The sequence below is a fragment of the Tursiops truncatus genome, chromosome 2 (assembly GCF_011762595.2).
Source record: "Tursiops truncatus isolate mTurTru1 chromosome 2, mTurTru1.mat.Y, whole genome shotgun sequence".
Lineage (NCBI taxonomy): Eukaryota > Metazoa > Chordata > Mammalia > Artiodactyla > Delphinidae > Tursiops > Tursiops truncatus.
This window is the reverse complement of record NC_047035.1, coordinates 71671395-71959752: the sequence shown is the minus strand read 5'-3', so window position 1 is coordinate 71959752 and position 288358 is coordinate 71671395. Positions and strand designations below refer to the sequence as shown.

The 288358-nt window shown below is 38.0% G+C and overlaps 1 long non-coding RNA gene across 1 annotated transcript; it reads right to left on the bottom strand.

Moving 5' to 3' along the window:
- Nucleotides 1–8851: 8851 nt before the first annotated feature.
- On the bottom strand, nt 8852–14729 carry LOC141277843 (uncharacterized). Its single transcript, XR_012329703.1, has 3 exons — nt 14564–14729; nt 9732–9821; nt 8852–8907 (listed from the first exon to the last, which is right to left on the bottom strand). It is a non-coding gene; the product is annotated as an uncharacterized lncRNA (long non-coding RNA).
- Between the last annotated feature and the right edge of the window lie 273629 nt (nt 14730–288358).

Here is a 288358-nt window from a genome sequence, read left to right as displayed (position 1 = left end):
CCACATCCAAAAACAAAGGAGAAGCTGCAATGAGATGGTAGGAGAGGCGCAATCACAATAAAATCAAATCCCATAACCGCTGAGTGGTGACCCACAAACTGGAGAAGAATTATACCACAGAAGTCCACACACTGGAGTGAAGGTTCTGAGCCCCATGTCAGGCTTCCCAACCTGGGGGTCCAACAATGGGAGGAGGAATTCCCAGAGAATCAGACTTTGAAGGCTAGCAGGATTTGATTGCAGGACTTTGACAGGACTCGGGGAAACAGAGTATCCACTCTTGGAGGGTGCACACAAAGTAGTGTGTTCATTAGAATCCGGGGGAAGGAGCAGTGACCCCATAGGAGACTGAGCAAGACCTACCTGCTGGTGTTAGAGTGTCTCCTGCAGAGGCACGGGGGGCTGTGGCTCACCATGGGGACAAGGACACTGGCAGCAGAAGTTCTGGGAAGTACTCCTTGGCATGAGCCCTCCCAGAGTCAACCATCAGCCCCATCAAAGAGCCTGTAGGCTCCACTGCTGGGTGACCTCAGCCCAAACAACTAACAGGGAGGGAACTCAGCCCCACCCATCAGCAGACAAGTGGATAAAAGTTTTACTTAACTCTGTCCACCAGAGCAACACCCAGCTCTACCTACCACCAGTCCCTCTCATCAGGAAGTTTGCACAAACCTCTTAGATAGCCTCATCCACCAAAAGGCAGACAGCAGAAGCAAGAAGAACTACAATCCTGCAGCCTGTGGAAAGAAAACCACATTCACAGAAAGACAGACAAAAAGAAAAGACAGAGGACTAAGTACCAGATGAAGGAACAAGATAAAACCCCAGAAAAACAAATAAATGAAGTGGAGATAGGCAATCTTCCAGAAAAAGAATTCAGAATAATGATAGTGAAGATGATCCAGGACCTCAGAAAAAGATAGGAGGCAAAGATCAAGAAGATGCAAGAAATGTTTAACAAACCCTAGAAGAATTAAAGAACAAACACCTAGAAGAATTAAAGAACAAACAAACAGAGATGAACAATACAATAACTGAAATAAAAATACATTAGAAGGAATCAATAGCAGAATAACCGAGGCAGAAGAACAGATAAGTGACCTGGAAGACAGAATGGTGGAATTAACTGCTGTGGAACAGAATTAAAAAAAAGAATGAGAAGAAATTAAGACAGACTAAGAGACCTCTGGGAAAACATTAAACACACCAACATTCACATTACAGAGGTACAAGAAGGAGAAGAGAGAGAGAAAGGACCCGAGAAAATATTTGAAGAGGTTATAGTCAAAAACTTCCCTAACATGGGAAAGGAAATAGCCACCCAGGTCCAAGAAGCACAGAGAGTCCCAGGCAGAATAAACCCAAGGAGAAAAACACCGAGACACATAGTAATCAAATTGACAAAAATTAAAGACAAAGAAAAATTATTAAAAGCAAAAAGAGAAAAACAACAAATAACATACAAGGGAACTCCCATAAGGTTAACAGCTGATTTCTCAGCAGAAACACTATAAGCCAGAAGGGAGTGGCACCATAAATTTGAAGTGATTAAAGGGAAGAACATACAACCAAGATTACTCTACCCAGCAAAGATCTCATTCAGATTCAACAGAGAAATCAAAAGCTTTACAGACAAGCAAAAGCTAAGAGAATTCAGCACCACCAAACCAGCTGTACAACAGATGCTAAAGGAACTTCTCTAAGTGGGAAACATAAGAGAAGAAAAGGACCTACAAAAACAAATCCAAAACAATTCATAAAATGGTAATAGGAACATACATATCGATAGTTACCTTAAATGTGAATGGATTAAATGCTCCAACCAAATGACACAGACTGGCTGAATGGATACAAAAACAAGACCCTTATATATGTTGTCTACAAGAGACCCACTTCAGATCTAGGGACACATACAGACTGAAAGTGAGGGGATGTAAAAAGGTATTCCATGCAAATGGAAATCAAAAGAAAGCTGGAGTAGCAATACTAAAATCAGACAAGATAGACTTTAAAATAAAGACTGTTATAAGAGACAAAGAAGGAGACTACATAATGATCAAGGGATCAACCCAAGAAGATATAACAACTGTAAATATATATGCACATAACATAGGAGCACCCCAATATATAAGGCAAATACTGGCACCCATAAAAAGAGAAATCAATAGTAACACAATAATAGTGGGGGACTTTAACACCCCCTTTCATCAAGGGACAGATCATCCAGAGAGAAGATCAATAAGGGAACACAGGTCTTAAATGAAACTTTAGACTAGAGAGAATTAATTGGTAATTATAGAGCATTCCATCCAAAAGCAGCAGAACACATATTCTTCTCAAGCACACATGGAACATTCTCCAGGATTGAAAACATGCTGGCCACAAAGTGAGCCTTGTTAAATTTAAGGAAATTGAAATCATATCAAGCATCTTTTCCAACCACAACTCTATGAGATTAGAAATCAACAAGGAAAAAATACTGTAAAAACTACGAACAGACAAGTGGAGGCTAAACAATATGCTACTAAACAATCAATGGATCACTGAAGGAATCAAAGAGGAAGTCAAAAAATACCTAGAGACAAATTAAAATGAAAGAAAGATGATCCTAAATCTATGGGATGTGGCAAAAGCAGTTCTGAGAGAGAAGTTTATAGCAATACAATCTTACCTCAGGAAACAAAATCACAAATAAACAACCTAAACTTATACCTAAAGCAACTGGAGAAAGAAGAACAATCAAAACCCAAAGTTTGTAGAAGGAAAGAAATCATAAAGATCAAAGCAGAAATAAATGAAATAGAAACAAAGAAAACAGTACCACACCATTGTAAAGCAATTATACCCCAATAAAGATGTTAAAAAAAAAAAAAAAGAAAGAAAACAGTACCAAAGATGAATAAAATTAAAAGCTGGTTCTTTGAAAAGATAAACAATATTGATAAACCTTTAGTCAGACTAATCAAGAAAAAGAAAGGGAGAGGGCTCAAATCAATAAAATTAGACATGAAAAAGGAAAGTTAGAAAGGACACCACAGAAATACAAAGGATCGTAAGAGACTACCACAAGGAACCATATGCCAATAAAATGGACAACGTGGAAGAAATGGACAAATTCTTAGAAAGGTATAACCTTCCAAGACTGAACCAGGAAGAAATAGAAAATATGATCAGACCAATCACAAGTAATGAAATTGAAACTGTGATTAAAGAACTGCCAACAAACAAAAGTCCAGGACCAGATGGCTTCGCGAGCAAATTCCATCAAACATTTAGAGAAGAGTTAACACCTATCCTTCTGAACCTATTTCAAAAAATTGCAGTGGAAGGAATACTCCCAAACTCATTCTACCCTCATTCTACCACCATCACCCTGATACCAAAACCTGACAAAGATACCACAAAAAAAGGAAATTACAGACGAATATCCCTGATGAACATAGACACAAAAATCCTCAACAAAATACAAGCAAACAGAATCCAACAACACATTAAAAGGATCATACACCATAATCAAGATTTTTCCCAGGGATGCAAGGATTTTTCAATATATGCAAATCAATCAGTGTGATACACCACATCAACAACTTGAAGAATAAAAACATATTATCTCAATAGAAGCAGAAAAAGCTTTTGACAAAATTCAACACCGATTTATGATAAAAACTCTCCAGAAAGTGGGCATAGAGGGAAAATACCCCAACATAATAAAGGCCATATACAACAAACCCACAACAAACATCATTCTCAATGGTGAAAAACTGAAAGCATTTCCTCTAAGATCAGGAACAAGACAAGGATGCCCACTCTCGACACTCTTATTCAACACAGTTTTGGAAGTCCTAGCCACGGCAATCAGAGAAGAAAAAGAAATAAGAGGAATACAAATTGGAAAAGAAGAAGTAAAGCTGTCACTGTTTGCAGACGACATGATACTATACACAGAGAATCCTAAAGATATCACCAGAAAACTACTAGAGTTAATCAATGAATTTGGTAAAGTTGCAGGATACAAAATTAATGCACAGAAATCTCTTGCATTCCTATACACTAACAATGAAAGATCAGAAAGAGAAATTAAGGAAACAATCCCATTCACCATTGCAACAAAAAATAAAATACCTAGGAACAAACCTACTTAAGAAGGTAAAACACCTGTACTCAGAAAACTATAAGACATTGATGAAAGAAATCAAAGATGACACAAACAGATGGAGAGGTATACCATGTTCTTGGATTGGAACAATCAATATTGTGAAAATGATTATACTACCCAAAGCAATCTACAGATTCAGTGAAATCCCTATCAAATTACCAATGGCATTTTTTACAGAACTACAACAAAAAAATCTTAAAATTAGTATGGAGACACAAAAGGCCTCGAATAGTCAAAGCACTCTTGAGGGAAAAAAATGGAGAAATCAGACTCCCTGACTTCAGACTATACTACAAAGCTACAGTCATGAGAACAGTATGGTACTGGCACAAAAACAGAGATATAGATCAATGGAACAGGATAGAAAGCCCAGAAATAAACCCATGCACCTATGGTCAATTGATCTATGACAAAGGAGGCAGGACTATACAATGGAGGAAAGACAGTCTCTTCAATAAATGGTGTGGGGAAAACTGGACAGCTACATGTAAAAAGATGAAATTAGAACACTCTTTAACACCATACACAAAAATATACTCAAAACGGATTAAAGACTTAATGTAAGACCAGACACTATAAAACTCTTAGAGGAAAATATAGGAAGAACACTCTTTGACATAAATCACAGAAAGATTTTTTTTGACCCACCTCCTAGGGTAACAGAAATAAAAACAAAAATAAACAAATGGAACTTCATGAAACTTAAATGCTTTTGCACAGCAAAGGAAACTATAAACAAGATGGAAAGACAGCCCTCAGAATGGGAGAAAATATTTGCAAATGATGCAACATACAAGGGATTAGTCTCCGAAATTTACAAACAGCTCATGTGGCTCAACACCAAAAAAACAAAAACCCAATCAAAAAATGGGCAGAAGACCTAAATAGACATTGCTCCAAAGAAGACATACAGATGGCCAAGAAGCACATGAAAAGATACTCAACCTCACTAATAATTAGAGAATTGCAAAAGAAAGCTACAATGAGATATCACCTCACACCAGTCAGAATGGCCACCATCAAAACAATCTACAAACAATAAGTGCTGGAGAGGGTGTGGAGAAAAGGGAACCCTCTTGCACTGTTGGTGGGAATGTAAATTGATACAGTCACTATGGAGAACAGTATGGAGGTTCCTTAAAAAACTAAAAATAGAATTACCATATGACCCAGCTGTCCAACTACTGAGTATATACCCAGAGAAAACCATAATTGAAAAAGACACATGCACCCCAATGGTCATTGCAACACTATTTATACTACCAGGTCATGGAAGCAACCTAAATGCCCATCAACAGATGAGTGGATAAAGAAGCCGTGGTACATATATACAATGGAATATTACTAGGCCATAAAAAGGAATGGAATTGGGTGATTTGTAGAGACGTGGATGGACCTAGAGACTGTCATACAGAGTGAAGTAAGTCAGAAAGAGAAAAACAAATATTGCATATTAATGCATATATGTGGAATCTAGAAACATGATACAGATGAATCGGCTTACAAGGCAGAAAACAGAAACACAGATGTAGAGAACAAACGTATGGATACCAAGGGGGGAAAGAAGGGGGCAGAGGGTGGTGGCTTTGGGAAGAATTGGGAGATTGGGATTGACAAATATACAGTAATATGTATAAAATAGATAACTAATAAGAACCTGTGATATAAAAAGGGTTCCCTTTTTATATTTTACTATATTTTATATTTTACTATTGATTTCTCTTTTATGGGTGCTAGTATTTGCCTTATATATTGGGGTTCTCCTATGTTATGTGCATATATATTTACAGTTGTTATATCTTCTTGGATTGATCCCTTGATCATTATGTAGTCTCCTTCTTTGTCTCTTATAACAGTCTTTATTTTAAAGTCTATCTTGTCTGATTTTAGTATTGCTACTCCAGCTTTCTTTTGATTTCCATTTGCATGGAATACCTTTTTACATCCCCTCACTTTCAGTCTGTATGTGTCCCTAGATCTGAAGTGGGTCTCTTGTAGACAACATATATAAGGGTCTTGTTTTTGTATCCATTCAGCCAGTCTGTGTCATTTGGTTGGAGCATTTAATCCATTTACAGTTAAGATAATTATCGATATGTATGTTCGCATTTCCATTTTCTTAATTGTTTTGAATTTGGTTTTGTAGGTCTTTTTTCTTCCCTTCTTTTGTTCTCTTCTCTTGTGATTTGATATCTAACTTTAGTGTTGTGTTTGGATTCCCATTTCTTTTTTTGTGTGTGTATCTATTGTAGATTTTTGGTTTGTTGTTACCCTGAGGATTTGATATAGCAGTGTGTGTAAAAACAAGATTGTTTTGTGTTGCTGGTATTTTAATTTCAAATGCATTTCCAATATCCGGAATTTGTGCCCTCCTCTTCTCAGACTTCCTGCTTTTGATTCATATTTGTGTGCAGATGATTTCCTGCCTTTATGTTTGCCTTTACCAGTTAGCTTTTCCATTTGTAATTTTCTTGTTTCTAGTAGTGGCTTTTTCTTTTCTGCTTAGAGAATTTCCTGTAGCAATTGTTGCAAATCTGGTTTGGTGGTTCTGAATTCTCTTAGCTTTTGTTTGTTTGTAAAGCTTTTGATTTCTCCACTGAATCTGAATGAGATACTTGCTGGTACAGTATTTTTGGTTGTAGCTTCTTCCCTTTCATCACTTGAAATACATCTTGCCACTCCCTTCTGACCTGCAGAGTTTTTGCTGAGAAATCAGCTGATAACCTTATGGGAGTTCCCTTGTATATTATTTGTTGTTTTTCTCTTTTTGTTTTTAACAATTTTTCTTTATGTTTAATTTTTGTCAGTTTGATTACTATGTGTCTCAGCATGTTCCTCCTTGGGTTTATACTGCCTGGACTCTCTGTGCTTCCTGGACTTCGGTGACTGCCTTTCCCATGTTAGGTAAGTTTTCAGCTCTTATCTCTTCAAATATTTTCTCAGGGGTACCAGAAGGAGAAGAGAGAGAGAAGGACCTGAGAAAGAAGCTGCAAATGTTGGTGCATTTAATGTTTTTCCAGAGGTCTCTTAGACTGTCTTCATTTCTTTTCATCCTTTTTTCTTTATTATGTTCCATGGCAGTGATTTCCAACATTCTGTCTTCCCAGTCATTTATCTGTTCTTCTGCCTCAGTTATTCTGCTATTGATTCCTTCTAGTGTATTTTTCACTTCAATTATTGTATCGTTCATCTGTTTGTGTTTTAGTTCTTCTAGGTCTTTGTTAAACATTTCTTGTATCTTCTCAATCTGTGCCTCCATTCTTTTTCTGAGATCTTCAGTCATCTTCACTATCATTACTCTGAATTCTTTTTGTAGTAGATTGTCTATCTCCACTTCACTTAGTTTTTCTTCTGGGGTTTTATCTTGTTCCTTCATCTGGGACATATTCCTCTGCCATCTCATCTTGTCTAACTTTCTGTGATTATGGTTTCCCTTCCATAGGCTGCAGGGTTATAGTTCTTCTTGCTGCTGCTGTCTACCCTCTGGTTGATGAATGTGTCTAAGAGGCTTGTGGAGGCTTTGTGGTGGGAGGGCTGGGTTCCTGCCTGCTTGCAGGTGGAGCTGGGTCTTGTCCCTCTGGTGAGCAGAGCCGTGCTCAGGAATACTTTAAGCAGCCTGTCTGCTGATGGATGGGGCTGTGTTTCTGCCCTCTTGGTTGTTTGGCCTGAGGCTTCCCAGCACAGCATCATACAGCCTGTTGGGTGGGGCTAGGTCCTGGGGGATAAATGGTCCAGGAGGGCTCACACCAGAGCTGCTGCTGTCAGTGTCTTTGTGCCTGCAGTGAGCCACAGCTACCCCCCACCTCTGCAGGAGGTTCTCCAATACTAGCAGGTAGGTCTAGCCCAGTCTCTCATGAGGTCACCGCTTTATTCCCTGGGTCCTGGTGCACACTAGAGTGTTTGCCCTCCAAGAGTGGAGCTTCTGTTTCCCTCAGCCCTGTGGAATTCCTGCAATCAAACCCTGCTGGCCTTCAAAGCCAGATTCTCTGCAGGCTTCTTCTCCCATTGCCAGATGCCCAGGCTGGGAAGCCTGACGTGGGGCTCAGGACTTTCACTTCTGTGGGACAACTTCTGTGGTATAATTATTTTCCAATTTATGGGTCATGCACCCAGCAGGTATGAGATTTGATTTTATCGTGATTGTGCCCCTCCTACCATTTTGTTATGGCTTCTTCTTTGTCTTTGGGTGTAGGGTATCTTTTTTGGTAGGTTCCGGCATTTCTTTTGTTGATGGTTGTTCAGCAGTTAGTTGTGATTTAGGTGTTTTTGTAAGAAAGGGTGAGCTCACATCCTTCTACTCCACCATCTTGCTCTCAAGTCCCCTGAAAAACCACCTTTAATATTCTAAATAATCCATAGGAAGAATCCTTTATTTTCCATCGCAAGTCTCAGAAATTCCAAATATATTTGGTACATAGGGTAAAATATACCTTTCTCTCTCTCCTGTAGCCTTGTTTATTGAATGTGTGTGAGGAGGAGGAAGTGGGGGTAATGGTGGGAAGAGAACTTGACTAATTATGCTTATTTGAAAAATGAATGCTAATTCAATTAAGTGGAAAGAAAAGGAAAAAGAACCATCAGTTGAATATAATAATATCTTATGAAAAAATGAAGGAATTAGTAAAAATTAAGTACTTAGCATAGCATTTGCCATAATAGACAATCAACAAGTTTCCTACCTTCACTTTCCCTTTTCTAGATTCCAAATATAGTTTCCAAAACTTGAACAGAGGCAAGAAGTTTCAACTCTACTGGAAAAATAAACAAAAAATTGTGAAATTCATAACTTTTTCACAGTTGCAATCTCACAGAAGACAAAAGAAATAATGCAAAAAATAAACCTTATATGGGATATTCTTTTGTTCAACAAGGAAAATAAAACAGGTTTAATTCAAACGTTCAGGAACTTGGGTAGGTGTTCATGATAATGAGCAGATAAAGCTAGATGTGGTTAGATGTATAAATGGTGTAATGAAGTGAAAGTATGTGGCTCTGGAGTTAGACAGATGTGGAAAATTTATTTAATCTCTTTGAGTTTTAAATTCTTCATCAGCAAAATAAGAATGCCAACTTTTAAGGTCATTATAAGGATTAAATGAGATACTGTTGGTAACATCTAGGTAATACCTAGTAAATGCAAACAACTCCATTTACTCTGCTTTCTTTTCAGATTAGGAACATACATTTCAAACAGTTTAAAGAAAAGATTAATATGGCACCATGATAAGAGACTTTGGGAAAGAATGTAGCTTATACAAAAGATTCTGAAAAATGGCATCGGGATTACACAATTGCAAATGGTCCATGAGAAAAACAAAAGCATTCAAAGAAGTCCTGCAGTTGCTCAGAGGGTATACGATTAGTTTAATTTTTTTACTGATGCGAGTAATTTGGAAGAGGGATACAAAACCAAGAATACACACAAAAGATTGGCATTAACCTATGAATTATTTAAAAAGGTGAACACTCAAAATGATCTGAGACTTGGTGGGTGAAGCATTCAAAGAGAAAAGAAAACAAGAATTTTAAATTCATATTCTCAGCAGGATGATTAACAAGGAAGTGAGGGATGTACCTGATGCTTAGGGAAAAGGATCTTGGGACATCAGATGTCTGAGAGGAAGCAAACGAATAATCACCTTCAGGAATGTGAATGGCCTTCACACTAGGTGTGGAAAAACAGGATGAAGAGGCATTATACCTTAGGATAAGAGAGGAAAAACTTGAAGAGTAACATTCCATTTTAACTCAAGTAGATATTTATCCCCTACCAGGCATGTAGAGATATGCTGGCAATAAAATTGAAACAGTTATAATTTCTGTTTTTGTGGAGCTTAGAATCTAGTGGGGAGACAATAAATAAAAAATTATATAGATAAATATATACAGCTTAAGTCTGAAAACTGTCAGGACAGAAATATTTCAAAATTCAATTTGTTTTAGATTTTATAAAGGCAATATATATATATATATATATACTATGTATTCAAAACAAAACCAACAGCAGGGCCTGGAAGGACACCCCATAATCAATGACATTAAAATTTCTCCAGTAAAATGTAGGAATAATCACCAAAAGTGAGATTAAAAACTATGAATATCATTACAGTTTATGTATATAAACAATAAATGAAATAGAGATAGAGATGATAAGCATTTTGTTGCTTTTTAATTCTAATTTTTTTGAAGTTTCAAACATATACAGATACAAACCAATTAGATTTGTGTTATACATTCCATAAATGTTTACAATATCTGTTTGCATGAGGGTCTCAAAGAAAGGGCTACATCAGTGTGAAGGGTAGTGGAATATGCCATCCCAAAATATGTGATTTGGGCATAAGGATTATTTTGAGCTGAAGGCAATTGAGGAGAAAAAGATACAAGAAAAGCTCTCTTCTCTCTATTTGCCTAAAAGCAGAACATACATTTGTAAAGGTGTCCTCCCTCCCCTCTCTACCAGGAAAAACAAAACTACCCTTATCAGCCCAGGGACCACACCAAAGGAATTTGCCTAACAAACTTCAGTAACTAACCCTTATCTTTGATTAGTTCCCCCATATATTTACCTTCCCACAATTTGCCAACTTAGAAACTCAAAGTCCTTTGTCATGGCAGTTCTCTACAAATTTATTGTGTTTTGTGTTGTTTTTGTTAAGATGCTATATAAGCCGGAGTTCTAACTACCCCTTTGAATTACTCATCTCTGAGTGTTCCCATGTGTACTGTGCTATGCACATGTTAATAAATTCCTCTTTGTTTTTCTCTAGCTAATTTGTCTTTTGTCAGTCTAACTTACCCAATAAATCTAAGATGTGTGGAGAGAAAATACTTTTTTCCTCTCCTACAAGTGTCACAATTGTCATTTATATTAGTTTGGAGTGGGACAGAGTAAAACTCTGTAGTCACAGGGCTGAATGACTCATTGAGAGAAATTAAATGTCAAAACATTTCTTTTTACAGGAAGTTCAAGAGAGAGATTTGTGTCCAAAAATGATAAAATTTCAGATTTTTTTTCCATGATAGCTTTCTTGCAAGGGGCTTATGCTGCTAGAAAATATTTCTTGTCCACATAGTAACACACAGATTAACTGTGTACTTCTTCCAAATATCTCATGCTGGCTTTCTCAATTCTCACCATCTTCAGTTGGTGTGTGCCCACAGTGTTGCCTTCTAGGAAATTTATCACTCATATCTTATCCTGTTGATGTTCTCTCATGGGCTATGTTTAAATTTTTTGTAGGAACAGAGCACCAGTCCATTAGCATTATAAACTTGCTCAGGAAGCAGGTTTTTTCCCCCAGATATTCTGTCAAATCCATCAATGCAATTTTCAGCTGCATCATAATTTATGTAAACCCCTTTCCAACAGATTTTCTGAAACTTTATGCCACGATACTCCTTAAATTTTGTGTAGACAACTTTCTAAATCATCCTTTCATCTTCAATTTTCTGTTTTGCTTGTTGCATTCTAGCTTGTTCATGACCAACAAACCAGTTAATACCTATATTCTCCTAATGTCAAACTCACTTGATAAGTGAATGGTTATTTTAGGTTTTGCCATGTGTATTTTATTTTTATGTTTTATTGTTTTTTATTTATCGTGGTCACTAAAATCCTTCAACAACTTGTCTTTCTCTATTTTTAAGTCTTACGTGCTACCCTACCCTTCAAAAATATGCTTCGTAGCTGTACCACACTGAAGCATCTACAGTAGCTACAACTCTATGTGACTGATATTGACAGATGCTCCCTTTCTTCTTCTCACTGTTAATCACATCACTTCTTAGTGCAATAACACTCAAAGTCACAAAATAGAAAAAAAAAATGCCACAAAATATTTGTTGTCCACAGAGGCATCTGGGATGTGGTAGTGGCATTGAGACATAACTAATGGCTTGCATCAGTTCAGGTTAAAAGAGGAAGTTAGCACAAACTTTAAGAGAAAACTTAAGTGGTTCAAAGCATTTTAGGTCTTGGGATTTGGGGATACTGTGGGATCTTTTAACCCAACTGTTTACATGTCTAGGTCCATATGAGTTATATCTCATGGGCTGAAATAATTTGCAATGCAATCTATGTCACTGTTTAGGATATTTGAAAAATTATAGTTATTTAAGATGATAATTAGGACCGGAAATATGCAAAAGTGATCAGTCTCCAAAAGGAGGAAAAGTATATTGCAGACAAAAATTACAGAAAAGAATTTTGAGTGTCTACCATTGACCACACTCTCAGTCTTCTGAGGACCAACAAGTCCACATCTCAGGGGATGCTGGAGCAGAGGTTGATTTGCTCATGAGGTTGTTTTGGACTCAGCTCCCAAACTGAACGCTCCTTTCAGTCTGTCTACTCTGTAGCTGACCAATTGATTCATTTCCCCCCGTGCCCACTATTTTGCTTCTGTCATTTTCTAGATATGGATGCTCTATTCTCCTACAATTTCAACCTCCTTCAAACCACTGCTTCATTTTGCAGTCCAGGCTATTCCTGTCTTTACCACTCATGCATTTCACCCTGAATGATCACTGCTTAGCCCCAGGACTCTTCTTATATGATTTGTTCCCCATTAGCAGACCAAGACTTGAAGCCCATTGTACCCTGAGCCTACCCCTCAATCTAGGCTGCAGCTTCCAGTTGGTCCTATGTCAGAAAGTAAACACATCGACAGTCAGCACAAGTGTGCCCAGGTACTCATACCAAATTTCCTTCCTCCCTCTGCCCTGCCTCCTTCTTTTGGATTGCTATGGCATTATAAGGTGGTAGATCAAAGAACTGTGATCAAAATCAATGTACAAATTCATCCACAATATCTTGTAGAATGAAATAGTAAAATGCTCTTCAATAATTGTTTCCTTTATGGGCTTTCACATGCTGTCCAGTATTAACAACTGGACCCCTAAATATGTTGCTGCCCATGTTTATATCAATAACTTAAACAGGAACATAAAAACAACATTTATAAAGTATGCAAATGATACGAATTACAGGACATGACAAAGTAAAGATTGGGGCAAAGTAATAAAATAACATTTAGTGAGGATAAATGTTAATGCTATTTGGTACCAAAAATATGTATAAACTCATTACCATGAAAAAATAATTTAGCCCAGCCTCCATCAGACAAGTTAATGCCCTTAACAGTATCTTCGGTCAGTAACTTTTCTAGTTTTTAAACCATTGCTGATAGGTAGCTCACTATTGCCCAAAATAGCCTATGCCACTTTTGAAAAAAATCTAATGGTAAGACAATTCTTCCTACTATGGGGTTAAATTTCACCTTGTTTTAACATATATTAGTTTAACTTCTACCTTTCGATAGCAGCTATTCAGACATTTGAAGAGAGCTCTCAAAAGAAATAGCTATCACGTCATTTTTTCCTTATGCTTCTTCCCAGTTCCTCCTAAGACATCTCCTTAAATCTCCTAACTATTCTTGTCCTTCACCCCAGAAATACTACAGTATATCAAAATGTTTCAAAGTGCAGGATACAGAAATCAACACATCAAGAGGACATGATTGCCAGTTGACCCACGAACTGGACCTGGACAATGGGAGTTTCCTTCCCCCTCCCCTGTCCTTGGAATGTGTGTTCTGACCACTGTTCGCATAGTCAGAGCTGTTTCAAGGGTGCAGCCTTGAGAGAGTAAGGTGTTGTTGAGACCATCTGGACTGTGACTGTGACTGAACCTAGTTAAGGCCTCTCTATTAACTTCTAAAATTCTGACAGGTTGATGCAGAGATCTACTCATCTTGTGGCCGCTCAAGACAAGCCTTGTACATAGTTCCCTTTCTCATTGAAGCTGCCACCTACCAATCTGGAGTGGTCTGCCTCTTTCTTGGGTCTCTCTTGCTGTCTGTATGCGGATCAGTTTCAGATTTCACTGGAAAGCTCTTAAGGTTGCGAACCAACACACATATTTCAGGTGGGAGCTTATAAGCACATAATAGAATATTATTTTATCTCCTTTTTTCTGAATATTTTATCTATTAATAAATATAATCTTATGATACATAAAGGCAGGGTAGGAAAGACCTAGTTGGGATATATACACACACACACATATATATACACATACATGTATATATATGTATGTGTGTGTGTGTGTGTGTATATATATATATATATATACACACACACACACACATACATATATATACATGTATGTGTATATATATGTATGTGTGTGTGTGTGTGTATATATATATATATATATATATATACACACACACATATATATGAGAAAATGTCTGAAGTTCTTAACTGACTTCAAGCTTACTATGAGCCAGTTCTGTGATACAGCTGATCAACCATTTAAGCAAATTCAATGGCATTAGTAGAGGTATGATATCTAGACTTTAGAAATTAATATCCTTGTTACACACTGCATTGATTATACCATACCTGGAATATTGTTTCCATTCTTAGAAAATATTTACTCTTGGGATCTTGACAAACCAGCATGCATTCAGAAAACAGCGGTCAGGAAGATAAGGGCAGTCTCCTAACCAGGTGACATGAAGAACTGCTGGTGTAACATGGCATCTCAGGTCAGGAAGGAACTCACCAGGGATGGCTGCCATCAAAACTCTGAAGCGCGACACCTGGAAGAGAGTCGTTTATTGTGGTCATTCCATAAAGCAGACTAGACAAATGGGTGAAAGCTACAGAGAGGCAGGATTTAGAATAGGTGCTTTGACATGTGGTAAATTCACAGTCACTGCAAGTATTCAGGTAGAGGTGGATTTCTATTTAGCAAGAATAATGTGTTATGGATTCAGACATTAGATGACAGTTTGAGTAAATCTATAATTTCCCTTCAAAAGCTAAGCTTCTAGAATTTCTAATACCAAAGTTTCCCATCAGTTCAAGAAAAAAAACCAGGTATATTGGCAGTGAGGTGACATAGAGGCAGAAAACGAAAGCTATATATGCATCATGCAATGCTCCTTTGAGACGGAGAAAAAGAGCTGGTCTGTAGCATTAGCCCGTCCTTTCCCCTGGTCCACTATGATGCTAACCTCTGGCAGGTCATTTCCTACCAACCTCTTCTGAGACTTCGGACCACTCTGCCCCATACCTCCTGGTGTCAGATGCTCTTCAACAGCGAGAAGCAACAGGGAAGAGGGATTTAATTCCCTCCATTAATTAACTTACATTCTAACCTCTGGAGGCCCTTTTGATAGTGTTTTTTCTATATTAAGTTATAATTTTTGATGAAATATTAGAGGTCATTTAAATCACTAAGAAAATTATGTATGTTAATATACATCCATGCATGCATTTAATCAAGCATATACAAACATTTATTTCAAGTGTCATTCTCAAGTCATTTCTCAAAGCAGGCAAAAGGAAGATTTTTCACTTCTCTGTTCTTATTTAGTAAGTTAGAAATTGAATTAGTAAAAATGGAAGTTAGGTATGAAATAATAAAAATGTAAGATTCTAAGCAGATGATAAATTGGATAGGCCAGTGAAGAATAAAAGTTCTGAGAAACACTCATGTACCTAACAGTCAATATGATTTATAATAATTTAAAGATATTAGGTGTTAAAGAAGTATTACAATAAGTATTTGATGTTCCTGTCCTTTTTTAAAAAATGGCTTGCCTGGTAGTAAACAAGTATTATAGGTGTTTCTTTCTTCTTTACAGAAAAAGCAAAAAACTGTTATACCAAGTAGCTGGTAGATTTAATATTAGATAATGATTTAAGAGTTTCCATAAAGTAAGAAAGGCTGAAGTCATTACCATTTTAACCGTGTCTTGGTATGTATTAATAAGGAGACTATAAAGATATAAACCCCTTAAGCAATCCATATAGAGAGAAGTGCTTATGGGTACAGGTCTTTGGTACTTGACCATCAGTTTCCCAAAAGTAGTGTTGGTGAGAAATACTAGAGAGATAAAGTGTATGAACAGAGAACTCAGGTATGATTTTCACGCTGTGGCAGCTCTGCTTCTCTTCTTTAAGCCAACAACAAAGAAAAACGGCATTGTTCTGCTACATGCACCTCAAGTAACAGGTGCTCTCTAGATGAGCAGTAATGATGCCTCAAGAATTAAATAAGGACAACACTGTGGGATGGCAAATAAGAAAGAGAATGTAACGGGATAGTCATGATTGGCTATTATAAAACCTATGCGCCAATATTTTGCTTATAAGATGATGCATCGATAGTTCACTCTCAGTTGAATTAGTAAATCTGAATAAATTGTATTGGAATGCTCACTCACCAAACTCATTTTCTGCAGTGGCATAGACTGCATGTTTTTGGTATATTTGATAAAAACAGTGGAGCTAATTGATCATGAGATTCCACTGAGCAGAAATATTTCCGGAACAAACACGGCCAAGAGAAATCAGTATGTCTGTCTGATTAAGGACCTGTAACAAATTTGAAAATTGCGATGCATCAAAGTGAAACTCATCATTTCGGTGACAGGCATGTCTGTGCGTGCACTAGTTAAACAAAGTATTGGGGTTTGTTATGCACTGGCTGCTTTTGTTAGTTCAGAATAGAGTCATCCTGGATACCTATGGCAAAAACTGAGAACTTTTTTTTCTAATACTAGTGATAGATAATTTTAAATATTTATAAGTGAACATGTATTACTATGAATAATAAGAAAACAGGAAAGATAACAGAACATCTACTAATATTCTGCTCAAATTTAGTAACATAGAAGCCTGCAGCCTTATTTGCTACACAGTGTGACCAACGAGATAAGGTTTGGAGCTAAATTATGTTGTAAGTACACTACATAACGGTATAGAATGTCCAGTACATCATTCTCCTCTACTGTACTTTCCACTTTACCTCTGTTTTTTGTTTGTTTGTTTGTTTTCCGGTACACGGGCCTCTCACTGTTGTGGCCTATCCCGTTGCGGAGCACAGGCTCTGGACGCGCAGGCTCAGCAGCCATGGCTCACGGGCCCAGCTGCTCCGCGGCATGTGGGATCTTCCCGGACCGGGGCACGAACCCGCGTTCCCTGCATCAGCAGGCGGACTCTCAACCACTGCGCCACCAGGGAAGCCCCCTCTGTTTTTTCTCCTTGTCTTCCCCAAGTCCTGAATGCTTCTGATGTGTGGCAGCATCTATTCGTAATGTATTTCAAAGCCAGAAGCACATATCTGCTCGCTAAAGCACGTTAGTGTCCCCAGAGTCCTATATTACCTTTCAGTTCCCTTCTGAAATCATTACCAAATATTCCTTCTATCTCTTGACTCTTCAGCTCCAATTTCGCTTTTGCTAATTTCATCCCAGGACAAAGACAGACCATGATCTAGTGGTTAGACCACGAGGTGTGGCAGGAGCTCATTTGGAGTCTCTGGTTCCCATGAAGGGACTGATTCGCCGCATGGCCCTGGGCAAGTTACTTAGCCTCCATTGCCCCTCATGAACCTGAGTCTTAATAACACCTACCTCACCAGGGGTTGTGAGAATTCATTAATAAGCTATCATTATCAGTCTTCATTATGCACCTCTGTGCAACCCCAAACAATCCCTCTTGTTCTAATTGAGCAGTACAGTGTGTCTGTTTTCCTGTGGTTTTATTTTTTGTGTGTGGGGAGGGACCATTGTGTGCTCCCCTCTACTGCTCAAGACAGCTATTAGAACCAGACCATTTTATCTGAGTAATTCAGCTTTGTGGAATTTTTTAAGTCATACAGCAACCTAGATGTTGACACTGAGAAATTAAAATGATAATTATTAGGCTGGGTTCCCATCCATTGCAAAGTGATGGGCTCATTTTTCTCTCTTCAAAACTGCCAGCTAGCTGGCCTCTTTGCTTCTCAAAGCAGCAAAGTTTTACAGAACCGAGGAACATTACCCAAGCCACAGTGCAATAACTCTAATAAACTGCACCTGTAGATGACTCGCTGGTTTATTTATATACTGTATCACAGGTCATTAACAGAAAATAACCCACTGAGATACAACATTCTTGTTTACAGTGAGGTTCTGGTGGTGACAGCAGGAATATAAAACACAAAATCAACAGGGAACACTGAACTAATAAAAAGACAAGGGTCTATAAAGCATAGAAAAAAAACAAAGCCAACTGTGCAGGCAAAAATAAAATAAAATAAACTTCCATCGTAAAACAATCAAAAGCTATGGTATATTTATAGAGACCGGGGAACCCAAAGACCTACTGAGTGGGAATATTTATGGGTGTCAGATTGAAAGTCGGGAAATCTGTGTGCTGTTGGGAAGGAAAGCTTGATCGGTTAGATATATCCTTAGAAAAACAGATTTGTTTCCCCTTCTTTCAGTTGTCCTTATCAAACTTTCCAGCCAATAGGCTTTTGGCTATCTTAGTTATTAGGTTCTGGACAATTTTTAAAGACTTTATTGGATTTGTCACAATATTGCGTCTGTTTTAGTTTTTGATTTTAAGAAGAACCTAATATTAGGTTATTAGCTTATTAATGAAGAACCTAATAACTTTCAAAAAGTTAATGTATGTTGAGTTTAGAAAATGCTTGCCAAGAAATTTTTATGCTAAAAAGTAAAATTTTGACCACACTTTCACTATCATGCCACTTCTCAACCTTTATTGCTAAGAATGATGGAGCCTTTCTTTACAAGGGGTTGATCACTGGTAGGTAGTATAACTTTAAGTTTTATTGAGACCATTTGCTTTGATAAAACTTCCCTACTCCTGAATCAAAGTATTTGAAATTTTATACTTTAATTTTATATTTAATGTTACATCCCTCTACCACTCATCTCTTAAATGCTAATACTTTTAAGGTGGATGATGCAAAATTTACAACAAATGTTATTATAAAAAACATTTAGGTGATTCTGGAAGAAAAGAAAAATAAGGGAAGGGAAGGAGGGAGGAAAGAAGGAAGGGAGGGAGGAAAAAAGGGGAAAAGGCAAAAAGAGGGAGAGAGAGAAGAAGGAAGGCAGGGAGGCAGGCAGCTGAGTTGGACTCTGAAAAGCACGTCTCAGTCATTCCTGAGACTAGTTTTGACCATAGCACTTTCAATGTGGATACAGTGACAGTAATGCAAACAGCACCTGATTTTAATCAAATTATCTAGAGAGTTGCTGCACAACAATTCTTAATCATCCTGTAACACAGCTGAAGTTAGTCTTATTGCTTCCAGGTTCCTATGTTTTTGCCTCTTCAACAAAAGCATCTAGTTTTGTAACAAATATTATTTTCTACTGTGTGCAAAACAAATGAAAAGAATAAGATGAAATCCATCTCCTAGGAACTTGTCATTTATTCAGAAGCTAAACTCCATGAAGGCAGTGACTGTTTTGCTCACCACTGTATCCCCAGCACTTAGAATAACTCCAAGCATGTGGTAAATGGTCAAAAAATATGTGTATATGTCTTAAATGAAGGAATGAGTGAATGAATGAATGAATGAAATAGAGATGAGAAACAACATTAGGGCTATAGAAATCTAAGGACAGGAAGAATGTTTGTATATAAAGAATCCAGTTCAATGTCTGTCAAATATAATTGTTCAATTAAATAGTAGCTGTTCATTTTTTAAAATGGAAACTAATATTATTGGAAAATTATTTGTGTTGGAAGTAGCAAACTTCCTGAGTCAACAAGCGAAGTTTGCTTTAAGGACTTCCCTGGCGGTCCAGTGGTTGACTTCACCTTCCAATGCAGGGGGTGTGGGTTCGATCCCCAGTCGGGGAGTTAAGATCCCACGTGCCTCGCAGCCAAAAAATCAAAAACTAAAACAGAAGCAATATTGTAACAAATTCAGTAACGTCTTTAAAAATGGTCCACATCAGAAAACCAAAAAAAAAAAAAAAAAAAAGAGGTAGAGAGAAGGTTGGTTTAGGATGAATAAAGATTACCAAGGGAAAGCAATCTAAGTAGAGAAAAATCATATTATATGGGGAACCAAGAGGTCAAAAATGCATTGTACGTACTCTATGCAGGTAAGTGTTGCTATCATCTCTAAAATGATCACCGGTCAGGGCTTCCCTCGTGGCGCAGTGGTTGAGAGTCCGCCGGCCGATGCAGGGGACTATGGGTTCGTTCCCCGGTCCGAGAAGGTCCCACATGCCGTGGAGCGGCTGCTCCCGTGAGCTATGGCCGCTGAGCCTGCGCGTCCGGAGCCTGTTGCTCCGCAACGGGAGAGGCCACAACAGTGAGAGGCCCGCGTACCGCAAAAAAAACAAAAACAAAAACGATAAAATGATCACTGGTCAGCCCATCTGCAATACTGGAAGTTTTTATGAAATGCCATTTTTAAGATGATATGGAATCTTTAGCTAATAAAAGCCACAGATACTGAAAATAGGCCAATCCTTATAAATTCATTAATTATTTACACGTGCCTTTGGAAACTATTTAAGCAAGAGTGGCCCCAGCTTTGAAAGATTAGAAGGAGTAGTTTGTGCTGACTTGCGGCAGTCTTTTCTTCACAGTTTTGAGAGTAATCAACCAAGATGGTGCCAATTTATTAAAAAAGAGAGCCAGAAAACAAACTTTAGTGCACCAGGGTACAGGCTCTGTGAAGTGGTTCTCCGGTAGGAATCCCAGTGATTATCACAGGGAATGGAAAATTGCAAGCATGCGATATATTGGAATAAATCAAGGAGCGGCCTGCTTTCCTTTTCACAGGCAGAAATTGAAGCCTAGAGAACTTAGGCGACTAGCTTAGAGGCACAGAGCTTGTTAGTGGCAATATTAGGCCAACACTTCTGATTTTTGGCTCAGTGTTTGATCTGTTTCCCTTTGTTTATTTTAGCTTATAGTGATTCCATTAAAGGAACTGGACCCACTATCAGCTGCTCTCTAGACATTTTCCCGATTTGAGTCTTTAGCCATGAGACATACATCTCTATTCTTGTTTCTAGTGAGAGATGAACTGGCATCCGTGTGCTTGTTTCTGAGGAGGAAATCATTTTGAGTTGAAACACAGCCAGACTGAGGAAGTCCTGCTGAGTCTGAGGGAAGTTCACTCATCCTTCGCAAATGCTCTGGAAGGAAGAAAAAATAATTCTTGTCTTTGCAGTTTTAGCTAGCAAATATCGGGCAACAATCCATTGGATTATTTCCTATGCACCTGTATGTAAATAATCCGAATGGAACTGATTAACATTTAAATTCTAAGTTACTGAAGTATCCAAGGGGAAATTGATTAGATTGACTTGATTTGGTGCCAATATGGTAAATGCCTTAATGTTTTAAACAAATCAAGGCAGCAATCTGTAATGATTTTGAAACATCATACTTTTAAAAATCCTCATTTTGAAAGCTATAAGATAGTAACAGTCTCAGTTTGTTTTCCTTCTCCTTAGTATCAAATAAATTTTATGTTTATTTTCACAGACATGGAGATACTAGACGGGTCACTATCGTGTTCCTCTAGTGGATTATTTCTAACCCAAATGGCTTTTTTGTTGTTGTTTGCAGAAACCAAATGCCTCTGGGGGCTTAATGTGCTTGGAAAATATGTAAATGATGGCTTTCCCCTGTCAATCTGGGAGTTACAATTCAGTAAGCCCTTCATCCACATCATCTGTAGCGTAATAGCATTTTAATTTAGAATGAACCTTTTTGCTTAGCTCATACGTATCTTGCACATTTTAAGAGAAACTATTTACAGAGAAGTACAAAAGTCCCTAGAGACGCAACATCTCATTTTCAATTCTGTTGGCAGGAATACTAATTACATTATCACATATTCAGCAGCATTCAGCAAAATTATTTATTCATTCATCCTTAAGACCCGAGATGCCCACCAGGTCAGTTTCAATAAGCAGTACCTTGAGAATCTCTGCTGATGATACACACAGATAATTAGGTGTAGAGTTGTGAGAAAAATCTCACCCCCAAAAGCTCAGCCTTGGAGATTTGCCTGCTTCTTATTTCTTTGAGTGAAAGAGAAAATCCAGTTGATGCTAGAAATGAGGAAACATTTATCACCCAACTCTCTCATCTCCACAGGTCTGGTTTCTTAATTGAAGTTTGATTTTAGTTCTTAGAATAGCACGTGAAGTTGCTGACAGTTAATGTTGAAGTCAGGGTGAATGGTCTTCTAAGAAGATTGTCTTCAGTATGGTAAAAATACTCAGCATTTGGAACAACGTTGCTCCTCAGATGATTTTGAAAGTAAATATTTGTTTGTTTAATTCCACAAACCTTTGAAATCTTTAATAATCATTGTTTAACAACAATGGCTTATACTGTAGACCATCTTTTAGTAATCTTGCTCCAGTGAGATGTAAAAGGAACTAGAGGAATGTAAATATGCATATTTTATTATATATGTCAGATATTTCCTAGTAACAACTCAAAGGTCTAGAAAATTTGAATACCTGACAATGACTAGAGCTTAGAAGAAGATAGGCCCGTAACACACAAACAATGTGATCCCAGAAGTTTGCCCAATTTCAGAAACTAATGGTAGTTTTGTTATTAAGCCAGATTTGCAGCCATGAAAACTGCTTTCTTGTCTACCTCACTCAAAAGGTGCAGAAAAAGTAAGGTTATCGTAAGACCACAGAGTAAATTCCTGGTGGGATCCTTAGAGTTTGTTTTTGAATCAGGTGTGGATTTTCTACCTTTTTGTCTCAGGGATTTGTAAATGACCTTGGACTGCAACATCTGGGCTAGATCCCATCCCATCCTGTGTCCAAGTATACCTTCCCTTTAATGTAGGAAAATTCTATTTTCCCTCCCTACCATAAAGCTTAACAGAAATTCAGATGTAGGACAGGAGTTTCATTCTCAAGGCATTGCTACATTTTCAATGTCAAAAAGCAACTGGAAGCCCAGTTCGAAATCTGAGATTTTGCATATCTTTAATGTCACTTTTCCATAGAAATAGAGGGTAAAAATGGGTAGGCTGAACAAGGCCACTGGGAAATATTTCTGAAACCTAAATGCTACAGAAAACTGTAACATTACAAATGTATTCCTTAGAGATTTAAGATTCATAATAAAGATTTCAGAATGCCAAAGATTTCTGGTAGCAGGAGACAACAATGGAAAAAAATGTTCATTTTCTGAGTTCATTTTCTTAATGATTATTTTTTAAGCAAAAGCACGTTTATTTAGAGAGATACACACTCCACAGACAGTGTGGGCCATCTCAGAAGGCAAGAGTGGCCCTAGAGCATGGGGTCACCCTGGAAAGTGAGAGCAGCCAATGATTATTTTTTTATTAGAGAATATGATGATTTGGGGGCCAAATTTTCAGCTTACTTATTAATATTATAAGTAATAAGGCCAAGGATAATTTGACTTGGGTGAAGAATATATTCTATTTATCCTTATATGCACCTTCTTTTGGTGCTTTCCTCTTTTTTGAATGTGACAACAGCTCACACACGCTGGTTATAAGGTGAGTAAGCTGTATTCTCTCAAGCTGCTGAAGACAGGGGGATATTTATGTAATTATAAAGTTCAGATTCCATCAGGAAATTTCCCTTCTGGTCAATAGGATGGAATATAACCTCTTCCCAATCCTGCAGTGAGGCTGAAAACATAGCAATGAGAACTGAAAGAACATAAAACCCGTGTTGGAGAGAGAAAAGTGCAGGGCCAAGCAAGCAGGCATGCCATTCCTGTTATAGTAGGGATTGACTAGATTTTAGAGTTCATTTACAAGAAGCAAAACTTATCTTTAGCACAACAATCAATAAATTCTCGATATATAAAGTGAACTTCCAGTGACTACAAATGGATGTTAAAAATGTGCAAATAGCAATAATGGTTCTAGTAGGCAAAATTGTTGCCCAAGCACAGAGTTGTGCAGGGTAAGGAACAGTGCGGAGATGGGCAAAAGATGAGAACTTAGATATTGCAAAAACGGGAGGCATCCAGACTGAACTCACACTGAGATCATTCTCTTGGACAAAACTTCCTAAGGGTTTTCTCTAATTCTTTACTGTGGAATGATATAAAAATAAATATACCTTTTTCTAATCTGTTGTATGTGATTATGCTTGAGTTAACAATGAAATATTTATGGTGCTCATTCTGTAGTATGGATTACGCCATTCCAATGAATCACTTCCCTGTTGTCTTGAAATCCTATAGCTATCTGGACTGACAGGGAGCCCTAACTATTGTGGTGAAGGTCCTGATGCCAGAATTTTCAAACAAGGAAACAGTTCGCCTTCCAGAGGGCCCTATATTGCATGTTTGTACTTGCTTTATGATACCAGCCAAAGAGACTCACAGGAGATTGAGAGAGACTCACATGAGACTGACATGAGAGACTCACATGAGATTCACATGAGATTGACTCTGGCTCATAACTCTCCTTACAGGAATCATGAGTTTTTCAGCAATAATTCTTTTGAGTATATGCTTATCTTTTGAATTAATTACTTTTCGACATATTTTCTAGTTCATTTGAGGCAGAACTATTAAGATACGATGTGCATGTTTATGTGTGTTTGTATGTGTTCGAGAGAGAGACCCTATCAATATCAAACAAATGAGCTCTGTAGATATTAGTCCAGGAGAAGCTGAAGTAAGAAGATAGTACTCACATCTCGGATTTATTTTTTTACTATTTTGCTTTGGTTGTATGTAAATGGAGAGATGGGCTATATCTAGTGCGACCTATGAGTTATTTTTCAGTGCCATTGACTTGTGCTCGCTCTAAAAACCAATTTCTGAACATCATAGTTAAGTATGTGGAGTAGAACATCATCAGAGCAGAGTAATAGCTTGGATGGAATTTGGGTTCCAAAATCAAAATTACCTTTGAAAAGCTTTTCAATCACCCACAAAGTGTTAGTATTATACCCTCTCTTAGTAAGTCCAACACAACCGATTTTTTTTTTATTATAACAATAGATCTCTATTTCCTTGGCTGGGTGTCATATGAAATAATTTGCATGCACTTTTAAGGACCATGTTGAATAGGAATGTGCATCTTTAATCATAAGAAGCATGCTTATAAAAGTGAGATGCCTGCATTAGGAGAGGGCTATGGGAACTATATTCTCATGGTACGCTCACATGAAGGCATTTCTGCATCAAGAAGAAAGCCAGGTGAAATACAGGTAATTATAAAATTGATTGTACTTTGTGTGTGTGTGTGTGTGTGTGTGTGTGTGTGTGTGTCGTCTTTAGCTGGATGTATAGAGTAAGTATACGGTGTAAATGCAACCCCATCATAAAGGATTCAGTTTCGTCACTTCGGTGGTCAGACTCTTGCATAGATTGTTTTCCAATCCGGTATTTGTTTCTGAACCACATAGACATTGCCTAATGTTTATTCATACTTACAAGCCCAAGAATATTCTTTAACCTTCTTCTTATGGTAGCCCCCACTGTTCCACCTGCTGAGACTCAGACAAATACCAGTGTGTCTTAGGGATGCTTTTGTTGCTGCTGCAGTTAGATGCTTCCTCAGGGACCCTAGGAATAGCAACAACCCAGGAAACTCCATCAACGTTATAGCTACCTACCTGAGCTTTGGTTAATCTTCTAGAACTTGGAGCTGAGGTAGAGGGAGTGGGTGGTAATATACCTGAAAGTTTAATTTGGAAGAGATCAGAACATTCTTTATCTGTCTTACCAGTAAAGCTCCACATTGCTGCACCCTTTCAAAGATCCCCAGTCCTGGGCTTCCCTGGTGGCGCAGTGGTTGAGAGTCCGCCTGCCGATTCAGGGGACACGGGTTCGTGCCCCGGTCCGGGAGGATCCCACATGCCACGGAGCGGCTGGGCCCGTGAGCCATGGCCGCTGAGCCTGCGCGTCCGGAGCCTGTGCCCCGCAACGGGAGAGGTCACAATAGTGAGAGGCCCGCGTACCACAAAAAAAAAAAAAAAAAAAAATCCCCAGTCCTGTTCAAGATAAGATCATGACACAGCACCTTCTTCTTCATGGAACACTTTCTTACTGTTTCAGAGGTTCAAACTTAAAAAAAAACAAATGTCGCCAGGCTTGAATCACTTGAGTTGTATAAAAACAATTACAGGAGCTTTTATCTAAGAAAATTTTTTAAAGTGTCCATTAAATCTTATCCTTAGTGGCCTTGATGGTAATGTAGTCTAAACTAGAGCTTCTAAATAGGAAAGGGTTCATTTTCTAAACAGGCCCTTGTGAGGAAATTGTCCTTTCATAACTGATGACTGATAGAATTCAGTGAACTCGAGCTTAATATGAGCATTCTGGCCTCTTTGTGGTGTAATCTGATAGTGTGTACCGCAGGGCTTCTGACAGTTATGGTAAAAGGTGCCACTCATTTATATTAAAAGATAAAAATGGTAATTTTTTTTATTTTTACTTTTTCTGGGTGATTGCAAAACTAACAACCACATTTACATTTGACTTGAACAAGGATTATATAAAGAATAGTCTATAAGACTCAATAACCTTTCGAAGTTAATAGACATTAAATGATGTGCAAATAAAGAACAAAGACTGTGTATACATTCTAGAAGGAATGGTCAGGAAGTAAATTTGAAAAGGACAAGTTAATCTTTAGGAAGTATTATTCCCCTAGTACAGAAAGAAGGAAGGGGCTTCCCTGGTGGCGCAGTGGTTGAGAGTCCGCCTGCCAATGCAGGGGACACGGGCTCGTGCCCGGGTCCGGGAGGATCCCACATGCTGCGGAGCGGCTGGGCCCATGAGCCATGGCCGCTGAGCCTGCGCGTCCGGAGCCTGTGCTCCGCAACGTGAGAGGCCACAACAGTGAGAGGCCCGCGTAACGCAAAAAAAAAAAAAAAAAAAAAAAAAAAAAAAAAAAGAAGGAAGGGGAGGTAGAGGAGGAGGAGAAGAAAGTGGGGGAGGAGGAGGAAAATGACTTGATTAGACCAGTGTTGAAACTTGAGTTAAATTGCACTAAGATTTGTGTGAAAAAAAATGTAGACATATTCATATTTTTTAATTTGGAAAAGAGCAGATTAATAAGGGAAATGCATTAATCTAAAGGAAACTTTTATTAGCAAGCACTCTTGGTTTTAATGCAAGCAGTATACAACATAGTGAGCAAAGCATGGAGCTTGGAATCAGTGGAAGTGGATAGCAATTCCCACTTTGCCTGACATTAGACAATTTGCTTTGCTGCTGGGTCTTTGCTTCCTCACTTGTAAAATGTACCACCATCTTTCTCACAGTTTGACTATGCACAAAGTAGAAAGTTATTTCAAAATAGTCCACAAATTCTTCTTTTTTTTAGTAAATTGTATTTGATGCAATAGAAATGAGTTTTCCTTCCTGCCATGCCACTCTATGTGATCCGAGGCAACTTCTTACTTTGTTGGCAGGTGGAGAGGAGTCGGGGTGTGGGACAAGACAGTCCATTTGGTCTCTTCCAAATCAGAGTCCTGATTGTACAATACAGAATCTACAGGCCAGTAGCTGTTTCAACTAATTCTCCCAGTAACTGGTAAATTTCTGGAAAAAATATTTTCTAAAGAGGCTTTTGGTGGCCTGAAAGAGTTAATGCAGATTCCTCGACAGCCTAGTGACAGCTTGGGAATAGTGATATTTGGTTGACTATGACAAAGAATGTGATCTCCCCTTATTTGTAGTACCAAAGTAGCATTGCCTAAGCTGTCAAGTCCCAAGCCCCAGAAGCCTATCACCAAATATTAATTTACCTGTTGTGTACATCTAATAACTGACAGTTCTGAATCCCATATCATTTTTGGTGGCCTTCTCACTGACATGTTCTTTGATTAAGAAAATAGTCAGCCAGAAAGCCAGCGTATCCCTAATGTGGCCACCTCAGTTTAGCCTCCTTATTATGCTGGAATATTTTTCTCTAAATTAGATTTCCTGTCTTCATAGTGGCAGTTTACATGAATTTAATACATTATAAAATGTGCAGTCCCCTTGAGATTCTGTGATAGATTGTGGTATTTGAAACCCATATTTCCATGGGAAATAAAAGCCTAGGCCATGGCCAAATACTTTATCAGCTTAACATTATCTTGAGATAATGGCACTATTAATGCTTGTCACCCCTGTCTGCTTCCCAGGGCTTGTGTTGGTTCATTCCTTGCCTCTGAACAAGGTGCTGAAAGTTTTCGAGCTTTGAGCTCTATTAGCAATATCCAACCCAGATAGGTACCCTTTGTTCTATGTTGTCTGGAATAGAATCATGCACGTTGAGCCCCTCTATTATTTTCCCCTCACTTATACTGAATCTGATTACCAGTTATGCTACATGGAATGGGATCACTGTGTATTACCACTTAGCTGTGATGGGCTGGTGATGCACTGTCAAGGATAGCAGCATAGCTGTGACCTCTTACTGTAGGATGGCTGGAGGGAGGGAAATAGTGTAAGGAAAGGTAGAATACAAAACTCAGCAAAATGAAATCTAAAGCCCTAATATAATCAGATTACCAGCTAGGAAATATCAGAAATTCCCAGCTAAAGAGAAAAGGGGAATTGGAGGTAAGTTTTTCATTGGTTTATTCAGTTGCCTTGAACTACATGGAAAGTAGAGCAAACAGAATCAATAACCATAGACATACATATACTTAGGTTGACTATTCTGCTTTCTTCTCTATTCATTTTCACTAAATTCTAGTTATTTACCCAGGATTTGAGTTCCTACAGGTGGAAGGTTGTTTCTGACTTGCCAGCTATGTCAGTCTTTTTTCTTGTCTTACATTGCCCTGAGATAGAGCTTGTGTCTGGGCAAAGAGTACATTGCTCCCTAAGTAATTCAGAAAGTAACATCTCAGTACACATTTCTGCTTTGCCCTTCCATTTAAATTTCTGTGCCTTAATGGGCGTCATCTAACTTCTATCAGTAGGCTTTGCTCTACATAGTAACTGAAAACCAAAAAATGACTTTTCTGGTTTTAGTAATATTCCAGCCGCAGTCCAAACACTACCTGTACATGCACAGTAGCATTCAGGTGCAATGAGAGTGTTCTACTACTCAGATACAACAAAAGCATGAAAGAGCTGAAATCAAAGAGTTGTGAGGTTCACAAGCAATGATTTAGAGATTATTTTTATAATTTGCGTGTGAAAAGCAAAAGTTAACATCTAGTCATATGGCAAAATAAAAACTTTAAAATGTGGAATCTAGTTTTAATCAAAGGTCCTCAGGATTGGAAAAGAACCAGTATAAGTATATCTTACAACTGCAATGAGTCAAAATAATTCCCCTCATGTGTTCTGGATAATCTCAAATGATTTAGACTAGAATCATACTTCAATCTTCTGGAAAAAATGTTCACAAATAATATCAACCATAATAGTTGTACAATTTGAATGAGTTTAAGGGAGTTATTAATACTTTATGGGAAGAGGGCAACAAAGTCTATGCCGTCCTGTTCATGGTAAGAACTTTTTTGCTTGGAATTGGAAGCAAGGAGGGAGGAAAACACAGTAGTAGTTACATCTTAGAGCAAGCTTTAGCACTCATGGTATTTATTGGAAGTATTTTTGAAAGAATTTTTATTTTGCTCCATGAGTAACAGAGAAGAACATGTCATGCTCTCCTGATAACCATCTAACTTGAGACATGACACAAGTTGCAGGTCAGTTCTTGGGAAGCAGAGATGCACATGGCAAAAGTTTATTGAGAGGAACTCCTGAAATAAACATAGGAGGTAGCATAGTGAAGAAAGCAGGATTGGGTTGAAAGCAAGGTTAAACTGTAATGTTGCCCCAGCTTTAGTCAATCCTGTTGAGTACTCTGGAGTTGGGATGCCACTCAGAGTAGTCTCAACATGGACCAGTCACTGGATGTGTAACTGCCCCTGGAAAGGGTGCATCCTCTCAGGTAAGGCTGCTCTCTTCAGCTGAGGGAAAGTTCTAGAGAGGGGCACAGTTAATGCTCTCAACCACCAACAGCCCCAGCTCCTGGGAGAATAAGTGCCTCACTCCTGGAGGGGTCATCTGGCTAGTGCACCACAGCATATACTACAGGAACTATGTGTAGTAAGGAAGTAGTATGGTAGATTTGGGAATACATGGGCTTTGAATTCAGAGAGATCTATGTTCAAAGATTATATCAGACAGTGACAAACTATTGTAATCCTAGCCAAATTATTTAACCTCTAGAAGTCTCTGCTTCCTCACCTGAAAACTGAGAAATAAGAATATCTCCTTCACTCGGCTTTCATTAAGATTAAATTATACAATATATATAGTGTGCTAGCACTATGCCTGCAACATATTAGATGTACAATAAGTATTTGTTCTATGCTTCTCTCCACTCCTTAGAAACAAAAGGAATATTTGTCAATTAAAAAGTATTTGTTTAGAGATAGCCTCATCCACCAGAGGACAGACAGCAGAAGCAAGAAGAATTACAATCCTGCAGCCTGTGGACCAAACACCACATTCACAGAAAGATAGACAAGATGAAAAGGCAGAGGGCTATGGACCAGATGAAGGAACAAGATAAAACCCCAGAAAAACAACAAAATGAAGGAGAGATAGGCAGTCTTCCAGAAAAAGAATTCAGAATAATGATAGGGAAGATGATCCAGGACCTCGGAAAAAGAATGGAGGCAAAGATCGAGAAGATGCAAGAAATGTTTAACGAAGACCTAGAAGAATTAAAAAACAAAAATACAGAGATGAATAATACAATAACTGAAATGAAAACTACACTAGAAGGAATCAATAGCAGAATAACTGAGGCAGAAGAATGGATAAGTGACCTGGAAGACAGAATGGTGGAATTCACTGCTGCAGAACAGAATAAAGAAAAAAGAATGAAAAGAAATGAAGACAGCCTAAGAGACTTCTGGGACAACATTAAATGCAACAACATTCACACTACAGGGGTCCCAGAAGGAGAAGAGAGAGAAAAAGGACCTGAGAAAATATTTGAAGAGCTTATATTCGAAAACTTCCTTAACATGGGAAAGGAAATAGTCACCCAAGTCCAGGAAGCACAGCAAGTCCCATATAGGATAAACCCAAGGAAAACCACACTGAGGCATATAGTAGTCAAATTGGCAAAAATTAAAGACAAAGAAAAATTATTGAAAGCAGCAAGGGAAAAACGACAACTAACATACAAGGGAACTCTCATAAGGTTAACAGCTGATTTCTCAGCAGAAACTCTAAAAGCCAGTGGGAGTGGCATGATATACTTAAAGTGATGAAAGGGAAGAACCTACAACCAAGATTACTCTACCTGGCAAGGATCTCATTCAGATTCGATGGAGAAATCAAAAGCTTTACAGACAAGCAAAAGCTAAGAGAATTCAGCACCACCAAACCAGCTCTACAACACATGCTAAAGGAACTTCTCTAAGTGGGAAACACAAGAGAAGAAAAGGACCTACAAAAAAACCCGCAAAACAATTAAGAAAATGGTCAAGGAACATACATATGGACAATTACCAGCAGGTTGGTTTCTGGTAAGACCTCTCTTCCTGGCTTATCAATGACTGTCTTCTCACATGCTCTCACCTGACCTTTCCTCTGTGTACATGCAGAAAGGGAGTGCCCTGGTGTCTCTTCCTCTTCATATAAGGACACCAGTTATATCAGATTAGGGCTCCATCCTTAAGGTCTCATTTAATCTTAATTACCCCCTCAAAGGCTTTATCTTCAAATACAGTCACACTGGGAAGTAGAGCTTCAACATATAAATGTTGGGGGTACACAATTCAGTCCATAACATACACAATCTCATTTAATTTTCACAACAACCCATGAGATATATCCAGATTTTATAGACAAAAGAACTGAAGATTAGAATTTACTTATATTAGTTCTTATAGATAAAAAATGATAGAATCAGAATTTAAATCCCAAACTGCCTTATTCCAAAACCTATGCTTTTTCAGCACTCCAGGCTATTACCATGGTTATGTTACCATCCACCAGGCTCCCACATGGAAGGAGCCATGTCCTATTCATTTTTAAACTGCAGCACCTTACAAAGTGTTTGCTCCACAATATATATTCCATAAATGTTCCTAGAATTAAATATTAATGATGCAGAGAAAACAAACAAAAAGGGCTTATAGTTTCAAAGCATATTTATCAACCATAAATAATAGAAAAATACAAAATATGAAACAAAGGAAAAGAGGCAAAAGCTAAGTACAAGAAACAGTCATTTCTTTTCCTAGACATGCAGTAGGTTTATTTTGATCCACTTCTCTCAGTTGGATTCAAGTTAATATTTCTTTTCTACTCACTATTTTGCTAAGAGCCATGAGATCAGCTTTTTTTTTTTTTTTTTTTTTTTTTTTGTTTGAAGCAGCCAGTCTCCGTTTCCTGGAACAGTCTTCTCCTGAAGCAAAAACCTCTCTTTTGGAGCAAAGCCTTCCTCCTGGGGTTCTTTGTTCTGCCAGTGCTGAATTCCTTTGAGCTTCTCTCTGGAGCAGGTCTGGAACCAGTAGCTCTCCCTTCTTTTGAACAGCTAAGCAAGTTGCCTCTCATCTTGGTTGCCCTTGCTGTGCTGGAAGCCTGTTCAGTCACATCTCTCTGTTTCATTTCATTTCAATAAACCCCTTTCAGTAAAAGTTAGTTGAATACCTAAGCAGGTGTTTTTTTTTTTTTTAAGATAAGAGTATTTTCATATGGAACTAATACTTTACATAATGGAACTAATACTTTACATAAAAAGTGGATCATTTTACTATAAGCAACTCAACTTCTTCACAAGCAGTGCAGATATAAGATTGAAACTTCAATGATGAGTAGAGAATGAATCCAAAGATTATAAACTGTTAAGATTTGGAAAGGATTTTAGGCATCATCACATCAGACCAACTGCCTATCTAATGAAGAATTCCTACTATAATAAACTGGGAGTTAGTTGTCCAGAATGAAAACCTCTTGTATTTTGAGAGAACATCTTGGTTCTGTGTTGGACAGCTCTGCTAACAGAGTTGCCTTAAATTAAATAAATACCTACTTCTCTTGAAATTTTATTACTCATTATTGGCTCTGTGCTCAATTAACAGGTACTGCCATAGGTGCTAGAATTTCTACTCATTTATCTACCAAAACCAATATATAATAACTCCACCCAATTGTCTGTGTTGTCAGTTGGGAGGGCCAAAAATGAAGTTGGAATGGAAGAAGGTGGAGATCCCATTGGTGAGAAAATGGAATAATTTTCACATGATGGAAATAGAAAGCCATGGAATAGTAGATCGAAAAAGGGATAGGAGTGGAGAAGACATGTGGGTATGGGTGGCCATGGCTTGTGTTGGGTGTGAATTGGATGGTAAGAAACAGATTCAATAAGCAAAATAAAATTCCCCCAAAGTTAAAGATAAATTATAAAAGCAGAATACCTACTGAAATGAAAGGCAAAATAAATCTCTACATAATTACAGATCTTGAATAGAAACATTTCATAACTTTTCTCCACCTCTCTTTTTCACAAGATAATGGTATTCCACTTGCTTTGTAGGACTAGACCTACAGAATGTCTTCTGTCACTTCCTCACTGGGTTGTCACAATCCCAACCAGCACATATTATGAATACTGGTGGAATCTCAAACAGAAACAGGAGGGTAGAGATAGTATACCATACTGCTGGCCCCACCAGGATTGCCTTTTCCCATGACCACGCAGCTTTGTTTGAGCTATTCAATTATCCTCCTCACCCTCTTTCATTATAGAAATAGATGTAGATAAAATGTTCTGATCACCACCAAGGAGGAGTAGTCTTATAGATAGCAAGTACTTTTATCTAATTCCTATCAGAAAAAAGAAATCTGTTTCATCTCCCAACAACATGAAAACATATTGACATATTATCTATCTTTATAATTATATATATTTATTATCTATATTTATCTTATTGTCAACCTTTATCTATTACCTATCTTAGAAAAAAATCCCCCTAATCCTATTGCCCTCATCTAGAACCTCAAGCACAAACTTATTAAAAACATGTATGTTTCTATATCTATGTTCTATTCTTTCTCCAATGTCTCACCCCCCCATTATCCTCTCAACCTGCTCCATTCAAACCATTCAAATGAACCATTTTCATTGAAGTCATGTAAAACACGGTTGAATACTTCTTATTTTTCTTAAATTTAAATTTAATTCATTCTAAAGGTAATAAGTACTAATCCTACAACATTCAAGAGTGTGCAAAAAGAGTCTAAAATGAATTTCCCTCCCTACTTGTAACCCTAGCACCAGTTCTTCTCCCTAAATTGTTATGTAGTTTTAAAATATTCATCTAGAGAAATTTAATACACATATAGGCATTTTGTGGTTGTTTTGCTTTGTTTTACATTTTTTATTCAAATGGTAGCATACACTCTTCTGCTCATTTCTTTTTTCACTTACTATATCTTGGACATCTTTCCATATCAATACATAAAACAAAATTTTTACCCTTCTTTCCCTCTTCCATTGTATTATGTATTACTTGGTCCCCTATTGATGGATATTTTGATGTTTTTAATCTTTTGCTATTACAAATGATGCTACAATAACTGTACGTATGTCATTTCATGCATGCTGGAGTTTGCAGAAGAAATGTTTTGAACAGAATTGCTAAGTCAATGGATATGGGTGTTTTTTATCTTTGCTATATATTACTATACTATATTGCCCTTCATATAACTCATACTAATTTATATTGTTTCCCAACATAGTTCCCAATTCAGTGCATTGTCAATCTTTTTAATATTTACCAGTCTAAAAATGGTATTCCACTGCAATTATAATACATCTTTCTCTCATCATGACTGAATTTGTACAACTATTCACAAATTTACAAGCCATTTGGATATCCTTTTCTGTGAACAGTATATGCACTCTCTTTTCCCATTTTTCTATTGAGCTGTTGGGTCATTTTGATAATAATTTGTGAGCATTCTTTTTTTTTTTTTTTTTTTTACGGTGTGCGGGCCTCTCATTGTTGTGGCCTCTCCCATTGAGGAGCACGGGCTCCGGACGCGCAGGCTCAGTGGCCATGGCTCATGGGCCCAGCCGCTCTGCGGCATGTGGGATCTTCCCAGACCGGGGCACGAACACTTGTCCCCTGCATCGGCAGGCGGACTCTCAACCACTGCACCACCAGGGAAGCCCTGTGAGCATTCTTTATACAGTAGAAAAATTAGTTTTTTGTGATATGAGTTGCAAATTTTTTCCCAAGTTGGCCTTTGTCTGTTTACTTTAATGGAGCTATTTTCCTATGATTATATTTATTTTTACAGTGGCAAATGTATTAATCATTTCTTTCATGATTTTTCTGAGTCATGCTAAGAAATTTCTTCCTTCATAAAAGATTATTTTAAAAAATTTTCTAATGGGTTGCTTTTTACCTTTATGGTTTTATTTGTCCGTTTAAATTATTATCCTGTTAGAATTTACTTTGCTGCAAGAAAGGGAAGCATCATAGTTACAATATCATTTACTGAATAATCTCTATTTTTACCTTTTCCCCATCAATTTGAAATGGTACTTTTAACATGTATAACATACACATAGGAGTCTATCCCTGGATACTTATTCTTTTCAACTAACCATCTATTCCCATAGCATCATCACACTGCTTGCTTTAATTATTGGAGGTTCATAAAATATTTTGTCTAGAATGGTTAGACTTTTCTCATTGTTTTTCATTTTCAGAGTATTCTTGGCAACTATTGCTTGCTTATTTTTCCACATAAAATTTAGAATCACATTATCTAATTCCAAAAATAATCTTGTTTATATTTAGATCATGTAAATTTTCTATGTTAGTTTTCCATCATTATGTTGTTGAGTCATCTCATGCAAGATCATGGTATGTGTTTCCATTTGCTCAAGGCTTCTTCATCAGCAACATTTTAAAGGTTTTGTTTTTATATGAAAACTGCTTATTTCCTATTAATTGTATGCCTAAACATTTTATTACATTATTACTATCATAGAGTTTTTCTTTCTTTATATTTTCTAATCTTTTTATTTGACTGCATAGCTGCTGTTAATATTTTTATATATTAATTTTATGCACAGCCATGTTAATGCATTATTAATTGTAGCTGTATTTTGGTCAGATTCCCTTTGGTATTGGAGGTATAAAAGCATATCACCTGTTTACAATAATTTTACCTCCTTCTTTCCAGTTTGTATACCTCTATTTTCTTTTTCTTGCTTAATTGCTTTGTCTAATGCTTCTAGGACAATGCTAAATAACAGTAGTGATAGCAGACATTTTTGTCACATTCATAACTCTATTGCAAATATCTCTGTTTTTATATTCAGCCTGATACAGATTATTATATTGAGATTGGTATATTGTACCAGGTTGGGAAGGTACCATATATTCCTATGCTATTAAGTTTTTATCAAGAATGAGTATGAAATTTTGTCAAATGATATTTCATCATTGACTGTTATGATTGTGTGATATTTTGCACTTTTAATGTATTAATATACTGAAACATATTAATAGATTTCCTAATTTTGAACCTCCTTACATCCCTAGTATAATCCCCATTTTGTCATGATATTGCTCTGTTTAGGACTTTTACATCAACATTCAAAAATGGTGCTAGTGTGGATTCCCCCCACCTCAGTTTTCATATTACTGCCTATATCTTAATTTCCAAAAATATACAGAATTATCTTTTTAAAAGTCAACCACTGGTACAAACTATGTAAAAATTCCAGATAAATATTAAAATATTTTACAATATTGCTAAGAGCACAATTGAATTTGCAATAAAATAATGGAAATCTTCATTGGCAAAAGTTACAATAAAATATGAATCTAGACAAGAAAGTAGATAATGACACTGTGCATACATGTGTTTATGTATTTCTTCTAATAATTTACAAGGTTTTCATTCTGGTATTACAAGGAATGGTGATCTTCAAGTTGTTACTCCTGTCATCATGATTTATTAGAAGAATTATAAGACTTAGATTGTACACTTAACTATTTACTTACATGGTTCTTTTTGACATACTTTATCAAAGTGATTTAGTTAGTATATAGAATGATTTTCTTCTTTCCCATTTCCCTCTCTCCTTAACCAATAATTTAAGCAGATTATATTATCTTTCTTAGTATTTAGCTTTTAACCATTAAATGGCATTATACTTCTATTACTAGATTTACTAGTTCTAGTGTATATTTTGATTCATGGTTATAAAATATAAGGAAACAACCACACTTACTTGTTCTTTCTTATACACACTTCCCCTTTCTTCCCAACTTTTCTTAGATAATTCATTCCTTGTCAAGACTTATGACAATTGCATTTTATTCCATAGCTATAACTTCCACATTTGTTTGCCTATTAGTCCTGCAATTCTAATACTTAATCTTACAATTGTAGCCCTACAGTCATAGCCATATGGTTCTTGTGTGTAAGTCTTACATTCCTAATGCTCTTTACCAGACCTTTCACCATATACATATATATATATATAAAATATTATTCATATATATATTATTCATGTCTTGATTGCCTGAATATCAACGTCCAGTAATGTCTTCAAGAAGGCCTCACAGTAATTACACTACCTGAACTCTTGCATGTTCAAAAATGTTTATTTGTCTTTATTTTAGGAAATAGATGCTGCTCTGCTATTTTCTAGTGTTGAATATTGCCATGGAGAAGTCTGATTATGATCTCAACCACCACAGAAAATACAGAATGACTTAGGCCAGACTGCAAAAAAAAAAAAAAAAAAAGATAGCTATTGACATTCACATGTATTTGGGAATACAAACTCTCTGAAGGACTGTTTTTGTTGTTGCTTCTTCTGTTGTTAAAATACTTACTCTTATATCATACTTCCATGAAAATTGGTGTACATCAAATATATCATTCAATGCCAAATAGCAAATGTTAAGCAATGGGTACTCAAGCATTAGATATTTAACATTTAAAACAACAACAAAAAATTCCATTCCCTCTGGAATTCTTGCTGTTAAATAGAGTGATGGATAACTTGGGATTCCTGTCACAGATTTCAAAAGCAGCCTGTTCTGTGCAGTGAGTCTGCCCTGAGCCAAGCTATGTCTCCACCTTGGATGAGGTAACATTTTTCTTCCACTGGAAATCAGAGATTGTTCAGCATTTCTAACATCTATCAATTTTATTTTCTTCCCTAGGTAGTATCCTGCATTACTTTATTTTGTTTTAGTGAGTCAACAGAGATCTTTGCTTCAATCACTAAAGAGGTTGTTTTATATTCTAGCATCTTCAAAAAACATGTATGAACATGTGCCTTCAATGCCAATGGACTTACTGTTCTTCTGGACATAATTATTGAATCCCTAACTAGGATTCTCTCATCAGATATCAGTCAGTTGTACAACCCTAGGTGAGACTTTGCTTAATGATGTTAGCTAATTTTACTTAGTACTAAGTGTCTGGAATGTACTAAACCCTTTAACACATTTTGTAGCTGAATGGTTTAGCACATTTAATCCCAATAACAAAACTAGGGTAGATCTTGTCAATACTCACATTTTATAGAGGAGGAAATTGGGTCCCAGAAAGGCTGAGTAACTGGCCCAGGATCACACAGCTAGAGGGGGGCAGAGCCATACTTTGTAGCCAGGCGTTCTGATTCCAGAATCCAAGAACTTTACTGAAATTGTTAACACAGCCACCCAGGAGATGTCTGGGATGACTGTGTTACCAACATACATTTCATAGGGTCTAATTTTTTTTTTTTTTTTTTTTTTGCGGTACGAGGGCCTCTCACTGCTGCGGCCTCCCCCGCCGCGGAGCACAGGTTCCAGACGCGCAGGCCCAGAAGCGGTGGCTCACGGGCCCAGCCTCTCTGCGGCACGCGGGATCCTCCCGGACCGGGGCACGAACCCGCGTCCCCCGCATCGGCAGGCAGACTCCCAACCACTGCGCCACCAGGGAAGCCCCATACGGTCTAATTTAATACCACTGAGAGAGAGATGTTTTGGCTTATCATTAGGCCCACAGATTTTCTTATTCTGGCTCATGTTAGCAACATTAAAACAATTAAAACATTAAATCCAGTACAATTGGTTCACTGGAATCAAAACAGTTATTTAGTGTTTGTAGTTGTTTGAATTTTTCACTTTTCATTCCTTTGTTAGGCATATTAACATCTCTAGAGAGATTGTTAAGGAATGAGAGGTAGACACACACACACAGACACACCGTACTACACACACAGATTTTGAGAATGATACTATAAATCCCAGATCTGTGCAAGGCTCTTTTATGCTTCAGATTATGTAGAAGACAGGACTGGGTGTGTGACCTGACTGTTTACTTGGTTTGCGTCTCACCTGTGCTCTGTGGGAAACAGTAGTAACAGCATCATTAACACATCCTCATGCATTTCAACTTAGGGCTTGCTAAAGTTGCAGTGGGTGCATTTTCTTCTGGAAGAATAAAACTTTTGCCTCTTCTCCAGTAATTTGCAAAAATGAATAAAAGCAAAACAAATCAGAAGAAAAAAAAAAACAACCTTGAGTGAGTTGCTCTGAAAAATATGCTCCAATAGAGAAAACTTAAAAAAAAAAAAAAAGACATTGTTATCAGGTGAAAAATAACACATTTGAATAAATATTTATGTATGTTTTCATAGTTTTCCGGCTTATGCTCCTTCATGTACCTTGCAGGCCATTAAAGAAACAACTGTAAATCATAAATAAGGAATAAAATGAGCTCCATGAAAGCCTCTGATTACTCCATTACTGAGATCCAGCTTAGCAATCGTTTCCCTTCCAAAACAAACCTATAGGAGTTATAGAATGTATTTAATATAAATGAGAGTAAGACTATGCACAGAACTGGCAAGAAATTAATTCATATATGCCTCTAGCAAAAAAAAAAAGAAAGTGTGTTGGGAAAACATATTCTTAAGTAGAAACACCATGGAAGAATTCAAAATAACTTGATATAAACGACATATGATGTTCCTGTGGGTTACAAACCAGCCTGGAAGCTAGTGGACTGAGCATTTTACTAATTTTTTTCTACCACTGACTCTCATGTGAACTTAGGGATGTCATTTTACTCTGGTTTCTGTAATGATAAAAGTGATTAAATGAACATGAGCCAGCCTAGCTGCAGGAATGACAAAAATTAATCTACTAGAAACCAAAATGTGTAGTTTTTGCTGAGAAATGCATTTTGAAAATAATTTGTTAGGGCTATGAAGCTTTCATATTGTAATTGGAATCCCTGAAGATAGCACAGTAGAACTCAATCCTTTCCTTCATCCATATATATCCGGTCAAAACTGATTTTATGATTCCTCTTTCTACCCGGAAATCTGCACATCCCTATTTCCTTATGTTGGAGAATCTTCTAAACATTTTTACCTCGATACATATCTCCTGCAACTAACCCTACATGCATCTCCTCCATTATGGGTATTCATTCTCCAAATTTAATACAGAAAAAATCAAGTGATTTGTAAATCATAACTCTGGATTATAACTTTATAAAAACTTGATCTTGTATTAATTAAAGATTATATATAATTTTAAGTATGTTCAAAATGCATCAGAAAGCCTGATAATGCAGGATTATTCTCATGCTCTCATTGTAGAAATATAATTTCAAATAAATTCCAGTTATTGCCAAAAATATATTTTTAAGTAACTGGATATTGGCTCTGTTTTTGAAAAAGAAGTCGAGGCTTCCCAAGTGAGTTCACAGCAAGGTGGAAACTAACATCTGTTTTTCTCAAATGTGTTAGACAAGGCCACCACAAACTATGTTAGGGGCTAAAATTAGCCATTGTAATAAAGCATAAAGCAATAGTGTTATGTGCTGTCACTGTGTTCCAATATAGAATATGTTTTGATGAATTCAGTAGTTTTCATAAGTTGGAGTCATTTAAACAACTCTTTTTTTTCTTTGTCTATATGCTAAACAGGCAGTATCATAGGCTTAGCACTTTTTTTTTTTTTTTTTTTTTTTACTTTTTTTATTTATTTATTTATTTTGCGGTACGTGGGCCTCTCACCGCTGCGGCCTCTCCCGTTGCGGAGCACAGGCTCCGGACGCGCAGGCTCAGCGGCCATGGCCCACGGGCCCAGCCGCTCCGCGGCACGTGGGATCCTCCCGGACCGGGGCACGAACCCGCGTCCCCTGCATCGGCAGGCGGACTCCCAACCACTGCGCCACCAGGGAAGCCCGGCTTAGCACTTTTTAATCAATTGTTTTGGTATAATGTAGGCACAGTCTTCATAAAGCTATTATGGACAGTTAAACATAAGCTATAAAGCATATACGCCATGTGCTTTTCAACTGAATGTAAGTCAGTTTTATACATAAGAGTTAATGAATATCCCTTTAATTAAAAACAACTTTAAGGCATGATCAGTTAGTCAAAACGACTATACCAACCCAGAAAACTTCAAATCAAAGAGGCAAGCTTAATTTATTGCACAATAGAGGCAAAGAAGAATGCACACTAAGGAATAATTCCAAAATACCACATCAAAATAACTGAAATTAAGTTCATCACAGGAGCAACTCTAGGAGAATATATTACCATTAATATTCTTTCTCAAAGAGATTTTCCAAAACAGTAAATATACTCATCTGTTGAACTTATCCTTGGTCTTATCTGGAAATTAAAAAGTCATAAGTTTCATGCTTCAATTCTCCGCTAGTTAGAATTAGTGTTATTTGATATTGAGAGACAATAGGAACCAATCTTAACGGCAAAATCCTCATACACCTTAGTTATTGCAAGAGGTTTATGAATTCCTATGTCCACCAAGTTTTGTAAACTAAATAAATCACATACATATATTTATTTCTATTTTTCAAATATAGATAGGATTGAGAGTTTAACTAAGCTAATCCATGGTATGTCTCCATTTTTTTTGACCAGGTAACCTTCAGGGACCTTAAATGGACACTAATTCCCCCATACTAGCTCATGCGTTAGAAAGCAGCCCTCAGAGTCACAAGCAAACGTAGGTTCCTGATATGACTCCCCAGCACTGTTCACTGGCCACTGATCACGGTTGTGATCAACAGTCTCCCCTGCCTCCCAGCACTTGCATACCTTATGTGCCCTTTAGGTAAGAACTCCCTGGGGCTTACCAAAACCAGCTCTTTTGGTTTGAATTGACCAATTCAGCATTAGCTGGGAAACCCCAAAGCACTCCACCCACTGACCCTAATAAAAGCATGAGCTCCAGGTCCTGCCTCTTTCTCTCTGTAGCTTGCACTGACCTCCCTGTGCGGCCCCTGGAGGTGTGCCAAGTACCTCCTCCAGGACCTGTGAGTAATAAATAAATTTCAATTCTCCATGTGGTCTCTTGTTGGTTGAACCTAGGCTCACCATCCAAAAGCCTGTGCTCCACTTAATAAATGTTAATTTAATAAATTCACAACAACTAGTCACTATTGTGTTTAATAAAACACAAGTTCATTGAACACATCTCACAAAGTCAGCACACCCCCAAATTCCGTGGGCCTTCCTGTATTTCCCAGCCTCCACTGCAGATGGGTTAGTGCTGTGTAAGTAGGCTTCTCTAATAAGGAGTGGCATGGGTCACTTCAGGGCCAGCCGAGGCAGTTAGAAGCCTATTTCCTACTCCATTTTTTAATTCCCTCCTGCAATGACCTTACAGTCCATGTCTTCTAAAGGGCATAACCATGAGATGTAGGAGGGTCACGTAACCCATACTGATCTCTAGGTAAGTAAGAAAGTAGCCACCTTATGTCAAGGAGTGAAGGTTTCAGGTTAGTTTGCTGCAACAGCTAGTGTTAATCCTGCTGACCAATGCTAAGTGAAATAGGCCAGTCCAAAACACAAATACTGTATGACTTCACTTATGTGAGGTACATAGAGTAGTCAAATTCATAGACACAGAAAGTAGAATGGTGATTGACAGGGGCTGGGGGCAGGAGGGAATGGGGAGTTGTTTAATGGGTATAGAGCTTCATTTTTGCAAGATGAAAAGAGTTCTGGAGATTGGCTACACAACAATGTGAGTATACTCAGTGTGAATACCACTGAGATGTGCATTTAAAAATAGTCGACGTTAAATTTTACCTTATGTACATTTTATCACAATTGAAATTAAAAATACAGAAGAAAAAAATTAAGATGTCAAGGTAAAAACTTATTCCATTTTTGGTAATAAAAAAAAAAATTACAAAAACTAAGCCTCAGTGGCACAGAACCACAAGGTGATCCCTTCAAGAGCCTTCCAAAAGAGACCTGAACTGTGGTCATATAACTGGAATAAAAATAAAACAGCTTTACCTAAAATGACTGTCTAGGTCCATTAGATTTCTGAAAAAAACGTGCTTCCTAGCCAAATATTCCATTTTTGGATATCACAATGTCCTTTAATGAGTTAAAAACTCTGAGAAATCCTATAGAGGAAAAAAAAAAAACTTTAAATTTGTATAAGCCAGCCTTTCTTAATCTTAGCTAATTTTTTTTGCATAATATCTATTATTATCTGAATTGTCTAACTTGTTCCACGGCATTCTTTTCAAAATGCTGGAATAGTGTCTCCAAAATGACACATTAAACTATTATGTTTGCTTACAAAGCGTCTTATTTTTTTACACATATTTATAATTATGCCTTGAAGAGCAAGCTGCTATCTGTCATGATCAGGCCTAATCCAGCATCACAGGAGTAAAGCTAAAAGTTGTTCCTGGCAGATAAACACATAAACACACATATATATACACATATACACAGCCAACATTTAATTGAGTACTTGCTATGAGCCTGCCACCATGCTAATGCATGACATATACCTTACCTTATTTAAGCATCACAATAGCCTTATGACAAAATGTTATTATTACCAGGATTTTGAGGGATGAGGGAACTGAGCCTTCAAGAGGTTAAGGAACTTGCCCAAGGTCACATGATTATCAAAGGGGTGTAATTTGAATTTAAACCAGAACTACGGGATTCCAGCACCAAGCCCTGAGCCACTATTTTATATCATAGAGCACTTTTGTATAAGTCTGGATCTGAGTTTATCAAGTTCTTAATTCTACAGAAAAAAGCCTCATCATGAGGAAAAAACTTGTCCTGCTGATGTTAGAAGGAGAGAGAGAAAAAAAGATTCATTGAGATATCTCACAGCCCCACGCCATCACAAGTGTTTCTACTGAGGCAACAGGTTCAAAGACAGGCTTCAAAAAACAAGAAAAATAGGATCCGTAGGAGACAGTAGGTGTCACACAAAATAACAGGCATTGGATAAGAGTTTAAGCAGCCAGCTTAAGTTCCTGGCCCCAGATGATCTTTGTATATATATATTTTTAAAGGTAGGAATCTAAGTAGCATTTGGATGGAAAAAATAGTTATCCTATATAAGCACCCAACAGGGGCAGATGTATGTTTCTGTAGTCTCCTTTACTCTCAAAAAGTCACTGTCAGTATGAGACCTTTTTATTGTGAGTTTTTCCCCACTCTGTTCCACCACTTTCCATAGCTCTGCATTAAAAATTCAACCGGTAACTATCCTTTCCCAAGTTTCTGCTGGCTGACATGTGGTACTTTCATACTTCTAAGTGGAAGTAAAGCCTTACATGGTGGTCTGTAGGGATTCTGTTACATGTTTCTCTCTCCCCACCCCACTCCCTCTCTCCCTCCCTATCTCAATCTATCTCTCTATTGTTCTATCTATCAGTCAATCGATCTATCTCCTTACTTCTCTCTCTCTCCCTCTCCCATCTCCACTCAGTCCCTTCAACATGAACTCTTCCAAGTCCTAGTTTTATCACTGAGTTTTGTCACTACCTCAGAATGAATCCTGAGCCTTCATGTTCTCATAATTATAAGTCTTTTCATGGCAGATGATCTTTGTTCTCCTACAGTTGCTCACCAACTGCCTTCCACTCTTCTAAATGAAGATATCTTTGCTCCCTGTTCAACTCTCCGAAGCTCCTGTAATCATCATTTTAGTCAGTTTGAGGGTAAACATTTACAAGTCAAGAAGCCAATGGAGTCAGCTAGGATTTTTTGCTTTTAAAAAAAAAAAATTTCCCCTCTACTTTCTCACATCAAACATGGGAATTCACACTAGAAAAAAAAAAGCTTTCAAACAGGTAGCAGGCATTCCTAATTAGTAGCTCCAAGTTGTCCTTCTTGGCAACCTTTATAGAGCATTCTTTCTTTTTCTGCTTAGACTTGACATGGTCTTTAAATAATTTCACACTGTTGCTTTCCCATAAACCAGCCATGGAAAACAGACTCAGGGCTCAAGTTATGCCTCAAAAGATGTATATGTTCCAGGGACCCAGTGGGCATCAATAAGTCATTTCTAAAACACAAGTCTTTAGATTATAGCACACATCACAGTCTTTCTTTAAACCCAGTACTGTTTCTTTCGTGAGGCTGTTCACAAGAACTAGCTTCTCAAGTCTTAGAAATAACACCTTGAGACTGATGTATCAAACTCTCCAATAAAGAAGGAGCCAGCACTTAATACTATCTCACTTGAGATCTGGTCAGGAAGATTTGGGTAAGCCTGAATGAACATGAACAATTACTATGGCTCTTCTCTCTTGGGTGTTATGACTATGGGTCAGTTGGTGAACTGTTCTGGCCTCCATGGCTTCACCTGTTTTATGAAGTTTACAGTTCCAAAGTGTCATATCCTAGGGAGAGTTTAAAATCCCAGTGAGAGAAATAGGATCATCACCAACTTTACGGACTAGGTACACTCTCTCAAGTGTTTTCATGTGTAATTATGCTTCAGTGCATAATGTCTGTGTCTTGCAGTGTGCAGAATTACTGTAATTGGAATTGCACTATGTGTCTATATAGGTCAACTGAAGCATAGCTTTTGACAAAGGAAAATGAATTTCCTTACCCATATGCCATTCAAAGACACCATTCTTTGGTGGCACAGTGAAGGACTCTGCAGAAGTAAAATCAAAAGCAGAAATGAGATTCATCCATTTAACACTACTTTGTATGGATACAGACAACCCCTTCCAGATAATTTTATCACAAAGAAATGCTTTGAAACAAATTAGTCAAAAAAGAGAATTAAAACAAAAGAATAAAAGGAAAAGGAGAGAATAAAATATCAAGATAATATAGAAAATGGGGGGTGGGGAGAAGTAATAGGAAAAAAAAGAGAAGGAAGAAGGGGAGAGAAGGAGGGAGATAAGTACGGGAAAGGGGAAGAAGAAAAAGTCTCTGTAGGTTTTTACATACACTACATGCTGATTAACAATGTTGTGAATTTGAAAATGTGGCATCATACTTTATAAAGGCAAATATGTCTATCGAAACAAGAATCAGCTATACTTCTTTCAACCTGAATGGGTCCTATATGCCTTGGGGAGTCAATCCTAAGTCCTGAAGTTCTCTCTTCCTTGTTTCTTCATGCCATGGAACTAACAACTCTGATCCCATGAAAAGGTCATCAAAGCCAAGAAGCTACAATGCTAGACCTTATTTAGAAGATTATAAAATTTCTTTGGAGCATTCAAATCCATCTGCACTCACACTCGTATGCACACGCTATTTGCAGAATTACTGGTAAACCTAATTAGTGGGAAAAAAGAGACTTAGATGGACTTTAGAACTAGCATAATGAGTCTACCATAGTCAAAGTCTTCTAGAGGTAGAATGGATAAGTTTAATCTAACTTTATTTCAAGAATTTAAAAAATATGCCAACAATAAATTTACTAGCATACAACTGAGTATGAATAGAAAATTTCGGTCACGTATTGAAAAGTAGTAATATTGAAGATATTAAAATTAGAATGGACTTAGACTGGCAAAAACAACAAAACTAGGAACCCACAAAGAATTGTGTGAATATGAACCTGTGTGAGTATCTGTATATGTGAGTTTGTGTGTGTGTTTCAAATATAAAAGTGAACAATCACAAGATAGCTAACTGCCTGGATAAAATAGGTAAAAAGTTTGATGGCATAAAATTGACTTCTTCAATTGATTTGTATCTTCTCAGTAAGGCAAGTGACATTTTACCTCAGGAGATTAGAACATATAGCATAGGAATTTTTTTAATTGAAGTATAGTTGATTTACAATGTTGTGCTAATTACTGCTGTACTGCAAAGTGATTCAGTTGTATATATATATATATATATATATATATATATATATCCTTTTTTTTACTATTCTTTCCATTATGGTTGATCATAGGATATAGAATATAGTTCTCTGTGCTATACAGTGGGATCTTGTTGTGTATCCCTTCTATATATAAAAGCTTACATCTACCAACCCCAACCTCCCACTCCATCCCTCTCCCAACCCCTCCCCCTTGGCAACCATCAGTCTGTTCTCTATGTCCACGACTCTCTTTCTGTTTCATAGATAGGTTCATTTGTGTCACATTTTAGATTCCACATATAAGTGATATTATATGGTATTTGTTTTTCTCTTTCTGACTTACTTCACTTAGTATGATAATCTCTAGCTGCATCCAGCATAGGAATTTTTTAAAGTTTCCATGTGGTAGGAAAATTTGAACATGGCCTCAGAGAATTGTGGGACGTCAATTAGCTAACCAATATAAACGTAATGAGAGTACCAGTTCACTGATCTGTCTCCTCAAATTTACTCTTCAGCCCCATAGTAGTTTTCAGCCATTGTTAAAAAGTATTTTTCTGATCCTTTCCCACCCTCCTCTCTTTCTGGTATTCCCATTATTACATATGTCTGTGTGCTTAATAAGTGTCCCACATTTTTCTGAGGGTCTGTTTATTTTTCATTTTTTCTCTGTTCTTCAGACGCATAATCTCTATTACCCATCTTCAAGTTTGTTGTTTCTTTTGTTAGCTCAGATCTACTGTTGAGCCCCTTTAGAGAATTCTTCATTTTCATTATTATATTTTTCAATTCCAGAACTTCCATTTTGTTATCTTTGTAGTATCTTTATTGATGTTCTCTATTTGATGAGATGGTGGCATCATACCTTCCTTTCATTTTTAAAAATATGGTTTTCTTTAGATCTTTGATCATCATGTTTATAACAGCTGTTTTAAGTATTTTTCTGCCAAGCCCAACATCTGGGGCCCCTCTTAGGTAGTTTCTATTATTCTAGTGTCTGCTTATTTTTCTTGTGTATGGATCAATATTTTTCTCTTTCTTTGCATGTTTCATGTTTTTTTTAAACTGCACAATTTAGATAATTTACTGTAGCAATTCTGAATGATGATCCTCCTTCGGAGGTCTGCTGTTGTTTGCTGGTCTGTTGGTTTTTTTGTTGTTGTTTGTTGTCTGTTGACTAGCCTAGTTCAGTGAAGCTTATTTCCCACAAAGTGTGCAGATTCTTACCACTCCTCAGAGGACACAGATTTGACTACATGGTCTTCCTGAACACTGGGTATATCTCTGGCTTTAGCCAGGCTCTCTTTCATTGTCTCTTTCCCTCATCAGTGTGCTGGGTCATGAATTGCTCCACAGTCTGATCTGATTGAATTTGGGCCCCTTTGCAAGGGCAAGGTATTGCCAGCTTCTGTGTCTTACTTTGACTATACCCTGGGAGGTGCTAAGGAGCACCAGCTGGGGCAGATAAGGAACTTTCTCTTCAATGGCCACACCACCTAGATTCTCCCTGTGGAGTAGGAGCTATGGGAGTGTGTAACTAGGGGGAAGTGGTGTCACCACTGGCTGCTGTCACCATGGATCCTCTGCAGCCCAGACCCAGGGAGGATAGGATTGACTGGTGTTCACAGTTGCCAAAATTATCCAGAATAGGTCTTCTGCTCTAGAAAACTGGGAGAAATAGGCACTATCACTGACCCGCTAAACCCACCAGAGCAGCTTCCTTCAACACAGATCAACAGGAAAGTGAAGCTGCTTTCTTCACCAACTTCTCTGCCTATATCTCCTAACTAGTTAGAGCTTCAGTGGAGGAACAGGCATGGCTGGCTGCCTCCAGTCACTCAATATAGACTTGTCACAGGACATCGCTGTGGAAAATGGAAACTGCCAATGTTCATTGGCTGCCAAACCCACCCAGAATAGCTCTTTTACCCTAGGGAGCTGTGGGAGATGGGAACTTCTACTTGGCTGCTGAGCCAGCTGAAACAGTTCTTCTGTAAGGCAGAAGCTGTTGGAGAGGGGTGCAGTTGTAGCTTGAATGTCGTGGCCCCTCATTGTTCTTATTGAATTTCTGTACATTTTGCTGAATATATGCTTCCAAACTTGCTGTAAGCCCTTCAGTCAACCTCCAGGAGACTTTAAATGATTACCTTTGCTAATTTTGACCGGCTTAAAAGACGTTTGTCTGGGAGAGAGCTTTCCCTGAATGCCTCATACCACTATTCTAGAAGTCAGCCTCTAATTCTGTCCATTTATGAGTTACATCCATATTTGAGTTATGCTGATAGGTACTTACAAATTAATGATAGCTATATTTTCTTGTCAGGTTGTTCCTTTAAATATTATATACAATTTCACTCTTGCATTGTTTTTCATTTAAGGTCTATTTGGTTCAAATATAAATATTGCCATGCCACTTTATTTTGGTTAATATATTTTCTATCACTTTATTTTGGCCTTTTTCATAGTTTCTGTTTTTAATTTCCTCTTCTTTAAACTCTTTTGATCTTATGGCTGTATTCATTTTTATTAAATTATCCTCCTCCTGTTTTGGAAATTATATATTCTAATTCTATTCTTTTAGATGACCTTTAAAAAAGTATACACTGTTAACCATGAATTAATTTAACATATATCTATCCTTCTTCTAAATGCAATAAGAAACCCTAGCAGGGTCTAATTCTTCATTGAATAAACTCATTCCTGAACTTGTTACTGTTGCTAGATATTAGAGTTCTATTTACAAGTCTTTGTAATGTTTTGATTAGTATTCTTATCTAACAGTATATGGTTAAATTTACTATTTCTGTCAAATATTTTGGCTTCCTTTTTTTCTAATAAGTCCTTGCATTTGTTAGCAATTTTTTTGCCATACCTGATAAAATTTTAGTTTCGTATATGTTTATCTTTTTTTGACCACTTTATATTGTATTTACATATGCATAAGTCCTGGAATGAAATGTGTACATTTTCAAAGTTGAATTGACTTCGAATGATTTAAAAAGTTCTAAAAGATTGTCTGTCTCTGTTTAAGTATTGAAATTATAATATATGGGATGGAAATCTGGAAAGAACCACAGAAAATTTTCTTCCTAAAAAAGTACTACTTATAGCTCATGACTCTTATGGCCTGAACTTTAGCTTGTCAATTCTTATTAAAATGTATAATTGTAGGTTTTTGGTATCTACTCACCAAAAGAGGATTCCCTAGATGTTTTAATGAAATCTAACACGTGTATGTGCAAGTTTGAATACAATATGTTTTCTGCATCAGATATCTGAAAGGAAAGGTCCTCACTTTACCTGCAAAATAGAACGGTTTATCTTAGTTTATCATACAAGTATTCTGAATATCTTTAAATCTTGAAAATTCTGAAAGTTTTTCCCTTTAAACACAGCACAGGGAACTCTGCTCAATATTATGTAACAACCTCAATGGGAAAAGAATTTGAAAAAGAATAGATACATGTATATGTATAACCTGAAACTAACACAACATTATTAATCAACTCCAATATAAAATAAAAAGTTATTATACTTTTTATTATACTCCAATATAAAATAACTCCAATATATATTGGAGTTATTATACTCCAATATAAAATAAAAAGTTAAAAAACAAAACAAAAACAACACATATAAAATTTTTCTCCTCCTTTGAGACTCCTGTTGTATGTATGTAAACTCCCAATATACAAGAATTTCTTAATCTACATTTCTCATTTTATAAATAGTTTTTTTTCCTCGTTTTCACTCTGTGCTAAAATTGGCTGAAATAGTCAGTCTTCAACTCTAGTTTTGAGTTTATCCTTTATATTGATTTTTAAATTTTCAAATGCTGTGCTTTTTATTTCTAAGAGTTATAGTATGCTTTTCTTTCCAACTCCATTTCATTCCGTCCTGGTTTTGTTTTAAAATGTCTTCTTTTTTAATAGTTATTATTAAATTATTTATCTACTTTAATATCCTAAAATAATTATTTTAATTTATTAAAATAATTTAATACAGCTCAATAATTATATTAAAAGCTTTGTCCAACTATCATAAATTTATTTCATCAGAGTGAATTAATTACTCAACTTTTTATTTTCTTTCATGTCCTTATTAAGATTACATGTGCTTGTAGGCTCTACATACATTTTAGACTTTTGTGTTGCAGTCATTTTAAGTGGAATATCTTTTTGGTTTTTCTTAGTGTATTTACCTATCACCACAATAATGTTCAGATTCCCAAATCTCAGTGCTTTAAAACAACAACCACTTATTCTCACTCATGGATTTATAGGTCGTCAGTGGGGGGCTTGGATCTAAGAAGTGTTTGGCTGGGCTTGGCTTCATGTCTGATTTGCATTTCTTTTATCTTCATGTTTTCATGGCCATGAAGGGAACTCAAGGAGGGTAGCCCAACCTTACGTGCACAAGTCACGCTTCTGCTTGTATCACACCTGCTGATATCCCCTTGATCTAAGAATATCACATAAATCAAGCCCAACATAGTGAGGTGAGGAAATCTCCTTCTTACATGGTAGGAGGGAGGGAGTAAATATTTTTGAAGAATAATGTATCAGTTCATTTTGTTCTTGTTTTTGTTTCTCTTTTCCTCTGGATCTGGTATTTTGTGATGGCTTCTGCCTGATGTGCTGGGCCCCTGTTCTACCCTCAAGTTTTAAAATGGCATTTGGGGACTCCTACACCAAGTAATTAGGTAATAATATCAGTAGATCCAGTCAGTTAGCCAGTAAATTGTTTGAATCAGTTTCTCATCCTGAGGCTCTGTCTTTCCCTGTCTCCCTAAGCCCAAAGCTTCCTCTAAAACCAGACCCCAAGCAGTAAGTCAGCAATTTTTCAGCCTCCTTTAGTAAGCAGGAGCATATCCCAGCCTCCAGACTCTACTTACTGTGGCACATTTTGTCTCTAGTAAACTTTCAGATACTACTGCCTACATCTGTCCTGAAGACCAGAAGGCCCAAATTTTACCCTAACTCACCACCTTACATAGCTGTTCTATTTCATATGCATACAGTGAATTTTGTATAATATTTGAGACAAGCTATGTCTTTCTGGTTATATCTTCAATATTTCATTTAATATTACTGCGTGTCTAAAGAATAGGGGAGGGGGATTGTATTAAGATGAACTACTATGTCATCTTCATTGGAACTCTCCAACTTTTAAAAAATCCTAATCTTACCTGATTTACCACTCCCGAAGACAGAGAGGCTCAGTCTAAATGGCATGCTGACTAATTAGGGAGAATATGACACCAAGAGAACCAAATGTTGGTGCAGGGGCAAATCTGAGAAGTTTATAATGTTCCCATGTGATTTGTCTTCATTCACAGTATAATGACAAAGTTCTTAGTAGGCTTACTCTCCTGTTCTTCATTGAAAAATATATGCTAGAGCCTAAAACAATATTTCTCAAAAAGTAGTCTTAAATAAAATTTAGAATTCTGTGGCTTAATTTTAATTATAAAAATTAATATAAACTTACTCTGAATTATTCAAACACTGGTGTTGTAATTAAGTACCAGGTAATGCAATTTCACTGCCTATGTTTGCATCTGTGTATATAGTTGTATGCATGTGCCAAAGGAAGGACAAATAAAGCTGAAACATAGTGTATGAACTAAATTTTCAAAGTAATTTGAATAGAAGTTGCAGAGGTATTGAGGCATCACACATCATATGGTTTTATTGACAAGCCAAAGTCAGAAGGACCTGTGCATAGGACAACTAATCCTGTTCTTGTAATTACCAATAGTTCATTAGCAGTCGGAATAAGAGAGATACTCAATTAATTCCTTTTCCATTTCTGTCTCTTATTCTAGCAATAAGAGAACAGGAAATTCATCTAAATTCATTTTTAATAATACCAAAAAGATAGCAAAACCATATTTTAACATGAACAAGAATGCTTTACAATGTTATTAAGTGACACATCATTAAAACTACCATTTAAAAATCTTTCAAAGATGGATTTGGTAAGAAAGAGGTCTAATTGTGCTAAATTATTAAACAAAAGTTTAACATTATTAATGTCACCGTGTCAAACATGTTTATTCAAGTAGTAATTCTCTGAATTAGAGTGATTGTAGCCAAAATTTAAAAAAATTTTTTAAAAACATAGAAGTTTTCAGTCAAATACCAGACTGAGAAGATACAAAAAGCCTCCTTCACCTCACATCAAACACATAGACATACTAGTTAAAATATTTGAAAAGTTATGAAAAATTTATAGCTAAGTTTGAAAGCAAGAAAGGGAAATCTTCAGGTGATAGAAATGAAGAAAATCTATACTCATAGTGGGCCTGGATTTGAGGTACCGCAATGCACAGGACGATACAGAACAGGTAAATCCTTTAACAGTTGGAATCTTAATGCCTCTGAAGGGAGGGGTTCCTAGGCCACAGACTCTGAGCATTTTGGATAGGTGGCATTGGGCTCATTGCATTGTTCTAGGAGGTAGAAACATGCTGCCATTGGTTGAAAAGTGATTAGAAAATCTCTACCCAAAAGACCAGAATCATATCCTCAAGCAAAATGCTTGTGCCAGGACATAGGGAGAAATAGAACAATTGATAAAACTCTGAAATTACACTGCCCAGTAGCTCAGGTTCTGAATATACACTGTCAACTTCAAATAATTGATAGCTATAGAATATTCCACCCCAAAACATACTCTTTTCAAGTGTGCATGGGACATGTTTCAAGATAAACAAAATTCTAGGGAATTCCCTGGTGGTCCAGTGGTTACAACTTGGCGCTTCCACTGCCAGGGCCCAGGTTCAGTCCCTGGTTGGGGAACTAAGATCCTGTAAGCTGAGCAGCATGGCCAGCAGCAACGACAAAAAAAGACAAACAATATTCTAGGTCATAAAACAAGTCTTGGTAAATATAAAAGGATTTAAAATATACAAAGTGTATTTTCTGACCACAATGGATGAAATCAGAAATAGATAACAGAAATATACAAAGAGAATTCTCAAATATTTGGAAATTAAATAACTCACTTTTAAATAATAAATAAGGACAAGAAGAAATCAAAATGAGAAATAATTATTTTGAACTAAATAAAAATATAAAGACATATCAAAATTGTAGGATGATGTTATAAATAGTACTGAGATAAAATAGTTCTCAAACTAAATATCTTAGCTTCGACTAAGAAATTAAGGGGGAAAATGAAACCAACAGTAAACAAAAGACAGGAAATAGTAAAGATCAAAGTACAAATGATTGAAAAGGAAAACAGAAAAACAATAGAGAACATTGGTAAAACCAACAGCTGGTTCCTTGAGAAGATCAATAAAATTGATAAACCTTTAACCACACTGATCAGGAAAAAAAGAGAAAATACACAAACTGCCAATATCCACAATGATATAAATGACATTGCTACAGATTCTATAGATATTCAAATGATAATAAGGGTATATTATACACAACTTCCTGCCAATAAATTTTACAACTTGGATGAAATGGACATATTCCATGAAAGACACACCACAATCCTGATTCAAGAAGAAATAGGTAGCATGAGTCATCCTATTAACATAAATTGAATCTGTAGTTTAAAACCTTCCCACAAGGAAAACTCCAGGCCCATATAGCTTCACTGGTGAATTTTACCAAAAATCCAGAGAAGAAATTCTATTCAAAGTCTTCTAGAAAAGTGAAAGAGAGACAATATTTCTAAACTTATTTTATAAGGCCTGAATAACCCAGATACTAAAATCAGATAAAGACATTAACAAGAAAAGAAATATCCCTCTTAAGCATATATGAAAATGTTCTTAAGTTTAGTAAATCAAACCTAACAGTATATAAAAAGATATATTGTGACTGTATTAGTTGTCTATTTTTGCTGCATAACAAATTACCACCAATTTAGTGGCTTAAATCAACACAAATTTATTATCTCACAGTATCTGTAAGTCAGAAGGCCAGACATGGGTTAGCTGGGTCCTCTGTTCAAGATCTCATGAGGCAGACACCAAGGTGTCAACCTGGGCTGCAGTCTCACTTGAGGCTCATAGTCCTCTTCCAAGTTTATTCAGGTCAATGGCAAAACTAATTTCCTGTGGTTGTAAAACTGATGCCCCCATTTTCTTGCTAGCTATTGTCTGAGGTCACTCTCAGCTCTTAGAGGCTGCCCTAAGGTCCCCTAGCAGAATGGCCCTTTCACGACATGGCAACTCATTTTTTCAAAGCCAACATTGGAATCTCTCTAGGCAGCTACAATGATTTTCTATATAATCTAACATAATCTAGGGAGTGACTATCTTACATCCTGTTCACAGTCCCATCAATTTTTAAGGGGACACTGTGTACACAAAGAGGTGGAGAATCTCAGGGGTCGTCTTAGAATTCTGCCTATCACAATGAACCAGTTGGGTTTATCTCAGAATTACAAGATGAGTTCAATATTTGAAAACCAATCTAATTCACTACAAAAACATAATTTAAAAAAAAGGACATATGATCATCTCAATAGATACGAAAAAAAATTTGACCAAATCCATCAGTCATTCTTGATTTTTTTTTAAATTTCAGAAAACTTGCTGTAGGGGAATCTTTTTCAATTTGACAAAGGGCACTGACAAAAATCCTACAGCTAACATTATACTTAATGGTGAAAGACTGAATGCTTTCCCCTTAAGTTCAAGTGACAAACAAAGATGTCTTCTGTCACACTTCTATTTAGTATTTTACTAGAAATTCTTGCCATTTCAATAAGGTTTTCAAAATAAATAAAAGGCATATAGATTGAAAAGGAAGAATTAAATCTATTTTCAGATAAAACAATTGTATAAAATACTAAAATATCTTTTTCAAAAGCTACGACAAGTAATAAATTTGCCTTGCAAAGTTTCAGGGCATATAATCAATTATGACAGCTAATTATGTTTCTATATTCTAACAACAAATACTTTAAAATTGAAAAAAAAATACCATTTATAGAGTATTATCAAAAATCTCAAATACTTAGCAATGTGCCTGACAAAATATGTATGCTATCTGTACACTGAAAACTACAAAATACTGCTGAGAGAAAGAAAAGAAGACAAAATGAGGGGAGCCATATGTTAGGCAAATGGATTGGAAAGCTCAATATCATTTAAATGTCAGTTCTTTCCAAGCTGGTCATGATTCAATGCAATCCCAGTCAAAATCTCAGCAGCCATTTTGAGAAAATTGACAAATTCATTCTCCAGTTCACGTGGAAAAATCAAAGACCTCCTCTATCTAATAGCTAAAACAACTTTTAAAAAGAAAAGCAGAACTGGAGGATTAACACTACCTGATTTAAAGACATGTTATAATGCTATGCCAATCAAGACAACAAAGGCATATAAATATATGTATATATATACATCTCAGTGTGTGTGTGTGTATATATACACACACACACACACACACACACACACACATATATATACACTAATTTTTGACAAATGTTCAAAGGCAATTCAGTTGAGAGGGGATAGTCTTTTCAGTAAGTTGTGGTACTGAAACAATTTTATATCCATCCATACACACACATACACACACACACACACACAAATTTCACACCATAAAATATCAACTGAAAATAGATCATAAACCTAAATGTAAAACTATGAAATTTCTAGAAGAAAACATAAAGGAAAACGTTTATGTGCTTGGGTTAGGCAAAGCTTTCTTAGGTCATAAAAATATGATCTATAAAAGAAAACTGATAAACTGGGCTTCTTCAAAATTAAAAATTTCTGCCCTTTAAAAGACATTGTATAGGGTATGAAAAGACAAGTCACAGACCTGGAGAAAACACTTGGAAATCATCTATCTGACAAAGGACTTGTATCCAGAATATATGAAGAATTCTCAAAACTGAATAAGAAACAACCCAATACAAATAAATGGACAACAGTTTTGAGTAAACACTTTATCAAAGATATATGGTTGGCAAATAAGTGCATAAAAATGTACTCAGCATCATTTTCATTACGTAGATTCAAATGACACAATGAGATACCCCTATACAGTTATTAGAATGGCTAAAATTTAAAAGACTGACTATACATAGTGTTGCTGACCATGTGGAGCAACTGGAACTCTCCTGCAATGCTGGTGGGAATGAAAAATCATATAACCACCCTAGAATGCAATTTGGCAATTTAAGTTTAAGCACACACATACCAAATGATCTAGCCATTCTTACCCTAGGTATTTACCCAAGATAAATAAAATCATATATCCATTAAAAGACTTGCACATGAATACTTATAACAGTTGTATTTGTAATAGGTAGAAACTGAATAACTCAAACGTCTTTCAGGTGAATGGGTAAACAAATTGTGGTATAAGCATACATTGGAACACTACTTAGCAATATATAAGAGTTGACTACTGATACAAGAAACACTGATGGATCTCAAAATAAATATGCTGAGTAAAAGAAGACAGACACACACATACCCTGTGAAAAAGAGTATATAATGTGTGATTCCATTTACACAAAATTATAAAAAGTGCAAACAAATCTGTACAGAGGGGCTTCCCTGGTGGCGCAGTGGTTGAGGGTCCACCTGCCGATGCAGGGGACACGGGTTCGTGCCCCGGTCCGGGAGGATCCCACATGCCGCGGAGCGGCTGGGCCCGTGTGCCATGGCCGCTGAGCCTGCGCGTCCGGAGCCTGTGCTCCGCAACGGGAGAGGCCACAACAGTGAGAGGCCCGCGTACCGCAAAAAAAAAAAAAAAAAAAAAAATCTGTACTGAAAGAAAATAGTGCAGTGGTTGCCTGAGTACTCAGGGGCAGGTAGAAGTGTGATGATATGCTGATTGTCTTGATTATGGTGATAGCTTCCTCTGCGTGTGTGTGTGTGTGTGTGTGTGTGTGTGTGCGTGTGTTTGTATGTCAAAACTTACTAAACTGTACACTCTAAATATGTTCTGTTTATTGTGTATCAATTATGCTTTGCTAAGATATGTACAGCAAAAACCTTTTAAGTAATTAAAGCAGTACTAAAATATCTCTTTTGCTGTCCTTTCCCCACAAAAATGCATTGGACTCAAATTGTTATACATGTGGAGTTCACCAAAGCCTTCAAGAAAGAGATAATACTTCCTTAAAATTTTCTATACAATAGAATAAGAAAGAAATCTACCAAAATTATTCATGAGACTAATACATCTTTGATATGAAAACCAGAGAAGGAAGAACTGTACAGGGATAGAAAATAAAAGGCCAACCTCATTTAGGAGTATAGGTGCAAAATTCCAAATAAATTATTATCAAAGTAACTCTAATAAGAGATTGAAAAATGAATAATTTTATATCGTGGTCAACACGGTAATATATTGAAAAAGAAAAACCATATCATTGACATTAAATAAAATTCCATCTCTCTCAAAGATGTCTGTATGTAAATGCACCTACATGCACATATGCACAGATATATACATACATACATCATGCAAACATATGTACATACATATACTTTACAACCTAAAAACAGCAAGACACATCCTTAACCTGTTAAAATACTTTTATCAAAACTTTAAAGCAAACTTTGTACACACTGATGAAGCATTAGAAGAATTCCCATTAAAGTTGGGTACAAGGCAACTATTTCCACTATTAATAGTCAAGAAACTGATGAAATTAAAACTACATACTAAGGTAATATTTCTGCTTAAGTATAATATCACTGCCTTATAGTCAATATGAAAAAAAATGTCCACCTCTTTTAATGAATGTTGTTAATCTTATTTCTGTCTTGAACAATTTGTAAATTTCTGTTCTTGTAACTGTATGTATTATGCATATAAATATATTTGCATATATTTCATCAATAATTATAAAAACCTAACACTGAGGATAAACAATTTTTCTCCTTAAAAAAATACTATATTAATTAAAACTAAAAAACACCATTCTAGAGGGATCATCTATAGTGATATTCCCTAGGCTCCTGCCTTTTTCATGTTCTGTTCAAAATTTGTATCAATATTTAATATTCAATGAATAATTTAGACAAAGATATGAAAATCATGTTGATGACATTTATATATATTCTAAAGTTGGTAGGGAGAGTTAATGCTGAAAGAAGTAATGAGAATTTTTAAAAATCTCTTTTAGCTAGAATACTGAGTTTAAATCTCAGTGAAAATAACCAATGTAATTTAAAACTCCTGTGTAAGTGTTTACAAAATAACCATTTTGTTAAAATAATCTAAAAAAATATAATACCTGTACTGAAAGCAGTTCATATGCAAAGGTTTTTAAATGAGCTGAACATATGCTCCATAATGTCCAGTGAGAGCCTAGGATTGATAGGGACCTAGAAACTATATCACAAATAACAGCTGATCATGTCTTAAGCTGGGCAAGAAAAATTGTTGAAGGGGATATGCTAGTTCATGTCATATATTTGAAGAACCCTCTTTGGAAGCCTCTAGGTGGACACAAAGCACCGAGCTGATCTCCCTTTGCTATGCGGCTGCTTCCCACTAGCTATCTATTTTACATTTGGTAGTGTATATATATCCACGCCACTCACTCACTTCGTCCCAACTTACACTTCCCTCTCCCCGTGTCCTCGAGTCCATTCTCTACGTCTGCATCTTTATTCCTGTCCTGCCCCTAGGTTCTTCAGAACCATTTTCTTTTTTTAGATTCCATATATATGTGTTAGCATACAGTATTTGTTTTTCTCTTTCTGACTTACTTCACTCTGTATGACAGACTCTAGGTCCATCCACCTCACTACAAATAATTCAATTTCGTTTCTTTTTATGGCTGAGTAACATTCCATTGTATATACGTGCCACATCTTCTTTATCCATTCTTCTGCTGATGGACACTTAGGTTGGGAAGCAGATTTTTAAAAACAGTATTATATATATTATTCACAAAAAAATATCATTGACTCATATGTCTTGAGGCTAGAGGAAATCATACTGCACCTCATGCATGTCAACCAATGATTTGGTCCTTTTTTTCTATGCTCTATCAGAATGTGTCACAGATAGAAAGTAGATCTGCTGTTTTGACTGAACTGAAATATCAGTTCATTTTCACCACTTATAATTCAGCAGCTATAATGAGACAATCCATCCCATATTGGAAAATTTCTATGAGAAAGCTGTTCTTATTAAAGAGGAGGAAAGTCCCTCAATATCAGTTAACCCAGATAATCAAATTAAGAAACAGGAACTCATTAGTGCCTGATTTTGTGACTAGACAGTTTGGTTCACATGGTTAAACTGCTCATGGGACAAGTTGTGAGAAAATTCCCCAGGCGGCTAACCAAGGAATTCTGTTCCCTTACCCTACACTAGGCTGAGGAAGGAAAGACCACTGGGGAGACCAGAGATTTGAAAAAGAAGTGCTTAGGGTTTAATGTTGCCAAATTCAATGGAAATTTTGTAGCAGGGGAAAAAAAATGTCACAAATTGCATAATTTTGTCAACTAGTCTCATGGTTGATGTCAATCAAAAGAAAGAAAGAAGATATATTAGGGATGGAGGGGGCGGAGGAATGTTCTCCAATTGTCTCATTCTCATGATTTTTAAGAGCAGAATACAGTACTCCCTTCCTAACAAACAAAGCTCACAGCTCTTGCATGATGTTGTCTCAGATTACTTAGTAAGTAAAGAAGTCCAGGGCCTGCACTTAGCATCCTGTGGCCAGTAAGTACAGTCATTTCAGTGTTCTATTTTCCTGGTAATGCAAGGTGGCTAAGAAGAAAGAATGTCACGCCTAGAACAAGCAATCTACCACCCTTAATTCCCATCCCATTAGATGCATAATGATGTTTATTATGCTACTTTTACAACCTTACAAGCTTTATTGTTCCCATTTCATCATATAAAATTGAGGCAATGTACTGTACTTACATTTTGTTTACCTCATTTTTCTAGTTAGATATTATAAATGTTCCTGTTTGGATAATAACTAGATTCTGAGGCCTGTGAGGTGATTTTGCCCTTTTCTGGGACCTGAATGGAAGATGGGGGATGAAAGAAGATTGATTTGGTAAAGAGAAGAATGCACGTGATAAACAGAAATAAGAGGTGAGATGGGGGTGGGGCAGAAGTTCTTCCTATTAAAAAAATATATATATATTCTGTCCTTGGGCTTTTCTTTACTATCCAGCATTCTATGCACAGAAACTATTCAAAATATAAAATCTCTTCAAAGCACCGGTCTCCATAGCCCAAGTGACTCTTTAAAGTATAAAAAATAAGGTAGTTCTAGAAAAAAGTTAAAGACTTTAATGGAGAACAAAATACTCTATTTTGCAAAGCATGAGGTAGAGTATAGATGGACTGAGTAAAAATGTAATAAATCTATGTAATTTGTTCTGCCCTTGGAAGAATTACCCTCTATTGAAAGAAGAAGCTATTAAGTCCCTGAACCCAGAGAGTCTGCGTCATTTTTCATCAAAAGCAAACATACATAAAGGACAAAGGAGGATGCTTACACCAAGAGCTACACCATTTGTTCCTTGTTAATTGTATTGCTGATTCCATCAGCATCATTAGGTACCTTCAAAAGTGACATTGAACCTGCTTTGGTCTCACAAACGACTAAAAGGAAAATCAAGAGAGTAAAAGCTGGGGGAGAAGTGGACTGGCTGTGCTAAGCTGAAGAGAGACAATGATAATGAAACTGCAGCTCCAAGATGGCCATTAACTATTTTTTAAATAATGCAGGTCATTGGAGACACGTTTCCTAGCCCTAGCAAGTGGCTGTGGCTAACTTCTGTCCACGCTTCAGTAACTCTGTGGAGGGAAGCCCTTAAGAAAAGGTGCCACGGCTTTTAGCATCTTATGTACCATACAGACCCTAATATCATACCACTACTTACCCAGGAGCATCCTTCTCCAAACAAAACACATTCCTAGAGGTTGCATGTACATTTGCTTCTGGAAAAGTAGCTGTGTTTTAAACAGCATAGAGAACTTGTTTTTGTTATTTTTAATGGGATGAAACTTTGGATAATGAAGTTAACTTTCTCATATTCATATGTTTATTATTTTTGTTTTGCTCAGAATTTTTTAAGCCAATATTTGTGTTTTAGAATTTTATCTATGGAAAAATACGGCAGCTGGCAGCAAAGGAGTGAGGAGATACAAGTCCTAATTCTACGGCTTTCACCAACTACCAATACATTTGACTACTCATCTTACCTGTTGTGTTTCAGTTTCCTAACTGTCAAATTATCATAAAGTCTCTTTCAGCTCCATAATTCGAACATTTGTAGTGCCGAGAAGAACAAAATTAAAAAGAAATCTCTAAGCTCTACCGAACTGCCGTATGCAGTCATGCGGTCTTTTTCAATTAGGGGACACCATTCACTTTGGAGACAATTTACAGCAGAGGAAGCTTAAGTGTCTTAGGGCAGGATATCTTTTCCTCAGTTGCCATATGGGCTTCCAGTGATTTGTCAATTCCTTAGTTCTTTGCTGCTGAGAAACCACACAAAAGATTTCACGTATACAATGCCCACCATTTCACAGAAGACTAACCTTGAAAAAGATAATTTGGGGATTCGGAATTTAATTGTATATGACATGTCTTCTCTTTCATTGGGAGAGTTTACAGTGCATGGATCGTGAAGGCTGGATAATATTATTAGTGATCAGTACCAGCTGAACACTCAAGACTTTCTCCAAAATGTTCCGGCGTTCAGGAGACCACTGAGGTTCTTTTACTGCCCTAACAAGAGTGAAAAGTTTCCCCTAAAAATGTTTAGAAATTTTTATTTCCTGCCAGCCGGGTATGTGGGGACTCAGAGCGTATTAACTGACTCACAAAATAAATGAATGGGATAGTTCTCTTCACTGCATTTTGTGGAGTAAAAATCATACCTGCTAAATATATGAATAGTTCATAATAACACATGGACACTTGCATTTCTGTGAACATTCTTTGATCACTGAGACCCCTAAATAACAGAGTTCGGGGCAACATGTACCAAAATCTCTTTATGATGGAGACCTTCCCTTCCCTTTGAGGTCATCACCTACTAATGAGAGAAAGTAAGATTAAGATCATTGAAAAGTTGGTTGGTCCCATGAAGAAGTAGAGAAAGGAAGTTTGTGCTGTCTGGGTGCCTTACAACTTCCACAGAACTTGTTTTTAAATGTCTGTTACGTGAATAAAGTCAAGTTCATTAAGATGTCATCTAATGATGCATAAATCATAAACAGAAAGAGTACAGAAAAATATCCCTTTCTGTGTCCTCTGTTCCCCCATCGTAGAGGCCAAGCTTTGCCCTTGAATGAGCCCAACACCTCATATCTAAATGACTCACTGTCAGATGCTAGCTCTAAGTCTATTAGATTATCATCATGTCATCTTTGTTTTTGGCAGTGTTTGAAAGCACCTCTAGCAGCTTTATTTGAACACTGTTTTCATACCTAAGAGTTTGAATCTGTAAAACACACAAACATTTATAGACATCTTTATGTCACTTCAAATTGTTGTGATAAGTGTACACACTTTGAATATTATTACTTAAACAACCTCCAGCTGATGTTTAAGAAGTAACACTTTAGAACAAGGCATTCTCCAAATGTTCTATTAAGGATGCTTGTTTATTTATATCAGTGTATAGAAAAGTACAGCTGTACAAAACATAAATCAATGTCAAAAGTAAAAGGCATTAAAATTCATAAGGTTCATTTTTCCGACATCCAGAGCAAACCGTAGCTGAGAGTTTGCCACAGACTTAACATCAGCAATAAAATTATATAACTGCTGATGTCACATTCTTTGAGGTACACTCAAAGGCATCTAAAATTTTATAGCTTAGTTTGGCTTATTTTAAACATGAACATGTATTACTCTTAATTTGGTTTCTAATGATACCTAGAAGTCCTGAATGTAAAAACAGCATCAGAAGGGAAATAACTCACCAGTCCAACATGAAAAAAATATGTATATAGGCAGTCGTTTTGCTACTGATCAGGAAACCACAGTAATTAGTGCTGGTTTAACGCCTATTAAGGAAAACAGTGTTTTCTATAGCAGAATGAAGAAGGGTTATTGCTAAATAAGAAAGAACTAAAAACAAGCCATGCAGGTCCTAATATTCATTCACGGTTAGGTAATTTTCTGCTTTGGTTTTCACGTTTTTAAAGCTCTGGTGCCATTTGCCTGGAGTGAGTTAAGAGACTTTTATTCCTACTTAAATATTCACCGGTTTGGGAAGATATACATTTGTCATATTAGTATCTGGAAATCTTATTTTCTATCGTATTCCAATTTCCTTGAAGGCAAGGACCACACGGCCACATCAGCATGTCCTCAAGAATCTGGGATAAACACATCTGCTGTTTTTTCCGAGTTGGTGAAATGGTGACACTGAGATCCGTTACTGTGAGAGTAGAGGTTGAGGTGAAACAGCCCATTTTTCTGAAAGTCCCCAAAAGGAGTAATAGTCGCCGTTGCTTATTCAGTCCTTACTTACTGTGGGCCTGACACTGTTCTAAGCAAGTTATTCATGGAAATCCATTTAACTGCCTCAGCAGTTCTATGAGTTAGGGACCGTTAAGGTCCCCCTTTTACAGGAGAGGAAACTTCAGCACAAGGAAGTTACAAAATTTTGCTGGTGCCACAAGTCTGAGGTGTAGTATAGCTGGGGTTCAAGCAGACAGTGTGGTTCAAGAGTTTGTTCTTTTAAGCACCACTTCATACCACCTCTTTCAGAGATTCATAAGTGCACAATAATGCTGCAGGAGGGTGGTATTTCAATCCCTAACATCTTTCCCTAAGAAAAATGTAGCCTGTAATCTATTAAAAGGTCTTTGTACTGTAAATAACTTCAGAATTGTTTTTCCGTTGGAGGATGCATACATACCCACTTCCACTTCTCCTGGGACTTTTAGAAGTTTATGAGACATTTTATGCAAACACATACATACACACACTCTTGGAAAACTATATTTCTGTGGTAAAAAATTAGATTATATATGTGAAATCACCACTGCCATACAGGGAACCTGAATTCAAATGTCTTTCTTAAGAACATAAGAGAGAAAATAGAGTTTTGGAAGAGAGGGAGGAGATTCACCCACAGTCATTACATAATTAGCCAAAGCTAATTTCGGTTGTTTTTCATTTATTATGTACCACTCACAAGATCCATGTCTGTGTTTATTCATGTGACCAAAATGCCCCATTTCGTATTCTCCTTTGCTCACATCTTCAAGGAAACACAAGGGGGAGAGCCTGCACAAAGCACAATTCCCAAGTCCTAAGGTGTGTCCTCCGGCTACATATCGCGCGAGAGATGGATGTGAAGGTAACTCAGCTGCACCAGGACCGGCTGCGGGAGCAGTTGCTCATTGGAGCATCAGAGACACAGCGTGTGGAATGCAGCCTGGTCTGACTGAGAACAGCCCTGTGAATACAAATGTGTTCAAAATGGCTGACTCTGTACAAGAGTAAATAAGAACATTTCCAGCTTTTCCTTTAGTCACAAGATCAGGAGGTCTCGTCACCCCAAATAGAATAGAGAATTGAGGTAGTTTTCCAGCTGAGAGAGGCAAAGTAGGGAGATGGAGGAAGGTGACTTTAGCAGCAAGGACTTTGCCTTTTAATGTTCTTTTTAAAAGAATAGAGCTCAGATTGAACTAATCCCCCACTTGAATGTATGCCTTAGGAAATAATTTTTATTAATAGCTGAATATTTTTACTTTCATCCACATGCACCCAAATATTGGGTTTATGATATTTAGTTGCATGCATATATCACTGTGTCAAAGAAAAGGGGGGAAATCTAGCCTTAATAAAAAATGATTTATTAACTTCTCCACATCCTATGAATTTAATATGCTATGGGTTCTTGCTCTCACTGCAGATTTCTTTTAGAGGCAGAATTCTGGATACAAGCTCATAATATTTCTAAATAATGTATTGGTAACTATGAACAAAAGAAAACATCTCTGATGCACATATTCCACAGACACACGAACTGCATGTCAGTTAGCTGTGCTACTTATTTTGCATCCCTTCTACTTTCAGCCAGTTCATCACTTTCCTCAAGAGAAATAGCTGAAGCTGGTTTATATTGCTCCATAACATCAAGCATCGATGTGTTCATTTTCTGAACATAACATAAAACAACAACGATTTTTTTTGTCATTCTCCTTCTAAATCATACTCCCTGTTCTTAGAAGGGTTTTTGTTTGTTTGTTTGTTTTGTTGGGCCACAAACTAATTTTAGGTTTTTTGGTTCATAATCATTACAAAGTGTGATCCCTGTAAAAACATAATTTTTCTTCTCCATAACTGCACATAAAATGTATCCTACTTGGAAACTGCAGAGAGTGAAAGAATCCCTATAAATGCTGGCCTCAGGGAATCTATGCTTCCTACAAGATTTAAGGTAGAATTATTCAGAGGCCATGTTACTCAAACAAGACCCAACCATTTTTTGTTGTTAGTTCCTTTCCTTTTCTTTTCTTCAGAATATTACCTAAAGGTAGCTCTAAGCACTAAGGGATTGAGGTTTCTATTTAGTCTACAAGAGAACTAACAGGTTTTTTTCTACCTGTAGGTATCAACTTGGGATTTCAGTTAGCTAAGCAGCTTTGGACCTAGAATAAAACACTTAAGGGACCAGGGAAAATGTAGGTAGCAGAAAACCTGCAGACTGTGGCCTTTATCTATTTACTTATTTACTTTCTTATTTGTTTACAAAATATACTTTATTTTTTTAGTTTTAGATTTACAAAAAATTTAAAAAGTGGTACAAAGAATTCCCATATGCCCCCCCAACCAACTTTCCCCCATGCCCCTCTTATACATGAATGTAATAAAAACTATGCATTCTTATATTTCTCTTTTCCTATTGTGCCTACAGGTGCCTATTCCTACTGTACCCCAATAATTATTGTAGATAGAGAAATAGATATTTAACATTATAAACTGGGGAGTGGAAATCTGTAGTACTGCCCTAGTAACACCATCTTAACTTGGTTTAAGAGGTAAAGAAAGGCTTTGAGTGACATAATCCAAGGAAAGCTGAAAGCTGACCAACCTCTGGTAGAATCTGACCCTCTGGGAAGGACTATCAGGCGGGTAAATGATGGCATCTCGGTTGTGAAACCAACGCTAAATCTGGAACTTTTTCTAAGGGTCAAGGATAGCGGGGCATGGTGCAAAGAGTTGCTTAATGTTGTCAAATGTTTAAACCTCTGATCTTTGAAGTAAAACGTTGGGCTAAATAACCTTTAAAGTTTCCTATCAGCCATAGTAATGTATGAGGCAGAGGTGAAAAAAAGAAAAAGTGCTTTATATGAACGAAAAAAAAGTCTTATCAATCTGGATCCCTTGTCTTATGCATCATCAAGACAAAGACTGAAAATAAAGAATTTGTTTTCAGCCATGTTTATTCTAAGACGTTAATAAATGGAGAGGTTTGAAATATCTTTGAAGGCTTTTCAAAAAATGCCATGGATTATAGGCAGAGGACATAATTAAAAAGTTTTTGTTCTAAACCTTTCTTCCACCTTGCTAAAGACAGTAGCCCTGCGTAACATTAGCCTGAAGGTGTTCTATGTCTCCCTCGCCATTTCTCTACCTTCTTTTCTTATTTGTCTAATAAATAATTCTGAAACTTTGTTTCTTGTCTCCCAAGACTCTGACTATGCAGCCGAGAGCACTAGAGAAAGACTTAACTGACTAACTTAAAGTTACCCTGAGGAGGTTTGTCCACTTTTCTTTTATTTTGTCCTTAGATTGGCTTTAGGAATCTGTCGTCTACGCTTCCACAATATAGTTAGGGGCAGCAGAGGTACTGTATGTATGATTTGTACTTGTACGTATTTCCCAATTCCATCTGTTTTTTAATATATTCTCTTGATAAAATTTTATCCCTTCTTTGCAGACAGGCTTTTGCCTGATTTGATAGATAGTCCCTCTGGCTCATGTTGAAATTGAAATGTATGATATCTTATTGTTTGCCTATATACCCAGATGTCCAGGCACTGAATTTACTTTTATAAATGAAATATTGAAAACAAACATAAAGCTATGGAGATGCAGTTGCAAGAGACAGGAGCAACATTACTATATCAGGAATGGTCAACATAAGACTGGAAGCTTCTATATCTCAGGCGGCAGATCTGTGGGCTTCCCTAAACATATCTCTAGCAACATTTTTCTCCTTGCGTGAACGCTTCACACGCTCGAGGCACCAAACCATCACTATCATAAAGTAGCACAGCAGTGTTATATAGATGAAAAAATATAGACCGGGCTAGATCTGGATTTAATTCAGGCTCTGCCATTTATAAGATTCTTGATTTTAGTAAGTCATGTAAGCTATGAACCTCACTTTTCTTGCCTGAATTTAATGCTTCCGTCATGGAAACATGGTAAAAATGAAACCAAACAACCCACTGTAGAGACTGAAGAAGTAGGCAATATCACAGGCCCTTGGGCTACAGTAGTGAACAGGAAAGATGCTGTTCCCACCCTCATGGGTTTTGCAGTACGGTGGAGAGGCATAGCCCATAAAAGAGCAATCATAAGAATACACTTGACAGATAGGTGGGGACATATACGAGGGATAAGTAAACCAGACCTGAATGATTATGAAGGTTTTGCTGAATGAAGACGGTGACATCTAAGCTGCTAATTAAAAGCTGGGTAAGGAATACCCATGTACGTATAAAGATTCAGTGAATCGCATTTCTCTTCCCCATCTCTTCTATGTCCCCTGAACCCTTCCAAACAGATCCTACATAATGAGTTTCATACACTGATTTTAAAAATATCTACTGAGCACCTGGCAAATGCCAGACTTAATGCTAATGACTAGAGGCATGTCCATGAGAAAGGGAGAGACTCTGCCCTTCAGCAGTTTACTCTCTGATGGAATCATTTTAATACAATACAAACCCAAGAGACCATCACACAAATTCGTCTCTAGATGAAAGTTTCTGCTATTGGACTCTTCAGAAAAAACCTGAAGAGACCCAAAATTTAGAGAGCCAATCCCGGAACCATCAGCACTGGAACATTTGCCTTAATGCACCAACAACATAAGTTTTGATCTGATCTGTGCCTTTAGACTATTTTTTTTAATCAAAAACAGGAAAAAATAAAGAAGACTTAGAAATGACAGTGCCCTAGACTTCCTTACTCTCTTAGAAAACATGAGTAAAATTCAGCTATTGCTTAGAACCACACCCATTCCAGGGAGAGAGAAAGTAAAATAACAAAACCTGGGGGGGGTGAGTGACTTTTTTTTTTTTTCATTGTAGAGTCTATCTTTCACTTTATACAGAAACAGCCATAAAGTGAAAGATTCTGCTTTTTCTTTTGGAAGAATACCTATTCTGATTTCCGAGGCATATTAACTTGCTGCAGTTCACTGCAGAAGCTAATTCTTATTTTTTGGAATTAATTGAGCTGAAAGCTGGACTCCTGACAGCCCATCCCTTCAGTGGCCAGCACAGAAGCTGAGGACAGACGGCCATTTCAACTTTACTAGCCTGACATCCTGCATAATCAATGCACATCAGCCACTAAGACTGGCTGCCCGTGCTCACGCCCATTCACAAGTTGGCTGAGTGCCCACTCACAAAGTGGGATGCCAGATCCACTAGGGCACACAAGTGTCAACCAAAGATCACTTCAAACCAGAAGCCTGCTCCATTTTGCAAGAGCCATCATTTTGTTAGGCCAAAAAAGAAAAAGAAAATGTTTAAGGTGGTTAATCCCATATTGCTGACAAGTGGCTATTTACATCCCATCAGAGTTTCAGCCTCAAGGGACGTTTTATTTAATGACTTAATGCAATCTTCTCTATCCTTTAAATTTGACTTTCAATCTCTGCATTTCAAATGAGGCAAAGAGGAGACAGTATGTCAATCCTGAGAGTCACTGGAAATGTCCATTTTCTTCATTCCCGTTACATGCATCAGAGATGGAAAGAGTAAGCAAAGAATTATCATGTGCACAATGTCTCTAGACACCAATTAGAATGGTGAATAGTGCACCTAACAAAATGCAAATACATTCTTTAATATTCAATTAATTCAGCAAATATTGGTTAAGCGCCAGGCACCCAGTAGGGGTTGGTCTCACTGCCTGGAGTCTCTTCTCTTCCAATGGAGCTTGCACATTTGCTGTCATATTAATCAATCTCACTAAAGCATAGTTCCCATCTTATTAATTTCATGCTCAAACTGCTCTTAAGGTTTACCACTGACCACTGAATAATTTCAAACATTTACATGAAAGTGAAGACTTCCTATTCTCTGGCTAAAATCAATGTTTTTATGCTGATAAATTCTTATAGATGCTTATAAAGGCTAAATCAATGATCCCAAGATATTTTCCATCTATGTCTTAGATCTCATTGCATCTATAACTTTCTCTTTTTCCCTCCTTTATTTCCATCATCTCTAAATGTTGAAATTCTCCTCACCTAGGTAAGGATCAAGTGTCTCCTCAGATCCAACTAACTTTTTTCAAGCTCTACTATGTGACAGCCCAGTCCAGATGCTTTTACAAAAATTACCTCATGTAATTCTCCATTCAAACTCAAAAAGAAGATATTATGATCCCCAATTTTCATATGTGTAACCAAACTGAGAGAAGCTAAGCCCTGGCAAGGCATCCAGTTGGTCATGAGCAATGCCTAAGCCTAAACACAGGCTCTCCAAACTCACTGATCTTCCACTCTCAGGCTTCCATCTTCCTCTCGGGACTCTCCCTGTCTTCACCACCCCTGATCCCCAACAGCATGTCCTTCCTCTGAACGTTTAGCCCTTAGTCCATGCCACTTTTGAGATTTTAATTACTTCAAAATGTGCTTTTTTTTTTTTTTTTGCGGTACGCGGGCCTCTCAGCGGAGCACAGGCTCCAGATGCGCAGGCTCAGCGGCCATGGCTCACGGGCCCAGCCACTCTGCCGCATGTGGGATCTTCCTGGACCGGGGCACAAACCCATGTCCCCTGCAGCGGCAGGCGGACTCTCAACCACTGCGCCACCAAGGAAACCCAAAATGTGCATTATTTAAAAATTAAAAGATTTAGTAAGCAGCTCAGTAATTTTAATGGAAACTGAGGATGACAATAATGGAGGGAAAAGAGGAGAAAGGGAAGAGAAGAACAGCAGCCTTTTCTGCTCCCCGTAAGTGTGTCAGAACTGTACTGAGTACATCCAAGATATCAGCTTGGATCATTACAACAAACCTCAAACACAGGTGTTCTCCTCTCCAAAGAACAGATAAGGAAACTGAGGCTCAAACGGTTAAGTGATTTTCCCAAGTCTGTAAGCCAGATAGTTATTAGATGAGAATTCAAAACTACTCATTCAACAAAATATTTGAGTTCCTGTATGTGCCGGACACTGCTCTAGTTTTCTGAATCCGCATCAAACAACATAAACAAAAATTCCAGCCCATGAGGAGCTTGGATTCTAGTGAGAAAGGACAGGTAGTAAACAATAAGCTTGGGCTTCCCTGGTGGCGCAGTGGTTGAGAGTCCGCCTGCCGATGCTAGGGAACACGGGTTCGTGCCCCGGTCCGGGAAGATCCCACATGCCGCGGAGCGGCTGGGCCCGTGAGCCATGGCTGCTGGGCCTGTGCGTCCGGAGCCTGTGCTCCACAACGGGAGAGGCCACAACAGTGAGAGGCCCGCGCACAGCAAAAAAAAAAGCTTAATTAAAAATGGGATACACGGTACTTTAGGAGATGAGGTGGCGGATGGAAATTGAGCAGAGTAAGGGAAATCGGAACTACCAGCAGTGGAGACTGGGTCTGCAATTCTAAGTAACATTGTCAGTGTAGCTTCACTGAGAAGGTGAAATTTGAGAAAATACATGAAGAGCTAAATGGATAAAGGGGAAGGCAGAAGGAAGAGTCACTACAAAGGTCCAAGGAGGGAGCAATTGTACCCAAAGAAAGATGGGTAAAAAGACACCACCTAGAAATTTTTTGATTTGCAATGAAAAAATGTGTTTCTTCCACATCTGAGGGGGAAAAAAAAAACCCAAAGGAAAACAAACAAAAAACCCTTCCTGAAGAGCTACGTGCGAGGGACTATTATAAATAATTCACATGTGTTTATAATTATTGTTTACAAGAAACAATGAGGTATTATTCTCAACTTTTGGGATGAGGAAAATGGAATATGGAATATGCAGTAAGGAGTAAGTATGTTGCTAGTGGTCAGGCAGATTTTAAGAGCTGGAGCTATGTATGAACCCAGGCAGTCTGGTATCAGAGCCCTGCTCTGAACTACTGTTGGAGTTCATTAGTTTTTGCTGCTACATATAATATATTTTTCTATTCTCTTATTGATGGGCATTTTGAATGTTTCCAGCCTTGTTATCATTATAAATAAAGCCATTGTGACACTTTTGTATATCTGTATGGCATTATATGTGAGGGTTTCTCTACGCTATGAACTTTAGAGTAGAATTATATACAAAGATACTGTGTAGAGCCCTTTCTCATGCAAGACAAGGAGACATGCACAATTTCACTTCATTCCTCACTGTTTCCCAGAATTACTTAGTATGATTGGGATTTTATTATTGTTTAAGATAACTCATGAATTCTTTATTTAATGTTATATTTTTAAGTTATAAAAATATATTTTTATATATTTTTGATCATTGCCTTTCGTGTTTTATCACTGTTACAAAATTATTTAATTCTATTTTGAAGAGAATTTATTGCTCATTGCTTTTTTTTACCATAAAGTATAATTAAAACAGAGTGAACATTTCAAAAAACTAAATGAAATAAAGTGGCTCTTAGTTAAAAATATAATAGTTTATTTGTACAATTAGGTATTTGTACCACTAGATTAATATTTTCAAACATTATTTTATAAAATAAGAAATAGTTCTGGAAGAACATGAAATAAATTCAGAATATTACATCCTATAATCCTAGTTTGTACATTTTTTATATTATTTATAATTATATTATAAATAATATGTATTACACACATTTATATGGTATTATAATGTACATAATGATTAATATATATAAAACACATAGCTACATATACATATATTTCATGTATATAAATTTTTATAACTTTATTATTAGATTTGAATTTTAAAAGTACATCTGTCTCTACATATAAATATCTCTCTACTTACCTATCTATCTATATACACAAATTTAAAGGAGTTGTAGCTGATTAATTGTAAAAAGAGCCTTAATTTTCTGCCCTTCCCTTTACAATGTGTCTTTGGAGCTCCTACCACCAAAAATTAAAGGTTATTTTCTTACTCTTTAATATTCAGTAGAATTCAGCTGAGTTAACACTGTGCCAGCTATAAGCCTAGGCCTCAAGAGTCCTTGGCCATTTCTCCCTTCCCTCTCAGAATGCTACTTCTGCCAGGAGAACAATAAATCTGGGTCAGCCTCCTGGAAGATGAGAGACCACGTGAAACAGAGACAAATCATCCAAGCTGAGGCCATCCTAGACCAACCAGATTCTAGGAAGCCCCCAGAGGACCCCAACTGCCCCATCAGCTAATGAGAGTTGCAAAAATGAGCCCAGCCAAGATCAGCCAAACCCAGTCCAAATCAGAAGTACTTCCCAGCTGACTTGTAAACCCAGAAGCATTAATAAATTATTACTTTTTGTAAGTCATCGAGTTTTGAGATTTTTAACAAGAGTTAATTAATACAGGGATTCCTTTGAATGTTGGAATTAGAGTGATTTTTGTGTCATATATGTTCTTTTTCATTTCTATACATGTTCATCAATGAGCATTTATTATATTTTTGAGAAAAGTTTAACATAATTCTGCAAAGATATGTCTAGGATAAGTTATCTCTGTTCCTTCTGGATCTCAAAAAAAGATACAAAGGTATCAGCTAGAGTGAGAAGGAAGCTCAATAACAGCATATGAATGTCCCCCCCAAAATTTATATGTTGAAATCCTAACCCCCAATGGGATGAAATTAAGAGGTTGGGCCTTTCTGAGGTGATTAAGTCATGAGGGTGGAACCCTCGTGAATGGGATTAGTGTCCTTATTAGAAAAGACACTAGAGAGATGATTGCTATCTCCACCATGTGAGGCTACAATGAGAAAATGGTCATCTGCAACCCAGAAGAGGGTTCTCACCAGAACCTAACATGCTGGCATGTTGACCTCAGACTTCCTACCTCCAGAACTGTGAGAAATAAATGTCTGTTATTTATAAGCTACCCAGACTATGGTGTTCTGTTATATCAGCCTGAAAAAAGACACTTCTTCCTTTTCTTCCAGTGTCTCAGTTTCAGTCTGATGCTATACCATGTGTTCAACACTCAGTTTCCCCTTTATACTGCTGGCCCTTGAATTCAAGCCAGGAGATCTAATAGTCCTGTTTCTTCACATTATTTACAATAAATGGAGTTTGCAGGGGGGCAGCTTCCTCTTGCTACCATTGTTTGCCACTCTTAGCAGACTTCTGAAGCAATATTACTGAAGGACTCCCATCACTCTTGGAGAGATGGTAAGATGGGGAAAGGGGAACAAAGGGGCAGAGAAACAATTATCACCCCTCTTGTGGGGACAGTAAACATGATCAAGAGAGCAGAGCACCACATCCTGCCACGCCTGTAAAAGGAAGACCTGGGACATGTTCTTTCTTGGTTATGGGTGAGTCTTACACATTCTTATTTGTTTCTCCTTTTTGTGCCTCCAGGCAGCATTATAAAATGGACAAATCCTCTTTGAGTGAGTCATTGTTTATATTATTGATGTCTAAAAGCAGGTCTCATCCCAGAGTAGAGGGAATCCATATGCACAGCAAGTAATACACCAATTTTGGTTTTTCATCTTGCTTTTTCTCTTTTACCATTTTCCACTCTGTAATGTAGTTTTGATAGTAGTAGTAAAGTGTAACTACTTGCCATTATGTCAACGGCTATTCCAAAGTCACTGGGTAAACCTCAGATCTTATAATCAGAAAGAGAGAAGCAGAAACATTTGGGACAGATAGAAAATAGACATCTGGAAAGGCTTCTTCTACTATGACAAGCAACCTTTAGTGATAACTGGATGCAAAAGAAAACTTGAGATTTCTGGTTCAAGTCGGCAATGTAGGAGGCTGCTGAACTCACCTCGTCCCACAGACACACCAAATCTACAGCTACATACAGAACAATTTCCTCTGAAAGAAACCCCAAAACGAGCTGAGCAACTCCTGCACATCACGTAGATGAGAAAAAACCACGTCGAAATGGGTAGGAGAGGTTGAGGCACACTCTTGCCATAAACCTCAGCCCTGGAGTGGCAACACACAGTATGAAGGGAACGCAAAACCCCTGAGGAGCGACTGGTTTGAACCCTAATTCTGGCACCTCAGCTTTTAAGATTTGCACCTGAGAGATGAGCCCTCAAAACGTCTAGCTTTGAAAGCCAATGGGTCTTGCATTCATAAGGCCCACAAGGCTGTAGCAAACTGAGAAATGGTTCTTAAAGGGCTCTCTGAGACCTGACTACACCCCTGGGCCCAGCACAGAGGCAGCCAACTGAAAAGCATTGTCTTTCTGTGAAAGAGACCTAATTGCTTACCTTAAAGCCTCAGCCTGAGGAGCAGGCATCTAATTTAACACACATCTAGGGGCTTATTGAAATACTTACCAAAGCCTGAGGCTTGCAGTTTCCATCTTTGAGCTCTCCCTCTGCCTCATTCCAGGCCACGGGTATCTCTGGAAAGGAGCTTGTGCATACGTCTGGCGCCCTGGTTTTGCGTCTGTCCTCAGGAACACACCAGACCTCACGACTGCTCCCAATGCACGTGTGAACTCTAACTAGGCATGAGACAAAGAAGAATTGTGCCAAAAAGAAAAAAAAAAAAAAAAGGCACTTTGAAAAATGGAACATCTGGAAATGACTGCATTAAGATAGAAGATGTCATGCATTAGGAGCTGGATAGCTACAAAGAAGGAACTCATCAGTGGTGATGACTTCACCTCTTTTAGGGCTGTTTGATAGGAAGAGAGATTCCAAAGAATTTCTGTATTCTCTAAACCAGTGTAAGACAAGACAGACAAATACAAGATCCAATTCCATTGGCAAAATGAAGAGCTGAGTGACACGTACCTGTGAGCTCATTATAATATTCCCTCTATTCTTCTGTTTTTGAAAAGTTTCGCAGTAGGTAAATGAAAATAAATAAATTCCAGATCAGTGGTAGCTAAAAACAACAAAGAAGAGCTGTCAGTTTCAAAGTGTTCACAATGGGGCATCAGATTGGCAGATGCACTCTTCAAATCCCAACTGAAGTTGTAATTTATACTCTAAATCATATACACTGAAAATCTAAAAGCAGCCCCTATTTCAAGCCAATTTTGAACGGGCCCACTACTGTGATAGAGCAATGTTGCCTCTTCTTTTCTGTGTAACCAGAGAGTCTTGATATGTATCCAGTTGTAAACCTGTGTTACAGAGAACTTTCTCATCTGAACTTGAAATGTTCAGTTGCAGTCAGAATGTCAAGAATCACTGAATCTGTGTCTCAGCATCTTGACTCACAGAATGCCCAGAAGTGGTCCTGGAGGGGTTAAAATTATAGAAGCAACATTTATTTTCAAGGGTACCTGAAGTTCCTTTTATACATTTTAGGACATCTTCTGAAAAATATATTCATATTTTTTCCATAAAGAAATATTCTGAACACTACTGGTTTTCAGATGTAGTATCTATGGAATTAATCTCTCAGCCTCTTAGAAACCCATAGTGGGCAACCTGCCTCCTCATCTTAATTTGTGATCTTTCCTGTGGCTATATATACAGAATATAACTCACTCGTGTTCAGTTATATGGAGCAATACAGAAAGAATTGCTACACAACCAGGTATAATTTTGCATCCACTAAGTCAATAGGTGAGATGTTTCTGATTGCAGGCAAATTCATTATTACCCCTGACACTGTGTATCATCTAAATGAGACTCTCCCCTTTGCTTTAAACACCACCCCCCCCCCAAAAAAAAGATGAAAAAGGAGCTAGCAAGACCAAAGCAAATATTAATTTTCTTTTGTTTCAAATCTTTTTCAGGTGTGTATTGATTGGAAACCAACTCAGCAATTTAATTAGAAATACAAGCTTTTCTCTTTCCCTTAGGTTCAGATCAAATTTAGCATTTTTTTTCCTTAGATTTTCTTAGGCTAAAGCTATAAACATCAGAGAAGGCCTGAACTCCCAGGTATTCTTTAATTTGTTCTGGAGTAATTATGATCTGAAGATCAGAGATAATAACCAGCTACTTGTGTTCTGCATCAACTTGCCCCGGGAGGAGTTGACAATGTGATTGATGAGAATGTTCAGGGGACATAAATCTGAAACCCCACAGACACCACAACCATCACCATTAAATCCCCCAGTTATTTACCAGTATTTTCTTAGGAAGTCTACCTGGGAAATGCAGAATGGAACACACAGGACAATATCTATTCATCAGGCCCAATAAATTGAAAACACAATTCCATTTTACTTAGAACTCTTAATTAACAAAAAAGAGAAACAGAAAATTGGTGAAATAAACCCAAACAGATATCAAATTTCCATGCAAAACTTTTAAATTCTGTTTTGGGGTACTCTTACTAAAGCAGAGCAAATATTACGTGTTTATGTTGAAAGGTGAAATGTTCTACTCATCACGGCCTATGTAGTCAGAAATAGTAGAGCAGCGAACATATTTGTCTGATGAGACAAGAGAGCAAGAGGCGCTGGTGGTCAAAGGAGAGGAAGGGTTTTTGGGTTGCTGCCACTAGGAGCCTGTGAAAGGCCTGAAAACACACTGATACCACGGGTGATGGACATTCACATCCCCCAATCAGCATGGCCAGATTAAAAAAAAAACACACACAGGCTATCCAGAGCCGTCAGGCCAAGAAACCAGAAAAAGGGAAGCCGGTTCCAAGTACAAATTGTACTCATTTATTTAATCCAGCAAAGCCGATCAGACTATAGTGCGTAGTAAAAGTCTGTATTACTTCCAGATGCACATGTGTTCCTTCACATAGTGTCAAGGTGATGTCAGACCACTGAGGGTTCCAGTCTGGTGATCTCGTCTTACTTGTAGTGAACGGTAACTGCTTAAGACTGTTACCACAGGAAGTGCAACGAGGAGGAAAGGACTTTGGCTCAGGAAGTTACAACATGAAATATTAATTCTATAGCCTCATCGTTAAGAGAGCAGATTCTGAGACCACATTTCCTGGGCCTGAATCATAACTCCAGAACATCCTAGACTTGAGCAAGTTACCTAAGGTCTCTGGGCTCAGCTTCTTTTCATCTGTACGATGGGAATATACTATAAATGTGCCATATATAGGATTGCCGTGTGAGTTAAGTGAGCTCTCACAAGCAAAGCGCTCACAATAGTGCCTGGCTCGCAGTGAGACCTCAATAGACGTCCGTGACTGCGATTGGGAATCCTGCTTAACCCTTTTCTCCAGTTTCTGCCTTTCAGATACCAAACTAGGGAGGAAGAATGCAAAAGGGCTTCCTTCCACAGCACAGATGAATTTCACACAAACTCTGAAACATGCAAGTGGCTGTCACAGCTCTCCAGGATTAGATGTGGGGGAAAGGAGCCTGAGAAACAATAGAGACTTGAAAAAGCACAAAGAAAGCCTCAGGGAACAGAGGGCCTGGAGGTAAAGAGAAAGAGACATCTCTAAAGCCAGCAGAAATTAGAAAATACTATAAGGAGAGAAGCAACTCTCTAAGCAGGAACAGCAGAGAAGGAAATCAGAACCCTCCAAGGTAGTTGTCATTGATGTTGCTTGTTTATTTCAGGACAATGTTTTTTTTCTTGTGATATGGGTGAGGAAGGAGAAGTGCTGAAGCAAAATACTATCTTGTGTTTTTTCTTACCCTTATTGAGTTTTATCTTTGAGAATTTGCTCCCCCAATTATATTTCTCCAAAAAAAAAAAAAAAATGGCTACAAAAAAAAAAAAAGAATCTGAAGGATGTTTGCAATCAGCATCTGGACAAGACTATAGAAGGAACAGCACAGGAGATTGCAAAGCTGGAATTCCTCTCTTATTAAGCCATCACATAAAATAAATAGAAATTGGGCTTGGGTTGCTCTCCTTTTACAAGTTATTTACTGGAAAGCACTAGGGCTGGGATTATTTTCAGAAACTAACTCTTTGCCAGGTCAGACAATATTCAAAACAGCCTATAATCATTTGTTTTTCTTCTGTGTTGAAAATAGCCAACCACATTCACATTCTTTTAAATAATTACAAAAAAAAATTTTTTTTTTTCACAGAACATCTGAACTTCTGGGAAAGATGTAAAGTGAGCTATAAACTTGGAAAACTTTCCTAAACTGAATTATGCCTCACCACTTCTGTCACTACCATTAAGTCACACATAGTATTTCTTCACATGGTTTTTCTTCTTAAAAGAAGAAAAGGTAGAACAGCTTTCGCCCGTGTGTTCTACATGTTCTGAAACCCCTCACCATTTCACAAGTTTCCAGAAAAATTCTCATGAACTTAAACCTTTCAAGGTGCTAAACAATCGGTGTGTTTTGACTGACCTCGCAATTTACCTGGGACGGATGGACTGTTCTCTGTGGTTCATTGCAGCGACTTTATAGTTAAAGTACTACTAACTCCAAACTTGGCAGTTACTGGAAATGGTACATTACCTTTTTTCCACCATGTCCTCAATACACTTGAAAATCCCACACACTGAAGAGAATTATGTAAGAGGTTCAGGACTGAGGCTTCAGAAAGTACGCATTCAATTGTCTGAATTATGCCCTAATTCTCTCTCTCTCTCTTAATGTTCTCTATATACATCCCTGTGAAATTGATTTCTTTTAAAAATGCAATTAAGGGCTTCCCTGGTGGCGCAGTGGTTGAGAGTCCGCCTGCCGATGCAGGGGACACGGGTTCGTGCCCCGGTCCAGGAAGATCCCACATGCCGCAGAGCAGCTAGACCCGTGAGCCATGCCGCTGAGCCTGTGCATCCGGAGCCTGTGCTCCGTAACGGGAGAGGCCACAACAGTGAGAGGCCCATGTACCGGAAAAAAAAAAAAAAGCAATTAAAAAGACTCATGTGAGAAATGTTTTGGATCTGTGTAGTTAAATAAAACATTTCTTCTTAGCCTCCTGCCTACTAGCATCACAAAAATTATTTAATTAAAATAAAATTTTACATCACTAACTCCAGCAAATAAACTACTTTTAGATCCCCAAAGTGATTTATTTTATTTATTTGGTTGCACTGGGTCTTAGTTGTGGCAGGAAGGCTCCTTAGTTGTGGCATGAAAATGCTTAGTTGTAGCATGTGGGATCTAGTTCCCTGACCAGGGATCAAACCCAGGTCCCCTGCATTGGGAGTGTGGAGTCTTAACCACTGCACCACCAGGGAAGTCCCCCAAAGTGATTTATATTATTTATTTTTAAAAATATTTTTTGACATGATAAAAACTATATCTCAAAGCAGCATGGGCAAATTAGCCATTGAGTAAATTATTCATTATTCTCTCTTAAGACTTGATATTCTGTAAGGAAACATTGATATTACATCAAGATTTTTATTTACATTGATATTACATCAAGATTTTTATTTTTTGAAAATAATAATAATGATAATAATAACGTGGGCTGTCTCTTTTTTTTTTTTTTTTCGGTATGCGGGTCTCTCACTGTTGTGGCCTCTTCCGTTGCGGAGCACAGGCTCCGGATGCGCAGGCTCAGCGGCCACGGCTCACGGGCCCAGCCACTCCACAGCATGTGGGATCCTCCCGGACCGGGGAACGAACCTGCGTCCCCTGAATCGGCAGGCGGACTCTCAACCACTGCGCCACCAGGGAAGCCCCTGGACTGTCTCTTTTTTATAGTTCTCTTTGTATCCACTGAGTTCACTGTATCCCAGACATGATGTGAGGTGCAGATACTATGAAAATGAGCCAGACCCAATTCTTGACGTTGGTGAGTTTAGAGTATCACAGGAGAAATAAAGAAGATCACCCACCATTATATGGTTCCATTAATTCTATTCTAGGGGAATGCATAAGGTATCATAGATGAGGAACACTCAGTTCAGCCTCAGGATGAGGTGGGGGTTATTTAGTCAACAGTTACTTAGTACTTATTGAAAGGGTTCTTTGAAAATGTGTTCCCTGAGCAAGCCCAGCAGGACACATACGAGATGACCAGGTTGACAATGTGGGAGTTAAGGTATTGAGAGAAAACCATATGCAAAGGCATGGAGGGAAGAGTATGGCTCTTCTTAGGAGAGTCCAAAAAGATTAACATGGCTGGAAGATAATGCCATCCTTCTATGTCATCCCAAGGATTCTGAAGATTATCCTGAAGGAGAAGATCCAGATGTGCCATTATCAACCTATTGCTACTCGGCTCCAAATCTACCCCTCATGGCCCTGCTTGTGATACTGGAAAATTTCTCCATTGACAACCAGCATGATCCTACGGCTCATCCACAGAGGATTCTGGCGAGACCATGGACGGGGAAGGGCTTTATTCCCAGATTCTGATAAACTTTTATGGTAGGCTTCTGGGTATTCCAGTAAATGGCTTTCCAGAGAGTCCTATCATTAGAAGCTCTCAGCAAACTTGCCTGGCCCATGTTCACACCCTCTTCAGTGAGGGCTAGATATCAGCCTTGTTGGGATGACGGTACTCTTACAGATTCATTCCAACCTTGAAAATTCTATTTCAGCCCTCCAGGCAGTGGCTACTCGCTGTACTCCTTATATCTGCCAGTCCACTTACTCCAGTCCCCTGTTAGAGTTAATAATTCTTTATGTTGAACTCTTTTTGTTCAAATTATTGTGTTGTTTATATCTTCTGCTTAGATCCCAAATGACTCAGAATTGGTAGTGGGAGAGATCCCAGGAGATAAAGCCAGAAAGATGGGATTTGAGGTTGGTTGGGTCATGCCTCTGGGCTTCAGCTGAGTGCTGAGCTCCTTGCGGATGCGAAGTGGGATGGTAGTAATCTGTGGCATGCAGTGTCATCACAGTTACTCAAGCTATCACCTTGATAATTGTGATGAGATGTCAACTGAAGCATGTGCCTTATAAGCTCAAGTGGCTGTGGCACTTGACTCTTATGACGATAATCCAAGGATGACTAGAATGACTGGAATGTGGGATGGATTCTCCTGAGTGCATTAGAATGCTTACAGCAAGGAAATAAAGAGTTGAGGTACTTTAACTCTCAGCCTAAGTCAAGGTTTGAGAACTAGATTCTCTTATTAAATATAGCTATTAGCTGCTATTGCTAAAAACGAATATAATATTTAATTGTGCAGTTTTTAAATTTACAACAACAGTTGACTCACAACCACATATGTTTCTTATGTGAATGTCAGGGCATTGACTGGGAAAGTATGGGATCCTGAAAATTCAGAGACATCTGGTTGGACCCAGATAAAACTGACATTCTTAAATCCCAAGTCACTCTGGGTCTCCTTTGCCAATGAAAGTAACTTGCCTTACAATGTTTGAGCAGATTAGCCTTCCTCTGCTTGAAAACCCTGTGATAAGCTCACCCGGGGCAGATACACTCAAGAGGGATGCTCATTCTTCTCAAGAGTCCCCACAACCACCCCCATGTTGTTGCTACTAGACCCACAACTAGGATGAAGTCTCATGGAGAACAGGTACATACTATGACCCAGGAGAAAATAGCTTATACACCAAAACGTTGCAAGACTTTGCTTATGTACCTTGGCAGAAACCTGGAAAATATGTGTAGGAGTCGATTCTAAAAGTGTTAGACCAAGGAAAATGGAAGATAACACAAGATCAGGATGAATTCATTAATATACCTGTGTGTACTAGAGACGTTGGATTTAATGTGTTAGCTCACCAGCTAGAGGCGCCTCTAATAGCTTAGTTGGCAACTTCGCTGAAACTTAGATTCCATGGTGAGCTGCCATTAATGAGCTTTGGCTGCCTTTAAGGGACTCCAAAGGCTTAAGGAGATACGTATTATGTGCAATCTGCACACTTACCCCACACCTACATTCCACAAGAGAACCCAGAAGACACTCATTCCCTAAGGCATTGAGAAATACATTAGAGAAGACCTGCTCTATCCTTGAAAACTCCATGGTTGCTCTCCTTTATAGGCCAGGAGTGACAATGGGGGCGGGGAAGGGAGGCCCTGGCTAATACAGAAGGTCACCTGATTCAAGTCAAGTTTGGGGGAAAACGTTAGTGGAAATGTGTAATACAGAATGTAAATGGTAAGACTAGAAGAAAACCAGATAGTAAGTTAAGGCTGTAGTGCAGGTGAAAATTATAAAAGACTAAACCAAGGCAGAAGTGAGGATAGAAAGGAAGAAATGGATGTAAAAAACATTTAGTCAGTAGACTACATACTACTTAAACTTCCACCTAACATAGGGTGTGTGAGAGAATGAGGAGTCCAAGTTACTCCCTGTTTTCTTGTTTTCATTGGATGATGATGGGAATCATGAATAATTTGAAGTACAGGAAGCAGAGTGTTTTCTAAGGAATGTAATAAATTTGTTTGGGGAAGGTCGGGCTTAAAAATTCAGGTAAAGGTAGGCAATTGTGTATGTAGATCTGGGACACAAGGGAGACATCTGAGTTCAAAATAGAGTTTTAGTTATCACTACTATGCAGGTGGAAGCCTTAGACATATGTGAGATAGTCTGGGTAGATCGTGTGGAAAGAAGAGAAAAGAAGCCAGGAACAAAACCCAAGGAAATTGACATTTAACAGGTGAATGGAGGAAGAGAAAACCAAGAAAGACATGAGCAACCAGAAATGCAGGAGGAAATTTATGAGAGTTCAACAAGGGGTCACCAAGAGTGGAAACACAACAAAGAATTTAAGGAGCACCAGCTAAAGAGTGTCCATTGGATATACTTTAGAAGAATATTGATGACATTAGCAGGTCACAGAGTAATGGGGGCTGAAGATATAGTTCAGTGGGTTAGAAATGACTGGGAGAAGAGGAAATAGAGATGCTGTGGTAGACATTATTTAGCCACATTGAAGCTATTCTCAATTTTTTTTTTTTTTACCTTTACATAACTCCACACTATAAGCTAAAACACCACTACCTACTCTCTGAATCTCCTTTGCAAATAAGAATTACCATTTCAGGGCAATGAGCTCTAAAGGGAAATATGCTGTGGGTCTTCTGGGAAAGATATTTATCTTCCAGATAACAATAATTATGGTAGTAGTGGGGAGGGGGACAGTTACGAAGAGCGAGAAGTACTGGCCATATCCTCACTTCCTCCATTTGAGTTCAGTTATGATACCAGATGCTGCAGCAGCTGTATTGGCACCATGAGGTGACATACCTACAGATGAAAAGCTGTCACATTGAGGATGACAGAATAGTAAAATGATCCTTAATGACATCAGTGACCAATACCAGTAAAAGTCTAACTCCAGATATTTTATGTGAAAAAAAATAAACTCTTATTTGTTTTCAGTATTGATATATTATGGTTTTTGACAACTTGCAATGTAAAGAGTCTTATTCCTAGAGACTCATCCATCCATGGATGAATGGATAAGGAAGATGTGGCACATATACACAATGGAATATTACTCAGCCATAAAAAGAAACAAAACTGAGTTATTTGTAGTGAGGTAGTTGGGCCTAGAGTCTATCATACAGAGTGAAGTAAGTCAGAAAGAGAAAAACAAATACCATATGTTAATGCATATATATGGAATCTAAAAACAATGGTACTGATGAACTTAGTGGCAGGGCAGGAATAAAGATGCAGACATGAAGAATGGACTTGAGGACAGAGTAGAGAGACGAAGCTGGGGCAAAGTGAGAGTAGCATTGACATATATACACTACCAAATGTAAAACAGATAGCTAGTGGGAAGCAGCAGTATAGCACAGAGAGATCAGCTCAATGCTTTGTGACCATCTAGAGGGGTGGAATAGGGAGGGTGGGAGGGAGACGCAAGAGGGAGGAGATATGGGGATATATGTATGCACATGGCTGATAAACTTTGTTGTACAACAGAAACTAACACAGCACTGTGAAGCAGTTATACTCCAATAAAGATGTATAAAAATATATATATATTGAATGTCTGAAAACAAATATCTTATGATTATTCAAAGTAGTGCTTGCCAAAAATATGAAGAAATATGTGGCTCATCATAGTACCTAATAGTACAGCTTAACCAATAACAGCAGATAGACAATGATCTTCCCTTGACCCTGCTGCCTTCTTTAATTATTGCCCTCTTTCCCTTCACTTCCATTTTTAACATAATTAACACCATTAGTTCTCAAATGTCAGTTCCATGTTAATGCCTGTCCATGACTATGCTTATTCAGTCTGTTACAAAATGAGAAAATTATGAAAAAAGTTTTATTATTAAAGTAATTGTATTTAAAAAAATTAAAAATAAAAAGCTTGTCTATCAGGGTAAATAGGACAGTAACTAGGTTTGTAAGTAGTTGAAATTTGTGGTAAGGTATGTTTTGCTTTTTTGTTTGCAAAGTTAGGTATTTGTTTAATTAATTTTTTTTTTTTTTAAGAAAAGAAACGTGCTAATTTGTAAGCTGATGAGAAGGAATCAATGGAGAGGGAGGAAATGGATCTATAGTAAAGCAAGATAACGAGTGATGAAGAAAGGTCTCAGATGAGACTAAGTGATGGACACTGCAGGTGAAGAGATTAGCCTAGAATAGATGGAGAAAAGCTTCCCTTCCTCTGGGGGTGGAGATAAATTTGAAAGAGAGTTGGAAGGAAAGTGCAGAGGGAAGCTGAGAGAATTGTTGCCTGATTACCCTGTACTATTCCCCCAAGCCAACCTTGCCATTTCGTCCTGCTCAACTAGCCTAGAAAGTCTCTTCCACCCTGCCCGGAATCCAAACCAGCTCCAAAAAATGGAATCACAATTAGACTAGTGATGGATTAATTTCTCTCACCTCTCTTCTCCCACAAGGCTACTCTGCGTTTTAGTACAGGATTTATTCAAAAGAATAAATCTACTGGTAGAATTGCAGGCTGGCATGGGAAAGAGCAATTTCAAGGGCCTTCAAACCAGCCCTGTAATAGGCAGTGACCTACTTACCCTTCAGGTAAGAAAGGTCCTGCCAGAATGCTCAGCATGTGCCTCTGTACCGTCCAGGAATTTAGAAAGGTGATATGGGATCCCTAAGCAAAAGATGCTGCGTCAGAACAAGTTTGACTTTCATTATCTGTGTCTCTGGGTTATCTTCGGCTGCAGTGATTTATTTAGTTTTTTAAAATAAAATCTCAGTAAGACTATGTAAAAGTAAAAAAAAAAAAGAAGAAAAGAAAAAAACCTGTTTTTTCTCCACAATGAACATGGGAACAAAAAGTCAGCTACTGTTGAACTTTGCTGGCCACCTCAGTGGAGTCACTAAGTTTGCACACTACTTATCCATCTTGAGGTTTAGAAACTGCAAAGACTGACTTGATCCAAGATGGAACAAACTGTCTTATATTCTGACCTCCAGCAGTCACTTGCCTCTTTGTAGCATGTTTCGCATCATAGCAAAATGGTCAAGTATTTCACATAGCTGGCAAGTTCTCCATGTAATTCTCAGGAGCAGGTTTGGAAACAGTGGAAAGCTTTAAGCCTCCCTTCTTGGCTGGCAAGAAACTCTTAGGGAATTGGAATGACTCCTGCCATCCACCCTCCTATCCCTGGAACTGACTGCACAGAACTCTGCAGCCTCACATTTAATAGGGCTCGATGCAGAGCATTTACAAGAAGGTTCACATGATCTTAGGAATTATTATTCGTACCTGGGCTGCTTCTAAGCCAATGCAAGTTGCACACTGTACTTCACGGAGCCAAAAGTTTGAGCCCTAAAGAGCCTACCTACTCCATTCAATTCTAAGCATTACTCAGTGCTTATAAAGAGAAGAAAAAAGGAGTGAGGATGCTTTATGCCCTTAATGTAGACTCCATAGCATAAGTGGGTGTTTAGGCTCATTTTAAGAAGGCAAAGAAGGATCTGTCAAGTGCTGATTAGTAAATTAACTTTCTCTGATATAACACAATACCCGCTACCATGTTCCCCTGTCCAAAAGGAAGGAGGAAGTCAGAAAGCCAGGCATGTGATATGAGAAAGCTTTACTGAAATCACTAAGCACCATTAATGCTGAACTTTACCTGAGCCCTGTGCTCCTGGAAAAGAGTTATGGTCAAGAAGTCCCCTCTCTCCTTGTTGTGTTCCTGGAAATGGCTTACTGTAAAAAATAAAATAAAATAAAAAATAAAAAACTTTCCCCATATGACTTAGAGAAGATTCTCACAGATGGCCTCCTTGTTTACCTGTGACAAAGTTAGACACAGACCCTCCAAATTCTCATTCTTTGTCTTATAAGTGAATATCTGAACTGTTTTTGCCACAGACCAGTCTGGACAAAACACTTGCTAACTTATCCAAACTTCCAGGCGTCTTCCAGCTGGACAAGACCCTGAACCTCAGCCTGAGCCAGCATCTCCTTAAGGACCCCTCCTGAAAATCAGCTGACCACAAAGACAAACATTCCCTGATGAACTGTCCAAGTACACCATACACTCCTCCCAGGCCCCTGGCCCACTGTTTTTCTAGCCTTGTTTACTCCTTTCTGTAAAAGAAAAGCCATTTTCTATCTGACCTTTGAGATGCTTACAGACCTTATAGTCTGAACATTTCCTGTTGCAATAGTCTTTTCAAATAAAGTCTCTCCTATCCAGTCTGGATTTGTATTTGTTTGACAATACTTATGTTTACTTAGCTACCACTTTAAACATATCTTTCTTCATAGAGAGTAGGTTAGTCTGCATATGTATTATGAAACTAAAACTGAGGCCCAACAGGCTGGATAATCTGACCAAGCATTCTCTGACTCAAAACTCAAAATACTCCTCAATTCTGACTTCATTTGTGACTTTATATTGGGAAAAGTATTACCATATAACCTGTGCAAGTTATGAAGCTGTCACATAATACAGAGTAAGGGGCGTAAGGAGATGGTGTTATAAACTGTGGTACCCAGCAGGGCAGTGTGGTACAGAGAGAACCACTGCTGGCTTGGGGATCAGATGTCCCACATTCCAATCCCACATCTACTAAGTGACCTTTGGAAGATGACTTATTCTCTTTGGGGCCACTGTAATTTTATCCATAAAATGAGGGGATTGAACTTTGTGATCTCAAACTTCCCTTCCAGCTCTAGACGTCTATGATTCTAAAACAATTTAGAGTAAATCATAAAGATGGACCTTCAGGCAGTCAGATCAGCAAAGGTGAGTGCAATGATGGCTACATGGTGTTATGGCTAGGGCCGTAATGAGATTTGTAATTAAATATAACAACATGGGGTCATAATCAGATCTCATGCTTCAGAAACCACATTAATCATGATAGGGGTCAGGTAGGTCACTCTCCCCAGAACACAATCGGGACCTTGAAAAGGAAAGTGAAGCAACCTTTCTGTCTCTGGGACTGGGCAGCATGCTTCAGAGGGGAGAGCCTGGGCTGGGAGAACCGAGCTTTAAACCTAGGTTACACTTTAGTTTCCTCCATATTAATGAGAAATTTAGATCCATGCTCTAAAGCTTTCCCAAACTTTCTCTCTAAAATAAACAGGAAGAAGATGTCTAAAATAAAGAGGAAGTTGAAGACTTCTGAAGGCTGCCAAACCTCTGTCAAGTTTTTATTTTCTCAAAAATGAGTGGGGGGGCTTCCCTGGTGCCGCAGTGGTTGGGAGTCCGCCTGTCGATGCGGGGGACACGGGTTCGTGCCCCGGTCCGGGAGGATCTCACATGCCGCGGAGCGGCTGGGCCCGTGAGCCATGGCCGCTGAGCCTGCATGTCCAGAGCCTGTGCTCCGCGGCGGGAGAGGCCACACAGTGAGAGGCCCGCGTACCGAAAAAAAAAAAAAAAAATATATATATATATATATATATATATATATATGCTTGATTGCATGTTTCCCCCCTTCACCACAATCACATATATACTGACTTTCCCCCCTACCTCCTTGGAGCAGTTTCTCAGAGCTATCTGAGGACCCCCTCCCAGTCCTCATTTTGCCCCCAGTAAAACTTAACTCGCGGGCTTCCCTGGTGGCGCAGTGGTTGAGAGTCCGCCTGCCGATGCAGGGGACACGGGTTTGTGCCCTGGTCTGGGAGGATCCCACATGCCGCGGAGCGGCTGGGCCCGTGAGCCATGGCCGCTGAGCCTGCGCATCCGGAGCCTGTGCTCCGCAATGGGAGAGGCCACAACAGTGAGAGGTCCGCATATTGCAAAAAAAAAAAAAATGAGTGAGATATTTATTCCTACTCCTGATTATATCTGATGCTGTCTAAAACTTACAGTATTTAAAATAATTTATCACATCCTAAAACTAATGATCTCTAAAGACTGTCAAGTTTGGCTTGTGACTCCAGGACACTGCAATGAGGTGAGTGGGTGGGATTCTGCAAAGGTTAGGTGTAGGTGTACCCAGGGTAGACCCTTCTGGAATTGATATTCTATGATTCTTATACTTAGAAATATTCTTGCTTCTGGTGTAATACTCTATCAAATTATAAACTCTGGTTTGTGTATGTGTGTGTGTGCACGTGTGTGTGCACGCTCACGTGTGTTGGAATGAAAAAGAGGAAGCAAATCTGGAAGAGTAAGTGGCAGAAAGGAGGCCTTTATAATGAAACTTTTTACTTGTAGGAGAAGGAAAAAGAAGGAAAAGCAGACATGGTGAGGCTTCAGACTCCTTGGGGTGCAGATCAAATGTAGCAGGTCTCCCAAGCCTGAGGAAAGCCTTGCGGCACAGAGACAATAAAATGGCACAGCCTAATAATGCCTCAAGCCCTGCTCTACCTGATTCAAAATTAGCACTTTACACAATGCTACACCATCTATATTTAAAATGATGTCATTTAGCCACATTTAATTCACATATACCCATACCATTATCAGGGCCACTTAGGTGGCTCAAGGTGAGATCCAGCTGAGACCTAGTCCTGCAGCTGCCTAGGTCTGAATCCATGTGTTGCAAGATCCCAGGCTTGTTCACTACGGTCAAATTGGTTTATCATAGAGCTGTCCCTTCAAGGCTACCCTGGTATACCCTATGATCTTCCCAACCAATGCCCCTTGTTAAAGACGATTATACCTACTACCCTTTCAGATCAGAAACTTACTTAGGACTCACCTCAAGATTGGGAAATCGAGTTGAACAAGTCACAACTCCTGCCTTCAAGTACACTACAAAACGTTGAACAGCTGATTACAATGCAGTTCAATTCAATAGACGTATAAACTTCTTCTGCTCCCACCTCAACCCTGGAGTAGAATCTAGCAAAAACAAAATCCTTCTTGATGCCTGCTTCTCTGAGAAAGTGGATACGAATTTAGAGACAACCTGAAGATCCTTATTGACCCTGGTACTTATAACTTCAAAATGCCACAAACTAGACATCATAGAGGGACTTAAGAACACTGACATCTACCAGTAATTTGTTATTCATTGTTTGAATATTTGCAATAATCCTTTTACTATCTGAGCATATAGTACATTCCTCAGAAATCGCTCCGGTATAAAAACTGATATAGAGCAACCTCTACCTCTCTGATCTTATGGTCAGGTTTCAGCAAATTTAACCGTCCAGAAGAGTCTTTAAGTTTGAAGAGAAAAAGCCACCAAAACTAGTAAAAACAGCTACCACAAAATTATATTCTTCTGAGATACAGATGTGTTGGGCTAATTTTACACACATTATTTGGTAGTCTTATTTTTCTTGGAATATTTTAGTATTTTCCTAGGTAAGGTAGTCAGAATAATGACCCCCTGAAGACATCTGCATCTTGATCCTCATAACCTGTGAATATGCTATGTTTCTAGGCAAAGGGGAATTAAGATTGCAGATAGATTTAAGTTTGCTAATCAACTAACCTCAGGATGCGGAGACTGTCCTGGACTATCCTTGTGGACCCAATGTAACTACAAAGCATAAGTGACAGAGGGAGCCAGAAAGGGGAGAACCAGAGAGGCAGTAACATGAAAAGGACTTGATCCAATGTTGCTGACTTTAAAGATGCACACAGAGGACAAGAAGCCTAGGAATGTGGGGTGGTTTCTAGAAGCTGGAATGAATAAGGAACAAATTCTCCCCAACATCCATAAAAGCATGCAGTCCTATGAACACCTTGTTTTTAGCTCAGGAGACCCATTTCAAACTTCTCACCTCTTGAACTGTAAGATAATAATTACTTTGAGCCATTAAGTTTGTTGTAATTTGTTACAGCGGCCACAGGAAACTAATACACTAGTTACAGAGAAGAGAGAGAAAGCACTGAGGCAAACAACAACAGCTCAGATGGGGAAGAGGGAGTCATGCACCCAGTGGAAGTAGACCCACAGATAGCTGGAAGGAGTGCCTGAAGAGAGGAGAGAGTAAAACCACCAAGGAGGAAAAAAATCATAGCGTGGGGAGACAACAAACCACAACAACCCCTGAGAGAGAGGGGCAGAAAACCACTAAGTAGTCAGCCATAGAACAATGGGAGTTCCTTGGAAACTACATCATCCCTATAACAACTGCCTCTGAAGGCATCATTTACTCTAAGGTTGACCCTATTACATTCATAAAAGTGGCCCTTGGGTCACCTTGAAAACGTTAAACTCCATTCTTAGAAGGGAAGGAATTGTTGATTATTTACAAGTATTTTAATTGTTAGAGCTAACAGACTTTTCATGTCTTACCTATTTTAACCTATGGCTGCAATTCTCAATCTTTCTTTTCTGCCCATAAGTCACTTGCATGCATAAAAGCTACTCATTAACACTAAGCTATTCTTTTTTTTTTTTTTTTTTGGCTGTCCCTAACCCAAGATTTCCTTCTGAGATTCTGACTGACATTTCAATCATTCGAATGGTCACAAGCATGAGAAACTCAAAATGTGTCCCAATGAAGCTCATAATCTCCACCCTTCTTTACCTCAAAAGTCTAGTCCTCTACTCCTCACCTCATTGAATTGTAACCCACCCACCAAGTTGCTCAAACCAGAAAGCTACCTGCTGTCCTCACTCTTTGTCCTTCAATCTTGGCACCAAAATTGCAGGTAGGAGCACTTTTCTTAGGACTCACACTTACCTTATGATAAGGTACTTTTATGGTTATTATTGCTACATAACAAATACTAAAAGTTAGGGACATAAAGCAACCGTTTTATTATGCTCATTTATTCAGTGGGTCAGGAATTTGGACAGAAGATAATGAAGGTGACATTTCTTTGCTTCATGATATGTGTGATCTCAGGAAGATTCCAAGGCTGGGGATGACTCCATGGCTGGGAGCTGGCATCCTCTGAAGGCATCTTCATTCACATTGTTGTGGCTATCTTTGGAAAGCATAATCTGCAAAAGATACCATGCTATTATAAATTTTTTTCTTTATATATCGATTGCTTTTGTCACATTACAATTGTTACAGAAATGTATGCCATCATTATTTTAAAATTATTGCCATTATTAGGTCTGCTGCTAGATCTTGTCATTTGATACATTAATAAAGAAGCACATACATATCACAAAATTTTTAAAATATTTTGATAAATGTATTTTAATAAGCGTCTTTTGCAATCATATATTTTTTGGTTGATTCATTAAAAAACACTGCTTTGAGAAAGATTCCTCAGACAGTCAGTGGGGCTCAGGCATAACAGAACGTTAAGAACTTCTGTGTTACTTTGAATGAGTGAATAAATGAATAGCAGAAATACAATATTATTGGAATTTAGTGGTAAATTCTAGTTACACAGACTTTTTAAACTACCTATCACCTCACTTCCCAAGAATGCTAAACAAATATGATGATACTCTCTTGGGCTAAAAACACATTTTATGTTGTTTGTTTTAGTCCACTGTTCATTAGTGCTGAGGAATCCTGTAAGCAGTGTAATTATATAATAATTAAACAATAATTAAAACAATATATATTGGTTCCTGTATTGTAACATTTGAGTAGGTCTAGGTTCCATACATAGAGAAAAACAAACAAAGCAACCTACAGAAGGTTCATTTAGTCCTGCATTTCCCACAATGAGTTCCTTAGAATGCTGGTTCTGCATAATGTTAACAAAACATATATAAAAAGAAAGAAACAAGGAAGGAAGGAAAAAAGAAAACAAGTTAGCGTATTCTCTGGTCACATCAGATGAGGAAACTCTTGGCTAAACCAAATGTAAAAGATTTCTCTTTAACTGGATGTCCATGTGCATAGTGGGTTGCTAAGAAGAGAGAATGAGACTATGCAGTGTTTTCCAAGCCTGCTTTCTCATTAGTATCACATTCTATGGAAAGACGGATCCAGTCCAGTTCCTTCACTACACATCCACAGAAATCAAGGTCCAAAAGGTAAACGACATGCCTGAGGCCAGCCAGCTGTTGGGGGAGCAGGGCCAAAACTGGAACCTGTCTCCTGGCTTCCAGTCAAGGGCTGTTCCCACTCTCCCACCAGGCCAATTAATTAAGAATGCATAGAAAAGAGCAACAGTCATAAAATGAAAAAATCATTTACAGACTGATTGTTGGAATAAGTAATCTGGATGGGCAAGAGTGATGAGACAGAAGTAATTGTTCATAGTTTTGCTTAAATAAGAATTACTGACATATTTTTGGTATCTAGCCTCTCTGTGAAAAACATCTTCTTTTCACCTCCCTCTAGCCCTGAGATCTCTGTAGGACTTGTGGTTGGATGAAGAGTGGGGGAAGTTTGGCACTTGCCAAGATGCAGAGAAGACAGCTGAGCTCCACAGCTGAATAAAAAGCAGGCAGAGGTAATGGGTTTTCTACCTTTCCTTCTGAGAAGAAAAAAGACGAGTGTGGCCCCAATGGAGTACCATTATGTAAATTTCACTACCTGGAGATCTGATTTGTTTTTCATCCCATCTATAGGTTGGAGTTTCTCCTCCTAAAAATTCACCTTTAACATAATAAAGCAGATGAGAAACCGACAGGTTTGTTAATTTGGTTCTTGAAAAGTCTGCATATCTAAATGCCACATCCTAAGGGGCACCACCAGGGTTTGTCTCATTTCCCCTCCTCCTCTACTCCCAGGATCTAACTTCTGCTGTAGCTAGCAGGAGCTTAAGGACCAACAACTAGCCCAAGAAAAAATGAACAAAGACCCCCAGTCCATGAGGAAACAGGAGAAGAAATGGTTGGTACAAAGGAGAATCCCCATAGCCCTGAGGTAGAGGGCAATTTCCAGATCAGAGAATGGGGGCTTCCAACCAGTAAGTGAAATAGGTTGGAGGACCAAGGGGGTGACAGAAGATGGCATAACAAAGACTGTTTCAAACCTTATTCTCAGCCACATGTATGTACTTGAATGGCTAAAAAATAGGCCATTGCGGTTATGAACTGCACAGGCCCCTCCCTCTTCCAGTTATGACGCATGGTGTTAGAATTATGGTTATCTCACAATAGAAATGGTAGGATGTTTTCAGATACTGTAGTAATCTCATTCAATCTGTACCATCTTTGCTTCAACCACAGCCACTTTTCTGCAAAATTTAATAGTAAGGGGATATGTGATTGGACTGCAAGGTAACTGTCATGGGACTCTTAGAGATTCTCCTCAGAGATAATCCGTGTCCCAAAGAAATGCCAATTTTGAAAGGGATGTGTGGTGAGGCACATGAGAGACACTTTGAGAAACAAGCTAAATTAACTGAAAACCCCCTGCCCACAAAGGAGAGAGAAAACAAAACAAAACAAACAAAGAAAAATCCCTCCTCATTTAAAAGGAACACAACCCTGAATGTGAAAACCTCCAAGCCACATAACTGAGGTGAAGGGAATACATATTAGTAAAAACAAGAAAGAAAATATTTCTGAAATTCTGCCTGTTCCAGAGTAAGCTAAAATAATTAAGCTAATAATTCTAATAGGAAACAGCCAAACCCTTATTCAGAGATAATCCAATCTCTGTGAATTCTTTTTACAAAATCTCTCCACCTTTTCAGCTGGGTGACTTGGAATCATCTTTCTGAAGAAACTCAGCTAGATTTTTCGTTTTGTGTTTTTACAAAGAAGACAGCTAGCCCAGAAACGGAGGCAAAGGACTCCCGCCGGGCAGGCTCTGCAGCCGCATTGGTGGGTCTCCACTTAGTTTGTCCTTCAAAGTCCGGAGAATGACTATTCCATAATTCTCTCACCTGATTAATTCTTAACTATGAGCATAATTACACTCTCCAGAAGGTAAATCGGTCTTATAAATCAGTCGTGGCTGACAGTTCACTGTGCGCAGCGCAATTGTCTTGGGTGGGGAGGAGGGCTGCTCGCCCAGGCGCGGAACCCTCCACACCCGACTCCCGCCCCAGGCCCGGCCCTTCCCGGAGCCCGGGACCCGCCACCCCGCGCCGCCGCCCCCACCCCGGGACAATCGGACCGACAGGGGGCGGCCCGACGGTTGCAGAGGGTGCGATTTCCTTTTACAGCAAGACGAAAGGGAGATGGGGAGAAGGAGGCTTAGAGACTTCTCTGTTAAAGCTGCGCTGAACTCTAGCCTTCTGGCAAGCTGCGGCAAGCCGCCAATTTGAAGTGTGTAAGCTTTAATCTGCTTCTGGCCTGATGGGCTCTCGTGTCCGCAGGGAGCTGGGAGGCATCCATTACGCCGGACCAAGAAGATGGAGCGTCTAGGAAATATGTTAATGCGGGCCCTCCCCGCCCTCCCGCCCCTGCCTTTGCCTCATCTGACAGCCTCGGAAAGTGACATTTCAGGAGTGTGTCGCTCCTATCAGGGCTCCCAAAATTCACTTCTGTTCATTGTATTAAACTTTTTTTTTTAGAACTGTAATGAACAATTCAGTTTTTAAAAATCTGAGGTTTGTTTTTGTTTTTTTTTAAGTCCTGGGGGTGGGAGGGTGGGAATTAGGTGCACAGAAAAACCCACTTTAACATCTTAAACAATGTAACCACTAATGAAAGGTTACTTTGTTTTCAAAATTAATACATGACAGATTAAAGTTATAAATTTAAAAATCTAGTTTTTCTTAGGCTTTTGATTTCCAGCTATAAATCTTATTCGATTCTTAAGTGTAATAAATTTAGCAACAATTTTATAAGGGAGACTTTGATTAATATTTGGTCCCGTTTACAAAACTTTAAAAAATATTTCAAACGTTTTAAACTGGATTTATCAATTGAATATTTCCTATTTAAGTCTCTCAACCATCTGATTGACAATCTTTCCTATGCATTTTAGTATGGTAACCCTTATAAATTAAACTCGTACCATGGTGAACCTCAAGGTTTCTTAAATGTCCAAACTGAGTAGATTCGGTAAGATGAGAACAAAAAATGACAAGTATGAATCTGTTATGCAATTAACATGTTCAGTTGGAATTATAAACTGACCTGTTATTCTCATAGGTCCAATTCTCTTAAATGATGTAATACTTGAGGTTGAAACACTCGGATTTCTAACTACAAAAACATCAATACAGTGCAGTTGATTTTCTTAAATATTTCTTCAATTACTTCTAAATCTTCAAGTTAAAGTTTTTTAATTCATTAAGAAAAAAATATGTCTTAGATATAGTTTGGGGATTGTCTTTCTAAATTAATGGCCTCACCTTGCCGAGGTTTCTTAAATAACCAACTGATATCCGTCATACCTACTGGTCTGCAGTGTTGATAGGAAATGAGGAGGGCCATTTCATGTGGTTATTTCAACAACTTCAGACTCTTAAAGAAGGTGACCATGGACTCCATGTCCTCTGGTTTTGAAGCTTATCATTACCTAATTTTCAAGTCAATTTAGAGTTTGCAACCACACCCAAACTGACTATAATACTCAAGGGAATACTTTCATATCTTTTAAGTTATATATGCTTTCTGGTCTGAACCTGAAGTTTTAAAAGACCACTTTAAAAACCTCTTTTTCTGTTTTTTAAGTTATGGAGGACTTCAAATGTACACAAAATAAAGACCGTATAATGAAACCCTGGCTACTCTACACGTCCATCATTCAGTTCTCACAACAGTCATGTCCCATTCTCATACACACTTCCCCCACATTATTGTGGAGGAAATCTTGGAAGTCAGATCCTTTTATCTGTAAAGAAAGGATGAAGACTGCTTTTGTTTTCGTTTGTTAAGCACACTCATTTATCATTACTGCACCTAAGAAAATTGACAGTTCCACAGTATTATCAAATATCCAATATTTGCATTTCTTTATTTATTGAAGAAATAAGGATTTGTCCTATAGAGTTTTTCTCATTCTAGATTTTGTTGAGTGTACCCCTTCTGTGTAGATTTACATGTTTTTGCCATCTCTATTTCTTGTGAATTATAGTTTTTGATAAGACTACTTTATAGATGGTATGTTCATCCAAATGGAAGCACATAATGTCTATCTCTCTGTCTATGTCTCTCTTTGATTTTAGGAGATGCTGATGACCAGTGCCTAGATCCATTCATTCTTCTGTGAAAAGAAATATTCCATTTTCTACTATTTGGTTACCTAGTAGGATAGTTCACATAGGTAATGCAAGGTACACCTTTAACCTGTTGCCATATTGACCAATTTTCAAAATATTAAGTGGGTATAGTAGGATCCTCCAATGATTATTAATTAATTCTGTTTTTTCATTATAAATGCATGGACTTAAAAATAAAAGAGGCAGATAGACCTATTTTCAGATGTCTTGCTCTTCAGTGAAAACGCATCATTCCCAGCTTGTGTAACCCACCAGTCCATGCCTCAGAAGCCCTGATTTTAGGAGCTAGTTAATAGGAAGACATTGAGAGAAAGGACTCTTATGAAACTTTAATATCCTGTGCTCTAGAAAATGAAAATGATTGCCTCTTTATGATTGCTGTTTCTGGGTAGATATAAATATTTTATTGGTGATTTTTATGTGTCAAGCTCAGTCTAAAGCATTTTAATAGTATTAACACATATTAACTAGTTTAATCCTTATATTAATATTATTACCCCCACTTTACAGATAAAGATACTGAGGCACAGCATCATTAAGTGATGTGGCCACCATTATGCAGTAAGTAGAGCAGATGTGATTCAGATTCACAGCCTGAGCCCCTAACAACAGATTTTTGCTTTTGAGACTCACTCATTGTAGGAATTCCAAAAATGAAGTAACTCATCTCTGTTTTGAACAGCAAGGAACTTTAAATCCCTGCATGGCATTGAGAAAACAAGGAAAGCAATTCATACAAACCAAGCACTAGAGCAATCAAAGGCATTATTTCTGGCAAAGGGAAAAGATGATCTTACCTAGAAATGAAATATAGAGCTTTCAGTTTAGACTGTACAGTGCTAAAATTTTAAGAACATTCTGAATTTAAAGACAGTTGGAAACCAGCATAGCAGAGTAGAAAGTTTATTTGGAATCTAAATACACATCCAGCCTCTACCACTCCCTAGCAATATGTCCTTGGCATTTACTAACATCCCTGAAGCTTGGTTTCTTTCCCTGTAAAATGGGATGAGTAATATCAATTTCTCCACTCAATTACTGAATTTCTAGAAGGTACCCTATACATAGTCAATAAATGGTGGTTCCTAACCTCTTATCTTGTTGCGAATTTTCATATTCTCTCTATTTCATGTATTTTTCTGTAAGCTGGTTTTTTTATTTTTAATTCTGTGGAAAATTAAATAAATTTGAATTAGTCTATTAATGTAAACTTCGCTTCTTTTAAACAAAGGATAATGATTTTTGTCATCTTAACCTGGGCCAATTCCTTTTATTTCTCCTGAGTTCTCTAGGAAATAGGTAGGGAATAAAATAGAAGGCAACAACTTTCATTCTATAACAATTTGTAATATGATGTGACCATAGAGAGCACTGAGCAAAGGAGGAAAACTGATTATATAGAATGGAGCAGTCAAAAGCAGAGAGAAGAGGTCTTATTTTCAATAAGACCTTTATTTCAATAAGACCTTTCCTTTATCAAAGTAAGCCAATGGCACAGAAGAAACTTCCACACACCTCAAGACAGAAAGGAATGGAAGAAGTGCTGACACAGCCAATGACATCAATAATGGAGGCATCGAATTCACTGGCCATTGTGCACATAACACAATGTATGTTTCTTAAATACACACACATACGCACACACAGACATGCACATGCACCTGCAGTACTCATTTGCAGTATCCTACCAAGTAAGTCACGGCTGGTAGTAAAACATTAACCCTTTGCTCCTCGTGCTAGTCTCAGGCACTTGCCATTGCTCACTTCCCATCAGCACCATATCAAGTCCTTAATGCCATTTTGAAGCCAAACTGCCAGGAATACTAGCACCAGCATGAACTAGCAGGATGAGGTGAGACCGGCCCCTGTGCCCATTCAAGGTGAACTGGTTAGATTTTGCTCAAGACACTGCGGTGCAAGAGATGCCACATCTCCTTCATGTTTAAAAAATCAAAAATTAGGTGATGTTATGCCCTCTGTTACTCAGGTGCAAGATTCCCTATACTAGCCGGAAAGCATAGGGAAGGCTTCTATTCTCAAGTCAAGAATTTCTACTAAGATTCCAATTTTCCAAATCATATGGTCAGTTTCAATGAAGGAGATTCTACTTTCTGTCTAGCTGGGACCTAAGGGATTTTATCATCATTCACTCATTTAACGAACATTTATGGAGCACCTACTATGTGCCAGGAGCCATCCTAGAGATAGAGTATTGAATAAAACAGATGACAATCGCGGCTCCCCTGGAACTAACTTGTCCTTATTGTCTATTTCCCTCTGTTCCCAGTAGAAATTGAGAAGAATCAGCACTAGGGAGACATCGTGAAGCAGGAAAATGGATATAGAATCAGGGTGAAGGGCTGACATATTTGAAATAGCCAGGGAAGGCCTCACAGAGAAGGTGAGTAAAGACCGGAAGGAAGTCAGAGGTTAGCCACGTGACTCGGGGAAGAGCAGCCCACGCAGAAGGGACACGGAGCATGAAGGCCTCAAGGAGGGAGCAGGCCTGGCTGGCAAAACACTTGGGAGGCCAGAGGAGTGAAACAGAAGGAGAAAGTGATAGAGATGAAGTCAGAGTTCAAAGGGACTGAGAACAGAAGGCCCTGCAGTCTCTAATAAGGGCTCCCTGAGGCGACGGCATCAAAGAGGGACACGGCTCCCTGCCACCCCACTGGCTCTCTGCCCTCTAGTCTCCTCTTTGCAACAGTTCTGCGTGAAGCTCGCCTTCTTTCTCAGGGGTCAGCCCTTCTACTTTAAGAAGAAGTCCAGGGCTTCCCTGGTGGCGCAGTGGTTGAGGGTCCGCCTGCCGATGCAGGGGACGCGGGTTTGTGCCCCGGTCCGGGAAGAGCCCACAGGCCGCGGAGCGGCTGGGCCCGTGAGCCATGGCCGCTGAGCCTGGGCGTCCGGAGCCTGTGCTCCGCAACGGGAGACAGTGAGAGGCCCGTACAGACAGAAGAAGTCCAGTACATCCCTGACCCCACAGGGAAGGCAGGGCTCAGTTTTAGGCAATCTGCTTAGAAACACAAACAAAAGCCTCAGAGCAAAGTGCCAAACTCTTCTGTTTTCTGCCTGAAGGGAAAGGACCTTTTACAATAGCCTGATGCAAGAGACCAGAACCCAGACCACCACGGCTCCATCTTTTAATCCCAAAAGGCAAGGAAGAAGAAGGGAACATTACCCTCCTGTGGAGGTGAGAACACAGAAATCAGCGTCTTAGCAAATTATTCTGTGACCTTGAGGGATGTGAACGCCCTGAGGAGAGCGCCTACCATACAGTATGGCTCTTAACATGGTCTATGGCAATTCCCCACTTACTCTCTAGGTCACCATCGTCAAGCTGTGAACAATATGAAGAAAAGACCGAGCTTTATTTAACTTTCTATCTCCAGCTCCTATGGCATAACTTGTCACAGGTAGGTGTTCGCTAAATGATTGCTGAATAAGTGAAATCAGTGGGATCGTAAACAGCCATGTCTGTAAGAGGATTGGTTGCTCTTGAAAGCCAGTTCAAAAGAGGTGGAGGCATGACGTGGCATAGCCCATCTAGAAGGAGCAACTCCAAAATGTCATGCGGGTACTATGTCAGAAACTGCCATTTGTCCCCCAATATCCATTCTCCCTCATCGAAAGTTATATAATTTTTAGCTGGGCTCAGGTGCCCCCAGAAAAGAGAGACCACTTTTCCCATGGTCTCTTGCATCTTGGTGTGATCATGTGATCAAGTTCTAGCCATGGGATATTTTGGATGGATGTGGAAATGATGTGTGTCCTTCAAAAGAAGAAGGCGTCATCCTGTAATTTGTCACACTGGCTGGAATGAGGAGGAAATAGTGAACTATCTGGGATTATGATGACCAAGGAACACACTATGGCTGGAAACATAAAGTGAGAGGACTGTATGTCCCCGATAGTGTCAAGTCTCTAAATCAGTACTGGACTGCTTATGCCTGGATTGTGAAAATCATTGTCACTGCCGCTGTTGGTTACAGCAGGTGAACCCCTATCCTAACACTGATGACCGTTCAGTTTCTTACTTTATTACTTTATTAGGACCGACTATTTTCAGCCCAAGTATAGAGCTTCCTGTTAAGGTAAGGTGAGAATAAACATTGAAAATGCTTAACAGAACTTCAAAACTATCAAAATGAACGATGATTTAGAGAACATCATGATGGTTTCATCCTTAATTTGCTACAAAATAACTGGAAAAATATAAATGTTGAGGGTCCTTTCTCATGTACAGTTAAAATGTAGCACCAGTTATAAATTCTGCATTTCTTCTTCAATTTGGACAAACTTGTAGAATGTATAAATAAGCACAAAGTCTATTTTCCCCATGCCACCTCCCATTTCCCTATATTAACTGGACCTGGGGAGGTCTATGCTGATACAGCAAACAAAGACAAGATCAAACATTATATGGTAAACTCAACCAGTAGAGAAATCAGAGTAAGTCTGAGTCCTGTAGATTTCATAATCTAAATATTCTTTTCTGATTTATCCTCTCCTCTGTCACCCCATTGCCACTGCCTCTTAGTCCCCTGAAAATAAATTCACTGCCTCTAATCCCCAGATCCTTTCAATTGTAAATCAGAGTGCTTTTTACAAAGCTGCAACATGACTATGCCCTTTGGCTGCTCAAGGGTGCTTTAAAGGTCCCTAATATCTTTGGGATACAGTTCCAAATCCAGAAATAGAAAACTTACTGTGATCTAGTCTCTGCCTTCTTTGCAGCCCATCTTTCCTTATAGTCCCCTCACTTCCTACTCCACTGAACTACTTACCATTCCACAAATTCTGCACACTCTTTCCCATGTTTATGTCTTTACGTGTGTTCTTCCTATTGACTTTAGCAGCATTTCTCCCAACGTGTCTTATGGTAATTTCCTGTTCTTCTTTCTCTAATATTTTCTCTGATTTTGCCCTAAGAATCATTCTTCTACTATGTTCCTAGACCATCCTCTAGATAACTCTATAACGGGATTTACACTGCACTGTTTCTGTATCTGCTCCTCCTTCACTAGATCTTTACAGGCTCTTGAAGGCAGGTGCCATGAGTCTATTTTTTCATCTCTGATATCTAGCAGTGTGTCTGCCATAGCGAAGCCCCTCATTAGATAAATGAATGAGATCTGACTATACAACTCCTTTCCCATGTCAGAAAAATCTTGCTTTTTGCACATTTGTATTTTGGGCTTTAAAATTTGGAATATTGACTCAACTTCCCCTTTCACTTGCCTTTGGAAGTCAGACTAGGGCAGTTCCAGAAAGGACAGAAGGCATCTACAAAGGACCCCTGCCAACAATGATCACTTAACCAACCCAGAGGGTGTCTACTTAAAAGCAGAGCCATTGCCTTTACTATTCAGAAATTCAAATCAGAACAGAAGGATTTATGCACGCTAAGAATTCTTATTTATGACTGTCAATAATACAGCAGAGGAATACAGGCAAAATTGTTATAGTTTCATGCAAAATAACAACTTTAATTGGCAAAATTAAACTTCTAATAGCCAAAGCTATATCAAGGTGGCTGAAGTCCTTTTGGTGCTGAAGTGACTTGGATAATAGAAACCACATCTGATGTATTTTAAGGTCTTCTGTTACCATATGTGCTCCACTCATAGTGACAGATGGGTATTGATATTTTTTTCTCAACTGCACAAAAGCTAGTTGAAGCATATGCAAAACTCTTAATGGCATTAAAGTTTTGCCAATTAAAAACATGTTCAAGCATTTGATACAGTACTTGATAACATGTTTCACAAGTTCCATGCTGAATTTTAAATCATGATTTTTATTATATTGTTTGTCAAGCTAGTGTGACTAAAACAATTATCCCATGGGTCATATTTTTAGCCCTTTTATCATTTTGGCACCTGTCAAATTTAATGATGAAAAAGCAGTAGAATCATTTAACAGTTATAGAAAAATTAAGTATTAAGTTACAAATAGTATACATGAAAAGAAACCAGGTTTCATGTTTTCATTGTAGTCCATACATGACTAAAGATAAACAAATTTGGGGGGTGCTGTAAAAGTAGGCCATTAGTAGAAAAGTACCCCCCCCACTGATTATCCAAAGTTAATTATTTCTTAAACTAATCATAAATTTAAAGCAATTTCTGTTGGATGGGATAGTTTTAAGATATTAAAACTGTGTTAGACAATTTTTGGGTGTGTTTGTTTTATAATAGTATTTTAAGGGACTTTTAATTTGTCCCCCACTTTTTGGGCTGAGCTGTAGGTCTGGTTCTCTCTCTGAGTTTTTGACTAAGATCTTGAGAAAGGTATTTTACCTTTTGATCATCCTGTTTCTTTGCTATCTATGCACATGAATTTAAACGTCAGTGGACTCTCTCCTAAAGACGGTAGAAATTTTCAAATAGGTCCACTTGAACATTTCAATACATTTGTTGGTTTTCTTATTATCTGATTTCATCAACTTCTCTTTGCCAAGTTGCTCCCTCTTTTGCAGTCACCTCAAGAAGACATTAAGGGGAGGAGGAAAAAGGAGAGGTAAAACAAATCGATAAGAAAGTTCCAAAATGAGTCAGCATATGATTGTTTTTAATTGTCTCCAGAATCAACCAGGCAAATTTATGGAAGTGGTTTTTGGAGTTAATTTAATTGAGGAAACGTGATATCCAGAGAGATGAAGACAGTTGCCTAAAGCCTCAGAGTCAGTTGACAGATCTCGAATTGGAACTCGCATCTTCTAACTCTTGAAGAAGAAATAGTGCCTTTTCTATTACACTACAGAACACTGCACTGCCTGACAGAAACTGCTGCTCTGCCTTCCAAATGGAATCATAGATTTCTAGATCTATATACAATGCCTATGTGCTCCACGGATGAGGATAATCCTGATGGCAGAAACCAAAAAGCCATATAAGATCAACAATGACAAGGATAAGAAAAGACCACGAATGTCTCAGGTTAGAAAAAGATGGAACTTTTCAGACTCTATTCTCTGAGACGGTTTGGTAATGTTTAACATTTATTAGGGTCGGTCAAGTGACTACCTTCCCAAATCCCTGTTTACAGCAATGATGAGGCATGAGCAGTGGCAATATCCTTATTGGACAAGAGACAGAAAGGGGAGAAAAGTCCAATGTTCACCAGCCTCAGTTCCAGTTTTGCAGGCAACAGGGGCTCAGCAGCCCGCTACTGTTCCACAATGCACATCACTGAGTTCGGAGGCTGGAGTTTTACAGAGACCAACAGAAATTTTCATTCTGTTCAAGCACGGAAATGTCGCCAAAATCTGAAAGCCTGAACTCTGCAGGAATGAGAGAACAGTTGGCTCCTGCATCTGAAATAGGCTCTGGCAGTGGTGTTGCATGTAGCTAGGTCGCATTTTGCAAAATAGAAGCCATTATCTTTAGCATATCAACCAGACAAAATTAAATTGTAATTACATGGAGACATCCAAAAGCAAGCTATTTTGTCTTCAGTTAAATTCAAAGAAGTGTAATCGAGATTACCAATTTGAAAAGAAGTTTAGATAAGCAATAAACGTGGCTAGAAGAAACATGGAATTAGACATTTAAAAACTACCAGTCTGAATTTTAATGACTCATAAATAATATTTCAGAAACGCAAGTACTGTACTATAGTACATTTTACCAGCTTTAGATTTTGAGAAAGGGATGTGAATATTCTTGAAGTTTCACTGATTTACTAACCACATTTTTTCATTAATAGATTTTCATTTGCTTTTTAAGAAGTAAATATAAAGATACTTATACTCATAAAATGTTGTAAAGCGCTCATACACTGTTAGAAAATTGCTTACCCAAAGAAACAGATTAATACCATTTTATTCCGCGGTCTTCATTAATATGAGAATTAGGCCTCTGCTGAGGGAGAAAATATTTTTAGAATAGATGAAAATCGAATCAGTCACTTTGGAGACTTTGAAAGAATAACGTGTATCTATTTAAGATGGCCAAGAAGAAAAGGTAAAGAAAAGGTCATCCAGCAGGGCATTGCCCAATAATCAAATCCTTCCTTTGGGAATTTCAGTGTTTTTTTGTTTTACAACCACTCGATTAGATTCTGATCAAAGGAGTTAATAGCCAGTTAGCTTTGCAAGCCTTAGTCTAAAATTATGACCTAGCAGACTTCAAAGTGAACTGCAAATGAGTTTTACAAGTTGACCTCTTTCAGCGACCTCTGATGAAGTGGTCGTCCTGGCCAAGCTGAAGGGGGAATCAGCAATTACCCTTCAGAACAAACCTTTGTTCTCCTTTCACCTCTATAGATGAGAAATCTGGTGCCTTCTCAAGGTGTGTTGCCACAATGGAATATGATGGGAAAGCATTTTCATGAACCTTCTCTCCAAAGTCCAGTTAAGTATGTGTAAGTTATACACACACATACATACACTAGTTAGGAGAAATACAGAAATTAAATAACTAATCAAATTAAATAACTAATCGAATTAAACTAATTTTGAAAAAACGTAAATCAGGAAACACAAAAAGATACAAGAGGGATTTTAAGTATCATGTTATTCATTTTATGGCTAATGTTAACTTTATATCCACAAGAAGTTGGGGTCTAACTATTTCCTCACATATTTATTTTGGTGTAAATGTCACAAATAAGGTAATAGACAGAATATATGCATTGAACAAGGTACTGGCAAGTTTTCCCCCAGGTCAGGCGCCATTCAACCTCTGCCCATAACACTGAGAAGCCTTTTAAGTTCAATTGTACCAATGAGGAATTTGAATATAGTATTACCATTAAAGAGCTTCAAATTCAAAGATCAATGCTTACCTTTCCATCACTTATGTCATATAAACTTAGCACCACCTTGAGGATCCAGGCACTGTTTGCCTTGTACATAAATGACCCCAATCTCCCCGTAACTGACCTTTTAAAATCCATGCTTGCATCTTTCCCATGGCTTGTTCCTTGGTTCCCATTTGCCCTCCATAGCAAATCCAAGTTATTGAATGCAGCCAGAAGGCCCTCCATTTATCACCTCTACCAGGTCAATCTGAGAGTGAGACAATCTATAATGGTCCTTGTAAATAAATAGAAAGTGAACATTTGAAAGAGATAAGGCAGCTGCCAAAGTTGGCCAATGTCCAAGACAGTAAGTGGTTTAGTCAGGAGGAGAAACTTGGGTTCAAGAGCATCCTCTAGGTACAAAAAGAAAGAAAACATGGTGTGTGCATGTCAGTTCACCCTGAATATCAATGCCTTGCTGAAAATAAACCTAGCATGGGACTAAAAGCAGCTGGCTTTTTTATTTTTATTTTTATGTTTTAATCTTATTTATAAGCACATCAAATGGCTTAACTAACAAATGCACCAACTCGCTCTCTGGCCTGGATTTGGGTTATACTTGGCCTTGACAAATATTGTCCAGATGTTGTCTAAATTGTGTCTGCTTTCAACAGAAGGTCAATAAACTGAGAAAACTGGCTTTGTGTTTCCTACAAATTTATTGATCCAAATCCTAGAAATGAAATTAAACCACAGTAGGGATAACAAGGGCTTGAGATAGGGAGAAGGAGCCAAACATTTTTCTCCTGCTTTCTCCAAGCATAACTATAATTTGTCCACAAATTAATTTACACTTTGGAGAGAGCCAACAGTTGATAAAGAATAGAGGGGAAGAGGAAAGTGATGATGGGAAGATTAGGGGGAGAAGAGAACAAAAGAAGGAAGGGTGAGAGGCTAAGAAAAGGACAGGATGCAAGACCAAGTTAAAACATGCTGAATACCGAGTGGCTACTCTACCTTCAAAACAAGTACACAGAATCCCCACCACTCCTCTTTCGCCACTTTTGCACATGTACCCACTCCTATAATTTTAGGGCTACTGTGGATGTAAGTAACGTGGTGTGCAAACATCTGTGCTTCATTTTCTTAACCCCTCCACCAATGATCAGATGATTTTCTCACTTAAGATCCCGATGCTTAGGATTCTAAAACCAAGTCAATGAGCCAGAGAGATATAATGTCACAAGACATCTCTGGGTGTCATGTGATCATCTTCAAAACGATCTTAATTCTTTCATATCATCAGGAAGTTATGCGATATAAACATCTTACTATGTTAAATGGCATTTTACAAAGAGAAATGCACCATGATGACATAAATAGGACACTAAGAGCATTTGATTTGGCTGGAATTTGATTTTTTTTAATTCTAAAATATATACACAAATGAAAACACATTCGAATTATTTAGAGATAATCACACTTTATGATGATTTCCATAACATAAAGTATATTGGACTGGCCAAAAAGCTCATTCTGGTTTTCCCATAGCAGATCATGGGAAAACTGAACGTAGGATTTTACTTATAAGAAAGTTTTGAAGCTGAGACACTGCATTCACTTAGAATAGCTTGAAACACGTGGCAGCCAATTAGAAGCAGAAAAAACATGCATTGATAGTAATGAGAAATGGCTGTTGAAAGAAGAGACCATAGGGAAAAAAGGAATAAAACTGTTCTCTGGCATCATTTGGAGTGGAGCAAAATAACCCTAAGAGCCACCCACACTAGTGTCTGAAGGCCTTGCTAAATTATAATTAAGCATAATATTTTTAGCACATTTTGACAATATTGGAGGATGAAGAAAATATTTAGTATTATCAATGAGACAAAAGAAAATACAACATATTTTGTAAAAATTTTTATCTAAAAACTATTAAAATATATTGTACTACTGATGCTTAAATGGGTGAAAATAGTGAATGGGTATGAAACAAAAAGAAATGAAAAGAGTAACCAATCAGGTATTAGAGGATTATGGGGCACCTGATTAAATCGGTAAATCCATGAATGCCAAAGTATATCTTCACTTCTTTCACTGTGAAGAGAATATCCTGATGGAGGTAATTTAGGTACAATAATATTGTGTGTATAAGATAGTCATTAAATCCAAAGATGAAGATCTGAAGAAGGAAGGTGGGGAGAGAATGCACTTTATTCTGCTGAAGACAAGTGATTGCCCCTTCCACAATGGAAAGGACTCCCGGTTGGAAATGAGTGGACGGGACTGGAAGGAGAGAGGGAAGGAGTGGTGGGATGAAGCTGGAAACTAAGTGGAGACAAGACCCTGCAGGGCCTTGTTGAGAATACTTATATTGATCTTCTAAGCAGAAGGACTCCACCAAAGTGTTTTAAACAGGGAAATACACATGACTGTACTTGTGTTTCTAAAAGGTCCCTCTGAAAGTAGACGAAGAAGGGATGTGGACCCTGGGAAAGTCCAGGAGCAAGATGATATGTTATGGTGGTAACGGAGTGGTGATATGGTAGAGATGAAGGACTGCATACTGGGGTGTAAGTGCAGAGAGAAGTAGGGTGATGCTGACTGTTGGGGTGCTAAGTGATGCTTGTCATTAAGACAGTGAGTATGAGAAACAAGAAGAACTACAAACCTGCAGCCTGTGGAACAAAAACCACATTCAAAGAAAGATAGACAAGATGAAAATGCAGAGGGCTATGTACTAGATAAAGAAACAAGATAAAACCCAAGAAAAACAACTAAATGAAGTGAAGATAGACAACCTTCCAGAAAAAGAATTCAGAATAATGATAGTGAAGATGATCCAGGACCTTGGAAAAAGAATGGAGGCAAAGATCGAGAAGATGAAAGAAATGTTTAACAAAGACCTAGAAGAATTAAAGAACAAACAAAGAGAGATGAACAATACAATAACTGACATTAAAACTATACTAGAAGGCATCAATAGCAGAATAACTGAGGCAGAATAATGGATAAGTGACCTGGAATACAGAATGCTGGAATTCACTGCTGCAGGACAGACTAAAGAAAAAAGAATGAAAACAAATGAAGACAGCCTAAGAGACCTCTGGGACAACATTAAATGCAACAACATTCATATTATAGGGGTCCCAGAAGGAGAGGAGAGACAGAAAGGACAACAGAAAATATTTGAAGAGCTTATAGTCGAAAATTTCCCTAACATAGGAAAGGAAAGAGCCACCCAAGTCCAGGAAGCACAGTGAGTCCCATAAGGATAAACCCAAGGAGAAACATGCCGAGTCACATAGTAATCAAACTTGCAAAAATTAAAGACAAAGAAAAATTACTGAAAGCAGCAAGGGAAAAACGACAAATAACATACAAGGGAACTCCCATAAGGTTAACAGCTGATTTCTCAGCACAAACTCTACAAGCCAGAAGGGAGTGGCATGATACACATAAAGTGATGAAAGGGAAGAAACTACAACCATGATTACTCTACCTGGCAAGTATCTCATTCAGATTTGATGGAGAAATCAAAACCTTTGGGCTTCCCTGGTGGTGCAGTGGTTGAGAGTCTGCCTGCCTATGCAGGGGACGTGGGTTCGTGCCCGGGTCCGGGAAGATCCCACATGCCGCAGAGTTGCTGGGCCCATGAGCCATGGCTGCTGGGCCTGTGCGTCCGGAGGCTGTGCTCTGCAATGGGAGAGGCCATGGCAGTGAGAGGCCCGCGTACTGCAAAAAAAAAAAAGCTTTACAGACAAGCAAAAGCTAAGAGAAAGGAACTTCTCTAAGTGGGAAAAACAGTACAAGAAAAGGACCCACAAAAACAAACCCAAAACAATTAAGAAAGTGGTAATAGGAACAAACGTATCGATAATTACCTTAAAGGTGAATGGATTAAATGCTCCAACCAAAAAGACACAGGCTTGCTGAATGGATACAAAAACAAGACCCATATATATGCTGTTTACAAGAGACCCACTTCATATCTAGGGACACATACAGACTGAAAGTGAGGGGATGGAAAAAGATACTCCATGCAAATGGAATTCAAAAGAAAGCTGGAGTAGCAATACTCATATCAGATAAAATAGACTTTAAAATAAAGAATGTTAAAAAATAAAAAATAAAATAATAAAATAAAATAAAGAATGTTACAAGAGACAAGGAAGGACACTACATAATGATCAAGGGATCAATCCAAGAAGAATATATAACAATTATAAATATATATACACCCAACATAGGATCACCTCAATATATAAGTCAACTGCTAACAGCTATAAAAGAGGAAATTGACAGTAACACAATAATAGTGGGGGACTTTAACACCTCACTTACACCAATGGACAGATCATCCAAAACGAAAATAAATAAGGAAACAGAAGCTTGAAATGACACAATAGACCAGACAGATTTAATTGATATTTATAGGACATGCCATCCAAAAACAGCAGATTACACTTTCTTCTCAAGTGCGCATGGAACATTCTTCAGAATAGATCACATCTTGGGTCACATATCAAGCTTCAGTAAATTTAAGAAAATTGAAATCATATCAAGCATTTTTGCTGACCACAATGCTATGAAATTAGAAATCAATTACAGGGAAAAAATGTAAAAAACACAAACACATGGAGGCTATATAATACGTTATTAAATAACCAAGAGATCACAGAAGAAATCAAAGAGGAAATCAAAAAATACCTAGAAACAAATAACAATGAAAACATGACAATCCAAAACCTATGGGATCCAGCAAAAGCAGTTCTAAGAGGGAAGTTTATAGCTATACAAGCCTACCTCAAGAAACAAGAAAAATCTCAAATAAACAATCTAACCTAACACCAAAAGGAACTAGAGAAAGAAGAACAAACAAAACCCAAAGTTAGCAGAAGGAAAGAAATCATAAAGATCAGAGCAGAAATAAATGAAATAGAAACAAAGAAAACAATAGCAAAGATCAATAAAACTAAAAGCTGGTTCTTTGAGAAGATAAACGAAATTGATAAACCATTAGCCAGACTCATCAAGAAAAAGAGGGAGAGGACTCAAATCAATAAAGTTAGAAATGAAAAAGTAGAAGTGACAACAGACACCACAGAAATACAAAGCATTCTAAGAGACTACTACCAGCAACTCTGTGCCAATAAAATGGACAACCTGCAAGAAATGGACAAATTCTTAGAAAGGTATAACCTTCCAAGACCGAACCAGGAAGAAATAGAAAATATGAACAGACCAATCACAAGTAATGAAACTGAAACTGTGATTAAAAATCTTCCAACAAACAAAAGTCGAGGCTTCACAGGTGAATTCTATCAAACGTTTAGAGAGGAGCTAACACCCATGCTTCTCAAACTCTTCCAAAAAATTGCAGAGGAAGGAACACTTCCAAACTCATTCTGTGAGGCCACCATCACCCTGATACCAAAACCAGACAAAGACCCTACAAAAAAAGAAAATTACAGACCAATTTCACTGATGAATATAGATGCAAAAATCCTCAACAAAATACTAGCAAACAGAATCCAACAACACATTAAAAGGATCATACACCATGATCAAGTGGGATTTATCCCAGGGATACAAGGATTCTTCATTATATGCAAATCAATCAATGTAATACACCATATTAACAAATTGAAGAAGAAAAACCATATGATCATCTCAATAGATGCAGAAAAAGCTTTTGACAAAATTCAACACCCATTTAAGATAACAACTCTCCAGAAAGTGGGCATAGAGGGAACCTATCTCAACATAATAAAGGCAATATATGACAAACCCACAGCAAACATCATTCTCAATGGTGAAAAACTGAAAACATTTCCTCTAAGATCAGGAACAACACAAGGATGTCCACTCTCACCACTATTATTCAACATGGTTTTGGAAGTCCTAGCCATGGCAATCAGAGAAGAAAAAGAAATAAAAGTAATACAAATTGGAAAAGAAGTAAAACTGTCACTATTTGCAGATGACATGATACTATACATAGAGAATCCTAAAGATGCCACCAGAAAACTACTAGAGCTAATCAATGAATTTGGTAAAGTTGCAAGATACAAAATTAATGCACAGAAATCTCTTGCATTCCTATACACTAATGATGAAAAATCTGAAAGAGAAATTATGAAAACACTCCCATTTACCATTGCAACAAAAAGCACAAAATACCTAGCAATAAATCTACCTAGGGAAATAAAAGACCTCTATGCAGAAAACTATAAGACACTGATGAAAGAAATTAAAGATGATACCAACAGATAGAGAGATATACCATGTTCTTGGATTGGAAGAATCAATATTGTGAGAATGACTATACTACCCAAAGCAATCTACAGATTCAATGCAATTCCTATCAAATTACCAATGGCACTTTTTACGGAACTAGAAGAAAAAATCTTAAAATTTGTATCGAGACACAAAAGATCCTAAATAGCCAAAGCAGTCTTGAGGGAAAAAAACGGAGTTGGAGGAATCAGACTGCCTGACTTCAGACTATACTACAAAGCTACAGTAATCAAGACAATATGGTACTGGCACAAAAAGAAAAAACATAGATCAATGGAACAAGATAGAAAGCCCAGAGATAAACCCACGCACCTATGGTCAACTAATCTAAGGATATACAATGGAGAAAAGACAGTCTCTTCAATAAGTGGTGCTGGGAAAACTGGACAGCTACATGTAAAAGAATGAAATTAGAGGGCTTCCCTGGTGGTGCAGTGGTTGAGAGTCTGCCTGCCGATGCAGGGGACACGGGTTCATGCCCCGGTCTGGGAAGATCCCAAATGCCACGGAACGGCTAGGCCCGTGAGCCATGCCCACTGAGCCTGCGCGTCCGGAGCCTGTGCTCTGCAATGGGAGAGGCCACAACAGTGAGAGGCCTGCATACTGCAGAAACAAAAAAAGAATGAAATTAGAACACTCCCTAACACCATACACAAAAATAAACTCAAAATGGATTAGAGACCTAAATGTAAGACTGGACACTATAAAACTCTTAGAGGAAAACATAGGAAGAACCCTCTTTGACATAAATCACAGCAAGATTTTTTTTGATCCACCTCCTAGAGTAACGGAAACAAAAATAAACAAATGGAACCTAATGAACCTTAAAAGCTTTTGCACAGCAAAGGAAGCCATAAACAAGACAGAAAGACAGCCCTCAGAATGGGAGAAAATATTTGCAAATGAATCGACAAAGGATTAATCTCCAAAATATATAAACAGCTCATGCAGTTCAATATTAAAAAAGCAAACAACCCCATCCAAAAATGGGCAGAAGACCTAAATAGACCTTTCTCCAAAGAAGACATACAGGTGACCAAGAAGCACAAGAAAAGCTGCTCAACTTCACTAATTATTAGAGAAATGCAAATCAAAACTACAATGAAGTATCACCTCACACCAGTTAGAATGGGCTTCATCAGAACATCTACAAACAACAAATGCTGGAGAGGGTGTGGAGAAAAGGGAACCCTCTTGTCCTGTTGATGGGAATGTAAGTTGATACAGCCACTGTGGAGAACAGTATGGAGGTTCCTTAAAAAACTAAAAATAGAATTACTGTACAATCCAGCAATCCCACTACTGGACATAAACCCAGAGAAAACCGTAATTCAAAAAGACAGATGCACCCCAATGTTCATTGCAGCACTATGTACAATAGCCAGGTCATGGAAGCAACCTAAATGCCCATCGACAGATGAATGGATAAAGAAGGTGTGGTACATATATACAATGGAATATTACTCAGCCATAAAAAGGAACGAAAATGGGTCATTTGGTGAGACGTGGATGGATCTAGAGACTATCATACAGAGTGAAGTAAGTCAGAAAGAGAAAAACAAATATTGTATATTAACGCATATATGGGGAACCTAGAAAAATGGTACAGATGAACCAGTTTTCAGTGCAGAAATTGAGACACCAATGTAGAGAACAAACATATGGACATCAAGGGGGGAAGTGGCAGGGGGATGGGGGTGGTGGTGTGATGAATTGGGAGATTGGGATTGACATGTATACACTGATGTGTATAAAATTGATAACTAGTAAGAACCTGCTGTATAGAAAATAACAATAAAAAATAAATAAGCACGAGCGTTAAAAAAAAAGTGAATATGGAGATAAACTGGAAATGATGAGCTTAGTTTTGGACATGATGCAATTGAGGAAGGTTTAAGACATCTATGAACTAATGTATGCTGCTGGACATACAAGTCTAGACCTTACAGGATGGGTGTGGGCTATTTATATAATGTGTTCTAGATATAGAACCTTGGAAATACTGCTTATGATTCTGCTTAAGAAAACTACAGTATTTCCCTTTTGCACCATAATGCAGGTATATCTCAATGTTATAAAATGAATATTTATGCCCCTCCAAAAATTCATAATGGAGTTAGTGCCCTTACAAAGGAGATTCCAGAGACCTTTCTTGCCCTCTCTCCACCATGTGAAGATACAAGAAGATAAAGGCAGTCTACAACCCAGAAGAGAGCTTTTATCAGACCTGACCATGCAGGCACTCTGATCAAGGACTTCCAACCTCTAGAACTATGAGAAATAATTTTTCTATTGTTTACTTTTTTTTTTTTTTTTTTTTTTTTTTTTTCGGTACGCGGGCCTCTCACTGTTGTGGCCTCTCCCGTTGCGGAGCACAGGCTCCGGACGCGCAGGCTGAGCGGCCGTGGCTCACCGGCCCAGCCGCTCCACGGCATGTGGGATCTTCCCAGACCGGGGCACGAACCCGCGTCCTCTGCATCGGCAGGCGGACTCTCAACCACTGCGCCACCAGGGAAGCCCTGTTTACTTTTTTTATTGCAGCCTGAACTAAGATACCCAATAGGGGCTGCAATATTTTAGAAGTCTTGTTAGAACTAATGCCAGCTATTACATAAAGCAATCAGAAAATCCTCTAAGCTGAAATTAAAAACCCTGATGAAATTTTGGATGAAATTGTAATTGGGCAGGTATAGGCCTATGAGCACCTTGATATAGGTTTTTATTATCTGTTTGGGCCCACTCCCATATTGCCCAACAAGCTAAGAATTACTTATCCTTAATGTATATTAATACAAGAAACTCTGCATTTTCAGAGGATGGTACATGCACTTTGTTCCTAATGTGGAATAAGCAGATGATAAGCTCCAGGAGAGCAGGACCATGCCTGTCTTGGTCATGGCACCCAAAGGCACTCAATAATTGCTGCCTAAAAAGATGATGACCCAATGGAATTTCTGCAAAAGGAAGCTGGGGCTTATCATTCATTTTAGAAAGGTATCTGAAGCCTTCTGTAAAATATTTCCTTTCCATTTAAGAGATTCCAGTAAAAATTATCTGCTTTTTATATCTCTGGACAATGTCTATCTTTGACATCAAACACTGCTGCATCTATCAAACTGTAAGTCTCAAGATGGTGACACAAGAAAGAGGTTGAGTTAAGAGAACCACAGAGGGGCTTCCCTGGTGGCACAGTGGTTGAGAATCTGCCTGCTAATGCAGGGGACACGGGTTCGAGCCCTGGTCTGGGAGGATCCCACATGCCGCGGAGCAACTAGGCCCGTGAGCCACAACTACTGAGCCTGCGCGTCTGGAGCCTGTGCTCTGCAACAAGAGAGGCCGCCACAGTGAGAGGCCCGTGCACCACGATGAAGAGCGGCCCCCGCTTGCCACAACTAGAGAAAGCCCTCGCACAGAACTGAAGACCCAACACAGCAAAAATAAATAATTAACTACTACCCGCAACATAAAAAAAAAAAGAGAGAGAACCACAGAGAAGCAGAGTTTGGAGCCTCTACCCATGTAATCTTCCCACATGAGATGATAAACTTCATTACTGTTCAGGCCAAGTTGAGTTAGATACCCTGTTATTTGTAGTCTTAGATATTCTAACTTACAAAATACCACTCCCACTTGAAAATAACATGCTGCTACGCCTGATTAACTTGGTGAATATGTCAGATGACATCCAATTTATGCAACTTACCCCTAACTTTTGTAGAGAATATTCGAATATACTTCAAACTCTTAAAAACAAGGAGCTACAATCAACTAGCAAGGTATCAGCACCCCGTGTTTTGTCAAACTTATCTTTCATCATTTTCATCATCCCAGACACATATAATTTACCAAGACAGATGATTTCAATTTTTGGTCCTTCAGAGATTATCAGCATTTAGCATCGTTATTACAGTAAACCTGTATCAGGTACACTAGTAGGATGTGGTAGGGTGTTCAAGGTCTTCATTAATTAAATTGTGTCACAGACCCCATTATAAAGTTGACTTTTCCCTGGAGAGCACAGTAATAGTATTAATCTACCCTGCCAAGTGAAGGCAAACTTTTAAGATTGATAGATACAAACAAAAGTGTGTTAGCAAAACCAAAACCCAGGTCCAAAGTGCCATGATTTTTATTAATTTGGAAGAGAAGGAAATTACTCCCAGAAGAGAATCAGAATGAAGGTCAACACCTTGATAACTACACTGTTATTTATGGTTATACCTAGATACCATCAACATACCAACAACCTTTCTGTACTAGGCAACATGAGTTGAATGGGAAGGTGATAGAAACACCATGTGCAATAGACTGATTTTTTAATGGTCCTGATACTCCATCCCACCCTCTTCCTTCACCGTACAACTTTATAATTCTAACTAAAAGTACATAGTCTTTTTTTCCCCACCCCTTGGATCTGGAATGTTCTTGTGAATTGCTTTGCCCAGTAGAATGCAGTGGAAATGATGGTGTCCCAGCTTTGAACATAGGTCTCAAGAGACCTTGTGTGTTTCTGTTTACTTTCTCTCTTGGTCCTCTCCATGAAAAGGTGCCTGTGCTAGCCAACTGGAGGATAAGATGCATAGAACAGAGTTGAGTTTCCCCAGTCATCTCAGGCTAGGCTACCCTAGATCAGTTGACAGCCATTTGCCTCCCAGACATGTGAGTGACCATAGCCCAAATTAACAGAGTCACCTAGCTGATCCACATGTTTTCCTAAAAAATAATAGCTAACATCAGCTGAGCTAAATAAATTATTTCTGATCTAAATAAATTATTGTTACTTGACATTGAGGTTTTGTGGTTATTTATTATACAGCTTTATTTTATAAACATTTAACTGACCCCATGCATTCATTTCTAAGGTCTTTTATTTTAGCAACAATTTCTACAATACCCCATAAGTTTTTTGTTTTGTCTTGTTTTTTGCTTTTTATTGCAGTATTCTACTGTTAGGAATGGAGATTTCAGAGATCATTCCTTTGAATCTTACTACCGTAATAGCCCTTATCTTAAAAGTTCAGGAGTTGTGGGGTGGTGGTGGGGATTCTGGCAGTTGCCAACAGATCCCATTCTAAACTCCCCACTAAACTGCAAACCACATATGGCCTACTACCTACTGATTTTGGCAAAGACCTCTCAACTCAATATGTCTATCATTAAACTCATAATTTTTTCAGTAAACTTATTTCTCATTCCTTATTCCCTATCTCAATAACTGTCACTACCATCCTCACATTTGCTCAAGCCTGGAAATGGGTGTTGAACTCCTCTCTCCCTCTCCCTACCTCCAAATATAACCAGTCACAGAATACTGTAGGTTATACATAAAAATATCAAGAATCCATCCACTTCTCCCCACGTTGGTTGCACTGCCCTATTCCAAATAACTTTATTTCAGCTACTATAAACCAACTTAAGAAAATAGATCATTTATTGGAGTATATGGCCACCTCCCAAAATGAAAAGCAAAGCTTCAGATACTGGCTCAGAGATGACAAGAGCCCAAGTAGCTCTGGAGATCTAAGCAGCTGGCATTAGTGGAAAATCTGTGGTCTTGGGTCAATTATTTCAATCCATTTTTCCAGCCTCTGGTCACTCTGTTCAAGATCTAAGGCCAACATGGAGAGCTTGATCAGCTTAGCTTGAGTCATATGCCACCCTTGCCTAAGGTAATACAAGGCATCTTACCTGACTTCCCCACTCAAAAAGAAATCAAGATGCTGCATGGCAAGAACAACAATGCTGTCCGCTCCTCTGGCATATCTGATTTCTCTCAAATATTCAGATTTTAATTGTCAAAATCTCTTTTAATCTGTGCTTAAACCTTTATCATGGAAACCTGGCACTGCTAGGAAATAAATTAGTGTTGCAATTTGATATCTTCTAAGATTATTTTCTGACCTCATCTTTAAGCAGCTTCAGCATGTTGGCTGCAGAAAGAAGTCTTTCTGCATCAAGGTTACATAAAGACTCTGTTTCTGAATGCACATAAAGCCAGGCATTCTAAGACGAAGGTTTATTCACTTGCCCCTCCACCCCCTCCATAATTTGCCGCTGCATATCATGGATTATTATTTTCCCATCCTGGAATATGGAAGGGAGTCTCACTGTTCCTATAGACCTGACCGTCAGTTCTCAATGTCCCACATTCTTTTGTATCAACATGGTACCTATTTCTGTTGTAGGCAACAACAACAAAAAATGTGTTGCAAGAAATGAAAACACAATTCAAAACTAACTCAAAGCTGTAGCCGATGTCTGTGGATGTAGGTACTGGAGGAAAGGAGGTTATTGTAGACAGAGGTATAAGATTTCTCATGGAAATACAGAAAATGCTGAGTACCAAGATTGCAGGACGTGAACATCAGGACAGGCTAGTGGGCCTCAGCAGCAAGAATTCATAGTCTCGCACTCTTGTGCTTCACTATTAATTTATCTCAGGTATTCCACAAATGTCAACTAATTTCATTTGCAACCAAATGAAGCTGTTCTTGATGTTCCAGTCCAAATTTCTTGAAATTTGGGTCAGGGTTTTTGTTCTTATTTTTGCTTTGTATTTTTCAATCTAGAGAGATGGACAATTTACAGATGGGCTACTTCAGGCCCTGTGTCTATACATGATTTAGTCCACAGGATGTGGGTCAGAGGCAAAAACGCTTCGTAGAGCTCTGAGTAGGTGCAGCTATGATAGATACCGTAGATTGTCTTTTCAATGGACATTTCCTTCATTTCCTTGTTAATAGAACTATTGTGCCCAAGACAGTGAGTCTTGATTGGATTAAATCAATCACAATGTGCTTTGCCAGACTTGGGCATATGATCCAATTCTGCACAATAAGATGTGAGGGAAAGTCTGCTGAGAGAATTCTGGGGAATATTTTCTTCTGCAATACAAAGAGATCCTTAGGAAAAATATCTGTCTGTTCTTTCACTAGATGTTGCCCAGAATTGCAAGATCTATGACCACAAAGGGACAATTCTAAGGACTAAAATGATTCCTGGTTATGTTAGAGAGAGCTTGATCTATGATGATCTGGTTGATTTACTGGTTTAATTGGCAAGTGTTCTACCAGGACTCTTTTTGTTATATAAGGTAATGATCCCTATATTAAGCTACTTTTAATTGAATATTCTATTACTTGTAATTGAAAGATCCTGTTACAGCAGGATTTTTTTTTCTGGGAGCATGGGTAAGAATGGTACCCCAAGATATGTCTATATAGAAGGATAGAGCATAGTACTTAATCTTACGTCTACCTAATTATGACTATTTTTACCTTTTTGGAGATGTATGCATGCCAACATTTTAGATTCTTTCATAGGAGTCCCTAAGTGATTGAACTATTGATTAAGATGGCAAACTACAAGAAGTTATTAAACATAATTATTAATGTCTTCTAAAACCTAATCCCTAGCCCTAACCTTCATTTTCTGTCTTGTTTTCTTCACTACTATAAATGAAGGATATGTTCTGAATGTGAGATCCTACAAAAACTGAACAAAGAAAATACTAGATACTAGCAAATTCTGCTATGGCTTTCCTTATTTTCTCCAATAGCCTTTGGGGTCATCTGTATACTGTGTCCAGATTCTAGATGCTAGTAGGAATCAGGATCATTGTTTTAAGAGAAAATTCTTACAGATTTATAATAAGGTTATCATGTCCTCTTCAAAATGGTTACCTTCAAGATAACATTTTTACTGGAGTTAGAGTGATTTTTAAATTGTAAATTTTTTTAAGTGTGAAAATAAGAAAACATTGATTATTTCTCTTATCTTCTAAATGGAGAAGATGGCACTGAAAAAAATAATGACTTTCCTGAAGTCATACAAGTTAATGAAAATTCTAGAATCTCTTTACATTTTAATGTTTTGCAGTAATTTTTTTCTTTACCTTGCACTGTATAGTCATAGAGAATTGCAGATGAGTCCTATCGTTCTTATTATTCAGTTCCTTTATCAGGATTAAGGGAATTAAAAATGTATTTTGAGTCTCTAATTTTTATTTACTTTTGCCCATTTTCCAATCTTCCCTACCTCCCTACACTCACATATTGCTATTTGACAAGAGAGATATCTTTTTAATATACATGAATTTATCTATGAAAAGCAATTTTTTCAACCAAATATATCCTCTGCTGGGGCAGATGTATCAACATCATTTAGATCGTTTATATATTTAGAACTAGGTACATGAATGGATGAGTGAAAACAAGTGTCCTGAGGTTAAATGTCCACTTTTATAATTTGACTACATTTTTTGCTAATATGGATAGTCTCACCTGTTAGCTACAAATAAATAGAAAAACTAGTTAAAGCACAATATTAAAAAAAGGTTGCTTTTTCTATGGAACCAAAGAAAAACAAATAAATAGGTGTAACTCAAAGGAAAGCCAGGGATAAAACTGAATCCCCTGTATATAGAATAAAACATTGAAGAATTACTATCTCTGTGGAAAAGAGAATTAGAAAATTCCCACCCACTCGCCTGAGATGCTCCAGCTAAGCTTGCAAATTACCTAGAACCATAGGTGAAGAAAATATCACTTTTAAGAAAAGAAAACTGCAGATAAGCAGTACACATGAGTATGAAGTCCCAGTGTATTATATCTGCTTGACTGGGTTTTACAGACACTGATAGGTATCTATCACATATCCATTCTTCCCCTTCTTTCTTATTAAGAGGATGTCTATGTTATTGGGGTTGAGAATGACACCAGTTAAATTAGTATATTTGGTGGTGGTGGTAGGGTGGTTACCTTGCACCTGGATGTGGTTACTTGAAGAGTTCTGGCTAATTATCTGTGGTCCAATGTCTCTGAAGACTCCTTAAATGGCAGGCAAGTACAGTTTTTTTTTTTTTCCTTTCACCTTCCCCTGCTTCCTCTCCTGAGGAAGGATGCAATAGTTTGAGCTCTAACAGTCGAAGAATGTAAGCTGTGCATTAGGGTGGTGAAGTAGTAGAGAGAAAATGAACCTGAGTATCTGAGAACTTCATCAAGATGTATATCATCCATGTACAGGCTACTTGCAAACTAATTTTATCCAAGAAGATTCATCTTTATATTGAGGGTCCCTATGAATAGCAGCAAAATCAGTTCCCAACTATTTTATATTGGATTAACAAAATGGAAAATTTACATAAAAATTGTTTTAAGACCTTTGTCAAAAGCAAAATGAAACAGCTTTATGAATCATTCACTATTCTGAACACAAGAATTTGTGTGTGCACACGCACACACACACCTAGCTGAAGGTGTTCTCAAAAAATTAAATAAACCCATCCCTACACACATGCACCACAGGGGGTGGGAGGGGAAACTGTCCACTAGGAGAGAGAATCAGCAAGCAAAACAGGAGATTTAACACCCCAAGATATAAAACTATACAACAATTAAAAGAATCTATAAAATTTTAAAAATTGTAATCATTATAGAGGTTAAAGACAGGTTAGAAGACATAATGGAAGGAAAGAAATGTATTAATTAAACCTGAAGGATTTGAACCCCAGAGAACCCTGAAATTAAAAATCTAACAACTGAAGTAAGTACACACAAACACACAACACAATAGAGGTTAAATAAAAAATTAAGGGGCTTCCCTGGTGGCGCAGTGGTTGGGAGTCTGCCTGCCGATGCAGGGGACATGGGTTCGTGCCCCGGTCCGGGAAGATCCCATGTGCCACAGAGCGGCTGGGCCCGTGAGCCATGGCCGCTGAACCTGCGCGTCCGCAGCCCGTGCTCCGCAATGGGAAAGGCCACAACAGTGAGAGGCCCGCGTACCGCAAAAAATAAATAAATAAATAAATAAAAAATAAAAAATTAGGAAAAATAGAACTACATCTAGAAAAGTATTTGGTATGTAGGGTAAAGCAGAAAAAAAGGGAAATGTGACAGAACTGTCAGGAGAAATGGAGGATAAAATAAGAAAGTCCAAAATATATTAACTGAATATTCAGAAAAAATTAGAGAATTAAGGAGAGACAACAGTTGAAGGAATAATTGTCAAAAACGTTCTGGTGGGATGGGGAGGGTGGGAGGGAGGGAGACGCAAGAGGGAAGACATATGGGAACATATGTTTATGTATGACTGATTCACTTTGTTATAAAGCAGAAACTAACACACCATTGTAAAGCAATTATACCCCAATAAAGATGTTAAAAAAATAAAAAAATAAAAAAAAAAAACGTTCTGGAATTAAAGTAAGATCTAAGTCTTCAAAAGAAGAAGTAACATGAGTACAAAGTAGAAAAAGTAAAACAAATACCTACCTACAGTGTTGTGAAAAAGCAGAACTTTAAAGATAAAAATCTTAAAAGCAACCAGTGAAAAATGTGGAATACCTAAACAAGTAATCAGAAAACCTTAGGATAATAGCTTCAAAGTGCTGAGGGAAATAACTGTCAGTGTAGAATTCATTACTCAAACGACTATTCAAGAAGAAAAAATTTTTAAATATTCAAATAGGGGCTGAGAGATTTGACTACTTACAGACTCTTGATGAAATATGAAATTTAGTAAGAACAGAATAGAAACTAGAATAATGGATAGGTTCAAGAAGCAAGATAAGCAAGAAATTGACAAATACGTTGGTATCTAGTCATTAGATATAAATACTACTAATAATAATGATTAATTTGGTAAAATTGTATGGAAGATGGGGATGGGAAATCAGAGATGAGGTTAACTATTTTGAATTGCTTGGGAGCAGTCTAGAGATAAGAACTTTAGAATGTTTAAAACTAACTATAATTATTTACAAATTTAAGTGTAACCACAAAAAAACAGAAGCAGAATATCTAGTTTCTAAAACAAAAAATAAGACGTAAAGAAATCTAATCCAATAGAAAGCATGAGAAAAGGAAAACAGAAGCAAAAAACTACAAGCATGACAATATAAAAAGAAATCATAAAATAAGGTAAAATGGTAGAAATATTTCAAATATGTCAGTAAGCATATAAATATTCACAGATTAAGTTTGTCTGTTAACAGATTCCTAACCTGAATAAAAATAATATTAAAAGCTGTATTAATTTTATAATAGACATAAAATAAATGACAAAAAAGATTGAGAGTAAAGAGCAAGGAAAAAAATGTAACAGGAATAGTGCTCAGAAGAAAGATGATGTGGCACTATTAATATTGAAGAAAAATAGGCTTTAACATAAGAAAAATTACTCTAGAGTATGAAGGTGTCATTGCTTAATAATAAAGGGAATAATTCACCAGGAACATATATCAATTCTGAATTGTATGCAACTTACATTATAACTACACAATATACAATAATTGAAAATTATTTTTAAATTAACAACTATGATTTGAGATATTATCACTGCTCTCCCAGATCCAAGAGATTAAGCAGACAAAAGAAACATCAAAGATATAGAAAATTTGAATGAAACAATTAATCACCTTTTTCTAAAAAATAGGGAATATTCCTTCTTTTCAAGCACCCAAGAACATTTACAAACATGAAATAGGCAATTTCTATCTTGTACGTAATATTTATAGAATGGAGATGGAAAAAAAAGCTTTCCACCCATGTATGTGAATAGAGTAACCTCAAAATCAAAACCAGAAAACAGCGTGAAAAAGAAAACATGTATCCCAATCTCACTTACCAACATGGTTCCAAACTTCTTAAACAAGTTACTAGCAAATCAAATTCAGTTTACTATGAACAAACAAACCCCATTTTGTGACCAAGTTTCATTCCAGGAATTCAAGAATGGCTTAACATTAGAAATTGTATTAATGTAATTTATTGCATTACAAGATGCAAATAGAAAAACAATTTGGTCATTTCAATATATGCAGAAAAGAGATTTGAAGAAATTCAATACTCTTTTGTTAAAAACAAAACAAAATGACAGCAACAACAACAAAAAACCCTCAAAATAATATTAGAATTTTAGTCTGATAAATAGTTTAAAGGTGAGAGGTCTGAAACATTCCCTTTAAAGTCAGGAAAAAAACAGGGTTACTTATTCTCTCCACTTCAACATTTTCTGACCTCCTATGCAATGCAAGATTCTGAGGAACAGAAATAAGGAAGAAATAAAACTTTTCTGATGACTAAATCATCTGACTAGAAAATATGTGTAAACAAAATATTAGAACTAATAAGAGTTGAGCAAAATTGCAGGATTATGAATAAATATATACAAAGAGTGGCATTTATTGCTCAACACTGCTAATTTTCAGAGAAATGCAAATCAAAGCCACAATGAGATACCACCTCACACCTGTCAGAATGACTGACGTCAAAAAGACAAGAGATAAATATCTTGTCTTGGCGAGTATTGGAGGAAAGGAAACCCTCCTACACTGTTGAAAAAAATTGAAATTCTACCATCTACCATTTGCAGCAAGGTGGATGGACCTAGAGAGTATTATGCTTAGTGAAATAAGTCAGACAGAGAAAGACAAATACTCTTATGTTACCACTTATATGTGGAATCTAAAAAGTTAAACAAATGAATGTATATAACAAAACAGACGCAGACTCACAGATATAGAGAACAAACTGGTGGTTACCAGTAGGGAGATGGAGGGGGGAAGGGGCAAGATGGGGCATAGGATTAAGAGACACAAACAACTATGTTTTAAATAAATAAGCAACAAGATTATATTTTACAGCACAGGGAAATATAGCCATTATTTTGTAATAACTTTAAACGGAGTATAATCTATAAAATATTGAATCACTATGTTATACACCTGAAACTAATATAATATTGTAAATCAACTATAATAAAAAAAATTTAAAGAATGACATTTATATATAACAGCAACAATCCATTAGAAATTGTATGTAAATATAAATCTCACTCATAATAAACTTCGAGGAACCTGGGAATAAATCTAACAAAATAAGTATAAAACATACAAGCAAAAATTTGTACAGTTTATTGAAGAATGCAAAAAAGTTAAGTAAATAGATACCATGTTTTTATGGAACCTAATAAGCAGACCCTAAGATTCATAGAGAAAAGGTCCAAGAATAACCAAGTTCATTCTGAAGAAGAAAAAGAATGTTAATCTCTACCAGAGAAAAATATTTATTATGAAACTATAGTAATTGTAGAAAACTTGGTTGGTGCCCATCTCGGGTCCTCAGAGGTCCTTTTCAGAGCTGCCCCAATGGGGAATGTCTGGGAGTTACCGCCCCACCCAACATGGCCTGCAGCCAGGATCCTCTGTCCCAGAGGTACAAAAGCCCTACTCTCTTACCTCAGGATAGACAGACTCTGCTGTGCCATTGATGTCTCAGAGTTCCTTGAGAGATCAGGCTGAGGCTTGATTTTATCTGAAAGCACATTCTTACTGAGCTTCTCCTTCTCTATTTTACTTTCTTCATCGCACCACCCCCCCCCAGCAGGTTTTTTTCTGCATGTGTACTATTCATCATTCCTTATAGTACAAGAATCTTCTTTTCATCCTCTGCTTTTAGAGAACTTGACCTAAGACAGAAATTAAGAAGGTGTATATTGACACACAGACTGCTCAACGAATAAAGCAAAACAATACATTGAGGAGGATATCAGAAGGACCAATAAATATATGAAAACATCGCAATCTCACCTCGTAATCAGAGAATGCAAATGCAAATTAAACAGTACTCACCAGATTGGCAATTTTTATTGTCTGAAAATCCTAAGTGTTAATTAAGATGTGAGCAAATGAGAAACCTCATTTGTTGGTGGGAAAGTGAACTTGTTAACCAACCATTTTGAAGTGCAGTTTGTTAATATCTAACAAAATTGAAGATGCTCATAAGCTGTAACGTAGCAATTTCATTTTCAAGTATATACCCAGGGGAATTCTTAGATATGTGCTTGGAGAAGTTCTTGAGGATATTTACTGTGGCATCATTGACAATAGTGCAAAACTAGAAACAACTTAAACACTTGTCAAGAAATGAATGGATAAATTGTAGTATATTCATAATGTGCAGTAGTTAAAATAAATGATGACCAAATTTAGGTGTGTCAGCATGGATAAACGTCAAAGACAATTTTTAGTGAATAATGCAAATTGAAGATGGGCACCTTTAAGTATCAAACAAAATGATATAAATCTTGTTTATGGACATAAGGATATACATATATATGTAGGTACATATTATATAAATATACATATATAATATACTAGTACCGTGTAAAATATGTCAAGAGGATGCTTCAGAATAGTGACATGTCTGAGGAAGAAATGAGAGGAACAGGACTGGAAAAGATATGAGGGGTTTTCAATTCTAGTTTTAATTTTTATGTTACAAAAATGATGTGAAACAATATAGAAAGTAGTAACAATTACTTAAATCTGGGATGAGATACATGTGTATATGTTACATTGCTCTCTGTACTTTTATATATGTCTGAAATACTTCATAATAGAAAGTCAAAGAGAAATGGTATATATACCATTATAATACCATTTATTATACCTATATAATAAAACTCTAAATTTTGCTTTCAATATAACCATCTGAATTGAATTTTTTGTCCTAATCTTGAAGCAATTGTGAAAAAGATACCCTACATTATAAAATAGTCTAGTATACATCTTCTTGTATTTCATCCCTTTTCTTATATTTTCTCAGAAAAGTAGGATGATAGCTTGCCACCTTTCCTTGGAACATCAAAAGATTTCCTTTTCCTTTCCTTTGTCCTTCCCTCTCTTCCTTCCTTCCTTCTTTTCTTTCTTCCTTGCCTTTCCCAAAAGAATTACTAAAATCTCAACTCCTAATCATTCCCTAATTATTTTCCTAAGTTCTAGAGTTGTCAAATAAAACATAGGAAGCTCATTTAAATCTGAATTTCAGATAAATAATATATAGTATTTTGCATAAGATATTTATACTGAAAAGTTTTTTGTCTTTTATCTGAAATTCAAATTAACTGGCAGTCCTATATTTTTTATTTGCTAAATCTGGCAACCATACTAACTTCAAGTTACCATAATTGTACTTTATTTACATAGATATCTATCTCACAAACTTTCTTTTTAATTCTTAAATATGTATACAGAATAGGTCTAATAGTCTTCTCATCTTAGATGAACAAGACTATACGTCAAGAATAGATTATCTATTTACCTGTCAAGGTTGCTAATATCCTCGTACTAGTTCTAGTATTGAGGATGTAATCTTGACTAGTTCAGGCACAAATTAATTGGATCTTAAGTACAAGATTCCCAGAGGCACAAGCTAGTTTGAGAACTGATTGTTTAAAGCAAGTTCTACAAGCACCCTAAATTTTACTTTTTGGTCTTTCCAAGTTAATTAACTATTTGGCTCTGTCTGGGCTTCAAATTTCCTCTAAAAGAATAATGTCTTCCTCATGTGACATATTTGTCTTTTGGGGTTTTTTTCCTATTTCTTTCTCTTAAAAAACAAAGCAAGCAACAACAAAAAACACCTCCCCAATTGTCTCTATAACGCACCATGATTCTCTTTTGTTTCAATCAGGTGCTTTCCAGAATGGGAGCTTTCAAAGGTCCCTCTGGTCCTTACCATTTACCTCCCTATCCTATCTCTTTCCTTAACCTGTTCTCTTACAGAGATTCTCAGCCACTGAGCATAGTGGAAAAGGAACATCACAAAAAGATCTGAATGAACGCAACATAGTAGGGGTTCATTACCGGTTGATTAAATGAAAGGAGGACACAATAATCCAAAGATCAGACATAATAATTGTCCTTTAAATTATTAACAACTTGCAAAGAAAATGAGAGCAATTATTTAAATGGTTAAATAGGCAAAAGTTAGCTTTTGGGTTCTGTATCTCCCTTTTCCAGTGGATTCTTTCTCAGTGTTCCCATAGAGATGCCTTGAAATGTGCTTTCCCTACAAAGCACCCTCATTTGTTTTAAAATTGTCTGTAACTTAAGAAAATCGCTATGGTATTACAGTGGTGGTTTCTTACAGGCCTCCTCCTCTTTGAAATATCTTTCCTTTTCGCAATAAACAATTGAATAAAACAACAAATTTGAACCAATCTTTTCAAATTTTTTTTTATGTAGGCTAAACAGTCTAAAAGAACCTTATTGTATTTATTTCTTATTTTCTGTTTTCCTTTTTGCCTTTACACATTTTAAAATTTTATTACAAAACCAAATATATTCATAAATAAAGGAAAGAAAAGAAAAAGGCAAACAACCATATATTTTCTGTACATGTATAGTATGATATTTATAAGATAAATTTTTTTAAAAATCACATGTATACTGCTTTGGATTTTTTTCCTAATATATAGAAAACATTTCCCTTATTAAATATTCCATCACATTTTTTCCAATAGTTCCCTAGCACTGCATTATGTTTTTAAAATGAAAGCTTGACTTTTTTGAAACTTTTTCATCCTTTGAAACTCTGAGCTTTTATCTATAAAATAGAATTTGTGGAGAGAGAGAAGCAATGAAGGCTGAGCTGTGATGGAGTGTCTATGAAAAAGAGTATGTTCTTGTCAGTGTAACTAATTCTACTGAGGACTAGAGGACGGTCACAATGTGAAACTATGTTTTACAACTCCAGGGATAAAAATCAGTGAAAGGAAAGGTGAAAATGATGAAAGTCAATGTGGTGACACTGCTAAAGATTTACCTCAATGTGCCTTTGTTGGTTAGAACTCACTGTGCTGCCTGCAAGAGGGGGAAAAAAAAATGGATTCACTTTATTGCACTCATCTGTCATAGATAATACCCTGTACAAAAAGGTGGAAGGAAGTGGTGAACTTATAATCAGTCTGTGTATACATACAATAGGAAGGCAGTCTGGAAACTCAGCAGGCCTGGGAAATGAGTGGCTGTCATAAAGGGGACAGTGACACTCTACTGAGATCAGTGAGCTCCAAGCTCCAAAGAGAGGGGCAGGCCAACTTGATCTTTCTTTGTGTGTAGACTGTTGGGCGTGCTACATGCACCTTCCAACTTCGTGGGGAGTCACATTCAATTGCCAGACACGTGCAATCCACTCTACCAATAGGAGGAATTGAACTTGTAGCCTTTAAAGGATTCCGCAGAGAATACATTCCCTCTGTAATAGTGATGGATGGAACCTGCCTCTTTCTGACCAACAGGGTATATTCCAAAGCCGCTGAGATCAAAGCCTGTGTGTCAGAAGAAACTGTTAGAAGGAAAATATCTAGCAATTTCTGAAAAAGCTAATTTATTTAGGCAATGTCTGTAACTTCCTAACTATCACCACAATAAAGGGACCAGAATGGTATTCTTATGAATCTCCCCTTTATTTTACCATAGTCTTGAGAATTCTGTGAATCAAAAAGCAGTGAGTCTTTTTCCCTTCCAGCTCTATATACTGCACAAGTGCTTGTTTTTATGGCATAAAGTTATGTTAAGAAGTTTAACTGTCAGGCAATAATATCTAAGAATTATATTCTATATACATCATTATAAATATAATATCCTATATTATATTCTGTAATATCAAATGAATGCTTAAATGAAGTAGTGGCCAATTGTATCTTTGAATATTTTCTTTACCTCTGAATGGTCAACCTTTCAAACTGTCCTCTAGTACTGATGCTCATGACATTTAGCCCTTCCCCCCAAATCCCTACCTGCGTACCCTAATGAAGAGTTCCACTTTGCACCATTCTGGGACCCTCAAGCAGTATGTATGGCGTTCTTTGTAGCGCCTTCATATATGTTTCATTCTCTTCTGGTTCCCTATGAATGCACAGAGCAAAAGGTGGATACCTGAAATGTTTTGCAAAAAAGAGATGGTGACCTCTCCCACCCACTCTTAAAATTACCGTCATTTTTTCCACCAGGGAAGCTTCTTGGTCTCTTCCATGCCTTTTTTATAGATAGAGATTTACTCCATTCCTCCCTTGGCAGCTCTCTCAATGAAAGTATGAATCCCTCTCCATGATGGCCTACCATCAACCACATACCCTAGCTAAGATACCATGCTGTAATTATTGATGAGGGAATTACCTGTTACTACAGAACTGTACACTCTATCCCCTTTACAAGCCATTTCTAACTATCCCAGCTTTTATTCCACCAGACAAATTGACCATTTAATGCACTAAATATTTCTTGAACTTCATGTAGTACAAAACACCTGGAAGAATGTCTGAATTTACAATCACACAAAACAAGGTGACAAACCAGATATAATTTTGTTTTTGAAGAAAATGTTTAAAATTCTAAGCAAAAGGTGTTTGGGGAATGCCCTTGTCAGAGAAGCATCAGAGAATGCATGCATTTATCTGACCTATCATCGGTGTAGGGCTCCTTAGGGAGGCTGGCATGGAGTCAAGTTTTTGATAAAGGAATACACGTGGCTTTGTAGACAAGGATTAGAAGGCTAGTCTGAGCAAAATGTAGAGCCATTCCTTGACAAGAATGAGAAAATAAATAAAAAGTTGGCAAGGGTGAATGGTTTCTCTTTACCCCTTGAATCTCTCATTGTCCATCTGACAAATCGTATCTATCCCGTTTTCCAAAGCTCTCTTCAAGGCTTAGGAAAACAGCTGAAATCCACTCACATTATTGTATATGTCACTGAACGAGCCTCCTGCTTTCCTCAAGATGCGTCTTGAAGTTTATGCAAAATTTAATTTAATCATGAACTGACTGGTTGGAGAGCATGTATACTTCATACTTCATGGGACTGTATATCACATTTGCTAACATACTACATGTTAAACCATGTTCACACATAGGCTCTAGGAAAGGCAGGGCTTTGTTTCTGAGGATTTCTGGACTTCTGATGTGTGCATTTTGGTAAGATACTTACTGTCTCTATGTCTCCATTTTCTGCTTTGTAAAATAAAGGTAATTAATCTTACTTTCAATTGTCGTGAGGATTAAATGAGATCAAGTCCAAGCATCCTTTTGCACAGTGTTTGGCACATAGCTCTCAATAGGTGGTATCTTTCATTATTGTTATTTTTCTTTTTCTTTTTGGCTGCGTTGGGTCTTCGTTGCTGTGCATGGGCTTTCTCTAGTTGTGGCGAGTGGGGGCTGCTCTTCATTGCGGTGCGCAGGCTTCTTGTGGTGGCTTCTCTTGTTGCGGAGCACGGGCTCTAGGCACGCGGGCTTCAGTAGTTGTGGCACACGGGCTCAGTAGTTGTGGCTCACGGGCTCTAGAGTGCAGGCTCAGTAGTTGTAGTGTACGAGCTTAGTCGCTCCATGGCATGTGGGATCTTCCCAGACCAGGGATCAAACCGGTGTCCCCTGCATTGGCAGGCAGATTCTTAACCACTGCACCACCAGGGAAGTCCCTGTTATTTCTCTAATTAACATGGCAAGTCTCCTTTCAAAAGAAACTTGATTATGAATTATGAATGCAGGAAATACAATGGTGGGTTCCTATTTTGAGCACCAATTATCCCTGACTTGGGAAAAACTACTAAAATTTCTCGATTTCTTACTGGAGAAGGGAGAACACCAGAATACAGTCAGCATATGGAGAAACAGGCATGGAAATCATCTAATATTGTGAAACGTTTAATTTCCAGAGGGTTTCTCAATAATTTTATGATTATAAACCTGGAATTAGGACACTCAGTATTTAATAAGTACCGACTAAATATTACTACTTTTGCTTCAAGAAAAAAGTTTTTAAATTTTGTTTTGATTTAATATTTTGAACTCTATCGCCCTTAGAGTGTGTGCAGATTGTTGGTGATTGCTCCAAAGGATTTGTTTCCCAGATGCTTTGGGATCAGCCCTTGACCCAAAGAAAGAGTTATTACTGCTCAGCAAAGTTTGATATAGGAAAAATATTTGGACAGTTTGTGCTTCATTAATCCAAGTTTGGTTTGTTAAATCCCCAAGTATTGCTTTACAAATCTTCAGATTCAAAATGAATTACAACAATTATCAACAAATATAAAAAGTCAAGAAAATATTGAATGCCCATCTGTCTGTTTGGCTTTCAAAAGCATAGCACAGTAGCAACAGCTAAAAACTACCATCTTAATGTTTTCTACAAACAACTGTTGTTTTCAAAAGTGTTGTCTCTGGCTGTCATACTGACACATTTGTCTTACATATAAAAATAATGAACATTTAACTTGCCTTTAAATATAACTAAACAATAAATAGTGTAAAGATGTAACTGAAGAACTAACTCTTTTACGGTCAGAGAAAGAAATAACATTTTTTGAATTGGTAGTTAAATAGTTTTTGTGTTTATTCCCAAGTTATTCTGCTTCCACAAAAGGAATCTTCTGAATAATAAAGAATATAATTAATGAAAAGGGAAACTAATAAATATGTCAGAAACAATTTACTGTTGGTTTGTATGTATTCCAAATGCCTCTATAGGAATGCAAATGAACCTTCAAAATCAGGTTATTAAGTAAAAAAAAAAAAAAAGCCTCTCTTCACAATTATGGAGAAAATTGTCTCTGCTTATTAATATCTATTTTTCTAAGTTTTTTTAAATACATTGGTTTAAAATTTTTAAAATTTTAAATGATTAGTGAAACATCCAAGTAACTAAATATGGTATAATTTTGTTGTGTTTCACATATAGATCTTTTAACTCTTAATGAATTTATAAGGAATATTATCTCTGTTGAAGTTTGAAAATTAAATAGCACAGTCATAAAAAACTAGCAGGAAAAAAAAAAAAAGCAATGGTCAGAAGGTGAACTAGTTACTGGGAAGACTCCTGCTAAAATGTAACCACAGCTTAAATAAAGTATAACAAATATACATTTTAATCAATTGCTGAGTTTGCTAAACATAAGTGAAATGTCTAAAATGAGAAAAAGTATCCAGCTGACACTGGAGCAGAGATAGTAAGTGGTAGATGTAAATGGAGCAGGGAATTTTAAGGAAGACTTACCTTAAGGTAGATGCCTCGGTCAGTACTACCATCCAAGGAACATGTCTCCAAACACTGGCAAGATTGGAGCAAAACTTGAAACTCTCGCATTAATCATAAAATCATTGAAGGGAGTTAAGTGGTCCTAGGTCAGTACTGACCCTGGATCTTGCAGAATACAAAACTTCTGTAGAGTAAAAATTCTCCCATTTATGTCCTCAGAATCCCTGCAGATTAGGTTCAATAAGATATGAATTTACAACGAAAATTCAATAGCAATCATAGAAATAAATAAGCATCCATAAATGAGGGTCAACTGAAATGAAGACAAACATAGTAACCAACCAACTAATTCAGAATCCAGAATTATCAGATATGAAAAAAATTCCCTATATGTGAAATATTTAAAGAAATAAAAATGTAGAATAAAAGAGGAGGAATAAATGAGAAACTATCAAAAATTATCAAAGAAATTTTAAAAACAGAACTTTCAGAAATAACAAATATAAATAAAAACCTACCTGAATGGAATAAATAACAGATTAGACATAGCTAAAGAGATAATTCATGAACTGATAGATCTCTAGAAATAACAAAGAAAGCAAAACAATGAGAAGGAAAATATGAAAAAATAAGGTTAAAAGACACAAAGTATACAATAAGAAGATCCAAACTACATGATTAGATTCCCAGATGGAGAGTTTTGAATCACTAACATTTTTTGATGATGTGGGTTTTAGCAAGTTACTTGTTCTCTCTTTGTCTCAGTTTTCTCCTTTGTAAAGGTAATTAGGTTTATGATAAGACTTTTGGCTATATTTGTTAGAAATAGCCATTAGAATAGAAAAATGGCTAGAAAATTTCATAGCTTATCAGAGACATGTAATGACATATACAGAAAGCACAGAATCTACCAATAAGGATCATTCAGAAAAAAAATTCACACATTGTAGTGGAACTGAAGACACAGAGATCTTAAGCAAGAGATAAATGACAAATTACCTACCAAAGAAAATTAGATTAATAACTGTCATCTCAAAAAGAAACACTAGATGCTAAAAGAGAGTGTAATAATAATTGTCAAAATTCTGATAGTATCAATAACTGTCAGACTAGAATTGCATGATCACAAGATTTTTTGTTAAGAATCTAAAATATAAACATTTTCAGATTTTTAAAACATAAAAGATTTTTTATTACAAAGACAATTTCACTAAGGGAATTTCTAAAGATTGTACTTCAGGAAGACTGAAAATGATTCTAAGATGCAAGAAGAAATTATGATGTCCTATATATGTCTGTTAGATCCATTTAGCCTAAAGTATAGTTCAATTCCAATATTTCTTTGTTGATTTTTCTGTCTAGATGATCTACCCATTGCTGAAAGTAAGGCACTGAAGTCCCCTATTATTATTGTATTGTTGTCTATTTCTCCTTTCAGTTCTGTTAGTATTTGCTTAATATATTTAGGTGCTCCAATGTTGGGTACATATATATTTACAATTTTTTTATCTTCTTGATAAGTTTATCTCTTTATGATTATTTAATGACCTTATTTGTCTCTTATTTACATTTTTGGCTTAAAGTTTACTTTCTCTGATATAACTATAGCTATCCTTCCTCTCTTTTGCATGGATTTGCATGGAATATCTTTTTTCATCCCTTCACTTAGAGACTATGTGTACTTAAAGCTAAAGTATATCTCTGGTCCTCATAGAGTTAGGTCTTGTTTTTTTCATCCACCCAGCTACCTGTGCCTTCTTTTTTTTTTTTCTATTTCTTTATTTTATTTATTTATTTATTTATTTTGGCTGTGTTGGGTCTTCATTGCTGCATGCAGGCTTTCTCTAGTTGCAGCAAGCGGGGGCTACTCTTCACTGCGGTGCGTGGGCTTCTCATTGCTATAGCTTCTCTTGTTGTAGGAGCACAGGCTCTAGGGGTGCAGGCTTCAGTAGTTGCAGCACGCAGGCTCAGTAGTTGTGGCTTGTGGGCTCTAGAGCACAGGCTCAGTAGTTATGGCACACGGGCTTAGTTGCTCCGCAGCATGTGAGATCTTCCCAGACCAGGGCACGAACCTGTGTTCCCTGCACTGGCAGGCAGATTCTTAACCAGTGTGTCACCAGGGAAGCCTTACCTGTGCCTTTTGATTGAAATTCAATCCATTTATATTTAGTATAATTATTGCTGTGTAAGGACTTACTAATGATACCTTACTAATTGTTTTCTGGCTGTTTTGTAGTTCTCTAGTTTCTTTTTTTCTCTCATGCTGCCTTCCCCTGTGAACTGGTGATTTTTTGTAGTGGTATGCTTTGATTCCCTTGTCTTTATCTTTTGTGAATCTACTACAGGTTCTTATTTTGTGATTTCTATGGGACTTACATAAGACATCTTTTAGATATAACAGTCTATTTTATGCTGATAACAACTTTAATTACATATAAAAACTCTACCCTTTCATTCTGCCCCTTTTATGTTTTCAATGTCACAATTTACCTATTTTTATATTGTGTGTTTATTAAAAAATTATAGTAGCTATATTAAATTTTGATTAATTAATCTTGTCCTTTAACCTTTATATCATAGCCAGCAGCAGCAGAATACACATTCTTCTCAAGCATTCATGGAACATTCTTCATGATAGATAATATGATAAGCCACAAAACAAGTCTTAGCAAATTTAAGAAGATTGAAATCATACTAAGTATCCTTTCCAACCACAATGGTATGAAACTAAAAATCAAAAAGTGGAAAACTAGAAAATTTTTGAACATGTGAAAACTAAACAACATAATTCTGTACAACCAATGGATCAAAGAAGAAACCAAAAGAGAAATTTTTTAAAATACTGAAAAAAATGAAAATGGAAACACAACATACTAAAATCTATGGAATGTTGCAAAGGCAGTTCTAAGAAGTTTATAGCAATAAATGCCTTTATTAGGAAAGAAGAAAGATCTCAAATAAAGAACCTAATTTTATACCTCAAGGGACTAGAAGAAAAAGAACAAACTAAGCCCCAAGTTAGCAGAAATAAATAAATAAATAAAGATCAGAACAGAAATAAATGAAATAGAGACCAGAAAAATAATACAAAAGATTGGGGGCTTCCCTGGTGGCGCAGTGGTTGAGGGTCCGCCTGCCGATGCAGGGGACACGGGTTCGTGCCCCGGTCCGGGAAGATCCCACATGCCGCGGAGTGGCTGGGCCCGTGAGCCATGGCCACTGAGCCTGCGCGTCCGGAGCCTGTGCTCCGCAACGGCAGAGGCCGCAACAGTGAGATGCCCGCGTACCGCAAAAAAATAAAAATAAAAAATAATACAAAAGATCAGTGAAACTAAGAGCGAATTTTTCAAGAAGATACACAAAATTGACAAACCCTTACCTACACTAACTATAAGAGAGAGAGAGGGAGAGAGAGAAGACTCAAATAAATAAAATCAGAAATGAGAGGGGAGACATTGCAACTCATTCCATAGACATACAAAAGATCATGAGAGAATACAATGAACAATTATATGCCAACAAATTGGACTGGATAACCTAGAAGAAAGGGATAAATTTCTAAAAACATACAACTTACCAAGACTTAATCAAGAAAAAATAGAAAATATGAACAAACCAATAACAGGTAAGGAGATTGAGACTGAATCAGTAATCGAAAACCTCCTAACAAAGAAAAGCCCAGGACCAGATAGTTTCACTGGTGAATTCTACCAAACATTTAAAGAATAAATAATGTCAGTCCTTCTCAAGATTTTTTTGAAAACTGAAAAGGAGGGAACACTCCCAAACTGAATTTATGAGGACAGCATAAGGACACTGTATGAAAACTATAGACCAATATCTATAAAAAACATAGATGCAAAAATTCTCAACAAAATATTAGCAAGCTGAATTCAGCAGTACATTAAAAGGATCATACACCATGACTGGGAATTAAAAGCATAAAGTGAATGGCACATTTAACACTTTTGGAATAATATATAGGAAAACACATTTGACTTTATAAGGCATAGAATTTCTTAAACAAGACCCAAAAAAGTCTAATCATAAAAAGATTGATAAATTTAACTACATAAAAATCAACAACTTCTGTTTATCAAAAGACACCACAAATAAAGTGATCATTCAAGCCACAAATTAGAATAAAATTAGTACCCTAATCTCTGAAAAATGACAAATCAATAAGGAAAGACAATCTAATAGAAATGAAAAGCACAAAAAAATTAGTAACCGTACTTTATTAGAGGAAACAATAATGGCAAATAATCAAACAAAAAGATGCTATACCTCATTAGTAATCAGATAAATGTAAATTAAGATGGAAAACAGATAATATTATACCTACTAAATAGACAAAATGGAATAAATCTGATAATATCAAGTGTTGGTAAGGCTATGGAACAAAGTGAATCCTCCTAAACTACCACTGAATGTCTTCATTGGTTTAACAGTTTTGGAAAGTGGTTTGTTAATTTGATCATATGAATACCTTAGGAACTGTAAATTCTACTTGTAGGTATATAATCTGGAAATCTCTTGACATGTAACAGCAGATATGTAAAAACTTCTTGTTAATAATAGCAACCCAAAATTTCTATGGGCCTGGGTTGGATAAATAAACTGTGGTATATTTAGCTAAGGAAATATTGTAGATCAGTTAAAGGAGAGATACAGTTATGAACAATAATATGGATAAATCTTAGTAATGAGTGAAAACAAGTTCCAGAAGAGTGCATACATATTTAAACAATATATTCTTTAGCAATAACTTACAAATGTGGGAAATCTTTTTAAAATAAAAAGTAAAGGAATGATAAAATTTAGCAGTTGGCTAGAATATGGGAGGATGGAACAGAATACAGAAGTTCTAGAGTGTGAAATAAGAAAGGAACACACAACGATTCAATGGTATTAGTGATATTCAGATCTTAAGTTGGATAATGAATCACTGTATGTATATTTTGATAGTATTATAATAAATTATTATATAAATTATCAAACATTGAATAATAAATATTTAAAAGAAAACAAACAACATAAACAAAGCTCCAATAAACTAAAGGAAAACCAGTACATAGTAATGTTTTTCCAGTAATGCCAACAGTTGGAAAAATAAGTAAATTTCTTTGTTAATATTTTCGTAAAGACACCAAACAAGTTTTGAGAAACTCATCTCACTGTGGTACACATATATACTATGTAATAAGGTAAAAGCTGACATATTTTTTTCATTTAGACTTTTTAAAAAGAATTACAATAAATTACTAATTTAAAAATATCCTAAAGAATATATGATTTTGCACCAAATTTTTACCTTATGAGTTATGAAATACCTTTGGTAAGACCACTGAATACATATGTTGCATAGAAAAATGAAGTAGTACAGGAAATCTAAGTTAACAAGTAATTTGGTGATTATTATTTTAAAAACAGTCCCTTGCCTTTTAGTAAATGTGGGAGGATTGAATAAAATATTTCTATTATTACCAGTTGCTGGTATCTGGAAAGACCACACTGTAAGATAAATTCCTGAAAATTTTTGGGACTTTCCTGGTGGCACAGTGGTTAAGTGCATGCGGACACAGGTTCGAGCCCTGGTCCAGGAAGATCCTATGTGCCGCAGAGCAACTAAGCCCTTGTGCCACAACTACTGAGCCTGCACTCTAGAGCCCTCAAGCCACAACTACTGAGCCCACGTGCTACAACTACTGAAGCCCGCGCGCCTAGAGCCTGTGCTCCACAAGAGAAGCCGCCACAATGAGAAGCCCACGCACAACGAAGAGTAGCCCTCGTTCGCCACAACTAGAGAAAGTCTGTGCGCAGCAATGAAGACCCAACGCGGCCAAAAATAAATAAATTAAAAATAAAATAAATTTTTTAAAAATGCCTTAAAATTTTGGAAAATCTCAAATATTACTTTAAAACAAAAATGGCCAATGAAATAACTAAACTAATTTTCTGTAAGTGACAAAAAATTCAAAGTGCATTACGATGCAGCAGAGATTCACAGTCTCTTAGGTACCAACAATAACTTCAGAAGAACAAATCAGTAATACTGTAGTCATACTGTACAATAACAACAAATGCAAATAAAACAAGGTGCAGCTCAGCCATATTCTGGTCTTGCATTTTATAATACTAGTTCTACTTTTACAGTGCATTTTCAGGCTTTGGTAAACCAACCTTTTATTTCTTTGTTATAAAAAATCATCTCAAACTAAGTTTGTTCTCCTTTAACCAACACTAAAGTCAAGTTCTTTTATTTTACTTCTGTCTTTGTACTGTTTTCTTTATTTTGTAGACAGTAACGTTTTATCTAAGCCTCTTCTTCAGCTTTTGAAGGTCTGAGCCTCTGGGTAAAAGAGTTGCCCCCTTGCCAGATCCACTTCAATTAAGAATTGCAGTGCCTTCTACATGCAAGTTTCTTTGCTACGTGAAAGAGGCAATATAATGTAACAGGGGATATCTTAATTTATACAGACATTGAGAGTACACTAGAGAGAGAACAGACTGGAGAAAGGAAATTTTGAAAAAGACGTCACTTTTTTGGTACAGTATGCAAAGTTATCTTTCAGGCAAGGTTATACTCATGGTACAAGATATCTCAGAAGTATAAAAAAGAGAGAAAATACAATAAAAAAACCAGAATCAATTAAACGAGAGTTAAGCAAGAAAAATTCAAGTTCTACTTCAAAACATAATAAAGAAAAGTGTTTACATTTTCAGTATTTTCAAATGCTTTCAGTGTGCTTTAATGCACTTTATCTTACCTGTGTGGGGAGAAAAAAAGCAGAAGATTCTTCTCAGCTATATTTTTGATAAAGCATCATAACAGACACTCTGTTTTTGAGGAAAGGGATACATTAAAATTCAAATATTTAAATATTCAGAGACATGCTCTAATTTCTATAGGAAGAAAGAAGAATGGATGGTAATGGTATTTTTATTGCCAAGACAGAGAAAGCACGAGAGAAGATTGATTTGGGAGAGAGGAGGCAAGATGAATTATTGCAGGATGTGAAATTGAAGGCTACTTCCTCCCCACATCTCAGGCTAAGAAACACCAGAAAGAACAACCTCACAACAGGCACCAGCTGCCCTTCCTAACACGGGCTCTATGTGCTTCTGTAAAAATGGCTATGTGTCACACAGGGGAGAAATGTAATCATTATTTTTAGAACTTTTTAGACATTTTCCATTTCCTAGCTGACTATCATAACTTATTTCCCACAGTGTTGTTCATCATCCATAAAAATTGTGTAGATTTGTGAAGCAATCTGAGTTTATACCCTCTGGGATGTAGAGTGATTTTATTTTATTTTTTTCATTCAACCTGGAGAAGAAAACTATCTGTTGATGAATTGTACTGAAGGCACTCAGAACAGAATCACAATTGTAAAGGCTTTATTTTTTTCTCTCTTGAAAGTTTAATATCTGGAGATCATTAGGTAGTTTAGGTGCTGTGCGATTAGACTGTGGTGTTTAAGAAAGGCCTGTCCTCACTGCAAGAGGAATGAATGGAGGGGGTTGGGGTGTTGCCTAGAGGAATGCAGCTGAGAGTAGATCTTGTTTTTGACACCCTGTGTTGTATATTCTGTCAGAAGTATCCCTCAGTACTTTGCATGAAGAAAGCCCAAAATGGATGTGGGACATGAGATTACAAATCAACCGCCATTGTGGCTGAAGTTTGAGTTTGGGCGGAAGAAGTTCTTATAGTCATTGTGTGAAATGTTGAACCTGAGAAAACCTGGTGGTTATCACAGGTTTTTCTCTATTCCCTTGGAACTAGTATTCATAGAATATTAAATAATTTGCCTCTGAAAAGTTAGGCTACAGCAACACATTATCAATTGGCCAGTTATTGTGAACATACTTGACAGATTGCTTTTCAACCGGGTGAAAATAGTAAAAAAACAAAATAAAACAGAACAAAACAGTGGCAACTGAATGAGACATCTGAATATTTTCTTATTTTTTCCATGCAATTTTTTTCACAGAAAATTAGGGTTTTGTGTTAAATAATATTGATTCAGGCAGATTCTCCCAATTCAAGCATAGAAATATTTATTCATAGAAGACGGTGGTACCTTGTGTGTATTTACTAGACTCTCACTCCATATATTCCCAGAGCTTTAATACACCAGAAAGAGGACAGACGAAACAGACCTGGGTTTAAATCCTGGCTCTGGCTTATTAGCTGGAGAACCTGGGATGACAACTTTTTCCTCTGGGCCTCAGTTTTCTTATTTGTAGTGTAGGATAGTAAATAACATAGGCTAGATAGTTAACTACTGCCTTTGGCATATATTATGCACTAAAAGTTGGTATATACAATGTTTTTGATTTAAAATCAGTTTTCCCTATTAAATGTCTTATTAAGATACATACAGTACTCTCTTAAAAATCATAAGGATTCTATGAGTAAAAAAAACAGGGGACTAAATACAGAGATACATATTGCTGATTGGGTGGTATATGGCTAAGACGGCATTGTGTGGTGAATTTCAGCATCAGTTGTATGACTGTGGTAACTAATGTTATTGTGTACTTAGTCTTCTAAACGCTTGATATGAATTAAATCAACAAATTCTCAAAATAATCCTAAGAGGTAGGTACTGTTAATATCTTCCTTTCACAAATGAGCAAATTGAGTCACCAAAAGATTAAGTAACTTTCCCTAAGTCGTACAACTAGTGAGCTTGGATTCCAACCCAGCTAGCCACCACCAGTCTCACAGTCACTATGCCCCACTGCCTCTCCATATATTTTTCCCAGTACGCATTAGTTATATATCTGGATGTTGTACATATTGAATAATCACACTTTTGGTGGGTTCAAGTTAGAGTAAGGATTAGATCAAAAATAAAATCTTGTCCTATGACACAATTGATCATAAGCCACCTACAGTTCCTTTTCATTCTCTAGAAAATACATTTTAATAAACTTAAGGAATATATTAATATTATATGCCTGTCTGAATATGAAACTTGGAAACTCCCTAGATAGTACAATATAAAGAATAAAGCAGTGACCCAAATTCCTAGTAGTGGGGACAGATGTTTCAGAGAAAATCAAAAGTATAACTGCTTCCCTAAGTCTTCGTGAGATGTGTAAAATTCCAGAGAGTCCTGAATAAAGGGACTCTCAAAATTATTCTAATTTTGTATTAAAAGCCTACAAGGAGAGTTTTTAATCTCAGAAGAAAACACCAATAGATTCATCTACAAACTTTGAGGTATGAACAGAGATTATCTAGGTCATGAGTATAAACAGTTTTCCTCATAAATTCCAGTTGTTAGTGGCTGAATAAAAGGCTGTGTCGCACCACAAGCTTGGGCTGTATTTGGCTCACTGGGAAAGAATGCAACACTTACTCGGCGACCTATGTCTTAAAGGATTAGGATCAGGGAATGGCAGCACAGAGGTCATATTTTTGCCATCCCTGGTAGAGTCAACTCCTTTCTCACATACTTCTGCTCCTCTCTTCCCAACCACCCTCTTCACAAGCAGACACATGCAGACACATAGACGTACATACACACACACACACACACACACACACACACGCGCGCGCGCACACTCAGTACTTACCACCACCAGGAGATCCTTCAAATGAAATCCCGGCCTGGCCTTCTGTGCTTCACTTAATTTCTGATGTGGGGTCAGCTAATGTTTAACAGCCACATTTATCAGTCTGTAAGAAGTGATACGGATATTGAACCAAGAAGACAGAAAATGTATTTTTCTGATATTAAGCGCTTACAATCAACTTGTTTATTTTGAAGTCCTTTGGGGATGAATAATATCGCTCTGAGCTGACACGAAATCATGCTAGTTTTGCATGAACTCAACTCAAGTAATGTTGAGTTTAATGGACTGATGACTGGGGAGCTGGGGGATAGGAAGGAAAGAGGAGGGAAAGGGGTGGGAAGTTACTGAATCCATTTTAGAGAAAGGAAGATTGGAAGAATTGTTGACTGTGAGAGAGAAGACTCAGAGTAAGACACACATAGGAGAAAATCTAAGAGGACATGGAAAAAAGAGGTATGCTGGGAGAGACTTAGTGACCAGCATTGTTTTATTCAAGGACTATCTTGTGTGTGATTGTATACACTATATATATATGTGACTATATACATATGTATAGTTTGTACTCAAAGTCCAATGGGCACCCCCCACACACGCCAGTAGAGGGAGCCACTGTTTGAGGAAGCCAAGATCAATTTTCTCTCATTATTACTCGAATACATCAACTTTTCCAAGGCAAGCCATTTGTTTCTCTTTTCTCTTCTTGCTTTTTAGGGAAGAGGAAACATAACTGTCAGTGGTTTGTATTGGGAAAATCACTTAATAAGCTCCCCCCAATTCAGACTGAGCTCCCCAAAGTAAGTACAAAATGGCTTTTATTAAAGCTCCCTTCTAAAGGGCACCACAAGAGACATGCAGTAAAACTTTTGAATGGTCTTTGAGTCACCATTCATAAAAGAAAAATAATGATTTGATAGTCTTTTCTAGGGCTTAGTGCCATCATTTAAAAATGAGAAACTGGTCTTAGCAAATGCCCCTGGGTTGAGAGATAAGTGGTAAAAACATCTAATGATGCAAAACCAAGACTAAATTATTAATGCTACTGTAGTATGACTATATTCTGGCTCTTGAACAGAGCTGTTCAATGGACTGAGAGAACAGCAGCTATGTTTTAGGTAACAGAAACCCAGGTAGTATCTTGTTTGTATGTCATATTTCCCATTTCAAACATTTTTTGGTTTTCACAGCCGGCATCAAGCGTTATGCTAAGATTTCAACCAATGTTAAACATCTCTGAAAAGACTAATTTGGTTTACAGTAAGTGGGAATGAAATCAAACCAAACAAAAACACCTTGACAGAAACCAACAGAACATTCTGACCTTGGACAATTGACCTAGTAATAACATAATAATAATCTTTAGAAAGCAGGACGATCAGTTACCGGCTGTCATTAGTCCTGTTTTTTTCTAAGCTCTGCTTATAGGATACAAAATGCAAGGAAGATTGGACAATTATCCATCTGACTTGATTAGTGTAGGCAGCCAAACCAGCTAATTCAGTAGGGAAATAGAACCCTGACTAGCTACACTGATCAAATCAAGAGAATAGCTGCCAGAGCTCCCCTTTACTTTATGCCAAGTAGATGCTGCCTTGGGGAATGGCTTACATTCAAAGGCTTTGACTGTTTGAAGTCCCCCAAAAGTCTGTTAATTAGAACTCTTTGGATGCTTTGGACAGTTAAAGTTGTATAGCTCGGGTTGGTTGGCTAATCAGTTCTCAGACACCATAAATTTAACCACCTTAAAATGGTGGGGAAAAAAAAGACCTTCACAATAAAAATTATAATTACCATAGCTTGATTTTTCTGCTAAAAAGGAAGTAAAACAAACCTGCATTTGAGATAGTTTTTCTTTCACTTGGCAAACCAGCCAGGAAATGTAGAGATGAATTTTTCAGTTCAGAATAGTGCTTCAGGTCTGAGTCCTACAAGAAGGAGATCACATGATAATTCCTTTGGTCAACACCAAGGTTTATTAATGTCAACAGTTAATAGACTAAACAACAATTTTGGTGCTATAGTCTAATTTTATCCCTGAAAAATTAATCTGTAAGTTTTTCAGGGACATAAATATTTTTTTCTCTAAGAAATTATCTCCTTTGTGAAATAAGGAAAAGCTAGAATGAGCCAATATTGCTGGATAAATCTCAACAAAGCTAACAGGAAAAGGTGTTTGAGGTTAATAAACTAACAGAATTCAAAACAGGTGGTTAGTTGGAGGGCTATATGTCTTAGTTTATTTTCATTCAGCCCAAAACACAGATCCAAGACAAGATAGGTTAGACTCTTCTCTTGCAAATACGTAGATGGTTAACCCAAGTTCTCCGTCTCTCTCTCTCTCTCTCTCCTTCTTGTGTTCAATTTTATGACCTCACTTCTCTTACCCTAAGTTATATTACCACCACCAAAAATCTCCATGCCCACAAGATTCTTGGGACAAAAGAACAGGTAACTTTGACATAATCCTTCCTGAATGATTGCCAATGGAGATAGTACCCCTGAAGAATCATAAACTACTATTCCATATTCCTTCTCTGAAGGTTAAGCTATAACTGAATCAGCTCTCATAAAGCAGTAAAGTCAAACAGCTATGAGTATTTATTCATTTGCAATCATTATCTTCTAAGGGATATGGAACCAAATCAATTTCATCCAGAATCTGGAAATATTTAGAGAAAGAAAAAAGGAAAAAACTTTAGAGAAAGATCATTTACCAGAAGTGAATTGGGAATTCCCTGGCGGTCCAGTGGTTAGGACTCGGTGCTTTCACTGTTGTGGCCCGGGTTCAATACCTAGTCGGGGAACTAAGATCCCAAAAGCCACGTGGCATGGCCAAAAAAAAAAAAAAAGTGAATGAATTAACTTCATTTTACCAAATGTTTACTGAACAACTATTAAAACCCAGCATTGTTTTTAAGCATGTGAAGGATGCAAACAAAATATAACTTATTATAACTGCCTATATAGCTGCCTATATTCTACTTAATAGTTAAACATTTTCATTTATTTAATATGACAACCAGTCAAATGACTATTATTTTTCATAAATGAGAAATTTGCAGCTCAGAGAAATTAAGTGACTTGAACAAAGTTGCTCAACTCGTTGGTAAGAAATGCAGCCTGACTTCAAGGAACCTCACAAAGAATTAGCTAACAATGCAACTAGTAAAACTATGCCACCAGGAAATGTCCCTCTATGAATGATTGGCATGAAGTTAACAGCATAAGATTTCAGAAACAGGAAAAAACAAGATATATTTTATGGAAAAGGTGGGACTTGAGGACAACTGACAGAAATGACTGGTAATTGGATGAGCAGGAAAGTGGCAGGGAACAGTTCAGTTAAGGGAAATACTGTGAATGCTCTGACTGCTTCGGAATTTATAAAGTTGGAGGAGGATTTGCAAAAGTAATTTGGGAGCAGACTGCAAAAGGAATAAGGGGTTAAAGAGTTTGTGCTTCAACATCTAGGTGATGGGTAGGTATTAAAAGTTTTAAGTAGGGAATGGACATGAAAATAGACTTTGGAGGAAGTTTAATTTGACAATAGTCTGCAATATGTTTTAAAAAAGAAAGATTTGAGGCAAAGGTATCTTAGGAAAAGAGAGGATATAGTCGTAGTTCACTCAAGCTGCTCTAACAAAACACCATAGGTTGGGTAGCATGGTGGTATTTATTTCTCACAGTGGTGGAACTTAGGGAGCCCAAGATCAAGCACCAGCAGATTCAGTGTCTGGGGGAAACCCACTTCCTGGTTTATAGATGGACACCTTTTCACTATAACCTCACATGATGAAAGGGATGAGGGAGTTCTCTTGGGTCTCTTTCATAAGGGCACTAATCCCATTCATGAGGGCTCTACCCTCATGACTTAATCATCTCCCCCAAAACCTATTTCCAAATACCATCACATTTGGGACTAGATTTTTTTTTTTTTTTGCCATTTCTTTAGCTTTTTAACGACAAATAATATAGAACAGAGAAGTGAGCATAGGTGTACAACTCACTGCAAATTCATAAAATGAACAGTGTATTTCACATCTAGATCAAGAAACAAAACATATGAATTTTGAGGAGACACAAACCTTCAGTCTATAGCATTCTGACCCTGGCCTCCAAAATTCATGTCCGTCTCACATCATCAACTCAAAAGCCTAAGTCGAAAGTTTCACCTAAAGATCTAAATTAAATATAAGTGAATTCAACGCATGATTCATCTTGAGGCAAATTCTTCTCTAGTTGTGAATCTGTTAAATCAAACATGCTATATGTTTCTGAAACATAATGGTGAGACAGGCATAGAATAGACATTCCCATTCCAAAAGAAGAAACAGGAAAAGGGGTGACAGGTCCCACCAAGCAAGGACAAAACCCAATGGGACAATTTCCATTAAACCTTAAGTCTCAAGAATACAGTCAACCCTTGAACAACATGGGTTTGAAATGTACAGGTCCACTTACACACAGATTTTTTTCAATAAACGACAGTGCTACATGATCTGAGGCTGGTTGAATCTGTGGATGCATATTCATGGATACAGAGGACTAACCGTAAAGTTATATTTGGATTTTCAACTGTGAAAGAGGGGGGAATTGGGGGTGAGTAGGAGGTTGGTGCCCTTAACCCTGGTATTGTTCAAGGGTCAACTTTAATTCTCTTTGGCTCCATGCTCTGCCCTCCAGGCCCTCCAGAATGGGAGATCTGCCTTCCAGACCCACTAGGGGGGCAGTTCTGCCCTCTCAGTTTTGCGGGGCAGCCCTGCACCTATGGCTTTGCATGACCTTGTAGCAGTTCTTTTCCTGGGCCTGTGGCTCTCTGGGGTTGGAGTCCTGAGCCCGTGCCTCTGCCAAGAGGTTCTGTCCTTTGAAATCTCAGTGGAGACAGTCATAACCCCACAATTATGCTGAGTACAGTCTAGAGGCATCTGGGAGCCACAACTGGGGTGGCCAAGGAAGGCAGTGATGGAGTGAAGGGAGAAGGAGCCTGTGATGTGAGGAGGCACCAGGCAACGTGCACTGAGGTCCCCATGGGGCACCGGTGACCCCATGCACTCTGGACCTGTGATGGGAGGAAGGAAGCTCTGACAAGCTCTGAATTGCCTTCGGGATCTTTCTTCCATTGTCTTGGACAATAGCTCCTGGATTCTGTTGAGATGGCTGATTAATCTCCTTATCAAATGGTCATATGGCCACACACCTGTTTCTCTCCCGAACAGGCTTTCCTATTCTATTCTATAATAAAATAAGCTGAAAAATTTCAAAATCTTTAAGTTCTGCTTCCCTTTTGATTAACAATTCCACCTTTAAATTGTTTCTCTCTTCTCACATTTTACTATAAGCATCCAGGAGAAACCAGGCTGGTTCTTCAACATGTTGCTTAGAAATTTCTTCAGCCAAATATCCAATTTCATCACTTACAAGTTCTACCTTCCACAAAACACTAGGACACGAACACAGCTCAGCCAAGTTCTTTGCCACTTTATAACAAGGATCACCCTTCCTCCAGTTTCTAGTGATATATTCCTCAGTTCCATCTAAGACCTTGTCAGAATGGCCTTCACCATCCATGTTTCTACTAACATTCTCTTGAGGATGACTTACGTAATCTAAAACAATTGAGGCTTTCTCTACAGCTCTCCTCTTTTTCTGAACTGCCAGCAGAATCACCCTTAACCGTCCATTCTCAACAATGTAGGCTTTTTCTAGCGTGCACCTCAAAAGTTCTCCAGCCTCTACGGTTTACTCAGTTCCAAAACTGCTTCCACATTTTAGGTATTTGTTACAACAGCACCCCACTCTCAATGACAGTTTCTGGCTTAGTCCATTAGGGCTGCTATAACAAAATATCATAGACTGGGTCACTTATAAACAACAGAAATTTATTTCTTACAGTTCTGGAAGCTGGGAAGTCCAAGATTAAGGTGCCAGAAGATGAGAACTGCTGGAGAACAGGTTCTCCTGATGAGAAGAACCTGTTTCCTGGTACATAGATGGTTGCCTTTTTGCTATAATGTAACCTCACATGGCAAAAGGGGCAAGGGAGTTCTCTGAGGTCTCTTTTATAAGGTGGCTCCCTCATGACCTTATCACCTCTCATAGGCCCTATCTCCAAATACCATCACACTGGGGATTAGATTTCTGCATATGAATTTTGGAGGAGACACAAGCTTTCAGTCCATAGCAGATATTTCCCTAAAATAATGGAGATTGCCCTGTAGGCTTCCTCAAACAGCGATGAAGGGTCACGGTGAATAATTCAAGTTGTGTAACAGCAGAAGAATTATATAATTAGGAGTCCATTTTATGAGACTATTTCACCTATTACATAATAGTTCATAAAAGAAGCATCAGATTTTAAAGGTCCCAAGAATTCACAGGTATGAGGGGAAAACAGCACTCATCAGTAAAGGTGAGGAAGGATTCCGATGGATAAGGAAAAGAATAAAAAACTGAGACACATATAATAGTACAAATGGTGAGTGAGGGAGGTGTGACAAGAGTTTGAATGTGAAAACTCCACAGAAGAAGGGAACTCATTTTATCAGAAGAAAAAGACTGATGGAAGGTAATAAAAGAGGGAGACATGGGACGACAAGGGAATGTTACATGACAGACAGAGCTATCAGATGATGGGTAGGTTCCCAAGGGAAGCTGTAGAAATTTCATCAGTCAGGACATTTAAGGTGAGTTTGAACAAAGCAATAAAACATCTGCTGCGAGAGCAGTCTGCATCTGCATTAAAATGACAAGATGCTCAAGTGGATCATTTTCACCTCTTATGTATTTGACTCCACATTAAGTTAAATCAAAAGCCAAAATGACACTTGCCTTGGTGACAACGTTTTGCACATCTCTCCAGAAGGTAGAGTGCTCTTCTATCTTCTACACTTGTAACCTTTTTCCCAATCCCCATAAATGCTGTTTCAATTTTTATCACCCTTTTGAAAGCTTCAAGTACCTTCTCCCTTATCCTATTACTCTCATCAGTTGACCTTGCCATCTCCTTCAAGGAAAAAATCGAGGAAATAAAAATTATCTCTCTCTATTTCTCTCTGTCTCTGTGTCTCTCTGTCTTATACACACACACACACACACACACACACACACACACACACACACACACACACACACACACTCTTCGCTCCCTTCTCATGGTAGACTCTACTGGTTACTTACCCAATCACCAGCCTCCACCTTGTCCATGCTTATAAAAACCCACATTTTTTTCAGGTGTTGGGCAGTCTTGTGCTCGAGGAGAGGTGCACATTCTACCACCAGTAATAAACCATAATTAATATGTGTTGTGGTCATTCAAATTCTTCTTGCCAAGGATAGGTTTAGTAATGGGCATGTGTCACACTTCTGGCCAAAGAGGTATTAATAGTTGTTTGTAAGGAAGCTTCCAGTGATGTTCTCCTTACTCTTCAAAAAGACACAGCTCTCATTCACACTAAGGTATCTGTGTTATGGTCACCAAAATCTAACTGACAAAGCCATTGACCTCTTTTCATTCTTTATCCAAGGTGATATCTTTGAGGCTTAGACTTTCGTGTCCATTTCCTCTTTCAATACTGCTTGTTATTCATTATCTTGGTTTTTTTTGGTTCTGTATTTCAGAATCTTTTATGATGTCCTTTTCCTCTATTAACTCTTTATATGTTGTTGTTACAAGATTTCATTCTTTCTCATCATTCCCTTCTTTTCACTTTACATGATTTCTTAAGGAGAGCATCCACATTTCCTTGGCTTCAATGGTGATTACATTATCATCTATTCTTTCTTGAGTTCTGGACCCACATTTCCTGTTGTATACTAGATATTTCCATGTGGATTTCATGGAAGTAACTCATTCATTCTGTCTAAAATAAGTGTATTATCTCAGTCCAAATGTGATCTTCTTATTGACATCTCTAGGATAATTTCACAACATTCAAAAAGTAGAAACTCTGGATTTATTTATTTATTTATTTTTGCAGTACGCGGGCCTCTCACTGTTGTGGCCTCTCCCGTTGCGGAGCACAGGCTCCGGACGCACAGGCTCAGCGGCCATGGCACACGGGCCCAGCCGCTCCGCAGCATGTGGGATTCTCCCGGACCAGGGCACGAACCCGTGTCCCCTGCATCGGTAGGCGGACTCTCAACCACTGAGCCACCAGGGAAGCCCTGGATTTATTTTAGATTTCTCCCTGTTTCTCCAATCCTCACTTCTAATCAACCAATAAATTACATGAATTCTAGCCCTAAATGTTTATTACATTTCTCTTTATTTGTTATTCATGCTGCTCTATTTCAGTTGAGACCTTTATTTTCAACATTAAAAAATGTGCTCTAGGGAATTCCTTGGAAGTCCTGTGGTTAGGACAAGTTCCATCCTGGTCGGGGAATTAAAATCCCACAAGCTGCATGTGCGGCCAATAATAATAATGTGCTCTGAAGTGATAGATTCAGACTATTCAAGGTACTGATGATGTCGTTGAGACACAATTCCATGAGAAGTCTAAGACTCCTATAACACTGCTACTATTAAGGTCGTCTCAATCATGGTAAAATCTGGAATGACTACCCTTTACCCTAAAAGCCAGAAATCCCCAGTGCGGTAAAGCAGGATCTTTTATTTGATAGCCATTTCTTCATACAGCACTCTGAAATTATCATAGTCACAATTTTCACTATCTCATTCCTCAGTTAATCAAGATCAGGAGGCATATGTTAACCACCAGCTGTTTTCTATGAATAAAGCAACAGAGCACTTTGGTTCGTACAATAACACCCTCCCTTCCCTGCTGGTGTTTTCTATAACATAGGCCATAAAATAATCTTTAAAGAAAAAAAAATTCTTTTGTGTAAACAGAAGAAAAAATCATCGAGTATCTCTTCCTTTTATATGTCATACACATATGCCAAGAAGTAGTTCCTATTCTGAATATCATCAAATGATAAAATTTACAGGCCTGGAAAAATAGCCTATTTTTTATAGAATGTTCAGGTAACATTTAAATTAAAACTCACACAATGAGGAGAAAAGAAATCCAAGTAGAATGAACATAAAGTGTAAAAGCACTGAAGTAGAGGTAATCTTGTTCGAGAAACAGGAAGAAGGTCAGTGTGGCCCCAGAGTTCCTGGAGGAAGGGCAGGATAAAGGTTTGGGGAGGAAGATAGGGGTTGCCTCCTTTAGGGTCTTTTGGCAAAAGTAAGATTATGGTGTTTCAATGGAAGGGTATGGCATGGATCTGGTATGGTGCAATTTGCATTTGAAAAGGATCATTCTAGCTGCTTTGTAGAGAATAGACTTTGTGGAGCATAAGGAAGCAGCAGGAAAACAATTAGGAAATAGTAACCTAGAAGACAGGTTATTATATCTCAGACTAAGGTCAAAGCAGTAGAAGTGGTGGGAAGAGATTAGATTTAGGATAATTCTTTTTAAATTAAAGATACATTTGATAAATTGTATGGAGTTTAGAGAAGGAGCTAAATCAAGGATATTTTCTAGTTTTTAATCTCATATCTCAAATTTCATTTGAATTTCACCCAAAAATCTTAATCTCAGTGTTTTAACTCCAATTTATTATCTTCTTTCCCAAGACCACTCCTCCTCCTGCATATCATTCTTAGGAATTGGTTTTTCTATAGATCCATTTACTCAGGCCAGAAAGTTGCAATCTACCCTTGAAACGTCTATTATCTCTGCCATATCTGTTGCTATTTCCCTCCTCCCCAAATCTAATCAATTACCAAACCTTGTCACTTCAAATTCTAAAATAGCTTGAACCTGTCCATTCTTCCTTATTTCTACTAAAACCACCCTAGTCCAAACCACAACTGTCTCTTTCTTGGAAATGTATAGTAATTAAGTAATTTACCTACATCTGCTCTTCATCTGCATATATTTATCATATAGTCCCCAGAATGATCTTGTTAAAAAATAAAACTAATGCCAACTATCTTTTAAAACCCTTCAATGACATCCATTTGTTCTTGGCATGAAGTCTAAAATCTTTTAAGTGATACACAGGATCACTTAAAGTGATGTTCAGGATCTAACTCCTGTCCACCTCTCCAGCCTTGCCTCTTACAACTCTCCTTCCTGGTCCCAATGTTTCACTCACACAGGCCTTGGGTCAGTGGCTCAAAAACCCATACTCCTCCCTGCCTCAGGGCATTTGCCCATAGTGTTCCATCTGCCTGCCTTAACACTTCACTACTCACATTCTCCCTTAAGATCCCAGGATAAATGTTATTTCTACAGGGAAGAAATTACTCCTACATGTCCTCATAGCAGTCTGTACTCTTATCACACTGTTAAAAATGGCAATTACCTTTGTGAATAGCTGTTGAACACTAGCGTGCCTCCCAATACACTGTAAGTCCTGTGAAGAAAGGAAGTATGTCTGGTTTGTTTCTCTATTCAGTCATTCCCTCCTCCCTTCTTTAATAACTGTTTCTATTAAATACATTTCTTTTAAGTAAAGTGAAAGTCATTTTATACTTTTAACAGTGGAATAATATGATCCAATGTGTATAATAAAAACACAATTCCCAGTTGCTCTGTGGAGAATGACCAGGTAAATTAGAGGATGTGTGGTAATGAGGAAATCAGAGATAAGTGAGGAAGTAGGAGAGAAGAAGTGGAGAACAGAAATAGAAGGAGTAGAAGAAAGGTATAGATAGCAGTGAGAAGTGATGGTTATGCAAGACTTTTCATGATGATCTCATTTTCCCACTAAAATCTGGCCCTGAAGGGAAGTAGAGAAATGAGAAAGTAGCCCAAAGGGGTGGGGTATCAAGGAAAGTTATAAAGATAAAACATGTTGGAGCATGTTTTCATACTTTTTAGGAATAATCTATAGGGAGTGAAAAGCTGATGAAGTAGGAATCAAAGAGGATAACTTAAAAAGCAAGTTCCTTAAGCAGGTGAGACAGGATGGGACTCAGAGTACAAGTGGAAGAATCAGTCTTCAACAGAGTGAGTGGGACAAACTTCCCTGTAAAGGGAGGGAAAGAAAAGGTAGTCACAAGTGAAAGTTAAGTTTGGTCCTAGAGAAATGGAAGCATTCGCATCTAATGGCTTCAAGTTTCTCAGTTAAGTATAATGTGAAGTCACCAGGTGAGAATGAGAAGGTATAGGTTAGAGGAGCTTTGAGAAGAAATATATGAATAGTTATTTCTGAGAGTAGGACAGTAAACCTACTGGAGAAACATATTTGGAATTAGATAGCGTTGAGTTACTGTTTAAGGACTGTGGACATGAATTTGCAGTGAAACTTAACAGCAGATGATTTTCTTTTCCAGAAGTATTTTGCTGATTAGGTGCACGTATCTCTAGGAAAATAATTCAGCACATTCAGGGCTGTAGATTAGAAGGTGAGTACAATAAGACAGGAGGATGACAGGGTTGAGGGTATCCATAAGGAAGTGTTTATAAGGATGGTAGTAGAAAGGAAATGAAAATGCTAATATGATCAATGGATTGGAAGTTTGGATGAGTTCAAAAGATTGTTACAGGGAGAGAACTTGACCAAGTGAGCTGGAAGGCTCTGAGGTGACAGTACCAGACTGGGCTGTTTGACACTGAAATTTAGAGGTGGTTCGATTTCTTATGATGACAAGATGCAGAGTGTGACAAAAGAGTGGGTGGCTTTGAGAGGTAGATGGAAATGTGCAGAGGGAAGGTGTTGGATAGATCATCCATTCACGTGTTTGAATTATGAAGCCAATGGTCAGAGTTGGAGACATGAGAATGACTGAGCCAGGATCAAAAGTTTCAAGTGAATGAGGAAATGTCCCAAGTCTGATACCACAAGACAAAGACAAATGGGAATATAGCCATATGGTGTGTACATCAAAGAGAAAAACAGATTTGTTTTGTTTTGATCTCGCTTTGTTGAAGAGGAGAAGAGTCTGAAATTAAAGAGCATCAACAAGTAAATAAAACAGACCTGGATTCTGCTTTTGTGATGCTTACAGAGTAGTGAGGAAGAAAGATATAAATCAAATAATTGAATAAATACGTATATAATTAGAAACTCTGACAAGTTCTGTGAAGAAACAACATGGGCCACTGTGAGAGCATGAAACACAGTGACAAACTTACCTGTGGGGCGAGGGTAAGACCTGAGGATGTGATCTTTGAGCAGAGATCTGAAGGGTGAGTGGGAGCTAACGAGACAAAGGAAAGGTAACAATACAAAATTGGAGTTTTTAAAGATAGGTATGACAGGAAAACAAAAGGTCAGGAGAATAAAGGGAAATTTTGAGAGTGTTGAAAGTGACAGACACGGTGGATCAAAGAGAGAGCTGAAGAATGGGGAGAAAATGAATTGGTCTGGTGACTAGGAATAATGTTGAGTTTAAAGACAGGCCATGCAGAGAGAAAGCAAGTGAGAGAGCCCCTGGAGAGCCTGTAGGCAGAGAATTGGGGAGTTCCCTTCAGAAGTATGAGAGCAAAATATCTTCAGAAAATCAAGAATATGTCCACATGTGTGGGCTGCGCAGATGAAGACATCAGACGGATAAAGGTTTACTAACAGTTTGGCTAACCTGTTTGACTTAGAAATAATATCCTATTCCAGACGCCAACGTCCCCAGTAAATTTGGATGAGTTAGTGTAAAATTACAGCAAAAAGAAGTGCTCTGTATGAGGGTTAAGGAATATGTCTGGACAAATTGTGTAAATTGCATCAACTCTGAATCTCAATTTCACCACATGTAAAATGGGAATAATAACCTTTTTTAAAAAAACAGGAAAACAAAACAACTCTTTACTCAGAACCCTTGCTTGTGGACAAGAGTCAAGATGACATGAGCATCTTCTGAGGTACGTTAAGACGATGTGTTGATATTTTCCTTTTTTTTTTTTTTTTTTTGATGGTCATTTTCTTTGCCAGGTTCAAGTAGGATGTGGAGAAATTTTGAGATATGGGCCTGGAAGTCAAAATCCAGAGGATGGATTCTCTTCCAGGCTGCATGAGGTTTACATATCTGATCAAATAATAACCTCTGAATAATGTCCTGAATAACTATTTGAAGGAGAGTTAAAATGTGAAACACCTAGCAGAGTACCCAGTGTATAGTAGAAAATAAAATATAGTTATATACATTGTCATATTAATACTCATTATTAGTAAGAGTTGCCAAATACATTATTGTTTAAAGAAGATTTCTATTTTATTCAGCAGCCTAACAAATATAATATTACTATAATTATGTGTATATGAAGAAAGGGAGCAGCATTAGGAAGAATGTCTGGCATGCAAATACTTAAGTTTTAAAGACATGATGAGTTACAGAAGCAGGGCTGATAGTACAGATGGGGGTGGGTGGAGGAGGGCTCTCAATTCCTTCTTTGACAGCACCCCTCTGAAACGTCCTAGGAGGCTCATCAATGAACATGCATCATAATTTCCCAGTCAAGAACACTAAAGCACGATGCGGCTTTGCACAAAGTCACAGAACTCAACAACAAAGGCAAGACCAGAGACCCATGGTCATGGACTCCTACCTTGCTGCCATATCCACTGGACCACACTGTCACTCTTATAATTCCTTAATCCTTGGATATGGTGTCTTCATTTCTTCTTATCTGAGAGATTCAAATGGATGTTCCTGGGTCCAGAGGCCTAGTTAACACTGCGTACCATCTTGTTCCTTTTTGTAAAACCCATCGTGCTGTGAGTTGAGCAAAGAAGAGGTTAAGAGATGACTTGCGAGACAAAGAGCACTCCAGAGGGATCACAGATGTGCCAAGACCTCTCACCCCCTTCAGCCCTGACTCCCTCCCTCACTATGGCTCTTGGAGCTCCATAGTTTCTTCTGGATGAAGCAGCCGTGGTTACGAGCCCTTGCCCCTCACCTGGACTCCTAGAAGCCTGAACTGGGTAGGGCAGCCATAATTCACAAGGTCACTGTGAGAGGGGACAGCTGGCCTGTAAGGTAGAACGCTGCCCCTTATTTGGAAGCCCACTTAAGGCTGAGAATAGCGGTGCTCCAAAGGCAGTATGCACTCCTCCTGTCTGTAATATCGTTAGTTATTATCGCAATGAGTATAGCACTTTAGGGGGTAACCCACTGATACAGTCGAGCTTGACTCTAAAATGTACAGTAATGAACTGCAGCAGCTGTAGTGCTCTAAATCAAAGATTCCTAGCCCCAGCAAGGGAATGGGAAGGGTAGTACATCCTCTCTGTAAGTAGATTCTTTGCCAGGCGGCCTGCCTACTACCTTAAAAGTAAAATCCTATTATACCTGTAAAACCCCACAGTGAGGGGCAGAGTCAGACAACCACCACAAAGCAACTTGGGCAAATTCCTGGGATGCCAGGCCACTATTCAGGCCTTTCAGGGACAACAATTATTCCATCTACTGAATATCTTGAAAGCACTCAAAAAGCCCAGGTCACAGCATAAATCCTTGGCAGGCACTATGAGTCTCTTGGGTCATCCCCGAGGGCCAATCAGCACAACCAAGACTTGGAACAACAAAACCCTGCAAAGGGCTTCCCTGGTGGCGCAGTAGTTGAGAGTCCGCTTGCCATTGCAGGGGACACGGGTTCGTGCCCCGGTCTGGGAGGATCCCACATGCCGCAGAGCGGCTGGGCCCGTGAGCCATGGCCGCTGAGCCTGCGTGTCCGGAGCCTGTGCTCCGCAACGGGAGAGGCCACAACAGTGAGAGGCCCACGTACCAAAAAAAAAAAAAAAAAAAAAAAACCTGCAGAAATTTCTACCTTTTAAATCCAGCTAAAGAAATACATAAACTGGACAACGAAAGCAGTTTTTGGTAGACCCAAGCAGATTTTTAAAACTTTTTTGTGGTTTCCACTAAATTTATAAGATAATCAGCATGCAGTAATGAATGTGGAGATTTAGAGCCAGTAGGAAATAGAGAAAATCTGTTGTAGACACTCTGGGAGCCCTATGTTCATGCAAATTCACTTTAGAGGTTTCTCAGTTATTTCCATAGCTGGGGAACTTGTAACCTTCTCTATCCTCCCCAAAACATTTCTTCACTAGGATTCCCTGAAAATTAGAGGGGTAGCAAGTGAAGAGAACAAGGTCAAAGCTTCTGTCCATTAAATGCCAACCAGTCATGCATCCATAAAGGGACAAGGTACAACAAGGACATGTCCTGATGAGGTGACCCAAGGAACCAGAACGACTGTACTCCTCACCCTGCGTCTTCTGTACCTTCCCTTTGAAAGGTTCAGTACTTCAGACGACAGTCAGGAGGCAGGCATTCCAGGACTGAGCTGGAAGGAGCAAGTCTCTGCCTTCAGAACAGGAAGGGTAAACAGAAAACTTCTCCAGGCGGCGATCTTCCTGCAGAGCAAGGGCTGTGAAATCACTATTCCACAGACACATATTTGTTAGAACGGAAATCATCTGACCTCAAGGTCAGAGCAGGAGGGATGACAGCAGGAAGGAGCTCTCCCTTCCTCTCTTCCTTCACTGGATTCCCATCTCAAGATTATTATTCTCTCCTTTTTCCCCTCTTTCTCAATGTTTAGGCTGATATGTTAATAACCTGTCAACGTGTCGCCACTAACGTTCAGAATAAAAAGCAAATTATTCCTAAGATTTACTCTTTTCCTAAAATTCCCAAAAATTCACACAGAAAAATTCACATTTATACCTAAATATTTCAGACTATAAATCAACTGCTTACTTCACAATGAACTGCTGGTCTGCAGATGTTCTTTACTTCTTCCCCAAATGCCCTCATTGATCCAGACAGGGTTTCAAAATTTCTAGTGATTAAGCATTTCAGGTTATGTTGTCCAGTCATGACGTGGATTACCTAGATTTCAGGAGAAAAAGCATCTGAATTTTTTCTCCTGGCAAATTAGTCATCTTTCTGGACTTATTCCTGACTCCATCATCTCTCTATACTTCCAATACTCTGGGTAATAGCTGAGACCTTGTTCATTTTCTGAGCTGTATTCCAGGCTATTTTATTATTTAAATTACATCACAGGATAGTGTTGCTTAGGTACATTAGTTTGTTTGGGGAGACGTCAGAGAGTTAACTTCATTTTCCATTCCCAGTTTAACAAAGCTATCAGGACATACTTCTACCAATCTTAGATTTTTAAATTTCCCATATTTTGCATTCATTGCATGTTGATTAAGTATAACAATGCTTTTTTTTGGATTAAGCTAAGAAGATAACTTCAGAAAGTTCATACTCTCTCCTTATTCTGTTCTTCCATTTGTATTGAAATTGAGTAGTTCTCAAGATGACTAAAATGAGAAAGGTTAATTTTCTTCATGAGCAATGGACTGAAAAACAGCATTCTTATAAACTATTATCTTGGATATAGACTACCATGAGTTTAAAAAATAATCGGTCTTTACTGCTGAGAAACTGGGTCATCATTCTTTCTCTTATTTCAGAAATATCACACATACTCCTGGAAGTGTTTTTCAGGAGTGTAGGTCTGTCCTTGGCACTGTCACCAGAGATATGGTGCCTGCCCTCTGTGAGCTTATGATGGGCTAAAGGGGCACACAAGTGATAAAATACAAATTCCCAAACTGAGTTAGAATGATTCTGTGAACTCAGTGGTACAACTTGGAGATTGGGGCTTAACCAAATGCAAACTCCAGGTCTCCTAGAGTCCAGTTAATGCTGTTAGATATTAAACAAAACTCCAATGAAAATGAAGGCCTTAATGTTTTTAAACATTAAATTACAAATTTTTAATAGGTAATGCACTCATATGGTTAAAAATGAAAATAACAAGCTATAAATAAGAGCTCTTATTCCCACCCCTGTCCCTATCCATTCCTTTTCCCTTGCCTTCCTCTCTACTGTTCAGTACTTTAGTTTCTCAAATATCTTTCCAGTGTTTTCTTATGCAAATACAAGCAAATATGAATATTTTACTTTACACACACACCCCAAAATAGCTGACTATGGACAGTTTTTTGCACTTTGCTTTTTCTACTGATAACATATTCTGGAGAGCTTTCAAATCAGGTTATACAGAAATTTTAGGTTTAAGAATAAACTTACAGCTACAGATTATTCCATTGACAGTTCACCCATTGAGTGGATGTACCCATTTATTTCACCAGGATCCAGTTGGGATTCTGGATTCCGGATTCTGAATTATGGTTAGAGAGGTGATCCTAACTCTTGTTAGCTAAGGCATTTACAGCAAAGACACTTCTTTCTAGGCATACAGACTAAAAGAGTGATTGTGAAAAAACTGATATTTGAGGCATAGGAAAGTTTTACTTTTAACCGGTCTCACTCAAAGTTCAGCCTAAGAAAGATAATCTAGACATCTCAACAAGGTGACAGATGCTGGGTCCTTTGGCTGTGTTTATAAGCAGACTACATTTTCTCTAATCTGGTTTAATCTTGGTGTGTTTGGTACACATACACACAGACACAATGCACGTACTTTTCTGAGACTTTAATTCACACATATTAAGGAGAAAGTTTGATGGGTGACTGGTGATGCAGGTAGTGACAGTCCCTACCAAGAATCAAGGATACCGCAGTTCTTTATTTCTCCCCAAAGCAGCTTCATGTTGAAGTTATCAGACTATATCAGGCTTAAGGGACATTAAATGTCAGGAGAGCAGACCTGCTATAGAAAGCTGATGGGAGCTGTGGGAACCTTTAGTATCAAATGCTCTCCTGTATAATAATAGGCAGCAACATCAATCTCAGAAATGCTGCTACAAATGTCAAAGAAAACCTTCCCTGTATATAGATTAAAATTGCAGATAAAAACAGAGGACCAAATCAAAGCCCTAGTGTTCCCTTTTTGAAACCACCCTCCCAAAAATGCAATTTCTGAGTTATCAAAAAATAGAATCTCTCAAAGAGCGTTCATAAAGTTTCACATTTTGGTGTTATCACCGAGGCTTATATTGAGAAAATGCTATTTCTTCCTTCCCTTCCCCTTCAAGGTTGAAGCAGCATCCTATCTTTTCTCTCTAACAAACAATGTTTACTCCAGAAGAGCAAGCTTGGAGGCAAACAGCACTGTGTTCTGCACAGAGAGCCTCACACCAACGTGCCTTTGCTATTTCCTAGGAACCCCCACCCCCACCACTTTGCAAAAGGAGCTGGGAAATAAACTTTTGAAAGTGACCTTAAGAAGCCAACATCACTGACCCCTGAATAAAATTTCATCTGGTGGAGCAAGTTAGACCCCATAAATACAATGGAGTGTCAGATGAGAAATCTGGGTGTAAAAATATAAACAGCAGAGTTTGGATTTATAAGGCCGCTTTCGGATGTGACAATTCAGACATTAAGCATTAAGCGTTTGATCTATCAAGTAGAGGGTTAGGCTGGAAGGACTATTTCTTTTTTCTAGAAGAGAGAGACAATATGACAAAAAGAGACTTTCACCAGCTTTGGTTAAGGTACACACACACACACACACACACACACACACACACACACACACACACACACACACACACACACACGCGCGCCTAAATAAAGCTGTCGCTCTAGAGAATACCTGCTGGGATTAATTTAGCAATTTGCCACAGATTCTAGAGCAGGGAATGTCTGGGAAACAGTCAGCGACTCTCTTCCTTCCACATACTTACATAATAAAAATGACCCTAATGCATTTCCCTGACAAATGGTGTTCAGCATAATGCCATTTCCGTAATGTTGCCCTCAAGAACGCCTTGCTCACTCATATCCTTACATGACTCTGATTATGGAAAGGACTCCATACATTTTTTGATGATCTGCAGGTTTATCGTAGAGATACAGTTACAAGGGTTCTTAAAATAGGCAAAGTGTTTCTGTTTACAGATTTAAATTAGATTTTCTTATGTTTCCCCGAGCTGTGCTACTGTTTTCCTACACACTTCTGGGAATCTCTTAAACATTCAAGTGACTCAGTTTCCCTCTCTGAACAAAGTGTTTGGTAGAAAGTTGATTGAAGATCAAGATTCTTGGTATTATCACTAGGATCAGAGAGGTTTCAAAGGTTCTCGGCTAATCTCTGATAAATGTTCAATAAGTGATACTACTTGTATCACTACGCCTTTGCCCTAGGCTGTCTCCCAACTGGTCCACAACTTGGGAAATTGTTGTTACTGCTGTTACAGTGGCAGTGCTATTATGGCCACTGTTACTTTAGACATCGAATCTTAGAACAGGACATTCTTTTTTTTCCAAATAAATGTTATATTATTAAATAAAATTATAAATAGTTTACAAATTATACAAGGGTAAGGACAATCTTAAGTAAGATATTGCATTTAATGCATGAAATGCTTAGGAATAGATGGTTCTTTTCAAAAATCAGTAGCTTCTACACAGTACCTAGCAGGATCTATTGCCCCTTTTCCTTCATACTCTGTACAATGTCACATTTTAGCTCAGTTCTCTACATCTAATTTCACTTTGAATGAATATCAGGTTTAGCTCCTAAACTTCACTTCCACAGTCCCGTTCCTAAGATTTTCCAGTGTGCTGAATTTATACCAGCTAATAGTTCAAAACTACTTGGGAGAGGTTTGGGTTACAGCTTTCTCTTAATTAGCTATCCTTCCAGTTTTTCCTGTCCTGGATTTAAAAAAAAAAAAAAGGTAAAGAAATGACAAAAATGACAGTGTCAGAGCTCTCCCATTGCGGAGCACAGGCTCCGGACGCACAGGCTCAGAGGCCGTGGCTCACGGGCCTAGCCACTCAGCAGCACGTGGGATCTTCCCGGACCGGGGCACGAACCCACGTGCCCTGCATCAGCAGGCGGACTCTCAACCACTGCGCCACCAGGGAAGCCCTATCAGAGCTCTTATCATTAGGAAATAAACTGTTGGTTTTACTCATCCTCCAATCCAGGCAAAGTTTTATGGATGATGATACATTTCAAAACCCTTTCCTTGGGACTTTGCAGTGGTCCAGTGGTTAAGACTTCACCTTCCAATGCAGGGGGTGTGGGTTCAGTCCCTGGTCAGGGAGCTAAGATCCCACATGCCTTGTGGCCAAAAAACCAAAACATAAGAACAGAAGCAATATTGTAACAAATTCAATAGACTTTAAAAGTGGTCCACATCGAAATAAAGTAAAATAAAAAACTTAAAAAATAAATAAATAAACCCTTTCCTTCCCTCGTCCATTCAATCTTTTTATTTTCTCTCACAAGAACATAAGCTCCATGAGGGCAGACATGTTCGTGTTGATTGTCAGGAAGGAAGAAATTTTCCTTTACCCTTCTAGATTTTTCTGGCTGATCTAAGAATTAAATTCACATGAGACAGATTAACAGGAGAAAGTCAAACAGATGTTTAATAACATGTAGACATCAGAGAGATCCAAGAAAACTGAGTAACTCACCACAATGGCAGAAGCCGTCTCTCTTTTTTTTTTTAATTAAATTAATTTTTTTTTTCATGGAAAGGCATTTTATATTAAATAAAGGAGTGTGTATGTGTCAATCCCAAACTCACAATCTATCCCTCCCCTCCACCCTTCCGTCACTGGTAACTATAAATTCATTCTCTAAGTCTGTGAGTCCGTTTCTGCTTTGTAAATAAGTTCAGATTATCATACTAAGTGAAGTAAGTCATACAGAGAAAGAAGCCCTCCGTTTAAATACCATCCTCAACTAAAAACAAAAGAAGACATTGATGGTGAGGAGAGTCAGTTATAGGAGAGTACCAGGAAAAGCAGAGTAAACCAGGGTAAGGTTGTTACATGCATTTAAGTCATTGCCTTTTCCATTGATGAGTGTCAGAGATTTGGTCATCCTTCTCTTCCTAGTACAGTGAGGGAGACACACAAATGGAGGTTTCCCTTATAAATGGAAATGTTTCTTACAAAAGGGTAACTCTTGTTTGGTTCTTAGAGTTTATTCCACTTACACTGTTTCTTAGAAAATAGCTTAAAATAGTTAATATGCCCAGCAGACATATTTGGGGATGGCAAATTCTGCTCCCCTACACCGTCTCTTGTCTTCCCCAATGATGTGTCATGAGCAATCACAGGAATGTCTAGCACAATAAGTATTTGATAAGTATTAGTTAAATGAATGATTTTTTTTCCTTTATAAATATTAGCGAGTTTTCTTCACTTAAGCTAGCAGATTTTTTAAACTTCAGTGCCAAATCCTTTTTTCATTCATCCTTGCATAGATAAACATTTACTGAGAGACTGACATGTGCCAGTGAAGGGGAGCAGAACCTGCCACCCCAAAATATGCCTCTGGCATAAGGATTATTTTAAGGTGGTTAGTTTTTGAAAAAACAGCAGACACAGGAAAAGCTCTAAAAACCAAGTCCAAGTTACCCTTTTGTAAGGGACATTTACATTTATAAGGGAAATCTCCGTTTTTAAGGGTACCTTCCTCTGTAAGAGAAAGAAAAGGATGATTAAATCTCTAGAAACTCTTCTCAGCGGAGACGATAAGAGCACAACACCATACCTTTGTTTACTGTGCTTTGAATGATAACCTGCAATAACTGGCCTCCTCCTCACATTTTCTTTTGTCTTTAGCTGGTGATGGTATTTAAGGTGGTGGATTGGGCCATTTCAGGGAGTTACTCAGTTTTCCTGGGCCTCTCCCATGTATACAGGAGGTATACATGTTATTAAATTTGTTTGTTTTTCTCCAATTTATCTGTCTTTTTATTACGGGGGGTCTCTGTGAAGAACCTAGAAGGGTAAAGGAAAAAATATTTTTTCTCCCCTACACAGTCAAAATGTGAGGGCAGGCCCTGGTAATGTTAGTTCAATGTTCATGGAATTTCCATTCTGTTGGGCCAACAGACAATGAATAAGTAAGCAGACAGTCATAAAATTAAAATTGTAGAGTATGACTGGCATTATAAGAAAATAAATTAAGACACTGCAGGTCATATGATCACTCACTTTATGTCTATGTAAGGATAGGCTATCAATACAAGTCTTACACACTGTGTTCTACACATATATTTTTGATAGAGAATAATTGGAGAACCTACTCTCAGATTTTTGACAAATCTTTTTTTCCCCCTTTCGTCTTTCTTTTTGGGCCTGGGATATTAAATGATATTGCTCCTCTTTTTTTCTGAATCTTCTAAATAAAAGGGAACATTTTCAACAAAGTTTCAGACTAGTTTCTTCACTTCACTATGGCAGAGTTTGTGAATCATAGAAACATTTAGCATAAACATAGGAGGACATTAGCTCAGTCATATACTCTAGATTTACTTAGGAGAGGAAAAAATGACAGATTTTAAAAACAACTGTATCAATTTACACAATATATTATCTTATTAGTCATAAAAATGGTGTAAATAGAATAAAAGATGGCAAATTGAAGAAACAATTCAAATTAGTATTCTTCCTTTTATTGTTCAGATTCTCAAAGAAAGTCTTATTAACATGCCATACTTCACCCATTCCTCTAGTTTAACATCCATTACCTTGTAGTGTGTAACTTTTTGATACTGGCTTTTCCCCCAAGGCTAATGTCCTTAATATCCATCCAGTTTATTGCATGTGTCAATATTTTATTCTTTTTAGTGCTGAATATTATTCCATTGTTTAACTCTTTACCCACTGAAGGACATTTAACTTGTCCACAGTTTGGGGCCATGACAAGTAAACCTACTATAAGCATTCAAGTACAGATTTTTGTATGGATATAATTTTTCATTTCTCTGGGTAAATGCTCAGGGGTGTGATTGCTGGGTTATATAGGAAGAGTAGGTTTAGTTTTTAAAGAAACTACCAAGCTGTTTTCCAGAGTGTATGTACCATTTCACATTCCCACTAGCAAATGTATCAGAGATCCATTTCCTCTGCACATCCTGCCAGGATCTGTATTGTACTGACATAATTTTAGCTGTCCTAATAGGCATGTAGTGATATCCCATTATGGTTTTTGTTTGCATTTCCCTAATGGCTAATAATACTGAACATATTTTCATGTGCTTATTAGTCATCTGTACATCTTCTTTGTTAATGTGTATGTTCGTGGTGTTCCTCATTTTCTAACTGTATTGTTTGTTTATTTTTACTGTTGAGCTTTGTGATTCTTTACATATTGTAGACACAAGTTCTTTGTCAGATATTTCCTCCAAGTTTGTACTTTGTCATTTCATCTTCCTGAGTCTTTCACAGAGCAAAAATTTTAAATTTTGATGAAGTCCAACATATTGACTTTCTCATTTATGGGTAATGCCTTACATTTTTTTTTAAACTACTTACCTGTGATGATAGGCTGATACTCAGTTTCTCCAATTACAAGAGACATACTGTACAGTACTGTAATTATTTGAAAACAAAGTTATAAAACAGCAAGAAAACTGACACATTATTAATTTTGTATTAAATATCACTCACTTTATGTCTATGTAAGGATAGGCTATCAATACAAGTCTTACACACTGTGTTCTACACATATATTTTTGTATATTTAGGGAAAAAAAAACCCACATGCAAGAGGACTGGCGCAGTTCAAACCCATGTTGTTCAAGAGTGGAATCGACTGTATTTACTATACCGAGTCTTTCAATCCATAAGCTCAGTATGTTTCTCCATTTATTTAGATCTTTTAAAAATGTCTTCCATGAACATTTTATAGTCGTCAGCATACAACTCTTGTACATGGTTTACCATATTTATATCTAAACATTTTATTATTTGAATAATTATAAATGGTATTGTTTTAATTTCAATTTCCATGTGTTTATTGCTAGTATATATAAATACAATTGATTTTTTTACATCAATCTTATATCCAGTTAACTTGCTGAACTTAGTTCTAGGAAGTTTGGGGGGTTTGGGGAGTAGTTTTTTGGGATTTTTCTGCATAGACCATTATGTTACCTGCATATATAGATTTTTTCTTACTTTCCAATTTGTATGCCTTTTATTTCATTTCCTTGCTTTATTATGCTGGCTAAGATTTCTAGCACTATGCTGAATAAGAGTAGTAAGAGTAGAAATCCTGCTTTGTTCCAGACCTTGAGAGTAAAGCATTCAGTCTTTCATCATTAAGTATGATGATATCTGTAAGTGTTTTAAAGATGCTCTTTACTAAGTCTAGGAAGTTCTTTTCTATTCCTAGCTTGCTGAGAGATTTTATCATAAATGGATGTTGAATTTTATCAAAAGTCTTTTTGTATATTGATATGAGCATTTGACCCTTCTTTAGCCTGTGGCGAATTACATTGACTGATTTTTTAATACTGAAACAGCTTTGCACTTGGTTGTGGTGTATAATTATTTTTACATATTGCTGGATTCAATTTGTCAATATATTTTGAGTATTTCTGAGTTTGTGTTCATGAGGGATATTTATCTTTAGTTTTCTTTTTCGTACTGTTTTTATTCAGTTTTGGTATCAGGCTAATACTGGTCTCATAAAATGAATGAAGAGTATCCCCTCTTCCTCTATTTTCTGGAGGAAATTTTTTTTTTCCGGAAGTAATTTGTGTATAATTGGTATTAATTCTTCAAATATTTGATAGAATTCTGCAGTGAAACCATCTGGGTATATTTGAGACAACTTTTTCTGGAGTTTTAAACATATGAACTCAATTTCTTTAATAATTATAGCACTATTCAAATTATATTGGGTGATTTTTTTCTTTGTATTTTATCCACCTTTATTAGTTGTTTAGTTAGAAGGAGTCATCTGATACCAGTTACTCCTCCAAAGCTCCAAACATATATCTTCTTCATTTATATTTAAGACACTGCAGGTCATACTTTAAAAAAATTGTCTGAAAAGAAAGAAGAAAGTCTCTGCATAAATAAGTCCTCAAGAAATAAACAAGACAAAATATTTAGGGGGGGAAAAACTGTCTTGAAAATATAAGAATTGTTAGTGAAAGGTTTGAAGATGATAGAATACCTTTTGCTGAGCACTGAGAAGATCCAGGTGAATATCGTCAATTGTGAGCCCTGCAATAATCATGATAAAATACACCCACATATCTCTTAAAGACCTTTTGCTATTTTCTGGGCAGTTCCTTTAAATATACATTATGTCTGATGCTACACAATATGCAATACCCATGTATATATCACAAAATTTAATTTGGAAGGCCCTAACAGGTAAAAGATGGGTACCCTGGACTGGTACAGGATAGGTCCTAGGGACCTACCTAGCTCATTCATGAAAAACGCATAGAATCTGAAATGAAATTGTTTGATCACCACTATTCTTATGCTCTTAAGTGAAAAAACTTTTTTCTTGTAAAATATGTAAGTGGCTTTAGTTTTGAAAGCATCTAGCTCTGCTATGGTTGCTGATTTGCTAAAATTCTGCTAATAGTAGATTGCTTAGACAGAATTCGGATTTACATAAACATTTAAAAATAATCAAAGATCAGAATCAGCTCAAATATCAAACTCAGGCAAATGTCAATTTCCCTCTTCTTTGCTTCAACTGAAAATCAAAAGGGCTAATTTTACTAGTATCAAAAGCATTTCCCTTCTTTAATAAGCCCATGGAACCAAGGCCAAATCAAATGTGATATTTGCTTTTACATCAAAAACAAAGTGAACTTTTATAAATCAGATTTTATGCAGTCTATAGCGTAAAGAACCAATGAGAGAGATTTATCTCAAAATCCATAAATTGAACACAAACTCATAAAATAAATTAAATCAAGTATGAAAGAAAATCAACATCTAGGCTTATGGAATAATAAATATGTAAAAAGGTTGAAAAATAATTCAGCAAGGCAATCAAAACCTCAAGTAAAAGGGTAGCAAGGGAGAGGTCATGCAGAAAGAAAAATGAAATGAGAAAGAATGGTATTAAAAATTTTCCATTTAGAAATCAGAAAGTAGCATGATGTACCTTGTGATATTGCAGCAGGGGTGGAGTTTCTGAGCAGTTGCCTTGTTTCCATCCCTATGGGGACCGGAGCCCTTACGTGTTCTCAGAAAATGAAGCTTGTCGGAAAATTATTTTATAACTATTTATTTCAAAAACATGTTTTGCAAAAGCACTAACGTTGAAGAAACTGAAGCTTTTCTAAAAGGGAAATGACAGCTACTATTTGTTGGCTGCATATTACTGAAGATGTGAATTACCATGCTCTTGTCCTGACAGACTCAGTCATAGAGGCTAACCCATCATAATCTACAAAGAAATTGTCACCAAATCCTGAGACCCTGTGCCTCTAAGGTAATAAATATTTGGTGGATATGTGTGTGTGGCAGCAGTGCAGAGGACAACTGGTGGGATATAAGACAAAAGAAAAGTATGGTTTTTAGTTATTCTATGGTGTCATTTTATTTTGGAAAGGGGTGGGAAGGAAATAGAAAAAGGGAAAGGAGAATAGAGAACAAAGGGAAAAAATGATCTTTGACACTGCTTTCCTAGACGTCAATTTCCTACGGCAATTGACATCTATGTTACTGGTATGGCACTCCCAAGACAGCAAGAGCTCAGTAGTAATAATAACAATTACCATTTATTGAGCATTTATCATGTTCAGGATGTGCCTCAACATTCTAAAAACATTCTAATGATCACATCTAATTCTCAAAACAACCCTACAAGATATGTTTTTTATAGATGAGGAAAACTGAAGTATTCAGGGGCTTAAGTAGGTTGCCAGAGGTCACACAGTAAGTAGCAGAGTTAAATTCAAAAGTCCCTATTTCTACCATTATGGAATACTAGCTTAACATTTTTAGGTAATTTTTCATAAGAACAAGGCTTTTTGTTACCCATGTAGATTATAAACTCTTTCAGAACAATGATTGGACATTACATTCCTTTTATTTCCCCATTTGTTAAAAAGATTATACTCAAGTGCAATCTCCAAGATTCTTTCAAGCTCTACCACTCCGCCTAGATTTCTACTTTAAAACCCACAGCACTGGGAGAGCTTCCATAACAATAGGTGCTCAATAAAGTATTCAAAAATGACTTGTTTAATTAATGAATAAATCCCCCATTTAAGGAAAAGAATGTTATAACATCAACAACCACTGGAGTCTCCATTTTCTTTGAGTAACTCAAAGTATTTAAAAGGAGAAGGCGAATTCAGTTGTTTTGCCCTTCATTAATGAATGAATCTACAGAATATTTTATGTGATGTCTATTCCAATCTTTTAAATTATAGCACTTCTTAGTTTGCCCATATCTAGTTTCCTTCTCACAGTATAACTCTCTCCAACCTCACTTACCATTGCTGTTCCTACCTCACATTTTGCGAAAGGCAATGACTGTCAGTGACTAACATAGCTCAAATTATTCTTATTCTATCATTGCCATTTTATATATATATATATATATATATATATATATTTTGTGTGTGTGTGTGGGGGGGGGGGGGTACGCGGGCCTCTCACTGTTGTGGCCTATCCCGTTGCAGAGCACAGGCTCCAGACGCACAGGCTCAGCGGCCATGGCTCACGGGCCCAGCCGCTCTGCGGCATGTGGGATCTTCCCGGACCGGGGCACGAACCCGCGTCCCCTGCATCGGCAGGCGGACTCTCAACCACTGCGCCCCACCAGGAAAGCCCTGCCATTATATTTTGAATCACGAGACACAAGATAACATTCCAAAACTATCTCAAATAACAATTTTTAAAATTCCAATCCATCCTCTGTTGTGCCAATGTATTACACTTCAACCTGTTTCATCAAATATTTAAAAAAAATCACACAATATTTTTCTGAAAGCATTTAGTTGTGTCAGTGCTTGAAGCATATTATTTAATACTCTGATAATCCAGTAATGAGAATTCCCCCAAAGTAAGTTGACTGGTTAGTCTCATAATCTATCTTTGCTATGAGAGAAAAATAAGTCTAAAACTTTCAAAAGATTTTAAATACGTCATTCAAAATTCCAGATCACTTATTTAGGTTGAAAAAGTATGTAGCAGTTCACAACCGCACAGTTTTCTTTGTGCCACAGCACAATCCAAAGATAGAGATAAGTGGAGAATTAAGTAAGTAAAGAAAGAGATTTTGGGTGGCAATGGGACAGAGGGAGGAAGGTAGTGACCCGGATACTCTCTCATAATGAATAAAGATTTAGAATCATATTCTTGGATAAATATCTTCCATAGATAAATGATAACCACATGGATTAACATCTTCTTAGAGTATTTACTATTGTAGAGAAACAAGTCTAGGTATAAGCATCCAGATAAGTATGGGTTCTGAAAAGGTGTAGAAGTTAGGCTAAGAAGATCAACCAGCAAATACTAACTCCCCCAAAGACTTAAATCCTTACCTTTGAATTTGTTCAGGTCTAAAAGAAATAAGAATAAGCATATATATTTGTTATGTATTCTTATTTATATTGTTGTGTACATGCACAGATACAAATATTAACTTATTTTACCATCTGTGAGATAACATCTACCTCCTCAAATTCAAGATACTTTGGTTGCGGCTACCGAGAGATTTTTAACAAAATAAGAAATTTTCCACTAAATTTTTAAACCTAGCAGGTGTAGGCAGAGTTGAAACAACTGCAACAGTCTATGAAAAGGAAGAGGAGTTTGATGCAGTGAAAAACCTGATCCTTCCATATCATAAGATGTCACAAATACTGCAGGATTCTGAACAGGATATGGAGGGCAAGCAAGCAGAAATTTCAAGTTATCACGTGGTTAAAGAAAAGAGTCTTGTGGGTCTGTGATGTTTTAGATCTGGAGAAACCACCAAGGGAGATTGGAGAAGAAGGCAGCAAAGCAACATAAAATTAGTTACCCAAGGATTTAAATCAGTTACCCAAGGATTTAAATCAGACACAGGCACACATTTCTGTTTCAAAAAGTGGAACATAAACCATAGCAGAGAGAAACAAAGTTCATCCTAGATCACAAAGTCAGAAGATCCTCAGGGAGAGTGTCTACTGTGAATTGGTTTGATATAATTTCAAATCCACTTATTATGACTTAAATGAAGTTGTTTTAATCCACTTATTTACGACAAAGACAGAAAACAAAGAAGTTATTTTTAGAAGTAGAGTTGTTTTGGTATAAGAGTGAAGTAGGCTGTGTCAGGATGTCATCATCTCAGCTGTTGTCTTTGATAAGCACTCAAGGCTCAGCTACTGGGGGGCTTATCAATAAAAACAGATGTAGAAGCAAATATGGTGAGAGGGCATTTAGACTGTATAAACACTCAGAGTTGGTAAGGGCCATCTGAGAGTCTGGGACTAGGCAAAGCTACCCTTTGCTGGCCTAGCTCTCCGAAGACCTTGGGGCACAGCTCCTGCTGTGATAATGGCAACTCCTTTATAGGCAGTGGGACAAATCCTGCAGCAACCTGAGAAGATCAGACTGCCTGTCAAGACCAGTGTTACCCTAGTTCCCTGGTCTCGTGCTCTAGCAACCAGGGACTTTTATTGTGCTGGCAGTAGGACGTCAGCTCTTGGTTGGCAAGGCCCGGTCTCTCCTGAGAAACCGAAACTTGTAGAAAAGGTACACCTCAAGTACACCTAGACTTCATTCCTTTCACATCCCCTTGACTAGAACGATAATGTAAATTAATGTATCACTTTTTTGGACTATGTTATTTCTTTAGGTTTATTAAGAGACATTATCCCGTATGCTTTTGGCCCGTGAAATCTCAGCAGTGAACCCATGTTAGATAAACTATTGGCAAAGACAATCACAGTCTCTGAGCAAAATTTGTCACCACCCTCCAAAAAACAAAACACTATCCTTAGTATCCAACAACTGCAATCACTTCAAAAACCGAAGATATTTTCCATTCGTTCTTGCCTATACATCACCAAATTCTGGAACTTTTCTTGTGCCTATGACAAAGTTAAGGGACACCAACATAAGCATTTGCCTGTATGTAAGGGGCCTTTGGGATTGGTGAGGCAAAATTTGCCAGGAAGCCTGAGAAAGAGACCTTCCCCTATGGACCTGTCTCATGGTGGCAGCAGTTGACATGGTAACCCAAAGATTCATATCAAACCATGAAGTTCAGGGGTCCAAAGTCAGAGGCTTTAACTTTGCTAATTCACCACACCCTTTGGCACTGAAACTGTGAAAACACTTTACAATTAAAAGCATCGCTTTGTCGTCACAGGTCCATCAGTATACATAGGCTGATAGATTTATGTATCAAATTTTTTGCAAATCTGAAATATACACTATATGGTCCCTCAGTAAGTACATATTAGTTAACGGAATGATGCAGAAGTCCTGCATGCTATTTTATTTGAACTTTTTCCCCCTTTGGAAGATCTCCAGTAATCAATCTAGTGACATCTAGACTCACTTCTGCATAGGACCGATGTGCTGGCCCAGCTTATTCTATGTTATATCTTGATAATGTGGGAGACTATTGTATTTCAGGACCTAAAGCATTTTAAGGAAAATTTCTTGGAGTTGGGCCATCTGAACCAAAGAGCAAACATTAACACTCAATTGTTTTAAATTCTTAATTAACCTCACATTCCAAAAAACTTCTGATACTTTCACCCAAAATGAAGTGTTAATGAAGAAGATAGGAAATAGCAGGCCAAGGATCCATTATCTCTGTCAATATTTTCAACCAGGTCTGGAACTGATTCCTTGTTTTATTTCTATTGAGCCCTTTTATTTCTTGAGACCTAAGCTCTGGGGAGCCCACTCCCTATGCCATTTTCTTAGAAATACGCCTATATTCTGAAAGGAAACCTTCTGGGAAGAGAGCTAAAAAAAAATAAGAGAGAAAGTAGGAATCAGAAAGTAAGAAAAGGCATAAGAGAATAAAAGCATAAAAACAGAATCAGATAAACAAAACAGTTGAAGTCTAGAAAACAAGAAAGCCCAAGCCGAAAATCGCTTTGCCAGTTCGAAATAAAACTCCCCAGGCCTATTCTAAGATTCAAACAGAAGTATTACATCTGTGGCAAGGAGCAGACATTATTAAAATTTTAATATTCTAACACAATTTCTCTCTTCTTCCAGAATACCTAATTCCCATTTCCCTTATTACCTGCATTTGAGAAATACATTAATTTTTTCTAAGTCAATATATAAAGTATCTTTCCTTTAATATTTATTGGAAAAAAGTCTCAGAGAAGTGGAGTTTTTGAGACAGTAAGTTGTTTTTAAAATCAATCAAAAATTTCCTTTTCAAATGACACACTAAGTTAGATGTATCCATTAGCTATTATATCAAAATGGTTAAAAATGGCGAGAAGTGCTTGGAGAAAGACAGGGTATTTGGTTTTGTCATTTAGTAGCCACGTGACCCAGGTCTTTCTAATGTTTTAGTTTGATTTTTTTGGTAAAATTTGACTAATAATAATACATTCTCAATTTCAAGTTTAAATGATGTAATAATACATGGTATCTGGCAGGCAATAAGTTCACAATAAATGCTAGATGTTAATATAAATATTACTATTATTTTTATTCTTATTGATACGATTTATAAGATGTTTTTCTAGAGAAAAGGAATAATAAATATATAGTTTATTTTGATTCCTCATATTCTTCACCAGTTTACTACTGACTCTCCACTTCAGAGACCATGGTGAGAAGGAAAATACTCTGGAATGGGAATGAGAAAAATAAATTTGCCTGTCAACTACTTTTACTAATTTAGTATTCCCAAATTTAGTTACCTTGTACGGGTAGAATAAAGCAGTTGAAACTCAGTAAGGCTTTTTTTCCCCCACAAATCAATTAATGTGGCACTAACATTTAAGTTCTTTGAAAAACTGTCTCACGAGACTAAAACATATGCAATGATTGATTGTCCCCCAGATTTAAAGGACTCAACACTTTAACAATATCAAGATTAAAGGAAAAACAAAACCCTCATTAAATTTTTATTAGATCTAAGATATTTTCTATTAGAGATTTTGTACCTGGTAAAGTCTGAACTACTGCATCAGTCTCCAGATAAATTGATAATTTGGTCACATTTGCCCATGAAATTGGGTGTATTAATTTGGACACTTCTATTTCCTTAGCGTTGCTGCCTGAACTATTTTCCTTAAAACTCTCCGGAACTTCAGAAAGAAACCTACTGAGGTATGAAATAGGAAAGTAAAATGCAGAGAGGGAGGATAACAAAGATAAAAGACATTTGAGAATAAAGGCAGAAAAGTAGAACATGATAAAGCAGAGTCAGGATGATAAGAAAGCACAAGGTCTACGGATAAAAAGACATTTGTTCCAGTTTCAATACATATTGCACAGGTTGATGGTAAAATTCCAAACCCATCTGTAGGCATAGCAGAGACATGGCAAAGGGTATGGCAGATTTCTAATCAATGGAATTCTAATACTTATTAAGCTCTATGCACAAGTTTAGATAATTTCAGAAGCAAGATATGTTCCCAACAGAGGTCTCTTTTCCAAAGTAAATCATTTACTAAAAGCTTTCCATTTTTGCAGCACTCTCTTTTAACAGTTTCCACAATTTTCTGAAAATTACATAAATAGAAAACTCAGCTGGAAGAGTACAACTGCATGAATTCAATGCGTCTTAATTGATTTATTCCTTCGTTTTGCCCCGAGGCATTTCTTAGCATTACAAGGGAATAAGAAAGAGAGATAAAGTAAACATGAGCGAGATTAAGAAACCTGTGGCATACCAAGGTCTCTTACATGAAATTCTTCCTTCTGATAAAAAAAAAAAAAAAGAATAGGAGAGAATTTGAATAGTCACCAGTTTTTAACTATTTCATAATTGCATAGTTCCATACATAAAAACCATCCCCCCAAAGCCAGTATTATCAACAGGTCATATAGAAAGGATAAAATTTATAGCGAGGAAAAGGATGTACTTGTTAAGGACAATTTGGCAAATCATTGACTTCTGGAAAGGAGTGCTTGATTCTCAAGATCATAGCTAGGTTCTTCACTATTGCTAGAGAAGTTTCATGCAAGGTGGCTATTATGGACTGAATTGTGTCCCCCTGAAATTTATATGTTGAAGTGCTTACCTCCAGTAACTCAGAATGTAACTGCATTTGGAAATAGGGTCTCTGAAGAAGTAAACAAGCAAATGAGGTCTTTACGGAAAACCCTAATCCAATACAACTGCTGTCCTTATAAGAAGATTAAGGGAATTCTCTGGCAATCCAGTGGGTAGGACTCCACATTTCCACTGCCAGGGCCCCGGTTCGATCCCCGGTCAGGCAACTAAGATCCACAAACCACATGGTGTGGCAAAAAGAAAACAAAAAAAAAACACAACCAAAAACAAATAAAATGGAAACATTGTAAATAAACTATACTTCAATTTTTTAAATATTAAAAAAAAAAAGATTAAAATGGAAAAACAAAGATTAAGAAGAGGAGATTAAGGCATAGACATACACAGAGGGAAGACCAAGTGAAGACACAGGGAGAAGATGACCATCCACAAGTCAAAGAGAGAGAGACTTCAGAAGAAACCAATACCTGGATCTTGAATTTCTAGTCTCCAAAATTGTGAGAAATAAATTTCTGTTGTTTCAGCCACTCAGTCTGTGGTACTTTGTTTTGGCGGCCCTAGAAAACAAATACAGTTTGGCAAATGTCAGTGTGGTCAATTCTTGATTTTTTTAAGGATCAATGATAGTGCATAGGTCATCCAGCTTTTTTTTTTTCATTTCTATATCATTAACATATTTCTCAGGAACTGTGAGTTAATTAAATTAAAAGAAAAATGAGTTTGGTAAAAGATTTGTTGGGGGGGAGGTTTTTTTTTTTTTAAATATGTTTTTTCTCTCTTTGAACTCCACCTGGGCAGAGTTAGGTACTCTCTTCTCCATGCTCCTGACACTCAGAGTATAATATTATTGCTCTTTTCTAGATTATAAACTTTATGCAGAATTCTTTTTTCGCATGTCTGTAGCTGCCCTCATAGTGTCTGGGACACAATGTTCCTAGTACCTTTGGCAGTGCTCGATATACACAGGGCACTTAGTAAATACAATGTACTCAGTAAATATTTGGTGAATCAAGGGACCTAGCAACATTGGTAGTTTTCCTCTTTTTCACTAAGGCAGAAACAGAACTTAAGTAATCTCAAGATTGCATTAGTTTTGGTGTTTGAAGGGACCCCACAAATCACACTCCTCTTCTTTTTTTGAGTTCTGAACCGTTAATGAAGACAAAGGAGTCTGAAAAGAGACTGGAATATCACGTTTATTATTAAGTCTAAATTGAAGAACATGATATAGATGTCTAAGAACCAAGGACTTCCTAATACAGAACTCTAAAGTTAAAGAGACTTTCCTATCAGTTTCAGACAACTGAATTGCCTGGAGTCCTCACCGTATAAAGTATACAGCATAGGGGGAAAAACAGAATGCCTTCTCCCTTGGCAACTGGATCCCATAGAGGGGAAGAAGTAAGAAGTGGCACTTTGACAATCAAGAATAAGACAAGGCACTGGACCTCTCCTAGAGAGTAGTATGCAGGGGGGTAAAGAAAAATCAGGAGAGCTGCTCTAGGGGAGCACCCTCCGCAGTGAAGGAAATGCAAGGAAATCCCCCTGCTTCCCAACTAGCAAGGTGTATCCGCCACTCAGACGCAAGTCCTCAGACACCAAGACTTCTCTTACTATATTTGTCTTTATATAACGACTCAACAGAATTGGGAATAAAAAGAGAGTCTATCTAACCTGAGTTTGGGTCTCTATCTAGAATTTATTAGTCTTTAAAAACTAAAAGGCTGTATTATAAGGTTCCACATTTGGCACATGGTAGAGACCAAATAAAGAGCACAGTGATTATTTAGTAGGAATACCACAAGAAGAAACAACCTTGGAGCATTTCTGACTTGGCACAAACTTGAAAGGGAAGCGATTGGAAAATAAGGGCTGGGAATTAAGGGAGGTGGGGAGGCAGGGGTGGGGAAAGAGAATTTTTTCCTAAGAGATTTTCAACTGTGTTAGTGCAGCTACTTGCTGTTTTCAGAAATGAGGAACAAGAAAATTGTTCTTTGGGCTGTCAACGATCCTTCCAATTAGTCCTGGGTGCAATAGTAAGAAATTATTGCCTACCACCAGTACAACGCTGGTAAATATTTAACAAATGGTTCTTGGAGTAGGAGGAGCCCTGATTTGTAGCATTTGCTGATTTCTGTGGTGTAAATACTCCAACCATGGCCCATTTTAAGCTCCTCCATGACATCAATCAGCTCACAAAATTCCTGAAAATTTAACAATCAGTTGTCATGAGACAGTTCAGGCTGCATCCAGAGCATCACTGCCCATAAACAGAGATGCTAGGGATTTCAAAGCTCCATCAGAAAGAGTACCACCTGAGGGTCTCGGCAATGTAACGGACCAGGTGAAACAAGATTCGTGGAATGACCCAGGGAAACACACGGCTCTCACGCTTTGCTCGGGAGGTGGATTGAGTTCTGGCACGCTTCCAGCTGAGGAACAGGCCTAGGCTTGAGTTGGGGGTGATCTTACAGCTCTACCATCATTTTCTAATTCCAGACATTTGAACTAGAAAATGATTTAAAAACGGTGGAAGGCACTGTACCAAGAAGAGACCCTCTGTCTGCTGAAAACAGCAATACTGATCTCAGCTACTATCCTAATCCTACTAGCTAGGACTAGTTTTTACCCATCAACAACCTCTAGAGTTGCTGGATGCTAAGACTTTGACAGAAATAAAGAACTACCAAGGTAATTAGTACAAATAATACACTGAGCATTTCCACTGACCACATACGTAGAATGATAAAACTTGTAATTTACATCCGGTGTGTGCAAAATGACTAAATGCAAGCCTTTTCCATATATAAAAGGCTTATATATGCACAGAGGGACAGGATGAAACTCATTTTAATAGTGTTTTTTTTGGTTCTAATTAGGCCAATTGTGGATCTCTTTGTGGGTGCACAGTGACTTTCCTCAGGTAGTTTATTAGAGACTGAGCACAAAGGAGACTCGGAAAGGTAAATTAAGATTGGAAAACCCTCCAATGACAGAAGAGATTACAAATGCTATTAAAGGTTTAGCAGCAGGAGAGGGTAATGGAATGCAAACTTGTTAGAGTTCTTGGATTTTTTTTCATACTAGATTACTACTGTGAGACGGTACTTGGAAATATGGTGAAGAATACAGAAGTTAGATGAGGAGAGAGTTTTTGCCCCTTTGTAATTTGATAATATTATGCTATCTTCCCTAAGCAGTAGTGGATTGCACCCTCTCTCTCTGTCTCTCATGCTTAGAAAACAGTCAATATAGTCCTCTTTGTTTCTGGAAACCTTTGGGTTTAGTCTTAACATTTACTCTTATGGGATTATTCCAGTCTCTGGAAATGCCCACCTTTCATCTTTTGCATGTGTGTGTTTTAAATGTGAACACATCAGAGATTTCCTGTACCACTACAAGGATTTATTTAGGTGCCTCATGGAGACATGAGAGGGGGTTAGACTTCTGGCTTTGGACCCTGAAGGATGAGTTCATATCATAGCTCTGCTCTGGCTGCCTGTAGAAGCTGGAGCAAGTGATTTAATCTCTGAATTTTCATTTCCTTCCTCTTTGTACTTGGATAATAATAATATGTTACAATGTAATACTCACGACTTTTAGGAAAATATTAAATAATTTTTGTTCAGTTATGTAAGTGTCTAGCTCAGTGCCAGGACCAGAGCAATTGCTCAACAATTGAGAGTATCCACCCTTTTGCTGAATTTTTCAACATCTATTTTCCCAATATCTAGGGCTATTTAACATAGGACTAGGTTAAGTAGCTGGTGTGTTAAATATCTGATATGATAACCTCATATCCTTTAACAATCTATTGCTTCCTGTTGGTTAGAAGCAAATCTAAGACAGTGGTATTCAAACGTGAAGGGGAAAGAATATTTGAATCACCTGGGGGAATTTTGCAAAGACAAATTCTCTCCCTCCATTGTTACGCCCATGGGACACCACCGACCTAGGATATTAGTTCTATTGGTTGTTTCCTCAGCCTTCTGAAGAAAGAACAAATTACCATCTAAGCAAGGCAATAATTTATCAAATATTTCATTTGTGGCCGAATGGGGCTTCAACTAATGTCTGAGTGTTGATGTCTTTCCACTGCTAATAATAAGGCTGAGATTTTACATTAGAACAGAATAATGTTACCCCCAACATTCATAGATTTTTTTCAGCCTCATGATTTTCTCTACTTTTATTTTTATTCAGATTATCAGGCCTCTATCTTCTAATTTGTTCCAATAAATCTTGTATCTTTTTTTTTCTATTTTACAAATTCTCTTTCCTGTTTATCGAATTCACTTGTTAAGCAAAATATGTTATTTAGGGCTTCCGGGAAGATGGAAGAGTAAGACGCTGAGATCACCTTCCTCCCCACAGATACACCAGAAAAACATCTACACGTGGAACAACCCCTACAGAACACCTACTGAACGCTGGCAGAAGACCTCAGACCTCCCAAAAGGCAAGAAAACCCCCCACGTACCTGGGTAGGGCAAAAGAAAAAAGAATAAACAGAGACAAAAGGATAGGGACGGGACCTGCACCAGTTGGGGGGAGCCGTGAAGGAGGAAATGTTTCCACACACTAGAAGCCCCTTCGCGTGCGGAGACTGCGGGTGGCGGAGGGGAAAAGCTACGGAGCCGCGGAGGAGAGCACAGCAACAGGGGTGCGGAGGGCAACGCGGGGAGATTCCCGCACAGAGGATCAGGGCCGACCAGCACTCACCAGTCCGAGAGGCTTTGTTCACCCGCCGGGGCGGGCGGGGCTGGGAGCTGAGGCTCAGGCTTCGGGGAAAAGTCTGGACCTGCCGAAGAGGCAAAAGACTTTTTCTTACCTCTTTGTTTCCTGGTGCGCGAGGAGACGGGATTAAGAGCGCTGCTTAAAGGAGCTGCAGAGACGGGCGCGAGCCATGGCTAAAACCGCGGACCCCAGAGACGGGCACGAGACGCTGAGGCTGCTGCTGCCGCCACAAAGAAACCTGTGTGCGAGCACAGGTCACTGTCCACACACCCCTTCCGGGGAGCCTGTGCAGCCCGCCACTGCCGGGGTCCCGGGATCCAGGGACAACTCTCACGGAAGAATACACGGCGCGCCTCAGGCTGGTGCAACGTCACGCCGTCACGCCGGCCTCTGCCGCCGCACGCTCGCCCCACCCTCCGTGCCCCTCCCTCCCCCCCCACCCCGCCCGGCCTGAGTGAGCCCCAGCCCCCGAATCAGCGGCTCCTTTAACCCTGTCCTGTCTGAGCGAAGAACAGACGCCCTCCGGCGACCTGCCCGCAGAGGCGGGGCCAAATGCAAAGCTGAGCCCCTGGGAGCTGTGAGAACAAAGAGGAGAAAGGGAAACCTCTCCCAGCAGCCTCAGAAGCAGCGGATTAAAGCTCCACAAACAACTTGATGTACCCTGCATCTGTGGAATACATGAATAGACAATGAATCATCCCAAATTGAGGAAGTGGACTTTGAGAGCAAGATTTATGATCTTTTCCCCTTTTTGTCTTTTTGAGAATGTGTATGTGTATGCTTCTGTGTGAGATTTTGTCTGTATAGCTTTGCTTCCACCATTTGTTCTAGGGTTCTATCCGTCCTTTTTTTTAAAATTTTTTTCTTAATAATTATTTTTTATTTTAATAACTTTATTATATTTTATCTTACTTTATTTTATTTTACTTTATCTTCTTTCTTTTTTTCCTTCCTTCCCTCCTTGCTTCCTTCCTCCCTCCCTCCCTCCTTTCTTCCTTCCTTCCTTCCTTCCTTCCTTTCTTTCTTCTTCTACTAATTCTTTCTTTCTACTTTTTCTTCCTTTTATTCTGAGCCATGTGGCTGAAAGGCTCTTGGTGCTGCAGCCAGGAGTCAGTGCTGTACCTCTGTGGTGGGAGAGCCAACTTCAGGACACTGGTCCACAAGAGACCTCCCAGCTCCACATAATATCAAACAGCGAAAATCTCCCAGAGATCTCCATCTCAACACCAGCAGCCAGCTTCACTCAACGACCAGCAAGCTACAGTGCTGGACATCCTATTCCAAACAACTAGCAAGACAGGAACATAACACCACCCATTAGCAGAGAGACTGCCTAAAATCATAATAAGTCCACAGACACCCCAAAACACACCACCAGACGTGGACCTGCCCACCAGAAACACAAGATCCAGCCTCACCCACCAGAACACAGGCACTAGTCCCCTCCACCAGGAAGCCTACACAACCCACTGAACCAACCTTAGCCACTGGGGACAGACACCAAACACAATGGGAACTACGAACCTGCAGCCTGCAAAAAGGAGACCCCAAACACAGTAAGATAAGCAAAATGGAAGACAGAAAAACACACAGCAGGTGAAGGAGCAAGATAAAAACCCACCAGACCTAACAAATGAAGAGGAAATAGGCAGTCTACGTGAAAAAGAATTCAGAATAATGATAGTAAAGATAATCCAAAATCTTGGAAATAGAATGGACAAAATGCAAGAAACATTTAACAAGGACCTAGAAGAACTAAAGATGAAACAAACAATGATGAACAACACAATAAATGAAATTAAAAATACTCTAGATGGGATCAATAGCAGAATAACTGAGGCAGAAGAACGGATAAGTGACCTGGAAGATAAAATAGTGGAAATAACTACTGCAGAGCAGAATAAAGAAAAAAGAATGAAAAGAACTGAGGACAGTCTCAGAGACCTCTGGGACAATATTAAACGCACCAACATTCGAATTATAGGGGTTCCAGAAGAAGAAGAGAAAAAGAAAGGGACTGAGAAAATATTTGAAGAGATTATAGTTGAAAACTTCCCTAATATGGGAAAGGAAATAGTTAATCAAGTCCAGGAAGCACAGAGAGTCCCATACGGGATAAATCCAAGGAGAAATATGCCAAGACACGTATTAATCGAACTGTCAAAAATTAAATACAAAGAGGGCTTCCCTGGTGGCGCAGTGGTTGGGAGTCCGCCTGCCGATGCACGGGGCGCGGGTTCGTGCCCCGGTCTGGGAGGATCCCATGTGCCACGGAGCGGCTGGGCCCGTGAGCCATGGCCGCTGAGCCTGCGCATCCGGAGCCTGTGCTCCGCAATGGGAGAGGCCACAACAGTAAGAGGCCCACGTACCGCAAAAAAAAAAAAAAAAAATTAAATACAAAGAAAGCATATTAAAAGCAGCAAGGGAAAAACAACAAATAACACACAAGGGAATCCCCATAAGGTTACCAGCTGATCTTTCAGCAGAAACTCTGCAAGGCAGAAGGGACTGGCAGGACATATTTAAAGTGATGAAGGAGAAAAACCTGCAACCAAGACTACCCAGCAAGGATCTCATTCAGATTTGATGGAGAAATTAAAACCTTTACAGACAAGCAAAAGCTGAGAGAGTTCAGCACCACCAAACCAGCTTTACAAGAACTGCTAAAGGAACTTCTCTAGGAAAGAAACACAAGAGAAGGAAAAGACCTACAATAACAAACCCAAAACAATTAAGAAAATAGGAATAGGAACATACATATCGATCATTACCTTAAATGTAAATGGACTAAATGCTCCCACCAAAAGACACAGATTGGCTGAATTGATACAAAAACAAGACCCATATATTTGCTGTCTACAAGAGACCCACTTCAGAGCTAGAGACACATACAGACTGAAAGTAAGGGGATGGAAAAAGATACTTCATGCAAATGGAAACCAAAAGAAAGCTGGAGTAGCAATTCTCATATCAGACAAAATAGACTTTAAAATAAAGACTATTAGAAGAGACAAAGAAGGACACTACATAATGATCAAGGGATCGATCCAAGAAGAAGATATAACAATTGTAAATATTTATGTACCCAACCTAGGAGCACCTCAATACATAAGGCAAATACTAACAGCCATAAAAGGGGGAAATCGACAGTAACACATTCATAATAAGAGACTTTAACACCCCACTTTCACCAATGGACAGATCATCCAAAATGAAAATAACTAAGGAAACACAAGCTTTAAGTGATACATTAGACAAGATGGACTTAATTGATATTTATAGGACATTCCATCCAAAAACAACAGAATACACATTTTTCTCAGTGCTCATGGAACATTCTCCAGGCTAGATCATATCTTGGGTCACAAGTCAAGCCTTGGTAAATTTAAGAAAATTGAAATTGGGCTTCCCTGTTGGCACAGTGGGTGAGAGTCCGCCTGCCGATGCAGGGGACGTGGGTTCGTGCCCCGGTCCGGGAAGATCCCACATACCGCGGAGTGGCTGGGCCCGTGAGCCATGGCCGCTGAGCCTACGCGTCCGGAGCCTGTGCTCTGCAACGGGAGAGGCCACAGCAGTGAGAGGCCCGCGTACCGCAAAAAAAAAAAAAAAAAAAAAAAAAAAAATGCTTGAAATTGTTTTAAGTATCTTTTCCGACCACAATGCTATGAGACTAGATATCAATTACAGGAAAAGATCTGTAAAAAATACAAACATATGGAGGCTAAACAATACACTACTTAATAACGAAGTGATCACTGAAGAAATCAAAGAGGAAATCAAAAAATACCTAGAAACAAATGACAATGGAGACATGACGACCCAAAATCTATGGGATGCAGCAAAAGCAGTTCTAAGAGGGAAGTTTATAGCAATAAAATCCTACCTTAAGAAGCAGGAAACGTCTCGAATAAACAACCTAACCTTGCACCTAAAGCAATTAGAGAAAGAAGAGCAAAAATACCCCAAAGTTAGCAGAAGGAAAGAAGTCATAAAAATCAAATCAGAAATAAATGAAAAAGAAATGAAGGAAATGATAGCAAAGATCAATAAAACTAAAAGCTAGTGCTTTGAGAAGATAAACAAAATTGATAAACCATTAGCCAGACTCATCAAGAAAAAAAGGGCGAAGACTCAAATCAATAGAATTAGAAATGAAAAAGGAGAAGCAACAACTGACACTGCAAAAATACAAAAGATCATGAGAGATTACTACAAGCAACTCTATGTCAATAAAATGGACAACCTGGAAGAAATGGACACATTCTTAGAAATGCACAACCTGCCAAGACTGAAGCAGGAAGAAATAGAAAATATGAACAGACCAATCACAAGCACTGAAATTGAAACTCCGATTAAAAATCTTACAACAAACAAAAGCCCAGGACCAGATGGCTTCACAGGCAAATGCTATCAAACATTTAGAGAAGAGCTAACACCTATCCTTCTCAAACTCTACCAAAATATAGCAGAGGGAGTAACACTCCCAAACTCTTTCTACGAGGCCACCGTCACCTTGATACCAAAACAAGACAAGGATGTCACAAAGAAAGAAAACTACAGGCCAATATCACTGATGAACATAGATGCAAAAATCCTCAACAAAATACTAGCAAACAGAATCCAACAGCACATTAAAAGAATCATACACCATGATCAAGTGGGGTTTATTCCAGGAATGCAAGGATTCTTCAATATACGCAAAACAATCAATGTGAAAAACCATATTAACAAATGGAAGGAGAAAAACCATATGATCATCTCAATAGATGCAGAGAGAGCTTTTGACAAAATTCAACACCCATTTATGATAAAAACCCTGCAGAAAGTAGGCATAGGGGGAACTTTCCTCAACATAATAAAGGCCATATATGACAAACCCACAGCAAACATCATCCTCAATGGTGAAAAACTGAAAGCATTTCCACTAAGATCAGGAAAAAGACAAGGTTGCCCACTCTCACCACTCTTATTCAACATAGTTTTGGAAGTTTTAGCCACAGCAATCTTTTCTTTTTAGAGAAGAAAAGGAAATAAAAGGAATCCAAATCAGACAAGAAGAAGTAAAGCTGTCACTTTTTGCAGATGACATGATACTATACATAGAGAATCCTAAAGATGCTACCAGAAAACTACTAGAGCTAATCAATGAATTTGGTAAAGTAGCAGGATATAAAATTAATGCACAGAAATCTGTGGCATTCCTATACACTAATGATGAAAAATATGAAAGTGAAATCAAGAAAACACTGCCATTTACCATTGCAACAAAAAGAATAAAGTATCTAGGAATAAACCTACCTAAGGAGACAAAAGACCTGTATGCAGAAAATTATAAGACACTGATGAAAGAAATTATACATGATACAAATAGATAGAGAGATATATCATGTTCTTTGACTGGAAGAATCAACATTGTGAAAATGACTCTACTACCCAAAGCAATCTACAGATTCAATGCAATCCCTATCAGATACCACTGGTATTTTTCACAGAACTAGAACAAAAAATCTCACAATTTGTATGGAAACACAAAAGACCCCGAATAGCCAAATCAATCTTGAGAACGAAAAACGGAGCTGGAGGAATCAGGCTCCCTGACTTCAGACTATACTACAAAGCTACAGTAATCAAGACAGTATGGTACTGGCACAAAAACAGGAAGATAGATCAGTGGAACAGGATAGAAAGCCCAGAGATAAATCCACACACATATGGTCACCTTATTTTTGATAAAGGAGGCAGGAATGTACAGTGGAGAAAGGACAGCCTCTTCAATAAGTGGTGCTGGGAAAACTGGACAGGTACATGTAAAAGTATGAGATTAGATCACTCCCTAACACCATACACAAAAATAAGTTCAAAATGGATTAAAGACCTAAATATAAGGCCAGAGACTATCAAACTCTTAGAGGAAAACATAGGAAGAACACTCTATGACATAAGTCACAGCAAGATCCTTTTTGACCCACCTCCTAGAGAAATGGAAATAAAAACAAAAATAAACAAATGGGACCTAATGAAACTTCAAAGCTTTTGCACAGCAAAGGAAACCATAAACAAGACGAAAAGACAGCCCTCAGAATGGGAAAAAATATTTGCAAATGAAGGAACTGACAAAGGATTAATCTCCAAAATTTACAAGCAGCTCATGCAGCTCAATAACAAAAAAACAAACAACCCAATCCAAAAATGGGCAGAAGACCTAAATAGACATTTCTCCAAAGAAGATATACAGACTGCCAACAAACACATGAAAGAATGCTCAACTTCATTAATCATTAGAGAAATGCAAATCAAAACTACAATGAGATATCATCTCACACCGGTCATAGCGGCCATCATCAAAAATCTAGAAACAATAAATGCTGGAGAGGGTGTGGAGAAAAGGGAACCCTCTTGCACTGTTGGCAGGAATGTAAATACAGCCACTGTGGAGAACAGTATGGAGGTTCCTTAAAAAACTACGAATAGAACTACCATATGACCCAGCAATCCTACTACTGGGCATATACCCTGAGAAAACCATAATTCAAAGAGAGTCATGTACCAAAATGTTCATTGCAGCTCTATTTACAGTGGCCCAGAGATGGAGGCAACCTAGGTGTCCATCATCAGATGAATGGATAGGGAGGATGTGGCACATATATACAATGGAATATTACTCAGCCATAAAAAGAAATGAAATTGAGCTATTTGTAATGAGGTAGATAGACCTAGAGTCTGTCATGCAGAGTGAAGTAAGTCAGAAAGAGAAAGACAAATACCGTATGCTAACACATATATATGGAATTTAAGGGAAAAAAAATGTCGTGAAGAAGCTAGGGGTAAGACAGGGATAAAGACACAGACCTACTAGAGAATGGACTTGAGGATATGGGGAGGGGGAAGGGTAAGCTGTGACAAAGCGCAAGAGAGGCCTGGACATATATACACTACCAAACCTAAGGTAGATAGCTAGTGGGAAGCAGCCGCATAACACAGGCAGATCAGCTGGGTGCTTTGTGACCGCCTGGAGGGGTGGGATAGGGAGGGTGGGAGGGAGGGAGACACAAGAGGGAAGAGATATGGGAGCATATGTATATGTATAACTGATTCACTTTGTTATAAAGCAGAAACTAACACACCATTGTAAAGCAATTATACTCCAATAGAGACATAAAAAAATTTTATTTAAATATTTATGGGTCATATGTCCCAACATCAAGAGTTGGCAATGCCAAAAATATATATATATATATATATATATATATATATGTATAACCAAGTTACTTTGCTGTACAACAGAAATGAAACACAACATTGTAAATTAACTATACTTCAATAAAATTTTAAAAAAAGATTTGGTAATGCCTGCCTTATGAGAATATTTAGCATATTATATTTAAGGCACACTTTATAAACTATACTGTATATTGACATTATACCTGCCTGAAGCTATTAGTTTAGCTCTTGAATTCCTTTTTTTATTCTTCTGTGAAATACTGTTCTGCTCTTCATCATTATTTCATGATATAACCATTGCCAACCACACAGTAAGTTTTACAGTCTTGCCTGCTTATATTTCATTAATGCCTTCCACTCATTCTAGTTTGAAGTCATTTTGATCAGAATATTTTTCTAATGTCATTGTTTGGATACCCTAAGTAATGATCCAGAATATCAAATTCTGATGTCTTGTACTCTTCCAAACATTCTTGTTTACTTTCCAAAGTCAGAGCCTGAAACTTAAAAAAGAGAGAAATTAAAGTATAGCCTGCCTCCTTCTAACCTTTAGGTTTCTAACAGGATTTCAGATTTGCCAGAGGAATAAATGAGAAAAGTTCTCATGGTATCCTGTAAAGCAGCCAAACTGGTTAGTAGATCATGAGTTTAGTAGGTTATAAGTTTTGTAAATTTCTCTGGGCTCTCCAGCACATCTCAGATATATGCTCAAGGAATACCCTGCTCATCTTCTAAGTCATTTCAAAACTGGACGCAGTGACTGTTGTGCGCCTCCACAGGAAAGACATCTGCTGATGTCAGTACCTGTTTATTACATTTGAGGTCCCTGTGAAACTTCCTGATTCTAAAGAATGATCCAGTGGCTCAGCGTTTCCCTTCCTTCTCCTCAACCATGTTCTTCCACCCAACAGCCACTTGACATTGGTCTTGTTTCTCTTCCATCTTCACAGAGGAGGATGTTTTCATTCAGCCTAGCTTTGGGGATTTTTTTTTATCCCATCCTACCTGGAAGTAGTGTTACTTGCACTTAAGTACAAATAACTGAAGCACAGAGGATGGTTCTCCTTCCTTTTACCTGCTTACCTCGCAGACAGACTTGCTCACATTTATAACATATTTACTTGTTCCCCAACTCAGGCAGAAATCACAAAAGCCTCAAGCTCATCTGAAGATGTGCTTCAGTTGTACATACTCAGCTGTGCATATTACTTAAACTTTTGCACAAAAGAGGAAATAGAAATATATTTCAGTCCCCATACCCACTAAAAAAAAAATCACATCTTGTACTCTTGTAAAATATTTGATGGTAGCCAAACAGTAGATCAATTCACTGAGGAGAACAGGGAATTTACCTCTAAATACTGGTCACTTAAAAATAGATAAGATTTTGAGCTGCTCAGTTTATCATTGGCACACAGCCCGGAACCTAAAAGAGATAATGTTGTGGACAAGTAACACTTCATTAAAAATTGAAACTATATTACGCACTTCAGTAGTATGCTCCTTTTGGTGGCTTACACCGGGGGTGTAATCTCTAGGACAGTGAATCCCAGTGAAGTGGGCTGGGTGCATTTTGCAGACCAGAGAAATTACGTAAGCTTTTGATGATATTTTCCCCCAGATTACTTATAAGGGAACAATAGCCAAGAGTTTGAAGCAATGGTTTGAAAAAGGCATTGACGGCTCTGAGGGTAGCCAGACCAGCAATCTCCACCTGATTTGCAAATGCTAGCAGTCTGAGTTAGGTTTTAAGGGAAGCTTTCTCTTAGTCAATATCCATTGCCAGGGATGTGATTTTCTCTGTGATTTTCTGGGCTAGCGTTTTGGGTTTTATGTTTGGCATGATCTACTCTGAAATTTGCCAGAAAGTGTGCTGAAAAGAGAAAGACTTTGTACTATGAGCTCAACACCAAAATAAAAACAATAGCAGTGTCCCAGGGCTATTTTCTTAGAGATTTATTGGGCCTTATTAAATTTGGAACCAGTCAAGAAGAATACAACAGCTGTTGTGAATCTCAAACAAAAGCAAAACAGCCTCTTCTCTGTTTTCCTCCTATGTAGCATCCATGTAAGCTGGTAAACTCTCTGGGAAAGATCTGTCTTACTTATGCTTACCAACTGGAAAGCACTGTTTACATATACAATGTGATATCAGAATGATCCAAGAGATTTGTTTTGATTTACTTTTCATTTCAGGGCATTTAGGGCTAGCTTACAAAAAAGAAGCTGAACTATAAAGCCTACAAAAACTGATTTCCACAAAACCAAAGACTTTGGAGCTGTTTTCCATGCTTTTTCTGCCATCCTCCACACACCTAAATCTTCACTAAGGAATTCTAAGAACAGATTAAAAAGTGTGATAGTGATGTGTAGAAACAGATATTGGTATTAATTTGAGCTTATGCCTCAGGAAAACTGTAAATGCTAAAGCAAATTCCCAGTTATCTATTTTAAAGCAAAGTTCAGGGTGCAATATGATTTTGAAATAGAAAAACAAAACAAAAACAAGCAAACAAAACTTTGCAATACAAACTTTTGTTGTGGACATTTTTCTGTATAGGGAGTATCCAGCGTGTGACCTCAAGGGCAAATGGAGATCGCCTGGGATTTTAGGGGAAAATAGTTTTCTTAATTATACTAGCATATATTAGCTAATAAGGATTAATGTTTGTTCAGCAAAACATTTTGAGAAATTTAGTCTAATGATGAGAAAATGAGTTTATTTGCTACACCAACCATCTGCAATTGATAAAAAGGAGTAAAAGGACTTAACAGATAATTAAAGTTTACCAGAAAAATGAGGACTCTGAACCTGCAAATGAGGCTCACTGCTTGCCGTGATGGTGAAAGTAATTGAGGTGGTGCATCTGGTGCTAGATGTTAACGAGTTAGGAGTGTGTGTAGGAGAAGCTGAATTAAATTCTTATGTTTGAGTTTACTTTAGTGCAATCCTATAGCTATATCACTGTATCAGTCAGGGTCCAGTCAGAAGATAGAAATCACACCTGTTATTTTAATTGTGAGATTTTTAATAGAAATAATTTTTAGCCCAGGCATTGGAAAACTCTAAAATCAAAATGGCAAGGCTAAATGCATCAAGGAAATGGTAACAAGGAAACAGCTACAGCCCCTAGGCTGGGGGGATAAAGAGAATGAGGTTAGAATTATTAAAAGTTACAAGCTTAGAAGAGAAAGGGCACCAGAGAATGGGGACTTAGAGTCTCTGAGGAGGGGAGTCTCTGGCCAGCTGGTATTGGTATCTCCAATACTCAGAGGAGAGACCCTATACAGCTGAAACCCAGAATTTGAGAAGGGAGCACCAGCCAGCTGTTGCTGGTATGTCTGAAGAGGTTCAGTGAGGCTGGTTTGGAGGAGTGAGTCTTAGAGAAACAGCAAACTCAAATACCTGCTACTACTAGAAAACACTTTTGCTGCCAGAGTGAGGAAAGTTTGCTAGGACGACAATGATGGGAGCAAGAAGTAACATCAGGAGTAGAAAGTAAACAGGAAGGAGCCTGTCTCTTCTTTGTCCTCCAGCCTCCTGGTCTCTCTCTCTAGTGCTTCCTATAAGCGCAACTGGGAGTCAAAACAGAAATGCAGTTTACAGAGTCTCAGCCCCAGCCTCCCAAACCTTCGGTTGGCTGGGCGGGTTTGATGCTGCAAGACAATAGCTTAATAACTGACCCAGTCACTGAAACTTGATAGAGATTCACTGAACTGCTTCCCCAGATCAGGCATTCCTTGGAAAGCGATGTCTTTGAGATCTCCAGCTTATTGGCTTACTCCAGCTTATCGGTTCACAAGATTGTATTTTTTTTTACTGATACGATACAGTAATTCAACACAATGAATTTGAAACTGCAGGGGGAAATACAAGAACATCATTGATTTGTTCCAGGAAGTGAGTACTTTCATACTCAAATTGTTCGTGTGGATTGGGCCAGTACCCACTGGAGACTCCATTCACTTCCATTGCTAAACTTTCCTAGAGTCAGTGGAACCATGGTTACTGAAAAACTGCAGAGTTATTTACAGGAAATACAGTCACAAATTTGGGGGAGATTCACAATCTTTGAGCATGAATCACACTTTAAGTTTTCATGATTGCTTTTGGAGTACGGACCTCTCTGTGTGACTTAATTGTCAAGTGTTTGCCATATCTTTTTTTTTTTTTCGGTACGTGGGCCTCTCACCGTTGTGGCCTCTCCCGTTGCGGAGCACAGGCTCTGGACACACAGGCTCAGCAGCCATGGCTCACGGGCCCAGCTGCTCCGTGGCATGTGGGATCTTCCCAGACTGGGGCACGAACCCGCGTCCCCTGCATCGGCAGGCGGACCCTCAACCACTGCGCCACCAGGGAAGCCCACCATATCATTTTAAGATGGTTTTATTCTGGCTGGTAGAACTATGTCAATCAAGATGACACAGTATCTGGCAACTTTGGGTATAAACAGTGTAAGTATAGAAAATTCCAGAACTGTTCTGTAATTTTAGGCTCTGTAAAAGTATGTTCTCAAAAATAATGAAACTGAAGCTATTGTCATCTGGTCATTATCTGAATAAAAAATAAGGCATAAAAAATGTCCTGGACTTCCCTGGTGGCGCAGTGGTTAAGAATCTGTCTGCCAATGCAGGGGACATGGTCCTCCTAGTCCAGGAAGATCCCACATGCCATGGAGCAACTAAGCCCATGTGTCACAACTACTGAGCCTGTGCTCTAGAGCCCGTGAGCAACAACTACTGAGCCCACGGGCCACAACTACTGAAACCCTGCACTCTAGGGCCCACGTGCTGCAACTACTGAGCCCCCATGCTGCAACTACTGAAGCCTGTGTGCCTAGGGCCCGTGCTCCGGAATAAGAGAAGCCACCGCAATGAGAAGCCTGCACGTTGCAGCAAGTAAGCCCTGCTTGCCGCAGCTAGAGAAAGCCTGCCCACAGCAACAAAGACCCAACACAGCCAAAAAAAAAATAGTCCTGATTTTTTATACACTCAAAATCTTGAAAATAGTTTCCTTTATCCTAAGTACCAAACAGAATTTTTGTTGAAGTTTTAAAACTTCAATAACTAACCGTAGAATGATTTTTAGGAATAAACCAATTAAACTGTCTTTGTTAAATTTTATACTACTAATAAAAAATCTACATATCACATATTTGCTATGTATAAATAACCACAAGACACACAGGTCCACAGACAATTCCAAATCTTTGAGGCCAGACATATTTCAGAATTCAGAAGTTTTCTGATTTTAGAAAAGCAGTGAGGCACAACTACTCAAATACCATTTTAATATTCACATTAACAGAGATCAATAGGCTATAAATAGCCTCATGTCCATGCATACCAAATCAGGAATTATTACCATCTATTACCAGGTGAGTTACAAGAAAACCTTTTGATGTTTAGAATATGCAAATTTTTGGAATTATGAATAAAGTGTTGTAGACTTCTATATTACTAACTATTGTCATTGGTAAAACATCTGCATGTCTAAAAATTGGTATATCCAATCATGTAACCTTTAAATATGACATCAAGAAAGTTTCATAAATGTGATTTTTTCAATAGAACAGACTTTAGCATATTTGTGTAAAAAAGAAAAGTTAGTTGAGAGTCAAAGATATGAGAGGTAAAAGTAATAGATGTCATAAGACTACAAAAAATAAAAGGGGGGGGAGATCCTTCCATTTTTTTCCCTTTAAACAGCATTTGCTGAGCGACTTCTGTATGCTAGAATTGTGCTAGATACAGCAACGCAAAGACAAATAAGACCCAGGCCCTGCCATCCAGGAGACTTCGGTCCAGCTAAAGAAATGCAAAAAGTATGAAAAAAAATACTAGGATGGAAATCCATGGAAGTACAGTGGAACTGAAAGGATGAAATAATTGATTCTTTCAAGGAAGGGAGAGTCAAAACAGTTCATTGACAGGTGACGCTTGAAAAATTAGTAATTATTTTTCAGGGTGAGGGTGGGGACACTGAGAGGAAACGAGAAGGTTACTTTTGGACCGAGGAACAGTTTGAGCTAGTGCATGTGTTTATGAGACAGAGTGTCACAGGAAGTGTAATCAATAGCATAGATGGAGTTATATTAGTATCAATGCAAAAAATTCTGAGTGCCTACTATATGCTATTCTTGCACTGTACAATATGGTAGCCGTTGGACACTTGTGACTATGGAGAGCTTAAAATGTGACTAGTGTGACTAAATAACTAAATTTTTCATTTTATTTAATTTTCTTTAAAAAATATCAATATGTTTATTAATTCACTTAAAATAACCATAATAAGCCCATTATATGTTAACAAGTTACATATTTCTTATAGAAATAACAATATTTTCCTAAACTTTTAGAGATATCCCACCTTTGGATCAGTCCTACCATTCTAGTGTACCTATTTCCTACTTGCTCGGGATGCTCCTGGTAAAGCTCACACTTGCAACGTTTCCTGAAGAATAATAAGGGCTGCATTTAGGCTATTAGATCTGCTATATCCAAGGAAGCCTGGTAGTTTTGACCACTCTTCTGCGGTAGCACATAATGGGGTTTGGTGTACAAAAGACTCAAACCAGGATAGATCCTGCAGTTCAAGTTACAGTCCAAAGCTCCTAGGTTCCACAGGTTTCTCCTGAGAACATTCCCTTAATAAGTCACATGCTCCCAAATCTCCACCTCAAAGCTTGCTTCTAGGGAATCCAACAAAAAGAAATATGTTAAATTTGATATGTCTATGGGACATCCTAGAGGAAATGTTAAATAAACAGCTGGATCTTGTGCTTGGAAAAGTAATCTGGACTGGGGATATAAATTAAAAGGCCAACTAATCATGAAAGATGACATTTGAATCTATGAGAATTTATACTACCTGGAGATATAATGTCAAAAGAAGACAGAGGATGGAATCCCAACCATAAGATATTAGGTAGAGGAGAAGGAGCTAATGAAGAAGAATGAGGAGTGACAAAGTAGGAAAAGAACTAGAAGACAGTACAATAAAGAAATTAAAGAGGAGATTTTGAAGAGGAAGGTGTGGTCAATGTGACAAAGGCAGATGAGTGTTTAGACAAATCAACAGGAGACAACATAGACAACAGAGAAGAGAAAAGGGACCATGGACTTAGGAAACATGCAGGTTATTGGTGGAATTTTCAAGGGTAGTTTGGGTGGACTGTTGTATGGACGTCGTATGTTATTGGGAATGAGTGATAAGAGATGTCCAAGAAAATGCAGTTTGTGGGAAATGTTTTTTGGAGAAATTTGACTATTTCATGGAGCAGAGAAATTGAGTATTTGAGATTGATCCAATAGAAACAGAGAGATTGAAGGTGAAAGACAGAGGAAAAAATCGAAGTCAAATTGTTAAGAAAATGCAGAAGCCTACTGCTTAATCCCAAACCCAGACATGTTTACGTTTTGGTAACAGCAGCACTCCACTCCCAGTACCAATAACTGTAACATTTAGAATTCAATCAAGAAAAGCATAACAAATTTGAGTGGTATAGAATTAGGAGTTATTGTAGGGATTAAATCCTAAATAATTGTGGGGCTTCTGGGAAATAATAGGAAGGAGATGGTTGAGTGATCATAGAAAAATCACTAACCAATTGACAACAAAGGGAGGCTGGAAAAAAAAAGTCTGAGAAAGGTTGCTGCCTTGGCCTCTAAGGGAGTGGGCCTGAGGCACTATAGGTCAACAGGAAAGCAGCCAGAAAACTGGAAGAAAACTAGATTCATAACATGGAAAATCTAGGACAAGCTAGAACATCTGAAGATAGCTGGAACCCACAAAGGCAAACTGCAAACCATATCTATCTCTCACTATATCTAATCCCAGCAATGCAGATGGCCTGCAGATAGAGCTGGGGCCGTTTTCTATAGAGCTGTGCACAGGCCTGGTTCGGGACTCAGAGAAGCTGAAGGGCGAGATCCAACTGCTCCACACTGAGGAAGGGAAACAGCTTGAATGAGCTGCACCAGCACTTGGCGAGCAGGGGTCAGCAAATTTTCTTTATAAAATATATATCAATAGGTACAGCATCTATAGGCCATAAAGCAAAGCACGTTAGGCTTTGAAAGTCAGCTGGCTTCTGTTGTGGTCACCCAACTGTAACACAGTAGCGTGAAAATAGCAGAAGACAAGTGTGGCTATGTCCAGTACAACTTTATTGATAACAACAGGCAGTGTGCTGAGCCTGGAGCTTGCCAACCATGCTTTAGAGTATAATGACTACTACTTCATATCTATATTCCAAATCCTGCACAAATTTATACTGTGGACAGCCCTAAACTTGAACCATGCAGAGAAGGAAATACTGGGAAATATAGTTTCATATTAGGTATGTTGATGCAAATCACAAAATCATGTTCTCACATTTTCTTCAGGTATCACTCCTGGCTTCTACTAAAGACAAAATGAAAGAAAACCCAAAAAAACCTCATAAGTACTATAAAAATATACTTGTAGTATATAGATAGTAAATATTTGGGTCTTGATGGCCCAGAGGGTTTGGTAAATATTAACAAGAAGACATGTGCCTGGCAGAATTTACAAACTTTCATAAAGTGTCACAAGGATGATGAACTCTTCAAAGGGCTCTATGACTTTCACAGGATAATTCCCACTGAGATAAACAATTCAAACGGGCATCCTTAATTCAAAGATTTTTGGAGACTGGTATTTTACCTCATTCTGTCTCATATAATGTGTATAGTTCAGTGTTATTAAAAAAATTTTTTAGTAGCACAACACTTTCTTCAGATGAAATCTTAATCAGAAGTAGAAATAAATAAAACATAGAAAGGAGCTTCTACGTGGAAGTGTAAAGAAATAAAAGAGATAAAAGTTGAACACCTCCAGTTGCAAGGATAATAGAGAGAGAGGCATATTTGCATTGCAAAGGTGATTATTCACTGCAGGCCTTACCATTTTTCTGTTTTATATAATTTAATTTTAATACATTAAGGTACATCTATAGGTCTTCATAAGCACTACTCCCAGCCTATGTTGTAGACTGACATCTCTTTTGCCAATGAGGGCAAGTAAGAGAAAACAGGTAAGATAAATGTGAAGTATGGATTCAAGGGCAAAGGTCATTTGAAGATTAAAGAAGAAAGTGATCATAGCTTCTCCAAACAATGACATTATCTTTTGTTCTGCTAACTCAGGTTACCTTGATATCCTGGGAGACCAAAGTAAAGATATTTAAAGATATCCGAATTTTCATTAATACCCTCCAAAAGTAGGGCAATTTTAATAAGACCTCTGAAAACTAGTATTTCCTGTAATCTTTAGGCACAATGGGTACCTTACCATTACTGCTGAAGGAAGAACCCATCCTTTAAAAAGAAAAATTCAGATTTTACTACAAAATGCTGATCGCCTCCTGAAAAAGCTCCTAAAGATTTGAAAATTCTATTCCTCTATCCCCTAAACACCTAGTAGATCTGCAAAACAATTTGTTTGGTTGACAGGAGAGAACTATTTCAAATGCCAGTGGGTAGCCTTCCAGCAAATAAGACTACAACAAGAATGTTTCTTCCCCGACTGCTAATGGCTAATCCTGGTACTGCGCTTTCAGCTGCTGCTTCCCAACATGGGTATCCTTTTAGGCAATGTGCCTGCCACAGCTTGCCGCAAACTGACATGGTGTCAAGATGCAGAGAAATGAAATGTGTTGAAGAAAGAGACAACTGGACGTTATTAGCATTGTATCCATCAGTGTGCAGGGTGGAATCAGCTGGGAGGGCAAATAGGCCTTTGCCCAGACAGAAAGTCCATTTGTTCACTATGGTAACATACTAGCTTCTGAAGATGAAATATCCTAGCAGTCTAACCTCATTTATGTTTAAGTATGGAGCTCATTTCTCTTTGATTAGCATGTTTTTCTCTTTTAGGTCTTTGATCTTAAGAACAGAAATACTCAGAAATCAAACACAACAAAATATCTTAACCAAAGTGGAGCTTTCACACCCTAAGATGAGACTACAGATGGCCACTGAGATCCATGTGTGTAGGCATGGTCATGCTTCATGATCCCACAGCCTTTGGACAAAACTTGCCCTTTCTCTCATGGTTGTAGCGGCTGTTTGAAAACCCGGTCCAGGTCTTGACTATGCTTCCTAGGCTTAGAGTCATCGCAAAGCCTCTCCTCAAAAAATTAAATATAAGGTATAATTACTGCCATCCAGAATGGTACTGTAATCCAACCAAGAATATGATAAAAAAGAGATTATGTAAGTCCCCCTTCTTGATGGTCAGCTTTCTGAAGGAGGCTTTGCAATATTTTTCACATAAATTATCCCTGTGATGAGTATAAGATTAAAATTGGGTCAAGTCTAACAGACACAAATATTAGATAAAACTAATATACGTTCATAAAACTTGGAATAAAATGTGCTTCTTTGGGTTTTCAAATGTCTGCAAGAAATGGTTAAATAATTTAAGGAAGGAATATTAACTTTTAAAAATAATGTATTTAAAGATGTATTTAAAGGTTAGAAAATTGGTACTTGTCAGACCAGAACAGGTAGGAAAATCAGAAATACGCACACCATCCAAAAGCATTATAATATGTGACTTTGGCATTCTTTCATTGATATATAATTAAAATACATTAGGCATTTATTGAAGCCCACTATGTATCCAGCATCGAACTAGGTGCTAGAAATTGAAGTACAAATGCCATTTCTTTCTTGCCTTCAAAGCGGAGCTCAAACTTTCATGGAGGAGATAGAAAGCCTCAAAGATTGGGTACAGTGTTGAAGTTCCTGTTTGGTTAGGTTCACTTGGGAAACCATACCGTGGAAAATCCACCTTACTTATTATGCTACTTTTGTATTAACGTGTTAAAAACATCATGTCCTAAGCGATATTCAAATTGTGTGACCCAAGCACTCTGGAAATGTTCTAAATGACATAAGAAGGCTTCACAAAGGTGAGAACACCTGAGCAGAGCCTGGCTCAGTGAAGAGCATTTACTCAACTTAGAAAGAAGGGAGGAAAGGGAAAGTTGGAACAGCATGATCTGTGGAGATGTGAGAGGATGTCATGTCCGAAGAAGGATAGCCCACTGTGAATAATGTCTAGGGATATATGACAGGGATGGGCGTGGGAGGTAAATTTATAGGATTGCAATCATGACATAAAGTAGCTATACACTCCTGGACCTAATAGGTTTCACTGATGTAGTAAATCTATCTTCTGAACTTTGTGGTTTTAGAATTGACAATGACACAGCTCTTTGTTTTATTCAGAGTTTTTATTTGCTTTTCTGAACTCCGACATGTTTTATTTCCCTTTCACAATAAAATAAACCATAAAGGATAAATTCATAGCTATACATCCTAATTAATGCATCAATAATTCTTTAGCAGAGAGCCCAGTGTATATTAAAAAATAGTAAGAATTTGAAGATAAAAGTTCATGGACCTTTGTAGTATATTTCTATTGGGAGGGTTAAAACAAGGCAAGTATTAGATGGAAGGGTCTTAGACTAAGATGACAATAGTAGCAAAAATGGAGAAAAAGACAAGTCAGAGTGGAACTTTGAAATAAGAATAAAAATTGGTATAAATAGAAGTAGAAGCCTTACCCTCCAAATTCTGGAAGAACAGAATTTATCCTCCCATTGGGAAAGCTAAGAAAAGTGAGACAAAGTCATCTATGTGAATATTCTTTGCCACCTTTGCCACCTTTCTGCGTTCTATGTTGGCATGTGACAACCTGTCTTGTTGACTGACTTCTAGTTAGACTCAGCCACTCTGAGATACTGCTGGATATTGGAAAATGAGAAGTGGGGAAATGACTCTTTCTCTTTCACATCTTCCATTCAAGAGCACATTTTAACACATCCAGCACTCACATGGCAGAGTCTCTTCCTCAGCCCTGGTTCCAGTGTATCACCCCCTCTAAGAAGTCCTAGAACCTGTCTTCCTAGAACCCCCTTAGCTGCAGTACTGGCTTCTTAGCACTTGCTCCATGGTTTCAGCATTGCCTAAGGAGTCCCTCCTTGGATGTCAAGTCCTTGCTGTACCCCAAGTCACACAACAGAGGGGTATTCTTTATTTCTTATAACACGAAATCTTCTCCTTTGTTACCCCAGACTTGATATTGGCTGCATCCTGTGTTAATCCCTGGATTACATCATCTTCCCCTTTTTGTTCCCTCATCTCCTCAACAAATTTGTAACTAGTTACCTATATGAAAACACCTCTGTGAAAAATAAAACATCATTTCTCTTTTACTGACTGTACCCTAAGTTATCTAGTACTTGTTACCAGTAACAGTAAGCCAATGAAACAATTCACCAAGATTGGATTCTCAGAGTGATTTGCCAAGTTATGGGAGCTTAAAGGCAGGGATGCCATATACTCACAGGAAAATGGGATACTGCTAATCTATGGCATGCATTGGAATCATGATTTCTTAAATTATCAACTGAGACTACTTGGGATGAACTGCCTATAGAAGGCAGTAATTTGGGATAACAATTAGTTGCTGCATTGAGTTGTTAAGGTAGAAATGATGATTTTTAAGTACTACGGGGTTAGATGTCTACTTCTGGAGAGTCTACAGAAATAAACTCACAAATTCAGGGCTTTAAACTCCCAGCACAAGGCATGGTCAAAAATTGTTCATAGTATCCCTAAACTAATCATTTATTTATTTATTTTAGGGCAGGGCAGATACAGCTGAAAATCAGATTAAAAATTTAGTTATACAGGATGCTATATTACAACGTAAGTTGAACTCAGCCCCTTGTGAAGTGAGTTGTTGGAAAGTAAAGGCATTGATGGGGAAAGAGTAGGGACCCTGAGACTTAAAATTGAAACCTTTGGGTAGATGAGGGAAAATCTGAGGTATATGAGCATCCTAGCCAAGTAGAAGAAATGCCTCTCTTCTTGACTAAAGAAGCTCATCTACTCTTGCTTGAAGATCCTGTAATAACCTTACCCAAGGCAGTTGCCTTGCAAGAGGATAACTGTTCTCCTTAAGATACCCTCTCTATCCATCATTGTTTCATGATAACCATAACCATAACTAGAATCTGTTTACATATTCCCCAATGAGAGCAAGTACAACATCTGACCCAGGAAAACATATATTAAACACCAAAGTACATGCAAGATTTCTCTAATTTATATCAGCACACACCTGGAGAATATGGATAGGAATCAATTCTATGGGTGTTGGGTCAAGGGGAATGGAGTATAATAGTACATTGACTCAAATTCTTCACTCTGGGTACACTTATCCACTGGATTTAATGTGTTAGCTTGAGCAACTAGAAATGACTCTAATAGTTGGCTTTGTGAGTTGACTAAACCAGAACTCAATGGTGACCTATATTCAATGACCTATATTCAATAGTTACATGACAGAACTTCCCTAGCATAATGTAGAGAAAGAAATCCAAAGACTTATGCAGATATTTAGAAATGTTAGAGTGGATTTACTATACTATATAATCTATCCTATTTCCTACTGTTTCTCAAGAGGTCCCCTTAGGCATTCATTTTCTTAGGCATTGAAAAATGAATTAGTGAGGGGAGAACCAACATGACTGAAAAGCTCTGTGGTGTCTGTCCTCTGAAGACTAGGGACGATAATGGTGAGAGAGATCTCATTGACCTGAGTTCTCTAATTTCATTGGGAAACACAGTAACAGGCAGAGGGAAAGAATGGCAATCAGACAGGGATCCCTGTTTTGATAGGGATATTTGATGGTAAGTAAAGAACTATAGTGTCCTTAGAAGTGAAATAAATGGATTCAGTAATTAATCTATAAATCTAGAAAAATTCTAGGAATCCAAAATGCCACCGCATTACCATTAGTCAAAGCAGGAGCTTATGATGTTAGATGATATATAGAATTTTGACCTAGATTTGCCTCATACTATGCTCAGATGTCCATGGTTATTTCCTCAATTCCAAAATATATAATTGAAATAGACTAAATAGAATTTCCACATTAATATTCTGGAATAATAAACCAAAAGCAGACCACATTCTTATGGAAATTGCCAAAATTATTGTTAACATTAAAACTTTTAAAATGTGGCAATGATGATACTTACAAACTCCTAATGTTCTCATTAGGCAGATGGGTATTGGAGAATATCTGTAGATTATGATCAATTTAATTATCGCTGATTCTAATTGCAGCCGCTGTTCCCTATGTGGGATCTTCAGATATGGTCTAGGTGTGAAGCAAATCAATTCAGAAATAAATTGTGCTATTTTCCTCTATACAAATTATAAAGAACTACCAGAGCAATTTTCTTTTAACAGGAAGGATCAGCAGTATACCTTCACTGCACATTTTGGAAAATGTCAACTCTCCTGCTCTTTGTCCGTCATCTAGTCTTCAAGGTCTTTGATCAACTTGACGTCCCACAGGTACATGTTAAGAACTAAGTGATATCTTAACTGACTTTTAAAATGCAATTGCTGACATATTGTATTCTTTGGAACAGCTGAAATAGCATTGGTAATCTATTTTTCAAAGATTTGGTAGAAAGTAAAGCCATGTGAGGTAGTGAATGGACAACTTTATTTCTTCCCTGAAAATTAATCTAATTTTCTACCTCTTTACTGGTTAATTTTTGTAAATTATACTTTCCTAACAAAATTTTTATTTCATTTTTTTATATAATTAATTTTTAACCACTATCATGGGCTGAGAGGTGAGTTAAACTCTTCTATACATGTCTATTTCTCTATCTTGTAGGTTTTGTTTTTTGAAGTTGAGGCATTTGGCTCATAGATATTCAACACTACGATGTTTTCATTGTAGATGGCTCTTTTTAACAGTACAGACTGTCCTTTATCTCAGTTAATGCATTTTTGGCCAGAATTCTGCCTTGACTAATAGATTATGACTCTAGCTTTCTTTTGTTTGCCTTTGCTTGTATAATTTGTCATTCTTTTATTTTCAGTCTTTCTGAATTACTTTGTTTTAGCCATTTATCATGTATAGAGAATAGACATATATATTTATATGAAGTAGTTTGCTTTATTGGAAAATCTTTCTGAAAATATGAGTTAATTTCATTTATATTTATTGATATGAAAAATGTTCCTGATCTTATTTCTATTGAATCATTTTACATTATATTTTTCTTTTTACATGTTGCTTTTTTTGGCTGCACCACATGGCTTGCGAGATCTTAGTTCCCTAGCCCCACCAGGGATTGAACCTGAGCCCTCGGCAGTGAAAGAAGCACAGAGTCCTAACTACTAGACTGACAGGGAATTCCAAAAAATTTACATTACTTTCTTTTTTTTTTCTCAGACCAGGGATGGAACCCAGGACACTAGCATTGAGAGCACCAAGTCCTAACCACTGGACCGCCAGGGAATTCCCTTTTTTTGTAGGTTTTTAAAGAGACTTAAAATAGTGGTCTTTTTTCTTCACTTTATTTTTTATGTGTAGGTCTGATAGTTATAAAAGTTTTTCTTTTTGTTCTAGTCATTACCTTTATAATTATGACCTTATTTAATATCCCTACTTACTCCATTTCTTTTGACAGTAACTATCCTTACTTTGTTATGACCTCTACTTTCTATTTTTTGTCGATAATATTAACTTTACCAATATTTACATTTATACTTTTAAATATATCTATAATTATATTACTGGTTTTTTGGTTTTGAAGGATTCCTTTGACTCCTAGCTAATCCTTTTAATCAATGAACTTATCCCTCATGTTGTTTCCTCCTTCCTTCCAAATGTGTGTAGCTGTCTCATTCATAAATATATAGGCATGTAACTTTCACATTCTGTTCTGTCACCATAAGCACCACATTTCTTTGAGACTTAGTTTTATAGTTACCTATGTTCAATGCTCAACAAATTATTTTGCCACAATTTCCCCAGCTCGTTTCTTTGTTTAATTTTTCCAGTAGTTTTTTCAAGAAAGACTTGTGGTTTCTTACATGTTTAACATTATTTATCTGAGGTGTTTATGTTTGAAGAACAACTTGATTGAATTTAAAAAATCTTTGGCTCACAGTTTCTTCCCTTGAGTATTTTGTAGCTCTTCCCTTCTGTCAATTGCTGTGGAGAAATCCATGGCCAGCTTGATCTTTTCCCCCTTGTAAGTGTCTTGTTCTTTTTATACCACTGCCCAAAAGAGTCTTTCTTTATCTTTAAAATCCAAGAAATTTACTAAGCTTGGTCCCAATGTTGAGTTTTCTGGGTCAGTTTTTGTTTTTTGTTTTTGTTTTTTGATGGTGTGTCCTTACAATATGTAGATATACATTTTTATTTTGTTTTGTTGTAAATCTCAAGAAAGCTTTTTTGAATTGTATCTGGAACTTATTCTCTGTTCCATTGTTTCGATTTTTTTTCAGATACTGCACCTATGCATCATTTGGATATCTCTTCCATGTCTTCTAGAATTCCTTTTCCTAATTCTTCAAAACTCTTTCTTTAATTCAGCACGATTTTGTTCCTGTTTGGTGAGCTATTTTTGGAAGCTTTTATAAGTATTTTTGTGTCTATGAATTATATCTGTCCCTAGTTTTAATGAAGATAGAAATTGTGCATCTTTTTCATTAAAAAAAAAATGTTGTTAATTTTGAATGATTTCCAAGGAGCAATGGTGTCTTATGAAACCTTGTTAATACAAGAAGATACTCTACGTTTTTAAGCTAAAATCAGTAGCAAGATAAGGCTGCCCTCTATAACTGTTGCTATTTGAAATTTTACTGCAGGTCTTGGCACAGAGTAAAGAGACGGAAAAAATGTCACAAAGATTAGAAAGAATAAAAACAGCCATTACAGATGTATGATTTTCTACATAAAAAACCCAAACTAATTCACTTAAAAATTATTAAAATTGGGCTTCCCTGGTGGCACAGTGGTTGAGAGTCCGCCTGCCTATGCAGGGGACACGGGTTTGTGCACAGGTCCGGGAAGATCCCACATGCCGCGGAGCGGCTAGGCCCGTGAGCCATGGCCGCTGAGCCTGCACGTCTGAAGCCTGGCTTCAGAGGGAGAGGCCACAACAGTGAGAGGCCCACGTACCGCAAAAAAAAAAAAAAATTATTAAAATTAATAAGAGTTTTAGACGAAGCTAGATAAAATGTCAATATAGAAATGTCAATTTCATGTCTGTACCACAAAAATATTTAGGAATAATTCTTTAAAATACAAAAAGGTAAAAGACCTGCATAGAGAAAACCATAAAACTCTAAAGAACATCATTAAAGTCCTAAGTAAATAGAGTCACATGATCTTCATGGTTAAGATGACTCAATACTAGTAAGAGATCAAACCTACCCACATTGACCTAAAAATTTAATATGATTAAAGTCATAGGCATGGCTGGCTCTTATAAGGAACTTGCTAAACTAATACTAAAATGTATATGGAAGAGAAAAGGACCAATTAGAGCCAAGCCAATCCTGAGGAAGAAGAAAAAAGTGAAGGGTCTTGCCCTATGAATTATAAAACCATTATGGATTTATGGTAACGTAGTACTGTGTGGTATTAGTATAGGGTTAGACCAATAGAAAGCCTAGAAACATGCCTATGTTTCTTATAAATTTGTTATATGACAGAAGTTCCATTGCAAATCAGTGGATAAGTGAGGGGCTGTTCAACAAATTGTGCTCAGATAATAATTGCCCATATGAAAATGGATACTCCTGACTTCGATTCTAGATAGATTGACTTATAGGTGAAAGTACAACTCTTTAAAAACTTAGAATATAATACAGAAGAATAGCTGTATGACCGTAGAAGAAGGAATGACTTCCGAAATAATATGCAAAAACCATTAATTACAAAATAAAAGGCAATAAACACCACCCCCTTAAAATTTTAAAACCTCCATTCATCAGACAACATCATTTCAAAAGAAAAACAAGAAAGCCACAAACCAGGAGAAGATATTTGCAACACATTTAGCCAGTGAGGGTTTATTCCAATAAATCAATAGAAAAAGCAATCCATGTAACAATATGGAAAAAGTGAATCACAGAAGACTACACACAGTATGCAAGCATATTTGATAAAGTTCTACAACCAGCAAAAGAAAACAAGTTCTGTTTAGGATTACATACATTTGGGATAAAAACTATTTTTTTAAAGAAAGGGAAAATCAATAAAAAATGCAAATAAATACTTGCAGTTATCTCTAAGAAGAGGAGATAGAAATGGATAAAGTGGGAGCACATAGATTAATTCAATATTATTGATCATTTTTGAGTTCTTTATTTGCATAACAGCTTCCTAGTGCTTATATGAGCTTAAGAAATATTTAAAGTTTTTTTGTATGTTTTATATCTTAAGTATATATTACTTATATCCTTCTTAAAATCAACTTTACTTTTGAATTATAATGAACACACGGGAAAAGCATAAGTCATAAATATGTGGGTCAGTAAATTATCACAAAGTGATCACATCCTTGTAACCACCACCGACGTTAAGAAGTAGAACATTACCACCAAAAGGCCCCTTCTCCATACCCTTAACTTCATCCCCATATAACCAATCTTTTTTTTTTTAAGATATACCCATCTTATTTTACTTATTTACTTATTTATTTATTTATTGGTCTTCATTGATGCGCGCGGGCTTTCTCTAGTTGCAGCTGCTCTTCCTTGCGGCGTGCGGGCTTCTCATTGCGGTGGCTTCTCTTGTTGCGGAGCACGGGCTCTAGGCGCACGGCCTTCAGTAGTTACAGCATGGGGACTCAGTAGTTGTGGCATGCTGGCCCTAGAGCATGCGGGCTTCAGTAGTTGTGGCTCACGGGCTCTAGAGCATAGGCTCAGGAGTTGTGGTGCATGGGCTTAGTTGCTCCGCGGCATGTGGGATCTTCCCAGACCAGGGATCAAACCTGTGTCCCCTGCATTGGCAGGCGGATTCTTAACCACTGCACCACCAGGGAAGTCCTCAAACATTCTTCTGTATGTATGCAATTGTACATATAAAATATCATAAGGAATTTTAAGCAAGGAAAGCATGTTTCTGCTGAAGCCAACTATTTCTAGGAAAGTTTTCATCTTCAACCAAGTAACAGATTTTACACAGTAAGGGAGGAAGGGGACACCTACCCTGCCTGCAAATCAAACTATTGTACCCTAGTAGTCAAAGGGGTGGTAAAAGATAGTGTTAGGAAACTATTATTATAATTTGTTCTCAAGAAATCCTGAGATTCTGTCTAAACCCTTTTCTGCTTGAGAGCTCATCAGTGTTTGAACACAGCTGTCCTATGTCCCCAAATCGTCTCTTTTCTGAGCTACCATGCTCTCATTTCTTTAGCGATCCATTATGCACATTCCATTTTTATTTTTTAACCTCTTTATTGGAGTATAATTGCTCTACAATGCTGTGTTAGTTTCAGCTGTATAACAAAGTGAATCAGCAATACATATACATATATCCCCATATCCCCTCCCTCTCGTGTCTCCCTCCCACCCTCCCTATCCCACCCCTCTAGGTGGTCACAAAACACTGAGCTGATCTCCCTGTGCTATGCGGCTGCTTCCCACTAGCTATCTATTTTACGTTTGGTAGTGTATATATAGAACTTTGCCATCTGGTTGTTTTCCTATGGGTATATGGCAATTTGAAAATGCCTGTTTTAAAAACATGGTGCCAAGAACTGAATTCAATATATTAGCTGTGCTCAGACCACTGCAGAATCCACTGAGATTATTAACTTCTTGTCAGTATACTATTATTAATATAGCATAAAATTATATGAACTACGTTTTTGTATTATATCAGCCTTATGACTACACTGGCTGTTATAAACCACCAAGTATATTTTTACATAAACTCTATCACGATTCTAACTTTCGTTATTCTGCTCCTTTTCAAATAATTAATTTATTTTCTTATAGCTAATCTTGGCCTTGTCTCATGACATGATTGTCTATTTTTGTTTTTTGTTTTTGTTTTTTTGCGGTACGCGGGCCTCTAACTGTTGTGGCCTCTCCCGTTGCGGAGCACAGGCTCCGGACGCACAGGCTCAGCGGCCATGGCTCACGGGCCCAGCCGCTCCACGGCATGTGGGATCTTCCCGGACCGGGGCACGAACCCGTGTCGCCTGCATCGGCAGGTGGACTCTCAACCACTGCACCACCAGGGAAGCCCTATTGTCTATTTTTGATAGTCTATTTTCTAGTGTTTTGGTTTGGGAGATGGACTGACATGGAATATTACATCTGTATGGTGACTACTTTCCAATTTTAAAAAAATTGCGTGTATTATATTGTTTTCACAAAGTCCTCTAATAATAGACAGGGATTATTATTCCCATTCAAAAATTAGAGAAACTAAAAATCAGGAACATAAGCAACATACCCCAAATCAGGTTTATTAAGTGGCAAATCCTACACTTGAGCCAATATATTTTGGATCTAGGGATCTTTTCACTGTTTCTTTCACATTAGACTGTTTAACACTGATTAAACAGTGTTTTTAAAACTTTAAAAAAATTTTAAAAACTTTTAAAAAACTCATTAACTATGAAGACATGGAATGGGGAAAGGTGCTTGAGAAAGAATCCCCAAATCACTCCACTTTCATAAGTAAGTGTTAACAATAATGGTGATTCCAAGACTCATGCAAAGAGAATTACAATACACATTTTGATAGCCTAAGTCACAACACACGTCAAGGAAAATAATTAGATCATCTTGGCTTCAACTTAGAAAATTGTCAAAGTTTTCACAGGTCTTTCAACTTGTAATGCAACTCACATGCTAATGTTTCTATCCATGGCAAGAAATCAAGTAGACTGAGGTTGGGCAGTCTAGTCTAGGTTTACTGGAAGAAAGTCTGAAAAGTCATGCATCAGATTCCTCAGAAGCAGTTTTACAAGGAAATGTGGAACAGGAGTAGTGCCCTGGAGCCTTGTTTAGAGGGCGAGCCTGTGTCCATGAAATGTAACAAATTAGATGCTCTAGATATCTCAATCTGGCACCTTTACAATAGATGTAGATGAATGATTGCAATGATCTTTAATTGTGATTTTGTCAGTCATCAGGGAACTAACCGTGATAGGTCGTTCTTCAAATTAGAGAAGTTAAACTTGAAAACTAAATAGTTCTAACTGAAAAGAAGCATAATACTAGGATGCGCAATAAATAAAAACCAGTGTGTGCCCTTGTCATTTCACCGTTCTGGACCTCTATTTAGTGTCTATACATTAAAGTGTGAAAAACTCAGCAGAACTCTTTTCAAAGCAAAACTGCAAAGAACCTGTTTATCTGTTTATCCAGATAAAACAAGGAAGGATGGAAAGCCAGTGGAATTCTAAGCTCCAGAAAAAAATGAACAAACAAACAAAAAACAACTAAAACACACTGGATTAGTTCCAACTAGCTCTAATACATCACATTGTCCTCAGTATTTGAAAATGAGGCTAAGTGCTAGGTACTGTAAGCATTATGTGATTATGAACTGGCATAAACAGTCATGGATAGCATCCGATTTGTATTCAGAGAGCAGCTCCTGGCAGCTGTATATATATTGAAAGAACAAATGACTGGAGGCAGTTTGGAAACTTGTCTAAGATCAACTGACCAGGATTTGAACCAAGGAAACAAACAGCCATCTGCCTTTGCCAAGAGCACTCTTTTATTGCAATTCTTCTCTATCCGAGTTTTTTTTTTCCCCCCTAGTATCATCAGCAAGTCCATAAACCAGATTTATAAGTACATAATTTCTTAAGGGTAAACAGAGAACTTCCTCCAGTAAACACAATGGCTAAATATAAAATTAGGTTTCAGACTCCATCAAACCTAGTTTTATCAAACAGATCTGACATTTTACTGTTAGAAAAATGGATGACTTCATTTTTTTTTACATTTTTAAATTATTTTGATTAGCTCTCTGGTAACCAGAATTTTCAGTTAATGAACATATTCTCATTCTAATGGCCAGGAAGAGAAATCAAGAGAGAATGAAAGTGTGAATGTGCCAGATCCATTCACCCTGGGTTTTCTACTTGGTTTGAAACATAAATACAGTCCCAATATTAAATTGAGCGCTCCCTGTTTGTGCTTTTATGATACCTAGAGGGAACAAGGGGAGCCAGGATTCAGCCAGGATTTACATCTGTGAGGTCTGAGCAGTTCACATACACTGAGCTTTCAGAAAAGGCCGAGGCATCTATTTCCCCACCAATTGCCAGGGGCATTGGCAGATTCCCCTTAACACCAGTAGGAGCACCTGCACCCCTGAGAGGTCCCACTTAATTAAGACATTAGCTCCTAACATACCAAAGAACGCTTCCTAAATGCACATGTGTTGAGAGTGAAATGAGGATTTCCTCACTGGGACATGTTGAAATCCGCTTTCAGCTCCCTTTGGTGTACCGCAGCCTGTACTGCATAGTGTCAGCCCAGCCTTGCTAACTTTGTTAGAGGCAGGGCCAATAACAACACTCAGCTGATTATAAAAGAAAGGGAAGAGAGTATGAATGATTATAGAATTCTTATAATGTGCAGTGTTATTATGGCACTCTGCCCAGGGCTCATCAAAGATAAATGAGGTTTGAAGAGTGGATTTTTTTTATGTTAAATTTAATAGACATTCCCTTTTCTTTCTTTCTTTTTCCTTTTTTTTTAAACTGGCAAGGGAAGGGAAAAGACATCAAAGCCGTTTTCCTATAAATCTATACGAAAATGAATTTCAGAGTCAACTTTTCTGCTTTTATTACTTATGGTGTTTTTATTTTTCTGGAAGCTGAAAAGGAACATAATTCAGTGCCTTTCAAATTGCTTTGGAGAAATATAATAAATCCAATATATATGGAAAAGTTTATAGGGTTGGGGTTTTTTCCTAAATATATACAACTCTGAGATCTTTCTCTGATATTAATATTGTTTCTAAAAACTTTTCTTCAAAGTTTTTTCATACATACTTCACTAGATTTCCTAGACACTTTGTAATTTATAATTCTGAAGTCCAGCGACAGGAGGCAAGGTTTACTATTTTGACTCTACGAAGCTGTTGTCTTTTCTAAGCTGCTACTCTTAAAATCCTTATCCAAGCTTTAAAATACAATAAAAATCTCTCATTTTAGTTTCTATGGCTAAGATTTTTGATGGGAAAAAGGAAGGGGGAGAATGTCTATTAATGTCTACTGCAACATCAGCCTTTGAATGTGCTTCTTGTGTGTGAAATTACATTTTTATGACACTTCTCTGGTTTTGTTTGAATCAGCTTGATTGAAAAATCATCTTGAACCCAATCTCTAACCAGTAACTGCCTCTCAGTACACATTACTCTTGTAACTGTTAAAGATTTGTTGGTTCAGCTTTTCAGGCAAGGCTATTTGAATGCACAAGGGGGTTGCCATTGTGTTCTTATGATCGTGTCAAAGTTAAGCAAATCCAAAGTTGCTGAGTTCCATCCATGGCTAAATCTCCATAACAAAAAACAGTACTTTAAGAGAAAGTTTAAAGTTCACGGTCCAAGAAAGGAACTCAGGGCTAGTAACATAGTGCTACATCCAAACGAATAAGTCAAAGTACCCATGGATTTGAAACAAAGTTTCTTTGAGTGGAAGGTAGCCTCAGAACCTGGATAAATCCTTCTGACCAGAGAGACTTGGGTAAGGATTTGAATTGTTTCCCTGACTGTCTGAATACGGGGTTCATCATTTTATAAATGGCTCACTATATACAAAAATAAATACCAGTTACCAGACACATAGGATTAAAACCTAGAATCATCAGCCCTTCTTTATCTGTTGGATGGAAGAGGATGCTGTTTCTACTGATTGGGTCAGAGACAGGCATTTTCCCAGGTTTTCTTCATTCACCTAAACTGCAATTGCCTTTCAGAGTGGAAGGTGGGAATTAATAGACATGGGTGAGGATATAGTAAAACTTCAGTGCTTTTTGTCAGGTATCAAATCATTAGCACAGCAAGGACAGCTTTAAATAGATGTTAAAGAATTGAAAAACATTTACCCTTTTGAAAGGCAACCTTTCTTAAGTGTGCAGAGCAAAGCTGGCAGCCATTCAACAATGTTAATGGTACTGAAACTAGCCCAGATTTAGAAAAGTGATGCATATATGGCTCACAAGACCCTTCCTGATGGACTATACCAATGTTTCTCAGCCCTGACTAAACATTAGAACTGACTAGGGACCTTGTGACTTAATTGATCACAGCTGGAGAGGGGTAGCTTTTAAAGCTCGCCAGGTAACACTCCTATGCAAGGATGGAGGAGCCAAACAGATTGGAAATAGTGCAGAAATTTTTTCTTAAATGTTTACATTGGAAAAATAATGTATGCAGGCTCCCACCACTCCACACACAGAATAGCATCCCTCCCCAAGAAGGGATAGTTTTCCAGAATGCATTTAAAAAAAAAAGTTGCATTAGTTGAGACTTGATATGCAGAGAAAATACGTCCCCTTGTTTGTCTCTGGAGCTTCCTTCAAGACAATATTCTCTGGTTAGCAGGAAAAACTGTATTTTACAGATGTTTAATCTTAGTCTGATTCAATAATCAAAGTAGTCCTCTCAGATGGTATTGTCTTTGTTGAACAACAATAAAGTTCAGTTTCACAGATATCCTCCTCACTCCTTGCTTTTTTCCCAAGATACTAATTGAACATGATATGGTGTGTGGTCTGTGTCTTATTGAAACAAGACAAGGGTGGAAGGGAACTCTGGTGTCATACAGGTCCCCAAGAGTACATAAGAAGCATCATCTGGTCTCTGGCAGGATGGCCCACTCTCTGCTATTCACTGGATACCATACTTACTTTGATGCTCACCCCTGGCTAGTGAATGCTTTGATGTGGCTTTGGTCAACTCACTCATGCTGACTTGGCTTTTGTCCATCCTTGCTTTCTGCAGGCTCTTGGGTATCTGCCACACAGTCCATCCTACTTTAAGCCTTCATAATCCACCCCATCCTCTGCTGTAGGCTCAACTCACCCTGCCACATTTTTTATAAGGGAGCAATCCTTCCATCTCTTCATTTTCTTCCTGGAAAGATAATAATTTAATATTTCTAAAATGTCTTGAGTTGGAATAAAATAGAATGGCATTCAAATATACTTGGTACTTCAAGGGCCCTAATTTCATTACTTTGCTGCAAGCTTCCCTACTCATCACTCATTTTTTCCTGTCTTGCCTTTTTTTAAAACTTCTTTTCTCTCTCTTCTTTCCCTAGAAAGTAGAGGCTATAAAGGCTGGTTAGAGTTTATCCTTCTGGGTAGGGAAAGAGGCAAAAAAGGATTGCATCGGTTTTGTGTTTTGCTTTGTTTTCTATTCCACTTCACTTCCTAATTCAAGGGCAAAAGCACCATGTCACAACAAGCCCAAAAATGTTTGCCTGTTTGAGACCCCAGTCTATTGTTTAAAGAGTGAAAGCTTCTTGAAGAAAAGGGTACAAACTTAGAAATGCAGAAGTTACCATGTAGTTGACACATATGACAAAGTTATCTGTTTAGGTATAGGGGGGCTCCGATAGTTATTTTTAATACTATTTTGGGGGGAAGCAGCATATATAAAATTGGACACTAAAATCAAATAGCTACTAGAACTTTCAAAGCTATATTTCTTAAAATACTAAACAGCAGGAAAAAACCTACATTCCAATAGTTGCTTATCTATGTAATTTGAAATTGCAGTTATCTAAAAATATCATATTAATTCAGTCTTTCATAAAACGTAACACTTTTGGCAGAAATGCACTCAGAATTTTAGTGAGAGAGGTATTTGATCATCAGTGTGTGTGTGTGTGCGCACATGTGTGGTGTTTGTAAAGAAAGAGAGAGAAGGAAGGAATCCTGGCTGAAAAGATGGAAGCTAGTCTACAGGATCACTCAGTGAGTCAACATCTTGGTACAAATGAAAACTCTTCACATATTTACTTATTTAAAATCACCCCAGGGTGCAGACTCAAGCAGTAAGAGTTAATTAGACTATACAAAATAGAACACCAATGACCAAGAACAATTCAATTCAACTAAATATGAATTTTTAAATATCTCTCATTTCTCATTCTAAAAATGACTGACTATACAATACATCCAACCAGCACAAGTGGCTAATGTCTCTCATTCCACATGTTCTATAGCCCTTTGTGTGTGTGTGTGTGTGTGTGTGTGTGTGTGGTCTATGCCTCAATTTCTCTAGTAGAATTAGAAATTCAAAGAAAATACTTTCTCCCTAGCTCCCTTGCTGGATGACAGAATGAAATTATTGATAAGAATAACACACGAATTTACCTTTGATCTTTCACTGATAAAAATCATTATATAACTATCTAAAAGTACTGATGTCTATATCTGTATCTCTATCTATCTCTATCTATCTATCTGTCTCTCATATATCTACATTTCATGGCCTGAGTTTGTAAACCTCTCAAAGTAGTTCCTAAATGCCAAGGGCTTACTTAACTACATGACAAGTTCCAGTCTATTTGTAGCTCTATGCTAAAAATATTTTTTAAAAATATACAACTGGCTACCAAAAGCTTATACAGCTACCAAATGTCTCTGTTTATCAGTGATAGTGTGACTCAAAGGAAGAATAAATTGTGCTCATTGTGAGACTCTGCCTTTTAATGTGTCCAGCTCCACTCTATCACTCACCAAACACCAATCCTAAGGAAAAGGAGACCGAGGGAAAAAAACAAAACCACATGCCTACAAGCTGTATTATCTCCAAGAGATTCTGTGGCTTTTTCTCCAAGAGATTCCGTGGCTTTTCTCAAGCATGCTGTTGTTTGCCAGGTTCACTGGAAAAGGCGCAGAACAGTGGTATCTATCTGCCACCAAAAAGGAGATGTAGGTTCAACACTGTGATAAATGATTCAGTCATCAAGTCCGGAAAGCAGAGGAGTACCCGAGTGGAAGACGGGGGCAGCTCTTCCATCCTAAGAGATTACATTTAGCTCAACAGTCATTGAAAGAACGGATTTGGGTGGGTCAGGTATTTCCACACAGCAGGAGAGAGTGTGAATACCAGGCCCTGAGGTCTTTTCAACAACTATTCCCTACTATTTTTATTATCTCATTAATTCTGTCAATTTTTTTATGAGTGGGTACAATTTTTTTATGTGTGGGTACTATTATTCGATCTATTATACTGGAAGAAAAACCCCAGGAAAAGGGAAGTAAAATTACGTGTTTGAGGTCATATGAGTCATCAGCCAGGTCTGGAATGAGCCACCTTTGTGCTTCTCACACTAATTTTAGTGTCTGTGGTCTCCCTGATAACAGAATTTGCAGGATGATTGCGTTCTAGACCCAGTTTTCTCCAAATTGATCTTTTTTTTTTTTTTCAAAAGTACTAATGTGTTAAAAATTAGTCACAAATGAGCAAACATCATGCATGGCTCCCTAAACCAATTAACTTGTCAGGTCTAATTTACTGTTAGGCAAATAATTTGAAATATTTGCAAAAGAGCAGCATGAGAATTTATTCTCCACAATTAGGCAGAGATTTCAGTAAATTCTCGACATTCCTTGAAGGAATTCACAACCAAGAAAGAACCGCCATGTGTGCTGCCCCTGCATTGTGTGAGGAGAGGACAGTGCCGGGAAGCACCACAGGCTCCAAATCCTAGTATTAGAAGAAAACTTAAACATGCCATCAGGCTGATAAGCGAACCAGCCCATCAGGAGAGTAATCTCACCTGGTCATAAAAATCCACAGAGGTAGAAGTTGCAAATTCTTTACATTTGAAGTTCCAAAATGTAGAAGCTAAGTAATAACCTTGGGTCATAAATAAATTTCTTCTACTACAATTAGAGCCTGTTTCTTTTAATCCCGTGAAATGGAATAATTAAGAAATCAATAATTTCATATACAGCTCCTAAACATATTAACTAAATTACCCTGAGCATAAAGAATCTCAAATTCTTTACACTCTCTTTATGAAGGGTATTTCCTAATCATTTTGTAATTTTGATGATGGAAAATGTGGAGGACACATTACAGTCTGTATGACTATAGACTATAGTCTTCTCACTGTTTGCCTATATGGTTTCCTGGGCCTGAACAGGTGGTCGCCTAAAAGTCAGTTGAAAGAAAAATGAAAGGACTGTCGTGTCAAAATACATCTTTATTAGCATTCGCTTACACTGTTTAAATGGTCATGCTATTTCTTCCTGGTAAGGCATGAGAGTATCTTGTTAAAATGAAACTATTGTCTAAAATGAGTTAAGAGTTCAGCTATTATCTACAAATTATTACCTATTATTTAGATAATTATCTAGTTAAAGGACTTAATCCTATGATTTAGAGGTTTTTTACAAGATTTAATCAATGCTAGTCACATTTTGGGCTCTAAAAGTCTGGGACACTGGACAAGGGAGAAGATTCAGAGAAGATTCATCACACCCACATGGAAATTTCCAAGGGGCTTGAGTTGAATGCCATTGTATGTATTATGACTGCATCCAACAAATGAGGAATAGAAAGATTTTGGAAATAATTTCATTTACTTTACACTTTTGCCTAGAGTAGGTATTATATATCCCTAACTAAAAGAGAGAATTACACATTGTACACGGTGAAGAGGGAATTCATTGTCCTCTGTGGTTTTCTTCATTTTGGTTCCAGTGGTTTTAGAGTTGCACAGATAAAAGAAAAGGAACAGATTTTTCCCCCTTTCTTTCTTTTCCTCTATCTTCTCCTCATCCCTTTTCTCTACCCCATAACTTTCTCTTGTCTCCCACTTTTAAGTCCATAATACTCTTTGCCAAACACGCATACTTTTTATGACTTTACCTTCTCCGGCACATGTTAGTTTAGAAGACATTTACACTTGTTGTCAGAAAAGTTAGAGCAACGCTGTAAGAATATACCTACTTCAAAACTAGAAACCCAAGTCCCCAAACTGAAGGAAAGCAAACACGTATTCAAAAAATCCCAGCACAGTGTAAATTGGCATCACTCTCCTTTTAGTTTAAACTTCATCTCTTATCTCCCTAGTCCTTTCTCTCCTTATTGACAGCCCTAAGTAGTTACAGAGAACAGGGTTTTCTGAAACAATTTGGACCATAAGCCCAGCAGTTTCAAAGGTAAAGCAAGGAACAGTTTAAGTCAAACACAGTGAGCTTCCCATTTCCTCTAGCCCAACCAGCTAAGACAATTAGATTCTGGAATGGAAGCCCCCATCCCATGCTTGACCCCATGTCCTATTACTGTGTGCTGAGCAGGGCCACTCATTAACTGGCCTTTGTTCTACCTGGCTGTGAATGGGAGGAGCTGTCAGGTGACACTTCTCAGTTCCTTGTTCCTTGATGAAAGTTGACCTTGGACATTTCATTAACTACTCCAAAGAATAACACAAGAAACAATGATCAGATATACTCAGAAATAAAAACCAAATACAATGTGTTCTGAATAAAGGTTTACTATCACTGTCAGTGTTACCCTGAATTTGCTGAGCTCACGGTGAGTGCTTGTGATGCTTTCTCCATTGGCTTCTTTGAATTATTTACAGTTTATCAAGCCTCAAGCCAGGGCTGGCCACGAGCAGACCCTCACAGAGAATATCTAACCATGAGTGGCAACCATGTAAGGGACTAACATTGTTACAGCATGAAAGATATCTAATAACTCAATTAATGGCCAATAAAGGAAAAGCATAGGTAGAACAAATAAATCACATTGCATTGAAGAATGAGCTTTTAAATGGCAATATTTACTAGTTTCCTTTCTCATCAAGGCTCATTATAAATTCCATCTGCAGGAAAAAAAAAGAAAGCCAGGTAAACAACACAGACTTAGTGGATGCCTAATAATGAGAAAAAAATTCTCAAAGACAATAGACCACTGTTGCTTCCCCTGTATCTCTCCAAGTGTCCAGTAAAGATAGGCTAAGTTCATGGAGACTCCATCCTCCCATTTGTCCTGCCCAAAAAGTTTGGAGTCATTTTTCAGGCTTCCCTCTCTCAGGCCAGATCCAGTCTATCAGGAGATTTTTTTGGTCCCAGCTTCAGAATACATCATCGTATGGATAGAATATGGATATATTCTGAAGCTGGGGATTCCTATTCAACATAATTGATTGCCTTTGTCAAAATGTTATTCTGAGAAGGAGTCCATAGGCTTCCCCAGATGGCCCAAGAGAGTCATGACACAAAACATTTTAAGATCTTTGATTTAGAAGATCTGGAGCCATTTCCTATCGGGGACCCTATAGAAAGCTAGTGTCCAGACAACAGTAATCACCATCCAGGCTGTGAAGGAAGGCCTTTTGCTTGGTCAGTATATGAATCTTACATTTGAAACTGAATAATTGTATTACTTACGTCACCACTTTCCTAAAAGTTTTGGGGGTATTATTCATTCTAATATAGTTATGAGCCTAACCTTGGAACATGTCTACGAATCTGGAACAGACTCTGAACCCATGAAACTACTTAAGTAAAAGGGAAGTGGACAACAGTCCCAAGAAAGGAAAGCCACCCTCAGGGCCCTTCTGTTCATGGCTCTGGAGTTGGAAAGAAAATTAAGGTGATTTTAAGTATCTCTTGCAGGGTTTCAATCACGGAACTTGCTTTCTTTTTGTGGAGAAATTTTCTGAGAGGTATGTCCAATCACTAACTGTAGGTACACAGTGCTGTTTGCATTCCTTACCAGAAACAAGATTCCTATGGTTCTGCAATATCCAAAGAAGCCTGAACTTTTCTTCCAGAATTTTTGTAAGGTTGGTAAGAGCAGGGCCTATTTTCTGTGTGTGTGTGGTGTTTGTGTGTGTGTGTGTATTTCTGTTAACCTTTTTCGGTCCTAGCTTGTTTGTCCACAGAAGCTTGCTTCTCTCATTCCCATCCTCCTCTTTAATTCTGATTGGATGTTTTTGCAGCTCGCTTCCTTACAATTGCTAAAGTGGTCTGTCAGATCAAGCTTCTCAGTTTAAATTCTATTTTTTAAATGTTTTTTCCACATCTCATTCTTTCCTCTGTTTCTAAAGCAGCATTCAGCAGGATGTGTGTTTACATGAGTATACTTGTATGTATGAGTTATAAGTGACTAAGATCCATGGATAACCTAGGAATTATTGGCAGATTAGATACTACATTTTAGAAAATCATTTCTCATAATTCCTTGGAACCTATAGTATGTGAGCAGGAAGACCGATGCTTTTTCTTTTCCATCACATGATTTAACCATATAAATGTTTCAGTGCAATTACTTAGCTCTGATTTTAAGCAGCTACAATTTAGCCACACATAGATGTGGCATATAGTAAATAGAACAAATTTAATGGAAAATTTAAGTAGAGGCTATGGCCACATGTATAATGGCCAAGACTTTTCATTCTAAACTTTCATGTTCAGCTAACACAGAAGAACTCTCGGGCTTCCCTGTTGGCGCAGTGGTTGAGAGTCCGCCTGTCGATGCAGGGGACACGGGTTCGTGCCCCTGTCCGGGAAGATCCCACATGCCGCGGAGCGGCTGGGCCCGTGAGCCATGGCCACTGAGCCTTCGCGTCTGGAGTGTGTGCTCCACAACGGGAGAGGCCACAACAGTGAGAGGCCCGCGTACCGCAAAAAAAAACCAAAAACAAAATAAACAAACAAACAAGCAAAAAAGAACTCTCATTTGAAGAAGGATATTCCTTGTCCTTTCCTTGGCTAAAGATGATGACATTTTTAAAAATTTGATAAAAATTAGTTCAGCAAATATTATAACTGTGGAGAAGCAAAAGCCATCTTTTGATAGTAAACTCGAGAGCCAGTCAAATGTCAACTGATCCAAATGGCTGAAAATAAAATGTCAGAATTAGTAGCCCTTGCTGAAAACATGGTATTTTGAATTGCTGTCAAGAACAGGATTCTCAGGGGTGAGTTGGTCACTCTGTGGTTAGGAACGGTGCTCCAGAAATCAGAGAAGTATATGTGCCTTTCTCCTTCTTGCGAAGGAGAGAGTTTCCAAACCACATGTCTCTGGGCCTCTTGACCTCCTCCTCCCCAGGATAGACCACATTCAGGGCCAATCAATATTGCAAGCTTGCTGCCATCAAGGACGTGTGCTGCAGGGTCTGGACACCTGGGCACCAATACCAAATACACACACACACACACACACACACACACACACACACACACACACACACCATGTATATATGTACCTTCCCCCCACTCATAGCTAGCACATGGTCTTGTTACTAAATAAACACAGACTTGTTAACTTGTTCATTAACTATGTTTTTAATTTTTCTCCTAGGACAAGTAGTGTCTTTGGCTCTTGTGTAGTTCAAGTTCAGCCTGTCTTTGCTGGACCCCAACCCATTCATTAATTCCAAGTTGAACAGCTCTCTCTGCAGGTCCCCAGACTCAGCTCTGGGCTTCTATTTCTCAATCCTTGACTCCCTTGATTCCCCCCAAACCAATTTTAATCGAGTTTCCCTGCTCTAATTTTTCCTTAGTAGTGCCTCAAAGAGCAACACGCTGTTGCAAATTTGGCAGAATAATCTAGTTTCTCCTATTGGATGATTCTTTGTTCTTATTTCTAACGTAAAAAAAAAATACTTATGCTAAAATCCACTGGTTCTGAAAAAGATATTAATCTCTGCTTTCTAGAGGCAGATACATATTCACTTTCCCTGTCTCTTATTCTAGGTTTTAAATTTTTTTATAAGAAAGGCCAAATACAGATTTCTCAGTTTCATTGTCTTTAAAGCCCAGTTCAATTACTATTATTTTTCTCATATCTAAAGAGTGTTACAATAAATCCACCTAGGTTCAGGGCCAGGGTATTCACCAGGCTGACTATATGTGTCCTTAGAAGTTGAAAATGCACTTAGGATTTTATGAACTAGGCATACCTTAAACACTCGTAAAGTGCGGTGCGCTTTAAAGAATCTCATCGAAATCATTTTATAATTTGAATTTCACCAAATAATTTATCTTCCTTATGCATTCTGATATTAATACACTTGTTTATTGTAAAGCAAGGCCCACCTGTACTTAATATATAAGTACTTTGTGGCACTAAAACTAAAGGTGTCACTTTCTACGTCAGTCTGCTCTGCTCGTTCTGTAGGCCAAGGATTCTCAAATGTTTTGGCCTCAAGAGCCCTTAACAGTCTTAAAAATTATGGAGGATCTTAAAGACCTTTGTTTTTATGTTGCTTATATCTATCAGCATTTATCATATTAGGAATTAAGACTCAGAAAATTTAAGAACATAGATTTATTAATAGATTAAAATAACAATGTTATTTATATATAACATTATATGCTAATGCAAACAACATTTTAATGAAACATCACTTTATTTTCCAAAAGAAAAATAAATTAGTGAGAATATGGGTGTTGTTCTAGATTTTTGTGAATTTCTTTAATGTCTGTTAATAAAAGACAGCTGGAATCTCAAATCTGCTTTTACTGTCAATCTGTCATGATATCACACTTCGTGTTGCTTCTGGAAAACTCTTCTGCACACTTGTGAGAGATTAAGAGTAGAAAAGACAAATAACATTACAAAAGCATCGTTTTGACCTCAAGGACCTCCTGAAAGGGTCTTGGTGCTCTCCCAAGAGTCCCCAGACCACACTTTGAGAACTGCTGCTACTTGTTCTAATTAGAAGGAAAGGATAAATAGAGTGAGGAAAGTAGTGTAGACAGTAAATGCAGACCAGCTCAGTGCAGCTAACTGGGAGAGGACAGGTGATGGGAGGCAGGGAGCAAATTTGCCGGCAATTAACTGGCAGAGCCAGGAGGAGATATTTTTCTCAGGATCAGTTACAAACAGGGTTGGGGATCTTACTTGATATAAGTGATGGGTAGTACCGGCTGGTGAAATTTAAGTCCGCCCTTTCTTCTTTCTCTGCATTTCTGTGGGGAATGATCACCACCTTCTGCTGGCAGAGCTATTCTGTCTGAAAGAGTTCCATTTTACTAGATCACAGCATATATTCTTAAGGATATGATTTTACTTGTCTCTCTGCTCCAAGCATCACTCTGCCCCTTTGTTCCAGACCATATTGGGAAGACATACTTGTCTTGCATAGTAAAGATGAAAATCAAAACAATAACAAAAAGCAAGCAAACAAGCAAAACATTGACACAAAAGGCCCTTTTATAACCTTGCTTGTGCAGAAGAAAACTCTGGAGTATCATCAGGTTTTATTAATTTCCGTTCAACAAATTTCAACTTGACATCATAATTTTTTATCGCCTTATTGCTCCAGTTGCTGTTTCCTTTTTTGCTATGGAAACAGAAAACGCCTGCTTTAAACCTCTTTAAACCTACCCAAGATAGAAATCAGATGTTTTTCTGGGAGGATGTACTATGAGTGAAGTAAGTCAGAAAGAGAAAAACAAATATCGTATATTAACACATATATGTGGAACCTGGAAAAATGGTACAGATGAACCAGTTTGCAAGGCAGAAATAGAGACACAGATGTAGAGAACAAACATATGGACACCAGGGGCGAAAGTGTCCGGGGGGGGGTGGGGGGGTGGTGGGATGAATTGGGAGATTGGGATTGACATGTATACACTGATGTGTATAAAATGGATGACTAATAAGAACCTGTTGTGTAAAAAAAACAAATAAAGTAAAATTTTTTTTTAAAAAAAGGATGTACTGTGGTCTTTGTCTCACTCTTTGATCATTTTGTTTGTAGGTTCCGGTTTCAGGGAAGGCAGTGCCAGTGGGGAGAGGGAGACTTTCCAAATTTGCAGATGAGGGGAGGGCCCCAGTTGTATATCGGGTCAGTGGGTACAGCTCTCTTTCTGTAGCTGCTCAAAAGTCATGGGAAGTATAGGACATGGCCTAGAAAGTCCACTTGCTGGTCCTGTTTTTTCAATAATATATTTAGAATGAGTTTCTCCACTGAAACAATGATTACATAGAGAGTTCTTTTCCTAGTCTTTGTAAAGTGAGGGGCAGTAATTACTTAAAAATTTTTAAATTTAATTATTAAAGTTGTGTGTGTGTGTGTGTGTGTGTGTATGTGTGTGTGTGTGTGTGTGTGTGTGTGTGTGTGTGTGAGAAAGAGAAAGAAAAGAGAGACAGAGACAGAGAAGTAAAAAGGATGATTTTGTTGTCAGGATTAAGAAGCTATGTCAGAAAAGATGGACTGGACTAACTTACCAAGGCCAGAATATGGTTTGGGCTAAGAGAAGCCGATCTTTTGTTGAACAGCCTAATGTAATAAATTGCATTTGGAGGGCTTTAGATTTCTCTACAAACTTTTCAACCAGATCTAATTGGAAGTGCTACTCACATAGCCAGGGGCATTCTAAAAGCAGAGCAGTGGATTAACACCATTTTTACATGCAGGAAGTATTTTCTCCTCCCAAAGGAGAGTTTTCCAGACATTAACATCCACTGCAAAATGTTATAAAGAAAGTCTCCCTCTTTCTCTCTCTCTGTCCCTTGACCTGCTCGTCTTCCCTTCTCTTTCCAACTCATCTCCCTCCATTCTTTCCCCTCCTTCTCTTTCCACTCCCTGCCCAGCCCCCACCCACCCCCAGCCATCAGTGAGAGCTATATTGGAAGCAAGGGTTATATAGTAAATGACCTGTCAATCAGCCGTTGCCTAGATGTTTTTGAAGGAACTGAGGTTTTAAGAACTAAGCTGGTTTCCAGTTAAGTAAAAAAAAAAAAAATACTCAAATATGTGTCTGAAGCTTTTGTTAAACTAGATAGTTATAGGTAAGGATTACATACACATGACTGCAAAAAAAATGTTACAGTCTTTTTTCCTAACCTATGAACTTTTCTTATATAGCAACACTTGATTTGCCACTTTATCTGTCTAATCTGAATAAGTACCAGTGTAGACATAACCACATTCAAAATGATCACCTTAGATAGAGATATTTAAATGGGGGACAGCAAACTTCTCTAAACTCTTATGCTTTTGTCCATCCATCACTACATCCTCTCCAAATCCTGGAGGAGTTCCAACAAGGGAATGAAAATAAGAGCCAGGGATAAGACATCAGCAGTTTCAAGATAGCAAAATAAAGTCAGAGAGTGGGAAGTAATACATAAAAGTGAGAGCTTGTCTTCCAGCATTTTGTATTTTCTCTTCACAACATTTGCATTGTGTGCAGAGGATTTGCAAAACAGAAACCTGAATATTTTGATTAATCATACAAAATATAAGAAATGGCAGAGATTACCAGAGGAAAACTGAATCTATGAAACATTCAAAATGTGTGGCAAAACCCCCCAATATTGATGTATCCTCAATATTCTCAGCACGTCTAGATTTTGAATGAACATTTTATTTTCTTGTCAGTGATTCAGAATTTCCACTGCTCCTGTTGAGCAATGAGGGAAAATCATGCCAAATGGGAGAAAGCTTTATTTTAAGGTTGAAGGCATGAAATAAGCACTAAGAAGACAATTGTACACCTGTTTTCAAAAGTAAAAAAGGCATCTCAAATCTGCTTTGCTTTTGAAAATTTGGCCAAGGAGTGTATTTCAAACACCCAATAGCCCATAACATTATTCCCAGCGCTCTGTGCTCCCTGCCTAATTGGGCTTCTACACATTTGCATAAGCATGATACTTCATGATTAATGCATAAGACCCAGCATGGAGCCTAGTATCAATTCGTCCATGGAGGCTTTTCCCCCCACTGAAAACAATCACTGTGACTAAGATATAATCCATCATATTTGTAGGTATGACTGCATTGTAGAATATCAGACTACTTAAATGCCATGACAAAACTTTTACAGAACTGTGAACCTCTTCTGTGTAAGAAAGAAGTTTTAAGATGCCCACAGTACTGCTGCCTTGGGACCATAATTGATGCCTGAAAAGGTTTGTTTGCAAAATGAAGTGTCAAGGCTGCCGTTTTTATCCTGTTTGGTTCAAGCACTGAATCTAAAGGGGAGAGTATTAAAATAACCACCTTATGATGACTTTTGGGTTACAAAAGTAATGACAGCTCTCCCCTTGAATCTTCAAACACTAAACAAGGGAGTGAAGACTTCCAGAATGAAAATACAAAGGTGAGGGTAGACTTAGTCAGCAAGGTTGGAAGGTATTGAACTTTGAGAATGAAATCAATTCTAGCTGAGACAGACTGCCACACAATTAAGGAGTGTGAGCAACTCTCAGTGTGAGTCCTGGTGTTGCAAATGGTGGTGCCGGTACCTTCTCCGCTGGCTGGGTTGCTTAATTAGGCAGGAATCCGCTCCCCATGGGGGGACCTGGGAATCTGGATTTCGCCAACAGATCTCAATGTACTGTGGGAATAAATACTGAAGACCCTTTGAGAGAACTCTTTATAAAAGGATCTGAGATGGATTTTTTTAATTATTAAAAATTAACCTATGATGATGGGAAAAAAAAAACATTTGGAATTCTATGAAATTAAGGGGAACAGTCTGACATCACCATCATTTCCCATGCATCTGCCCAGAGGTGACCTCTTGAATGAGGTGTGTATTCTCCCAGATGTTTTGTTGTCTTATTGGTATGAGTGTGTGTGTGCTTTATAAGTTTTGGGGAAAACAACCTGCCATGCATACTTTCTGTGACTTGATTTTCTGCTTCACAATAGTTGATGAACTTTTCCTGCAAAGTGCATTTATACTTATCTCATTCTCTTTAATAATTTCATGGTATCATGTTGTGTGGATTACCAACACACAGAGATTCTCCCAACATCATTTTGTTTTGTTTTGTTTTAAATCACTATAAGCAATGCCACATTTTAGATTGCTGGTACCTTAAAGGCAAAGACTGTCTTGGGCACTACTGTATCCCTGGTATTTAACACAGAGAATGGCACATAGTAAGTGTCCTATACATATGTGTTAAATAGATGAATTAAATCTGTAGAGAAAATCCCCAGTCTTTCTTTATGGGACATATGAATTTAAAAACTTGCATGGAAATTGCTTATTTACCTCCAAAAAGATTGTACCATTTTATACGTACAGAAAGTGTATCAGTCACTCTGTTCTATTTTGCCAACATTGAGATTATAGATTTTAATTTTTCTTAATGTGATTAATGAGAGAGTGCATTTCATTATTTTAAATTGCATTTCATTAATTTTAAAGAATGTTGGAAATATTACTAAGGTTATTAGCCATATTATTTGTTCGTATCCTTTAACCATTTTTCTATTGGATTGTTTGTTAATCTTTTTTATATAGACTTTTATGTGCTTTCCTGCATATTTAGGGATTCAATCTTTCTGCTGGATATACATTTTACAAATATTTCTTGCTCAGTGAAAAAAATTTGTCTTTTGACTCTCTCTATCTACCTATCTACCTATACGTCCATCCATCCATCCATCTATCCATCCATATCTCTTGCCTAATAGAAAAATTTTAATATATATGTTCAAAATATATCAATTATTTTTTATGGCTTCTGGGTTTATTCTTAGAAAAGCTTTCTTTACTCCAATAATAAAAACTAATTCACTCGTGTGACTTCAAATGTTTATTATTCCCGAAGATTTGAAATGCCAACTACAGCATGTACCAAATTCCCATAGGTACTTGAGTCTATTTTGGACTTCCTCCTTTGCTTCATTGTCAGCAGGTCTGTTCCTGTATCAGTGCCATACTGTTTTAATTACTGTAACATTCATGGTACATTTTGTTTTTGGATGCAGTTAGACTGCCCACATCATTTTTCTTTTTTCTCTCAGTATTCTCCCAAACTTATATTTTAGTATTATTTTGTCAGATTCAAAAAAATGAAAAATAAACCATTTTGATATTTTCATGGGAATATGTGGTTTTAGCAGATTCATTTACAAAGAATTAATATCTTTGCAACGTTGAGCTTTCTAACCAAAGAACAAAATACATCTTTTCATATCTTGGGCTTTTTTTATGCCTTTCATCAGTGGTCATGCAGCTGCACATTTTCAAAGCATTTTTCCAGTTCTATTTTTCTCCTTGATTTGGTGACTAGGATACTTTCTTTCATTTCAGTTATTGTTTTTAAAAGAAAAGCTAGGGCTTCCCTGGTGGCGCAGTGGTTGAGAGTCCGCCTGCCGATGCAGGGGACGCAGGTTTGTGACCCAGTCTGGAAGATCCCACATGCCACGGAGCGGCTGGACCCATGGGCCATGGCCACTGAGCCTGAGCGTCCGGAGCCTGTGCTCCACAACGGGAGAAGCCACAACAGTGAGAGGCCCGCGTACCGCAAAAAAAAAAAAAAAAAAAAAGCTAATTATTTCATACATTAATTTGTAACCACTTCATTAAATATTCATATTGTTTCCAATAGCTCTCAGCTGATTATTTGGGACTATATTAGTACATTACCATAAGAAACAAATTTGTCTCCCTTTTTGGAAAATTTATACCTGTTTATTTCATTCCCTTTTCCTCTTTTGACATATTAATATGATGATTTTGAGATGAGCCCCAGTTAGTCATGACTTATCATTTATAAAATTATCCATTAAATTATGTTTCTACTCTAATATTTTATTTAACATTTTATTCAGAAGTTTTGCATTGACATTCAGTCATCAAACTAGTTTGTCATTTTCTTTTTATGCTGTGTTTGTCAAATTATGTGATCAATTTGAGTGGCTTTATAAAAATAACTTGAAAGCTTACCTTCTTTATCTGTCAGGTTGCAATAAAAAGCACAGAAACCACTCAGGGTATTTCAATCAGAGAGGGAGTTAAAATAGGGTATAGGGTCTCAAAATGTTTGGAAGGGCTGGAAGAGCAAGAGAGAAGTCCATTTCATCCTGAGATCAGGACCTACACCAAGCAGCTGCAGCCCCTGAAGGAGAAGTACCCACGAATTTGCTGTGACCACCACTGCCTCTGGACCCCCCATCACTGCCCCTCATAAGCCTGCCTGTACCAGCTTTTGACCCACCACTGTAGCCAGCAGCAGGACTTGGCTTCTCCACTCCTCTCCCTTCCTAATCTTGCATTAGTGCCTCCAGCTGGCAGAACTAACAGAACACTACTAGCAAAGCCCTCTTCCAGACCCTTGAAATGCAGAGAACACAGATGGTCAGATAAGAGGCTGGATAGCAATAAATACGACTGGCACACCATTAGTAGTCTCTCAGTTTTCTGGGATCATGTAGGTAACATTGAAACTGTCTATTTCTTCATGGTTTGAAAAAATCAACTGTGAAACCATGTAGACTTGTGTGCTTTTGTGGGAAATTTGACATTCTTCGTTCTTTTCCATGGATAGATTCTTTTTCTGTCTCTTCTCATGTAAAATTTAGTAAATTATATTTTCCTACAAAATCATCTGTTTCAGTAGGTTTTCACCCTTACTTGCATAGATTTCTGCTTTGTAATTTTTTTAATGTTTTTCTACATCAGTGATTATTTCCCCTTCCTCATTTTATTGTAGGTGGCAGATTAAACCTTTCTTCTTGTGCACCTCCCCCGCCCCCGAAATACCCATGTCCTAATGCCCAGAATTTGTGAATGTTACGTTATATGGCATAGGTACTTTGCAGTTGTGACGAACGCTGCAGACCTTGAAAAGGAGAGATTTTCCTGGATTATCCTGGTAGACACAACCAAAGTACAAGGCCTTTGAAAGCAGAGGACTTTCTCTGACTGGAGCCAGAAAGTATGGCAGAAGGAAAGTGGCAGAAGGAGCATGAGACAGATTAGGAGTATGAGAAGGATTTGACACGCCATTGCTGGTTTGAAGATGGAGGGGCTAGTTCACAAGGAATGCAGGACACTTTTAGGAGAACCTTAAGCCTGAGAGAGGTCCCCACTGACAGCAAGCAAGGAAGGAGTGACCTTAACCCTACCACCACAAGCAACTGAATTCTGCCGACACTTAAATGAGCTTGGAAGCAGATGATTCCCCAGCATCCCTGCTTGAGAGCCCAGGTTGTTTGACACCTTGATTTCATCTTTGTGAGTCCTAGAGCAGAGGGACCATATGACCAGCTGAGCCCACCTGTACTTCTGACCTACAGAATTGTGAGATAATAAAATTGTGTTGTTTTAAACTGTTTCATAGTAATTTGTTAGAGCAGCAATAGAAAACAACATTTTTAATTGCACATATATTTGTGTTTCTTCTGCTGTTTATTGATTACATTAGATGGCTTTGTCTAGTTTATGGCTGGTTGGTTTGTTTTCAAAGATCCAAGTCCTATGTTTATTCATTGATTGTGCCACTATTTTTTCTAGCTCAATAATTTCTGAGAAATCATGTCAAACTTTGCATTTCATACAAATAGAAACATATCCTATGTATCCTGCTATGACTTACTTTGTTTTCCTCAATATTATGTTCCTGAGAGTTTTCCGTGTTTTTGCAATAGATGCAGTTTATTCCTTTATGCAAGTTTCTAGCATTCAGTGGAATGCATCCACAAAGAATTCATTCATTCTATTCCTGAGTGATATTTGGGTTATTTTCAATGTTTGTCCGTTTGCTTTACGTTTACAAAATGTGCTGCTACAAACACTCTTATACTAAAACTGATGCTCACATGCATTATTTTTTCTAAGGCGTATCAAGAAAGTGGAGTAGCTGAGATTATTTACAAGGTAATTCAAACTGTTTTCCAACATAGCGATACTGATTTATATTCCCACCCACAATGTGTAAGAGTTCTGATTGCTTTAGAATTTTGCTAACACTTTCTTTAAGGTATCTTTTGATAAACAGACATCCCTAGTTTTACTTGAGTCAGATTTATCCTTTTTTGTTTCCCTTTAGGTTCTTTTTAAAGAACTTTCTTTACCTAAGATATTAAAATTATTTTCTTCTATTTTCTTTTTAAATTTATTAATTTTGTCACTTTATATATAGTTCTTTAATCCCTTTGAAATTTATTTTTTCATATGGATAAGGCTGGAGTCCAATTTCTTTCTTTTTTCATGTCTAAACAACTATCCTAACACTATGAACTGAAAAGGCCATTATTCCTTATTGATCTAGACCTGTTTTTATGTATGTGTGCATGCATCGTTTTAACTAAATATTATACATTGGGTATGAAATGTGTACAGTGCTAAGATAATATTGTTTGTCATCTTCCCCACTTAGAGTAGAAAGGGAATGCCTTTGTCTAATCCAAGACTGAGCTGACTAGAGAGTGGATTTTGGCCTTAATAAGCCTCCATCTACCTCTGGTATATCTGCTCCCACCGTCCTAGAGCACAGCCCTCTAGGGATCCTGACCAGGAGCCTGGGATATTTACTGGGTCCCTCCTCTTTGACATATCTTGTTTTTTTCCTCTCCTTGAGACCATGAGTCTGCCAACAACTCCACATTGTTTTTCAGCACTTTTTTGCTTAGCTTCTTAAGTTCTAACCCTGAGCAGCTTAAAATTTTAGCATGTTCCTAACAGGGAAAAACACTAAGGTCAGGCCTACTTCCTTGTTCTCTCCAGGAACTTGGATCCTCAAGTCCTGGATGCTTTAACAGCTCTGAAATCCAAGTTTATCTCGCCAGCCCCACGTGGTTGCCAAAGCTTTGCCGGCTCCTTGTGTCGCTTGGTAAGAACTCTCCCCAGATTCTTAACCGCACACCTAGCACCAAGAATCAGCTGGTTTCCAGGAGGGATAAGCAAAGTATATGATACTGGTTCCCTTGTCTCTGCAATCACAGCCTCTCAAATCCTGGCTGCCTCTCTCTAATGCCTTCAAACTGTTGTTTATTATATTTTATCTGATTTTCTCATTATTCTCAGTGAGAATATTTGTTTGATGTCAGCTTCTCTCTCACAGTTGGAAGGGTAAGTCTCAAGTCTGAACTTCTCAGAACTTCCCACTTTTTTGCCTCATTTATTTCCCCAACCTTATCTCCCACTTCTCTTAGTTCCTAGTGGCATATCTAAAAATCGTAGAACACATAATCATATAATTTTAGGACTAAAAGAAAAAGAAGATTATCTGACTCAGGTAATTCCTTTTTCAGATGAGGAAAATGAGGCCCCAAAAGATGAAGTGGCTTATCTCAGACCACACAGCAGAATTGATACTAGAGTTCACGTACACTTATTCCTTACATGGGCTAGCGGACCAAGGTAAAGAGCAGAGCAGAAGAATCAAGAAATGGCACACTTATCTTCATGTTTTATATCAAGAGGAAATATTTCCATTTCTTCTCCCAGTGAATAAGATCTGTTGCTTTCTAGCACTCTTCTACTGACACCACACTTGTCTCCTAGCATAAACTATGAATTTCTTTCCCCAGTTATTAATTACAGCTGTCATTTCTGAGCCCAGAGCCGGAGGTAATGATCATGCTGAAAACCAAGCTGCTTCTTTTACCAAGAATCAGGAAACCTGGGAAAACATCTATAAACCACCCTCCAGCCTGCTTTAGTCAAAAAGAAACCTGTATATCCCATATTTAATAGTCAAGCCTGTAGAGCTATCAGCAGAATGGTCAGGTGATTTATTATCTAAAAGCAATATGTTTTGAGAGTGATAGAGGATGCTGTTAATAATTATACCAGGACAACAGGCATAAACCAATACCGGGCTAGGCACCCTTGTCAGCAGATAATTTATCTCTGAACTGCAAAAACAGTTCTTTTCTAATACTTCCTTAAGGATTCCAATCACTTTCATATGTGAAAAAAAGTATTCCTTGCCAGAGAACGCATTCTTTTCAGTTAACAGAATTTTTTTGTTTTAATAGAATCTCTATTTTTTAGAGCAGTTTCAGGTTTACAGAAAAAATGAGCAGAAAGTACAGAGAGTTCCCATATACCCCCTGATTCCCCTCTCCCTCCCCACCAGTTTCTTTTCTCCTATTATTAACATCTTGCGTTAGTGTGGTGCATTTGTTATAATTGATGAGCCAATATTAATATATATTTAATTAACCAACAATCATAGTTTACATTAGGATTCATTCTTTGTGTTTATATATTCTATGAGTTTTGACAAATGTATATTGTCATGAATCTACCATTACCATATCATGCAGAATAGTTTCACTGCCCTAAAAATCCCCTGTGATCCATTTATGCATCCCTCCTTCTCCCTTGTTAAGCCCCTGGTAACCAATGATGTTTTTAATATCTCCATAGTTTTGCCTTTTCCAGAATGTCCTGTGGTTAGAATCATACAGTAGGTAGCCTGTTCCAAATGGCTTCTTTCCTATCATTTGCTTTTAAATTTTAAATCCTGGTGTTAAGTGGGATCTCATCATCGTGAAGAAAGTAGAGGGCATTTCAAATGAGATAATAAGATTTAAAGATTCCTGTGCAAGAATTTAGAGAGAGAGGAAAGATTTTCTAAACAAACTATGAAAAGTAGTGTTCATAGAAGAAAAGATTGATAAATATTACTTTTAAATTAAAACTAGTTGTAAGACAAAATAAATAAAAAGAACAGTCACAAATTAAAAAATATTTATAATATTTGCATCTAAAAACAGATTATAAAACAGTATATATAAAAGTTTCTATGAATCAATAAGAAAAAGACATGTAATTCAATAGAAAATATGGGCAAAGCTATAAAAGGAAACACAAGAAAATAAACATGACTTGCTGATAAAATATTTTAAAATTCTCAGCTTCACTAATAATCAAGAATGTACAAATTAAACAATGAAATAATATTCCATATTCATTAAGCTGGCAAAAATGTATAGCCTGTTAGAACCAGCAAAATAAGGACATTGGAATATGGAAATTCTGGTGAGAGTATAAACTGGTATCACCATTTTGGTGAACAATTTGGAATTGCCTGGTAAAGTTGATGATACACCTACTTTAAGATCCAGCAATTACTCTTCTTAGATACCTACTTTAAAAGTCTGTTAAATGTATGAAAAAGGAGACATATAAAGAACACTTACTGTAGCAATGTTTGTGACAGAAAAAAAGCATAAACACCCAAGTTGCCCTCAATTAGGCAATGCAATGTAGCTTATTCATGCAAAGGAATACTGAACAGGAGTGTAAATGAATGAATTAAATCCTCACATCATGTCATGGAATTGAAAAAAGCAAGTTGCCAATTAAAATATATGGCATAATGTCACAAACGTACAGAGAAATACACACATATGTTTTTAAAATACCTGAATAATGGTGTTTATATAAAAGGCATGAAAAGGTATAAAAACATATGGGAATAATATATTACAACTGCTGGATAACTCTGGGATAGGGAGGGAAATGGAATGAGACAGAGAGCCTTAGATATAAACATTATAAGTATTAATTTATATATTTAAACATAGAGATGTGAAATAAATTTTGCAAAATATTAACAGCTATTTAAATTGATGGTTGATATATAGGTGTCTATTATATTATTTTCTGTAGTTATTTTTTTAATTTTGTATGTTTCATGTTTAGAAAAAGTGTTTTGAAGAGTCTAACCTCTTTTCCCCATACTTCCTGCTAGAACTGCCGATTAAGGAAAAAATTCATTGCACAATGTTATTGATACACAAAGAGAACATAGAGTATTATTTATGAAAAAAAAACATACAGTCATGTGGTTTCAAGTCCTAGCTCTTACACTTGGTGGACTTGAAGCCCTTGGGCAAGTCACATTGCCATTAATTTTTTTGTCTATAAAATGAGGTATAAAATTAGTACTACTAATAATATTAATATCTACCTCAGAATTTTGGAAGAATCAGATAAATAGATACACGTGAAAACATTTTGTAAACTAAAAGTCACACATAAACATTAATTTCCACTATTGCTATTGTAGCTGCTGAGTAAGATAGACTTGAATTGCTGAGTTGCCTCTCTGGTTCTGGCTGAGATGTTTGTGATTGAAGAAAGGACAAAAATAAACATCAAGATAAAGAAAAATGAAATTTAAAAAAGGATATATAATTCACAAACAATATAACAATATATGTTACACATATTGTACATAATGTATAATGTGGTATATGTAATATAATATGCTTATATATAAGATAAATTGAAGTTATCAGGAATATATTGTAGTTTTAAAATTTTAGACAGGATTTAGGTTCTCTCAGGCTATTCTGCATAAACTGCCAAGTATTTTTAATATGTAATATACAAAAGTGTAGGTTCAGAAGTTACATAATTTTCTAGATCTTTGAAAAATAAATACAAAACATTTAAAAAATGTTTTTTTCTGTGTTTAATTAGGTTCTTTATACTTCTAATTTACAATAGTTTTACAGGGCTTCCCTGGTGGTGCAGTGGTTGAGAGTCCGCCTGCCGATGCAGGGGACACAGGTTCGTGCCCTGGTCCGGTAAGATCCCACATGCCGCGGAGCGGCTGGGCCCGTGAGCCGTGGCTGCTGGGCCTGCGCGTCCGGAGCCTGTGCTCCGCAACGGGAGAGGCCACAACAGTGAGAGGCCTGCGTACCGCAAAAAAAAAAAAAAATAATAATAATAATAATAATAATATTACAAAAGTTGTATTTCTGAATTTTTGTCAGCTATGATTAGATATTCATCATTTACACCTCACAATGCATGTCATGATATAACATTTAGAAAGTATTCTTATTACAAACAAGAAAATTAAAATAGCCTGAAATTACAATTACACCTTGCAGTGCTTCAGATGTAAGATGTGCATGAAAATAAGAGTTGTAGTAGACGAAACTGAAAAAATAAATCATTAATTGAACAGGAATCATTAAAAGAATCAGGCTTTAGCACCACATTCCCTTGTTTCTACCTCTTATATTTTTCTTCACATCTCCCCTTCCACTGCTTCTTTCTGGCGTCCTCTAGGGCAAGGACCTCAAAAGTAGGCTTGTGAACCCTAGGGGCTCCCATGATAATTCACTGGGATGTTTTCTTCCCCTGGGGGAAGAAAAGTACTAGATTGTTCTATATTTTTACCTAAAAGAGAAAAATTGAGCTTTACTTTTATGTAATATACAAATGTATTTGGTACCCTTTCTTGGTCTGCACATCAGATGTTCAAATACCACGTCAGATCGGCAAAGGAATCTCTCAGAAGGAGTGAGAATTCTGGGACTTCCCTGGTGGTGCAGTGGAATGCAGCCTGGCAATCCAGGAGACACAGGTTTGAACCCTGGTCCAGGAAGATCTCACATGCCACAGAGCAACTAAGCCCGTGTGCCACAGCTACTGAGACTGCACTCTAAAGCCCTTGAGCCACAACTACTGAGCCCACGTGCCACAACTACTGAAGCCTGTGCGCCTAGAGCCTGTGCTCCGCAACAAGAGAAGCCACCGCAGTGAGAAGCCCACACACTGCAACAAGGAGCAGCCCCAGCTTGTCGCAACTAGAGAAAGCCCGCGCACAGCAACGAAGATCCAACACAGCCAAAAATAAATAAATAAAATAAATAAATTTATTTTTTTTAAAAAAGTGAGAGTTCCATAACACAGAGGGATTGATGGTGTTTTACTGACACTTTTATTTACTTTCAATTTATCCCAAGCATCACAGTACTTAGCAAGTGGGTTTCTATACCATATTGTCTCAGTTAACAAAATCAGCTCTTAACATGTGACATAAAGCTTAAAAAGATTACTGCAAAAAAAAATAACAAATATAAATTAAGATTATCCTAAAGATGCAAACAGAAGAAAACTCAAGCAAATGGAAGCACAAACCATTCTCTATTTCCAGAATAAACTCTTTGTCAGCTGCATTATGAGGTACCAACAATTAATATCTAATTGTATCTGACAAAAATTCAGAAAGTTTCAAAATTATAAGAACTGAAATAAGGATTTATATCCATATCGTTCCAAGGGTATATTATACCTTAAGATCATAGTTAATTACAGTAGAAAATAACATGATAGAAAAAAATTTTTTAACTTTATGGCATTATTTTTTAATTTCTATTTTTGTGTATGTTTTATAATGTATACAGTCTATGAGTACAGTATAGCACATTCAGAAGTCATAAACAGACCAACAAGTCTTGGGAGGGTTGTGGAGTCAAGAGTTCTATTCTGATGTGCTATGATTTAAAGTTTTTCAAGACAATTACACTCAAGGTTTCTGCCTTACATTCTTCCAATGCATCTTCCACACTGTCAAGAGGGTACTTTTCCAAATCAGAATAAGTGAATTGTTCGTTGAGTGCCCATCATATGCCAGACCCTGTATTGATGGGCACCCAACAGACATTAGTTCTATAGACAAAAGACTGAATATGGAGGAATAGATGAATGGGGCAGTGAGGGAGTATGAGAGGAGAGGAGGTGAGTTTTGGAGTCCTGGTAATTTACATATTGGTTCTAACAATAAGCAGAAATGAGTCACAAGGACATGAGCACAGTGAAAATTAAATAAATGTTTATTTTTAATCCATTTTAAATTGGGGCCATATTTGAGTTAGGATTGCTAGTTTTGGAGTGAGAGAGGAATCAGTAAATCAGTCAATAAACATTTATTGGGAGCCAATTATACAGAAGTAAACTCAAAGCACAAGAGGAATAAAGTTTTAAAACAGATTTCAAAGAATGCACTTTTCTTTCTACATGCCCTATTCTTTTCTTCCCATGCACCAAATAAAATTGCTGATCTGACTCTTATAACAATAATGCAGTATTTCCTATTTACTATCTAATTCACTGTTGTTTTCTCCTGTTTTTGCCTGACAATTCATTTATTCAATAGCGGTTTAAGAAAAAAGGAAACAAACATATCCCTCCTTTTACTGAGCTTAAAATCCTGTGGTTTAGATGCTAGTCACTAAAGATAATAAAATTAATACCCAGGGTTGTAACTGTCTTGATCATGAAAGGGTATCTTCCTTAAGTATTCAGAATCATGCCAATGGAAACTTTCATTCAGCAGTTATATATTAACCTTTAATCTGTTGATGTTCACTTAGCCATTGACTCAACAAATATTGATTGAGTACCTGTTATGTGCCTAAATTGCTTTGACTCTGGAGAGACAGCAATGAACAGAACAAAGCCTCCTCCTCATGGACTCTACATTCTGGCGGGGAAGATGGACTAAGCTTTGCCAGAGACATCTGGAGAAAGATTGGGAAGTGAGCACTCTTGCCATTCCTTTGTTTATTTTCCCCTATGTTTTTAATTGGTATATCCTCTAACCATATTCTGCTTTATGTTTTCCCTATTTTCTGCCAATGAACTATTAAAAATTAGCTGATAAGAGTTCTAACTATTCCTAATATATATTTGCTTTTTAATAAAGGCTCTTAAGTAATGAAAACTACAAAAGGTAGAATTTTCTGGCACTAATCTCTGGCCCCAGGAATACTTTACTTTAAGGTATTTGGTTTTATAAGAGTTGTTTCCCCAGAGCCCTTCAGTTCATAGAATGCTGGTAGCAGGCTGGCCAGTTATTTCTAAAACAATAACCCACTGCTTGATAGAGTTTGGGTTCCTTGGTCAACAGCTCGTGAACTTTGGCAGGTTACCAAGGAATCTTTAAAATATGGGTGACTATACATTTACCTGGGTCTCAATTTTTAAAATTTTAACCAATTATGAGGAAACTCACTCAGACATTCTGTGCCCTAATCCATCTGAAAATACAGCATATACTTTTGTCTATTTATTTCTCTTTCAAGTGACACTTTTAGGATTTTACATCAGGCCTAACACTTCAACACATCCATTATATTTAACATAGAGGAAGAAAACTGAAGATAAGAGAGTTTCTACATCTGCTCTGAAAAGGTTTATTTATCATCAGAGAAACCATCAGAGTCTTAGTATCACAATATATCTAAAATATGGAAAACACCATTCTGCCTAACCTTCATAATGCCTGGGTTGAAATCCCAGCCTGATCACTTACTAGCCACAAGACTTGAGCAAGTCAGTTTCCTCATTTGCAACAGGAGGAAAATAAGAGTATCCACCAATAAGTATTGAGCTAACAAATGCATGTAAAATGTCTGCTATGCAGTTAGTGCTATGTGTTATCTAGTTGACCAGCACATTAGGATATATTTATCCAATATGTGGAGATGTGAAATGAGGTTCTGTGCTAGTGAGGATTCCCAAGGAGAAAGGAAAACAGAGCAGAAAGGAAAGCGTGGAGGCTAGAGGGAATCATTGAATTTCTCTCCTCCCCAGTTCTCTCAGAATAACAATAAAATACAGGCTTTGGGACACTGGGAAGCAAGAAGACCAGGAGAAGAGATGCATGGTGAGCCTATGGCTATTCTTGCCAAGAGTCCAAAATAAGCATTGGCAATGACCTAAGCCAGAGAAGAGCCAGCACATGGAGTGAGAAGGTGAGCTGAAAGGATACCAGGTGCCTGCCAGGTAGGAAGTGCGTCAAGAAAGGCTTGATGGCAGGAACGCCCCGAGGAAACCATAATGAAAGTCTTCAATATTTGGTGCTGTCTCACCTTCCCTTTGAACACCAGGATTCTCCACCCACCAGTATCCAGGCTCCCCAGCATCTGACTAGGGTTCTTTCCTTTGGTGTACTCAAGACCCTCTTTTTTTTCTGCTACTCTGCACAATGAAAATCCACCTGCCCTGCAACTTACTGGGATTTTCCTCATCTTTCTGCCCCACTCAGAGAATCTGACAAATCATCCAGGATAAAACACCTGAGTGATGACAAGGTTTTGATTACAAAGGCCTCAATCACTGTTGAGTTGGCTTGTACTCGTGGTGAAAGGCTGGGGGTGAGCGTTGAACACATGGGTGGCCCCTATGTTACGGCGGTCCTTCTAGGCTCTCAAATCACACTGCATTGGCAATAATTCAGGCCTCTTAGAGCAGACCAGCCTGCATCTGGGATGTGATCAAATCAGGAAAAAAAGAGGAAAATTAGACAGCTGTGAGAATACAGCCTAGAAAACTGTTCGGATGAAGCCTGCTGGAGAGCAGAGAGTACCACACACATGCTTAGAGTGGACCTATCAGAAATACAGTGCACCATCTGAGACAGTTTATCCTCCTATGAAAAAAAAAGGGGGCAAAATGAACTCCTATGTCAATTTCCTGGACAAAATTTACATGGAAACTGGTGATTATGAGTTAGCTCTCTTTGTTGTATTTGTATTCATGAGAGAAAATACAGTTAAATTGGTTGCTGCAACGCTTAATCTTAAAAGCAAATATTGTTGCTGAGATGCTCACATGACTTCATTCCCATAGTCCAGAATGGATGAGGCACATTTGCCTGGAAACAGGAACACTGTCTGCCTAAGACGAGATTCTTGCTCAAAGACAATCAGGCCCAGCAGATAAGGGGATCACAACCACATATTAGAAAGGTCACACTCAGTTGAGACCATTTCCAATCCTCACAAGGACCCTGTGAAGTATTATAATCCCCCTTTTTCAGAAGAAGAAACGGTGGCTCCAAAAAGTTATCTTACTATTGATATTAATTGAACCCACAATCTGCTAGCTCCGTGTGCGGTCACACAGCTCTATGAGGTAACATCAAGACATCTCTCCTCCCTAACGCAGATGATGTGAGGTTAAAGCAAGATAACACAGGTAAAAATACTCAGAAAATTAAACTGCCTTATACCCACACGAAGCACTATTATGTACAAACTTTTCTTGGACGGGAATAGACATTAAAATCTTGGCCATGTGCAAAATTGTTCTTAATTTAGGAAGTTGTTCAACCCTGTTTGTAGCCCCAGGATTCTATGCTTCTATGTATGAAGAGGAAAATGAAATAGAGTCATGCAAGAGGCGATTTCTTTAATTTTCTGGATTGTCACATTCATTCAGCATGAAATTTTCTACAGAAAGTCAATTTTGGAAAGTTCCAAACTTAATTAGATCTTGCAGTTTTGTGATCTTCATTATAATTATCAAATACTGAAGAAGCTAATAAAGGATCAACCTCTGGGCTGCAGAATAACCTAATCTTTTCATACCTCAGTGACGTCCTGAATTAGAACTGGGGGCTGATGAACTTCGATGCACCAGCCGACCAACCATAGTCAGCAAATTGCAATGCACAACTGAAACTTGATCAGACCAAGATGAATACATGATATGTAAAGTAATCCAATAAAATTTATCAATAATACGTGGGCAATTCAGATGAGACTTACACTGGGGTAGCAAGCCTAATTAAGAGTATTTCTGTGATAAAATGAAGCCCTATCTACTGCTATCAGGTAATTATTCATTTGAGTCTATTGTTACTAGAACAATGAGCAGTGAGTATCTCCTTATTAGTGATCCTTCTTCCTGATACTTGCAATTTAACCAAATAATACATCTTACCCTTTTAATATTCCAAAGGATGTTTCAATACCCAGACGTTTTCCTTAATGTAGCTCTGCTGGAGACAGAGCAATGAATTCCAGTTCATTTGTTTTGTTTTTTTGTTTTATGTTGTCTCGGGTTTTGTTTTGGGTTTTTTTAAGATTGCCGCAGATACTTTGTTTTTTTTTTAAGATTGCTGCAGATACTAGAAACCTCATTAACTCCTTCATGTCCTTAGCAACCTTGATTTAGTATCACCTTTGCAATTATCTCTCAGACTCTTAATGTTTAAGAGCCAAAGGGGTAACCCAAATACTACACAGGGAAAACTTCCTATTTAATTAAATGCATTGATGTATATTAGTGGAAACTTAGGTTCTAATTTGGGGGGGGAAACTTTGAAGGTCGAGGCTGGGAAAAAACCCACAGTCATTTAACATTTTACCTTTTTTCTTTAGAAGTATAAACTTTAGGTTTGGAACAACTATTTGAGTCCCTTGAATAAGCCTTTGAGTTATGCACATACGAAATGTTTCTCTAACTGTAAAACAAGTAAACTGAGTTATCTTGAATAAAGGTGTACTGAAAACGTCAAGGTGGGACCAGTTTCTTAATATTGTATTCATTGGAGGGGTGAGCAAGAGGAAAAGGTTAGAAATTCTTGGGAGAAATGGTCATGGCACAGTCTTTGTCTGTGTATGGAAAGAGAAAGTACTATGTCTGAACTGTTTGATTCTATGAAACAAGTATGGTTTGTTTCACGTTGCTTGCATTTGTCCGTCTGTTTGTTGGAAGGATTCCTTTTTGTTTGGAAGAATCATTGGAGTTGCTTGCAGGAGCAAAAGAGGGGAGGGAATAATGTAAGGGCTTTGTGAGAAACTTTTTCAAATGCTGAGCAGAAGCAGTATTGCTTTGGGGTCCAAGCAACACAGTGTGCCTCCCATCTTCACACAAAATCCAACTGTATGTACCACCTTGAGGAGTAGCGGCTTTGAAACGGAAGAATAAAGCATCCTTGGCACAGACACTGGTGATCTCATGAAAGCTATATCAGAAATGGCAAAAATAAAGCTGCTTCTGCTAGCTTTGAGAGAAGATGACTTTGGTCAAGGGCAGATTTAGTAGGAGAGGAAGAACATAGCAGAACCCTAAGGTGACAGTCAGGCGTATTTGCTTGTGAGAAAACGTGGAGGACCAATATGGGAACTCACCTACATGAATAGGGAAAATTTTGTAGGTAGGAGGTGCTGAAATCAGACAATACATCTACTTGGGTCTTGAAGTGATTGTAAACAGGCACTAAAAGTTAGTTGTAATCTTCGTGTATAATCAAAGGCTGGCTTCATCAATGATTCCAAACCAGATTTTCTAGCCAGTCTTTCTGTGTTTTTACTTGAGTAAAACTATTAAGCTGAAACACTTTTTTATCGAGCATCAATTTCTCCCTAAGCATGGCTTATAAGATAGAGTTTAAATGCTTCTCAGAGAATGTGCCTTCCATGAATTTAAAGGTGTTTCTCTCTTCTTATGAATAGGTCACGAAAACAATTATTTTATTGTATTCAGCCAAACCGATCTGCTTGCAATTTCTTGAACTGAACTTATATTTTTCACTCTTGCTGGAAAGGACGTTATTCCTTTTCTTGTCTATATATCCAAACGTATTTTGTTGAAGACCTCACTTTAAAATTCCACCTCTTCAGTGAAAGCCCCCAGGACCAACTGAAGATAAATTCCCTCTCTCTCTCCCCTGAGCTCATTCACTTATTTTTTCAATATGTATTTACTGAGAAGGACAAGGTGTCAGGCATCCACCAGACACTCATGCTTTTGGACTGTCAGGTATCTGGTTATGTGTCTGATTTGTCTTCTTCAATTAGATTGTAAACTAGCAGAAAAGGGGCAGCATGTTACATGTCTGTCTTTGCTCACTGCCTTAGTGCTTAATTTCTTAAACATAGGAGGCACTCAACAAATATGTGATGGGTTTGACTCAGATTTCAGTCTTTAAATAAAAGAAAATGAAACCGAATTATATGCCTTTAACAAGGGCTAGAAGATAATGCTTACTACTGATTGAGTGCTTCCCATGTGTCAAGGTCTTTTTATAAATGATCTGTAATCTTTATGACAGTCTACTAAGATAAAATTTTGGTAGCCCCCAATGTGTCTATGAGGAAAGAGGTGCTGTGAGAAAAGACATTACCCTGGGCTTCTCTGCTGATAAGTTGCAGAACTGGCTCTGAAATGGGGCCTGTATGATTCTTAAAAACCAAGAGGATTTTCAACTAGGGAGAGATTCTACCCCTGCAGTTTTCACAATGACAGTTTCATTTATAGATGAGCCAAGGGAAATACATCTTAATATCATTCTGAAAATGTCATATTTGTCCAGCTCTGTCTGTTCTTTTGCCTTTTTATGTTTCTTAGCTAAAATTCCAATGAGGTGTATCCTTTTTAGAAAATTGAAAGCCACCAAACAATAAGTATAACTCTCAGGCTATAAAAAAACAAAAACAAACTGTTAAATACAAGAAAAAAATTAATTTTTAAAAAAAGAAGAAGAAAAAAACTTTCTTTAATGAGTGAAGACATACTAAATAATGCAGTGTTTTCTATATTGCTTTGGTGTAAAATTTATTCAAGACTACCCATATGTATCAAAATATTGTATTTAAGTTACAATGATGGGATTTCTTATAACTGTTTTGAAACTGTGAAAACATAGGAAAGCATTTTATATAATCAAGTGGTATACACTGAAATGAAGTGAGATGCTAAATTGATTTTCAAAGTAGCTGCTGTTCTTATATGATAATATGGTAATAAGTGGGAGATTAAGGATAGTAAGAATTTTACCAATTCACAATAATCCTTCATTACTGAATGATACCTGTAGTGCAGCATTTGTAATTACAGATCTTTTTTTTTTTGCGATATGCGGGCCTCTCACTGTTGTGGCCTCTTCGGGTGCGGAGCACAGGCTCCGGACGCACAGGCCCCGGACGCACAGGCCCAGCGGCCATGGCTCACGGGCCCAGCCGCTCCGCGGCATGTGGGATCTTCCCGGACTGGGGCACGAACCCACGTGTCCTGCATCGGCAGGCGGACTCTCAACCACTGCGCCACCAGGGAAGCCCCAGATCATTATTTTTAATGTATTTCTTTATAAATGGAGAACTTTTGAATGATTTCTTTAGCTGTTGCCAACATTTGCAGAAGTTTGGCCATTAGACCTTTGATGCCTCAAAGGATCCAAGAAAAGAAGGTCTATATCAGGAATAAAGTTGGTGAGAGGAAAAGGGATATGATCTGCATTCCCAATCACAGCCTCTAAGGAGACACAGAGAACTCTGCTCTGTTTGAATAGGTGTGGCCACTCAAGGACTCTGACTCAGTGGGTAAAACTAGGAAATAAGTACCTCAAGATCAGTGATCCTTAAGTGAGGGAAAAAGAAGATGGTATGTTAGAATTACCTGGGGACTTGGGGGGCATTTTGCCTGGCTATTCTTAGTTCTCCATAGATTCTGGTACACCCACCTCCCTGCCAGTAGCTAGCTGTTCATTGGTAGCTATTTATTGTCATAGTGATTCATTATGTGTTCTTAACCCTCTGGTATGTTAGAGATGAGAAAGAAAAATGAAGCTGATAATTACTAGTCTATTCACTTGGGAAGTGTATAGCCAGATGAGTGGTATGGGTAGTAACATTCAGGCTGCAGAAAATGATTCTGATTTGAAACAGGCCTATATCCTTAGTCTATCCCCTAAGAAGGAAGAATTAGAAAAGATTAACAGGATACCAGGTCCAGAACAAGACGGCTCAGGCAAGGATCAGTTCTGAGCAGTTTGTTTCTCAGGAAGCAAAAGGTTTTAGAAAAAAGATTGAGAATCAGAGGCTTTCACCACAGATTCAGGACAACATTTAATTTCCAATTCACTAAATGTTGGAAAGGGGCTCTATTATATATATCTGGACTTAATTGTAGAGATTTAGATATAACCAACTCTGCCAATTATAGACAGCTGAGAAGGGCTGAGAGAGACAGAAACTTAGAGACATACAATATTAAAAACTTGATTATGAATCATTACTCTGACAACATAAAATCTCTGGGCAGTAAAATATTATTGTAAAAATGTACTATAGGCAACAAATTAATGTCTGTTGTCACTGCTTTATGCAAAACTTTCCTGGTGGTCCCAGTCAATGCAAAAAGATAAGGGAAAATGGAAATAATTATCAGGGTTCAAAAGGAAAAACAAAATTATTCTTTACAGACAATATGATTTTCTATATAGGAAAACAGAAAGACTCTAGAGATAAATGATTAATATTAATAAGAGAATTCAATGGCACTAAATACAAGATAAATACACAAAGAACAACTGTCTTTCTGAATGCTAGCAACAACCAAATAGATAACAAGAAATATTCCATTCATAAGAGAAACAAAAACCATTAGGTATATAGGGAAAAAAAGGAACAACAAAAAAAAACGTGAAAAATATGTATGGGGAAAATTGGAAACATATAAAAGGTCAAGAAAATAGACCTAAATGAAGGGAGCTATTTACATACACTGTTATAAACATGTCAGTTCTTCCCAAATTAATCTCAAAATTCAACCGAAAATTCCAAAAAGGAATTCCATTGTTCCTGAAGGGCACAGAAAAGCCAAGAAAAGTTTGAAGATGAACAAGATTAGAGACAGTTGAGAACTCATTCTACCATATGTAAAGACTTACCATAAAGCCACAGTAATTGAATAAGGTCGTTTGGGCACAGATGTAGACAAATAGGCCAACAGCATAGAAAGAAACTGTCCCAAAACAAATGTTTTGCACTCAATTGAACACTGTCCCCCAAAATTCATGTCTATGAAGAACCTCAGAATGTAAACTTATTTGGAAATAGTTAGCAGATGTAAATAGTTAAGATGAGGTCATACTGTATTAGGCTGGACCCAAATCCAATGACTGGTGTCCTTAACAGAAGATCATGTGAGGACAGGAGACATTCAGGGGAAAATGCCATGTGATGATGCAGAGGTTGCAGGGATACATCTACAAAACAAGGAACACCAAGATTGTTGGCAACCAACAGAAGCTAGGAAGAGACAAGGAAGTATCTTCCTCCAGAGCCTTCAGAGAGAGCATGGCCTTGCCAACACTTTATTTTGCTTTTTTTTGGTTTTTTTTAAAATTTTTATTTCATTAAGTTTTTATACAGCAGGTTCTTATTAGTCATCAATTTTATACACATCAGTGTATACATGTCAATCAGAATCTCCCCATTCATCACACCCCCACCCCCACCCACCCCCGCCACTTTCCCCCCTTGGTGTCCATACGTTTGTTCTCTACATCTGTGTCTCTATTTCTGCCCTGCAAACCGATTCATCTGTACCGTTTTTCTAGGCTCCACGTATAAGCGTTAATATACGATATTTGTTTTTCTCTTTCTGACTTACTTCACTCTGTATGACAGTCTCTAGATCTATCCACGTCTCTACAAATGACCCAATTTCGTTCCTTTTTATGGCCAACACTTTGATTTAGGACTTCTTGCCTCCAGGATCTGAGATAATACATTTCTGTTGTTTTAAGCCATGCAGTTGCAGTTCATGGTAATTTGTTTTGGCAGTCTTAGGAAACGAATACACAAACAAACATGTATACTGGAGATTTATACAGGACTGCCACATTGCATAGCTCCAGAGAACTTCATTTACATTATCTTCTGTGTGCTCCAGGACTCTCATTTGCATAGAATAGGATGTGAATGGTGCCCCCTGGAATTCTGCAGAGCAGTACCCCTCCTTATGTAGGAGAGAGGAGGCAGTACAAGTCAATGTGAAAAAGGCTAACTTTTCAATTAGGTGTGTTGGAACTGAGCTTGCCATTGGAAAAAGATAAACCTGATCTCACTCTATAAAAAAAAATAATAATTCTAGATGGATTGAGAGCCTAGATAAGGAAAGAAAAAAATTTAAATTCTAAAAGAAAATATTTAAATAGTTTTATAACATTGGAGTTGTAACTTATTTCTTAAGCAACCCACACGCACAAAAATAAACCCCAAAACACTATTTTGATAAGTGATTATATTGAAATTAAAAATTTCTGTATGACAAACGACATCATGAACAAAGTGAAAATACAAGCAACAGAAGACATTTGCATTATGTATTCCTTATGAAAGAATGATATCCAGACTATTCAAAGAACTCCTATAAATCAATAAGAAAAAGATAAATAATCCAAGAGAAAAAAAATCAGCAAAATATATGAACAGGTAAGTCACATAGGAGGAAAGACACCATATCTATGAAAAGATGTTAAATTTTATGTTAAAAAACCCCACATATTTTAATATGTGAAATTCTGTTTCATACTCTGAAGTTAGGAACAATTAAGAAGTCAGATAATACTAATGATTTGTTAGAATATGAGCACATGCAAGTTCTCATACATTGCTAGTATGTGCTATTTACATCCATACAGTACTTTTTAAGGACATTGGCAATATCTGATGCTAAAGATGTGCATCCCTATGATCCAGAAGGTCCACTTTTAGGTGTTTATCCTGGAGGAACATGAACATGGGCATAAGGAATCATGTAAAAGTTTTCATTGTGTAACATTTGTAATAGGGAAGTACTGTAAACTATGTAACTGGCCATCAACAGTGAATATATAGCTGCATATTTATATAATTAAATATTTGTGTGTTGTATACTTATATAATAGTTGTATATTTATAAATAAACTAGAACTACATTTACATGGAAAAATCTCTAAATAATAATATTAATTTTTTAAAGGATGGTGTAAAAGATTCATGCTGTGTAGCATCACCATGTAAATTTTAAATCTCATAAAACAATATTAACCACTGCAAAAATATATATTGTTACTGGAGAGGTCCATATGTTTCAATGATATAAAAATTGACTGGAAGGATGCATATCAACTTCAGGATAATGTTCACTTATTAGGAAGATGGGCTAGGAATGAGATTAGGTGCCTTTAATCAAATATATAATATCTTGGTTATTTTTTAAAATCTAAAGGAAGTATGGCAAAATATTAATATTTATAAACTTTGGTTTGAGGCAGTACATAGATATTTGATATATCACTTTTTAATGTGCTTGAAATATTTAGTAAACAAAATTGAGACAAAGAAGGAAAGGAAAGGGGGGAAGATACCGGAGGCAAGAAGAAGGAAAGGGAGGAAGATGGACATGGTCTTTGGAGATAGAGAGCCCTGCATTCTAACTGTGATAGCCAGAGTGGTTTAGTAGAAGGACCTTGGTTGTAGGCTCACGTACACTTAATTCTAGCTTCTTTCAACTTGGACAAGTTAACTATTCTAGGACTCTGTTTACCCATCTATAAAATGGATAGATTAAAATTTAACTGAAAGTGTTCTGTGAAGATTAAGTGGGGGAGGTATGTAAAACACCCAGTGCAGTGCCCACCAGGTACACATCTAGTGCTCCAAGAATAACACAGCCCTCTCTCTCTTCCTTCAAGCAGCAGGAAACAATAAAGCCTGTGCAGAAAGGCTACCACCTTAACTCACTGGATGGAATTGAATTGCTCTTTCTGATGCAGTCTTTTTTTTTTTTTTTCGTCTCAGTAAAAGTAATTTTGAAAAGAGATTAAATGCCTTTGGCATGAACAAAGATGCAGACTATAGAGAAAATTGTAGGGCTTCAGTTTCCACCGAGGTATCCTTAAAAGGTAGGTGAGGAATTTCCCATGGTTTTGCATTTAAAACTCAAGCCACTTATTTAAGGAGATCACGGCACAGGCCCTTCACCCTTGGTGGTTAATGACCTTACTTTGACGTCCTGAATGGAACATGCAGTAGGGTCAATTGCAGACTCAATGACAAGAATTAAAGTGCAAAGCTCCCTAATGAGATCTGTGCTTATTCCTTGTGGTTCAAGGAACACCGTGGTGAATGGTTTACAGCCTGCCGGGTCAATCCCTTTGCAGAAGCAGAGTTAACTTAGGCATTCCCTGGGCTGTATAAACAACACTGTCTGTAGTAGGAAGCTTGACCCTCCTTTTATCATGCCAGGAAATTCTTAGAATGCAGCCATAGCCTAATATTTACGGTTGCATAAGCATTTGACTCTGAAAAGTCCCTAATTCTGGAAAATGGCCACTGGTCAGCCGTTAATGCACAAGTGATAGGAAAAACGTCACCCTTTAGAAGGAGAGAATGGATAAGGAGAAATGCTTATGAGGCTAAAAGTGTGGCAAGTGTGATATCTACCTTTGGAGTAATCATATACGCATGTTTAATACATACATATCAAACCCTTATATATTATTTCCACGCACAGAAGTTAAAATGGTAAACCATATGCTTAAAATTTTTTTAATGTACCTTTTTCTCTGTATAAAAAAATAGTGGCATATAATATTTCTCAAAACAGTGGAATAAAAGAGTTTAAATTCATATAGGCTTCTGTCCCACTATAAATTCACTTTCTTGGGCTCTTTCAGCAGAAAGGAACTTTGAGAGGTTCTTTCACCCATTCCTCTCTTCTCTACTATAAAATGGATCTTCAGGGCAACCCAGGGAATTGTTTACCTTATTATTTAAAAAATGGAAAAAAAATGATTTTTAAACTTCTTTGAACAAACCTAACTCTATGTCTAAAAAAAAAAAAAATCCTCCGTTTTGCAACCATTACTTCCCTTTCTAAAGGATATTTAAATTAAGCATAGAGAATCACCTATATCTAATAACTGAATCAGAGGTAGTGGTTTCATACATTTTCCAAACGTCCTGTCTCCAAGGTAACCTGTTTTCTTCCTGACAGGCTGGAGGGGCTGGAGAGAAGTGAGAAGATGGAAACATGATGAAGTCTCATCCAAGGATGAGGTGTCCACTGACTGATGAATAGATTCTGACAAGAATAAAACAATTCATAGAAATCAATGTCACCAACAGGCAGGTGCATCTCAGAATTGCTGCCGCAGTGGAGATGAGTTGCCGAGACTGCACTGTTTCTCTCAGTAATGCCAGCATCCAATAGTCAGATTAGAAACTACCTATTAAACTTGAACTCCATAATAAAAAGTCACCCAGAGACCTTTAGCAGTTAGCCTGGTCTACAAAGTTTAGGCAGGTGATGGAGAAATCAAGGGCACCTTGGTGGAAATAACTGATATCTTGCTAGGACTTTCTAATATGATTCTAGGAAGTGATGGAATCTCCTTTCCAGGAATATTTGAAAATACCCAACCTCCCTGCACAGAGATGCTCTCCCCCAGGAAGTAGCTCCAGCTTGAACAGAGTTGACTGGTTATTACAGGCTTATTCAAGATGAAAACAACCCCAAACCTGGCCAAACTTCATGCATTCTGCACTTACGATGGGTTAAAAGACCCCAGGCAGGGCATCTGACTGCCCAAAGTTTGGAATAGAGTGAAACTCAGTTCTCAGTCCAATGGAACTCAGCAAATAATGAATGTATACATGTTGGTACTTTCCTGCTTCGAATCAGCCTTCACTACAACGCCTGTATCTCCTTCCTAACGGAACACCTTACTACTACCCCCAGCGACATGAAGACAGAGCTTCTCCCTCATCTGAGAGGGCTGGGCCATCCTGAAAAGAACAAGCCTGCAGAGTCACTACATGCAGGGCACTAGGTCACATGTCAACACTTAGGTATCACAAGATTCTAATGCGGGAATATTATCATTATTTCCATTTTAAAGAGAAGGACACTGAGGTTTAGAGAAGTAAATTTGTTCAAAGATAGGTGGTGAATAAGGGGTAGAGCTGGGAATCCAACCTTGGGAGTATTACCTCCAAGTTCATGCTCTCAATACCATATTTTACTGCCTAAATATAACAAGACTTTGCCATTAGCTAGATGTGGAAACTTGGGCCAAAGTCTCTCTGAATCTCAACGTTCTCATGGATAAAATAGAATAATTATTATCTTTTCTTCTTTTTCCAAAACATTTTACTTAGACTGTGTGAAGGGCTGGGCTACTTACTCTGATAGTAGATGAACAAATGAGGGAGGGAAAGGCAGAGACTTAAGAATGAGTGACAAGAGTGTGGAGAGTCATAAAGGTGTCTTTTTTTATGTTAATGAGATGACTTTTGAAATACCCCTAGATCACCTAGGCTGGTCACCAGAGAAGCCAACCATGTGATTAGAGGGTTGGAACTTTCAGTCCCGTCCCCCTGGACTCCTGGGAGAGGAGAGGGGCTGGAGATTAAGTTCAACCACTAACGGGCAATGAGTTAATCAATCATGCCTATGTAATGAAACCTCCATAAAACCCCAGAAGGATGGGATTTGGAGAGCTTCCAGGTTGGTGAACACATAGAGGTGCTGGGAGGTTGGTGCTCCTGGAGAGAGCACCTTCTTTCTCTTTGTCCTTCTCTCTGTCTTTCATTTGGAGTCAGTCTTGTATTGTGATCTGACAACTCTCCTAGGCCCTCCTGGCTCCTTTTCACCTCCTCTTGCAGGAGTCTTATCTTGAATATTGTCTTCACGTCTGCTTCTCAGACTAACACAGAAAATATGATGTACGTAATGTTATAAGAAAATCTCTAAGATATATTAAGTAAAAAAAAATTTAAGGTTCAGAACAGCGTGTAAAACATGCTACCTGTGGTGTTACAAGGAAGGGAAAATAAGAATGTGGATGTATCTTTGTTTTTACATGCAAATATAGTGTTATTTATGGGGGTGGGTTACAACAGGACCTGGAAGACAGATGGAAAGGAGAGGGAGACATTTTAAAATTCTATATGTTTTTATATATTTTGGGTTTTTAACTGAGTAAGGATATTACATGTACAATTTTTTTTTTTAAATAAAAGATTCAATTTCTTAAGAAACGAATACAGATTTTCTAGGTTCTCGTTGCTCTGGAACGTGTGACACAGATTCTTAATAAGGCAGTTTAAGAGTTGGAAAAGCTTTTTCGTAAGTTATAGGAAGACATCAATTACTCAACTCAGTTGCATGCTAGAGCCCCAAAGCGGCAACACTCCTTATGAAGCTGAGAAAACTATTTAACACCCTTCTAACAGGATTCTGCCACTCAGTACACAGAGCCACATCCACAGAGCCTCTATTCAGAATCTGAAGCTAACATCTTCTGAATTGATTCCTGCCTAAGTTTAAATATATGGCCACACAACCACCAATTCTAATCTACAAATTCTAAAGATGGCAGATTTAGATAGTCCCATGAGGCCCTGGATTAACTTGCACTCAAGGAGGTGGCTGTTCAATAAGAAGCAATGCCATTTCCCCTGCTGGGCATATTGATATATAGGGAGCTATCAGATGGGCTTTCTCATCTACCTCGTGCCAATTTGCAAGACTATGATGCTTGTAAGAATGGAAGTCAAATTATTAAAAGCAATGCTTTATTAATAGGCTTGGTAAAAGTTTTATTAAGGTTTGATAAATGAAATATATTTCAGCTATAGTTTGAGGGAAAAAGTGTTATGTTCTTGTGTGCCATTTTGCATTAGGATTGACAAGAAAAATTATTTGATCACGATGGGGGGAATAACTTATATTGTCAAGCTTAAATCTTTCAAAATTTCAAAAATTTCAGAAATTCATCTAATACATTTGGGAGAAGAGACTGCAGATGGTTTTGAGTAATGGTGTAGGAAATTTAGACTACACAGTTATTCTTCTTTTCCATGCCTCCAAAAATTATCTGTCACGTCTCCAAATACAGATCCTGTGTAATACAGAGTAACTGTGTTCTATAAAGAAAATTTTATCATCTGGAACTCGTTTCCCTATTAACTTTGTTGAGAACTTAAGAGATTTTCTTGGGGATAAGCATTGGGAATAGGGCTACTCTTTATTGAGCTCCTACTATGTTCTAGGCCCTTTATTAGGTACTTCACATGTATTATCTCCAAATTTTAAAACTACTCTATGAGCTAGGTATTATTTTCCCCTTTTTTGATAGGTGAAGTTCTGAAATCAAATAACCCAGATGGGGAAGCACGAGAATTCAGCCTCAGGGCAGTCTGGCTGGAAAGCCCAAGCTCTTTCCCCTGTGGGAATTGCCTTACAGCACAGACGAGGGATATGTACCCCTTACAGCATCTGCCACAAAGCACAGGACAGGCAGTTGTTAGTTTCCTCGGTACTTGTGCTTTATTCTATAGGCACAGAATTGACACATCTGTCCTGAAGTTGTATTTTTGTCCCCCCGCCTGGATTGTGGTGAATCTAGGAGAGACAAGCAGGTGAATGTGTTCTTTCCGTGTCCTTCAGGTCACACTTCCCAGCCAGATTGGAACTAGTACTGGCGATTTTCACTCTTTAAAGGGAGGACCCACATTATAGGGAAGACAGCTCGCCTGGTAGTCCTTTTCAGGCTCTGACAGCCAGAATCAGAAGTTACCCTGCAGGGAGATGTTCTCCACCAACACCAGAAAACAAACGCACCAGGGGCAAGGCTGATTCAGCACCCCAAGGGGGCATCACCACAGCCCAGTTCTGGTTAACAAATTCACCAGGACTTCCAAAGAAAACTGTGTTTATGTGATTTTAATAAGAGCTCCAGGGAATTAAAAACATAGGAATAAAATACCTTGAAATGCTTTGAGTGGGTACCATTATGTTATTTTATTTAAATTTTTATTTTACTACATAACATATTGCTACGTCACAATAAAAAACACAAAACAGAAGATGTGTTCAAAATGAAAAATAAAACCATTATTAATTATTTTTATATATCCTTCTATCTTAAAATTTTCAATCATACATAAAGAATCATATACTTCATACTCTATTTATTATTCAGCATCTTTTCTTTTCACTAAATCTATCTTTGAGATTTTGCTATAGGAGAACATAAAGATTGCACCATGTCAAGGTTGCCAGTTGTAGGCAACAGAATTCTGCCCTATTGAAGGAGAACAACATTTATGAAAAGTAAAATGGGTGCTTTCAGAATTGAGATGGCCTGAGAACCATGCCTCAAGACCCTGCATCAGGGAATTATTCCAAAACCTCATTGCCCAGCTTCTCTGCTAAAGCCTGGGTTCAACCACTGCTGCTTCCTCAGTGGACATGACAGTCGCCGCCCCGATGCTGCTGCCAGAAATACTGCCTCTGCTGCCCCTGCAGGAAAAGCAGACTTCACCTCTGTCACCCCTCTCATCAGAATGGACTCTGTGCAGCCCTGCTTCTTTACATCACAAGCTTCCACTTCAAAGTCTGAGGCAGTTCATTCTGAATGGAAGAGTCTAAGACCTATGCCCAGGCCCAGTGAAGGGAAGCTTGAAAAGTGAGTTTCCAACATTTTCTCCTTCTATGGTCAATAGGGGCCTCATTTTGAAGGCTGGGGATCCCCAAATATAGTCAGATGTGGAGCAGTCAAAGAAAAATATGTACAACCATCCAGTAAAGAGATGCCCCCTTTCTTTTAAATTGGCATACGTTATATAGCTCTATCAAAATAAACTTCACCCATCCCCAATTGTGACTCTAATAGTACTTCTATAGACATCCTTGTACATAAGTTTGCAATTGTCTCCATAAGGTAAGTTCATAGCAGTGACATTTCTGAGTCAAGTGCATTTTCTAATTTTCATCATTATTACCAACATGACTTCCAAAATATTGTTCCAGTGTACACTCAGCATACCCACCCTGGTCATCAGTGGATCAAGTGTGCTCACGTTTGCCAATCTGACACATGAAAAGTGGTACCCTGTCGCTCCAAATTCAACTTCTTGGAGTATAGAGTGAGACTGAGCACCTTTTTTAAATCATATGCCCACTTCCTTTTCTATTAATTCCTTTGCTGTATTTTAATGTAAGACTGCATTGTCTACTCCTAAAGAAAATGTTGGCTCATTAGACTTAATCTCTATCCTGAAACCTGCTCCCTTATTGGAAAGTTGCTAAGTTGCTACCACAAAAGGCCAGAGCTCCTTGCTGGTGAGGATCTTTCCCCTAAATAATTATTTTAAGTCAGTGTCACCAAGAACATATGGATTTAGAGTCAGGAACCAGGGCTTCCCTGGTGGCGCAGTGGTTGAGAGTCCGCCTGCCGATGCAGGGGACACGGGTTCATGCCCCGGTCCGGGAAGATCCCACATGCCGCGGAGCGGCTGGGCCCGTGAAGCATGGCTGCTGAGCCTGCGCGTCCGACAACAGTGAGAGGCCCGCGTACCGCGAAAAAAAAAAACAACACAGAGAATATAAAATGTAATAGCAATTGCAAAATGTAATACAATTGCATGAAAATGCAATTAAATCAGGCTGGATAAATAGCTTCCAGGATGTAATAGCAAGAAGAGAGAGCTCATTTCAATGAAGTGAAAATGGCAAAAAACCGAATAAATAATTTAAAGCTGGAAATGAAAAAAAAGTTCTGTGTGGAGTTTAGAAGACAGTTGAGCTCGTCTGACCTTGTGCAAGTCGGTTAACCTCCTGGGGCTTCACTTTCCTTATTAGGAGAAGGAGGGGACAGGAGGGAGGGTGAGACTACGTGATCTCAAAGGTCTATTCAAGTTCTAAACTCCCCTCCTGGGCATGGGAAGGAATGGAAATGTAGGGCATCAACACAACATTAGTGGCTGTGGGAAAAAAAAAAAAAGCACTTACACAAACTGTGAATTTGGGTTTCATATGAAGCATTGATTCTATCTGCTGGGAACCTTTGTTATTCTTTATAAAAATAAAAGATAAGAACAAATGCCTACAATGGTTGGGTTTCCCTGCTTTCATCTTTTTCTGGCTACAACGTTCCCTTATCTGGGGTCACACAAAAGGCAGTCTGCATACAGATAAAACAGCCCGTGTGGATAACGCTATTCTGCAGTTTCAGGCTCAGTCACTCTCTTCACTTTCTGCCCATCAGCTGCTTTTCATTCACCTGATCCTCTAGGGCAGTGAAGTTAGCTGGGTGCTAATCAGTGAATAGGGAAAGGGGAAGCAAGTGTTAGTGCAAGCCGGATGGATCATGCATCATGGGTCAATCAAGCAAGGACTGTAGTGAGAGCTGTTAGAGATTTAATTCATTTAACCATGAAGACATGATGAAGGAAAGCAATGCCCTCATGCAACGTATAGACACCAGTCAATCACAGAGACCAAGGCAGAATGTTGTGTTTATAATGCTTATTCATAAACCCATGGGATCTGGAGAAAAAAACAAATAGGTGTTTTTAAGCTCAATTTTTTTTTTTTTGCCTACAATATACTTTAACAAAACAAAAAAAGTAATTAATCCTGCTTTCTTCAGTCAGTTGAGGATATATATTCTACCCTTCTCTACTCCCAAGTAGCTAATCAGCAAACATGAAATTTAACTCCAATTTTTGTAAATGCAAGGCTACTGACTGTGTCCAATGGTTTAATGCTCAAATTCCTGATTGGAAATTCATCTGTTTGCCAGCTATGTGATGATTCTAACTGTTGATGACTGTTGAATGGCGTTAATCATTTCTCCTTAGTAGGAGGAAGACAGGGCATGTACTGCTGATATAAATCCTTGAAACACTAAAGCGAAGAGATTAGATGATAGACCCAGAAGTCAGAGTACCTGGGTTTGAATCTGGGTCCACTGTTCCCCAGCTATGAGACGGAGGCAACGCAGCTGGGTATTAGTGCCCTCAAATGTAAAGATGGTAATGTTGACAATAGCACCTTTCTCATAAGTTTATTGTGGTGATTAAAAGAGGTAATGTAGGTCAGATGTTTAGAATGGTGCCTGGAGCATAGTGAGTACTCTGTGTGAGCAGTTATCGCGAGGAGGAGGCTTTTGGAGGAACCAACAATAGCAATGAGAAGGGTCCCATAACTTAATTTCAAAACTCAGTCCTGAATTATGTGCAAAAGTCACATTGCAGATCTATCTAGTATCTTGTACTTCTAGATAAATCTTTCCCGCCCCTAGTTGTGTTATAGATTATTTGAAAAGGAACACTGTGGGCATATATAATGAGCTCTAGTTGGTATTTGCTTATGGAAGCAAGACTGAGGAAATGAGAGTATGTCCCCCACAGAGGAAACCCGAGCTTTCTCGCTTCCTCCAGGACATAATAACATGCCCAGGTTACCCAAGATAATAGGAGTTAATCTTACAGGAATATGAAATGTAGCTCAGGAACTGTCTAGCCTTAGAAAACCGAGCTTATGAAGACCTGAATCATCATTCAGAATAGAACAACCATCTAGAAGTGTTCTATTCTCTAGCTCCAGTGTCTATCTTCCTACTTCTTTCCTCTACCTCTTGAACCTACCCCCGTCCCCAAACTGGTTAATTCAGTTAGACCTTGTTTTTATTTGTGTGCTTTGTTTTTGTGGGAAATGATGCATCTATTGGACAGAGTTCCCAATCCAAAGCCTCCATAGGGTCCCCATCTAACCTACCCACAGTCTTAAACTCAGGCACCCATCCCTGGTCTAATCAGTTGCGCTCAATTTAAGAGTCTTGCAGTATAAAGCACAACAAATCATATCCAAGGAATGGCTCCTTGGTTGTATTGTTTGGAAGCCAGAGGCTGTGGGTGTGACAGATATTCATAACGTCATAAAACTTCTTTCTAGAGTGAGACACACAGAGTTTTGTGAGTTTGGATTTAGATTATGCACTACATCTTGCCTGACTGATCATAATAGGCTAAAAGACAAATATCGCTGTTCTAGAAATTATCTTTAATTCCCACTTTTTGTTGATTTCTAGAAGGCTACAACCAACTGCAATGTGTTCTTGGCTCTAAAACTAACAATGAAAAAACTCCTAATAGCTGCAGCAGGAAAGCTTTGATGCAGACGAGTTAACAAAGGATTTTATAAAATGTGTAAACCAAAATCAGCTGAGTTACTAAATAAAAACCAGCTAAATTACGCCTGGGTTCAAATAAATATTATGAAAGGGGTTCTTTCCAAAGGAAAGACCTCTGCCCCTTAAGCATGTTGAAACTTTTAAGTATAGAAAAAGTGAAAATATAAATAAATACATACATACATATATACATACATGTGCAGACTGTGGGCAGCTCCATATTGCTAACAGGACCTTACCATTCAGAGCTTTTAGTTGTGCTCATCTCAAGACCAAGAGTCACAGGGATTCAAAATAAGCATAACCCATGATATTTGCCTCACTTGGAAAAGCAGAAATTTACACACATGAAGATCTTGAGTATTAGTACACATATTATGAACACATACCTACACAAACGATAGCATTTATGAATTCTCTAGAACAGTGGTTCTCAGTCTTGACTCTACCTTAGAATCACCTGAGGAGCTTTTAAACGTGATGGTGGCAGGGAATATCTGATTTAATTGAGGCGAGGCAGTTCCAGGCATTGGTATTTTCATTAAATGGAAACTTTGATAGAAAGGATTCTAATATGCAATCCACACTCCCTGAAGCAGAGGGGATTAATGAGAGCCAGAAGAGCCTGGGAAGACTTTGGGAAAAGGTAGGTTTCAGAACTGACCTTTAAAGGATTCGATGGACGTCAAAGAGGGCAAAGATTATTCTACGACAAGGAAAGTTTGAGCAAAATTGAGAATCCTGTTGTGATATGTGATTCGTTTTGTGACTGTGTGAGGGAGTTACAGCGCAGCAGGAGTATGGAGAAATGCAGTAGTGCCTCCTTATCCTTGGTTTTGTCTTCTGTGGTTTCAGTCACCTGTGGTCAACGGTGCTCCAAAAATATTAAATGGAAATTTCCAGAAATAAACGATTCATAAGTTTTAAATTGTGTGCTGTTCTGAGTAGCGTGATGAAATCTCATGCAGTCCGGCTCCATCCCTCCCAGGACGTGAATCATCCCTTGGTCCAGCATATCCCACCCGTTGGTCACTTAGTAGCCACCTTGTTATCAGCTCAACTGTCTCAGCGTCACAGTGCTTGCGTTCAAGTAACCCTTATTTTTAGTTAATAATGGCCCCAAAGCACAAGAGTAACGATGCTGCCAATTTGCATATGACAAAGAGAAGCAAAAAAGTGCTTCCTTTGAGTGAAAAGATGCAAGTTCTCAACTTAATAAGGAAAGAAGGAATATATATCATATGCTGAGGTTGCTAAGATCTATGGTAAGAACGAATCTTCTAGCCATGAAATTGTGAAGAAGGAAAAAGAAATTCATGCTAGTTTTGCTGTCGCGCCCCAAACTGCAAAAGTTATGGCCACAGGGTGTGAAGAGTGCTTAGTTATGATGGAAAAGGCATTCAATTTGTACAAGATATTTCGAGAGAGACCACATCCACATAACTTTTTTTTACAGTATATTGTTATAATTGTTCTAGTTTACTATTAGCTATTGTTTTTAACCTCTTACTGTGCCTAATTTATACATTAAACTTTATCATAGGTATGTATGTATGGGAAAAAACATAGTATATATATGGTTCAGTACTATCTGTGGTTTCAGACCTCTGTTGGGGGTCTTGGAACGTATCCGCTGAGGATAAGGGGTACGACTGTATAAACAACAAACTGAGGATTTGGAATTTAATAAACAAGCCATTGGAAAAGAAAGGAGAGATAGCAGAGACCTTTGAAGGAGAAACCAACAGGACTCTGGATCTGAATTGCTGTAGTGGCTGGAGGACTGGGATACCATCAACACACTATTGCTTCGAAGGTTATGCAATTTTTTTTTTTATTCGAGGGATTCCATGATTTCACTCAAAGTGCAAAAGATATAGTAATCTAATATTTGTCTGTATACCTTGAGTATCTAGTTAATACTTAGCCACAATACCACCCTTGACCAGTAGATCCTACTATCTGAAGTAGAGTATATCTACTCTATGAAGTCTTTAATATTGAGGAGTCAGGAAATAAAAAAAAAAAATGATAGTTACTTCTTATCTTTCATCTAAAATGAGTAATATCTGTACTATACATCACGTACAAGGACATAGTCTTTCTTGAAGCTTTCTGTGTCGTTTATAATTGAACTTCTGTTTGGGTGGCTTTTGGTCTTGGTGCAGTATCAGAAGACAGGAATCTTATCTTTATGAAAACCTTGAAACTGTGTGATATAGGGGAAGTAGCAATGGATTTAAATCAAGTTTTTCCATCAAATAACTGTCTGGTTTCTGAGCAAGTCAGTTAACCTTTTAAGACTTCAATTTCCTCATCTGTGAAATCAAGAAAGTGACCTGGATGATGTCTAACATTCTTTCTAGCTCTAAAATTCTATGATCCACTTGTTCTCCTAAATTCTCTTTCACTGAATGGCTAGTGGTTTTGAAAATAGATATTATTTGGCTTATGTATTTCTCTTAACGTTTTTTTAATCTCTCAGGATTTCTGTTTCCTTTATATTTAACATATATAAAAGGAAATATTGTGTGAGTTTACTCGATGTACCCAATGCACTGGGTACAATAAGGGTCAATCTCAAAGCTTACCAAGTAAATTGTCAATTGTGCTGTCTCTCCCATCATTCCAGTCTCATCAATATCGCCTTTCCTGGTATTGTCAGGATGTAAGAGTAGATGTCCCAGAAATGCCATCTCCTCTCATTTTCCATTAAGGGTTTCTCTATGCATCCTTCCCCTGCCAAGTATTTTCAGGGTTCCTTAAAGCAAAAGAATTGCCCCCATTCAAATAGAAGAATTTCTTGATATTGGTTACCTGGATTGCCATAATGAAAAGGATAAAAGGCAGAGACTGGAGTTAGCAGGAAAGAGTGCAGAGATCATTCAGAAATATTTACCATGACCAAACTACAGAAGAGCTGTAGCATTCCCACTGTATAACTGCCAAGGTGACTTCAGGCCATTGAAGGTATAATAGTATGATATTGTGATTTATAATAAGAAATATATTTGGTCTTTGTCCCCATTTCTGGCACAGGGCTCCTAAAACCCTTGGAATTTCCTAAGTGATGAGAGTGATAAAAGGTGCTTTGTGTTACTGCTAATGAGACTTTTGGACTGCACCTAGGGATGGGGGCTGGTTGCCGGGAGAACCAACCATGTGATTAGAGGGTTAGAGCTTTCAGTCCCATGCCCTCACCCCTACTCCTGACCACTGGGGAGGGGAGGAGAGAGGAGCTGGAGATGAGGTCAACCACCAATGACCAATGATTTAATCGACTATGCCTATCTGGTGAAGCCCCCATAAAAACCCAAAAGGGCAAGGTTTGGAGAGATTTCAGGTTGGTGAACATGTGGAGATTTGGGGAGAGTGGCACTCTGGAGACGGAATAGAAGATCCTAGCCCTTCCCACATACCTCACCCTAGGCATCTCTTCATCTGGTCACTGATTTATATCCTTTAGTAATCCTTTGTAATAAATAGATAATCTAGTAAGCAAAATGTTTCTGAGTTCTGTGAGCCACTCTTGCAAATTAATTGAACCCAAAGGGGGCAGAGTGGTTCATGTGAAACTCCAATCTGTAGCCCATAGGTCAGAAGTATAGGTGATAACCTGGGCTTGTGACTAGCCTCTGAAGTAGAGGGCAGTCTTGTGGGACTGAGCCCTTAACCTGAGGAATCTGACAGTATCTCCTGGTAGATAGTGTCAGAATTAAGTTGAATTGTAGGACACCCAGCTAGTGTCTGGAGAACTGCTGGCTGTTTGGGAACTTCCCCCTTCACACACACACACACACACACACACACACACACACACACACACACACACACACACATACACACATACACACACACACATTGGAATTGGTGATCAGAACCGTTATAGGTGGTAATGACAGATTAGGTCATACTGAGTTAACAAGCAAATCCGCAGTCAACAGCAAAGTTTTATTTCTTGCTCAAGATACATAGATTCTCAATATCATTATCATTTGAAACCCTAGGTTAATAGAGCAGCTTCCATTCCAACATTACTGAGCACAGTGCCAGAGAACAGAGCAAGACCTGGAGGACTTCATGCAAATAAATGCTCAGCTCCAAAGTGACTCATATCATTTCCCCTTACAATGCATCATCCAGAACTAGTCACATGGCCCCTACATCCACAAGGGGGGCAGGAAGTGCAACCCTACTGTGTGTTTAGGAGGCCAAGAGCTGGAAATAATCGGAAAGCAGCACCAATTACCAATTACCATTCTACAATGTTACCTTAGAGACAATATTTAGATACTACTCTCCTGGAGGTATTTCTAATTTTGAGTCGCTGGAAGTCCTATCCTTATGCCTAGGAGAGTCTTTCTATGTAACATAAATGAATGTTAACAGACCGAGGTCCTAGGCTCTTTTTCTTTAAGAATCACTTCTGTTTATCATTATGCTATCAGGTCCCTGGATAAGAAGCCATCTTTAACTCCAGAAATTCGGGTTACTTGAATACAACAGAGTGAGGCCAGACAGTGAAGGATTGGCTTCAACCAACATCACCTATAGAAAGATGGCCAGTTCTTGATACACACTGCAAATGTATTATCCAGTTAGCACTTCCGCATACAATGACCAACACACTTGAATCACTTTTAGAATAAATCCATGCAAAAACTCATTAGAAGAAAAAGGTACTACCTTAGTAGGCATCATTACTTTGATATTCCACACATCCTATGACCCAGAGTTTGTATTTTGTAGAATGGAAAAGAAAATGTAAAACCTCATATTCTGAGCTAGTCTCAAATATAAGAAAATACGGAAAATCACTTATCTTCTGCATTTAACCCACAATTCAGGAGTACCCAGGTATCTGTTGTTTGATTTAGTTTTGAAATAGTAGAAGTTGAAGGGTAAGCATGAAAGTGATTCAATCAATATGATTAATACGGATATTCATACTATTTCAAAAAGTTTAGATCCACACTGTAATCTCAATTTATTTGGACTCATTTTCTTCATTGATTATCTGTAGATTAATTGCCCCTTCTTTTTTTTCATTGTGTTTGGTCTTAGAAGTATGAATCTGGTTAAAGTACAAATCCCTCTTCTCCATGAGGAAATGGCCTAGGCTACAAGTGAACCACATTTATGGTTGGCTCCAGTGCTGTCTCTTTAGAGCTCCCCATATTTTATCTGGTCTGTTGCTCTTCCTGTCCTCTTTTTCCTAGAGTTCTGATGGGGCCCTTGGGATTCCAACTGGCTTCAGAGAAAGGTGGTTTCTGACAATTGGACTGAGCTCCAGACCCTTTCTAGTCATCTTCAGTTGAACATGCAAAGACAGAAATCCAGGTTCAGACATTTGAATATTTCACAAGCCTATAAAGATTTCTAGATTTAAAACTCCCTGGTCATCATGACAACTCAGAGACTGAGATCCTTAGTCCCTTCTAGAAACTATCTGCATTTCCTTATTTTCTTCCCCTCTTCCCCTCCCCTATTCACTTTATTCTTTCTCTTTGTAAAAATATTTTGTTATAATTGATACATGCACATAATATATGCAATGTAAATATGTAATTAAGTAACATAATGAAATAAATATTCATGAGCCCAACACCATAATTAAAACTAAAATGTTATCAATCTCACTATTACTACCTGTGAGCTCCTCCCCCCCACAATCCCATTTTCTGCTACTCACCACTGTGACATATTTTGTGTTTATCGTTCTATTGCTTATATTTATAGCTTTACCACATACATAAGTATCCCTAAATCAATAGTCTTTCCATTCAGGTTATGGCCATGTAATCAAATTAATAGATCATGATCAGAATTTGGTTCTAATGAAATAGAATACAAGGGAATGGAAAACATCAGAGTACGCTGGACATGATAAGGGTAAGTAATGTTGCACGAAAATTTGTTTCATTCTGTGTGTGTGTGTATTATAGTATGTGTGTGAAATCATTTCTTACAGTGGTTCATGGATCTCAGTGTAAGATGTATTTCTTCCTTTGGCCAATTGTCAAAAAGTTTTTAAAGCACTGCTCTAAACAATATATTACCAATTTTGTTTTGTTCTGAGCTTTATAAAAATTGTAAAACACTGTGTGTATTTTGTACTGAGTTATTCTTATGGTCTAGGGTCTGTCCAACTGTGTTGCTTTATTTTCACTGCTGCATAATATTCTATTGTAGGATCATAATGCAATTTATTTATACATTCTCCTGTCAATTGTCATTTGGGTAGTTTCTAATATTTTGTTTTAACAAGAAGTGCTGCTGTGAATATTCTTCTGGCCTCCTGATGCACTTTTGTAAGAGTTTCTATAGAGAATACATCTAGAAGTGGAATTGTTAGATCTCAGCATGTGTGCATGTTGTTACATATGATAAGGCCAAAATATTTTCTAAAGTGATTTCTTCCTTTGTATACCTTCTCCTCTCCTACTCCCATGGGCAGCCAGAAATCATCATGTTCTAGAATTCTCAGCACTGCACTTGTACTTTGAAGCTGCACTGATTCTAAAAGTTCTTTCCTAATGCCTTCTCTACTGCACATGAAAGGCATTTTTCCACCTGGGCTATGAAGCACTCTCTTTGAGATCAGTTCCTTTGTATTCTGATGGAGGCCTCAGCAGCTCTGAGCCCCTGAGAAGTCTTTCCTTTATCCATGATCTGTTTGATTCTCAGGAATGGTATCATACAACTAACTGTCATTAAGTCAAGCCCTGCCCCTATACTGAACTTGATTTTCCTAGTATTTGTCAAGAACTGTGAAGGTCTGAGATTTTACGTGACTCGCAAACTAAGATACTACACTCCAGTTTCACGGATGCTGGCAAAAGACATGAAAACCCTGGGTTAGAAACAAAAATCTTTATTGTTCACGGAAATAGAAGTAGCCAGCATTTCAGCATTTTCTTGTACTGATCCCCAAGCCCCATTTCCCAGAGGGCAACGTGAAGAGGGCCAGGTAACACCTGCACATGCAATGGATTGCAATACAGAAGAGGAACTATGAAATTAGGGAATATAATCTCATATACTGGATGTGGCATGAGCATGTCTGTCCACTGTTCCAGAGTGACACACTATCTTCCAAGGCTGAAAGTTACCCTGCCCTTTGCTCCAAAAAGGGACACTATATTTTCCAAGGATGTGCACTGAGCAAATATCCTTGAAAAGACCGTACAAAACAAGGAAGTCAGTTCTTTGCTCATAAGACATGCAGACATGTGAGAGGTCCATGGAGAACTGTCTCTCAGCAGTACTCTATAGAAGAATTCAGGTTTAAATGTCCTTGGAGAAGGATGACATCACTTATCTGCATCAAATTACTGTCATCCAGTTTTAAAAAGGACATTTCTATTTCTTTGTTTTATTTCTAAATCATTTCTCTATTAAGATAGTCTAGATTACGATGCGATAACACACACCCCCTCCAAAATCTCAGAGGTTTGATACCACACACTTTATTTCTCATATTAGTCTGCACAATGCTCTGTTCCATACTGTCACCCAAACTGATAGAACTCTCCCTTCTTGTAAATGCAACATGTAGAGCATCATCTCATCAATTGCCCTGACATCATAGAGAGAAAGGCTCAAGCATGGGCTTTTCACTGCCTTATCCTGGAAGTGACACAGGTCACATTTCATTAGCCAGGACTGGGCAGGGTACATGGCCCTGTCTAACAGCAAAGGGTGCTGGGAAAGGTAGGAAAGCTGATGGAAGGCTGGGTGAGCATTCCTCCCTCAGCCACACTATGTTTGGGCCTCCAAACATTTTCCTATTTTCTGTTTTACGGGCAATTCTAACGCACTTCTTAGGTTAGATTACCAGATCTGCTTTCTCCAAGTTCCTCAGAAATCTTTTGGATGATATATCCACTCAGTCCTCCAAAATATGAAATCAGAATTCTATCCCAATGCATTTTTATTTAAATGGGCTTTATGTTGTCATTCTTTACAACAGGCAAACTATACTTTCCATTATAAGAAAAGGAAGTTTATCCCCCTCAGAATCTAAGTTTCTTCTTAGTTTTATCCCCTATTGTGTGCCATGTATTAGGCTAGACTTCAGGAATAAAAAGATTAAAAAAGAAAAGTGAAAACCAGCACTCAGAGAGTCCATAGTGCAGCGGAGAGAGAGACACATGAGGGCTGATACTGTGAAACAACAGTGTGTGATAGTTGCTGTGACAGGTGTGCACAGGGTACTTTGGGAACTCAAAACTGGAGGCATCTAGCTCAGATCAGGGAATTCTGAGAAGATCTTCTGATTTGAATCTCTGGGAAATAACTGAACTGAATCTTGAAAGGCAAGTCAGTTAATCCTAAAATAAAAATTAAAATTAAAAAAAGGCAAGGTAGTTGGAAAGTCATTCTAGAAATAGAGAACAATTGGCCCAAGGGCAGAGGCATGAAAGAACATGGCTGTTTTTATTATTTATTTATTTATTTTTATTTATTTACTTTTGGCTGAGGTGGGTCTTCATCGCTGCGTGCAGGTTTTCTCTAGTTGCGGCAAAGGGGGGCTACTCTTCACTGCGGTGCATGGGCTTCTCATTGCGGTGGCTTCTATTGTTGCGGAGCACAGGCTCTAGGCACACGGGCTTCAGTAGTTGTGGCACGTGGACGCTAGAGCTCAGGCTCAGTAGTTGTAGCGCACGGGCTTAGTTGCTCCGCGGCATGTGGAATCTTCCTGGACCAGGACTCAAACCCATGTCCCCTGCGTTGGCAGGCGGATTCTTAACCACTGTGCCCCCCAGGGAAGCCCAACATGACTGATTTTAAAATGCAAGTACTTTGGTATGACTGGGAGCGTAATGTGAGTATTAGGAAGTTACAAGAGATGAAAATGGACAGAAGAGTCAGAACAGATTCTGCATGAAAACAATGGGGAACGATTGAAGGATTTTAAGCACGATGAGATTTTTGTATTAGAAAGATTACTCTGACAGCAGCTAGAGGGGTTGGAAGTAAGTGTGACTGAGTCAGTAGAAGTGTTAGGAAGCTTCTACAATATCCCCAACATTAGTGGCAGCGTGCATAGAGAGGACAGAATGGATATCTGTGATGGTTAGTAGATAGAGTATCACAACGTGGTAATTAAATGGACCTTGGGGATGTGAAAGAGAGATTTAAGTGTCATTATAAAACTCCAAAGTTAGGAAGAAGAAATACAAATATTATTTTGAAAAAAAAAGGTTTACTCTTTGGTTGGCAGCTGTGGAACATCATGCTGTATATTCTCATCTGAGCTCAGCTGAAGCCATGAATGTATATTAAAGCTCCCCGAGGGAAAGGCAGATGAAAAGAGAAGAGAGGATAGGGATCCGGGAAGTGACGACATCCTAACTAAGGAGAACCACACTGAAAGTGTGTCTATTGATGTTACATACAAGCTTCTCGTGCACCTATGAGTTCAACGATATAAAATTAAATTTAAAAAAAAGTATCACCAAAGTAATGTTGAGATACTTGGCCTCACCAGCTTTCACCTCCTGAGCACATTCAGCATGAATTCCATGTTGAAGAAAATCACAAATTTAAAGTAAGTGGAAAATCAAAAGCACTGTTAGTCATCAGCAAACACTAAATATATATATTTTTTTTGTTTTGTTTGTTTTTTTGTTTATTTATTTATTTTATTTTTGGCTGTGTTGGGTCTTCATTTCTGTGCGAGGGCTTTCTCTAGTTGTGGCAAGTGGGGGGCCACTCTTCATCGCGGTGCGCGGGCCTCTCACTATCGCGGCTTCTCTTGTTGCGGAGCACAGGCTCCAGACGCGCAGGCTCAGTAGTTGTGGCTCACGGGCCCAGCCGCTCCGCGACATGTGGGAACTTCCCAGACCAGGGCTCGAACCCATGTCCCCTGCATTAGCAGGCAGATTCTCAACCACTGCGCCACCAGGGAAGCCCACTAAATATATTTTATACTTCCAAAGCTCTTGTCTTCTCTGGTGCACTGCTGGAATAATCACGATAAACCTCAGAAAAGTCCCAGGAGGTAGGAAATGAGCATGACAGTACTCTATAGCATCCTTGTAAGTAAGAACAGATGCTCATCCACCCACAACATCATTCTGTGCCAGACTGCCTTAGGTCATAGAGTGGTTGAACAAAGGAAATCCCAGTTTTCTACCTGTCCCAGCTCAAAGACATGGGCATTGGGTGTAACTGCTGTTGAACGGACTGGAGTCAGGAAATCTTACACAGAGAGTGACACCTTGGGATGTTAAAACCTGGCCAAGGAGCTCAAAGCACATCTGAGCCATTGATTCACTAACACCAGGAAGTCCTTGTGGGAGAGGAAATGGCTTCGTACACAATTTTAAAAGATCTGAAGCCTTAAACTCAGCAAATTAGTGGCCAAGCCTGAATCCCAGTCAAGTAAGTCTTCTTTTTGCTAAACCCAAATACTTGGCAATATCAGAGGAGTACCTAGAGGGACCTTGGAGGATACATGCCTTAGAAACTCCCCTGATGAGCTCAGCTGCATCCCCAATTTGCTTGGTGCAGAGCCATTTGACTCACCACCTAAAAGCTCTTGGAGAGGTGGCCTGATTTCCACTCCACTCCCCCTTCATTCATCCTCTCCTGAATTGATGTTGTTCCTTTTAGCCCAGTTTCAAGCCAGAGACCCTGCGGTTTTGACTGGAGGAAGAAAATGAGTAAGGAAGAGGGATAATCCCCATCGACATGTACTCTGGGATGTTCCCTTGTTGCTCTGGTGTGGCACCTCGTGACATTTTGAGCTTCTACTTCACTACAATGGGGATTAAGATCACGCTGTCCTGCTTCCCGGGCATATTATATGGTTCTTTAAAAACTAATCTAAAAGCATTTAAGCTCAATGGCCTCACAGCATTTACAACTTTTGATAGAACAGAACATTCTCAAAAATATGCCTTTCCAAATAAAAAGAAACCGCTTCTCCTTTAAAAACAGGAGAGTGGAAATCATAGCAGTCATTATCTGTTTCTACTTAGGGCTGAATTGTTCTTGTGAGAATCTTTTCCATTGTGCTTTTAAATATTGTATTATGCGACATCAAATCCTGTTTTAATGCAACATATTGATTCTCTTATAGGCTAGGGTATTATCATCTTAAAGAGATTCAAAGTAAATGATTAAACATAGCTTATGCCATTGCAGTCACCAGCAATTTAGCATTCTCTTCTGATCGGTGTGTGTAATGGCTGGCTGTTCAAGTGATGAGGGATAGAACATCTTGCATTCATGGCTATAAAATGAAAGCAAAAGACAAGCCAAAGCCTCTCGCCATCCTCCCAACCTTCCACAAAATAGCTAACATATATTAATTTTTAAAAATACAATAGGCTTAGTTCCTTTAGGATAGACGGTTTATGTGCTCACTATTGACATAGCTGAGAAAGTAAAAACACTCTTTCTTTATTCAATGAAAGTTTTTGGTAATGACTAGGGTTATGCTGATGTCCAGCAACCTTCAACATGCTTTCAGTCAAAGCACACCTTTTCTATGGTTTTAGAAAGCACAGCTTGAGCGAAAGCATTATGGTAAGAATAGAATTGCCTGAGCAGTGGCAACGTATACAATAGGGCTGGTGTTTGTATCATAGAAAACACTGACTGGAGAAGATCTGGGATGAAGGAGCGCCGCTCACTTCATCATTTGGAAAGAATGATCTGAATCAGCCCTGACATGAGTGGCACCCTTGCCTGTCTCATGAAGGATACGAATCCAAAATGAGGTCCCTGTGGATATGGGATGATTGGAGACTCCTTGCCTAGGATGGGTCCCTGGGAACCAGCTATGCAATTCAGCCAGATTTGCTGGTCACTCCTGGGGCACTAACGTCTGTCACATTTGCAAGGAGTTACAGTAATGGAGAACGGAGTAGGGTCAATGGCATATGGTTGACAAAAGTTGACAATGAGAAGACTTCACGACATGGAAGGCAAAGAGCACGTTGGAAAGAGATTTTTCATTCAGGGCAGGAGTGTGTATCTTTTTGACGTATTTGGAATTATCCAAAAGAGGTTATCCCAGGAGGGGCTGCTTCCTAAGGGTGCACCGGGTCCCTTCCAAGGATGCTCACCGAACTCAGTTTCTCAGTTTGCACTTAGAAACATAAGGTTTTGATTAGTTGTGACATGGCCAGACTCGCTCTGTTGGTCCTTTGTAGAACTGGGGCCAAGTTCCAAGCTGACTTTCCAGCAAACTTCCTTTTTCATCCTGACATTTCCATCTCAGCCCTTTGGTCTTTGGCTGAAGGCCGGTCTCTGTTTCTCAAAATCTGAAGTCGATTTTAGATATTTCAAAACAAACGGAAGCACGAAATCAGAATGGTGAAGCGAAGAAGAGAAAAATTAGTTCCAAAAGGGTCATTCTCAAGTTAGCAGGGAATTTAAGAGTATGTGGGTCAGGTCAACCATTTCTAAGAAAAGAGATACTCCCTTGGGTAGGCAGAGTGGGCTGAGGTGACCAGTATTTTTAAGAGTGAAATGTTCAAAGAGATAACAAATAAGGACCCACTGTACAGCACAGGGAACTCTACTCAGTACTCTGTAATGACCTATATGGGAAAGAATCTAAAAAAGAGTGGATATATGTATATGTATAACTGATTCACTTTGCTGCACAGCAGAAACTAACACAACATTGTAAATCAACTATACTCCAATAAAATCGTTTTCTTAAAAAGAGTGGAATATGCCCCTTGTGGGCAGAATGGGGTCTGTGACAGAACAAGGAGAACAGCTAAGAATAAGTTGGCATGTGGCAACCCAGCACAACAAGTTTTCCGATGAAATGAGTTTTCCCTACTATAAGATGAGTGTGTTGTTCAATGAGCATTTGGGATGAGAGCTCCAAGGAAAAAGGAAAAAGTGATAATAGCCTGGAATAACCATTCTGGAGAAGCATGAGGGCTATCTGTATTAACATTTATGTTTGCTGTCATTCAGGTTTGGTGAGGTCAACAGATCAGGAGTCTATTGCCATTGAAAAGATGGTTGTTATTCACAGTTCCCATGAGGAGGGGCCGTGCCGTGCCTGCCGTGCATGGTCACACCAGGATGCACCACGGTTGATCAGGAAGAATGGAGAGCAAGGGGAAAGCGTGGACGTGAACTTTTATTGTCATTTCCTGAGGGAAGGAATGGGGCAAGGCAGGGTAAGCAGGTTTAGGATTGGATAGTTTGAATAATTCCAGTGGGCTCTGGGGTATAAGACTGTGTCTAGTTGTCTGGTACTAGGGCAGGGGTTGCGGGTGGGGATAGTGACCTGGATGGAGTGTAAGAACCTAATAGAGAGGGGCTGGGGGAGGGTGTGGACTGTGGATTGGTTAGTTTGCATGTGAAAGGCCCTCTAGCAGATGAGTTGTTTGCTATTTTAGGGATTGGCTACAGTGTCAGCAAAGCCCCAACTGTCAAAGCATCGGAAACACAGAAAATAAAGAAGCACAATTAATACATCATCTAAGGGTGATGTGCCTAACTTAAGGACTTCTGGTGACATACCAGTAAGTGGTGTCCCTGGGATCTAATCAGACATATCTTGAGGGGTGATAGAATCCAAGGATTTGCGCAGGCAGTCCTGAGAAGGAGAGAGGTCGCCCTGGTCACCTGCAGGGGAGTGTCTCACAAAGGGAATGGCACGGATATCCTGCTGAGAGTGGTAATCACACAAGGAAATGGACCCGCAATAGGAAATGACAACCTGTATATGAAATTGTAGCTGTCTCAAATGGAAAGTGACCACCCGATACAAAGGGCACCTTAGGTTGGTAGCCTGAGACAAGCGCATCACCACTACAATTTTTCCTGGTGTTACAACCAGAGAAACAGAGACTCTGAAGGCAGCCCTGTTGGTTGTGGAAGGTGGCATCTGCGCAGAGCCACACAGCAGGGCAGCTTTCAGCTCAGCTTGTACTGTTGGGTTTACAGCAATAGCCTCTGGGCCCTGTTCAAGGCATTTTACTTGTACAATGTTGACCTGTTAAGGAAAATTGATTTTTCTATTTATTATTTAATGAAATCATGAGAAGAAGTTCAGGGAGAAGGGAGCGTGTGAAAAGAAACAAGACTTAACAAAAAATTATTCTCTGTGCTCCTCCCCTCCAAAGCTCTTAGCAAACAGGCACTTCCTCTGGGAGAGTTTTTAGCACCCGGACCCCTCTGGATTCAAATCTAGCTGTGAACACTTGAAACGAAGGGTGTAGTAATTGGGCAAGTGGCTTTAAACCACCTGGTGAATGAGAAGTGAGAGGCAGGGAAACACAACCATGAGTCTACTCCCAGATCAAGAAAACTGTTGACTTTTTCATTTATTATTTTAGTGGCTTGGGGAAAGTAAAAACTACAAAGTGATTTGCAGTCAAATTTCCACTGTATCTGTCGAAGTTACAATGGTGTAAAGTGGAGACGAATTTCAGACTGTGGTGATCTGTGTAGGCGGGTTTTAAGGTGGATTGGTGAGGCAGGCGGGGGTAAGGAGAGAAACTGGGGATGAACTGATGGACTTGGAGTTCTGGTCCATTCAATTCAATTCCACAGCTAGAACACCCCTTCCTCCGCTAGAAAAATCCTCACTGGAAAAGGGTTATGGCTACACTTAGAGATAACGCAGCGACCGGATACTAAGAACCACTAGGTGGCATTTGTGATTTATTACTTTCCAAGCTGAGATTTTTTTTTTTAATGTCTCTGCTGATCCTTTGCTTAGACTGAACAAGACATTTAACATTCTAACGGATTTCGTTCAAGAAATGCATAGTTGATTCTCTTTATCAAGCTCCGAGGGGGTTGGCGGAGGGGGCCAGGGTGACTGGTTTAAGAAGTTGAATTTCAGATCATCTACATTCTTCTGCAGGTCCTCTCCCACCCCACACCATCCGTTTACACAAGTAATTACTTGTCTACAATTAAGCTGTAAATAATGCAATCACTCCATTCTTGTCCCGTCACTCCAGGCCCGACCACAACAAATAGTGCTAATCACATACTTATTCAAGTGTGTAATTATTCACAGTTAAACTTCTGTCACTTTCACCCTGTTTGGAAACAGCAGAACACAACCTGTAATTAGCAAATGTGGCTCCAGGCACTTTTGCTTGGGAGTACGCCAGGGATTCAGCACCTAGGCGCTCCTTTGATCTGGAAGCTGGCAAGGCCCCTCACCCTGAGGCCAGAGTGCTATCAGCGCTCTGCAAGTCTCTGAGATCAATGAATATGTCAAAGGCATCTATCCCAAATCACATATTACTTCCCTCTCTCACTGTGGTTTCTTCCTTTAGTATATATTTCACAGACTTTCCTTTTCCTTTTGAACCCTTTGACTTCAGTTTAAAGGGTTACCTATAAGGTCTGCAAACCCCCGTGTCTGCAAACCCCCGTGTTTTCAACTCAGGTTAAAAATGAAAGTCCCAGAAGTCCCTCTTGATAATCCCTGTTCCTTCTTAACTTTGCAGTTTCCTTGAACACAAGCACAACGGAGGAGGGATGACCTTTGCTGCCTCGCAATGACTGCAAGGACTGCAAGGGAGAGGAAACCAAAGAGTTTTGTCCAATCCCTGTGTGTACGACTCTCCAAACATCAGCTAAGCCACCCAGCGGGCAGGTACCCTGGTTGCAAGGGAGACGAGGTAAACCTCAGATGTTTCAGAGCAAATCCATTGTATTTTATCAGGGGAATAATTCAGCAGCACAGACCCTACCCAGGGAGGGGTAAGAGGGTCCTCCTAGGCGGAAAACTGCACTTGGTAGCCAACTTCCTTCTCTATAAGGTCACTGTATGCCTTGACATATGAGGTAGGGCTCTGCACAAAAGTATATTGGGCCCACAGAAAGGAATAGTGAGGCATAAAGACACAGTCGGCGCGTCCATGAATTAGACTTTTGTTTGCATGCTGTATTAAGAGTGATCGTTTGCTTGTTTGAGGAAAGGTTATTTTACCTTCTCTAAGACTCCAATGGCAATTACCTAATGAAAACAAGTTTACATATCTAGCCTGGTTTAATATCTTCCTTTCCTGACACACCCAATTAAGACAGAGTTTTCTCCCTTCAACCGGAATGAATCCTCTTCACAGTAGAAAGGTAAACAGAATTGCAGTAAGTCCTTTGTATATAAACAGTAGTCAGCTTTTGGTCCTAACCATAAAAAATCCAGGTTTAAAAATACGATTTAGAGGTGTCGAAGGGAAGAAGAGCCCTGCAAGCTTCTCTATCAGAGAAGCTTGTCCTCAGAAGGAAAAGCTTCTGAGAGTGGAAGACGAAGTATGACCACTGTGGAGCTGCGGCCCTGGCCAACTAACTTCACCAAATGAGCCAAATTAGCCCTGGCCAACAGCACGGTGACAGATGTGGGAGCCAGATTGCCATGATGTTTTTATTTCACAATTTTTTTTTAAGATGAAATACTATGACTGTCTATGTGAGCAAAGTGGAACAGTACTGAGTAGTTATCTAGTGATTTTGATTAATACAGACTGACAAGCAATCTGGAGGATTAGTTTAAAACCCAACCAAAAAAGACTCTTATTTTCTCCAACAGCAGGGGTCTTTAACGGAGCTTCACTGATAGTAATACCAATGACTTTAAAAGCGCCCCTCTTTAGCCCATGTGGACACAAACAAGACTCTTTTTTTTTTTTTTTTTTTTTTTTTTCTTCCGGTACGCGGGCCTTTCACTGTTGTGGCCTCTCCCGTTGCGGAGCATAGGCTCCGGACGCGCAGGCTCAGTGGCCATGGCTCACGGGCCCAGCCACTCCGCGGCATGTGGGATCTTCCCGGACCGGGGCACGAACCCGTGTCCCCTGCATCGGCAGGCGGACTCTCAACCACTGCGCCACCAGGGAAACCCCACAAACAAGACTCTTAACGGTTATTTTTGTTAACTAATTTTTAGAAGATCTTAATATACAGCCCACTAACATAGTAATAGGATGACAAAAAACACCAGCACTGCTGGTTTGGAAGGTGAGAACAAGGAAGCCTCACCTCCACTGCCCCGATCTCCCTCCCAGGAGGACTGAAAAACATTTTACAAACTCATTTCCCTCCTGACTTCAGGGCATCGTTATGACATTTAGTTATGAGTCTGCTTTTTGCTTTCATATATGTATGTACGTGTACATATCTAGAACCAGAACAGGCATGTTCAGCCTCCAACCACAGCTCATCGGCAAGCAATCCACTTCCCTCCATTCCTACTGTCACTACCTTAATCCAGGCCACTGTCGTCTCTCACCCAGGCTCTATAACTGGTCTCTCCTTTTGGACTTGCAGCACTCTGTCAAGTGCATGCCCACCATAACAGGGACACTGATTTTAAAACATAAATCTAATCATGTCACGCTCTAATTAGAACTCTCGCTTTCCCACTGCACTTAGAATACCCCTTACCATGAATTATAAAGCCCCACTCATCCTGCTCCTGTCTGGCTCTCCATCTTCATTTTGAATTCCTCTCCCCGGCCAGCCCCACCAGCCTTTCAGCTGTTTGCCTGTGCCCAGAGTCACGCACAACTTGTACCTTCCATTGGATTGCTCTTCTTGACTCTCCAAATAGCCCCAGCTTACATGGCTGGCTCTTTGTGTCCATCCTACATAAGATGGGTCGTCCTGCAGCCCCTTCAGTCTCAGCCTTGTGATTGATTCCTTTATAACAGATCACCACTTGTAATTAGTCTATTTATTTGCTCATTATATATTGGTCTCCACCAGAATGTAAGCTCCGTGGGGCAGAGTCTATTACTATATCATTCGCTACTGGCTCTCCAGTGCCTATCCCAGTGCCCACTGTAGAGCAGAACACCCGTCCCCAAACTGTTTGTCGATTAAATGAACACGTAGAATTTAATCAATCTAAACACCAAAGCATGTAATGTGCCTTTTGAAAGTTCTTTAAAGTAATGGCAAGTAAACAGAAACAGTAAGTAATACCTTTTCCCCCTACATTTTATTTTGAAAATTTTCAAACAGACAGGTGAAAGAATTTTCTAGTGAACACCCTCCAGATTCTACCATTAACACTTACTTGTGTTTACTTTATCACATATTCTGTTGGTGTATCCATTGCTCTACCTACACTTATATCCATCTGATTCTTTCCCCCTTTCAAAGGAAATTGCAGACAGCCATATACTTCCTCCTAAACACTTCAGTGTGCATATGGTTAACCAAAATTCAAGGTTTAACGTTTTTCTTTTGATATAAAATTTGTATACCAGGAAATGTACAACTCAAGGGTATTTTCACTAACTTTTAACAAACACACACATCTATGTAACCCAAATGTCTATCCAGATAATGGTATCCATGACTCTAGAGATCAATCCCCATCTCCAATGACTGTTACACAGTTTTCCACCATAGATTAGTTTTTCCTATTCTGGAATTTCATGTGAATGGAATCATATGGTATATTTTCTTTTGTATATGGCTTCTTCCACTCAAATATAATGTTTTTGAGATTACTGATGTTGTCGCATATGTCAGTTAATTCTTTTTACTGCTGAGTATTAGTCCATTGTGTGAATATACTATAATTAGTTTATTCATTATCTTGTTGATAGACCTCCAGGTTATTTCCAGTTTGGGGCTATTATGAATAAAGCATCCATGAACATTCCTGTACAAATGTTTTTGTGAACATAGTTTTCATTTCCCTTGGGTGAGTACCTAGAAGTGGAATCATGGGTTATAGGACATATGTTTAGTGTTACAAGAAACTTACAGAACTTCTACTAAAGTGACTCACAATTTTCCCACAAACAATGTATGAGTTCCTTTATAATCTTGCCAACACTTGCTGTCATCAGTCCTTTCCATTTTAGCCATTTTCATGGATGTTTTGAGGTATGTCATTGTGGCTTTAATTTGCATTTTCCTGATGACTAATGATGTTGAGCACATTTTAATGTGTGTATTGACCATTTGTATGTCTTCTTTTGCAAAATTTTCAAATATTTTGTTCATTTTTAATTGAGTGGTTGGTGTTTTTTATTATTGAGGTGTATGATTTCTTTATATACCCTGGCTATGGAGTCCTCCGTCAGATACGTTTTGCAAACATTTTCTTCCAGTCTGTGGCTTACCTTTTATTTTCTTAACTGAGTTTTTTAAATAAGCAGTTTTTAATTCAGATGTAGCCAAATATACCAGTTTTTTTTATGGTATTGTTTTCTGTGACCTAAGAAATCTTTCTCTATCCCCAATTCATGAATATACCCACCTATGTTATCCTCTAAAAGTTCTTACCTATAGAAATGCTCCATCTTGAATTAATTTTTGTGTACAGAATAAGGTAGGATGCGGGTTTGTGGGTCTTGTTTTTGTTTTCCATATGGATATCCATTCATTCCAGCAACATTTGTTAAAAAGACTTTTCCTTCCCAACTGGCTTGCTTTGGCATCTTTGTCAAAAATCAAATGACTATCTAAGCATGGGTCGATTCCTGGGCTCTCTGTTCTGTTCCAATGATCTGTATGTTGATCCTGATGCCAGTACTACTCTTGATTACTGTAGCTTTATAGTAAGTCTTGAAATCAGACAATTTAAGTCCCATTTTGCTATTTTTTTCCAAGACTGCTTTGATTATTCTAGGTCATTTGCATTTCCATATAATTTTAAAGTCAGCTTGTCAATTTCTACAAAAATTCTGCAGTAGTTTTGATTCAGATTATATTGCATTGTGGGTAGCACTTCCTTGAGGCAATTTGAAGAGCCCTGAAAGGCATCCCCTTGACTGGCCCTCTCTTGCACTTTGGAGGGTCTTGTCAGTTCTCCATTAAAGTTTATTTATTTGGATCAAGATGTTGTGTCCAATGTTGTTTCCTCTGCTACAAATAATAACCAGTATTTTAAAGTGGATTTAAGAGCTTTATATTCATAATCTTATTAAGTCCACACACACCAAGAAACCCTTAAGTGAGAAATTATTTTCTCCAAATTACAACTGAGCTGCCTGAGGCCCAAGGATTTCACATAATTTGTCCAAGGTCAGACAGCTAGTAAGGGAGGATTCGAATTCAGATGCCTCTTATTCTGAAGCTTCAATGTTCCAGGAAACTGAATTTTATCATCCTTTATTGCCTATTATTGTATGAGTGTGGGGAGTTTGTATCAGCTGGAATCCAAATACTAAATGATAGGGAGATTGAGCAAGGTCATTTTGTGATGCTGAAAGAAGCAGAGCCCTTCAGGAAAGAGACTCTGTGGCTTTGTCTTGGGATGTTTGGGTCAGAGGATACCATTAAGGGCTGGGAAGGCAGAGCGAGCAGGACCTCGAGGAGACTGAAGGCAGACAGCCTCTCTCCCAAATTGGCTAGGGGAGGCCCAGCCTAGAGGTGACCATCTAAAAACAGCCTGTTCTAATGCCTTTAGCTGCCTGGGAATATTTATATCTTGAGAAACTCACATGTGATACACTTGGCAATAGCTGCAGGGCACTGGTTCCTCCTCCGCCCCTCTGCTGTGCTCAGGGCAGCAGAGAGAACATAGAGATTCACAAATGAGCTTTCTTTGTAGGGCACTGGCTGCTTTGAAATTCTTCATTAAATCTTTTTCACAAATAAATTGCCCAATGTCCATGGGGAATATTTCCATCTTTTAATCATATGCAGTTTGAATTGACTCAAGAGTTTCAGTGTGCAGGGGCTGGTGTGGAAGGCCCTAGCAAGAGGGAGGGGGGGAGGCCATGGGAAACCCAGTCCAGCCTGTGCAATCTCTTTTGAATGTAAGTAACAAAAGGAGGCCCCAAAGGGAGCATTTGGGGGTGAGCTTAAATTCTGTGATGTGTTTAGCACCTATGGGGACTATGGTTTTTTGAAACAATGGAAGTTAATTATGCAACTAACCTATTGGTTCGGTATTGGTTCCAGAAGTGAAATCGTGTGGTTTGACTTTCCTCTCATAGGCTGGTGAGCAATTCTAGATTAATAGTTTAAATAAAATGTCAGGTATCTGATTGCCATGGAAACATTAATGCAAAATGGACCCTGTAGCACTGCGTGCTGTAGAATTACAATGATATGAATTACCTTCGTTTCGAGACACCTTCTGAAATGGCCAGAACGGCATCCCTGAAAAATGAGTCATTCATGCAGAAAGCAAGAAATGGTGTGAAATGCTCCCTCTCAGTCATGTCACCAGGCACATAGATATGCGTTGGACAAACGTCAGTTTCTTTCAAGGGACAGGAACAGGTAATGCAGGCAGACTTTATTGTGGGGTGGTCCTCACTTATTGTGGAGGGACCAGTGAGGAGAGGGTGCCAGCTCTAGGGGTCTTCAACTCTGGGGAGGGAGGGTGTCTGAGGGGTGCTAGTCACCGGGCAGGGGTCAAGATCAAGAACTTGCAGCAGGCAGGTTGGGGCTTGCGCTCCAGGACCTCTCCCTGGAGCACGTGTTCCAACTGCCTCCCCAGCCTGATTGTCAGAGCGCTGCTGATTATGTTATGCAAATCATGGGAGATGGATTTCACATTTCCCCCAGCCAGGCTTTGCACAGCTTTGCATTTATTATCCCCCTTTAAAAATACAGAGTCCTCAGAGAAGGGGAATGGCTCGTTTTTATTTGTTCACCAGCAGAGTTGGCACAGACCTGTCAAGCAATCATCCTGGGCTGTGATCTGCAAAGCTGCCCTTTGTCGTTTGATTCCCCAACCCCCCGGATTGTTTACAAGACACACACAGACATCTGCACGCCTTAAAACAAGTTATTTCGTGATTCGGCAAAACTTGTCGGCCTGGGTGATGAAAGCGTTACAGCGTTTGCTGACAAGCCATCAGATAAACCTGGAGTTATGTCCCCAGCACCTTGTCCTCATTCCCATGGCCGAGTGGTAAACACTTAGCAGGTCCTGGTTCTAGATGATTGTGCAATCAACCATCTGCCCCTTAACACTTCTGATACTGCTTTCCACTCATTGGTGTGGGTCCATCACCGGGAAAACAGTGACTACAGTTCCTCCTTTTGGTGTAGAAGGACTAAGCTTGTGTTTACTATATTACCAATAAAATCTAGAAATCAAGGTTGAGTCTCTGATATTAGACTAAATGTCTTTAGTCTCCATAGTGGAAATGTCTGAACCACACATCTATCATGGTAAGAGGTTTCCTTCTGTTCTTACTGTAGCTGTGAAAACCTAGAAAACATAGTGTAGCTTTCCATTCACCTCTTCTCCCTCCCACCCTCTCCCTCATTCTGCCCCTGGGCTCCCACCCCAGGGAGGAACTAATATAATTTGTGTAAAATGAGCAACTGGAAATTAATGGGGCCGAGATCAGCTGACATATCCAATTCTTCCAGAAGAATTTGTATGATGATTTCCCCTGATTTACAAGATACGGCCCAGCAACAGTATGAGCTCATCAAAGTGGGGAAAAATGGCCTCTTGTCACAAGTTGGTAAAAGCTCTACAGATCTTTGTCAAATGGGAATAAAACTCTGTAGCTCTAGAAAGGTTTATTAAATCAGAGATTTATAATCCAGCTTTGCAAATAGCTACTCGCCACCTACCTCTTGTGAACTATGACTCATTTCAGACATGTGGCATAGAAACGTATATATATGAGCATTCATGCACACATACACAGATGGACATCTGTGTGTGTGTTTTGAACAATCTTCACTGACAATTGTATTGAGTGTCTGTAACTGTGTAAAGCACTAGGACTTGGAGATTAATCCAAATTGATAGCTAATGATAACAGCAACTAACATTGGCTGAGCCCCCTGATGAGCCAGGATATTTATAAGTGTCTCTTAGTGTTATATAAACTCAGTAAGTAGATGTCATCTCCATTTTTCAGATGGGAAAACCAGGACAGACTCTGAGTTTATTTGACTGTTCAGGTTGTAATGTGATGCAGTCAGGATTCAAATACAGCTCTATGCTAATCCATAGTTCAATAAGAAACCTTGTAGTTTTCAGTGGCAGGAAACCCAATGCAAGATGGCTTAAACCATAATGGGAATTTATTGTCTCACATACAAAAAAGCCAGAGGTTGGCTTCAGTGGAAGCTTGCTCTTGCAGTTTAAATGATATCACCAAGGGCATAATTTCTTGCAGTCAATCCACTCTTGTCCTTCATAAAGGGGATTCTGTTGGGCACAGCAGCTCTAACTCTCTACCAAAATACACCTCCAGTGGTTCTGGATGGAATGCCTTCGACATACCAACCAGAAAAGAAAGACTGATTCTTAAGTCTCAGAGAAGAGAGAAGCTCCTTTTCCCTAGAATCCCAACAAATATCTTCTATTAAATTGTTGAATCTGATAGGATTGTATCCCCATCCTTGAACGAATCTCTCGGCCAGGGCAAAAGGTTCAGTCATGGCCCACATCTAGTATTGGGGGTGGATCAATCCCACCCAACCACCCGGGTAAGAATGGAGAGGAGAGATGTTGACCCCAAGATATTGTTCAAAACAATAAACAACAACAACTAGAACTTTCCTGCTTGTACTTCCACTAAGGAATATGTGATACAGATAATGAAGCAAAAAAACACTTATGCAGTGGCTTTAAGAGCACACGCAAAGCAACGTTCAAACAGAGAGAGCAGACAAGAGCTGAGAAAGAGAACTTACAGAATTATTTGTCCGATAAGAAATAAACAAGGGCAGGGTCCCAGAACAGAAAGCTTGAGCAGTTTTATTGTTCTTGCTGTTGGTTTGTTTCCTTTGTTTTTTAGCAGGAAATAGCTAAGAGTTGGAAAAGAAAAGCTGATGTATAAAAGTGGAGAAATCGATCATCTGGAACCATGTGCACATTCTTTTGGGCATAGCAGTAATAGGAATTATTTTGATGATACTAAGCGATAGATAGCAAAAGTGAAAAACCTAGGCTCTCTAATAATATGAAATATCAAACTGCTACAAATGTTTGAACTGAAAATTAGCCTGGCAAAAATGCTACTTAATTTTTTTTTTAATTCTCTTCTGTATCCCATGGGTTAGAGAGGAGAGGTGACTAATGTAAGAAGCAGACAAGCAGAAAGTGCGGTAATCGTCTCACAAAACGTGTGAAGCATGCACTAGACCATGTGTCAGGCACAAAACTGGGAGAGAGGACACAAAGATGAGTTGGGGACTGCGAGAACCTGTTCTCAAGGAGCTCACACTCTTAAAGCACAGGTAATATGAGATATCATCCCAGTCCAACATGACAGACTATGGAGATAAGAGAGAAATACCACGGGTGCACAAGAACAACTGACTCATCCTAGAGGAATATGACGAGTCCATATCTGAGCTGGTTCTTACAGAGGCAACAATAGCCTAAACTAGTAGGTGGGCTTGGAATGTGAATGGTGTGTCCTAGCTAAGTTATGTTGTAGGGAAGGCAAATTGATTTAAAAAATTTTTTTTAAAAAAGGAGAAGAAATGAAAGAATGAAGGAAGGAGGAAGGGGGAAAAAAAGAAGGAAGAAAGGGAAAAAGAAGGAAAGAGGTGGGGAGGGAGGGAAGAAGGGAGGAAGGAAAGAAGAAGTGAAGGAAATAGTTTGTTTCTTGTCTGGTTGCACTTGTTTATCCTGTGGTTTCATTGTTCAAGCCTTTCCTTTTTCTGGTTTTAAACTTTTCAGTGCACATTTCATATCTTCCCACTCTCAATCTGTGCTAGATGGTAATTCCTGATATAATTTCTGGTATTACCCAGAGAAAAGGGACACTTTTTAAAAACTGAAACATCGATTTGGCACTAGGGACGGAAGGCACATATCAATTAATGATATTGTTTTTCCACTAACTGACACTCTGCCAGACACTAATGTATGCATATTAGACAGAGAAAGGGAGGATGACAAACTGTTGTTTTGACCTTGTAAAAGAAAGAATTATAAAAAAACAATTTCAGACCTCAGTCTCTTCAACTGAGAATTTTTCTCTGCTGTGATTGAGTAATGTCACTCTGTCAGAAATTCTGGAAAGTGGATCAGAGGTGAGGAGTAGAGAGCCAGTACCAATTTTGCCTGAACCTGAGATGTGTCATTCCCTGGCTCTGGAGTTTCTTATATCCCTACAAATATTCATGCACTATAAGGTATTACTAAGAGGCACATATACTGTGTTTATAGCCTACTGAACTCGTCACTCATTAATATAGCATTAAAACAGTGCTTTAGAGCTTCCCTGGTGGCGCAGTGATTGAGAGTCCGCCTGTCGATGCAGGGGACGCGGGTTCGTGCCCCGGTCCGCGAAGATCCCACCTGCTGCGGAGTGGCTGGGCCCATGAGCCATGGCCGCTGAGCCTGTGCGTCCGGAGCCTGTGCTCTGCAATGGGAGAGGCCACAGCAGTGAGAGGCCCGTGTACCGCAAAACAAAAACAAAAACAAGCCAATGCTTTAATGCTATATTAATACTGTTTCATCTTGCATTTTCTGGTTGGCATTGCAAACTTTCTGTTGCCTTCCTCTACAACTCATTTTTGTTCAATTATTCATTCATATAGGCTTCCCTGAAATTTGGGAGAAATTAAATGCTATGTCCACATTCATACCAAATTAATTAATCATGATTAATGTTCCTACAATGAATACAAAAGGAATTAATCATAATTAGAAACATATTGAAATGTGCAGCTCAGAATTTGAAGTTTCCCCTGCTCAGTATGTACCGTAGAAGGCTTGAAAGGGTATCTATAGGTTTCTGCTTCTTTGTCCTTTCTTCTGTTATTTTAGCTGTTCTAAGTTATTGCCCAAGGCTTGGGGACAATGTGTTAATAAATAAAATGGGTGGTGAGTATTCTCCTCCTGTGATTCAGGAGTAACTAACTCTTTTATAAGGATGACAGGCTCTCCCCTGGCCTTTAAAGTGGGGACTGGCACACAATGGCTCGTGAGCCAGATCTGGTCCTCAGCTGTCTTTGTTTGTCACTTATATAATGTCTGTGGCTACTTAGGTGCTATTATGGCAAAGTAGAATAGTTGTGACAGAGAGACAACATGTGGTCCACAAAGCTGAAAATATTTACTGTCTGGTCCTTTATAGAAAAACGAAAAAAATTGCAAACTCCTTCTTTAGATGGGCATAAAGGTATAGATAGATTTCTCACTTATGGTTTTTTGATTATTTCAGCTATTTGAGGGTAAGGACACTTAAGAAACTCTAATTGGAACTTCCTTGAAGACAGTAGCTCTGAATTTGCCTTCCATACCTACCAAGTATACAGGGCAATATAGTGCTTGGCACATAACAGACCCTCACTATGTTGTGGTTGAGTGAGTAAATGAATGAATGAATGCTTTAGCCTACAGATCTTCAGCAAGGACTTCATCCTATTTTAATGCCTAACTTTCATAACTATGAAAAAAGGAGAGGTCTTTTCTGTGTTTTTTATTTATAACAAGTTTCGAGATTACATACAATTATATAAGATGCTATACAGTTCAACAGCACTTACTTTTGCATTTCAGTTAGTTATTTAGTAAACCCATGTAGTGCCAGCCATGTGCTAAGCATATGTGCTTTGCAAACACTAAGTCATTTAATCCTCATGCAACCCTTGGCTATAGAGTTTTAGATGAGAAAAGTTAAGTACAGAGATGGAAAGTGACTTCATCAAAGTCACACATGTACTAATGGCAGAACCAAATTTGGACCCAACCAGTGTAGCTTCAGAACCTAGCTTTTCTCCACTGTGCAATGTTGCCCTGCATTTTGTGTAAGAAGAGGCATTACTTTGTAATGACTGGGTCCTCTGCTTTGAGTAATGAAGCAGATGCTTTGATCTCATCTGGTTTCCTTTGTCTTTTCTCATTGGAAAAGGCTCTACTGAGGATGATATGTTAGTACTTGGTATCCTCAAATCTCCAAAAGTATATATGGATGCAACAGCTCTTTTTCATACCACAGCCAATTCTGGTCAAAAGAAATTCTCTGAAAATTTTTAATCCTTGAGGAAGTTTATCACATCCTATTAATCCCTGATGTGAAGATTTCAAAATTAGGTAGTAGAATTTTAGATGTTCATTCAACTTATCTATTTGATTCACTTAAAATTCGTTTGAAGAGTTAAATTAAATGAAGAAAACATAAAAGTATGGAATTCCCTCTGTCAGCCAATTCTTGACTGCAAGTATCAGAAGGCAACAAAATTAAGTAGGGGAAAAAATTTCCTGGAAGGACAATAGGTGGTTCACAGACTTGATACCTGTGAAAAACAGGCTCTGATAATGGAACTAAGGGTGTCTGAGCATCAGGGGTTGAGCTAATTTCATAACTATCTGGGTAGGAAACACCATTCAGGCTCCTGGTCACTTCCCATTACCCTGATGGACTCATAGGAATATTGCTGCCATTTGTGGTAAATATTTTATCAATTATCCATGTGTTTTTATTTCACTGTCTCAAGCTTTTAAGACCCAGAGGGGTAGAAGGTGCATATCTTAGCTGCCAGAAGTGAGGATAGAGGGTAACTGGCTTCCTGTCACCAAGTTTCACTGGGAATGCCTCAAAAATCAGAGGAGTGCTCAAAAGCTGGATAGCCAGCACACACACTCATATACATTTATACACACATATATATTCACATACATATCCACGACAATCCCACCCTTACCACCTAGTGCTCTATATTTTTCTTATTAATACAAAAATCATTTTCGAAAGAACGTTCCTTTCTATAGTTCTCTTGTAGGTAACCAAATAACAATTTTTTTTCTCATGGTAGTTGCAGTTCCAACAGGGACTTTTTAGTTGATGTGACAATAAGTCAGGAGTTTGGGATAACTTCAAGCCTCTTTTTTTTTTTTTTTTTTTAAACAGAGAGATTATGTTACTTTACATGGATTAATTATCATGAATCAATGGGAATCAATAATTTTGTCTTAAAATGGTTCTTTATATTCAGAGAAAAGTCCTAAATTCATCAGCTTATTTTACAGAGAACAAACATTTATTCAATATCAAATATCTAAGGGCAAGGAACTAAAGAAGGGAAGTCACAGATATGCTAGAAGTCTAATTCAAACTCTTGATAAAGAATTAAAAAGCTGCTTTTCAAACTTGTATCTGATTTGATTTTTTGTAATTGGATTATATATCATTATTTCTTCTTTCATTCATTCAACAAAAATTTACTGAGCTTCTGCTAAGTGCCAAGTCATGTACAGACAGAGTAGCTGCTAATGGCCACATTTTGGAAACAGAAAGCACTGCTCTTCCAGAAATTATAATCTGTGTAATATTGATAGCGTCTCATCTACCAAGATTTTTAACTTATTTCTTGAATGACTACAATGGAAGGTTTTTTTAAACCAAAAAACTTGTTTGATAGAATGTATTTTATTTCAATCAAATAATTCAGAAATGTGGTAGATTGTTAGAATAATGACCCCTAGTGAACCGTGCTCTTTGCAATGTTTGTTGTTGCTCCTCCCATCAAAACATGGAATCTATTTACCCACCTCTTACATCTGGGCCAAATATGCGATTTTCATTGACCTGAAAGTGGCAGAAAACATGGTGTGCAAATTCTAGAGCCCAGACCTTGGCAGGCCTTACTGCTTCTTCTTTCACTATCTTAGAGCCCTGAGACTATACTAGGCTGTGAAGAAGCTTAACTTAGCTCACTGGAGAGTGAGTGTTCACTTGAAGGACAAATGAGGGGCCCCAGCCAATAGCCAGCATGTGTGAAGGAGGTTGTCTTGGACCTTCCAGCCCCAGTCGAGCTGTCAGATGACTGTAGCCACATGACTGATCCCCAGTGACAGACAGCAGCAGAAAAACTGCCCACTGAACCCTCAGAATTGTGAAAATAATAAAATAGTGTTGTTACTAAATATATAATGGTTTGTTAAATAGCAATAGATAACTGGAACTGGAAGTATTTGAATACCTATTACCACTATATTTACCATTCTTGGATTCAGAGTCTCTGACCAGATTTGATTTCTTCATATTTATCTATAATTGGCCATTTCCCCAAATTGGGTAGAATTTCTTTACCTTACCTGATGAAATTTAATATTTCTGATGAAGATGATACTGGAAACTCTTCAGTGTTCTCTTTGTATTTACCACTTTTTCTTGGAAAATAAGAATGGGTTTTTACACAGTCTCTTATAGATGTTTAGAGAAAAAATTACATGTTCATTTTCCCTAATTATCTAGAATCATAATTCCAGGTAAGGAGGGACACAGACAGAAATGGAATTGGACAAAACCTTAGGAATGACATTATTATAACTTCAAATGTTACTTGGAAAGAACACTCTTGAGTCTCTGTGCCAGGTCCTGTTTCTAACAACATGAGAGCTACTTGTATATTTCGTGTTTATACCTTGCCCATAAATCACAAATACCCATAAAGAATAAAAGCCAAAAAGATTTGTTAACAAAGAAGGGGTTTTACGACCTGCTAACGATTTGTGTAACAACCATGCACTTAAAAATACAAAAGAAAAAAATTTTGAGTACAAAATACACAAAAACAAAAAACACTTTTCTACATCCCCTTCCCCACTCGCCAGATAAATATATGTGCTTAGGCTTAGGAAATCCCAATAACTGTGTCCCTGCTCCAAGACAGCCAAAAAAAGCTGGTTTCTGGGTCAGCAGCTCCAGTCCTTTCCTACCTGAGTTTGTGCCAGAAATGAATCTGTGTATCGGAGGAGCACTTGGTAGAGGGGGTGTGAGCCTCAGAAAGCATGAGAATTACTCCTTTCCAAGCTGGAGCAAAGACTCCTTTGTTTCTTGTAGGAAAAACATTGGAGGCTTCTTTTCTGGGCTGCTGTTTATGTTCTTTTTCATCTTGAAGCAGAACCATTGTTGCCTTTCGCCCTGCCTTGGAAAGGAGAGTAGGACAGCTACACAAACCTGAGCCCTTGTGTCAGTGAGGTATGTGTGGAGTGTGTTCCTTCCTGTCATTTGCATGGGGGAAGCCAAAAATTGCAATTTCTCCCTGTGCTTTTGTCTGACAGGTAAAAGCCTATTAAACAGCGCCTCAAATTGTCTCATGGAAATTAGATTCATTTTTCTAAAACTGAAAAGATCCACCCAATCTTGCCTTATTACACAGCAAATTGATAGGCATATTGAAATCACACTTTTTCTTTTTCAGCAAGGTAAAGACTCAAGGTTCATCACATTTTCAGCTAATGCTTATTAGAAAGCTGCAGGCCAATTAAAAACAATTTGAAAAATTACGTTATAAAAAGAGAACATTCCATTTCAAGCACGATCTTTTGGAATTCGAACTGTTGACTTGAATTGCATTTCAGAATTTAATACATCCAGCTCCAAGGTAAACACTGTTAAGCAAGCTTGAACTAAGCTTAACAGAGTTTAACATGCTCAGTTATAATATTTGTTTAAGAAGAATTACTTCTAGCTCTTCTTACAGATACGTATTCGCTATAACCCTTTAGAGCTTTGCTTCTCAGATGCAATCCGTATGCCTGAATAAAGTGTTTATTACTGTATCTGGGGGGAAGTGTGTGTGCTTTTGCCTTTACTATCAGGATAATCGGGCAAATATTCTGTCTCAATAATCTGTGTAAATCATATTCAACAGGTAAGATGAGTTCATCTTCCAAAGTTCAATATAAGGATACATGATAAATCACAGCTCACTGAATCCATCTAAACCAGTAACTTATGGTCACCATGTGTATCAAAGGAACCAGAAGGAAATTTTGAGCTACCTTCCAGTACATAATATGTCATTGTACCAGTAATATTGACCATTCTCCATCATCTCTGAGGACAGAGAAGTATGCATTGGCTTATACTCTTTTTTTTTTTTAAGATTTTTTTTAATGTGGACTTTTTTTTTAAAGTCTTTATTGAATTTGTTACAATATTGCTTCTGTTTTATGTTTTGGGTTTTTTTGGCCACAAGGCATGTGGGATCTTAGCTCCCCCTGCATTGGAAGGCAAAGTCTTAACCACTGGACCGCCAGGGAAGTCCCAGCTTATACTCTTTTAATAGAATTCAAGTTAGACTTTCCTCCCGATAATGAGTTGTTGGGTTTTAGAATTAGTTAATAAGGGAAACTATATGATCTCCATCACAGTCAGATTTAAAATTCTACTCTCTCTTACACTCTGTCAGCCTGCCGATTTAATCTTATTGCTCAAATTTATCAAAAATTCTGTCAAGAGAGACTCTATTTAGGAAGGACTGTTTGCAGAATTTGAAGTTCATTATGAAGAATTTCTTCCATATTATGCAGTTTGGGATAAAATACGATCTGGAAGGAGCTGGTACTTGGAGATGTGCAGCTGCCACCCTTTGCCCTTATAGAGTTGTTTTATTAAATTATACTTTGGTGTGGTGCTGTCACACTGCATAAGAGATGGGTCTCACAGCAATGTCTATTGCAAGGGTGCTGTGGAGGTTGTTTTCTGCTCTTTAAGAGTACCCATGAGAGAGATGACTCCCTGCTCTTAGGAACCAGCATAGTTCTATCTTCTGTAGTGATTAGTATTTGTTGAGCAGACACAGTGATTGTGCAACTGCAAAGTTTCCCATTTTATGGTGACAACCAGAAAACCTAGACCCAATTTTGTGGTACACCCGTGTGCAGACATTGTAAATATATTTCAGCAAATTTCCCAGCTTATTTTTGTATCTCCATCTTTATTATTCTTTATTTTTTACCCCTGCTTTTAAATTGCACCATTTTGTTATTGCTAAATATAATAATATTTATAACAATAATAACAACTTCCATTTATTGTGTGTTTACTACCTGCAAGGGTTATATGTTAAGAGCTCAATACATAGCACTAATTT